The 262,469-nt window shown below is 42.5% G+C and overlaps 2 protein-coding genes across 3 annotated transcripts in view; one reads left to right on the top strand and one right to left on the bottom strand.

Moving 5' to 3' along the window:
• c-answer.L (cold-blooded animal-specific wound epithelium receptor-binding protein L homeolog) overlaps positions 1–15,439 on the top strand; it is a 38,773-nt gene extending 23,334 nt beyond the window's left edge. Inside the window, exons 3-8 of the mRNA XM_018226441.2 lie at positions 7,600–7,804; positions 9,160–9,302; positions 10,774–10,939; positions 11,274–11,406; positions 12,383–12,481; positions 14,334–15,439. Of these exons, the coding sequence (XP_018081930.1) occupies positions 7,600–7,804; positions 9,160–9,302; positions 10,774–10,939; positions 11,274–11,406; positions 12,383–12,473 (738 nt within the window). The 3' untranslated portion in view covers positions 12,474–12,481; positions 14,334–15,439. The remainder of the gene's footprint in view (positions 1–7,599; positions 7,805–9,159; positions 9,303–10,773; positions 10,940–11,273; positions 11,407–12,382; positions 12,482–14,333) is intronic.
• Positions 15,440–19,330: 3,891 nt separating this feature from the next.
• Positions 19,331–237,032, bottom strand: cadm4.L (cell adhesion molecule 4 L homeolog). Of its 2 annotated transcripts, none has more exons than XM_041568533.1 (9): positions 97,137–97,263; positions 47,919–48,065; positions 47,010–47,162; positions 46,377–46,511; positions 43,440–43,601; positions 37,443–37,533; positions 25,155–25,327; positions 24,694–24,822; positions 19,331–22,820 (listed from the first exon to the last, which is right to left on the bottom strand). In XM_041568533.1, exons 1-9 carry the CDS (start codon positions 97,246–97,248, stop codon positions 22,711–22,713), a joined length of 1,212 nt encoding a protein of 403 aa, XP_041424467.1. In that variant the 5' UTR covers positions 97,249–97,263; the 3' UTR covers positions 19,331–22,710.
• Positions 237,033–262,469: the final 25,437 nt, after the last annotated feature.

The raw sequence follows: 262,469 nt of genomic DNA, 5'->3' as shown, positions 1-262,469 counted from the left end.
GTGGGGTGACTGGCTTTGGTGAGCTGATTACAACAGGCTAGGTGGCTAAAGGAAAGAAAGTGCCTTACCCAAATAAACCCCCTAGGGCTATTGGCCTATTGTGCTTCTTCCCTGGGTCTTCTGCCCTTGCCTTTCAAAGTTCAAAGAACCGTCCAAAGAACAGGAACTTAAAAGACGGTTGCACGTCGGGAAAAAACATGCCTGCCATATACCCTAATGCCAATTTAATACCTTATATGTGCCATGCCAAATACCTTAGTTTATAAGGGTTTAGTTTTCCTTTAACTGCTAAGCATCAGGGCAAGTTCCCATTCATCAATAGAAAAAGGGTTAAATGTAATTAAGTACACTTTGCCTTCAATACAAAATTCTCTTCCCCTGGAAATATTCATAAATAAGTGAATGATGTCCAACCGCCTGCCATCCAGGAACGAAGCCAAGCCTATTGATCTGCGCTCCTCGTGTATGTTTGCATATGTTATTGTCTATGACAGCGCTCTTGCATCTGTAGTTGGTCTTCTGCATTCCACAAATACCCAGGGTGGTGCCAACTGTTGTCTGTGGCTTACAGAATCCATTTCACCACAAGCATTTTCTTAAGAGCCAAGAAGACAGCTGCTTGGTGACTATATCCCGGTTTGGGAAAGATATACATGAAAGCAACCAGCAGATGCCTGGGCTTGGTTTTCTATTCTTAAAAACTGACCATGTTGAGATGACTGCCTTGCTGAAGCTGTGGGTAGTGGCAAATGCCTAGTTTGGTGCAAAGAACATTGGATTTAGAGATTCATATGTTCAATAGAAATTTACCAATCTGATAACTGGCTGCTTGGGATCCAGCTTGCTGCCAGCCATTGACATTCAACATTCCCAGGCAAAATCAAGAAATGAGGGACTGCATCAGTTTAGGGTAAATACTGTAGATGTTCACCATCTGGCAGTCTGATGGAGAAGTCTTCATTTGGCAGATGCCAGAGGAATACTACTTGTCCTAATGGAAATGCCAATTGTATTGTTTAGTGGAGGAGAAATAATGGTCTGGGGATTTGGATGGGCCCTGGTTCCACTGAAAGCAAACCATAAGGCTGCAGAATACAAGAATGTGCTAGACTATATTGTGCCTTCTACTTTGTGTCAAAAATTCCCCTATAGACAAAGCCAGGTCTCTACAGAATGGGTTTGCTGAGATGGGAGTGGAGGAACTTGAATTAGATCACCAAATGGATGTCAATGGATCAAATTCCATCAACATCGTTCCAGCATCTTTCTTGAAGAGTAGGGCTCTTGTAGCAGAAAATGGAGGACCAACTTCATATTGAGATTTTGGACAGTCGGATGTTCGGATACTTTTGGCCATATATGTGTGTGTTTAAATATATGTAATACTGAACATGTTATGGAACAAACCAGATCATCCTTTTCAGACCGTATAATAAGTCCTTCAGCCCTGCTGCCTTCAGGGATCTGTCTCTCAAGCAAAAATAAGGGATTTTATTAAAAGTGTTTTTTTTTTAAATAAAACAAAGAGCAAGTACAAAATTTCCCTTGTAAAATGAAAAGCAAATACAATTATGTGTATTATCCTGTGCCGCTCCATTGCACTTGTCTGGGCTTTACTCTGATTTCGCTTGTGAATTCCTTGGTGATCGCCTGTTCTTGTTGTTCCTTTGATGGATGGCTTAAATAGCTTCTTCAGCGCCAAACATGCTGATGCCTGAGTTAAATAAACAGCCATCAAAATGAGGTTGACTGGTAGGCGAGGGCATCAAATTTATCCTAAGAGTCTATCACAAATGGGAGCAGGCGCCACTGCTTTTCAGTCAAATCTAGTCAATAGGAAGAGGGACATTTATTATCATTCTGCGTGTATAAAATGAGGTCACCAGCCTCCTGTGACACATTTCTGAAGGATTAGCATGGGATTCATCTATCATTGCTAGAATATCAAATTGGCAGATCTCTTAAATCTCCAAACTACAGGTCCCAGCATGGAAAAGCTCAAAGCTTTCGAGAACTACTAATCCCGTGGTACTAAAGCTCTAAATTTTTGAGAACTACCAATCCCATGATGCAGAAGCTCTAACCTTTTGAGAACTGCCAATCCCATGATGCCGGAGCTCTAAGATTTTGAGAATTACCAATCCCATGATGCAGTAGATCTAACCTTTTGAGAACTACCAATCCCATGATGCAGAAGCTGTAAGCTTTTGAGAACTGTCAAGCCCAGTGTACAGAAGCTCCAAGTTCTTTGAGATCCAGAGCTGTCAAGAGGGTCATTGTGAAATGTGTGACCTCCTTCCAAAGTTTTGTGTGATCTTTTTTTTTTTTTTTGCCGGATTCTAAACCAGTCTGGACCCATCTCTCCCAACCTGGGCTATAACCTGAGCAGTCTGTTTTTGGTAACCAGCAGGACTCAGGAGCAGTCTTGTCTTGTAGTCAATAGTTCCCAGCGTGATAAATCCATAACTCTCATTGATGTTAATGGCAGATTCTAGATAGAAAGTCAGACCTCTGGGACAGAATCCCCTGATAAAAGCAAGAATCTCAACCATAAATCAGGACAGAACTGCTGCTTTGCAACAGAAAGGAGAGAGACTTCATCATTTGATCACAATTCCCTATTCAAGCACAAAAGGGAACCAACTGTATTTCACAAAGCATTATGCAGGACTTTCAGGTAAGGAAATCTCCCGGTGGACCCAACTATAAGACAAAACCCATCCATAAAGCCTTATCATGCCTGTAGCAGTTTAATTTTTAATATCGCATGATGCCTAGCGTAGTCCATGGATGTCGTGTTCTCTGGTGGGTCCTAGAAGGCCTAGTCCGACATTGACAGTCAACCTCTTGTTTTGAAGAACTACAGCTTCCAGCAGTCCTCAATCAGCTTAGAGAGACCCTGGTATTGGTGCTTCTCTAACCTCTGTGATGCCAGTGGCTGCTCACTGTAATATACCCAGAAGATAAATAGGGAATATATTCTCCTTTAACTGTAAGGCATTGTGGCCAGGAGCTACATGCAAATCTGTAAATCAAAGAACCTTTCAGTTTCATTTCTTGACAGAACATTTAAAATTGCATGTCCGGTTTGTTTGGGCTTCAGAGGAAAGGAGCGGCTGCGAGTATTTCCTGAAGGAAAGTAATGAAAGGGAAATATTTATCTATACTCTGAATGTTCTGTAGGCCCTACATACATTTATATCCAACTCCCCCTGGCAAAAAGGGGGAATTGTAGCGCCTTGGCCAAGGAATTTAAACTCAACACTCAACAGGGCTTCAGTAGCTGTTGACACAATGCCTATATTTTGTTACAATGAATACAATTCTGCAAATTATTATAATTCATATCCTTTATATAGTGCAAACAGGGTTTTCCTTGGATTTTATTGTGCCTGTCCGGTATAGCAGCACCCCCCCCCCCCCACCTTGGAAAATAAACATTACAGTCAGGTTTCAGTGTAGAATTGATTGCATGCTCATACGCTCCACTGAACCGTTCCTGTCAGATGAGAGTGGCATTAGCAATATGGCATATTTTCTCTTATTATTTATACTATTTTATAAAAAGGCCATATACAATAGGAGTGGCTGGAGATTTCCCGCAGGCGGATCAGGCCGGCAAATTGCCCTTGAGACAGAAGCTTGCAGTGCGGCGCAGAAGAGGCCAGGATTTGCTGGAAGACGCACAGTTCAGGAGGAAAATAGATGTTCTTATTCTGTAGCTGATTCCTGCTTGTGATAATCAGAGAATTGATATTACCTGAGCTTTTCCAATCCTTCTCCAGACACACTTGAGGCCAAATAACAAGGCTGAGGACCGGGCCCTTAGACTCCCATGGGGGCCATCATTTAAAGTGACATTTCGCAAAACTGATTTCTTTCTCCCGCTGGACCTTTTAGCTGCTACGGCGAGTCTTCTTTTTCCAATCTGTTCTCGTCTCCATTGGTCTGTATGCGGTGCGTCTTCTCTTGTCTTTTTATTCCAGCACAGATGGGGCCCTGGTATTCTTAGAGAGAAAGAACCCCTTATTAATCAATTAATTCTGATAGGATTCCCTTATCAGGTGTAAAATTGGATTAAATAGTGCTATAAATTCTACTATTAATTTAAATTAATTCCCAGCTCAATTTTTTTAGCTATATAAATTAGTTAGTTATCACCAAAACAAACATTGTATATGGTCAAGTAACCAAACAATAATTACCAGTGTTATAAGTTAATAAACAATGAATTAGTGCAATTAATTAAATCAAAGAGGTTTAATTAATTGCACTAATTCATTTTTTTATTAGTAACTTATAACACTGGTAATTATTTTATGTTTAACTAATTTATATAGGTAAGTAAATTGAGCTGGGAATTAATTTAAATTAATAGTAAAATTTATAGCACTAGTTGATATAATTTTACACCTAAGAGAATAATATCTGAATTAATTGATTAACAAGGGGTTCTTTCTCTCTATAATTCTGAAATCCCAATTGGCACTGACGCAAGTCAGACCCCGGGTTTAATCAATAATAGTAAATTTGGGTATTGCAGGCAGATCTATATTGCACCAATATACACAATATTATTATTATTACTGATAAAAATATGAAAATTCTTATATGCAAGATTTATTTATTAATGCTGTTAAATACACGACTGCCGTCTGAATCCCCATTCCCTGGGCACTGAACAATACAACACTCAGGACCCCAACAATGAGAGGAAACAATGCAGTGGGACGAATTCATATTAATTGTGATTCTGTTCCCTATATCCACCCTAACTACAATACAGATGTTGGATCCTTTATCCAGAAACCCATTAACCTGAAAGCTCAGAATTATGGAAATGCCATCTCCCATAGACTCCATTTTATCCAAATTTTTGAATTTTTGTTCTTTTTCTCTGTAATAATAAAACGGTATCTTGAACTTGATCCCAACTAAGATATAATTAATCCTTATTGGAGGCAAAACCAGCTTATTGGGTTTATTTCATGTTTACATGATTATGTCGTCTACATACCTTAAGTAGTAGACTTAAGGTATGAAGATCCAAGTTATCTGGAAAACACCAGGTTCCGAGCATTCTGGATAACAGGTCCCATACCTGTATATGTTCTGCTAGGCACATTTCTCATTAAACTGCAGTTTGCCACTTGTCAATGGAACCTTTCTAGTTCCTAAAACCTTTTATAAATACAACAAACACAGGAATTAATCTACGGAAACATTCTACAATAACTCTACTGCAGGGTCAGACTGGGCCCCTAAGACCCACCATAGAACTAAAATAAAATGAAGACAGTGACAAATAGTAAACAGTTGGTGTTTTATAGATTTATAATGGAAATAAGGAAAGTTGGGATCCACTGGGAGTTTCTCCGGTGTTCTGGCAGGCCCGTCCAACCAGGAGCTTCTGTCTGTGTTACTAGGCCCAGTACAGAGGGTCAAATATGGGTTGATCAGACATTGGATCACTGCAACCAGATCTGCTATACCAAGATAATAAAGAGAACCAGAGATACAATTCATAAGAGAAGATGGTTGGGGAAAGCTTAGTCCGTCTCATTCTATCCTCTGCACTGCTATTGTGACTCTTGAATCAATGTAACAGCAGACAAGAGACCTGGGAAGATGCCTGCAAGGCACCGTGGGAGTTGGAACCTCTGAGAGTTGGGATATTTCCATTGCAATGGCACTTATAACAAACTTTTTAAATCCATTTACATCATTTTAATTAATGTATATCGGAAAGCTGCTTAGAATGATGTTTTCTCAATTGTTTGGGTGGAGTTCTCCTTTAAATGAATAAATTGGACTGTTTAATTGTGTTACGTGTAGTTACCTGGACACACCCTTATGCACAGAGATCACAAACATTGCAGCCCTTTGCTTGCAGCTTGTATAGACATTGGCAGGGTTTCTATATACCGGTGGCCTCTTCATTTTGCTGCTGTCCTACAACTCCCAGAATCCCTCTTCTGGGAGTTGTACCTGCATCACACTTTAGAAGGCTTCTGTGTCAGGGATTGTCAGTATAGACCTCTCTAGCTGTTTTTTGCAGAACTTAACCATTACCACCTTTTTTCCCATTAATATATTATACGCCTCCTAAGAAATAAACAAAATAAAGTGTTGATCTTGTTCTGATTTCTGGTCAGGTGCATGACTTATAGATGCCATTAGGACTCTGTTCCACTTTATAGAGGTATGGTTTGGCAGCATTGAATCAGCCAACAAAACAGCATTATGGGTTGGGAATAAAGGCAGAAAGGGAACCGCCTGCTCTAACTGAACTGCACCTGTTGACAGAGCTTGTGGTTGGAAACTGGTTCAGTGACATTCCGGAAAACATTCAGACATATGACTTCTCATGTGTTTATACCAGTTAGATCTGCTTCTTAACACTTTCATTGCCCCATATTGACAGACATCCTCTGACAGCCTAAAGGTGGCCATACCTGGGCCGATAAAAGCTGCCGACAAAGTTGGCAGCTTATTGGCCAGTGTATGGGACCCTCCAACAGGCATCCCCAACTGTTATCTGGCCATAAAGTCAGATTTATCTGCATGGGTTCCTTGTTGTGGTCCTCTCTCCCACCACCTGCTTTCCTGGCCTTGTGATCAGATCGTTGGGCCCTAGGTCCCATGATCAGATCAGCCCAATATCGCCACTCAAAGTGGGCATAACGGTGCTAGATCCGGTAGTTTGGCTACCTCTCCATACAAACGTATGTGCCTATGTATGGTCAACTTTAGGCTGATGATAGAGATGCTGGAAGATGCGACAACTGGAGGGCCGCTGGCCAGGCTACCTAATGTATACACGTTTCCAACAGGGACCCCTCAGCTGCTCCTGGAATCAGCCTGCATAGTGCTCAGGTTGAAAAAGGATGTCTGCGTTTCTCTTCATGTGAGACTTCTGGGTCAGTGACCCGGCAGTGGGTCAGGTACCTGCAAAAAAAAAGTTGGTATTTGGTAGGTAGGGGTGCAGGTTGCAAATAGTGTTGGGTGGTGTTAGGTTGTGGATAAATGTGCCCACTCTATTACTGTATCTTCAGCCTGTGAGCTACATTGTGGGACAGCAGCACATTTTGCCCATGGATAACTTCCTTAATATCCGAGAAACCCATTCTATGCTCGGCGAGCCTCAGCCTTACGTCCTACACCCCCACCCAGTGCGGGAAACAAACTGTCACTGTCACTTGGGTTTTATTGATGACCAGAAAGCGGCACCATTTATCAAATGAGAATGTTTAGTGTCACTTGGCTGCAAGATCTGTATATAAAGGTTTTCTTGGAGATGTTTCTGACATATCTGACTCCGTCTGAATTCTAGCCCTCCCCAAGATTATTCTCCATATATCTCATATATATATATATATATATATATATATATATATATATATATATATATATATATATATATATATATATATATATATATATATATATATATATATATGTATATATAGCCAAACTACTAAATGTTGAACCTGATGAGCATGATTTCAGTTATTGGATATACCTGTTGCTAAATACATTGATTCTTTTTGATTTTTTTTTTTAACAAAATAACTCAATTTCTTTCGCTCTGTTTCACAGTGGATGAATCGTTGGTTTGAGCTGGATACAGTCCGTTATTTCCGATGCTGGTATTACAACCTGAATGTATCTCGTGAAGGGGGGCGACTGCTTATGCAGCTCAATGACGTCTCTGAGTGGCAGAAGGGCCCTTACCGATGTGTCTCCTCCGACGACAACTTTACCGATGTGGTAGTTTCTGAAAACTTTACCTTTACTGTGTATTGTGAGTATACTGACCTATGTGATGTGATGCTTTTGTCTGTTCTTTGTTTTTCTCCCATGATGCAGAATTTTGACCCACAACAGCATTTGCTTGCACAGGTACAAAATGGACCCATGTAATACATTACAATATAGTAAGTTAATTTGAAAAAAGACACATGTCCATCAATTTCTACTTTAGAACTCTATTTTAACCTGCCTAACTGCCAGTTGATCCAGAGGAAGACAAAAACTCCATCTGAAGCCTCTCCAATTTGTACTACAAGATGCCAATCGGACCAGTCCCTGGATCAACTTGTACTATGAGCTATCTTCCATAACCCTGTATTCCCTCACTTGCTAAACACCATCCAACCCCTTCTTATACCTATCTAATGTATCAGCCTGTACCACTGATTCAGGGAGACAATTCCACATCTTCTCTCACAGTAAAAAAAAACCCCTTCCCAATATTTAGAGAACCTCTTTTCTTCTAATCGGAATGGGTGACCTTGTGTCAGCTGGAAAGACCTACTGGTAAATAAATCATTAGAGAGATTATTGTATGATCCCCTTATATATTTATACATAGTTATCATATCACCCCTTAAGCGCCTCTTCTCCAGCGTGAACATCCCCAATTTGGCCAGTCTTTCCTCATAGCTAAGATTTTCCATTTAACAGCTTAGTTGCCCTTCTCTGTACCCTCTCTAATACAATAGTGTCCTGTTTGAGTGATGGAGACCAAAACTGAACAGCATATTCTAGATGGGGCCTTACCAAGCTTTACTCACAAACATTCTGGGCGGCACATAGGCTTGCTATGAGTAGTTGTAGAGTTGCACTCTACATTCCAGAATGTGAGACCGAGATTATACAAGCATCTACACCCCCTCTGTGCCATGTCAGAGCCCCTAAAGAAGCAATAGTGTGTCTTTCTCCCAAAAGTTGATACAATATGATGGTCAAAGACAAGAGGAAAACTGGAGTATTTTATATCTGGGCAGATGCCATTTCCCCTCCATTTATTTTGGGTTTATAAATTGAGTTGCTGATAGCTCATGCACACCAGTGGACGAGCCGCTAATGCAAAAATGGAGTTTCAGCCTCCTGAGCTGGCAAATATGAAAGGCTGACGAGTGCAAAGTCATTTCGCACTCAGCTGAATAGCACTATTACATGAGCCGGATCAGCTCCGACGGCGGGTGAATCTGCAAATCGAAATGTCAGAAAAAACTGGCGGGAGGAAGACCTTACTCACCCGCAACTGAAAAGTGACAACAAAAAAAAAATATCATCATCTTCCTCCTCCTTTGCTATTTCCCACCTGCTCACAGTCACAAAGTGACTTCTACTCTCCTGTCTTTTCTCTTGCAGACCTGCGGGACATCTATCTTCAGCGTGCCAACTCCTGGAGCCCTAGCGTGGCAGATTATCTGCTGGTGGAGGAAGGATCTGATGTGGAGATTAAATGTTCTGCCTCCGCTGACCAGGAACCCTTTTATGAATGGAGTAAGGAGGTGGGTGAAAGTCTAGGAGTCCATCCCCATGGTGTGCTCTTTTCTTTTTGCGCCATCCAACTTACCATTCATACAGCCAACCTCAGCTGCCATCTTCCAGTTTTTTTAATTTTGTTCTCAACAACCAAAAATACTTTTTTTCAAAGACAAGGGGGCTTATTTATCATGGTTGGGTGAAGATTTTCTAATGCCAGGGCTGCAGGGGAACAAAAGCAGGTGGTAAGTACAGGGTCTCCTGAATGGCAGGGATGGTGCCAGGGGACATCTATGTTGTGTCTGTATACTGTACGCTTTGAGCTCTATTTTGGGAGTGCAAAACAGTTGCGATGATGGGCAAACCTTGGAACTAGCACAGGGGCAATCTGTAATAGCATAAGGGCAAAGATTGTCCCATCAAAACACAGGTAAATCCCCTCCCCCTTTGCCATTTGCAAGGTGTGTCTGTAGGCATGTCAAAGGAACTACACTGGTCTCCTTATGGAAAATATAACAATATTAGATCTATGGCAAATGGCAGTTAAAGGAACAGTTCAGTGTAAAAATAAAAACTGGGTAAATGAAAAATGTTTCTAATATAGTTAGTTAGCCAAAAATCTAATGTATAAAGGCTGGATGTCTAACATAATAGCCAGAACACTACTTCCTGCTTTTCAGCTCTCTAACTCTGAGTTAGTCAGTGACTATAAGGGGGGCCACATGGGACATAACTGTTCAGTGGGTTTGCAATTGATAATTAGCATTCTGCTCAGATTCAAAAGCAACAGTTATGACCTATGTGCCTCACCCTCAAGTCACTGATTGGTTACTGCCTGGTAACCAATCAGAGGAAACCAAGAGAGCTGAAAAGCAGGAAGTAGTGTTCTGGCTATTATGTTACACATCCAGTCACTCCAGCCTTTATAGATAAAATGTTTGTCTAACTAACTATATTGAAAACATTTATTATTTTGCACAGCCTACCATATCTATTTACCCAGTTTTTATTTTTACACTGAACAATTCCTGTAACTGTGGTTTCCCATTCATTACTTTTCACCTAAAAGCCAAATTTCAGAAGTACCCTAGATCTCCCCAGTCCCCTCCTTCCATGTTGAGAATGCTCTGTTGCATGCTTTCAGATAACAACCACTTGAAATGAGCCATTAAGAGATTCCTATTATTTACATGGTGCATTTTGATGCCACTTTTTAAAGTGCTCAATGTACCATTGGTCTTCCGAGAGATCCATAATCCTATAAAAGCACGACTCCATGATTTTGTGCAAGTCAAGAAACTTTAAGTGGACATTTAATATCATATATTTTAGTAGAGGGTGGCTTGGTGCTATTAATTTATCTAAGAGTTTGTGTATTGTGCCCAGGCCTTACTCATGTATAAGTCTTGGGCCTTAATCTCACTCGGCATACATTCATTAGGGGATTCATGAATGTAGTCAACAAAGAATTGAACATTTTTTTTTATTACCCTGCAGTTCAGTGATTGGAGCTGGGAATATGACACCCTCACACTCACCAACGTGGACCGGTCAGATGCTGGAATGTACACCTGCACGGCTTACCACTCGGATATGCCAAGTATAGTCAAGAAGAAAACCTTCCAGTTGCGCGTGGTGCCAAAAAGCTCTTCAATCTCATTTGGTAAATAAATATAAATAAACCCTTGTTCTTGGCGATCCTTTGAGTAGTGGAGTTTATAGGAGCTTTTTAGATTCTTCCATAAAGATGAAATACCGGGTAAGATATTACCGGGGAAGATATTAAGAGCTGTTTGCTATTTTCATTATATCCATCAGGGATATTCAAGAAGCAGCCCTCCAACTGTCCCTGTTCTTTGATTTACTATGAGCCAGAAGATCATGCTGATTGTGTGTACAAATATATTTTACTTAATCAAGGTTCTTATCTTCATCAAGGTTCATATGTAATAAAATGTATTCTAATAAGAACTAATTTTGAGTTTCTGATTCTCCAGCTGGCCTGAGTCTCGGAGATATCCTGCTCTACTTTGTCGCTCCTACTGTATCACTTCTGCTCCTCGTCATCACGCTCATCGTCTTCATCATCCGTCACCGCAGACGGCAAATGAAGAAACCACAAATCAGCCTGTAAGTATCAACCCTGTGTCCCAGCAATGAAATATCAAGTGGTTCCCATGTCCTGCTCGGACATCTGGTGGACTGGTCTAGAAATTGGCACAGTCTGGTGGGTCAGTATATATTGGCAGTTCTCTATGACTCAATGGGAGCTCATAGGAATACACAGGCAGGTGAAAACACCACAATTGGGAGTCACTGATGTCAGTCTGATACGTTCCATCAAAATGGTAGGCAAAATGATAGTTTACCTGAATGTCTTACCTAGGAATGCTCTAAATCCACTATTTGGGATTCAGCCGAATCCCCGAATCCTTCCCAAAAGAGTCGGCCAAACACCGAACCGAATCCTAATTTACATATGCAAATCAGGGACAGGAAGGGAAAAAGTGGAAAAACAGTTTTTCTACTTCCTTGTTTTGAGACAAAAAGTTCCCTTTGAGTTCCCTTTCTGCTACTCATTTGCATATGCAAATTTGGATTTGGTTCAGTCGAATCTGAATCCTGCTAAAAGAGGCCAAATCCCTAGCCGAATCCTGGATTCCGTGCATCCCTAGTCTTACCTTACTAGTAGCTCGGTGACTAAATCAGCAGCTTTATTGTACATGTATGGAATTATACATAGGGCTTGTTGAGATAATATTCAGACAGAAAATCCCATCAACTAATGGCTTTCTTAGGCCATGGATCTGTTTTTTTTTCCTCCCCGACAGGTTTGGCCTCCATGTGATCCTATCACTGGCTTGAGGGACAGTATTTTGGTTGATCTTGCTGTGTGTGATCATCTTAAGACTTGGACTTATTTATTTTAATACAACCTAACACATTCAGAGAGTCATCAAACAATTCCTAGCTTTGGCCACATGCATTACACCACATGTTTATGATCCATACAGCAGGCTTGCTATCTTTCATAGATGATAAGAATTAGTGGACTCTCTGCTGGGATGTTCTGTTAACAGTTGTCTGTTTCCTCTTCTGCTTTCAGGATAGAGACTGAGAAAAGGACCCCCATCTATAAAGGCAGCAGTCAGTCTGTGTGTAGCACCACTTCTGACACACAGCCCCTGGTCATGTAAACCGACAGGTAAGTTTTGACTGCAGAAAGCCTGCAGGGTCACATTCCTAAATCTTGGCTGATATCTGTTTAATGCAATGATCCCAAACCAGTGGCTCATGAGCAACATGTTTTTCACCAACCCCTTGGATGTTGCTCCCAGTGGCCTCAAAGCAGGCGCTTATTTTTGAATTCCAGGTTTGGAGGCAAGTTTTGGTTGTAAAAACCAGGGAGTCTCCTGTAGGCTGCCAGTCCATATAGGGGCTACCGAATAGCCAATCACAGCCCTTATTTGGAACCCCCAGAAACTAGTTCATGCTTGTGTTGCTCCGCAACTCTTTTTACATTTCAGTGTAACTCACGTTTTAAATAGTTTGGGGACCCCCGGATTAACGTCTGCTTGTTATGGTAGATAGGGCTGTCTTTAGTAGTGTTCTAGAAATTGTACTTAAAGGCCATTAGTCAGACAGTCCCCACAAAGTCAGACAGCTGAATAGGAGTTGTTCAATTGCAAGGGTGCTGCTTGGACAATATTGCTATAAAGTTTTACTGTCTCAATCTTACTCTACTTGTTGTCATCTTGTCCTTATGTCTCTATTTGTCTTACTGTTGCTTTCCTTATTCTACGTCTATTTCCCCTGACTCTTCTTATTTACAACTGCTGCTTCTTCTAGGCCCATTATGTGCAAGCCCTGGGCAGTTGCCCCAATTTGCACCCAACCCTTCCCATGCCAAAGAATGATTTTTTTTTATCTCTTGCATTTCTGGGAGATGTCCATTGTTGCAGCTGCAATATAATGCAGATATTGTACATCTCACCACTTCATTGGCTAAATCTTCTCCTCCTAGTTCTTGGGTTGCCAGACTCTGCACTCTATAAAATGGACCAAGCCTGGTTGCTTTCAGGGGTTTTCTGAGGGAGATGATGTTCAATTCAAACTCCTTTTGACTGAACAATAAAAAATAAACTTAATTGACTGACTTTTCATTATAGACCACAAACTACCCTTGGCATCTGCCACCCATAAAAGAACTTTGTTGCAGTTGTGAAATTTCAATATATTTCTTGCCATTTTTTGCTTATTAATGCTGCATGAGACTCGTCGAGTGTCTGTCTATATAATGGTTTGAGGCATTAGCATTCAAAGTAATATTATTTTTTTCCCCATCATTTAATAGCAGGTACAGCCGACTGACTTTATTCTATTCCTATTAGAAGAAGTGATTAAAATAATTCACATAATCCCCCAAATATTGTCACCTTTTCTGCAGTGGCTAGATGGTATTGGCAGCCAGAGGGCAAGAGATGAGCTAAAAAATATTCTTTTTTATTTTCATTTCCCCAGTAAGTCGGCGCATATCAAGTAGCAGAATCGCCATAAGGGACATGAGTTCAGTTGATAGAATTAAAAATGTTTAAAGGAGCAGTTCACATATAAGGTTTACTTGTACAGTATGTGGTAATATAATAGAAAGAACAATGATTGCACATGTAACATAACAACCAGGCAGTGGTTCAGTGATTTCTGATTGAATAGGAGAAGGTTTGAATAAAAAATAAATAACAAATAGAATAGACTGACCCGGGTAACTTACATTTCAGTCTAGACATTAGAATAGACCGTGCCACTGCTGCAATAACATGGGAGCATGTCTATCCTTGGTCCTCCAGTTTGGTCCTTGTACCAATCTGATTTTTGAGTTTCCCCATTGATAGTTGGCCATGCCATGATCTGTTGGATAGACTGTCATTTTGGCACCATAGTAGGCCATGTAAGCTGCTGATTCAGTCAAGATGGCAGGCATAAATCTGAAGTCATGGTTGGATGTTCCCTAGGTGCCCCATTTTCATGTAACTGTCTCTCTCTTTCTCTCCATGAAGGGCTTATGGGAGCATGAAGCCTACTCAGATGGGACTCAGTGGCTCGGTGCTCTTCAAGCAAAACTTATTTTCTGCTATCCGACTGGTGAAGGGAGCTCAGTATAAGTGGAATCCTATGAAGAAACGTTTGGAAAGAATGAGGGAGGAAGGTGGTTGAAGAAGCATGGGCCATTTTTGATATCATTCTTGGCCAAACCTTGCATTCAATGAATCCAGCTAATAGTTGTAAGAAGCAGTCTGTCATTAAATAGCTTTCTAGTAGTCACTTTCTAAATATAACCGCTAATAGGAACTTTCAAGGTGTGTGTATGTTTATCCAGAGGGTTTGATGGTTGTTCTGTGCCATTCTTGTGTTCCCAACTGTACTGACATAGAAAGGTTAAACCTCCATTATAATCCTTCTCAATATAACCATTTTTTGCAGTTGCTTGTGTGTGTCGGCTGCTTTGACCCCAGTTGGGGGAACAACTTAAGAGAAGAGATGCAGTAAGAATGTGTGCACATTTTATTTCCCAAAACGTGCCTTCCAAACACTTTCCTTCCCAACACTTTCCATCCCAACTCTTGCCTTCCCAACTCTTGCCTTCCCAACACTCCAGTAAATGCTCGGAGGCACCATATGTATTTACCACTTTCTGCCAGTAGTGAGTACAAACAGGGACACATTTGTACAGTTGCACAGCCAGACATCCAAGCCTCCAAACTCCAACAATGGTTCTAATGCAGAAATAGACCAAATCCTATCAAGCTAATAATTAACATAGCCATGCTTTAAGGGAACAGATTCCCTCCTGTTTCCATTTAGATCTGTCCATCTTCTCTGCCTTAAGCTACTTGTCCAGCCTGGACCATTTCAAATCCTTTGCAAAGGACCTTTATTGATTGGGTGTTTAAAAAATAAAACAATGCTCTCTTTCATGTGTTCTTTTATATTTGTTAAGTAGGTTTAATGGAGAAAACTATTTTTGTAATGAAAATGATGTTGAAGTGGGTATTTTGAGTGTAGTCTTATCTTCTATAGACCAAAGAAGTGGACTGTTTTGATTGTATCACAGATTTCCCATATACACCCTAAAATTCACTGAATAATAAAGAATCTATTAGTATGTGCTAGTCCAGTGGTTTATTTTAGGGAGAGTGAACAACTTCAATCTCAAACTGTACAAAACATTTGGAGTTGTATATGGTTTCTAGTAGTAGTAGTGTCTAGTAGTAGCTGAGTAAGCATGAACAGCTGCTCAGATGAGTGGTGAAACATTTTCATGATCACTCATAACTTGATACTGTAAATCATGACCTGGATTAAAATAAACTTTCATAGACATTGGGCTGAGGCACCTTGAGTACCGACTGCATTGTGGGTCCACTCAAACCAATCTTCTCCAGAACTGATGTCTTCTTGGACTGTGATCAGCTCCATATACTGTATATCTCCACATCATTGGGGCAATGTACCAGACCAGATGCATCAACCACCCCGTGTCAGTAGGGTTAGGGTGATATAACTCCAATTCTGGATGTTCAAAAATGTATTTCCTCTTCACTTTAAAAGTAAAAAAAAAAAAAACAAAAATAGCCTAAGTAGGTCTTTATCGCCATTATAACTTAGGGTTGGTTGGCATATTTGAGATCTACCTAGTAATGCACAGAAGTAAAGTTGCTGTGCTCCTGTCTAACTGCTTTAAAACTGCACCGTCTCCGTTCCCCTGTATCTATGTTCAGTGTATGGACTTAATTAGTAGGACCATGCATGGTCTCATATAAGCCCCTCAAGACAGTTAGCAGCTTTTTTGTCTGTGGCCGCCTGATGTTCTTCATGATCCATAGGCCCATATAAATATTCAGTCATTGGACCTGGGGCTAAATGATTGATTGGATCAGCCTGATTTGGTCTAACACAAAAATGAGCAAAGATCCATTTAGTGACCTTGGCAAATGGCCATCTTTAGAGAAATCTAAATGTAGGTGAGACAGATTGTGTCATAACATCTAAGAATTGTATGTTGGAGAGTAAAACAGTGAAGGTTAAATTGGTGGACCATTATGAAATCATTAATGTTGGGAGAATTAGTTATACAATCCATATCTATCGAGGAATGTCAGGGAAAATGAATTAATACCTACTGGAATTCTTCTAATATATGATAACTAGAAGCCATTATGTCCACACTTTAAACATGACTTCTCACACATGACCCACTAAAAGTGCATGTTTGATGGAAACTACATCTCTACAGAAGCACAGCTGGGTGCATTTGTCTCTATTACCCAACTAACGTTGACCTTATTCTTGAAATCAGCCACGACATATACAGTATCGATATAATGACACCATAATTGTCCAGGCACGATATAGTTGGACTATAGGGTCGCTGAGAATCTTGTTTGATGAGAAATTCACTTTGAGAAACCGGGATATGTGTGTGGCTTAACATGAGCTTTCTTTCTTCGTTATTGATACTGGTGGCTCTCATCCAAGATGCTGCCTCTGTATTGTTGGCTGGTCACAGTAAGCAATAAGATGCTTTACTTCTATGAAAGATGTGCTCATCCCCAGCCAACATGGAAATACAGGATCTTGTGCCAAGAGAAAAACCAGGCAAAGCATTTCAGCCGACTCGCCTCTGCTCCAACAGCAATCTTCCATGACCACTGTCTTAAGGCGCTCTTTACTTTCATGATTACATCTTTCAAGCTCAACAGCAACTTTCTAGATATGCATCAGAGTTGTATTTGTGATTTGATGCTTTTAATAAACCAGATATTACACTTGAAGCTCTATTTATTGCCAAAAGATTGTAGCTGAGCAGATAGGCCAGAAAATGTCACTCAACAGCTACAGAAGTAACAACCCCCTTATGTTCAACAAAATGGGCCGTTCCATTCTAAGCTCAGTTATTCCTCACAGGGTTGTCAGTGGTGTTGGTAAAGGTGGTTGGATTCCTCCAAGACCTGAAGAAGCACAGTTGAATAGTAAAGATCTGGCCAGTGATAGACTGATGGAGCCTTGACTTGAATTTTAAAAATTTCAGAGCTCAAGTTCCTCTAAGGTTGTGACCCAGGGCAAACTCCCTTTTTGGACTAGTCTAAAACGGGCCCAGAATATCTGTGCTGCAGAGCTGGCGCTCATGTAGTGATTATTAAATAATAACTCCCAAAACTATTTGGCAGATTACAATGGATTTAATTTTCTTCATTTAACAGAAGGCCTTGAGACACATAGGGGGTCATGTACTTACTACACCACGATTGGGGGGCCAACAAATTTGCCCACAATCAGTTGCACAGCAAACCCCATTCGTTAAAGGTCCTTGCGTCAACATGTGCTCCTTGCAAGTGCAATTGCATCAAATCTATTATTCAGGCACATCTCCCTGCAGTTGAGTTTTAATCATGGGAGAAGTATTGCATGTGGGAAAAAACATGACGATTGGGTTGCTGCTCTACATAAATGACCCCTCCAGCCATCCTCAAACACATTGGGTAAATAAAATTCCAACCAGCCACTAATGGATAATTCCTGTGTATTTGGTACATGCAGTGCTGGAGCGGGCAAAAATCTGGAGCAGGCAAAATGGATTCACCTGCAAAACACAGAACAAGGGAAGGCACATCCACTCTAATATGGGGATACCCAATAAAACACAGAACCACCAAATAACTAAACATGAATTTTATTTTTATTTTTTTTGCAGTTTTCTTATTAGTTTTTTTTTCAGTCTGTCCACGCTTCTCATCTGTTGTGGGTTTTTGGTACATAATTCTGTACAAAACGGGTGCTCTGGACAAGTTGTCACATGAGAGATGCGCAACAGGAGAGAGAAGAATAAAGCAACACACAAAAAGGAGAAAAGAGAGGGGGAAAAATAACCAAGGGGGCACAAAGGTAAAAATACATCCTTGACAATTCTCCGACACCCCCTGAATTATAGGGTTGGAGCAACTACGCAACTCACTCTCTACTACAAAATTAGCACCTCCATTGACAAAACAGTGAAGCAGTTCAATAGATTTCATTGGGTTCTCGTGACTTCTGGAGGTCAGACAAGTCCTCCCACCCTAATATTCATTTATAAGCCACTGCTCTCTCTATATATGAGAATACTCCACACTGCTTTGCACCCCCAGTCCAAGATTGTGCTGTTTAGAAAATATGGCTTACAGGCCCGAATTTAACAGACTCATTTGAAGATCCACTTGTTGCTAAAGAGTTCAAACTATGAGAAAAGTGTTATCAAAAAACAAACAAAATAATAGACAGGGAAGAGATGATATGGGTAAGCGAGTAGAATGTAACAGCAGAAATTCTCCCCTGCTCCTGCCCACTCTGCCTGACTTGCTATAGTTTTATTTACATATATATAATTATATATTAATTTCCCCTAGGTTCATGGCTTTTTTTTTTTTTAAAGGTTTACAGTTAACAATAAACAACAAGAGCGACAATTGGTTGTAAAAGGTGAAACCAAGGAGAGAGAGAGAAGAAATTCCAAAAAAAAAGAGGAGAAACAAGATAAATGTAACACATCACAGAAAAAAAATACATCCCACCCTCACCCCCCTCCATCTCGTCCAAGGAAAAAACAGACAATTATACAAAGCCCCTCAAAGAGCTTCCGGGTTAAACCGGAAACTTAAACAAAGTGGTTTGTTGGCTCCCAACTGTTTCATAAATTTCATGAATCAGCCATTTTGAGATCGGCCTCTGATCCTTTTCTCTGAAGAGAAACATCGTTTGATATTGTTATTTATCCGAATAAATGGAGGACGAGCTGCTCGTGAGGCGACTCCGCTTGTTTCAGATACTGTAGGAGACGAAGCCAATGCCTTTCATGCTGGATGCATTTTATACATTTTCCTTAAAATGTCCCAGATTGTTCTTACATTAATCAACATGAGCAGTGAAAATATTGGATAATTAGCGCCTGGGAAAGTGGAGTGAATCCTTCCCCAGAGCCCTGTGCATCTACGAGAGTTCTAATCTCAAACACCAGAGATTCACAAAACAATTTATTTTAAAAATTAAAAAAAAAAACAACAAAAGAACATATTGAATAAAAGAGCTGGGGAAATGCACAGTGAGGGATAAACACCAGCATGATATGCGACAGGCTCTTATGCTTTGTTCTCATGAAGTTTCTCCTTTAGAATAAAGAAACATCAATGTAATTGAGACACACCACCATCCTTTCCTTATTCTCATCTTTAAAATACAATTGCACCACAATTTATTGGCCACATATGGCCCTGGGTACATCTATTCTACATTAGATTCCGTTGCTGGAGTTCATAGACCCTACATAAAATTGTAGGCCAGAAAACGAGCCGGGCCAAGGAGCTTTGGCACTCAAGGGTCAAACCACACCATTGCCCCTGGAAGAGTTACTGGTGGACACAGACCAGGTGATACAAGTAGAGGGAGGATAGATAATGAACTGCTCAATGAACCCACCAGTGTAGTAAAACAGTTGTGTGTCAAAGTCTCCAATTCTGACCAACAGACAAAGAACACCATGTCTACAGTTTGTCTTCTCTAATGATGTGGCCTTCAGCACTTGCTTTGTCTAACATCTATCTAACCTTTTCCAATTATTTTGTGTCCCCAGGTTACCCCATGCATTTCTAGCAATTCATAACCTAAAACTTATTTGTTAAATATCATCCTCAATTCATTGTAGTTAAAAACTTTATCAGAACAAAGCATACCGCCTCTGGAGCCACCCAGGCCATAAAGGCATTGCGGAAGGATTGACAGTTCATATAATACACACATACAAAACTATTTCTTGTGTCTTTTGTGCCTTTCCATCACTTGTGATGCTGATAACCAGCTTGTTCTGCCAAACCACCAACAGAAATATGGAGCAGCATTTATGGGAATGCAAGGGGGTCCAACCAATTCTAGTAATTTTCATCTTATGTGTAATGTGATTGAGAAGAGTCCTGTAGGTCCCCCTTAAGCTAAAATTACCATTACCAGTAATAAGATGACTGTTGGCTACTTATTATTAATGTTGGGAAGATGTAAGGCTCTTCCATCAATCTAGTTGACAAGAGCTGCCATGAGTCTTGTTTCAGCAGCATTCCAGTGATCTCTAGTAGGTTGTTCAATCTTATTCAAAGGTTCCAGGGCTCTAATGGTGAAGGCTATTAAATCTTATATCTAGGATTCTGTTGGGGAATTCTGTTGGCAGGACTTATATTTACAAGTAGCCCAACCCAAGTAGAAGTAAGATTGAGTTCCTTTCATTGACGCTGTTATGGTCAATCTTCAAACTCATAAGAAAGAAAGATAATCATGTTCTAGACAGGTAGCAGCACCTAGAACCTTGTCTATGATAACAGCAGATGGCTTTCTAAAATGAGAACATTGAAAGCCCCAATATTTATTGTTGCATTTCGTTGAGTTTATACAGGTTCTCTATTACAGCAAGAAGTATGATCAATAGATAATTAAGGTAAGTGGAAAGTGCACTATTATGGAGGCCTCCCAAAGGTTAAAGCTCCCAGCTGAAAGCTCTTGGCCAGTTGCATTGTAGACAAGATACCTTTTCAGCTCCAGGGTGCATGGTAAGGCTGGCGCTGAAACTATGTAGATATAAAACTGCATTTTCAACTTGTTCTGCATAATTTATAGCAGAGAGGTGTGTAAATTAAAACTAATTAATTATTGTCATAATTTGCCTGGACTGCAGAAATTCTCGTGGTAGGAAGATAAAAGAGACTCATTTATACTACATTCTGTTGCAGCTGTTTGATAAGGGTTCCTTATTGTGCTGTGCGCAGATGTGGATAGGCAGGTAATGTCATACTGCTTAAAGGGTTAGTGAAAATGGAGAGGTATTGGTTATTATATTAGTGTCTACCTTTGTTAGGGGTTGTTGCTATTTCCAAGCAGTGCTTGAATGAGTATTGTTCTGTTTTTGTTTACCTTTCTCTTGGCCAACTTGTTGAGGAAGGTTTGACCTTCTGCGTTCCAGTCTAAGCATCTGCAACTCCCACCATGGGAGCGCTGTGAAAAAACAGCATTTGGAAATGTAGAATATTTTGCCTATCCTTGTCCTAGAACTGCTAGAACTGCACAGGGTCAGGGTTACAGAAGTAAATCAAGGACCTGTGACTCTACAGCTTATTTTGATCTACAGCTCCAAGATTTGGACCAACTGTCAGTTGTAGCTCAACGACAGCTGGAGGGCTGCTTGTTGGCAATAGTGACATAGATATTGTGGGCCCATCTCAACCTGGGGCCCAGGGCAAAGAGCCTCCCTAAAACAAGCTCTGACAATATAAAAAGCCATAGGTTGCTAGTGACACTAATAATACTGCCAGTAGAATGAGATGAAAACTGTAGAATATGGAAGGACTAGCGCTGCCTCTGGGAGTCCATGGGAATAGCTTTGCTGTACATTGGTATTCATGGCTGTATCGGTTGTTCTTGTGGCGGTTGCGCCTTCTAATTTCTGTTCTCTGAGCCTCTCTGGTTCTTCCTTTTAAGCTGGTGACTTATGATGCCTCTCCCCCTCCCCGCAGAACTTCCCTCCCTCGCTGGGGATACTGAGCCGTGCTGATTTCTACCTAATTAAGGTGATTAAACAAACGTCACGGTCTTAACACTGAGCCAGCGCAAGCTCAAATCGCCGAGCATCCATCCTGGCCCACTACTATCTATTCTAGCCTATTATTATATCCACAGCCCTGTCCCCTGGGGCAGTTTAGTCCTAGAGGTGCCAGGTTTATAAACCTTGCTACACTCTTTTATCTATCCAGCCATAGACAAAAGGTGCAGAGGTTAATTCTGTCGGCCTCAGGATATGTATCATATGATTTATCGAACTGGCTTTTTGATTTAGAAGAGAAGTGACAGGCTCCTGCATCTTTCCTACCACATCTTTCTGTTTCACGCCATGACTTTTACGTGTGCAGCTTTGAAGCCTTTTATATTCCACTAGAAGATCCGTTACCAAAATATTACAAAAAACAACTGTGCCCTCTTCTGTGTTAGTTGTTTGATCTTTCTACATATTGTTTTGCTCATATTTGTTTGTTCATACCATAAAATGATGGGATATTTCACCATCTTTTTACTGAAAGAGGTGACGCAACCCTTTATAAACCCTGCCTCCCACCCCAACCGCCCGACTGTACCCCATACTATCCCGGCAAACTTCATTGTCTTTTCTTCACCTTCAACAAAAGTTCATTAGCCACTCAGCCCCAAGGCATCGAAGGTGTTATGCTTTTGCTATCTAACCGTTCTCTAGACTTTCCTCTTCTGTAACCTCCCCAAACCCCCACCCTGCAAAGGTAAGATAAAATAAAAAAATTCAGGTTATTAATACTGTGTTGGGACATTTTTTTTTTTCTTGTGTGTCTTTTTTTAAATAAAAAACTCCTCCTTTCTCTTGTGGTTCTCGCCGCCATTTAGAAATGCCTCACGAGCTTCCCCATGCTCATCCAATCCACTTGCTTCATGTGTCAGGTACGAACCTGCATAGAATGAAGGACATTCATTTTTACTGGATGTAATAACAGAGCATGTTCATTCAGAGGAAGTCATTTAATACATTTTACTAGCTCTAGTAACCCATAGTGACCAATCAGCAAGTAGCATTAGTGGATCACCTCTTTGGTTGCTCTGGGTTACTAGACCTAGTGCAAACTCAGCATTGTATGATCCTTTGTTTTACTTGTCCCAACCCTGGTGCAACTAGACCGTTCTGCTTTATGCCCCTTTCCTCTGTAAGTAGCCATCAGTGTGTTGTATTACAGCCCATGGCTTCTTAAAAAATGTCCTAAGGCCAAAAAATAAGCTGCCATCAGAATGTTATAGTGGTATTCAACGATTTCTTCTTTTCCCCAACCCTTGTAAGCTGCCTGCAACGGGCTCTAGTCTAGTCCTCTAGTTGAGTCTGTGGCTAATGGGATCTAAACCAGGATGACCATACATAAGATCATATGCTGCTGGTTTAGCCTCAGCGACTAGATTGTGGACAACTTTGCCAAATGTTGAGCAGATAGAGGTCTTCAGCCAGATCATGTATTGCAGTCAGATTGAGATCTCTAAAAATGATCAAGCGCGTGGTGGAAGACCATATTGCCATCCCACATATATCCTATAATTTCCAAGTCAATACAATTACAATTTGGAAAGTGCACCTATGTAACAAGCTCACTGGCACTTTTATCATTTCCACACATGTCCAGAAGGAAACAACCAGACTAGACAGTCTTTTCTCCATGCATTGGGAACCCAACAATATCTTCCAGAACAATTCAAATCTGAAAGGTAGCATGTCCAATGTAAAGGTCACTAAAAACCAGAATCAGCCTAGTTTACATTTATTTTTTGATCTTATTGAATAGCCAGGTTCAATGTGGTCACATAGACATAAAAAAAACAACAAATAATGTATTAAAAGTAGAATCTCACCAGTAAAAACATTGGGTTTGGCTGCCAAGCTCCAAAGCATCAGCCAGGGGGAACGGAATATCGCAGAGACATATGAAAAAGCAACCTAACGCATTTTGTGCCCTTGTTTCAATTATAGCCTGACACCGTGTAAGATGGCTTTTTGTATTTTTTTAATAAACTTTTTTCCTTTTTTTTAATTACTTTTGGCCTGTATGTTTGGAGATTTTTGTTGAGCCCAACCCCATATGTCTCAACGCGGTCACCCTACCTCTTAGGTGGATTATACTTTAGAGCAAAATGTTTGTACCATGTGACTATAAATCGGATTCCAGAACCAGACTACAAAATCAAATCGGAAATTAAATGAGTAGGAGAAGCTCTCTTTGAACGCCTAAGACTTATCAAATTTTACATCTTTAAGATTATACTGCACGTTGGCATTTTAACAAAATGAAGAGAATTTAAGAGCATCTCTGTATTGCTGCCTTGTCTCGCTGGCTAATGGAATGAATCAATATATGATGTCAGAGATTTTCCGGAATGAGGTCGTCCTAGTGGGTTTTTCTTGTGGGGGGGGGGTTTAGAAGGGAAGGAAATAATCCTTTCATTATGGTGTCTCAGTGCCAGCTTATCTGGTTTCTTCATATTCAGCATTCTTTTCAAATTTACAACCATTTCCTTCTGAGCATGTGCAGTTTCAGTGGGCAACATTTCCTTAACAGAGAGAAAACAATAGGATTCTTTTTCTCACTTGGGATGTGCAGTATTAATGTTGTTTTTAATATTGTTTTTGGTGTAGTAAAGAAAAGGGAAGAAGGTGGGCTCCTGAACAAAACTGTCTTGGGGTCCTGACTGGGTTGGACTGCTCCGTTTTAACATTAAACACCTCAATAGATCTCTACCTTCTATGTTCATGTTTCTGGTATAAGGTTAGCAACCATTCCTCACCTTTCTGTCGAACAGAGCACCAGACCATGACGATTAGGATGCAGATTACAAGGAAGACGAGAAGTGCCAAGATCCCTCCAATCACAGCATACGGGACTTGAGTCTGTGCCTCAATTATTGCTCCAGGGTCTGCAGGAGAAAAAGACAAGTTGGACTATATGGACCTACTCTTACCACTGTTCAGTAGCTGGGGCTCAGTAGCTGTGTAATTGTGAAACAACTATAGAGCCTCAGGCTTGATGACCCCAAATAAAAAAAACTTTGAGTTCAAGTTAATTTTTGGTTAATATTGTTGATAGATAATAGTCATCACAATGGTCAACTGAGGTGCCAAAAAGTGTCAGAGTCTTACTCTTCTTTTATAAGTTTATAATAAGCTTGGACTTTGAAGTTGATCAGCACTAAGCAGATAGTTATCCCCCCAATAATGGCTGATTTCTAACACTCTTTCCTATACTCACCATACACCACCAGCACATATTGATCAGAGGAACGGCCATGTTTGTTAGAGACCTGGCAGCTGTAGGTTCCATTGTCTTGCAGGTTGAGTGAGGGGAAACTCAGAAGATCACCCTGGATTTGTGCTCGGTCCGGTAATGAGTCGTTGAGACGTGTCCAAATAATTTCAGTCGGCCTGAAAGTAAAGAAATATATAATTGTATGACCTTTCTTAACTATACATGATCAGGTATTGCAGTCCATTTTGGATAAGCTAGTCCAATATCTGCTGACCACATCTGAATCGGAGTCTCCTTGAGCTCATTTTAAAGGCACAACAATGTTTATTCAAACAATTCATAAGCCATTAGTAATGGGTGGGTTGGAAATTTCCAACTGCACTTGACTTTATCCTGACCTTAAAGTTCTCCTCCACCACCTGGATGTGGCTAAAATTCTTGACCCGAACCTGCCTACCCGATGGGTTTCAGACTGCTCTGCCCATCACAACTCCTCAAGCTGCCCATGTTTCATAAGAAGGGCTTTAAAATAACCATTGGTCTAGATACTTGTTCCCATGACCTCTTCAATGGGGACATTCCAGAAATGTCCATTTCACAAATCTAGACAAAACACATATCATTTCCTTGCCCACCTGGTGTGCCACCGGGCTGGTCAATGATCTGCATTTGTTTCCCACTCAGGTTAAAGAAGTTGATCTGTTTGTTAAGGTCCAGCTGCAGAGTTGTTGAGTTTCCAGTGACTGAACTATGGAATATCATTGGCACCGCCAAGTGAAATAAGAATTAGAAAGCAACAACAGGAGTAGTGGCAAGTTGCTTTTTGTCTACTGCAGGGAACCTCAGGGCTTTTTGCTGCACCCCTACTGAATATAGCTGTGAATGATGTGAGAAATAACGTGTCTCTTTTTCTAATTATATCCAAAAATAGCGGAAGCATAGCAAGTCAGGACAGCAGGATACTCGGTGGCACAGGGGTAGGTATTAGCAGCAGGAAGGATACAATTTCGGCATTAGATTCTATCTGGGATTCTGCATTAAGGTTTCAAGGCAAGATTTCCACTTAATAATTGAAAGGTAATTTAAGGGCTACTGAAATGGTCCAAGGCTTTGCATGATGAGTGTTATCAGAAAATAATGAAGGACCTTATTATGTGTAAATTGGAGGAAGGAATGACGACACATGATATGATAGAGATCATAAATTAGAAGGACAATGCATTTTTGAAGAGGGAAATATCAGAGATAATTTATGCTCGGAGATTAGAATCTAGATCTGTGGAGTTCTGGAATGTATTCGTTGGAGAGGTCATGGGAGCAAGTATCTTGAGCAATGGCAACATAAGGACTTTTGCAAAGCTGAGCCGTCATCGTCCAGCTATCTATGATCTAGGGATATCCAAAGTATGTCAGTTCTACACCACTGTCTTGGCTTTTAATGCTGGGACGTGCAGTTCTCAGAAGCTAGAGGTTCGTGCATGGCTCAGGCCCCACCATACCTCTAATCTGCAGAACTGAAGGATTTCCATTTTCATTAGTTTATACAAATACTGCCGCGCTTTACAAACACTAAACGAGGTATAAATGTGCAAATCATTCCCAAGATCAAGACGTAATGAATTGAAATATGTCCCAGTTCTACAGCTTAATAAAGGAGCCTAGCGCTACTCCCCACTCAAAGAACAACAAAGCAGGAAGGACAATTCTGAGCATTGATGTATATTATATAGATATATTACATGCACTCTCTCAGTCATGCATAGTATTTCTGCAATATCACTACAGGTATGGGACCTGTTATCCAGAATGCTCTGGACCTGGGGTTTTTGGGAATAACGGATCTTTCTGTAATTTGGATCTTCATACCTTAAGTCTACTAGAAAATCATGTAAACATTAAATAAACCCAATAGGCTGGTTTTGCTTCCAATAAAGATTAATTATATCTTAGTTGGGATCAAGTACAATGTACTGTTTTATTATTACAGAGAAAAGTAAATCACTTTTAAAAATCTGGATTATTTGATTATAATGGAGTCTATGGGAGATGGCCTGTCCGTAATCTGGAGCATTCTGGATAATGGGTTTCTGGATAACGGATCTCCCATACCTGTATTAGTCTTTCTGCACCTTCAGTTTTTCATTCTAAACCCCAATTAGTTACACCTAAAACATCTGCAAAATCTAAGGCTCTGATTGGCTACAGATCAGTTTCTATCCATTCCCAGTTCAAAGTCGGTTACACATTTCGATTGAAAGCACTTAATACACACTTAACATTCCCCATTCCCATTAGACAGAACTCTTGGACTTCCATAATCCAGGAATGGCCAACTGGCGTGGTTTAGCCTTCAAGTGTTGGGTGTTCCAGGGAATAACAGCAACTGTAGCTTTACTATTAATGTCTAAGAATTAGAACACAGTGCAGTATTATACAATATGATGAGTTAGTTGCAATGAGATGGCTCATCTAGCATAACGAGGAGTACACAGATGCAGGTTTTGACCAAAACGCTCAACATACCGGAATTAAAAATTGAGACATCCTGGTCAATGCCAAGTGATGCATAAGGGTCTGTGGGCTCAAGCAGCCAATTAATTAATTAGAGGTCCTTGTGTAAAAAGGGAATTCCATGTACTTCCAAATAGTTGCCGCTTGATGTCCTACAGGGGAACCCTGGAGCAACTGCCACCTCCAAAGGCATTCACTCCAAATCTCAACCTAAATGGTCCTCAAGGTTCCCATAGCAGCTTGCATAAATTACTGCAGTGCACTTGCATCTAAAGAATTTGTATTATGCACATCATTTCAATGTCGAGCACTGGAAGTAACACCATGCAGACCTAGTGCAATTGCGCCCAGTGCCATTATTGCAAAACATTGGCCACAATTGTGCACATCACCCCCTTGTGACCCCAAATTCACTAACGTTATAGGACAACTGCTGCATTCTGGGTAAAAACAAGCCTCCCTGTAGAACATAGACCTAAAACCCTTTTGCCTATAAACACTACTCATTGGCTAAATCATTGTACGATAATGAAACCCCTACATCTGAGATAATGAAAAGATAGAAAGGTTTGTTGGGTCAGACCTACTGCCATCTTCTGACAAGTACAGTGAAAATGCATCATTTCCTATTGAGGTGGATTTATGGGCGGCTAATTGCCCGTGGGAGGTTCTAGCTACTGATTAGATGGAGAAAAAGATAAAGCATAAATCTTTCAATGTAATTATGAAGTCTACACAGCATTTTTAAAGGCCACTTGACACTGGGGGTCACATGAATCCCCAAGCTGCTCTCTCTTCACTATTGTCACTTCCACCTGATAATAAAGCCTTATGTGTCACTCTATGAGAGATTAATTGGAGAAGAACTCATACTGAACGTGTGGCAGCCATTATTGATCAGGGATATGTTGCCAATAATCTCTACTATCAGTGGATAATGTAAGTTCTCCTCCTGATTATTCATCCAGAAACAGAGCAATGATCAGGCCTGGATTTGTGGAGAGGCCATCAAGGAACAGGCGACAGGATTTTAGGGGGCGGCGTGCTGTCCAACCACACCAACATTGGTTCAGAAACACTGGGGATGTGCAGGAGATACTTTAGTTTTTTTTAATTTCCCATGTGCCAATCCCCATTGCTCTGGTCCTGTTGATGAAAATTTGAGTAGATAAAAGTGTGGGGACAGGGGAGATGAACGACAGTTGGCGCCCGCAATGTAAATCCATCCCCGACAATGAGGCTCTGGGTAATAGATAGATTCAATTGTTGCATATAGTGACGCCATTCTTTAAAATTACTAGGGTCCAGCATGGGGGTCCTGCTGCCTCAGGGGCCACCCCTAGCCACAACCACCCTCCGCCAACCCCCCCCCGCGCACCTTTTATCTCACCCTGCAGCGACTGGGGCCAGGGAGGGAAGTCTGGAGAGCGACAACCAGAATTTTTCCCGCCGGTCCAGTCTGACCCTGCTGGGTCCAAACACTCTACTTGCACCAATACATCTGTCATGCTTACGGTTGCCACCTTTTCTAAAATAATTTACCGGCCGGTGGGGGGTGGGAAAAAGGGGTGGTCCGTGATGCAAAAGGGGGTGGAGTCACACACAGTGACACAAAAGGGGCAGAGCAACATGAAAAAAAGGTAAGTACTGAAATACTTGGGGGCGGCCCAAGGGATTTTTCTTAAGGGTATTACAAATTACTGGCAACTACATTACCGGCTAGGCCGGTAAAATACCGGCTGGGTGGCAACCCCAGTCATGCTCCCTCTGTTTAATCGAGTTCTAAGGTTGAGGGGCAGTACATACACTGCATTAAAATTTGCCTTTTCTGGATTTCCAGTGCATTAGGGGTCATTTACAATATGGAAGGCAGAGCGCAATGTGCAAAAAATCGGTGCAATCTGCCACGTTTCTGCATTTTGTACCCTGCCTTCCAGTGATGTAATTAGATGTTACTTGGCCCCACAGCAAATTCAATTTAGGGCCACAATATATTGATAAGTTGGTCTATTCTACCAAGATTTATTAAAATTGATTAGAGCCTCACTGGACCCCCTTCTGTCCTGGCCCCCCTTCAACCACAGGGTCTGCTTCCTCTCTAGTTGCACCTCTGTTGTCTTCCACCACCTATAGGGGCAGCATGTAGGAGTTATTGCTCCCCTTAGTGCTAGTGCACCCCTATAACATGAAAATAGTTTATAAATGAGAAATAAAAGCAATATCCGCAGCCTAAGTCTATAAATGTACCAAATAGCAGAAATATGTCTACCCAAACAATAAACCTCGGAACCAATGAATTAGCCATAGGGGCCGTGGCAACTACAATTAATGGGCTGTACAATCATAGTGCCTTGCAATAAAATGGATAAAGTCCTAAATATTGATAGATTCAGGGAACTATGAAAACAGTGAAATAGTAGGTCCCCCCCCTTTATTGTTAATTGATTTGGTGAAGGCAGTAAAAGAGGTACGAGCTTTCCCTGTATTCTGTCCGATAATGCCGGAATTTCACTGCTCCCTCTTCTGCGTATAATAAATCTGTTCTACGAATTGTTTTTGTGACTTTCCTCAACCTCACGTTGTTTTATTAGAGCACTGCCTCAACCCAATCATTTCCCCCTGCCTTAAAGTACTCAGTCAGGCAGTTTGGGATTTGGGCATTACAATTTGCTGACTGCTACTGGAATCATTGTGTTTTCAACCTGGAAAATCCCTGTCTCGGTTACAGAATGTTCACCTGGTTTGGCTCCTGCTCTCCGTCAGGAAAAATAGAGGGAAAAAATATTGATTAACACAACTGACCATTCCTGGGTTTTTATTAATGCTGCTCTATAAAAGAATACCAAAAGTATAGCTACAGCATTATAGCATGGATGAGAACTCTGCCCTGTGCTGTTTTTAAAGGGGAACTATTGTGAAAATGAAAATTTACTATAAGCTTCAGCATACGGAAATAAGAAACGTTCTATATACAATAAATCAAATATTCTGTACTGTTTCTGAAATAATCAAGTTTATATTCACTATTCCATCTGTTTCTCTTCATTCTCTCTTCATGCAGCAGTTGGGTGTCAGTTAATCATTGACAGTTAGATCCAAAATATCTTATATGTTGACATCATGACACCAGACATCATGTCTCTCTACATGCAGGATTTGTGCAAAAGGCAGTTATTGTGTTTGTACTGGAATCAGTTATTTGAGTGAGCTCTAATTCATCTGCTACGAAAGGAAGCCCCCCTATAAAATATATTGGATCTAACTGTCACTGAATATCTGACACCCAACTGCTGCATGAAGACAGAATGAAGAGAAACAGATGCTGAGAGAGGAATAGTGAAGATTACATTGATTATTCCAGAAATGATGCAGAATATATAATTGATTGTATTTACAAAGTTTCTTATTTCAGTATGCTGAAGCTTATAATCAATTTTCATTTTCACAATAGTTACCCTTTAAACGTCACCTTCCTTTGAGTTGCCTTTGGGTGCCATACTGCAGCTGGTCCCACTCCTGTACTCATGTTGTCAGGCAAGGAGAGGTGCAAGGCTTTGTTAGGCTTTATTAAAGGGATACTGTCATGGGAAAAACATTTTTTCAAAATGAATCAGTTAATAGTGCTACTCCAGCAGAATTCTGCACTGAAATCCATTTCTCAAAAGAGCAAACAGATTTTTTTATATTTAATTTTGAAATCTGACATGGGGCTAGACATATTGTGAATTTCCCAGCTGCCCCAAGTCATGTGACTTGTGCTCTAATAAACTTCAATCACTCTTTACTGCTATACTGCAAGTTAGAGTGATATCACCCCCTCCCTTTCCCCCCCAGCAGCCTAACAACAGAACAATGGGAAGGTAACCAGATAACAGCTCCCTAACACAAGATAACAGCTGCCTGGTAGATCTAAGAACAACACTCAATAGTAAAAACCCATGTCCCACTGAGACACATTCAGTTACATTGAGAAGGAAAAACAGCAGCCTGCCAGAAAGCATTTCTCTCCTAAAGTGCAGGCACAAGTCACATGACTTGGGGCAGCTGGGAAATTGACAAAATGTCTAGCCCCATGTCAGATTTCAAAATTGAATATAAAAAAATCTGCTTGCTCTTTTGAGAAATGGATTTCAGTGCAGAATTCTGCTGGAGTAGCACTATTAACTGATGCGTTTTGAAAAAAACATGTTTTTCGATGACAGGATCCCTTTAAACATTATCTCAAGTCTATTCGAGGCTTGCAGCACCCCTGAGCTCAGTGTAAAGTCAGTGCAGACAGTTCATACTGTATTTTGGGAACATGAATGGGCCCAAGCTTGGCACCCAAATACAAAAGACTGGTGAAAGGGAAAAGAAACTTTTTTATTCTTTCATTAATACAAAGAAAGGGCAAAACAGGGTTTTAGACTCCAACGACCCCACTCTTATGAAAGTAAATACCAGTGTAAGTGCATCACTTTAAAGTGGGATTAAATGCATTGGCACTTTTTTATTATTAAAGCAGGTGCTGTTTTCTGCAAAGACCTTTAAAGCAATTATATGCCTTTCTTTAAAGGTAGAATGAGTGTTCGAACATCACGCAGAGCTTGAGGACAAGGAGAAGAGACTGTCGGGCCCAGCTGCAATAAGCATCTATTGTTGTGAGCAGGCGACGTGTATGGGAATCGTGCTGACCTAGGGAAGTGCAGACAGTGCCAGCCACGAGGAAACAGCTGGCGAGAATTAGGGCTCAGAGAAGTGACCGATTACAAACTACAAGGCTTTTCTCTCCTTTGTCGGCACAAAAAAAAGGCCCATCGCTTTCTACCATTCACCGTGCACAAAGAGCGCTAAGCAAAAGATAATCCACATCAGACTTGGCATCAGTAAGACGAGCCTGATAAATCCTATTGTGTGACTACTGTCACTTCTACCTAATAATTCATTCCACTGCCCCATAGGGCTCCTTTTTGTAATGATGAGTTCAATTCCTGCTCCGAATCACTGGCTTCTGATTGATGCTGTATCTCAGCAGGACGGAAAATGATTGGTGGAAAAAATAAGGAAGCTGACACGTCCACCTCTCTTGTACTTATCAGGGCTCTGGGTTTCGGGCAAAGACAAACTATGTCCTTGGGTCATGTCCTACAGCATATGCTCAGAATCAGCAGAAGAAGATAGGGAGCTACTGTTGGCATCTTCAGGTCTTCACTGATAAAGGGCTAGGCTGAGGAGCTTGTTAGAGGAACAGTAACAGAAGAAAAGAAAACCGTTTTAAAGTAATTGAGTATAATGTTCTATTGCTCCACACCAGTAAAAGTCATGTGCTTGCTTCAGGAAGACTACTAGAGTTTATAGAAACAAGCTGTTGAGTAGCCATGGGGGCAGCCATTTAAGATGAAAAAGGAGAAAAGGCACAGGATACACAGAAGATAACAGATAAGCTCTGTAATAGAATACAATGGGATTCTACAAAGTGTTATCTACTGTGTTTCCTGTGTTTGAATGGCTGCCCCTATAGCGACACAGCAGCTTGTTTATATGAACTATAGTAGCGTTTGAAGCCAAAACAACTAATTCAGAGAAACAGTACATTATATTTTAATTACTTTAAAGTAGGGATGCACTGAATCCTGGATTAGGTTCAGGATTCGGCCTTTTTCAGCAGGATTCGGAATCCTTCTGCCTGGCCGACCAAATTCGAATCCTAATTTCCATAAGTAAATTAGGGTCGGGGAGGGAAATCACTTGACTTTTTGTCACAAAACAGGGAAGTTAAAAATGTTTTCCCCTTCCCACCCCTAATTTGCATATGCAAATTATGGTTCGGTTTGGTATTTGCCCAAATCTTTCGCAAAGGGTTCGGCCCAATCCAAAAAGTGGATTCGGTGCATCCCTACTTTAAACGGGTTGTTCACCTTCCAAACACTTTTTTCAGTTCAGTTTTTTTCAGATTGTTCCCCAGAAATAAAGACTTTTTTTCAATTACTTTCCATTATTTATTTTTTACTTTATTTCCAAAATCTAAGTTTAAAGTTGAATGTTGGTGTCTCTGATGTCGGGCAGCTCAGTAATTCAGGAGCAGACTCTGAACTGTTACAATTTTGCTCCATTAGTTGATCCATTTCTCAGCAGCATCTCTGGAGTATTAGCAACTATTGTATCAATTCTAACAGCTGCCTTTAATGAAACCCAGAGATTCTGCTCAACAGGGACAAAGATAAGAAATGCATCGATTTAGAACAGCTTACAGGGTCGGCGACCCCCCCTCCCAGAGCTGCTTTACACTTCAATATTAGAAAAACGTGACACATATAAAATAGAAAGTAATTGGAAAAAGTCATTATTTCTGGTGGAAAACAACTAGTTGTTTGAAGGTGAACAACCCCTTTAATACACTTTTATTTTTTGGTGTTACTGTTCCTTTAAATAAACTACTTGCTACAGGCCACTCCCACTTGCCCATCATTCCATTTGAATGTCTCACATGGTATAAATGAATTGGTGCATGCTAAACACACCTTCTGTTGGAGGCACCACTACTGGAGACTGCTAAAGCCTACGTCAATAGATTTTCATCCTCAGAGTTGATTCGGTTATACCATAAAATATCTGGGGCGTGGTTATCAGATTCTTATAAACTGGATATGATGTGTTGAACTAAGTGGAATTAAGTGCAGCCATTTTTTTAACCTATCGACAGAATGATAGCACAGATCTGATCATCACAAATCTGACCTTACTTGGTCTTCAACTGGACAGGCATTCATCCTAAATCTCACCCTTAATGGTCCTCAGGATTAGCCCCTTTCAGCTGATGTTTCCCCTTGAGGAAGGGCAGCCCCATAGTTTGGGAACCACCAGTCAAATACACTCATCCCAACTCCCTATATAAAGATACACCCATGCAGCATGCAATGTACAGGACATTAATAGTGGGTGCTAGTAATCCTTGTCTAGGGAGAGAGAAATGCAGAATATCCTCAGCATCGGATTTACCCGTATCTGTGGCAGAGACTTGATAACGGCTCTGGGTTAAAGTCAGTTAAACCTTTAAATGCTGTTTCATCTCTGATTTGTCACAGTGATCAGGGTCTAGCGGCAGATTCTCTGCATCATTATAAATAAATCACTACAAAGCATTTATGTTGTGCGTAAGCCAAGAAAGCAGTGAGAGAGGGCTACACAAGGCATAAAGAATTCGGGGCTCTCTATAAGGTGTTGGACTATGCAAAGACTGCCAGACATGAAGGGAAATGTAGTAGTTTATCAATATATGGTTACCCATTAGTCTCTAAGTTAAGACACTGCTTGAAAGCTCAGTTGTTGGCCAGGGCCTTGGGTCCAATATTTGGCTAGTCTCCCTCTAGCTCATGGCTCAAGTAGAAATAGGCAAATATTGGTGTCATCGGTCATATCTAGGACAGTAGATATATATTGACTCCCAATCTCACCCTAACTGATCTTCAAGTTGGGCTTTCAGGTGAACTTAAGACAGCAATTCATCTTCCTACCTAATTTACACCCTACTGGGCCTCACTGCTCCAAACCCTAAGGTGGGACAGACCCACAGTTATATCTGACCAAACAAGATAGAATTTTCAGAATCTTTTGAATTACTTATATTAGATACATTTTCAGGTTAGTTTACCATAGAGCCACTAAATTTTCTTGATGGAGCTGGGGGTTAGAGGGTAATGTAACAAAAGTCACTAAATATGCAAGTCTAGTAGATCATAGCCAATCAGATGTTTGCTTCCAAATAGATTAACAGTAAGTGTTATTTGCTGATAGGTTGCTAGGGGTTAAACCTCTCCAACTCTTAGTATTACCTCCTAGTCCAGGGATCCAAAAACCCAAGAGGCACATTCAAATGTAAAAAGAGTGGAGGAGCAACACCAGTATGCAAAAGGTTCCTGGGTCCAAATAAGGCTGTGATTGGCTATTTGGTAGCCCATATGTGGACTGACAGCCTACAGGAGACTCTGTTTGGCAGTAAACCTGGTTCTTATACAACCAAAACTTGCCTCCAAGCCTGGAATTTAAAAATAAGCAGCTGTTTTGAGGCCACTGGGAGCAACATCCAAGGGGTCGGAGAGCAACTTGTAGCAACTGGTTGGGGATCCTAGTCTAACAGACTGGCTAAAAGTTAATGTAATCCCATGGACAGGTTATTTGTAGTGATGGGCGAATCTGTGCTATTTCGCCAAAAAATTTGCGAATTCACCAAAAAATTCGTGAAACGGTAAAAAAAATTGCGAAACTCATTGAAGTCAATGGGCGTCAAAATAATGTTGACGCACAACAATTTTGATGCGCACGTCAATTTTTATATGCTCGACTATTTTGTCCAAATGCATTAAAGTCAATGGGTGTCCGAATAATTTTGACGCGCATCAATTTTATGTGCGTGCCTATTCTGACACACAACAATTTTTTTTGTTGTATCAGATTTTTGACGGCGAATTTTAGCTTAAATTGATTCGCTGCCGGCAAAATTTGTGTCTGGCGAATTTATTCACCCATCACTAGTAATTTGGCGCCTATGAAAATCCTAATACTCTTCATAGCACCAGGCTGATCTACCACCATGAACATTCTAATGCTCTTATTGGTTACAAGTTGGTTTAGTCCTTTTTTGTTTGTTTAGTTGATTGCATGCAAGTTTGGCTATTTCAATAAAAACTCTTCTAATGCTCTTCCTTGGCTACAGGCTATCTCACCCTGGCATGTCATACTGGGCCAAACCACAATCAATCAATATAAAGTGTGTGGTTAAATTGTATAATTATATCTTTAAGAGATACATAACCCATGACCGACTCCTATTTCATTTCTCCAAGGAGACCCTTTGATGCAGAGGACAAATACCTTTCAGCCCTACCCTAGTGCTATAGAGCTATAGGCTTTGGCAGAAGGATAACTTGACATGAAACTGTCCCCCTTTTTAACCTCTTTTCAGATTATTTTATTTCTGTTGGAAGAATTTTGTCTACACTTCACTATTCCGAATGCACAGCTGTTATACACCTGCCTGCGTCAGCATGTAGGAATATACAAGCTCAGAAGGGCAGATATGAGATCTAGTAGAGGATTGTTTTCCAATGGGTTGTTATATCTCTCCCTCCAACAGTGAGGTGGGATGTGGAGTTGAAATATTGGAATTAAGGTCCCCGTCGGGCTGTTTGGGGCTTCTCTAAAGTGCTGTCCTGATTAGAATGCGCCGTGGAGCTTGGCCAGTGCCGGGAGGCTGTGTCTGCTCCATCTCTGTGGCTGCGGCAGCTGGAGATATATGGTGTATGCAGGTCGTATTAAAAGACATTTTATGTTCTGCCTGAACGTCACCGGCACGTCTGTGGGGTTTATGTCTCCGAGCGGAGGATGCAGAGAAACTGCGAGGACAATTTCAAAAGAATAAAATCCTTAATCTCCAAACCCAAAAATAATAGCCCCCTGCTCCCAAAAATATGGATGTTGCTCAGTGTGTACTGGAGAAATATATGTATCAAAACAAATCCTCATTACAAGCCAATAACTAAATACATTCTCCACCAATGAAATCAGAAGCTCATAATACAGATCTAGATAACTGCAACCCCATTACTGGAGAATCCGGAACAGCACAGACCCAAAATCTTCTCCCCAAATCCCATTCTCTTCCAGGCTGGTCCTCCCAACCACAAAACTGACTGCGGAGTTCAATTTTAATATCTGACACGAGCAGTCGCATTAGATATTGTCTAGAACGAGTCTCAAGTCCAACGACAAGGACCGTAGAACCAAACATGACATCATACTCACCTTGGATTCCCTGTGACCTCACATTTCAGGTTCAGCTCGTCTCCATCTCTCACAAGGCTTTGGGAAGGCTGAATGCTGGCCGTGGGGGAAACTGGAGCCGGAGAATCGTTGCCAGACGCGGGAAAGAGCCGAAGAAATGAAAACGAGATGGCGGGAGACAAAATGGAGGTTTTTTAGTTAATTTGCTCCGGCTTGTTCGTTAATGAACATTTAAAAAGCAATTGAGCATAAACACATTAAGTGCAAATCGTATCAGTATGAATAAGACTATTTTAATGACAGCTCAAAGGCCATTGGTTTATAGACACAACAGCGCCAACCTGTTGCCACCACCAGAGTCTGATTGGCCAACCAGTAAATATGGCAGTACTAAAGGGAAAGAAATGCTAAATTACAGCGAATGATGTTGTCGCATGGAGAGAGAGACACGTTTATGGCAACTCCCAACCATCAGCTGTAACAGGGGTGCAACTCTTGTGCAAACTTTCTGGCACCTGTATAAATAATTGATGATAATCATCATTATCCCTCTGCCCTTGGAAAAAGAGTGTCCAAGCTAAAAAAAAAAGTCAAGTTGAGCACAAAAGTCCAACTTATTCTACAACAACTCAATATAGACCCCGGGAGGGTGAGGGAAATATTCACCCCCAATAAATCATTCCCAATTAATCAGTATGGACAACAAAATCCTTAATCCCTCCTGCAAAAGAGATTTGTGGTTCCCAGATCAATATTTGTGATTAGACTACTGTCTGTCCTTGATATAATTAATCCTTATTGGCTGCAGAACCAGCCCACTGGGTTTATATAATGTTTAAATGTTTTCTAGTAGATTTAAGGTATGAAGATCCAAATTTTGGAAAGATCCATTAGCCGGAAAGCCTCTGGTCCAGAGCATTCTGGATAACAGGTCCCACACCTGTACAAGGTACTGTTTTATTATTACAGAGAAAAAGGAAATTTCACTTTTAAAAATCTGGATTATTTGGATAAAATGGAGTCTATGGGAAGTGGCCTTTCCGCTTTCTGGATAATGGGTTTCTGGATAACGGATCCCATACCTGTACTTGATCCTAACTACGATAGAAATAATACTTATTGGAAGCAAAACAATCCTATTGGGTTTAATTCATGTTTAAATATTATTTTAGCAGACTTAAGGTGTGGAAATTCAAATTACAGAAAGATCCCTTATCTGGAAAACCCATGGTCCTAAGAATTCTGGATAACAGGTTCCATATAAATATTACTATTAGCCCAAGGGTAATTTACCAGTTCCTGGCTCTTTAGTGAATATAAGGGGAGGGAACAGACTCACAGTAGAAGGCAACGGTGTTAGAGAGTCTGAGGTGGAGTTAGGTCTCAGTACAAGAATCAAGAACAAGCCATAAGGTAGTTCTATAAACCACCAAGAAGAAATAGTGTGGGCTTATTATTCCCCAGATGACACCGCTTTATTGTAGGAAATATAGCTGCCAAGGGATATTTATGTGTCCAATCTGTTGGTGAAACTACACCTCCATTATATCATGTCTTGGGAGTTACAGTTCAGCAACAACACTGCTGTGTATCCGTGCAATTTTGCCTAGGGATTTATACATTATCTAGTCTCAAGGGGTGAAATGTCAGCTCTACAAGTGGCTTCTGTGTAAGTTCCATGTCTCTCCATCCCTGGGTTACTTTCTGAGACACAAGACATTGAGACATTGGGGAAACAACTACGGGATTTCCCCTCTGGCTAATTAAATACCCAGCTAATTGAGTAATTGGAATGCAATTAGAGGCATGTGCTAGAGCACTGCTGGACAAGCTCCATGAAATACATAAGTTGAAAATAGGAATTTATCTGAGGATTAAATACTCAGTGGAAGCTAAAAGAGAGACGGCCCATATTGCAACAGATTGCCGTTCTATTTGGATCTGTTCATTGCTATTTAAGCAGCGCTTGCCAGAGAACAATGTAAAGAGAATAACAGCACCATAACAACACAATTCAGCATCAAGAGCTTATCATAAGGCTCCGAGCACCACACTTTCTTTTGGTTTTTACACACGGCTGCAGTGGAACAAAAGTCTCCAGTTCTATCCTGAGCCACCAGGGGGAGCCTGACTCTGAACAGATGCGGCAGAGAGAGAGGGAGAGAGATGATATGTAAGATCAAAGGGCTCAGGCGCAAGTGTAGAGTCCTTAGGGGCAGAATTTCACCCGTTAGGGTTCATCCATGGAGCACTTTGTCAGTTGGATACACAAGTGATACTTTGCAGCTTCATCATTAAAAATCAGTGGAAGGGAGCTCTGTACTTAACGCCTGCACAGTCAGGTACTAAATATAGGGCTCCTGTACACTAGAGTAAATTTGTAAAATGTATTTACTTCAGTGGGTTTGTTTACATTTTGAGAAATGTAGTTACCTTTGTACTGGCACATAAAGGAATAATCAAGTGGGGCCATGCTGAAGAAATGGCACCACGAGGGAGAGATGACAACAGTAGGGTAAGATTGTGACAGATGGTCAAGATGGCAAGAGATGGTCACAGAATGGAAAGGTGGCAATGATAGGGCAAGATAATACAGTAGATGAAGAAGCAATATGGACAAGGTAGATAAAGACTGGCAAGGTGACAACAGTACAGCAAGATGGAGACAGTAGGGTAAGATGATGACAGTAGGGTAAGATGATGACAATAGGGTAAGATGATGACAGTAGGGTAAGATGATGACACTAAGGTAAGATGATGACTGTAGGGTAAGATGATGATAATAGGGTAAGATGATGACAGAAGGGTAAGATGATGACACTAAGGTAAGATGATGACAGTAGGGTAAGATGATGACAATAGGGTAAGATGATGACAGTAGGGTAAGATGATGACAATAGGGTAAGATGATGACAGTAGGGTAAGATGATGACAATAGGGTAAGATGATGACAGTAGGGTAAGATGATGACAATAGGGTAAGATGATGACAGTAGGGTAAGATGATGACAGTAAATCAAGATGGCAAGAGTTAGATGAGATGGCAACAACAGAGCAAGATGATGGAGCAGGGTAAGATGGAGACAGTAGAACAACGTAGATAAAGACTGGCAAGGTGGTGACAGTAGAGCAAGATAGAGACAGTCGGGTAAGATGATGACAGTAGAGTAAGATGATGACAGTAAGTCAAATATGGCAAGAGTTAGACAAGATGGTGATAGAAGAGGAAGATGGCAGCAACAGGACAAGATGATACAGTATATGAAGGAGTAAGACAACATGGAGACCAAAGGACAAGGTAGAAAGATTCTGGGAAGATGGGAACAGCAATGTAAAATAGTGAGAGCAGAGCAAGATGGAGACAGTAGGGTAAGATGATGACAAGAGTTAGACAAGATGGTGATAGAAGGGGAAGATGGCAGCAACTGGCCAAGATAATATAATAGATGAAGCAGCAGGACAAGATGGAGGCAAGGGGACAAGGTAGAAACAGTCTCACAAGAGAGCAACAGTAAAGCATGATGTGACCGTAGAGCAAGACTGTGACAGTAAAGCTTTTCAATAAAAAAAGATAGTAAGAATATGGCAACAGGGTGATACAGTAGAGCAAAATAGTAACAGAAGGGCAAGATAGAGACAATCTGTAAAGACAGCAGCAGTAAAGACTGAAGAGGGAGCTGGGGAATGTAGGTTAATTTGGCAACAGAAGAGCAGGGTGGAAGAAGAAGGGCAAGATGATGTAGAACAAAATGGCAACAATACAACTAGATGGTGAGAGTAGGACAAAATAGTGAAATTAGTCTGACGACAGAGCAACTGCTGCCTAGCCTGTTGCCCTTCAGTTTTAGTTGGAGGACATCTTCCAGCATTAGGTTGGACAGTCCTACTTTATATAGAGTGCCTTGCAAAAGTATTCAGGCACTTAATCAATATTCTCATTCTACTGAAATGCTACCGTGCCATGTTGTGCTCTGTGACACTTTTATTTCAAATCACTGATGCTCAAAATTAGTTTTTATTTTAATTGTGACACAAGAAATAAAGGGCACATTGGGTTCAGACTGTAGTTTATCAGGGGACCTAGGCCTCATCCACTACATGGTCCTTTAGCCTCCTGGTGCTGAGCGGTTGTTTCTGGTAATGTGGGCCTGGCTCCCCATGTCTCCCCCTCCTGGCTGGAGGGGGAGCTACAGCAATGCAAATATCCATGATTTGGGATGGACATCAACACAGGGAACAGTCGTAGGGACAAGTCAGGCATAAAATGCATCATCTTCAGCCATACACTAGGGCCAATACCCTCAATACAAAAGCATCTTTAGGGAATAAACAGCCAGTGAGTATTTAGGAGGGTTGTGTGCCTAGAAAACTAGATGTGCCGCATGCAGAAGCTGCTGGTTAATCACACACACCTGTGAATATGACACACACACTACACAAATTACTCGGGTGCCTATCAATACACAGTGCTAAAAGGCCCTCTGATTTAAATGGCTGCTCTCTTTGTGAGCGCAATCTGCCAGCTTTACATCTTAATTGTCACACACCTATAGAAGAAGTGCGCTGTTAATATAAATCTATTAGATGTTTAATAGGAGGAAGAGACTTGTGGTTCTGCAGCTGTGGCTCAGCACATTCCCAGCATTCACAGCGGCATGAGCTACAGGTTCCGGAGTAGAAATTACCATATTATCACCCAAATTGTGCTTATTCCTGTATCAGTTTCACATTTCTCTTCCTCGTGCATTTGTGAAGTTTAGTGGTGTTGTTTGCTTTGCCCCTTATGTTGGGTCCCCCTTATGCTTTGCCCCTTATGTCCGAGTCTAATTTGTGAGCAGGGCTGCAAGGAGCTGAGTGTTCCTCCAGTGGGTTTCCTTCAGCTACTTTCATTTACTCCCACACTACAGAATACATGCAGGCTGGTTAATTGGATTCAGCGAGTGAGAGCATGCCTTTGTGTCTATATAGATATATATTTGCCTGTGTGTGTCTATATATATATATATTATTTTTTCCTGTGTGTGTCTATATAGATATATATTTGACTGTGTGTGTCTATATAGATATATATTTGCCTGTGTGTTTCTATATATATTATATTTTCCTGTGTGTGTCTATATAGATATATATTTGGCTGTGTGTGTCTATATAGAAATATATTTGCTTGTGTGTGTCTATATAGATATATATTTGCCTGTGTGTGTGTCTATATATATTATATTTTCCTGTGTGTGTCTATATAGATATAAAATACACAAAAGCCATGAATATCTTGTAAATTCTATCCTTATAAACGGTGAGTTCTGATGTCATCAGTTATAAACGGTGAGTTCTGACGTCATTTCTGTCACATGACTCACTGAAACTTGTGTATTATAATAAATAAAGAACCCCAGTTGCAAAATATGAGGATATTAGAAGTTACCTCGGAGTTCCATGACCTGTATAAAAACACTCGGCCTTCTGCCTCGTGTTTTTATATGGTCATGAAACTCCTCGGTAACTTATAATATCCTTATATTTTACAAGAGGGGGTACTTTATTCACTATATAATGTACCCCCTACTAGAAATTTATAAAGATATCAGAAGTCACCTCGGAGTTATGTGACCTGTATAAAAGCACTCGGCCGTTTTATATGGTCACATAACTCCTCGGTGACTTATAATATCTTTATAAATTACAGTAGGGGGTACATTACCCACTATATATTTGCATGTGTGTCTATATAGATATATATTTGCCTGTTTGTGTCTATATAGATATATATGTGCCTGTGTGTGTATATATAGGTATACAGGGGTAGGGGAATTACAATAGAAGCATCACTAGGGCAGGAACCAATGTAAATCCCTGCCATAAAGCAAGTCAGAACTGCTGTCTTTTGCCAGAAAGGTAATAGAGACATTAGAACTATTATTAGTTGTTGGTACCCACTCCAAGGGCATTATAAACCCTTATGGAATACAATTAAACCCCCTCCCCGGAGGCCAAAGTACTTTGCCTGTCTGATACTCACACTGCACGTCCAGTTCATATTGAGTCTGTTTCTTCTGGCCCTTTAAAGCTGGGTGTGACGCCTCGCAGGTGACTATATTCCCATCATCCTTCCTGTCCACGTTGAAGCGGATGCTGTTGGTGATGCTGAAGGTCTTCCCATTCTCCTGTTTGCTGGTGAATCCTGCAGAGAGACACGTGGGGGTAAATTGTTGACGTATAAAGAACAACACAGCTGCAGGGTAGCTTTTCAGATTCTAATGAACTACAGTTCCCAGCATTCCCAGCCATCAGCTAGATATATATATTATTATGGAATTTTTGAAGATATCCAGCTGTCTGTAGATGCTAGATGTTATAATCTGGCTGAGGGTAATGTAATAATGGAAATTGTATGACAGAGGGTTATGGGAGTTGCAGTTCAATAACAGACACAGGCCTATAATTTAGAGTTATACAGGCTTCTTGTCAGCTATGTTCTTATTGGCTGATGTATATAAATCAGTATCTGAGCAACATGCATCTGTGCACTCAGAATTCCAACCCTGGGTAGTCAGCGTGTGTCTGAACCTGCCCACACGTAGAATAAAGGGCACAATGTGCGTGCAGGCGGGGAGATCTGTCTCTGAAGATAAAGCACATTGTGAAAAACAGCAGAATGACCAAACTGGCGACTACGGGGCTATTTCTGTTGCCGGCAGATGGGCAGGAAACAAATTGTCCTTTTCTAAACCTGGTATCGCTCCTATTGGAAAATGCTTCTAGGAGATTGGGGTTTCAGACTCTCCTTGCCCATAAACTCATTCATTTAGGAAATACAAGCAAACCCACGCACTTGGCCTGCACCAAGATCTTACCCCCCTACTGGGTGACATTACTCTTGTGCTAAATACCAGAATGCCAAAATGAAAAGAAATGCCAACCCTTTCCCAAAGGAACAAGAACAAATAGCCCTAACCCTATGCTGTACTGCTCATACTGGCTACATGTGGCGAACACCCAAAATAACATCAGGAGGAGGTGAAGGTGCCTGCCTTGTTTTTATTGTGTATTCCCTGATGAAGACCCCCTATGGGTCAAAATGTGTTAGGAATTCTTTTGGCTATGTATCATTAATAATAAACATTTTTTGCTATATTGTTTATCTACTGCTCATGTTGAACTGCAACCCCCTCTCTGCTAACAGCCTCACACCTGCAACCCTCCAGTCTCCTGTGTGCTGAACCCCATACCTATATGTCTGATAGGGCAGCTGCTTCTTGCTAACAATTTAACAGAAAAATAACCAACCTTTGCCCCCCTGCTACCATTACCTCTGGGTAGAACTACATTTTCCTATGTGTCTAATAGGCAGCTGCCTTGTTTGCTTATGATATAACACAGTAATGGCCTCCATCTTTTCTCACCTCTAGGTAGGACTGTATATGTCTGTATGACTGATAGCTGCCTCCTTGCTTCAATCTTGCACAGCAACAACCAAACTTTGGACCTCAAATCACCTTACCTCTGGGTAGCACAAAATTTTCCTATGTGTCTGATTTTTTGCTAACAATAAGACACAGTAATGGCCTCCAGCCTTCATCACCTCTAGGTATCACAATATGTTCACGTATGACTGATAGCACCTTGAACAGCAACAACCAGCCTCTGGACCTCCATCCACCCTCACCTCTGGGGGGTGCTACATGTCCCTATGCGCCTGCCTTCTTGCTAACAATATAACACATTCATGAGCCTCCTTCCTCTGTTCTTTGCAGTACCACAAGTTCCCATGTGTTGGAAGGTTGTCAAGATGTTTTTTTAGATGGCAGCTTGGACAAACCCAGACTGAGTGAGAATGATGGAAGTTGTAGTTGTGCGCCAGCTGTAGGGCAGTAGGTTTGACATCCCAACTGCAGACGGTAGTGGTGGTGTCTATCTGTCTCCTTTATCGCTCTTAATTATCTCTTCCCTCTATCTGAGCGGCACAGACTGTGTCTATATCTCCCTATTTATAGCTGCCTTTCGCTGCTCCCTACACATCACTGCCATCTTCTTATCTACTGTAATTCCGTATCTTTCTATCTTCATCTCTCTGCAGTTTCAATCACCCTGTGGCCATGATGAGTCCTAGAACAAATGCTTATCATCTGAACAGCCCTTCCTGTTTCTCTGCTCAACTTCGGCACATTCCTACTGCACCCTGAAGGGAGCTCCTTGGTACAGGAACGAGGTACCCTCAGAGTTTGCTCATTAGCATACAGCCCCCCTGTTACAGCAATAACTCACCCCCACCGGCTGTTCCTTATTATAGGACTGATTTACCCCTACAGGCTGTTCTTTATTGTAGAAATGATTTCATCTCGGTGCTGTGTCTCACTATAGAAGCCTTATTAGAGGAAACATTTACCCTCAAAGCTGGATCATTAGTATAGAATGCACGATTGGAATGAATTACCTTTCCGAGCTTGCTCATTATGATAGAATCCTTGTTACACGAATGGCTAGCTCTTCTCATGATCTCAGAGCTTACACATTACTGGAGAACCCAGTACAGGACAGACCTTCAAATGAATGAATGACCCCACACAGACTTTTCATTATCTTAGGAATTACTTACACTTGTAGTTTAGCTCATTTTCATAGAACTTTCTATTATGTGAATAACTTACCCCCAGAACATCCTCATTACTACAGAACACTTCATTATGAAAAAAATCTTCAGAGCTTGCTCACTGGCACACAATTCTCCCCTACGGTAATTTGTCCTCGGAGCATCTTCACTACTTCATTATGGAAATAACTTACCCTAAGAACTTGCTCATTACCACAGAACCCTGTGTCTTGACTATCACTTACCCTAGTAATAAACAGGCATCGGTTAGTCTTATAGAAGTGGGTCCTGTTGCCTAATATAAGAGCCAGACTCTTAAACAGTGTATTATTCTAGAAGAACCAAGATTGAACTCTTAGGCCTCACCTTTCAGCTCCTTGCGGTCTCGGTACCAGCGTAGAGTGGCTGCCGGTTTTGTTCGAGGGGAGATGCAAGTGAGCTCAATCTCTCCTCCCTCGACAGCCTGTTCTTTTACCTCCACCAAAGGATTATCCGGGGGAACTGTTAAAGACAGAGGCAGTTATACAGGGTGGGATGAGGGAGGTTAAATAATGTGCTACTCAGGGTGAGTAATTTAGTGCAAAATACTGTCATGGCTCTGTAGGTTGCCTGCTCAGTTGTAAGAGTAGGAATAGTAGCTAAATGATCTTAGCCCAAGTGAGTAACTTCTAGTTACCTAATGAGTAAGGATGTTGGTGAGTGTGTGCTTAGTAAACACTGTAGCCATGTATTACCACTTGCTGAGATGAGTAGTTGACTATGACAAGCAGTTGTTGTGGTCAGTAACTTTTTGTGGTTGTCATTCAGCAAATACTAGTTATTGAGATAAAGAATAGACAATATTTACTGATGATTGAGATCAGTGTAGGAAAGTCCTTCTAGTAGTCGAATTCCAACCTATTGCACCTTCCAAGAGCCTTCCGACTGGTAGGTGCTGGGAATTATAGTTTGTTAACCTGCTGAGACCCCTTTTTGATTCCATTTTGTCAAAGTTCTCACCTATCACTGTGAGCGTGGCAATCTGGTGATGTGTATCCTCAGTGTAGAGCTGGCAGAAGTATCCACCCTCATCCTCCAACTTGGCATCGGACAGGTGAATCTTCACTACTTTCTGGGTGAACTCAACCAGCTGAAACCGTGTGTCCTTCAACGCTACAGGAGACAGAAACCACAGTGAGCCAGACAGGCAAAGAGTATGGAGAGTAAGAAGGGATTGAGGACCAGCAGACTGGAAGAGAAATATTTTAATACCCAAGAGAAATATTTCAATACCCAATTAGAAGGCTTTTCAAGAGCAACTGTGAAGCTGTTTATGCCTACAAGATACTAGAAGTTCATTTCAGAGTTATCTTCCCCTTTAGCAAAAGTCAGATCTGCCCACCTCTATCATTATCTCCCTCAGCTTGTCTTTTCTCTGCTGAGGCTCCAGATATTGAAGCCAAGCTGCAGCTGTTTGGATAAAATTAGAATAGGGATAGATTTAGCCTCACACACGAGAGGGAGGGGTGTCATTATGTTAAACTGTAATGTTTAACCTCCCCCCCCCCTTCCCCATCACTTTGGAAATCACAGAAGAACTACTATTAATTCACTTTGCCATGGTGTTTATATGGCAGACACTGAGCCAAGTTAAATAACGTCATTGCCCTAATGACTTGGATGCTGGTGGGACCTCTAACAGGTGTCCAATCAGGTGTTTCTCATATTCAGGTTGATATGTTTTACCTTCCCTGATTCTGTTATAGCATGTGATACATTACAATAGAATGATAAGCAAATGTAGCAAATAGTTGTGTTCCTACGACATTTGGGTCCTTTTGGTGCAAAGTAGGGTGCAAAGTGAAAAAACAGGCGGAACCCTGTTCATAACATAGGTTATAGAGAAGTGACCCACAGCTGACTGCTTACCTCGTGTTCCATTGAAGAAGAGAGTTTGCCGAACCGGATTCTGGATAACCACAATGGAGCCATCGTACTGGTGTAGGTGACAGCTGATCTCCACGGTGCTACCCTCAACCACAGTGACATTCTCAGCCTGTACTTCCTGGGAGAAGGCTGCAATAGACAAGGGGAAAGACTAAGACATCCTGTTGTGAGACAATTTGCAGTTGGTCTTTATCTTGTTACATTTACATGCATTTTTCAACTTGAAATATCAATTTCAGCACCAACCAATGGACAGCTCCTTAGTGTTCAAGGAGATGGAAACCCAACTCCCATACTGACATTTTTCCCAATGAAAGAAATGATCACTCTAAGCAATTTTCCCAACATGCAAACATAACAATTCTTAAAATATATATTCTGCACTGCTGGTCCTGCCTCTCAAATTATTATTTTTAAATCTGGGTTCACATGCCCTTTAATTTTTAGATGAAGTCACGCTTGAAGGGCAGAAGATAAATCTTGAGGAGTTGTGAGTGGGTGCAGGGTGTAGGTTGGAATGAGACTGATATGGAATAGAGAGAAGCAGGTACTAGAGGCAAGAGAAGACAATGTGACAGCGAGAGAGAGATAAAGTCACCAGAGATGAAAGATTTCAGCAGCAGGGAAGGACAGCGCTCCCCATATAACGAAGCAACAATGTGAGCAGATTTCTTTGACGTTTGTGATGATTTTCTGCTGGAGTCGTGTCAGACGGAGGAAGCTTGTTAACCAAGGTCTTTACACTGACACAGATCATTAGCCAGGAGATTTAGGCTGAGGTTTTATTTGACCCTAAGAGAAAGCAAGAGATGACAGCCTCACACTGAGCTTTATACATCCTATTAAAAGATGTCTGCGGCATCATCTCGCAATGGACAAGCGCCCCAGGACCACAGGCAAAAGACCAATCTATCAGAGGAGCCGTGAGAAATTAATGAGCAGCTACTGTAACCAACAGGCCCTTTTCCATAGACAGCTCTCTGGTTACAAACCAGTGCTACCGTGCCACAGAAACATCACCCCAACCCACGGCCCCCTGGATGTAAAAAATCCCAGCAACCTCTCTAAGCCAAAAAGTACATCAGGAACTAATGTCATAAACAAGGTTACAGATATAGGAAAACTACCATACTAGAAAATCTGTACCATAGTTGAAACACACAATACAAACATACAAATAATCACTCACCCCAAATATCCCCCTAACTGGCCTTAAAGGGATACTGTCATGGGAAAAAATTTTTTTTCAAATTGAATCAGTTAATAGTGCTGCTCCAGCAGAATTCTGCACTGAAATCCATTTCTCAAAAGAGTAAACAGATTTTTTTATATTCAATTTTGAAATCTGACATGGGGCTAGACATATTGTCAATTTCCCAGCTGCCCCAAGTCATGTGACTTGTGCTCTGATAAACTTCAATCACTCTTTATTGCTGTACTGCAAGTTGGAGTGATATCACCCCCTCCCTTTTCCCCCCCAGCAGCCAAACAAAAGAACAATGGGAAGGTAACCAGATAACAGCTCCCTAACACAAGATAACAGCTGACTGGTAGATCTAAGAACAACACTCAATAGTAAAAACCCATGTCCCACTGAGACACATTCAGTTACACTGAGAAGGAAAAACAGCAGCCTGCCAGAAAGGATTTCTCTCTTAAGTGCAGGCACAAGTCACATGACTGGGGGCAGCTAGGAAGCTGACAATATGTCTAGCCCCATGTCAGATTTCAAAATTGAATATAAAAAAATCTGTTTGCTCTTTTGAGAAATGGATTTCAGTGCAGAATTCTGCTGAAGTAGCACTATTAACTGATGCGTTTTGAAAAAAAAAATATGATCTGGGCCCCCTTAGATCATAACAAGGTTACAGAAACATAGAAATATTGGGGTAACAGTCACCCTGCTATATTTCCACAGGTACCCAGGGCACAAATAAGCACTCACCCCAAATCTCCCCCTAACTGGCCTTCAGGTTGGGCCCCCTTAGCTCATAACAAGTTTACAGAAACATAGAAATATTGGGGTAACTGTTACCCTGAAATAGTTCCAGGGGTACCCAGGGCACAAATAAACACTCATCCCAAATCTCACCCTAATTTGTCTTTAGGCCGGACCACCTGAGTTCATAACAAGGTTACCTATATAAGGAAACATTGTGGTATTAATCACCCTGCTAAAGTTCCAGGGGTACCCAGGGTACAAATAAACACTCACCCCAAATCCCCCCCAAACTGGCCTTCAGGCTGGGCCCCCTTAGCTCATAACAAGGTTACAGATATATAGAAACATTGGGGTGTCACCCTGCTATAGTTCCAGGGGTACCGAGGGCACAAATAAGCACTCACCCCAAATCTTGTCCTGATGAAACCTCAAGCTGGGGTTGTATCTGTATCTAATAGAGCAAATAGACAAACATCCTCTATAGTTGGGACCTAGAGTTACAGTTCAGCATCTGTCAGAGGGCCCAGCCTTCCTTGCATCCTCCTGATTTGCCACATACCTAATCCCAAACTGCTAAAAACATTGTGAAATAAATAATTTTGTGAAAGATGCTGGTTCCACTGGGAGCCCTGCCACATCCACCTACACAGTAACACTGTATAATCAACATTTCATTTAGCACCTGCTCTCCCTCTATATAAATATATATATAAATATATATGCCCTCCAGTCACCCTGCCATGATGTAATTGGCAAGAACCTGCCCTCCCACAACCTCTAGACACCCGCTTATCTTCCCTTTGCTTTAATCCTAACAAATAATCATTTTTACATGGAGGAATATGCTAATGCCTTGTACTGTGTCCCACATCCCACCGCCAGACAGCATGGAAAAGACATATGTTCTGCCGACTCTTGAAGTCCTGTGTTTTTTATTTAGACGGGGATCTCTACGTGACTCAGATAGGATTAATCAATTCTTAATCACACAACTCCTTCTCTGCTATTCACAGGGCTGTGCTGCCATTTGCAGGTGTTTGGATAGTTGTATAATGGGCGCCCAACCAATCTGCAGTCAGGTGCCATCACCACTTCATTCCTGGCCCTTTCCCCGCGCGGCTGATATTTCATTTCTTGCTCTTTAATTTACTCTCTTTCTCTGTCTTCCACCATTTCTCCCTCCTGCTACTCTGGCATTATTAATATGCAGACCTTGGAAGTCTTCGTCTTGTTCCGTGTTACAATATAATCTGATGACAGTATCGGCTGCTAAATGCTTTTAAAGTGTTGCGTGGAGCAGGCTGGAAATGAAGGTTCCGTAGGAGTTTAGATACGTCCGGCACAAGAGCAGAAACAGATGCTATTGCTCTATAACACTCCTTCTATTGCACCATTATAGGTTTGTGCTACTCATTCAACCCAACACTTTATTATATTTCCAGCCCAGTGATTTCTAATCCCACAGAGTTTACAATCTAAGAAGAACAATGGTCCACATACAGTATCTCATTCCTCCTACTGCTTCTCGAAAGCCACTACTTGAGGGATTTATTTACTAACATGGTGATAAATTGCACCAGTGCAGTTAACTTTATCAGATAGTCAAATCTGTGCTTAAAGTAGACTAATTGGTTGTCTGTACTGGTCCAGTATAGCACCTATGTTAATAAATTAGCCCCTCTGTTTTTTAGTTTATTCACTTGCCTAATTATAATTGTGAACGCTCAACACATGCATGTTATGTTCCCCTTCCTACAACTCCATTCTTCACCTTCTTATAGACACTACTAGTTATTTTTTCAAATGTCCCAAATTCTCCTTTATCTCACACCCTTTTTATAAATCCTCCTATTCTTCAATAAACCAGTTCCACATTGTCCCTACCTATAATTCTTACTGCTCACTACTGCCATGCCTACAATGTTTCATTCTGCTCCATATTGCCATACCTAGAATATCTTTTACTGCTCCATACTGCAATACCAAGAACATTTCTTACTGCTCCATATTGCCATACCTAGAATATCTTTTACTGCTCCATACTGCAATACCAAAAACATTTCTTACTGCTCCATATTGCCATTCCTAGAATGTTCCTTACTGCTCCATATTGCTATACCTAGAATGTTTCTTACTGCTCCATATTGCTATACCTAGAATGTTTCTTACTGCTCCATATTGCTATACCTAGAATGTTTCTTACTGCTCCATATTGCTATACCTAGAATGTTTCTTACTGCTCCATATTGCTATACCTAGAATGTTTCTTACTGCTCCATATTGCCATTCCTAGAACGTCTTTTACTGCTCCATATTGCTATACCTAGGATGTTTCTTACTGCTCCATATTGCTATACCTAGAATGTTTCTTACTGCTCCATATTGCCATTCCTAGAACGTCTTTTACTGCTCCATATTGCCATTCCTAGAACGTCTTTTACTGCTCCATATTGCCATATCTAGAACATGTCTTACTGTTCCATATTGCCATTCCTAAAATGTTTCTTACTGCTCCATATTGCTATATCTATAATGTCTCTTACCGATCCATATTGTAGCTAGCTAGATTTTCTCCTATTGCTCAAAATATTTAATCTGTTTTATTCATACCTAGTATTTTCCTTACTGCTCAACATTGTGCCTACAATATGGCTACTATTATCAACTATATTATACATCCATGCCCATTGTCAATACTCCTTTTAGCCCTCCTTCCCTGTACATCCCCTCTTTACAGTCACTACCTACAACTGTCGTTCCATATGCCCCCTTTCTCTGCAAACTTACAGGAGAAGGCAGAGATTGAAGACAAATGGAAAAAGGGTCAACATACAGCAGATCAACTATCAGCGAGGTCATAAATAGAAAGGAGCTACAATGTGAAGGGTTGACTTGGAGTGCTGTCAGGAAGAGTTGAACACAACTGAATGATTGAACTACATGACTCCCAAGAAAGAACATTCAGTTTGCAGCTGATTCTGGTGACCCGATGCAATTTCTTCCTGACCCAGATAAGATGCTTCAATCATCGACAGGAGTCCCAACACATTAAGTGCATTCAAAAAGACCTGCCACGATTAATGCAATTAATGCTTTTGAAGTATTATTATGTGTTTCTGTTTTATCTCTTTTCTATTTTTGCTCTCTTTGCTATTCAAAGGCACCCAATCTGTTATGGGGATCTAAATACTGTTGCTCAACCACACTTCACTCAATTGTTACTGGACCACAAATGCCAGTACATTTAACATAATATCAAGATCTCAAGCATTCTGGGGGAGCTTTTCCCCAGCTCTGATTCTAGACTCTACACTAATATGTAATAAACAAAATGTATCCAGGATACATGGTATTCAATTGTGACTGAACATGTATTCTAACCCATCTAGTGCACTTCTATACGTCTAACCCAACAAACGTCTAACTCAACGAGTGCACTTCTACATGTCTAACCCAACTAGTGCACTTCTACATGTCTAACTCAACTAGTACACTTCTACACGTCTAACTCAACTAGTGCAATTCTACATGTCTAACTCAAGGAGTGCACTTCTACACAACTCAATGAGTGCACTTCTACACATGTAACTCAACTAGTGCACTTCTTCATGTCTAACTCAACAAACGTCTAACCCAACAAACGTCTAACTCAACGAGTGCACTTCTACATGTCTAACCCAACTAGTGCACTTCTACATGTCAAACCCAACTAGTGCACTTCTACACGTCTAACTCAACTAGTACACTTCTACACGTCTAACTCAACTAGTGCAATTCTACATGTCTAACTCAAGGAGTGCACTTCTACACAACTCAACGAGTGCACTTCTACACATCTAACGCAACTAGTGCACTTCTACATGTCGAACCCAACTAGTGCACTTCTACATGTCTAACTTAACTAGAGCACTTCTACAAGTCTAACTCAAGTCATGCACTTCTAAAGGTCTAACGCAACTAATGCGCTTCTACATGTCTAACTCAACTAGATCACTTTTACATGTCTACTAGTGCAGTTTGTGCACATTGCAGTCCCTTATAACACAAATGGTTATAGATGTATAAACCCCACAGAACAATAGAATATCCAAATATTCCATCTCATAGCAGTCTGGCAGGAAAGATATTACTCAGCAGGCTACCTCGGCTCTGGCAAGACTCAGCAGGACAAGCTGACCTATGTCTGTAAGAATCCTGTAAGGAAAATTGCAAATAAAGCAATTAAGTGACAGAGCAATGATGCAACCTGAGTTGCTCCTTGTAAGGGACGAATAAGACACTGTCCTTTGTTCTACCACATGCATTACAATTCAGTAGGCCTTTCCAATCAGTTTTAGGCCCCTCTTACAGCAGCCTTGCATTCATAGAACTACAGTAGTATAACGATTCCAAATAGGTCCACAGGTTTCAGTTTTAATGTACAGATGTGAGCAGTGTGATGATATTGGATTAATACTACCAGCATTCAGGCTAGAGAGGACAAAAGCAAACAAAGCCCAAGTGGTACTTCAGATATAAATAAACCTAACTCAATGGAGCCCTCATTCATATCAAGAGTAAAAAAAAAAACTCTCTCAGAGGGCACGGGTCTAAGTTGGCTCAAAGAGGTTTTATTCTGTTCGGTGGACAAAACATACTCTATAGAACTAGTGATACTTCAGTTAGAAGTTGCCTCTATTAGCCAGTTTCTGATGAATCAAACACAGATCTTGTATTCTCTGTGATCCACATAACTTCTGTATAGAGGAGTGGTTTCCAAGCTGTGGGACCCAGAGCATTCACATCAAAGTTTTGGACAGCACTGGTAATGGGGCTCAGCTATGGAGAACGTATATTTGTATTCTAGATGGACATGGAAGGTCCCTGAGGGTTTAAATGCCAGGGAATTCCCTACCACTCTAAATGTCCTCTTGCCTTTGATTTAATTCTACTAGATACTGTGTATTATGACCTGGATAAATGGGAATCTTCATAGACATGTCACTTTCCTATATCTGTGACCATGTTATAAAATAAGGAGGCTCTGACCAAAGACTGGACCTCTAAGGGGGGCTTGAACTAAAAAAAAAAACTTTCAATCTCTGGTATAAAGTGTGTTCTCCAACACTCCATAAAACAAGATTTGCTGATTTACTTTAGACTGTTGTTAATCTAATGCTCCTCAGACCCAAAGGTCACATTTCCATCTCATTTTTAGACAAAGGCACTTTTAAACTGCTGACTCTAAGACCTTGAGATATATCAAACCTCGGAGATTAAAACACTGCTTGAATCCGGCTTTCCTTATCTGAGGAATCCTTTAACATCCCATGATCAAAAAGTTATCTTGTCTGAAGTCCATCGTCACAGATTGATTCTTTCTTTTATGGTTGAGGTTCATCTCAGAACAAGCTTTTTGTTTTTTGGTTGACTTTCTTGATAGACCCAATGCCTGCAAGGTATCTTAAGGATGATATTATCTAAAATGAGTGTCCTCTGATAGTTGAACTATGCACCTTAAGGGTTTAAGGCCACATCATGACCGTTCTACCGTATTTTTACAAAGTAGGTCTCACTGAAATTCCAGGTAAAGGCATCTCTTTATTTCATTTTTAACTGGCGGCCTATATTCCTATCATTCGGACGCTGGGATTTGCAGTTTAATGTCACTATGAGGCCTGTTTAAAGCCTAGGGAAACAGTGCTCTGTTGTTGTTGTTGATTTACTTCAAACAGGAGGGAGCTGTTTTCGCTTTACAATGCCATATATTTTTAAGTCAATTGCATCTCTAAGTGGCTGCCATTATAAAGTATAATTCCGACACCGATTATTGAATTGAGGCTGCGCTGCTAGCGGCGCTTAGTCCTTACAGAGATCAAACACAACACATTATAATAGTCTGAGAACGTAATGATGGAGATATTACAACTCATTATTTTTGCACCTGTTCTCTTCCTTCTTTTCATGAAAATGCCCTGATGTTGTTGGATTCTTGAACTAAATCAGGGATAACTAGGCTGCTGGAGCACAAACTCCATGGACTCTTTGACAACTGTAAATTGATACTGGAATAGTCAACTAGTTGGAAACCTGTTTAAAGAAGTTTAAGATGGGAGATGACAATGCTTAGATTCCCAAAAGAAGAAGACACACAGAGGCAAATTCACTATTACTAAGGGCGATTTTTCGCCAGCAAACGATCCACCACACTTCGTGCCTATTCGTCAGGCGCAGAATCGCTACGCAGTACACTAATTCACTAAAATGCGAAGTTTCATCTCAGCAGCTGGTGAGGTTTCGATATCGTTTATTCATCAGCGCAACCATTTCACTGCCACTGACATAAGATTGAAGATGATGTAGCTTCATCTTATCAGTACGCCTGGTCTAAGCTGGCTAAGGAAACTCTGGCGAACGTAAAATTCTAATTTTACTGAATTTGCAGAGTAACAGTCGTTCGCCTGAGCGAAACTGTGCTAGCGACTGTCTAGCGAATTGTCCTCTATACCTGTTAGTAAATTGGCCATGTCCCTGCGGATGAGATTTCTGGTGAATTTGCCACTTCACCCAGTAAATCTGCACCATAGTGTCTGGGTCTCCTGTGGTCCACCTGAGCACCAGACACTTGGGGGTCACCCTCACAGCACGTATAGATTCAGTTTTCTGACTGGCTCATGGTGAAAACAAGGATGGGATGAGGCCCTGCCCAGCAGAATTCTCATTGGCCCATCCTTATTCCTACCTGGAGACCTTTGGTAGACCATTCCTACCTGTCCATACACAATAATTAATATAAGACCTCTATTACCAAACCCATTGGAAAGATCATATATTTTGCACATGTATATTACCTAAACATCAGTCAAGACTCCTGCTGTGCACATCCCATGGTTCCTCAACACTGTTCCTACAGTCTCTGCTACCTCCATTGTTACCTCCATTGATACCTCCATTGATACCTCCATTGTTACCTCCATTGCTACCTCCATTGTTACCCTGCTGATTTCAAAGATGTAAGGACCAAGGACTGTACATATGTCACTCATATAATAGCTTTTTATGGATACTCATGGACAAAGTACACTTCTGCCTGGTGCTGAGACCTTACTGAAGCACAGACTTATTTTTTCCTAGATATATTATCTTTGCAAGGAATAAATGAAAGACAAAAATTGAGGCTAAACATTAAGACTAAATAGTATTTAATAACACCCTGCAAGCTCCTCCAGTAACTGAAAGGTTAAATACATGCATCGGGAATGGTTTGGGGGGCTCTGACCTTTAGGGATGTGGGTGACATTCTAGATGGAGCTGAGAGCAGCAGGCGCATGGAGAAGTTGGGCGGTGGTAGTTCACTGGTGGTGACCTGATGTACAATAAGGGAGTGGGATTTTGACAGGCGAGGGGCGCATAGCTGCCACTTCAAAAGGTCATGGAGAAATGTCATAAGATTTATCGCCACAATGCAGGAATGCACGGAGGGGAGCAAGATTAGAGGCCACGGAGAGAGAAGCAGGAGGAGGGGATGAGCATAAGAAGGATGGAGAAACAAGAGGAAGAAGCAGAAAAGATGGGAGGGTGCAGTGGAGAAGAGAGGAGAAGATGAAGGGGAATAAAAGAGACACACACACACCAGTGATCCATGAGGAAAGAGGAGATATGGAGCAGGAGAGGGACACGCAGAGCACAATAAAAGGCATCTGATAAAAGAGGAAGATCAGGAGATACAGTTTGGCCCCTGTGTAATTACTTTCTCTTTTGATGTTTCCTATTTGTAAAGGTCAAGGTGGCAGGGACAAGGTTTATGTACATAACCAATGCAAGCCTATGGCATAAGCACATATTGCCAAAAATAACCTCTGCCCCCTCCCCTCCAAGCAAAATAACCTTCGGGAAAATAATCTCTCTTTCCACGTGCTGATTGCATATGATTGATATTATAGCAGCGTCTAGTTCAGAGACCAACTGAAAGTTGAATCTTTAGCCTGCGTTCAGCAAGGACCACCAGCCTTGAGTGAAGCAAATCTGCCTAAACCCACGGCGCTATAATTGTTGCTGAACTACAGAATCCACCAATCCCAGGGCAACAACAAATATCATCCTATAGCCAAGAGAATGAGCAATGGCAGGCATTATGGAGCAGAGTTTGAAGGGGAACTATCGCGAAAATTAGAATTTTATTCAAAGGGGAACTGAAAATGTAATATAAGCTTCCTCATACTGAAATAAGAAACTATCAAATTGACAATCAATTAAATATTCTGTACCATTTCTGAAATAATGAAGTTTATCTTCACTATTCCGCTCTCAGCATCTGTTTCTCCACATTCTGTCTTCATTCAGGAGTTGGGTGTCAGATGAATGATCCAATATATCTTATAGGGGGGCTCCTTTTGCCTAGAAGATGTATTAGACTCTATTAAAATCACCAGACATCATGTCTCTCTACATGCAGGATTTGTGCAAAAGGCGGTTATTTTGTTTGTACTGGAATCAGTTATTTGAGTGAGCTCTAATACATCTGCTAGGAAAGGAAGCCCCCCTATAAGATATATTGGATCATTCATCTGACACCCAACTGCTGCATGAAGAGAGAATGAAGAGAAACAGATGCTGAGAGGGGAATAGTGAAGATAAACTTGATTATTTCAGAAACAGTACAGAACATGTAATTGATTGTATTTAGAAACTTTCTTATTTCAGCATGATGAAACTTATATTAAATTTTCATTCCCGCGACAGTTCCCCTTTAAATAACCTTGAAAGCGCCGTAGGCCTGTAACCCACGGGCTTGGAATTGTACCCAAAATAAGCGCAATGAGGCCCTACTGTGTAGAGATATAGGTCGGCTGTGCACACACATGATGGGACGCGCTCAGATTAAAGTCCAGCATCTGAGATTCACTCGTTCCCATAGCCGGTGCAATTCCCAGAATGAGAGACATTTACAGAAGTTACTCTGGTTTGCATCACACTCGCATGAATATAAATCAGAACACACAGAGATAAAGCAAATACAGAGAAGGGGGAGTGGGGGGCTCCGCAGGGACGCAGCACACCTGGCCTCCTTCCAAACACTTTCAAGAAATAAGGAAAATCAGCCCAAATCTGACTGAAGAGCCGAGTGATTGTAACTTTACCCACAGTAAATTATATGCCAGAGCGCACTCAGCATGGCAAGCACAGCTGGCAGAATGGAAAAAATTACAAGGGGGGGTGGTGATAGGAGCGACTGAGAGGGACTGAGAGACAGTGGGGGAGAGAAAGGGGCTTTTGCACACGGACAGTGGATGAAGGTCGGCAGAACCCAGTACACAGGGAGACTCTATATAATATATACACTGCATTACTATTAGTGTATTTAATGCCAACATATTCCGCAGCGGTGTACAAAAGAAGGTGACTGAGCCACCCCTGCATAATAGAGCTTGCAATCTAAACCTATAGCAAGGGAAGGCAGCAGCTGGCTTTATGGAGAAGAATGCAGTGAATGATGTTCAGCACTTGGACAGCTCCTCCACATTCAACAGAATGCACAGCTGAAAATAAAACCATTGCCTTTCTTAAAAGGGTTGTTCACCTTTAAATTAACTTTTAGTATGATGTGGAGAGACAATTCGCATTTGGATTTTAATTTTTTTAGTATTCCTTTTTTTTGAGTTATTTAACTATTTATTCAGCAGCTCTCCAATCTGGATGCTAGGGTCCTGATTACCCCAGCAACCAGGCATTGATTCTGGAATATGAATAGGAGAGGCCTGTATAGAAATATGAGTAATAAAAAGGAGCAATAACAAGACATTTGTAGTCTTACAGAGCATTTGTTTTTTAGATGGGGTCACTGACCCCCATTTGAAAGCTGGAAAGCCTTACTTCCCAGCTATGCAGAACTCAAGCAGCTTTGTTTGTTTCCCTATAGAGCAGTCGGCGACTGTGTAGAGATTTTATTGGATTTTATTTTTGCCTTTACATCCCCTTTACTGTTATCAACTCCAGCTGCAGGGACAAAGATCATGGAGCCGGATTTAAACAGATAAACTGGGATTCTATTTGGAGGATTATTTTACTGCAGCCACTGTTTCTGCAGAGTTGGAGAAAGTTTGTATTAAACAATACAAAAACTATACAATTCACATTAGATTACACAACACAGGACCCAGTGCAGTCTGTATATTCTGATTATTAATCAGTCTTGCTGTATCGGCTTCTGGCAAATATTATTTGACTTGTGCTATTTTGATAATTTAGGCCCAGATCACACTGAGCATGTGCACTTGGTCTTGGTCTTGCAAAGATGTTTAACAAAGTTACAAGATGGTGACCCCCTGTGGCCAACTTTGAAAGCATAAATCATTTGTTTGATTAGGATTGTGGTGCGGTAAGTTCATGTTTATGTTTAATATACAAAATACAGCATTTCTAGCCTTATTCTATTTTAGACTTTACTTCCCCTTTAATGCAGTATTTTAACTGTATTGCACTGGTGGGTGCTTAAAGTGCCCCAAATAGCCCTTAAAGTACTCAGGGTCCCATTGAGTTCCTGGCTTATATTAATAACTATATTCCCTCTCTCTATATTCAATATATAACCTCTCTCTCTCTCTCTTTCTCTCTCTGGAATTTCACATCCTCAACAAAACTCCCTTTTTTAGCAGCAGCAGCAGCAGTTACAATATAGCAGAGGGTTTTGACTGATCTCCGTTCGTCCCCCACAGAAGATAATATCCGCAGTCGAGCCTTGGCCGAGCAGCACATTATCTCTACATTCTATCCGAGGAGGTAATGCAGTTCCAGCAAGTCTATGACAGCCAGAGATGAATGTTACTGTGGGACAGGGAATCCCCCGAACTCCCATTCATAATAAAAAGACAATGTAATTATCAGTGTGCATCCAGGGAAGAAGGGCAGGAAAAGGGCTCAACAGAGAGGCGGCCCACTTTATCTTCTAACAGCTCCCCCCTTACAACCAGATGCTAACAGAGAACTCCCCAGTGGGTTGGGAAAAGGATGAATCATTAATGAAAGGGTTGAGGGTGCATCTTAACCCTGGCACTGCAGGAGGGTATTATTTTAAGACAATATGCAGCATTTAAGATGTTAATGAATGCCAACTCCATGCACCAGTATATTCTGGGAGCTGTAGTCCTACAACATCTTGGAGTGACAGGAGAGGAAAGCAATGCTGTTCCTGGGAAGTTGCATGTGTTATGGTACCTACTAGTGCTCCTGCATGACTCTGTACAGTGGAGCGAAATAGGGAGGCTGCTCAAGAGGCTTTAAATGAGATGTAAACCATCTTACAAATGGCTCAGAGTGTCCTTCTAAGCACCTTTAAAATTAAAATGAATAATTCTTTCAAGTTTTCCCAGATATTAGTAGTTTCCACACAGCTATTATAATGATTTTTAAACAACAGTGCCACCTGTTGGCCACTTTCAGCCGACGGTTACAGCTGACAGTTACAGTTACAGCTGACAGTTAGCTACAGTGAGGCAAAAAGGAAAGGCTTGTTAGGTGGCTCTGCTCTCAAAACAAAGTTAATTTTCCAGTCCGTCCTAAGCAGAGAGACATCACTATTCTCAGGAAATTAATTTTTTTGCCGAATGTAGCCAGTCGGCCGAAATGACCAGCAGGCGGTGCTGCTTTTCCAGATTCATTATTAGCAGTTTAAAAATTGTCAATATCTAGAAAACAAATAATGTAAATATTGTATGGAGATGTAAGGTATAACTATAAATGCAATATTTATTAGGGACGCACCGAATCCAGGATTCGGTTCGGGATTTGGCCAGGATTCGGCCTTTTTCAGCAGGATTCAGCCGAATCCTTCTGCCCGGGCTGAACCGAATTCGAATCCTAATTTGCAAATGCAAATTAGGGGCGGGAAATTGCATGACTTTTTAATGACAAAAGAAGGAAGTAGAAATTTGTTCCCCTTCCCATCCCTATGTGCAAATTAGGATTCGGATTCGGTTCAGTATTCGGCTGAATCTTTCCAGAAGGATTCGGGGGTTCAGCCGAATCCAAAATAGTAGATTCGGTGCATCCCTAATATTTATATTAAATATTAATTATTAGTATTTAATATAAGTATAATATTGGTTGATTTAGGAGCCAAGAACTAACATTATTCTGTAAATGTGTGTTGGTCAGGGATGACTAGATGGAGGCCCCACTATCTGCCCATGGGTAGAATAATCTATACATTACATGGGAAGTGTCGGACAGAACTGGTGTAGATCATAGACCCTGAACATTGGGGTTGTCCCTCTTATAAGGGTTCAAAGAAGTGGATGGGGGGCCAAGTATGGAGACAATTAAAGCATTTGCTGCATTGAATAATCCTGGTGCTACAGCAGGGTTATAGCTATGACTGTGGTTTCTTACATCCGGAACCTTGTTACAAGATAAGTGGAAGCTTTGAAAATGTTGCATTCAACAGAAAGATTTCAGCCCAAGGGTCTGTATATGATACATAATGGCAAATACAGAGTTGGTCTATAATATCAAAATAAGCTAATTATGTAGCACTGATAATATAATCCGGTAGAGACCCATACAATGTGCTAAAAAGGCAGATAGAGGGTATGCATGCATTCCCAAAGTACCTTGCATGCTTCATCACAGGTCTGTTAATCAGCTGGCATCTGCTACATTGTTTCTAGAGTCAGAGCCAGCAGTGTAGAGATTAGCGACTGACGCGATAAACCCTGGGGCACCAAGCTCACATTCTCTTTGGTGATGTGTAAGAGGTTTCCTTCATAATGGATTGTTAGAATGATTCTGAATCGTGCCCATCTCCTCTGTGCCAGTCACACGGCTCAACAACCTCATCAAAGAATTCAATGATCTGATCAGGAGGGATAGTTATTAAGAGGGCATGTGGTTTGATAGCAAATGGTTCATCTCCATACACATCCTCCTTGGGGAGCGAGGTCCAGTCAACTGCAATACCCATGTCTGAGAGTGCACTGAAGGGCGTGTGATATGTGCTGTGCCAAGCAAGTGGGTACTTGGAGGCTGTAGTACCTACTCATGGACTGTGTCATTGCCTTAGGTGTTTATTAAGTGTTTATGAGAGCAATAAACAATCTGAATATAAAGTGCTAGAAGAATTCATTCACATTGCTCACGAACCACGAGAAGGGGAAACTGGCGGCTAGCAGATCTGGCATTAGGGGAGGAAAAAAAAAGGGCAGTGGCCCTGAGCAGCTGGCACTAGAGGGGCACCTTGGGAAAAGCACCCATAAAAACACAAAGGACCCTGTGTAACAATTGTTGAATCATTTAATGATAAACATTAGGGATATCCAGGCTGTGGCCCTCCAGGTCTTGTTGCACTAACTGCCACATTGCAACCCATAAATCTAAAAATGCCTCCATAGACAACAGCAGTATCCACTACAGGTATGGGACCTGTTATCCAGAATGCTCAGGACCTGGTAACGGATCTTTCAGTAATTTGGATCTTCATACCTTAGGTCTACCAGAAAATCATGTAAACATTAAATAAAGCCAATAGGTTGGTTTTGCTTCCAATAAGGATTAATTCTATCTTAGTTGGGATCAAGTACAAGCTACTGTTTTATTATTATAGAGAAAAAGGAAATCATTTACAAAAAAAAATTGGATTATTTGATTATAATGGAGTCTATGGGAGACGGCCTTTCCGTAATTCAGAGCTTTCTGGATTATGGATCCCATACCTGTACAGACTACCACTAAAGTCTACAGCAGCACCCTTGAATGTCCGACCTTTGGCCAAGCTCCCATCTTGAAGATCCAACTTTTGGTCAGTCGCCCCCAGTCCCTAATGAAATGGCTACAGATATAGTTAAAATCAACTGGGGGGGTGGAAGTAGTATTTAAACCCTAGATAAGGGGCTTGAATCAGATTCATCAGATGAGGGGCAGCTGGATCCCCCCTATAACTGCAGCTCAGGCCCTGTCTAGGAGATAAAATAATGCAGGGAATATGCTAATTAAGACACAGGAAATTCGGATTCCGCAGGAACCATCAATTCACTTAATGCATTTCTGAAGTGCAAAATATTTTGAATACGCCGAGTACTTTGGGAAATTTTATACCCGCCATCAAACAAGAGTTACATCTCCATTCGGCTGTCCAAGAATTATACAGTCAGATGACAGGTAAAATAATGATTCATTTTCACTTCCACACTGCAGCAATCGCAACGGGTGCCGCTTTACACGCACCAAACACCTACTGCAGAACTGCTTGGGTGCCACATAAGGAAAACTTTATATGTTAAACTGCCAACCAGAAGGGCTGTGGGTTTTTGTAACTTATCCCTAATGTCAGACCTTCAGCCTGCAGTCGGCCTTCTCTGTGTTCTCCATAGTGTCAGGGGTCGGGAATTCTTCTACTGCTCTCACATTTGACACAATGAGGGGATTCCTATAGGTGTAACTATATAAATGGGAATCCTAGAAGAAATATGGTACATGCAAGGCTCTTTGCTGCCCATAAGCACCCCAGTTTGCCATTTGGAGAAAGATCGGCCGAAGAAAGGGTTAATTACAAATAGGAAAAAAAATGTTTTTCAGGCAGAAGTTAAGGAAGGAAGGAAGGAAGGAAAGAAGGAATACACCTACTATTGGGCTGCACAGTGCATTTACCATAATTACATCTACATATATATTGGCGAGCGGTGGAAGTCTAAAATAGAATAATGCTAGAAATGCTGTATTACAGGGGGTCACCATCTTGTAACTTTGTTATAAATCTTTGCAAGACTAAGACTGTGCACATGCTCAGTGTGGTCTGGGCTGCTTAGGGATCATCATAAAGAAAGCTGCTTCAGTTCTGCATGGCTGGGAAGTAAGGCGGGGCTCCCCCTGCTGTTCATAAGTATGATTGTTTCCCTGCTCAGCAGTTAGGGACCGTCTGACAATTCCTATCCACAGCAGTAAATGAAGGGAGAATTTCACTGCATACAGTCAGGTTTCTTATAAAAACGGTACACATTTTTTAATTAAATTATTATTGGAGATAGGTTTCTTTATCATTAAAGAAAGTAAAAATGGGATTTGATTTTTTTGCCTTTACATGCCCTTTAAAGGGAGGGTTCAACTTTAAAGGAGAATTCAACCCCTAAGTGTTATGCCCCTAATGTTTTATTTACCCCTCGGTGCAGATTCAGGGCATTGGAGTTCACGGGCGCCATCTTCTTCTCTTCGGTAATCTTCGGAATGAGACCGGCGTATGCGCAGTTGGAGCAATTTTCTGTTTCTCGACAACTGCGCAGAAACTCACTAAAATTGCCTAATTGCTAGTTGAAGAAGTGGGCGAAGATGGCGCCCGTGAACTCCGATGCCTGAAACTGCACCGAGGGGTAAATAAAACATTGGGGGCATTTGCACGGGGTAACACTTAGGCTGTGGGAGGAGGGAGGTGGGTCTATGTAGGATAGGGTTTTTTTAACTATAGGGTTTAGTTCTCCTTTAAGTTCACTTTTAGTATGTTGTAGAATGGCCAGTTTTAAGCAGTTTGGTCTTCATTATTTATTTATTTTTATAGTTTTTTTTAATTATTTGCCTTCTTCTTCTGACCCAGTTTTTAAAAGGGGGTCACTGACCCCATCTAAACAACAAATTATCTGTAAGGCTACCTGCATGGCCATTGCTTCTTTTTTATTACTCACCTTTCTATTTAGGCCCTCCCTATCCATATTCCAGTCTCTTATTGAAATCAGTGCATGGTTGCTAGGGTAATATGGACCCTAGCAACAGACTGCTGAAATTGCAAACTGGAGAGCTGCTGAATAAAAAGCGAAATAACTCATAATCCACAAATAATAAAAAATAAAAACCAACTGCAAAGTGTCTCAGAATATCCGTCTCTATAGCATACTAAAAGTTAATTTAAAGGTGAACAAACCTCTTTATAGCCCAGTGCCTATAATCAGCAGCTTGGGCTAGAACGCAAACGCTGAGCAAAGATTGGCTGAAATCAGTAGTAAGTGCCGTTTAATCAGCGGCTGAGAGGGGCAAGGAGTTTGCCATAGAATGGAAGAGCAATGAGCTGATAGTTGGCAATGAGTAGATAAATGAGTTAATTACCCATCTGCACGGAGTTGCTTCCCGCGGGACACCCCAATTAATAAACTTATAACACAGGGATTCTTCAGGCTTTCCAGGCATATGCTGCGCCGCGGCGCTAGAGAGAAACAGATTGGAGACGTATGATGGAAACGAAGGGGAAAGTTGTCGGAATCTCTTTTGTTCCATTTCCCGTTCACACACCCTTCCTTGTGGCTCAGTGGGAATTCTCTGTATATATGTAGCAGCCTTATTTTAAAGGGCATCTAAACCCAAACATGACATTTTGCCTAATGTACATTCATTACACACTTTCAGTGGTTTTAAAGTTAACTGTAAATATAAATGCAATGGAAAGCAGCACCTTTAAACTCCCACATTGCCTGCCTTCACAGTCCTCACCCGCTGGCATTAACACTCTGACAGATACAAGTGGCTGGCACTGACACCCTGACAGTTACAAGTGGCTGGCACTAAGACCATCCCTCCCAACTGTCCATTTTTCGGAGGGACAGTCCCTCTTTTGACAGCTCAACCCGCAGTCCCTCATTTGTACTGGAAAGTCCCTCTTTTCTCTGCACGGAACAGCCAGAAAAAGAAACAAAGTTTCTCACTTAATTGGCTTTTAGCAGAGAGCCCAGAACAGCTAACAGGTGCAAATAAGATACTTTGTAACAATTTTGAGACACAAAAATACAGTTTAGATAAGGAGAAATATTTTCAAACATTCATAACCTGCCAAATTTTGTAAAACAAACATGGTAATTAGGGGGTGTGGCCACAGAAAGGTGTGTGTCAAAAAAATTACTGCGCTACGTGCGGAAAAAAAATGTTGTCCCTCTTTTTACTTCCAAAATGTTGGGAGGTATGCTAAGACCCTGACATTTACAAGTGGCTGGCTCTAACACCCTGACAATTACAAGTGGCTGGCTCTAACACCCTGACAGGTACAAGTCGCTGGCACTAACACCCTGACAGTTACAAGTGGCTGGCACTAACACCCTGACAGTTACAAGTGGCTGGCACTAACACCCTGACAGTTACAAGTGGCTGGCACTAACACCCTGACAGTTACAAGTGGCTGGCACTAACACCCTGACAGTTACAAGTGGCTGGCTCTAACACCCTGACAGTTACAAATGAGAAGGGTAATACCGGGAACCTCCGGATTTGTGTCCACATCTGATGAGAACAGATTGGAGTTCCCTCTCGTGTTTATGTGCTGATCACACCTCAGGGAAACAAGATTCCTGCATGAACCCTGCCAACAGAGCATGGAATCAGCTGGGCTTCTATCCGGTCGTTCCAATTGATCATTCCAATTGGGGGCTACCAAACAGACACACATAAAATCATCCTATAAACATCCTATAAAGTCCACATTGTATATGGTGCAGACTGCAATTCATTTAATGCAGCCAAATAATAGGAATCTCATTGTGGGAGCAATCCTATTTGCAACCAAACTGGCTGGCCAACAGCAATAAGGTAACCATTTCAGGGATTCCTCTAAAATGCAATTTGATGGCTCAAGTATGCTAGTTGAATAGGCTTCCTGGCTATACACCATGACAGCTCCCCTAATTGCCTTATGGGTCACAGTGACAGTTTTGCACTAGGCCCCATGACCTTGAACAGCCTCCCATCCTCCTTCCCAACTCCCCTGAGGACACCTCAGCTTCCAATCACATTATTGCAGCTGTCCCAAGCATCTCCTAATCTATTGGACTTCTTGTACCCCCCAGTAGTTCTGCCACAGAGTACAGACCTGGTTGAGAAAAGTTTGAGAAGAGCTGGTCTACAAGTAGAGTCTCTGCAAAGGTCAACAATGATACGGCAGGTCCATCAATGGGAAGTGTATTAACTGAAGCCACCAAAATGGCAGCTGTAAATCAACAGAGGCAAAGCAATTGTTAGCTCCCACTCAGGTGTATTAATGAATATATACAGAGAAGATACTACATAAAGCATATTACCATTACTATACTCTGAGTAAATTATATACCAATAACTCCATGCTTTATTGACGAAACAAGATGAATTATACTTGGAGAAATTGTATATTTTTTCCCTTCTTTGCTTTTTCCGACTCCTAGTAGTTGGCGCATGACCTTGACTCACTGTCTGATTTTTTTCCCCACTTTCTCTGAAATATAGCTGATGCTTCTTGTTAGCCGAATCCCTTAATGTCTATGAACAGTTCTTTCATACCCCTTCTTTATTCTGCCCTCCAAGCTGGACATGCTAGAGAGAAGGTTTATAGATCCTATGGGTACTATAAGGAGGGAGCGCTTGGCTCCCAGACTGCTTTATGCGAGGGACTATGAGTGGTGCATAGCTGATGCTGCTCTTGTTCGGTGTGTGTGGGTCCAGCACAAACTTTCATATATTAAGAGGAATTGATGCCTCACAGAATTTCTTTATAGTCGTCGATCAATTACATGGAAAGCGCGGCAATTTACGGAATTTGGCAGGAGACAATGCCCATGCCAAGGTGACAAATTCTGCAGGTTTTTGTGTAGCCAAGTGATGGGGGTGGGGGAGTGTGTGTATCCAGAGATGATGTAAAGCCGGTACAGGCTGTGCTGACAGGGGCTGAATTACGGCACTCTGCCCCGTGACCGAGACTCTTAGCTGGGGCGTCTGACAGAAGGAGAGCTAGAGGAGGAACAAGATGGGAGATTGGAGCAATATCCAGATGAAGGAAAGATGGAGAGGACAATCAGGTTACTCAGTGGGGTTAAACATGGCCCCAGGAATATATTACAGCTGTGACCACCTAACTGAGATAAGAACGTCAGGAATGGGTCACCGGTGGGACTCCAGAACTTCACAAAGTCTCACCCAGAGCTGGAGTTCAGTGACAATTATTATTCCACATATTATGGAAGATAGCTCATAGAACAAGTTGATCCAGGTACTGGTCCAATTACCATTTTGGATTTTTGTCCCCTCTGAGCAAATTGTAGAGGCTTCAGATGGGTTTTTTTTGCCTTCCTCTGGATCAACTAGCAGTCAGGCAAGTTAAAATAGAGTTAAAAGGTTGACGTGTGTCTTTTTTAAACCTAACTTACTATATTACTATGTATAACAAAGTCCTTGTAAAGGACCCTTAACACTCAAAGGATCTGGACCCTAGTGCTAACCAACACATTCTGGAATAAAGGAGTCTACAAAGGCATCAATATCACTACATGACGACAAATAGTTTCATAAATAATATTCCACCATATTCTGGTCCCACTGAGACACTTCTTCTTTTATACCCCCGAATAAATCTGTCCTGCTGAAGGTCATGCCAGGTTGAAGTGCTCCCACAGAGGTAATATCCCTTGGAGATATTTCCCAATACAGAATTGGTTATCTGCAGGAAAATAAACCCCTTAGCAAAAACCAATTTAATGGGGTTTAAGCTCTCATGGTCTATACGTTGAAGATGAGACCTTTGATCCCTCAGCCTTGGTATGTTTGGGTAGGGATATTGTAAGTCAATGTACATGGCATTTATTGGCATTAATAAAAACAATGATAATATCAACAGCTGCCTCTGTGAGGCAGATATATCTTCAGGGGGAGTCCAAGGTGGAAGAGTACTGGAAAGCTCAGCCCTTCATAGTTAATCATCGTTGCCAAATACCGGTTTGGTTTTTGCAGCTTGAGGAAAAAATGACTACCCTGCTATTTGTCTATTGTGTTTTTCTGAAAAAAGCCAACTTGCCAGCATCTCTACTCCACAGAAGACCTGCCCCAGCTTTGAAAGCCTTTTCCTATATCTTATTGTATCCATCTGAAGCGGTTTCACAACTACTAAAAGCCATAGTTTGGTCTTTGAGGGGCACGAAAGATGGTCCCAATGTGAAAAATGGGTCTTCAACATGCATATCAGATAGGATATTAATGGAGATATTATTTACAATACACAACTATATCACCTTGTAAGCCCCTGTTCTGAACTGTGAACCCAACCCAACGATTTATTGCATCTAGTTGACGTAGTTCCACTACAGTTGATAAGCCATAGTTTGGTCAGTCCTACTAAAGGGGATTCACAAAATGTGGTCTTCATCTTATAAATCAAAGAGGGTATCACATAAAATACTCTTTAGAATACATAGCTAGTTGGCACCTGATTCCAGAGTTACCCCAACCCAACTTTGACAGCCATTCCTCATCATTTATTTTATGTATCTGAAGTCGTTTAACGTCAGCAGAAGAGCCATACTTGGTGGCACATAGTCCTACTGTGAGAAATGGGTCTTCAACTCAAAAAAACTCTCAGGAAGACACAACTTTGAGATCTTTCAGGAGCCATAGACAGACATTCCTCGGAATTCTGTATCTAGATGAAGTAGATTTGAAACAACTGAAGAGCCATGGTTTGGTCAGTCCTAAAAACGAAGCCAACTTTGAAAGGCATTCCTCATAACTTATTGTATCTAGCTGCAGTTGTTCCAAAACCATTAAAGAGCCATAGTTTGGTCAGTCCTACAAGGGGGGGGGGTCATAAAAGTTGGTCTTGCTATGATAGTATTTTCATTACTGGAATTCTGGAAGACCCAACTTCTTCCAACCAGCAATGAAATATTTATAAAGCAGACACTTGATAAATAGAGGAAGCCATGGAGTGAACAGAGCGAGAGAGAGATTACTAACACCTCTGGGGTATCAGTAAATCCCCTCGCTAATCACTGAGGTGGAACTTTTCTGGCCACAAAACCCACCTCTTGCCATCCTTGGGCCTCAGGCCTCGCAATCTGTGAGTCTTCTCTAAACAGCCGCTGGCATTGGCTAGGCCCATTTCTGTACGGCACAAGCCGTTGTATAAACCTCCCCGCTGTGAATATTAAATATTGGACAAAGCACAGTATATCTTCCAGCTGCAGATCCCAATAATGAGATCTCCTGTATAGATCAATATTTGTACTATTAGTGCTTTGTAGGCTCTAATCTCCCTGGCAGGCAGTAGGTGAATTCATTAGGACAATTATATATTGTATGCCATATGAATTATATATATATAAACTCTGTATTTTTTATTTCAGTTTCTCCCTGTACAGTTGCTTCTCCTCTTTTCAAATCCTATTCTCCCCTTATCGCCTTTTCTCATCTTGTTTCTTATTTTATTCAGTCTTTGTTCCCTCTCTCGTCTCTCATCTCCCCCCACCTCTTCTTCCTTTCTCCCTTTTTCACCCCCTTTCTATCTTCCTTCCTCCCTCCACAAACCAATTACTCCTCCACACATAACCATTTCTGAGCTGTCAGGCTTTCCCATTACTAGAGAATTTAGTGAGTCCTTGAGCGCAACCCAACACCTCGTACTTTGGAGAATGGAGGGTCGCAGCCCTACAGATCCTGCTTTGACTGGCCTATGGCCCATAGACTCCATTCTCACCAGTAAGAGGGACCCCCACCAAAAAAAAGTTATGATTGTCAGTATTTTAGTTTTATAGTAAATACCAACAGGCTTGTGGGGTTGTGTTCAAGGTGTGGTGTGTTGGTGGACTGTTCAACAACACCTTAAAAGGGCACCTTCCGTCCATCCTTTCCTTGTGGGCCATACCAATATTTTGCACCCCAAACAGGTCATTATCACCTGAATGATATTTAGAAACACAGTATATTTGTGGTGGCGCCTCCTATGGTGAAATGCCTTTCATTTATACCACCCTTTCCTCTAAGTCAAGTTTTTATTATCTGTCATGCCCCTTTTTGGTAATTTAGCTTGTCATCTCGTTATGTTAAGGGCCCTCTATTCTCCTTATGTACCTCTGTGACCCCTGAGCTCCCCTCGCTAATACTTTATCTCCCCTCGCTAATACTTTATCTCTCCTCTAGCAGACGGGCTCTCCAGGTCAGGCATTATGCCCAATGTCATGACTTCTAGACAGTCTGCCGTGGTCCCTGGATCATCCGGGATGCGCATCTGCTCCTACAGACACAAAAGCATTAAGCTTGACCAAAATGTCTTGGATTAATAGGATCACATTAAGAACAGTTGGTTTCCAGGGCTGAATAAAAATGCCCATAATCCAGAGAGATTACGCTACAAGATAGTCCTGCCCTTTATATGGCAGAACAGGTCTTTGTGCAGTGTAATGAGTGATGTAACAATAGAGACAGCAGCTGCTGGGTGTGAATATGGTGAGTGCCCCGAGTCATGCACAGTAACGTGTATAAAATGAATTACTGAAGCTGATGCTTTGGGTTGGACTGGCCTGCCTGGATAACAGGGAATCTCATGTTGGATCCTAGTCCTGTTGGACCAAACTGTAAAAATAAATCTCATAAACTGTATTATCTTTACCACCGAGCTGTGTAATATAGAGACCATTTAAGAGTGGACCCTAAATAACTGGCTCTAAGGCCACAAGCCCTACCCTAAAACCGACCCTGCGAGTAAATGAAAGGTATACCGTGCCATGCCCTGCAAGTTACAGTTGAACAACTCCAGCGGCCAAGATCAGGTACGTTGGCTGAGACTGGTGCCCAGCAGTGACATGAAACTGATAAATGATTTAATTTAGGTATGTCTATGTACTCTGCCTCCCTCCAGCCATTCTTCAACTCAATCGGATTTCCAGCCGGAGGCCCTCCAGCTGCTACAATTACCAGCACCACCTCCCCCGGGGCCATTAGTAGAACTGCAGAGAGTTACAAGCTTAATATCCAATATGAAGCTGATTGTGCCTCAATAGCAACAAAATGTAAGAGATTCCCCTGATTCCGAATAGAAGTATAAATCCCCCACGTCCTTATTGTATAAAGGAAGAGAAATTCTCCGGCTGCCAAAAATCTATTATCCTCATAAATATTCTTATGATTTCTTTGCTTTCATGGAGATAAGACTTTTTCCTGCCTAATTAAAATCTTCTAGTGTCAGCACATTAACTCCTTCCCATCTGCAATGTCCAAAACCCTGTAGGAACAGGAGTGTACTGGGCTGGGATTGGACAGCTGAATATATATTGATATGTACCGTTATGTACAGCAGGATAGATACAGAGTAAAGCTGGCTCTACAACGAAGGTCACTTGCATGGCCAGGTCACCAAATGATTTGGCCACCAAGCTGGTTAGAAGATTTGGTCTGATCTGACAGTTTTACCTTTGGGCCCTGGGAGGCCCATGCAGAGCTGTAAGGATGAGCTACAGTGAGTAAGGATATACTACAGTGAGTAATGATATACTGCAGTGAGTGAAGATGTGCTACAGTGAGTGAGGATGCACTGCAGTGAGAAATTATATACTACAGTGAGTAAGGATGTGCTACAGTGAGTACGGATGTACTACAGTGAGTAAGGGTGTGCTACAGTGAGTGAGGATGTGCTACAGTGAGTAAGGATGTATTACAGTGAGTAAGGATGTGCTACAGTAAGTACGGATGTGCTACAGTATGTAAGGATGTGCTACCGTGAGTGACGATGTGCTACCGTGAGAATATACTGCAGTGAGTAAATATGTGCTACAGTGAGTAAGGATGTGCTACAGTGAGTGAGGATGAGATACAGTGAGTTAAGATGTGTTACAGTGAGTAAGAATGTGCTACAGTGAGTAAGGATGTTCTACAGTGAGTAAGCATGTGCTACAGTGAGTAAGCATGTGCTGAATTGAGTGTGGATGTAGTACAGTGGGTGAGAATGTGCTACAGTGAGTATGGATGTAGTACAGTAAGAAAATGTGTTAAGTAAGGATGTGCTACATTGAGTTAAGATGTGCTACATTATGTGTGACAGTGAGTGAGGATTTACTACAGTGAATGAGAATGTGGTATAGGCAGTGTGTGCTACAGTGAGTAAGGGTGTGCCACAGTGACAGAGGATGTGCTAGAGTGAGTAATTATGTGTAACAGTAAGTATGGTTATGCTACACTGTTATGTGCTACATTGAGGTAAGATGTGATAATATAAGTAAGGAAGTGCCACAGTGAGTGAAGATGTGTTAGTATAAGTGTGCTACAGTAAAACTGGAGGATTTGTTACTAGGAGTAAGGTTGTGCTACTGTGAGTATGTGTTACAGTGAGTATGTTACAGTGAGTGTGTATGTGTTACAGCGAGTAAAGGCTACAGTGAGTGGGGAGATGCTGCAGCGAGTGAGTATGAGTGAGTAAGTGGGGAGGAAGGAAGTAGATAGTGGGGCTAAGTAAGGTACATGCAGGAGTGTTAGAGTGCAAGTGTATGTTACAGTAACAGCCCAACATGTAACACAACCCTAATCTCTCTGAGTGTCACTTGACTTCCCTGTGCAGAGGTGAAGGAAGGGGTTAAATATGGCAGGTCACATGTTTTGGCTGATTTGCATGTGTAACGAGAGGTACGACTGGATGGGTTCCGGGCCCTGATTACATACATATTTAAAGGGTTCCCAAAATTAACCTCCAGCCTGAAGATCTGCTCGCTTCTGTGAAAGAGATTAACATAATGGCGCTATTAAGCAGCTCTGCCCTGCAGCCCCTCTGCTGCTCCATCCTGGGCACCGGCTGCCCCTCTGTATATCTGTGCCACGGGAGATGCCACTTTACTCATCACTGATTAAATCCTCACCCACAGCAGCACCACACTGCACCCATGATTCTGCTCCCTGAAGGGAGAGAGGCGCTGGCGGATTGGGCTCATTACAGTTTGGTAATTGATTTGTTTTCTCCATGATCATCATTATGGATGGAAACTGTAGCTGAATTACAACTCCCAGCACCCTGCTGTGGGCAAAGGAGGGGTGTCTACAGCTACTTTTAGGATCCTGCAAGGGACCTGCAACCTTTAAAGTCAAGCATTGTTGGGTTCAGGGGTGTAATACAGAGGAAGCAGACCCTGCTGCTGCAGGGGGGCCCAGGAGGTATAGGGGCCTCATGAGACCCTAAATAATGAGCAATTTCAACATATATTTGTAAAAAAATGCTGTGGGGCCCAGTAACCACCAGTTACACCACTGGTTGGGTCCCCAAATTGCATTACTCTCTGGGCGGAGTCTCAGACTTACTGCATGGCTGCACACAAATCAGTGCAGTCTGCAGCATGAACCTCTAATATGGAATTGATATGCATCAAGGATGGAGATAGTCCTGCTAATAGTGATGGGAGAATCTGTCCCGTTTCGCTTTGCTGAAAAATTTGCAAAACTCCGGAAAAAATTACCGAAAATTACGCGAAACGCATTGAAGTCAAAGGGCGATAAAATATTTCTGATGTGCGACAATTTTGACAATGTTTATACACGCGACTGTTTTGTCCAAATGCAAGTCAATGAGCATCTAAATAATTTCGACGAGCGACAATTTTCATGCCCAAATTTTCACAGCAGTTTCACAAAAACATTCGCAGTTGGCGAAGTGCGAAAATTTTTCCACTAATTCATGCCTGGCAAATAAATACGCCCATCACTACCTGCTAATATTTAGTGACATACAGTTTATCTACATACTTGTAGTGTAGCGGGAACATAGTGGGCCCCATAGCATTGCCTGTGTATTATAAATCCCCATTAGTCAGATCCTTGCTGTAGCCCTTTGTACTACTGGGGCCGAGAATCCGCTGATCTGCCGTCATTAAACCCCAGTATATATAAAAGGGATTTATAACCATGTACATGTCTGGGCACATGTGTGTGTTTAGATATATTATTGCCATATATTGCTAACATGCTGACGCGTTTCGCATTGCCTTACACTGGGGATCAATTCCATCACAGACTTGTGACAGGTTGAGTTGCAGAGACGCTGATACAGAGTAATTGAATGGGACTCTGGTCCCTGGTCTTCAGCAAGGAATAGATAAGAGGTGATGATACATAAAATGTGTTTAGTTTGTAGTACCGGCTGCATGGCTGGACCCATCAGGGAACGCACATTAAAAAGAGATTTGTGGTATCGCCACGCCAGTTAGCCACATCACTAGACCTAATAGAAAACAGAGAGAGCAAAGGCAAACTGATACATCAGATTATTGGGACAGATGTCATAACAAAGCCGACCCTTGTGCAAGGTTTGGCTGGGGAAGTCTATGGGCACCACTTCAGCTCCTGCTAAACTCTGACCCAAACAACTGGAAGGTTTTCAGCCGCTCCATTGGACACATGCTGCATGGCAAACTAGATGCACGTTGCATGGATTCACAGCAGCAGTGCAGTCTGCAGCATGCATATAAATGACTTGGAGGTGGATTGCACATGTATAAAGGAGGTGCGGTCACCATTCAAGATACCAATGTCAATGTGCAGACGGAGGCAGAATGGCAGTGTCCCAAATCTCAAACTTCCCTTCCAAGACTCATCATTAAAGCGCAACTCCCTTTCATCTGTTTAATTGGCTGTTTAAGCCGAGTAACGGAGTTTTGTTCCCCCCCCCCGTGTTAATCTGTGTATGATTATAAATACTAATAACTAGATTGCTATCAGCGTCAGGCAACAAAAAAGCAGCTTCAGTTCCTTGGGCCTTATCAGCAGAGGAACATGCAATATATTGTCTGACAAATCCCTGGGGCCCGGTGACACCGCAGTGCGTAGTCAGAGCCATGCGTCAGTAGAGACGGCTCCTGCAGAAATGTAGGCACGCTACCTACAGAGACAGTAGGGGGGGACAGTAGCTGCATCCTGCAGAGATGTAGGGACAGTGCAGAGATGTAGGGACAGTGCATGCAGAGATGTAGGGACAGTGCATGCAGAGATGTAGGGACAGTGCATGCAGAGATGTAGGGACAGTGCATGCAGAGATGTAGGGACAGTGCATGCAGAGATGTAGGGACAGTGCATGCAGAGATGTAGGGACAGTGCATGCAGAGAAGTGGGGACAGTACGACTCATTTATGAATGCACAGGCAAATACAAAGCACAAAATTGGGTGAAAAATTTATTGGGCACTGGCAATATTTAGAAAGGTAGTTGTGCCCATGCATGCTCCTTTGCAACTTGCAGCGAGCACCAACGCACACATGGACCTTCAGTTTGGGCCTAGCGGTAATTCCAGGGTTCCCTTACTGAGTTCCATTAGTAGCAGCACTAGGTGAACAAGATGCTAATGCTAAGATATAGGAACAGTACCTGCTGAGATGTAGTGACAGTAGCTGTAGAGCTATAGGGACATTTTTTGCAGAGATATAGGGACAGTACCTATGGAGATCCTGAGCAATGAAGGTCCAGATGTAGGCATAGTACCAGTGGGGATATTGGGATTGCATACAGAGATATAGTGGCCATAGGTGTGGATGTGTAGGCACAGTGTCTGTGGAGATGTAAGGATAGGACCTATGGAGATTTAGGGAAAGTACCCCAGAAGGTGCAGGTGCAGATCCAGAGCAATGTAGAAGAGAAACCTAAGGAGATGTGTAGACTCTACCTGCTGAGATTTAGGGACAATACCTGAGAAAATGCAGGGATAGTGCCTGTGGAGTTGTAAGGATAGAACCTATGGAGATTTAGGGACAGTACCTGAGTAGTTTTATGTGCAGCTTCAGAGAAATGTACACAGGGTCAGACTGGGGGAGCCGGGGCTCACCAGGGTTGCTGTCCAGGACCCCCCTCTGCGCTTGTGCACAGGTGTGTGCTACGTTTTCCGGGGGGCGCAGCAGAAAGGAGCCTGGAAATTGCAGATCTGGGCCGGCGGGGCCTACAAGAGATGGGTTTACCAGGTTTTTTTCCGGTGTCCCACCGGCCCAGTCCAACCCTGAATGTAGAAGAGAAATCTAAGGAGATGTGTAGACTGTACCTGCTGAGATTTAGGGACAATACTTGAGAATAAGTAGGGACAGAACCTGGGGAGATGTGGGGACATAACCTGTGGAGACCTCGGGCCACTCCCTGCAGGGCCACAGGCTTGTTCTCCTATTGTGGGGGCAAGGAGCAGCGTAAGTCCTGTGGGCTCAGCGCTTGTTAGAATGTAATCAGCTTTGCAGAGTCTGGCTGGGCTCCATGCTCACACATTCACTACTCGAGACAAGTGAGAGAGGGAGACATATAAATAGGAGCAAGTGTTATCGCACCCAGCAGGAGAAGACAGGGTGTGAGATAGAGGGAGAAGGAAGAGACGGAGGGGGCAGAAATAAAAGCAAAAGAGGGAGAGACAGAGGGATGGGCAGCGGGTGACTAGAGAACGACAGCACAAAAGAAAATGAGAACAAAATACAGGGTACAAAAGAGAATGGGTGGTGAAACATCAGACAGGTAGTGGATTATTAGGAAGGGACATGAATAGGGTGTGGGTGACATATAAGAGAAAGCAGCGGAGCAGGAGGGTGAGTCACACCATCTCTCAACCCTCTGATTGACAGGTCACTTTCAGGGCTTGGGTCAAACACATACGCCCCTGTCAGTGGGGTCCTATCTCCAGCCCTCGGTGCTCAGCATCCGTTTCCACAGCGACAGCAGACACTGATTTGCATATTTCTGTGAGCTTTCAATAAACTACTGAGGCTATTATACCCCCAAAATAGAGGGGATGGGGCACGAATATCAGCCTTTAGAAGCCACGCTCTTCTAAAAAACAGCAAAATGTCATTTTTATGGCGAGTACAGTAAAGTCATCATTGGCATTGAAACGGTTAAGGCAGAAAGAGTGGGGGGGGGGGCCTGGCAATCATGAACTCTCATGAACCCCTCCATCTCTACAGGAATCAGGGATGTTCTGTTGATTTGCAATCACCACCATTCACCGACTGCCGGATGCTGGCAGTTGCAACAGCTGGAAGGCCGCCGGCTGCACAGAATTAACCCAAAGTGACCCATGGTGAGGATCTTAGTCCATAATCAGCCTACTCAATGGTTTTCTTTCCTTATTGGTTTAACAATGGGACCCCGTGAACTTATGACCCTAAAAGGTCAGGTCAAACTGCCGCCTCCCCTTGTGCTGCTCTCTATAGACCAGCAAATCCTATTAGTAAGAAATGTAAGTGGAGTGGGAACCCAGGAAAAAAAGAGCAGCCGGCGTGTGTGTGTGTCTGGGAGCGAAACATATACACTGAGAGCAGAGCCATCTGGCTGGGAGAGAGAAATAGGAGCAGAAGCCCAGGGAGAAGGGGAGAGAAACACAAAGGGAGAAGCAAAGGGAGAAATGAGGGAGAAAAGGCAACAGAGAGGAAAATAAAGTGAATGCGGGTGGGGACAAAACTTTTTGGGAAGGAAAGGGGCAGAGAAGAGGAATAGGGGGGAATGTGGCTACTAATGGAGAACATCACAAGGACAGCTGCTGAACAATAATGGCTAAATGAGTATTAATGGCCATGCACTATACTATACAGCAGGGGTGCCCAGAAGGTAGATGGGGATCTACCAATTGACCTTTAGCTGGTGATCAGTAGATCTCAAGCCACAGCTTGTCTAAATCACCCTCTTGTTTCATTCTTCTAATTCAGATATTTATCATGTTAAGGGTACATAATAAATAATATATATAACAATATACATTTTCTCATAAATTAATATTTAAGTAATATTTTTCATGGAACAGAATCCTAAAAATTCTTTTATGGATGTATGTAGATCATATTGGGACAACATTATTAAAAGTAGATCTCGCATCAGTAAAGTATGGACACTCCTGCTAAACAGGTATGGGATCCGTTATCCGGAATCCCGTTCTCCAGAAAGCTCCGAATTATTGTCTCCCACAGACTCCATTATAATCAAATAATCCAGATATTTAAAATGGATTTCCTTTTTCTCTGTAATAATAAAACAGTAGCTTGTGCTTGATCCCAACTGAGATATAATTAATCCTTATTGGAAGCAAAACCTGCCTATTGGGTTTATTTAATGTTTACATGATTTTCTAGTAGACTTAAGGTAGGAAGATCCAAATTACGGAAAGATCTGTTAACCAGAAAAGCTCAGGTCCCATTCATTCTGGATAACACCTTATATGGGGAGTCGCTGCTTTCTTCAGAACATATATATATATACTGTATCATGTACTGTATATGGGCTCATGCACCTATGAATCACGTCACACCCCCATCACATAAAAGTGCATACTGCACAGCACCACCTGCAGGAACCTCTAGGAAGTGCACATAGATTACAGGCAATTCAACTCCTTTACAATCACTAGTGAATAGAATGGCACAGAATTACACCCATTCACTGAGGTGCCTAATGCCTATATGAGCTTCTCTGTACTTGAGTTGTGCTCCGTTTAGCTGGTTGAGCCTTCTTTATAGGAGAACTAAACTCTTAAAATGAATATGGTTAAAAATGCCATATTTCATATACTGCACTTATTGCACCAGAGTAAAATTTCAGCTTGTCAATAGCAGCAATGATCCAGGACTTCAAACTTGTCACAGGGGGTCACCATCTTGGAAAGTGTCTGTGACACTCACATGCTCAGTGGGCTCTGATTGGCTGTTGAGAAGCTAAACTTAGGGCTCGTCACTAGGGATGCACCGAATCCACTATTTTGGATTCGGCCGAACCCCCGAATCCTTCACGAAGGATTCGGCCGAATACCGAACCGAATCCGAACTTGCATATGCAAATTAGGGATGGGAAGGGGAAACATTTTTTACTTCCTTGTTTTGTGACAAAAAGTCACGTGATTTCCCTCTCTGCCCCTAATTTGCATATGCAAATTAGGATTCGGATTTGGTTCGGCCGGACAGAAGGATTCGGCCGAATCCGAACCCTGCTGAAAAAGGCCGAATCCTGGCCGAATCCCGAACCGAATCCTGGATTCGGTGCATCCCTACTCGTCACTAATTATCCAGCAGAAAATGATCTTCCCCTGTAATATAAGCTGATGCTACAGGTTTGCTGATTATTAAATTCTGATGCTAATTGCACTGGTTTCTGTGCTGCCATGTAGTAATTATCTGTATTAATTACTAATCAGCCTTATACTGTGACATTTCTATTCTATGTGTACTGTATATTGTGAGTGGGTCCCTAAGCTCAGTAAGTGACAGCAGCACAGAGCATGTGCAGTGAATCAGCAGAAAAGAAGATGGGGAGCTACTGGGGCATCTTTGGAAACACAGATCTTTAATGCTAAAGGGCTGTGGTTGCCTTGGGCTGGTACAGAAGCACAAAACATAATGTACAACATTTCTAGCTACTTCTTTAGTAACTTGTCCTGGTCAAGGAACTCAGGTACTCAGCACCCATGCACTGCATTTGTGACTTGCACCGTATGCATTAAAGGAGAACTAAAGCTTACATACTATGGAAGCCTTAGTTCTCCTTTAATGCATACGGTGAAGTGACAAATTCAGTGCATGGGTGCTGAGTACCTGAGTTCCTTGACCAAGTGGTAAGTACAGGGCTCCCTTTATGAGTCACCCTCAAATGAGTACGAGTTCACTTGTGCACAGAGGGTGGGAACACCCATATCTACGCCAATGTCACTTGCACCCGTTGCCGCAGGCCTAGCCACATACAACCATATACGTCTGCACAGAGTTGCCTACCGCTCCAGCCTGTGGGTGCTCTCAGGTGAAAAAAAGGAACATTAACAACAAATCAAAGGGGAACTGAGCAGTCGACGAGATCCAAACAACAAATGGAGAAAACAAGTGAGTGGGCAGAGGAGTGTGACACCATTAGGCACAAAGCACACGTTGCTGATTCGTCATTGTCACATAGTGTGGGGGGGGGTAGACGACTTGGCCTTTATTACCTTTCTGTCAATTTTAAAACCTTAAAGGGGTGGTTCACCTTTAAGTTACTTTTTAGTATATTATAGAATGGTACATTCTAAGCAACCTTTCAATTGGTCTTCATTTTTTTAAAATAATTTCCCTTCTTCTCACTCTTTCCAGCTTTTAAATTAAATCTAAAAAACAAGTGCTCTGTAAGGCTACACGTTTATTGTTATTGCTACATTTTTATTACTCATCTTTCTATTCAGGCCTCTCCTGTTCATATTCCAGTCTCTTATTCCAATCAATGCATGGTTGCTAGGTTCATTTGTACCCTAGCAACCAGATTGCTGAAATTGGAAACTGGAGGGCTGCTGAATAAAAAAGCTAAATAACTCAAAAACCACAAACAATAAATAAAAATGAAAATCAATTGCAAATTGTCTCAGAATATCACTCTCTACATCATACTAAAAGTAAATTTAAAGGTGTACAACCCCTTTTAAAGTGACTCTGTGGCTGGCACTAGATGCCAATGTGCCCCCAAATCATGCCGCAGCCTTAGAACACCAATGGACCAATGGGCAACATTTTCCTTGATCCCTTGAATCCGCCATCTCAGAGCCTATATTAGAGCACTTACCCCCAGTCCCAGCATTACAGGGGACCCCATGGGATCAAGGAATTATTGATTAAAGAGAAACAAACCCAAATATAGGATTTTGCATAATGAAAGAATATTTCATTGTAAGCAGCTTTCCTATATACAATCATTACACATGTTTAATGATTTAAAGTTATTCGTAAATGTAATTACTAAATGGAGTCTGGGGAGGGGAAGAGTCGACACCAGTAACATTGTTTTAAGGATACAGGCAATCAGAACCAGCAGTGCATGTAATAGAGCAGGGCAGGCAACTACTCTTTCAATAGCAATTATAAATTACAAATCATAGAAAATGTATAACTAATGTATATTGGAGAGCATGTCAATTGACTGCACTGCTGGTCCCGACTCTTGCAATGCTACCGCAGAGGCCAGCTTTTATCAGACCTGTGAAGAAGCCTGCAATGCATTGTGGGAAACAGAGATTCAGCTGGAGTCAGGCACTCCGTCTGACTTGTAATTCGCTCTCTTAACTAGAATTTGTCCCTGGATTCTTAGAAGCCCAAATATATTATTTTAATTTGAACATTAAAGGACAAGCTCACCTTTTTAAAAGTACAGGTATGGGATCCTTATCTGGAAACCCCTTATCTAGAAAGCTCAGAATTACGGAAAGGTCATCTGCCATAGCATCCATTTTATCCAAATAATCCAAATTTTTAAAAAATGATTTTCTTTTTTTCGGTAATAATAAAACAGTTCCTTGTACTTGATCCCAACTAAGATATACTGAATCCTTATTGGAAGCAAAATCAGCCTATTGGGTTTATTTAATGTTTATATGATTTTCTAGTAGACTTAAGGTATGAAAATCCAAATTACGGAAAGATCCGTTATCCGGAAAACCTCGGGTCCCAAGCATTCTGTATAACAGGTCCCATACCTGTATAGTGCAGCAAATAGAAAACACGATTTAGGTATTTTGTACTAACTTCCTATATAGGGATTTTTGAGGCTGTCATTTAAAGCACTGCCTGGTTGCTAGGGTCAGTGAGACCCTAGCAACCAAATAACTGTTAATAGGGGTAGTTCACCTTTAAAATGTTATTAAATGGCCTTTTCTTCTGCATCTTTTCAGCTTTCAAATGGGGGTCACTGACCCCAGCAGCTTCAATGTATTGATATTGTTAGTTTTTATTACTTATCTTTCTACTCAGGCCCTCTCCTATTCATATTCCAGTCTCTCGTTCAACCTGCTGCCTGGTTGCTAGGGTAAACTGGACCCTAGCAACCAGAATACTGCTGAAATTACAAACCAGAGACCTGCTATATAATACAAAAACCTTGGTCTGTTGGTGAGATGCAAGAAGTTGAATCTCAACCACAGCCGGAGGGTTAAAGGCTTCCCATCCCTTCCCCACATCTATAAAGACTGTTAATTTGTTCCTGACCTTTGAGCCGAAGCTTAACTTCCCTTTAAACTGAAATACAGAGATAGAGAAAACCCCAATGCAAAATGACACTGTTATGGAACATTATGTTACTCAACTCTTTCAATATTGTGTATAAAGAGAACCCAGCTTATAAATAATGTATATACAAGAGATAAAAGATTATGAAAAAGAAAAAAACAGATGAAACATTGTGATGACTGTTTGCCTTGAATCTCTCCCCGATAAAGCAATTGCAGCTATGGAATCAATACAGAACCCGCTGTTAAGTCTATGTTAACTCTAGTGGTAATGATAGGTTTGGTACCGGCACTACCGGGTAATTTTATTCCATGAGTTAAAACAAGTGGGAACGATATACAGCAGCCCCTCCATTTTTTTGTGCCTATTATTCTATTCCAACATTAAGAGATAATGGAGATATATTTAGCCCATCCAAAGAGAGAATAAGAACTGCTTCCAACCAGAAACTTCTCCTGATATATATATATATATATATATATATATATATTTTTTTTTTTTTTTGCTGCAAGGAGATAAAAACTGCGCTCAGTGACAGAAAGGAACATTGTGGCCTAATGAGAAGAACTGGCACACAATAAGGCACCGTGAATGGCGCTACTGATGATGTGGCGCAGCGTTGCACTGGCAATGCAGTCTGATGAAATGCAGTTTGTAGCACTAGAAGCACTGATGAGATCCTCATAGTAATACTGCCTGGCAAGGCTGACCCAGACACTCAATGTCTGTTTCATAGTCTCTGCTTAACAAGGGGCGCATTTCGAGAAATCAACTCAAATGCTCTGGAACTATGACTTTTAGATTTATTCATACCCTCATCTCTCCCTACTATACCTGCTATCCCACAGACACACTCCCTTCCCAGAGACTATTATCCACTGTTACTATAGTCACCATCTCTCCCTACTATACCTGCTATCCCACAGTCACACTCCCTTCCCAGAGACTATTATCCACTGTTACTATAGGCACCATCTCTCCCTACTATACCTGCTATCCCACAGTCACACTCCCTTCCCAGAGACTATTATCCACTGTTACTATAGGCACCATCTCTCCCTACTATACCTGCTATCCCACAGTCACACTCCCTTCCCAGAGACTATTATCCACTGTTACTATAGGCACCATCTCTCCCTACTATACCTGCTATCTCACAGTCACACTCCCTTCCCAGAGACTATTATCCCACTGTTACTATAGACACCATCTCTCCCTACTATACCTGTTATATCCCACAGTCACACTCCCTTCCCAGAGACTATTATCCCTCTGTTACTATAGGCACCATCTCTCCCTACTATACCTGCTATCCCACAGTCACATTCCCTTCCCAGAGACTATTATCTACTGTTACTATAGGCACCATCTCTCCCTACTATACCTGCTATCCCACAGTCACACTCCCTTCCCAGAGACTATTATCCCACTGTTACTATAGACACCATCTCTCCCTACTATACCTGCTATCCCACAGTCACACTCCCTTCCCAGAGACTATTATCCACTGTTACTATAGACACCATCTCTCCCTACTATACCTGCTATCCCACAGTCACACTCCCTTCCCAGAGACTATTATCCACTGTTACTATAGGCACCATCTCTCCCTACTATACCTGCTATCCCACAGTCACACTCCCTTCCCAGAGACTATTATCCACTGTTACTATAGACACCATCTCACCCTACTATACCTGCTATCCCACAGTCACACTCCCTTCCCAGAGACTATTATCTACTGTTACTATAGGCACCATCTCTCCCTACTATACCTGCTATCCCACAGTCACACTCCCTTCCCAGAGACTATTATCCCACTGTTACTATAGACACCATCTCTCCCTACTATACCTGCTATCCCACAGTCACACTCCCTTCCCAGAGACTATTTTCTACTGTTACTCTAGGCACCATCTCTCCCTACTATACCTGCTATCCCACAGTCACACTCCCTTCCCAGAGACTATTATCCACTGTTACTATAGACACCATCTCTCCCTACTATACCTGCTATCCCACAGTCACACTCCCTTCCCAGAGACTATTATCCCACTGTTACTATAGACACCATCTCTCCATACTATACCTGCTATCCCACATTAACACTCCCTTCCCAGAGACTATTATCCACTGTTACTATAGACACCATCTCTCCCTACTATACCTGCTATCCCACAGTCACACTCCCTTCCCAGAGACTATTATCCACTGTTACTATAGGCACCATCTCTCCCTACTATACCTGCTATCCCACAGTCACACTCCCTTCCCAGAGACTATTATCCCACTGTTACTATAGACACCATCTCTCCCTACTATACCTGCTATCCTACAGTCACACTCCCTTCCCAGAGACTATTATCCACTGTTACTATAGGCACCATCTCTCCCTACTATACCTGCTATCCTACAGTCACACTCCCTTCCCAGAGACTATTATCCACTGTTACTATAGGCACCATCTCTCCCTACTATACCTGCTATCCCACAGTCACACTCCCTTCCCAGAGACTATTATCCCACTGTTACTATAGTCACCATCTCTCCCTACTATACCTGCTATCCCACAGTCACACTCCCTTTCCAGAGACTATTATCCCACTTTTACTATAGGCACCATCTCTCCCTACTATACCTGCTATCTCACAGTCACACTCCCTTCCCAGAGACTATTATCCCACTGTTACTATAGGCACCATCTCTCCCTACTATACCTGCTATCCCACAGTCACACTCCCTTCCCAGAGACTATTATCCACTGTTACTATAGACACCATCTCTCCCTACTATACCTGCTATCCCACAGTCACACTCCCTTCCCAGAGACTATTATCCACTGTTACTATAGGCACCATCTCCCCCTACTATACCTGCTATCCCCCAGATACACCATTTTCTTGCCACTGCTACTGTGGGTGCTGTTACATTACCCACAGAGCTAAGAAGTAAATATCTAGTGTATTTTCTTTAAATCAACATGGTACATTTCCACTATAAGAATATTTACTATTTTCTGAGCTTCCCCGGGAGAGAGTTGTCCTCTTCTAGCATATGGCTGTACGACTACCACTGCTAATTACTCATGATAAGAGATAAGTAAACTAGCTTGCTTTGCTTAGGAATTCAGATGATTTTGGCAGCTACTTGAAATGAATAAAAGTGGCCTCGGATAAGGGAACTGTTTGGCTAATAATGGAAACCTGAGAGAAATGTATAATTATTGGCTTGTGCGGTGCGGTTAGTCGCCAACAGGGACCCTTGCAGCAGAGAGTAATGGAACGGTCTCTAATTGAGTCACCGCAGGATACCTCTGCCTTCTCCGCCTGCCTCTAAACACTCGGGAACTATTGATTAAAAACTCAAAGGCCCCTTACTGCTGTCTGTTATTGTGCTTTATACCTCTCCATCTCTGCATGTCTCTGGCCTTCGCCTCTCCTTTGTCAATCGTGAGTCTCAATGTAGCTTTCTCTGTGGCTTCTCCCACCCCTTCCCTCTTTCTGCTCCGTGTTCCTTCCCTCTCTCTCTCTCTCTGTCATTCCACTCCCATTCTCTTCGTCCTTTTTGTCCCTGGATAATAAAACTTGATGACTTCACATTTTGCCAACTCTTTACCCTGTTGTTTTTGCAGAGCCTGTACACAATGGAAACCAATGCGAGCGGAGGAGCAGCACACTGTACATCCCATATCCACTATATAAATACAGCCTATTACATAAAATTTAATACAGGCAACATAGGGCTCATTTACTAAATTAGTGCAAACAATGCACTTCATCATTTGTTTATACCTTGTATAACAATGCATTGTTTATTTCCAGCACTATAGCATCACTGGGTCTGCAACAATCAGATCTGCATGTTAGAAAATATTCTGCAAATAGGTGCAATGGGTAACAAGAACAATTCTGGGCCCTGGGGATAGGCCCTGGGCTCCCTTTAGATGTGTGTGATTAAACTGGTGCAACATAGAGGGCAAGGGGAACCCTGCACTTACTGTATGGTCTAGGCAGGAGCTGGGTACTTGGGTTTTACTTGCAGCAGACATAATAGGTAAATTGGTGCATGGAGTTAGTAGGTACAAATGCATTGTGCTTGCCAATTTAATGGGTGCAATAATACAGCTGATGTCAGGCACATAAAAAGGCCCTCACCTCAACTTTACCCCAGACGAAAGCTGGCAACTGAATTCCTGGTCTCTGTATGGGGCTGATGTATATACAGAGGCCAGCAGCTCTACACAAAAATACATTAGCACCTCACTGTTGAACGTGAGCCTGTTTTGCATGGGTATAACAGTTCAGATGGCTGTGCAGACCCAACAGTTGCTGGGGGGGCCAAGGAAAAGAGAAGACCTAGTGGAGATATGTGTTCGATAGCAAAGGTTTGGTGGATTTTAGTGGGGTGCACTCATTTGTTTTATTGTGCCCAGTCGGCATGTGTATGGACCAGTAGTAGCAGAGTGCAGCCCGGAGAGAAAAGCAGTGACATGGGAAGGTAGAATTTATATTACATATACCTGGAGTACAGTGGAACCTGTATATACAATATTGCAAAGCAGCCAAAGATATAGTTATGGCGGAAACCCAATGTGACTGCCCTGTTCTCCCCACTAAGCATCACATTAAGCCCCTTTCTGCCCTAAATTACTGATCTAGGAACAGGGTTGGACTGGGTCAACGGAACACCGGGAAAAAACCCGGTGGGCCCCAGCCCTCATGGACCCTGCCAAACACAGACCCGCTCCCCATAGCCTGCAGCTTGTGCGCTCCTTCACAACCTCCCCTCGACTGATTGTATGAAAAGGTGCACACAAAAAAAAGGTTCCCGCTGCAGGGGGGTGAGTAAGCGGGACAGAGGGGGATTTGCGGATGGGGGTTGTAGGAGGTCCTGATGTGGCAGCCCCAGTGGCCCAGACCACTGTAGTCTGATGTTGACTAGGGTGTTGTGATCTGAGAGTAGAGTTGCTTGGGGGTGATGAGAGCGATTTATCCCAACAGGTTGCTTTAGAGAAGCAAAGAGTTAACAGCGGGCCCCGAACACATCCAGTAAAAGGAAGGCATTCTCTCTCTCTCCCCAGAGACTCTCTGCTGCATCTCATCTCACAAAACACATTTCACTGTTACATTAATGTGATGGTGTGTACATAATATTGTGTCTGTATCTCTGCTCCTCTCCCCAGAGATGTCCAGTCCTCGAGGTACCAGCCTCGGCGTGTCTCTACTCGCGGCCCCCATACTGCGCTCGAGATGCAGAATTAATTTGCTGAAGAATCGAATCAAGCAAAAGCTGATGTTTTGTAATTAGCAATTAATCAGAATTTCATCAGAAAAAAAGCAAAAAAAAAAAAAAAAACTGGGGGAAATGATGCAGAGAGGAAGAAAGGGAAAAAAAATTCTTAATAGGAACGGCTCTACCATACAGCTCACTTAACCCTATAGGAATCTCACACCTCCCAACATTTAAAAAAAAAATAATGTTTTGACCACGTCCATTTTGTGGTCACACCCCTAATTACCATGTTCATTTTACAAAATTTGGCAGGTTAAGAAAGTTTGAACACATTTCTGTGGTTTTTAAGTCTTATAACAGTTTTGCTAATGAAGGTGAATTGCCCTTTAAACAGCAAGTCACAGTTTTCCCACGAAACTTATCTTAAATTGTTACAATTGCTTTTTTTGCTTATCTTAAGTTGTTACAAAATTATTTTAGTGCACCTGCCACGTATTCTGGGCTCTCTGCCAAAAGCCAATTAAGTTTTAGAAACGTTGTACCTTTTTCTGGCTGGTCAGTGCAGGAGATCAAAGAGAAAGTCGGGACATTTCAGTAACAATCCGGGACTGCGGGTTGAGCAGTCAAAATCTGCACTGTCCCTCAGAAAACGGGACAGTTGGGAGGTATGGAATCTACAGCATCGCAGAATATTGCAATTGACTATCTATATTTATATTCAGTTGCAATTAAAACTTTATTTAAAGCTCCAGGCAGGGTTGGACTGGCCCAACAGGATACCGACCAATGTCCCGGTGGGCCTCACTATATATATATTCCAACAGCTGAACACAAATACCACTTAGTATATTTCATATCCAAAAATGCAAAGCTTGAGTCATAGATATCAGGCTCTTAGATGGACCCTATGAAGCTCAGTCCGACACTAGGTCCTGCTAAATAAAATTTAAACTTCCCCAGAATTTGCATTTTGCAGCAGTTTGCCTGATGTTTAGCCCCGGTTTCCCCATGGGAAACATAAAATGAATTTCTACTGTAAATGGAAGGAGTTCTAATTACACAGACGGGTGCCGGGATCTCTGTTCAGTACTTCACTGTATTAGAGGTTACACTCTTAATGCTGAGAACTCTATAGGATTCCACACAAAGTGCTACCAACCAGGAATTAGCTTTGATCAGTTTAGTGCCGGCGGAATAACGAAACACTATGGGGCAAATTTACTAAAGGGCGAAATTTCAGCGTGGAAGCTCCGCCACACTTTGCGCAACGTCAATAAAATGCGAAGTTTCGCCTCGGCAGGTGAACTCTGGCAAATTGTCTAAGCAAATTTTCTTCCTAGTATAACTTCGGTAACACGCTTGCGTCAATTTAAATATGGCGGGTACATACAGGTCATATATATGTGATATGTATATATATATATATATAAGTGATTGTTGGTGAAATTGCTGGAAGTGGCCACTTATAAAAAATGTCCAAGGAAGCAAAATAAATACAAAAGAGATCTTCTATTATCCTAGACATGAGCCCCAGTTACAAGTTGTAAACAACATAATCCCACATTAAAATATGAAAAAAACGTCAGCATTTTGTCTTTTTTGACGACTTTTCAGCATACGGTATATGATGTCATGTCGCTTTACCTTATCAATGCTCCAGGTAGAACCTGGCGAAATAGACTCTGGCGAAAAGGGGAATGGATTGGATAGTTCGCACTTTGATAAATTTGTGGAGTAACGATTGTTCGCCTGAACGAATATTCGCCTGGCGAAACGGCGCAAAACTTCTCTAGCACTGAGCTTTTTCGCTAGCGAATTGTCCTCTTTGCCTTTTAGTAAATTGGCGATGTCGCTATGAATTGTCATTTTGCCAAATTTTCGCTAGAAAAGGTCACTTCACAGTTTAGTAAATCTGCCCCTATGTTTTATTATTTGAATACTTGTGCACTATATCAGTCCTATATCATGGGTAGGCCTAGCCATTAAAACACCTGCCAAGGCCGGTATTAAAAATTTGCCGGTACATTTGTAATAGCCTTAAAAAAGCCCTTGGCCGGCCCCCAATTCGCTTAGAACTTACCTTTTCTCAGCATTCTGCGTGATGTGGCTCTGCACCCTCTTGCGGCACAGTATGTGGCTCCGCCCCCTTGCATCACGGAACGCCCCTTATGTTCCCACCCCCGACCAGCTGGTAAAAACTTTAAGAAGGGGGGGGGAAGCAGGGAGAGGGACTATCTAGGGGTAATAGAAAGGGACTTTTCTTATTGGGGGTTTAGTTCTCCTTTAATGGGGTTGCTCATCTTTGAATGAACTTTTACTATGATGTAGACATTGATTACTCTGAGGCAATTTGCAACTGATCTTCATGTTTTATTCTTTGTGGCTTTTCAGTTATTTAGATTTTCGTTCAGCAGGTCTCCGGTTTGCAGTTTCAATAGCTGCCTGGTTGCTAGCATCTTCTTTACCCTAGCAACCAGGCCGTGGTTTGAACGATAGAGTGGACTACGAATAGGAGAGCGTCTAAATAGTAGACACTTCAGAGAGCAATAGTTTTTAGGCTGCCGGGGTCCGTGACCCTGTATTTGAAAAGAGGCAGAAGAGGAAAGCAAATCATGAACAACACTATAAAAAAAAAATATATAATGAAGACCAATTGAAAAGTTGTCAGAAATGGGACATTCTATAACATACTAAAACTTAACATAAAGGTGAACCACCAGTTTAAGGAACACATTAGAACAGCAGGCTTTTTCCCTTTCTCCAGTAGAGGAATAATGTCTCGCTCCCACGCACACGAGGATTGCACGAAGAACTGGCGTTTGCTCTATTTCTCTATTTTCCATCCCACCACCCCCTACACACACACTCAGTATAATAAGATGGGAATAATAGTACCCCCCCAACAGCTGTTTAGTGGTTCCGACCCACAAGCCCACACAAGGGCTCAGATACTCTCCAGGTATTAAGTACCAGGAGGAGAGGCAGAAGGAGCATTACGGGACATTTAACCCCTTTCTCTTTCCAAAATCATTTCTAGAAACCTAACGGGTTAAGCCTTATCTACTGTGCTGGTTCTGATGATACCAGAGGGGCAGGGAACCCTCTATTTGTATTCTCTAATGGACACGGATCACAGCCCTTTATCACTGAGGACATCCGGCATATCCAAGCAACCGGCATCCTTCCAAAATGATTTTTGCCCATTATCCCTCAGGCCCAGGGACCGGGAGCCGCTGCATCTCCAGCTGTTCCTTAACAACCAGCCCTTTGTTACAAGAGTAACCCATAGCAACCGATCAATAAGGAGCGCTAATCAATCAACTGTAGTGAGAAAGAAATAAAATACAAATTCTGGTTGTTATTGATTGATACAAATGATATCCAAAGTTGGATACTTTGGGAGGAAGGGCAGGGATACACATGGTTTCTATCACATGTTGACTGGCCGCACAGAAACCAGCGTAAGTACTAATTAGTCTAATATTAAAATTTGCAGGGGGGATTCTTATGCTGACTGGCTAATACGCTGTTGATTTAGATTCATGCAAAAGTTCCTATTTTTATTGAAAAAGTGAAAAAAAGATTTCCTTTGAACCGTAGCCCAACTTTTTTCTTGCCCCCTTAGAATAGAACACATAGGGGCAGATTCACTAAAGTGCGAAGTGGCCTAGCGATATTTCATCAGAAATCCTATCCGCAGGGACATCGCCAATTCACTAACAGGCGTAGAGGACAATTCGCTAGCGAACAAGATCGGCGCTAGCATTCGTTTGCACCCTATCACCAGATGACTTTTCGCTCTGGCGAGCGGTCGTTACTCCGCAAATTCACTAATATGCGAATTTTACTGAACGTTACCTCTTTCGCCAGAGTTTACTTCGCCACTTCAGACCAGCGAACTGATAAAACGAAGCTAAATCTTCCTCAATCTTATGTCAGTGGCATTAAAAGACCAGTAACATAATTTAAAAAAAAACAAAAAAAACCCACCAATACAGTTTAAACTTTCAATTCGCAAAGCTTTTATTAAGAAATGACTTACCAATTTTCTGCATTCGCTAGGGTTGCCACCTTTATGTCTGGCTGAGACTGGGCAGGGGGGGGGGGGTCCTGTGACGACAGTGGGCGTGTCTGTGACTTCAGTGGGCGGACCCGTGACATCAGTGGGTGGGGCTATGGCGCGGTGATCAGCGATTGGCCGATCGCCGTGTCAATCAAGGGAATCCCGCCCAGTTTTCCTTATTTGGAAAACCGAGCAGGAAGTATAGACCCGGGCAGCCCGTCAAAATACCGGGCTGTCCGGGTCAAAACCGGACAGGTGGCAACCCTAGCATTCGCTCCTCTTCAGAGACGGCAACAGGGTGACGATCCATTGTGCGGCGCTCGATTTCTCCTCCCTGGCTATCTCCTATAGAAGACAGGGAGGAGAAATCGAGTGCCGCACGATCGATTGTTGCCCTGTCGCCGTTTCTGAAGAGGAGCACATGCAGAGAATCGGTAAGTAATTTCTTCATAAAAGCTTTGCGAATTAAAAGTTTAAACTGTCTTGGTGGGTTTTTTTTCATTAAAAATGAATGAATTTATTTTTTTTAAAAAAAATTCATGTTACTGGTCCTGTAAAGTTGTAAAAAAAACGCTGGAGATTTTCTTTTTTTAAAGCGGGATTGCCTGCAAAAGACCCAGTTATTAAAGATTTAAACTAACTTGAGGGACATGGCACATTTGTATAAGGGTGGGCTCATGTCTAGAGCATTAGAGGATCTCTTCTGTTTTTACTATGGCTCATTGGACGAGAAGGATAAGAAAGCTTTATCAGAAAGGTTTATATAAATACACCAGTAAACCCCCAAAGTAATGCTTCTCTGAGTCCTCTGTCAAAAGAAACTGTATTTCTTTCCATCTATTGTGTACACATGGGCTTCTGTATTAGACTTCCTGTTTTCAGCATAAACTTCCAGGGCTAGGGCTTGAGCATGCTCAGTTTGCTCCTCTCCCTTCTCCCCTCCAGGGAGAGACTCAGGCAGGAAGTGATGTTACATCAAGCTAATATGGCAGCTGCTGTGCTAAACAAACAGAGACAATGTCTATAACTGTTTACTCAGGTACGGAAAAGCATTCTAAAGAATAAAATGGTGTTCTAGCTTGCACTGTTGTGGCTAATCTATTGGAAATAAACTGCCTTCTCCTTTAATATGTACCTGGCAAAGTAAGGTGGCAGATCGAACTGGGAGTCAGTTGTCTTTAGGCCATGTTGGATAATAACTAGATTGTAAATGGTCTGTAGTTAAGCTCCTGTGCTATTGCTACATAGGGTTTCCTGTGCACTTCCAGAGCAGCATAATTGCCTTGCTTTATGGCTCCATTCCGCCGTGCCGTGTATATCAATCCGCACCGAGAGAGCCGACTCCTATTCTCCTGCCTATTAACGCCTTTTTTTTAATGTGTCTCTTCCTCAAAGGAAAATGAAACAAACGCAAACAAGTCACTATCAGAAACTTAATTAAGCTGAAATGATTCTGTTTATAACGAGCGCACACAAAGAAAGAATGATGGGGGGAGAGGATCTACAATTCCTATAAGTTAATTAAGTCTCTCGCTTCCCACAATCCAAGTCGCTGGTGGGTTCCAAAAACACAATGGAAGCAACTCGCTGTCTGTACCACTTCCCCGCGCTGCACTTTATTGGTTTCTCCCATAGCACTAGAGCCTCTAATCCCATCGCCGAGACTCTCATCTCCCTCTGGCACAGAAGGAATTAGATAAAAATGTTAGAAAAACTTATCAAACGGCTTTGTAAAAACAAAATGTTGAAGTCGTAATAACGCAGCACAACTGGAAATCGAGGTGCAACGGCAATGACAAAGCAGGAGACAGATATTACGTGCTGTATTTTCAATATCCAGGGAAGGGGCTCAGGGCGATTTTGTCAGTTTTTTGAAATCTGTATTTTCCTTAACCCTTATGTGAATCCCACGGCTGCTGTCAGATACAGAGCTACCCCTGTCTTCCGCAGCAGCAGTGTGGCTTGGAAATAACAGGTAGAGGCTAATGAGTTGTATTTGTTGCAATTCAGGATGCGGATAGAAATAGCCTCTACAATACTCTGCACGCTACAAGCAATATGGCAGTTTCAGCTTATGCAAATAAAATAAATATGAGATGTAATGATCTTTACTTACAATAAACTCTAAACATGATGTGAGATCCTTTCATTTTTTGTAATGCTGTTTGCTACTATAGGCACCATCTCTCCCAACTATTCCTGCTATCTCACACACTCCCTTCCCAGAGACTATTATCCACTGTTACTATAGGCACCATCTCTCCCTACTATACCTGCTATCCCACAGTCACACTCCCTTCCCAGAGACTATTATCCACTGTTGCTATAGGCACCATCTCTCCCTACTATACCTACTATCCTACAGTCACACTCCCTTCCCAGAGACTATTATCCACTGTTACTATAGGCACCATCTCTCCCTACTATACCTGCTATCCCACAGTCACACTCCCTTCCCAGAGACTATTATCCACTGTTACTATAGGCACCATCTCTCCCTACTATACCTGCTATCCCACAGTCACACTCCCTTCCCAGAGACTATTATCCACTGTTACTATAGACACCATCTCTCCCTACTATACCTGCTATCCCACAGTCACACTCCCTTCCCAGAGACTATTATCCCACTGTTACTATAGGCACCATCTCTCCCTACTATACCTGCTATCCCACAGTCACACTCCCTTCCCAGAGACTATTATCCACTGTTACTATAGGCACCATCTCTCCCTACTATACCTGCTATCCCACAGTCACACTCCCTTCCCAGAGACTATTATCCACTGTTACTATAGACACCATCTCTCCCTACTATACCTGCTATCCCACAGTCACACTCTCTTTCCAGAGACTATTATCCCACTGTTACTATAGGCACCATCTCTCCCTACTATACCTGCTATCCCACAGTCACACTCCCTTCCCAGAGACTATTATCCACTGTTGCTATAGGCACCATCTCTCCCTACTATACCTGCTATCCCACAGCCACACTCCCTTCCCAGAGACTATTATCCCACTGTTACTATAGGCACCATCTCTCCCTACTATACCTGCTATCCCACAGTCACACTCCCTTCCCAGAGACTATTATCCACTGTTACTATAGACACCATCTCTCCCTACTATACCTGCTATCCCACAGTCACACTCTCTTTCCAGAGACTATTATCCCACTGTTACTATAGGCACCATCTCTCCCTACTATACCTGCTATCCCACAGTCACACTCTCTTTCCAGAGACTATTATCCCACTGTTACTATAGGCACCATCTCTCCCTACTATACCTGCTATCCCACAGTCACACTCCCTTCCCAGAGACTATTATCCACTGTTGCTATAGGCACCATCTCTCCCTACTATACCTGCTATCCCACAGTCACACTCCCTTCCCAGAGACTATTATCCCACTGTTACTATAGGCACCATCTCTTCCTACTATACCTGCTATCCCACAGTCACACTCCCTTCCCAGAGACTATTATCCACTGTTACTATAGGCACCATCTCTCCCTACTATACCAGCTATCTCACAGTCACACTCCCTTCCCAGAGACTATTATCCACTGTTACTATAGACACCATCTCTCCCTACTATACCTGCTATCCCACAGTCACACTCTCTTTCCAGAGACTATTATCCCACTGTTACTATAGGCACCATCTCTCCCTACTATACCTGCTATCCCACAGTCACACTCTCTTTCCAGAGACTATTATCCCACTGTTACTATAGGCACCATCTCTCCCTACTATACCTGCTATCCCACAGTCACACTCCCTTCCCAGAGACTATTATCCACTGTTGCTATAGGCACCATCTCTCCCTACTATACCTGCTATTCCACAGTCACACTCCCTTCCCAGAGACTATTATCCCACTGTTACTATAGGCACCATCTCTTCCTACTATACCTGCTATCCCACAGTCACACTCCCTTCCCAGAGACTATTATCCACTGTTACTATAGGCACCATCTCTCCCTACTATACCTGCTATCTCACAGTCACACTCCCTTCCCAGAGACTATTATCCACTGTTACTATAGGCACCATCTCTCCCTACTATACCTGCTATCCCACAGTCACACTCCCTTCCCAGAGACTATTATCTACACTGCTATTATAGGTTCTACCTTGTAGGCAGTGGCACAGGGTGCTTCTATATTCAGACTCATGGCACTTAAGAGATTTGTTAGAATATAAATACGGAGCTGCATCTCGACGTTTCCAAATCTTCCGCTTGAATAATCACATGTTTACTGAATGAACCAGACCTACCTGCTTCTGTCTTGTTCTCCCCCTGCCCATTTTCAGATCTTAATGTTGAGGAAACATGTAATAAATAGAGGAATAAAAAATGCACAGTGGAGGCTCTGCGCTCTGCATGCATGAGTAAGTGCTGGCTCAGTGACAGGCAGTTAAAAACATATTTTGTTATTGTAATTCCATGAAAGTAAACAGGAAACACACAAGCCCCAATGCGACGCTGCTGCCTCCCATCTCCCATGAATAGTTCATTGAAAAAAGCAGAGTTCAAGAATACCTTCCTTTATTTGCCAGTGCCGGGGCTACAGTTGGAGAAACATGGGTCCCTGACAATGCAGGAATCTGGGGCTTGTGGAACTACAGCTTTCAGATTATATTTGTACCCTTGAGGCCACTTATTGGGGTCCCATGGAAAAATCACATAGTGTATAATAAGGGTCGCCATCAGCTTGCTGAATGGCTAATTTGCTATTAATTTAGATAAATGCTGCATGGCTGGCTGCCCAATAACCTGCTCAGTCTGCATCTAAATGTATGGCTAATTAATTAATACAGTACAATTGCTTCATATATGTTGAGTTCTGAAAGGATCAAAAGGTGGTTCCAGTCAATATCAAGGGCCAAAACTCAAGTGTTAAAATCAATTGAAAGCAAAGTGTCTCATTTAGGAGAAACGCTCATGGGGGGGGGGGGTATAGTTGAGTAGGACCATGAAGGGAATTATTCACTAGGATCTGGCAGAGGATCTCCTAAGGGGCCTCAACATACAATTCATTATCTGCACAGCAGATCTTTTGGTGCAAATTAATATTTTACTCCACTTTTTGGGTCAACATCTGGGTGTTTATTGTCAAGGAAAAATCTGGCCATGTCCACTTGAGTACACAAACCTGCTATCACCATTAAAAGGAACTCCCTTTTTCTAAATGCCACCCAGAGAGGTTTGGTTTAATAATAACCTAGCTGAATTATCCCAATGGGCATTTTGTTTGTCATCTAATGGAAAATGGTGGTGGACACAGCACCCTTCTCCAACTGTGTTTTTTACATGGAGGCCTAACTGTCAACTCTCCATGTGTATCAGCACGGACCCTTGACAGGGCGAGAGGGGTGTTTTGACTACCCAGAGGGCATTTCCTAAATGCCACCCAGAGAGGTTTGGTTTAATAATAACCTAGCTGAATTACCCAATGGGCATTTTGTTTGCAACTGTCATCTAATGTAAAATGGTGGTGGACACAGCAACCTTCTCCAACTGTGTTTTTTTACATGGAGGCCTAACTGTCACCTCTCCATGTGTATCAGCACGGACCCTTGACAGGCAGAGAGGGGTGTTTTGACTACCCAGAGGGCAGTGGTGGTCAGAATGACCCATATGCCACTAACATAATGGTTATAGCTCATGGACTGTTTTGGGTACCACCGGGGAAACAGCAGTGGTCAACGGTTGTCAAAATATGAACCTTTCTGCACAAAGGTCCCCCTGCTTTGTGTGCATCAACATGGGTTCATTCAAAAACATTAAGAGCAGTGACTGGCACATTGTGGTGCGCCGTTCACCTTTTGGGGTCAACTTCCATGGTTCCAACACCATTAAAGGGAACTCCCTTTTCCTAAATGCCACCCAGGGTGGTTACGTTTAATTAGAACCTAGTGGAATTACCCAATGGGCATTTTGTCTGCCACTGCCATCTAGTGGAACATGGTGGTAGACATAGCACCCTTCTCCACTAGTCTTTTTTTATCTACATGAAAGTCTAACTGTCATCACTCAATGTGTATGAACCACTAACTGAATGGTTATGATTCATGGTCTGTTTGGTATGCCATCCAGGGGGATAGCTGTGGTCAACGTTTGTCAAAATAGTAGCCTTTTGGCTTTGTGTGCATCAGTGCATTAAAGAACATTAGGACAGTCAATTTAGGGGTGTGCTGTTCACCTGTGTATTTCAATGGGTGCCAAATGGCCCCTGTACCCTAAATGCCGCTTTTTAGTTTTTCCCCCCGGCACAGAAGGGTTCAGGCTGGAGAATGACATGTAGTGGCTGCACAACATATACACAAAATGATATTAGTCACTGTCTGACTCCCCCGTGTGACAGAGGAGGGCAGGAGCACACAGTAATTACACAGCAAAGGGAGTTTTAGACAGAGATTGCGACCAGCCAGGGAAACATGCTCAATGCTCAATGCGACACTTTGATAATATAGAATTTAGAGAAGAGAGGGATCCGGGGGAGGTCACCAGGAGCATGTTAATGGGAAAATGCTGTGTATTATCAGTGCGGCCGCATTGAGATGTGTGAGAACAATAATCCAACAAAACAGACACGGATATTTCTTGCGATCTGATAATTATATGGATCCCAGCGTATGCGCTTGCTCTGTCAGCCGGGCAACTATAAATGGGCGCCGTTCTCTGATCGGTTGGGCAGAGATAGAGAGAGAGATATAGAGAGATGAAGGCCAGGGACCCTGTAATGATGACAGCTGCTTGCTAAGTCGTTTGCTTTTAGCCTAAGGACACTGGGTTTGCTCCAGACATTTCAACTTCTGCCTTCCAGCACATTGCTTTGAGCCTCCAGAGATGAAACCCTGCTAGAAGAGTCCATTCAGCCTGCCTGCCCTAAGGGGGCGCTGTTCCTTTACTGTCAGGGGCTGCATAATATGAAAAATGCTTGTTGTGAGTTGAAAAAGAACATCTCTGCTCTAGGTTATTCCCCCTTCAGATTGGGAAGGGACCTCTTCTACATTGTAATGGGGCCCCTCAACTCTGGCCCTAATCGGCAGTTTTCCAGTCAATGTTAGACCAAAAGTGGTTGATAAAGCTTCATAGACTGGAATGCAAATGGCTGAAAATGATGGGAGCTGTAGTCGAGCCCCCACTGTACAGCTGCAGATCTCCGGATCAGGAGAACAAGCATTATCTCTGATTTTAAGGTGCTTATTAGAACGCATGTTTCTGCATGTTGCCCAGTAGGGGACATTCTATGGAATGTTCTGTGGTTAATGGGAAGAGCTGGCAGTTGCCAAAGGCAGTAGGAATTATCCTGAGAGGACTCGGTGTCTGACACGGCACAGTACATTGCAGCCCTCTCCTTCACGTCAATTACGACCCTTTAATTATGCGCTGGGTACGCAGATGAAAGTGTAATGCTCTTACCCTTCCTTCATGTATGAACACGGCACTCTCAGAAGAAATTAAATGCATTACTGCTTTGTGGGCAAACTGCTGTGTATAATGTTATTGTTCCCTGGACTTTCATAATGTTCTCAGCAGCCTCCAACAACCCGGGCCCTTCATCTGCTCTCAGCTTCTCCTTCTAAACCTCTATACTCACCTCTATACTGCTCTCTTCAAAAATCCAAAAACCTCTATATTGCTCTCGGCTTCTACTTCTAAACTCAATCACCTCTATACTGCTCTCTTCCAAACTCCCAGAACTTCAATATCGCTCTCGGCTTCTACTTCTAAACCCAATAACCTCTGTACTGCTTTCTTCCAACCCCCAGGACCTCTATACTGCACTCTTCCAAACTCCTGGAACCTCTATACTGCTTTCTTCCAACCCCTAGGACCTTTTTACTGTTCTCTTCCAAACTCCAAGACCTTCTATACTGCTCTCTTCCAAACCCCCAGAACCTCTATCCCTCAGCTTCTACTTCTAAACCCAATAACTTTTGTAGTACTTTCTTCCAACCCCCAGGACCTCTATACTGCTCTCTTCCAAACTCCCAGAACCTCTAAACTCCTCTCTTCCAAACCCCCGGAACCTCTATACTGCACTCTTCCAGACTCCTGGAACCTCTATACTGCTCTCTTCCAGACTCCTGGAACCTCTATACTTCTCTCTTCCAGACTCCTGGAACCTCTATACTTCTCTCTTCCAGACTCCCGGAACCTCTATACTGCTTTCTTCCAAACTCCCGCCGGAACCTCTATATTGCACTCTTCCAGACTTCCGGAACCTCTATACTGCACTCTTACAGATTCTCAGAACCTCTATACTGCTCTCTTCTGAACTCCCAGAACCAGGGGTGTAATTACAGAGGAAAAAAAATAGGGGCCCAGGAGAAATAGGGGACCCATGAGGCCCTTAATTAGAGTCATTTTAATAAATTTGTTAAAACAGGACAACCTCTGGAGAATTTGGGGCCCCTCAAATTACCCCTTCCAAACTCCCAGAACCTTCTCTTGGCTTCTACTTATAAACCCAATCACCTCTGTACTGCTTCCATCCAACCCCAGAACCTCTATATCGCTTCTCCTTGCAAACTCCCAGCAATTAAAGCTTATTATTATCCACCCTTCTGTACTCAGCATTCAGTATTTTCCTTTTTCTTATCTGCAGAATTATGGAGACCAACACTAGGCTTGGATCCAACAAGAGATAGCACCCTGTAGAAGGTCCCAAGTTACATCCCTAAGGAATGTTATGGTCACACACAGACAAGTGATATAGTTCCATGGGAAGTGATTATATACAATATCCTGATAATCTACAATCTAATCTCACTGAATTCCCAGCAGCCACAGGACCCTGGTGCCGCTCTTATCCGCACCCTACATCTCCCCTCTTGTTCCTGTCATTCCCAAACACTCACTCTGACTCTTGAACCATTTCAGCCACGGACAAATGCATTCTTCAACTGTATTACAGGGAATCCCGGCTTGGAGGGATTTAGCTAAAAACAGAGGCGGAGGATTAACCCACTCTAATTCCTCTTTCCAAGTCTAATTCCCTTTGCGCTCACATGACTAGCTGTCCCCCTCTATACACAGCTAGAGAAAATTCCTCCACTCACTCCTCCATGATAATTCCCTTTCCTGGCACAAATGCCAACAGCTGCCTACATGGGCATTAGGGCTTAGGGGTCCCAGTTTGTGCTCAATAAAAAATCAATATTGCTCCCAGTAAGTGTTAGAAGTGTTACGTTCTCATTAAAAAACAATTGTGTTTTCTTTGGCATTGTATGGTGTAGAGCAGCTCAGCCTGTCGTAGGACTCCATTGTTTCTGTGTATCTGCTTAATCTCCTTTCATCTGTGACCTTTTTATAGATGTTAATCTGCTTCTTCCTCATCATAAACACAGCAATGATTCCTTTTCACATCTATCTAATTCCATAAAGCTCCAGTGCTTCTTATACTCAACAGGTATCTATGGCTGCTTTTAATTTAGCAGAAAAAAAACAAAAAAACCCAAAAAATGTAGTGTTTTAATTAGGGATGCACCGAATCCACTATTTTGGATGCGGCCGAACCACCAAATCCTTTGTGAAAGATTCGGCCGAATACCGAACCGAATCTGAACCCTAATTTGCATATGCAAACTAGGGGTGGGAAGGGGAAAACATTTTTTACTACCTTGTTTTCTGACAAAAAGTCACGTGATTTCCCTCCCTGCCCCAAATTTGCATATGCAAATTAGGGTTCGTATTCGGTTGGCTGGGCAGAAGGATTTGGCCGAATCCGAATCCTGCTGAAAAAGGCCGAATCCTGGCCGAATCAGGAACCGAAGCCTGGATTCCGTGCGTCCCTAGTTTTAATCTAAATGCTTTCCCACAGTCACACTTCACCCATCCCAGACTATTATCCCCATTGTTACTATTGGCACCATCTCTCCCTACTATCCCTACCTGCTATCTCACAGTCACACTCCCTTCCCAGAGACTATTATCCACTGTTACTATAGGCACCATCTCTCCCTACTATACCTGTTATCCCACAGTCACACTCCCTTCCCAGAGACTATTATCCACTGTTACTATAGGCACCATCTCTCCCTACTATACCTGCTATCCCACAGTCACACTCCCTTCCCAGAGACTATTATCCACTGTTACTATAGGCACCATCTCTCCCTACTATACCTGCTATCCTACAGTCACACTCCCTTCCCAGAGACTATTATCCACTGTTACTATAGACACCATCTCTCCCTACTATACCTGCTATCCCACAGTCACACTCCCTTCCCAGAGACTATTATCCACTGTTACTATAGGCACCATCTCTCCCTACTATACCTGCTATCCCACAGTCACACTCCCTTCCCAGAGACTATTATCCACTGTTACTGTAGGCACCATCTCTCCCTACTATCCACAGTCACACTCCCTTCCCAGAGACTATTATCCACTGTTACTATAGGCACCATCTCTCCCTACTATCCCACAGTCACACTCCCTTCCCAGAGACTATTATCCACTGTTACTATAGGCACCATCTCTCCCTACTATACCTGCTATCCCACAGTCACACTCCCTTCCCAGAGACTATTATCCACTGTTACTATAGACACCATCTCTCCCTACTATACCTGCTATCCCACAGACACACTCCCTTCCCAGAGACTATTATCCACTGTTACTATAGACACCATCTCTCCCTACTATACCTGCTATCCCACAGTCACACTCCCTTCCCAGAGACTATTATCCACTGTTACTATAGGCACCATCTCTCCCTACTATACCTGCTATCCCACAGTCACACTCCCTTCCCAGAGACTATTATCCACTGTTACTATAGGCACCATCTCTCCCTACTATACCTGCTATCCCACAGTCACACTCCCTTCCCAGAGACTATTATCCCACTGTTACTATAGGCACCATCTCTCCCTACTATACCTGCTATCCCACAGTCACACTCCATTCCCAGAGACTATTATCCACTGTTACTATAGGCACCATCTCTCCCTACTATACCTGTTATCCCACAGCCACACTCCCTTCCCAGAGACTATTATCCACTGTTACTATAGGCACCATCTCTCCCTATTATACCTGCTATCCATCAGATGGTGCCTATAGTAACAGTGGATAATAGTCTCTGGGAAGGGAGTGTGACTGTGGGATAGCAGGTATAGTAGGGAGAGATGGTGCCTATAGTTATAAAATGGATAATCAGCAAGCTGGTGTTATAACTATACCCATGTCAGTGATTTACAGCACAATGCACCTTAACAGAAGTACACAATAAGAGGATATATACAGTAGGAAGCAATGATATGGAGGAATACATATATCTGACAGATTCTCAGTGCTGATGTGACACATTGAAGGATTTCACCCTGAGATATCAGTGCCGTTTGCTCAGAGAGCTAGAAGTGAGTGGAATGGCAGGGAATGCAAATGCTGAGATCTATCAGGGAGTCTATGGCCTTTCAGGATTTTAAAGTGCCAAACGCTCAGGGAGGGAAAAGCCACGAGTGTTTACAGAGCTGACACGCAGTAATGAGAGGAGGAGGTGGCAGAGAGGGGCCCTTACAAATGGGATTTTTATTTATTCATGTAACCTCCAATCATTCAGTTAAACATTCAGACAGAACACGGTGTAATTGGGAAGATTCTGTTTCAGAACCTACAGGGGGAGACTACTAAAAGTCTGAAGCGGATACAAATTTGCACAATCGATACAGAAAATGAACATTTTTGCAATGTGATTCCGTTCATTAGACAAGTACATTCTGAATTTGAATCGTGAACCTCGCCTGCTTTAGGGAGCTGCTCCTTACCTCCCAACATTTTAAAAATAGAAAGAGGAACAAAACGTTTTGAAAATGTCTGACCACGCCCATTTTATGGCCACACCCTCCAATTACCATGTCCATTTTACAAAATTTGGCAGGTTATGAAAGTTTGAACACATTTCTGTGTTTTTTATGTGTTATTACAGTTTTGCTAATGAAGGTGAATTGCCCTTTAAGCTGCAAGTCACAGTTTCCCCAAGAGACCTGCTTATCTTAAATTGTTACAATTGTTTCTTTGCTTATCTTATATTGTAACAAATGTATCTAAGTGCACCTGCCGTGTACTTTGGGCTCTCTGCCAAAAGCCAATCAGGTTTTAGAAGCTGTTCAGTGCAGGAGATCAAAAGAGAAATTGGGGTATATTTATCAAAGAGTGAAGTTAGAGATCGCCACAGTCCCCTAAAGTTAAATTCCACCACTCTCTATTTATTTCTATGGGATTTTTAAAAAGAGTGAAAGTTTATCCTTTGATAAATACGCCTTTCAAAATCCCATAGAAATTAATGGAGAGTGGCGGAATTTCACTCTAGAAGACTGTGGCGATTTTTAACTTCACTCTTTGATAAATATACCCCAAAGTCGGGACATTTCAGTAACAATCCAGGAGTGCGGGTTGACCTGTTTAAATCGGAAATGACCCGAGAAAAACGGGACAGTTGGGAGGTATGCTGCTCTGCGGTGCTTCTTGGGCAAATCCATGCCTCGTTGCTTATAACCCAACAGTGATGTAATTATATGTTATGTCACTGTTGGGCAATAACCTATTAATTTTAGGGCCCCCAACATATCCAGAATTGTCCTGTTTTACCAATATATGTTGAAATTGTTCATTAATTAGGCTCAGGTGGGCCCCCCTATACCGCCTGCCCCCCCTGCAGCCGCAGGGTCTGCCTCCTCTGTAGTTACACCCCTGTTGCCCAATACCTGCCATTGTACGGCCTACTTTTTGCTGAGCGATTCTACGCGGTACAAATGATAAAAGGCGGTTCTGCCGAGCCATGAAAGATGTTTTATGCAAGGAATACAGAAGGAAGAACGACAAGCTCATCACACACACAGTAAGGCTCAGAGCTGTCATTCTTACCCCTGTCTGTGATTCTTTTACAACCCGGCGCGTTTCGCCAACGGGCATTGTCTTTCCAAGGCGTCTGTGTGGCTGTGCGTTATTGATGCAGCCAGTGAAGAAGAGGACGGGAGATTTCTCATACACACACTAATACAGTCTGTTTGATACATATTGCACTAGATGTGGTGTCACCTTCACCGGCCGTCACTCATCAGGCACTAGCCGGATTCTCTGCACCCCACGGAGTGGAGACTATGAGGCAGGCGTGAGGACGGTCATATTTTATCTTCCTAGAATAAAAGCATGTCATGGGATGAATAGGCCTAAATACAAGCTACGAGCCTGGGCACTAAGTGCGTGGGAAAGGGTTGACAGTTTGGTTATTCTCCTGTTGTGTATAATGGTGTAGATATACTACTGGTGCAAGCCCAGACTGGGATTTAAAATAGGTATTTGTAGTACATAGAGGCCCAAACAGCCCAATAAATAGTGGCCATCTATGGCATCTTACAGTAGCCTCTCTGGCATTTGCCTCAATCCATAGATTGGCAGTTCGGGCCTGGCCTTGTGCCCGGCAGGGAAGAGATTAAGACTTACTATCTATACCTAGATGGCTACTGGAGGATAGGGTTGCCACCTGGCCGGTATTTTACTGCCTTGGCCGGTAAAAATTATGGCTGATCCCAATTTTATTAATAGGGAAAAAAGATAAATATATAGGAAGGCCGGTATTTTTTCCAGAAAAGGTGGCAACCCTACTGGAAGATAATGAGAACTGTAGTTTAGCCACAGCTGGACAACTTATAAATAGTACCTGGTCATTGGAATACTAAAAAGGCCTACATGTCTCCTGCTATCATTGGGACATACACTGATCACCATGATCCCTGACCCTAGCAACCAGAAAGGCTAAGATACTTTATAGAAAACAAAAACACACACAATCAATCCAAAACTGAAGAGCAATTACGTACGAAACAATCACTATCTTTATAAAACCAGTATTTAGTGTTGGAGCTGGGCGGCTCAGGAAATGTATTTTGCTTTCTCCAGGGAGGTAATTAACAAAATTGTCATGCAGCATGATAAATGTTACGTTGCGGTAATCCACACGGATGTTTCCAGGCTTGCCCCAAGAGCTAATAATCAACATATGAGAGACTTGGGTGCAGGGAGATTAAGCGGCTTGCCTTACGATATAAGGAGTACACATCAGAAACAGCCTGTGCTATGAATGGTGCATCGGCTATTGTGAACTGCAACTCCCAACGTCCTTAGCAAGACAAGGTAGTTCCCAAAGGCAACAGTGTGCATGCTGGTTTTATCCAATCAGCAGCTGCAGCAGCCAGGGATATTCCTGTTACAAAGCAACACAGGCCGGGTAATGTTGTCTATCTCTGCACTGGAGTTTATAAAGGAATTCTGCTCCAATGCCTTTGGCCAAGGTCGCAACTGATGCTTGTATTCAGGATCATAGTAAAAAAAAAGGAAATCTTACCTCAAATGTAACTTTCTGCTCATCAACCTGCTGATACCCCAGCCCTCCTCTTCAGTACCCCCGCCTGGCACAGAGAGGGTTAATCTGGGACATCTGGGCCTGACACCCAACTCCCCCCCCTTGCCACTTGCTGCTGTCACCAAAACTGCAGCTGCATCCCATTACCATAGCAACCTCCAGGCCCCCTCCTCCGACGTTGCTAAGGAACGGCAGCATCCTCCATCCCTCAAAAGCAGCAGGCAGGAGGGGGTGGAAATTAACCCCTGAACTGCCAAGAACTTGCAACGTGATAGAGAAATATATGTGTACTGAGGTTATTATATAGGGACTAATGTATCCCAGCTGTATGGGCAAGTATATCAGAAGTCACTGAGGGGTTCTGTGACCATATAAAGGCACAGGGCTGCAGGTTGAATTATACAGGGAACTCTGAGTATCACTCATGTATTATAAGGGATAATTCACCCCCTACTGTAAATTATAAGGATATTAGAAGTCACTGAGGGGTTCTGTGACCATATAAAGACACAAGGCTGCAGAATGAGTTATACAGGGAACTCTGAGTATCACTCATGTATTATAAGGGATAATATACCCCCTACTGTAAATGATAAGGATATTAGAAGTCATTGAGGGGTATTGTGACCACATAAAAGCACAAGGCTGCAGGCTGAGTTATACAGGGAACTCTGAGTATCACTCATGTATTATAAGGGATAATGTACCCCCTACTGTAAATGATAAGGATATTAGAAATCACTGAGGGGTCCTGTGACCATATAAAGGCACAAGGCTGCAGAGTATCACTCATGTATTATAAGGGATAATGTACCCCCTACTGTAAATGATAAGGATATTAGAAGTCACTGAGGGGTTGTTCTGTGACCATATAAAGGCACAAGGCTGCAGGCTGAGTTATACAGGGGACTCTGAGTATCACTCATGTATAATAAGGGATAATGTACCCCTACTGTAAATGATAAGGATATTAGAAGTCACTGAGGGGTTGTTCTGTGACCATATAAAGGCACGAGGCTGCAGGCGGAGTTATACAGGGAACTCTGAGTATCACTCATGTATTATAAGAGATAATGTACCCCCTACTATAAATGATAAGGATATTAGAAGTCACAAGACACAAGGCTGCAGGCTGAGTTATACAGGTTAAGTAACTGTTCTGATATCTCCATATTTTAAATGTAGGGGTAGCCGGGGGTTTTCATACAAGAGTCCTGTAACACAAGTGAGGTCACTAAAAACCATTTATAAGGTAAATATCTAAATGGTGTATTGTACCTGTGACGTTGCCATTATGGTCACTTTGGAAAACTTACTGACGTTACCCCCCTCAGCACTCAAGGGTCAAATTTTAATTAAACGTGTTAAAAAGCAATATAATTCTGACAACTCCCTGCACGCCCTGCCATGGCACCTGCTGCTGGATTAACTCACTAGATGCCTCTGTGATACTCCCGGTGAGCTACGGACAGCTGGTGTGGTACAGCGAATAACTCGCTTTCTATTCGAGGCCTGCAGGGCCGCCATATAACTCGGATAATTATTGCAAATTACACTGCAATCTGTTCCAAAATCCTGAGTTAGTTAATATCATAGCGGTATTAATTAATCCTCTCAGCCTTCTCAGGAATAAACGAGTTAAGCCATTTATTTGACAAGGCCCGCTGCAGAGTCAAGGCATTCACTCTGTGCACAGGTGCATTCTGGGGGTATCCCATAATCCTGCTGCTCTCCCCATGCCGCTGTAGCATTGGTATATCCCACCTGCAACCCATGCACTGGCTGGGAGACACCACTTTGGGTCCCATATTCCCTGCCAGTGCTGCGTCCTCCTTTACTCCCAGTATTAAACCGTTATTTGTTGGCGGAGGCGAGTATCCCCTTCTCTTTATCTAGCAGGGTCAAAACACAATACTCCTACGAGGGAATCAGGATTCCTGGGGCGAGGCTGCCGCAGAGAGGGTGGGAGAGGAGGGGGGACGCGCTTTGAAAAAGATGGTTTGCTTAGGGGAAATCAAATCCACACTGTGATAATGGGAGAGATTAGAGGGAGGCTGGCAGGAGTGGACTAAGGACAGGGAAGAACAGACACTAGAAAACAGGGGAAGAGAAATGTAAATGTGCAAATAAGGGGTGGCTGTCTTTTTTTATATATAAAGATGTACAGGTATGGAATCTGTTATCCGGAAACCTGTTATCCAGAAAGCTCCGAATTACCGAAAGGCAGTCTCCCATAGCTTCCATTTTATCCAAATAACCCAAAGTTTTAAAAATAATTTTCTTTTTTCTATGTAATACTAAAACAGTAGCTTGTACTTGATCCCAACTAAGATATAATTAATCCTTATTGGAAGCAAAACCAGCCTATTGGGTTTATTTAATGTTTACATGATTTTCTAGTAGACTTAAGGTGTGAAGATCCAAATTACAGAAAACCCCAGCATTCCAGATAACAGGTCCCATACCTGTATATCTATATATCTATCTCAGGGTTGCCAGGTCTAATGATCAAAACCAGCCAAAGTCAACTAGAAAACCAGCCCAAAACTAGTCAAGAGACACTTCAAAAGTAGCCCAAAAATAGCACAATATATGCAGTGAAGAAAAAGTTTAAAAAATAAATTGATATATGTGAAAATACGGCTTTTTCAAATTTTCACTGTTTCGTAAATTTTTCCATGAAAAAAAATGGGGTACAGAGCCCAAAATCTGGTAGCTACCACCTTCTACACAAGTCAGTCCCATTGCATGCTGGGTATTGTAATCTTACAATAAACTTGGCAATTGTCAAGTTGTTACACAAAAACTACATTACCCAACATGCATTGGGAGACGCAGGCTTGGCACATTAGGGCAAGAAAAAACTTTTGCTGGTTTCCAAAGTACAAACCAGCCAAAGGCCCAAAAAGTAGCCCAAATCCTACCTTGGCTAGTTTCTACTTTCAAAACCAGCCTGGACTTTAAATTAGTAGCCCAATTTGGCTAAAAAACCGCCAACCTGGCAACCCTATAGATCGATCGATCGATCGATCGATCTAATCTATCTATCTATCTATCTATCTATCTATCTATCTATCTATCATTAGACCAGAATTGCATAGAGAGAGAGACAGAACCGAGAACCTAGCCTGGGAGTGAGCGCAGGGTATTTAGAAGCCAGAGATCTCCTACACTGGAAGGTCTTTGCATTCCAACAAGCACACCAGAACAAACCTTTCATTGCACCAATCCCCAGAGAATGAGGGATTTATCCTCCTCCAGGGAATTGTGGGTAGGATTATGCAAATAGCACCTTTGGGCGATCTCAATAGAGAGACAAGAGGCACTTGGGAGAGTGCATTTGTATGTGAGAGGGGGAAGCAGTTGGCTGGAAAAGAGGTTTATGAGTGAGGGATGAAGGCAAAGTGCTTGTCACTCGCATACCTGCATTACATATTAATAGGGTTCTCTTCTCTGGGCCAAATTGGGATGTTCTGGTGATCCTGGTTATAAGGGATAAGACTGAACTATTGCTTGGCTTATGGACCCCACTGTAACTTACTCATAATATATATATAATATATATATATATATATATATATATATATATATATATATATATATATATATATATATATATATATATATATATATATATATATATATATATATATATATATATATATATATATACTGTTTTATGAGTAAGGGATAATAATAAGCCTGGGTATAATAAATAAGGGTTAGCAGATCCCTGGTAAAATGAATGAGATAATTGAGCAAGCTTTGGCTCCCTTTGCCTATTGTTTTGGGTATCTGTGCCAGAGAAATTTTTCTGTAATGTACAGTGAGAAAATCTAAAATAGTTGCGGGTGCCCAGGGCCCACCTATATAAAAAAAAGGTCCCTGGTGGTGGGGTGCAACAATAAACCCTTGGCTGCCTGGGGCCCTGCAGTTTTGAGGGCCCAGCAGGTGCCACATAACTCGGAGCACTACCGTTTATATCATGTTAGAAGTTCATTTTAACGAGATCATCCCTTAAAGTATTGACTTTTGGGTATGATGGTGTCCCATGATATATAAGTTTATATTGTAGATATGAAAATGCCAAATACATGACAAACATACAGGCAAGTTAGTTGGCTATGGCTAAAATTGCCCTGAGAGTAATAGACTTTAGATTGTAAGCTCCAGTAGGACAATAATGTATATTCTCTGTAAAGAGCTGAGTAAATATGTCCGTCGCTACTTAAATATGCAGTAATAATAATAAATATAAAAGGTAGTTGCTGGACATTTTTAAACTTTGGGAAATGCACACGCATGTACACAAGAAGGCACACGCGTGAACTCTCTTCCCCCACACGTACATTTAGCACAGTAATTAATAGAAAGTTGTTTGGCGTGCGACAATTATTTGCACTGGATAATAACAAACACTCGCTAATTGCAACCGCTAACAATGGGCTCACAATTAAAAGGCTGCTGTAGGAGGCTATAAACTACCCCCATTGGTGCAATTACGCAGCTATTAGACCATAACCACTTAGTACAGTGGTTCCCAAACCCCCAACTGTGTAGGTTTCCTATTTAAGTTCAGAGCAGGTCGGGTAGATAGACATTCTGATACCTGAGAAAGAACTGCAGTGTTCCCCAAACGCAATGCCCACTGAGAGGAGGGGTTCCTGGCTGAAGAGCATACAGAAGGAGTTTAATATCCACAACAAAGAATTAATGAAACAATAAAAACAGAATAAAAATGCTGTTTATGTGTCCTATAAGAAGCTCCCCGGAGACAGACTGCTCAGGATTCAATGAGAATGAAGGGAACATTAAGTGAAAGTTTTGGTTAGATGAGAAGATATTAGAGTTCTCCATGACTTGGTTTCCCCCTTTAAATGCCACCGTCTTTAATAAGGACAAACAGGTGATTTTAGATGTGGCCGTGCATCAAACTCACACTGAGATGTAGAAGGCACCACACAGAGCCAACAGGACCAGCAGGAGACTCTTTTCTCTTCTACTGTCACATGAAAGGATAATTGCGATGACGTGCCTAGCACAGTGACAAAATCAGCGTGAAGCTACAGATCCACAGCAAAATGGCTGCTCTACCTACTGTAGCTGCCGGAGGAGATTAATTATCTGCTACGTAAATACATTATTCAGGGTCTGCTCTGTATCCCAAATGTTGTAAAAGAGACAATGGAGGATAATGACAAAATTCTCTCCTATTTCGCTGAGAGAATTAATTGCCTATTCCTGTCTCAGGCTACTATAAAAAAAACACTAATTTGTTCTTTGATTTTGTCCCACCTGGTCTACTATAACCTCCTACCTCTAGCCTTCCTGGTCTTCCACTTTCCTCTCTGTTCTAACTTCAAGTGCCACAATGATCTCATACTCTCCAAACAACCTTTACGTTTTCCCTTCATGCATCAAAGAAACCTATTGATTACAAAGTTGCTCTTTTTATGTGCAACCCCAGTACTCAGTGGAAGGGTAAGATGATGAGAAAGAGTAATACAAGAAGCCATTGAGAGCGTAGTAAAATGGATATAGAGTAAGATGGGGCAGTCAAGTAAGAAGTAGAGATGAGAGGTGAGAGTAGAGTTAGATAGAGATAATAAAGTGAGATGGAGATAGATTAAGACAGAGCAGTATAGCAAGACGTAAATAGAATTACAAGAGATGGCATTAGGAAGGCATGACAGTGACAACTAGACAAGATGGCAAAAGTAGGGCAATATGTCAGTGCTATATCATGGTGCCAACAGTAAGACAATATGGGATTGTGGTTACCAAACAGCAATATTGTTAGGGTAGAGAAGCATCGAGATGGTAGAGCAAGATGAAGGTGGTAGAGCAAGATAGAGATAGTAGGGCAAGATGTCAATAGTAGAGAATGGAGGTAACTGTAGAGCTAAGATGGCAACAGTAGGACAATATGGCAAGGTGCTCACTGCACTACTACTATATGGTGAAGGTAAAGCAAAATGTTTTTTGACTGTAAGCTTTATCCCTTGCATCAGTTATTGGTCGTTTTTGTGTATAATCTTGTATGTTCGCTGTACGGCACAGAATATGTTAGTGCTTTATATAAACATGTTATTAGTAACAATACTGACAGTAGGACAATATGGTAATAGTAGAGCTAGGCAGTGACTAAAGATCATGATGGTTTGGGAAAAGCAAGGACAATATGGCAACAGACTGTGAATATACATCATGATGGTGAGAGACCAGCAGGATGGCAACAGTTGGATAATATGCTGACAGTAGACAAAGTGGTGACCATACACCAAGGTGTTGAGATCAGAGCAAGACAGTAGGATTATATGGCAACAGTAGAGCAATGTGGTAAGATACAAACCTAAAGGACTGACTTATTTTTCCTTAAAAATAATTTTCTCTAAATTTGTGGTAAGAGACAAGCAAGATGGTAACAGTAGGACTTTTTGGCTACAGTAGAGCAAGGTGGTTAGGGTAGACATTATAGGTAGAAACACTAGAGCAAGGTGGTGACCATAGAGCAAGGTGGTGAGATCAAAGCAAGACAACAAGGTGATGACCATACACCATGATGGTGAGAGACAAGCAACATAATCGCAGTAGGACTTGATGGCTATAGTAGGACAGCATGGTGGTCATCATGCATTGTGATGGTGAGAGACTAGCAAGATGTTAACAGTTGGATAATATAGCAACAATAGAGCAAGGTGGTGACCATACATCATGATGTTGAGAGACAAGCAAGATGGTAACAGTAGGAATTAATAGCAACAGTAGAGCAAGGTGGTGACCATAGAGCAAGGTGGTGAGATCAGATCAAGACAGTAGGATGATATGGCAACAGTAAAGCAAGGTGGTAAGAGCAGAGCAAGATGGTAATAGTAGGACTTTATGGCTACAGTAGATCAAGATGGTGAGAGGAATAATTTATATCAGTGTTGAGCAATGTGTGGCCCTGTAGCTGTTGTTGAAGTACAATTCCCATAGCTTAGACAGCTCTGCTTTAAATAATTAACAAGGCCCACAAAGCCTGTTTTGCCCCAGGCCCTGTCACTGCTAAAGACATCTCCGAAGCTCTAATGCAAACAGCAAGCATTTAATATAAGCCATCAGAGTGGAAGGTTATACGCTGTGACACACGCCAGTCTTCAGCAACTCTCCCCAGGGCTACAAACAGTAATCAATTTGTTGTGAGCATCACACATTGCTGATTGCCTGCTGCGTCTCTTTAAATGTAACATTATCCATATTCAGTGTCACTTAACTGCAAAGCCCCTCTCCGTGTATTTCTTCTCATTTACTTGCTGATGCTTCTCCTCCGCAGCTCAAAGTAATGGAAGCCATTATTATTCCTTAAGTGCATCATGAGAAACATTGGTCACTTTCCCATATACTGCACAGCAGAACCTGAAATTGCCAGCGACTTGACTCAAATGTCACAGTATCAGGGCAGTGATTCTTATAAAACAGAGCTGGGACATTTCCAATGAGGAGCACCTCCATACAGTACAATGCAACGACAATCCTTCTCCATTAACGATTCATCAATGTACAGTCTGCATATTTTTAAATCTCCTGTTTTCACTTTTTTACCAAGGCACTGATAATCGCAAGCTTTTGTGCTGAAATATCCTTCTAAATGATACATCAAACATCCAAACGTCTATAAATACTTTATGTGGAAGAAGCCACGTGTACTATATGTTTCAGGGTAATTATTTCTCTTTCTGCTGCTGGAGTGTTAGTTATAATATCTGTTAAAATCTATTCTAGCACGATGTATAATTAATGGGACATATGATTATGTGTGACCTTACATCATGGATTTCTATTTCTACAAAGCAATTTATCGTTATTGCCCATACAGAATGGGGGTACAATCACATATATACCATCTCTCCCTACTATACCTGCTATCTCACAGTCACACTCCATTCCCAGAGACTATTATCCACTGTTACTATAGACACCATCTCTCCCTACTATACCTGCTATCCATCAGTCACACTCCCTTCCCAGAGACTATTATCCACTGTTACTATAGACACCATCTCTCCCTACTATACCTGCTATCCATCAGTCACACTCCCTTCCCAGAGACTATTATCCACTGTTACTATAGGCACCATCTCTCCCTACTATACCTGCTATCCATCAGTCACACTCCCTTCCCAGAGACTATTATCCCACTGTTACTATAGGCACCATCTCTCCCTACTATACCTGCTATCCCACAGTCACACTCCCTTCCCAGAGACTATTATCCACTGTTACTATAGGCACCATCTCTCCCTACTATACCTGCTATCCCACAGTCACACTCCCTTCCCAGAGACTATTATCCACTGTTACTATAGGCACCATCTCTCCCTACTATACCTGCTATCCCACAGTCACACTCCCTTCCCAGAGACTATTATCCCACTGTTACTATAGGCACCATCTCTCCCTACTATACCTGCTATCCCACAGTCACACTCCCTTCCCAGAGACTATTATCCACTGTTACTATAGGCACCATATCTCCCTACTATACCTGCTATCCCACAGTCACACTCCCTTCCCATAGACTATTATCCACTGTTACTATAGGCACCATCTCTCCCTACTATACCTGCTATCCCACAGTCACACTCCCTTCCCAGAGACTATTATCCACTGTTACTATAGGCACCATCTCTCCCTACTATACCTGCTATCCCACAGCCACACTCCCTTCCCAGAGAGTATTATCCACTGTTACTATAGGCACCATCTCTCCCTACTATACCTGCTATCCCACAGTCACACTCCCTTCCCAGAGACTATTATCCACTGTTACTATAGGCACCATCTCTCCCTACTATACCTGCTATCCCACAGTCACAGTCCCTTCCCAGAGACTATTATCCACTGTTACTATAGGCACCATCTCTCCCTACTATACCTGCTATCCCACAGTCACACTCCCTTCCCAGAGACTATTATCCCACTGTTACTATAGGCACCATCTCTCCCTACTATACCTGCTATCCCACAGTCACACTCCCTTCCCAGAGACTATTATCCACTGTTACTATAGGCACCATCTCTCCCTACTATACCTGCTATCCCACAGTCACACTCCCTTCCCAGAGACTATTATCCCCACTACTACTATAGGCACCATCTCTCCATACCATACAAGCTAGCCTTTTGAGAACTTCATTAACTCAATAGTGACATACACATTGTAGAACTGATTGTATGGCGAGTTATGTCTAACTTTACCCAGGACATCTCTGGTTACTAGTGCTGCAGAGCCAATTGAAGGAATATGAGATGAGGCACATCAGAAGAGTCCAATTAGCCAGAGAGTCTATAAAGCAAAATAATAATATAAACTAGGGAATTGCATGAAGCTAAATGCACGGGGACAGCAAACTGCTGACTGTGCAATACCTGCTAATTCCACATATTTGGAAAACTGAATACACTTTGCATACAAAGATTGTTAAGGTCTCTGTACATTCTCACTGTCAAGGTGGGATAGGGGGTAATTCAGATTTTAGAAGCTGCACAAATTGCAGATCCCCAATTGTCCCTTACAAATCAGCTTTACTTTGCATAGTTTAAATAAACCCTAAATACACATACACTGGCACTTGTAACCATCAATATGACACCCCAGAAGTTTGTGGGGGACTGAGCCCAAAGAGAGCATGTGGGTCCACTGCAGGACTCAAGTCTAAATGCTGATATTAAGACTGTATTTAGCCGTCTGCCCTACAGTATTGATGCAGAATAAATGAGTGTTGCACTAATTAGCAAGAGTTTCTTTTTATCCTGTTGGACTAACAGTCAATTACTGTAGCGAAGCTTCCAGGGCACACAGTACATCTTTCCTTTATTAAGTCGGAAGCAATAGGTGTCATTATCAAGTGCAAAAATAAGTGCAACAAACAAAAAAGCTAATGAAGATGGGTGGTCCTTCTCCCTCCTTTAAAAACATAAAAAAAGGAATTGCTTTCTCTGGGGGTCTTCAAACATGGCAGAACTACAGTTCCCAGCATGTAATGACAACCAAAGGATAGGTGGAAGAGACAGCGTTAGCTCCAGGTATCAGAGGGGACTATGAGATTTCATTATCTTGGAGTCCTTTTCTTGGACATCAGGATGGGCATCTAACCTGGTTGTCGGTAAGGGAAAATGTTTTGTTTGAGGTCAGGGTTGGACTAGGTCTTCTACAGTCAATCAGAGAACCTGGAATCCTGGGCCTAACCTTAGATTATTACAGAATAATCTTAGATTATTAGATATAGATATACATATTGCCATAGATGTACATATTGCCATAGGTATTGTATCTATATAGGTGCACACAGGGTCGGACTGGGCTAGCGGGACACCAGGAAAAGTCCGGTGGGCCCAGGTGACCTGCTCCTTGGCTCCAACTATGGGCGCTGCCTACGACCCCCAGCCTCAACCCTGTGGCTGGGGGCCCTGGGGAGGTGAAGGGGTTTGAGACTTGGATGAGGGGCCCCTACGGTGTGTTCAGAACCCCCTAGTCCGACGCTGGTTGCATATCTGAAATAATCTGTAGCCTATTAGAACATAGGATCACCTGGAGATCCAATGGTACTGGCTAGACAAACCCTTGACATCAACTGGGTTCTAGTAGAACCTATATAATAGTACTGGCTAAACAAACCCTGGGCCTGGGTAACAGAGAAACTGAAACTCTGGGCCCTACACTTACAGCAATTAGATATAAAGAGTGCCAAAAGTTTTAGTTTTTATATAGTTCCTCAGATTAAATAATCTGGAGCCTTTTAGAACATTGGACCACCTGGAAATCCAATGGTACTGGATAGACAAAGCCTGGGCAGCAAGTGGGTCCTACTAGCTCTTATATAAGGTCCCACTGCGTCAGTCACAGGAGAGTCTAGTTATTTGGATCCACCCATAGTGGAAGATATAATTATATTATTCCTTTATAAGAGTTGGACAGATGCGAGTTCCCTATAAGGAATATTAATCACCTCCAATAAGCCACTTGCATTGCCCATCTCTCTCCATGAGCAGCTGTTCCACTGAAATATTAAAGAGGATCCACCTGAGATAATAACTCCAGGTTGGCGCTACTCACACACTGTTCCGTGCACCCCCTGCCCTGCCGCCAAACACAGCGTTAATTCCTGCTCAATTCTTTAGAGGGTATTTAATTCCTTTATCAAACGTTCCTAGGTGACTGTTTGTCAGGGCTCCAATGTCTGGCATTGGCTGGCAAAGCAATTATGATGCCATCATTAGTCAAAGAGATAAACATAATTAGCGTATGTTTGGACCCGCTGCTCCTAGAGAAATGACATATTTTTCATTACAGACCCCCCCCCTCCACCCCCAAGAGATCCCAACATCGGTAAAGAGGATGAGTCTTGAATCGGGGCTTTTTATGTTGACAAGTTAATCTCTGGCTGCCTGCTGGCCCATTTGTGGTTCTGCATTAACTTGTTTAACCTCATTGCTGCCACTTGCAGGAAACATACACATATCTTAAAGGGGAACTAAAGCCCTACAAACACATTTTTTTTTATAAGTGATCAGTTTCTCATCCCCTGCACAGAGGGAGGACAAAAATGCAAAAAAAACTAGATCCTTTCTAAAAACTGCATCCCTTTAAGAGGTATAATAATAAACCGATTTCCTTGGGACTTTATGGGATACTGTCATGGGAAAACATGTTTTTTTTCCAAAACGCACCAGTTAATAGTGCTACTCCAGCAGACTTCTGCACTGAAATCCAATTCTCAAAAGAGCAAACAGATTTTTTTATATTCAATTTTGAAATATGACATGGGGCTAGACATATTGTCAGTTTCCCAGCTGCCCTCAGTCATGTGACTTGTGCCTGCACTTTAGGATGGAACTACTTTCTGGCAGGCTGTTATTTCTCCTACTTAATGAAACTGAATCGGTCTCAGTGGGACTTGGCTCTTACTATTGAGTGTTGCTCTTAGATCTACCAGGCAGCTGTTATCTTGTGTTAGGAGCTTGGTACCTTCCCATTGTTCTTTTGTTTGGCTGCTGGGGGGGGGGATAGGGAGGGGGTGATATCACTCCAACTTGCAGTACAGCAGTAAAGAGTGACTGAAGTTTATCAGAGCACAAGTCACATGACTGGGGGCAGCTGGGAAACGGACAATATGTCTAACCTCATGTCAGATTTTAAAATTGAATGTAAAAAAAATCTGTTTGCTCTTTTGAAAAATGGATTTAAGTGCAGAATTCTGCTGGAGCAGCACTATTAACTGATGTGTTTTGAAAAAACCTGCTTTCCCATGACAGTATCCCTTTTGTTCTCCTTTAACATTTATTTAACATGCGCAGCCCCCTTACGTCATGTCTCAGCTATTATAAGAAATAATGCACCCCTGCTTGAAAGGATGGGGATATTAGAAGTCAATTTAAAATTCCAGTGTTTAAAAGCCTTTCGGGTCTTCTGGGTCACTTTTAATATCCTGATACAGAGCAGCAGGGGGCACATCGTTTCCTATGTCAAACATTGTATCATTCTATAATTGCACATTTATGGACCTGGTGGGGGATTCTGGGATTTGTAGTTCAGCAGCATCTCAAGCGCTGCCCTTCACTGATCGACATCTATTGTAATGCTGTAGCTGTGTATAAAGGTAAGACATATATTAAGACGGCTGCAATGGGTAGAAACTGATGAGACAGGACACCCTGGGTTAAAGGGTAACTGTACCATAAACAGTTTATAGCTAATTTAAGCTTGATACAAGGGAATACCTGCCCCGGCACAGCTTTATGGTATTGATTTGTACAGCAGAATTAAGCACTATGTTCCTGCTAATTCTGTGCCTGGAGCAGTCCATTGTCAGATGCTATTGGAAAGCCACGCCCCAAATGTTGCATAAATGCCCTCCCACATGGTATGGTTCTCATGACCCAGTGAGCATGCTGGGAGTTGTAGTTCAGCTTCTGGAAACACCTGTACTGGACATCACTTGTACTGTCCGACCCTTCGGACTCAAGTCAGGGGATGCTGGGAGTTGTAGTTTAACACCCACTTGAGAGTGGCGCACACATCCCTAGTACAAACCCTGCGTTTCTATTGCACGGCATTAAAATTTCATGGATGTGATGTGACCCAGGGAAGGTAGAGGGAAAGCAAACATGGTTTATCTTAATAATATCACACAGCTGGCAGTTCAGAATAAACAAGTCAACTGCTCATTTACTGTGGGTGCCGCTACACTCCATTAAACCTGCCTGCCAGGTCAGCTCCACTCCTCAACCTACACATTCTATAGCACCGCTATCATTGCTATCCTTTATTCATATATCCATTCCCTGTGCCGCTGGAGCTTACAATCTAAGCGTCCCTGTGCCCGATTAAGCAAAATGAAGCAAGTCTCATTGTTCCCAATGACACTTATCAGACCTTGGAAATCTATCTTGGTGTCAATCCCTATTTTCACTTGGTAGGGTTAACCAACCCAAGTCAGGAATATGGATTTCTCTAAATCCAGTTCATGGGTATAATGGGTTACATGTTTGTTGATGCAACAGGTAATCATTTATTTTGGTCTTACAGGTAATATTAGTTAAATGATCCCCATGTAGTATCTTATATGGGTTGTGTCCCTTTAAATTAACTATTTAGGATGATGTAGAGAGTGATATTCTTAAAGAATTTGCAATTGGTTTTCATTTTTTGATTTTTGAGTTATTTAGCTTTTTATCCAGCAGTTCTCCAGTTTGCAATTTCAGCTGTCTGGTTGCTGAGGTCCAAATTACCCTAGCAACCGTGCATTGATTTGAATAAGTGACTGGAATAAGAATAGGGTGGGCTTACATACAAAGATGAGTCATAAACAGTAGCCATAACAATACATTGGTAGCCTTACAGAGCATTTGATTTTTAGATGAGCTCAATCACCCCCCATCTGAAATCTGGAAAGAGGAAGGCGAATAATTAAAGAAGAATTATAAAAAGTAGCAAATGAAGACCAATTGAAAAGTTGCTTAAAAGTGGCCTTTCTATAACAAGAACATTCTATGAAAGTTAACTTTAAGGCAAGTCATCCCCTTTAAAGGGGATGTAAACCCCAAAAAATAGAATTTTGCCTAACGAAAGAAAATGCAATCCTTGGCCACTTTCCTACATACATTAATTGAGCGTTTTTTAAAGTTACTTAGTATGGAAAGCTGAATCTGCCTGTCGCTTTCTATTCTCTGCCCGGGTGGTTCTGACTTGTGAGACAATGTAGCAGAAACCAGCTGAACACCTAGGAAGAAGCAGGGACAGTTGACTTCTGCTACATTTTGTCAAGATAGAGAACTGCCAGTGCCAAAAAGGGGCTGATGTTCTTGTTACGAAATAATATAAAAGTTAAGGCTGAAATAAGGCCCCGCATTCATCAGGTACAACCTTCCAAGGACCCCATTAATATCCATATTGATCTAGATGGAGGGAAACAAAAATGAGGCATTAGCCTAGTTTGCTAATGATACAGCAGCCGACCCCTCACTGGATCAATAACGCCGGTTACCTTCAGCAGCTAAACACTGATCTACTAATTTCTTCCATTTATGCAGTCGTTTCCCTTCCCCAGACAAGCTCTTCATCATAACGACCCCCAGCTTTCATTTGTGATTACATTTCTGCCCCTCTACTCCCAAGGGACATCTTGGGGTCTTTTGCTTTACTCTGGGAATAAAGCCTTTCCCTTGGGAGCCCCATATAGTGACTTTTCTTGCACACATTTCTACTCATTATTCACTTCTTTGCTTTTCCCTATTTACTCCCCGGACATGAAATCTGCAGATGCTGCAATTTATATCATAACCCCCCCCCCACAAACACACACACAAAGCATTCTGGGATTTGTAGTTCTCAATCACGCCCTTATGCAGTAGATAGCTGCGCTTACGGTACTAATACCTAATAAATTCAGCAGGACTTTGTATTCTAATGGAGACAATTACTGTACAGGTATAGGATTCATTATCTTGAAACTGTAATCCAGAAAGCTCTGAATTACGGGAACGTTATCTCCAATAGACTACATTTTAATCAAATAATTCAAATTTCCAAAAAATGAATTCCTTTTTCTATGTAATAATACATAATAATAATAATATAATATATATAATAATATAATTAATCCTTATTGGAGGCAAAACCAGCCTATTGGGTTTATTCAATGTTTGAATCATTTCTTGTAGACTTAAGGTGTGAAGATCCAAATTACGGAAAGATTCCTTACCTGGAAAACACCAGGTCCTGAGCACTCTGGATAACAGGTCCCATACCTGTAGTGAAGCTGTCAATGAATACTGTGTGCTGTGCCGTGTTCCAGTACCAAGCACATGCCAGATGCCATCTATACCCTCACCACTGCACTCATCATCCCTCCCATTGGGAGAAATTGGGACGGGGCCAATCTGTGCCCTCAACAGAGGATGCTGGGAGATGTAGTCACCAGTAGCTGAAGGCTACATATTGGACAGCCCTATTAAGCAGGGTCCTGCTCTGCGGGGCCCCACAATAAAAAGGATCCTTTTGGCCAATCAGCTTTCAGTTCAATCCCAGCTCTCTCCAATCAGTTCAAAATTATTAGGGATGCACCCAATCCAGGATTTCTGTTCGGTATTCGGCCAGGATTCGGTCTTTTTCAGCAGGATTCGGCCGAATCCTTCTGCCCGGCCAAAGCAAAACTGAATCTGCATATGCATATTAGGGTTGGGAAGGGAAATCGCGTAACTTTTTGTCACAAAACTAGGAAGTAAAAAATGTTTTCCCCTTCTGCCCCTAATTTGCATATGCAAATTAGGATTCTGTTCAGTATTCGGCCAAATCTTTTGAGAAGGATTCGGGGCTTTGGCTGAATCTAAAATAGTGGATTCGGTGCATCCCTAAAAATTATGCAAATCTGAGCCCAGATGTTTCTACACTTTATGCAGCTTTTTGTACCCCTTGTTTTATCATATTTACCTATGATTACCAAATCTCATTTAAATCCACATTCTGCATGTGAAATTTAAGATGCATTGATTTTTTCAGCCATGCAGCATAGGGTTTTTATATGCCCATGTATTTGCTTGTATCCTTTACTTGTTTACCTAAAGGGGTGGTTTCCCCTTTAAGTTACCTTTTAGTATGTTATAGAATGGTCAATTCTAAGCAACTTTTCAATTGGCCTTCATTATTTATTATTTTTAATAATTTGCTTCTTCTCTTTCCAGCATTTAAATGGGGGTCACTGACCCCATCTAAAAAAAACAAATGCTCTCTAAGGCTACAGATGTATTGTCACTGCTACTTTTTATTATTAATCTTTCTATTCAGTCCCTCTCCTACTCATATTCCAGTCTCTTATTAAAAGCAATGCATGGTTGCTAGGGTCATTTGCACCCTAGCACCCAGATGGCTGAAATTGCAAACTGGAGAGCTGCTGAATAAAAAGCAAAATAACTCAAAAACCACAAATTATAATAAAAAAATGAACACCAATTGCAAATTGTGTCAGAATATCACTCTCTACATCTTACTAAAAGTTACTTAAAAATCAGATCTGTCAAAGTGGGAGAGATCTGCTTGTTTGATCGGTAGTTGCTGAAGTAGAAACCCTTTAAATCCTCATTCTGCATGAAATTAAAGATACAGTACATGCTTTAGGTGCTAATCAGCCATGCATCATAAGGATTTTATAGGCCCATCTTTCTTGTATGCTTTCCATGTTTCTTTAATATGTCACTTCATAAGCAACATGCGATTTGTATGTGATCAGTGACCATAATCCGTTCCCAAGAGGATTCTGGGAGTTGAAGTTTAGGAACCCAACGTATTAGCCATCCCCTGGTGTTTTGCATCTCTACAGCAACAGGTTTGCCCGCTGCTCACATGTAAATTGATTTAAATACGCACCCGTAATCCCGGCCGCAAATAAAATAATCTGATTTTGGGGAGTAAAACATGGAAATGCTGCACGTTAAGCCGCTTGTGATAGGGAAGGGCACGGCGTAATTAATATGCACAAATACTGGCACTGAAGTTTCAATTACTCGCTAAAAAGTAAGATGTTTCCTGGGCTGTAACAGACAGCGCGCAGAATGGCTGTTTATTTAGGGCACGCTGTATAATTAGTGATATTCCTCGCATTCTGATGAAACGCTGTCTAACTTCTCCTTAGGAGCTCGAGACTATCGCTCTGCAACTTGTCTTTAGCAGGGAAATATATCCTATCATTAATCAATGTTGATCTCCCATTTCTTTCCCTCCAGCAGGCAGCATAAATATCAGGGCACAGATTATTGTGCACATAGAACGTTCCTTCAAAATCTATTTGCATTGCATTGCAGAAGAAGAGCTGCCATACTGCTTGCCTCAGCCGTGCCCTGATCACAACTAGGGGGCGCCGTTACAGCTTAAAGGGGTGGTTGACCTCTAAATTAACTTCTAGTATATTATAAGCAACTTTATTATTTTCAATTGGTCTTCATTATTATTGTTTTTTTATAGTATTTTAATAATTTGCCCTCTTTTTGTGACTCTTTCCAGCTTTCAAAAGGGGGGTCGCTGACCCCATCTAAAAAAACAAATACCCTGTAAGTAGGGATGCACAGAATCCAGGATTCGGCCTTTTTCAGCAGGATTCAGATTCGGCCGAATACTTCTGCCTGGCCGAACCAAATCCAAATCTTAATTTTCATATGCAAATTACAGGTTGGGGGGGGAAATGTGTGTCTTTTTGTCCCAAAACAAGGAAGTAAAAAATATGTTCCCCCTTCTCAGCCCTAATTTGCATATGCAAATTAGGATTCGGATTCGGTTCAACCAAATCTTTCGCGGAGCTTCGGCCGCATCCAAAATAGCGTATTCGGTGCATCCCTATCTGTAAGGCTACATATGTATTGTTACTGCTACTTTTTATTACTCATCTTTCCTCATTAGTTTCTTCTACTCATATTCCAGTCTCTTATTGAAATCAATTCATGGTTGCTAGGGTCATTTGGACTGCTGAAACTGCAAACTGGAGAGCTGCTGAATAAAAAGCTAAATAACTCAAAAAACACAAATTAAAACCAATTGCAAATCGGCTCCGAAAATCACTCTCTACATCATTCTAAAAGTTAATATAAAATTTAATTTTAAATTAAAATGAAATCTGCCAAATGGTAAAACTGGGAAGAGATCCATTTGTTTGACACCCTTTCCAGCCTATCGGTAGTTGCTGAAGTAGAACTTTTCTCTTCTGTCGGGGGGAGTCGTAACAGAACAGCTAATGGGCCATAGGCAGGACAGTCCTATTTTAGGTGAATAACGCAGCCCTGCAAAGTCTGTTTTTTAGCCCTGGGCTGATTCAGTTTCTGCTATTTAATTGAATTTATGATTAGAAGGAAAAATCCACCTTATTTCAAGCTTGGATTTCTTTCATTTACATTTATTTTCATTTAGGCTCGGTGCACACGTACGGCCAGCGGGCGGGTTAATGAACAGTCATTGCCTTTCCCTGTATGTGCATACATAATCCCCAACATTGGTCCGACGCAGAAATATAGGTCAGGATCCCAGTCACCCTTTATAAATGCAAAAGGACAAGGAGGCCAGGCGGTGCAGAGACGAAGAACAGTCACGTATGTTTGTACAAAGCCTTGGGCTATAGCACCCTGCCTCTCTGCATGACACTATGGTCCACCCAGCGTTAGGTGCAATTGTTCAGTATAAAAATAACACTGGGTAAATAGATAGGCTGTGCAAAATAAAAAATGTTTCTAATATAGTTAGTTAGCCAAAAATGTAATGTATAAAGGCTGGAGTGAATGGATGTCTAACATAATAGCCAGAAGACTACTTCCTGCTTTGCAGCTCTCTTGGTTTCCACTGATTGGTTACCAGGCAGTAACCAATCAGTGACTTAAGGGGGGCCACACGTGTCATAACTGTCACTTTTGAATCTGAGCTGAATGCTGAGGATCAATTTCAAACTCACTGAACAGTTATGTCCCATGTGGGCCCCCTTATAGTCACTGACTAGAACAGAGTTAGAGAGCTGAAAAGCAGGAAGTAGTGTTCTGGCTATTATGTTACACATCCAGTCACTCCAGCCTTTATACATCACATTTTTGGCTAACTAACTATATCAGAAACATTTTATACTTTGCACAGCCTATCTATTTGCCCAGTTTTTATTTTCACACTGAACTGTTCCTTTAAAGGAGAAACAAACCCTTAATAAAAAAAAACCTACCCCCTACCCTACATAGACCCCCTCCCCCCCAGCCTAGCTGTTACCCGGGCAAATGCCCCTAACTCTTTACTTACCCCTCCATGCGGATTCTGTCCAGCGGAGTTCACGGGTGCCATCTTCAGCCGCTTCAGTAATATTTGGAATGAGACCGGCAATTCGGCAATTTGCATGAGTTTCGGCACATGCGCAGCATCGCCGGTCTCATTCTGAAGATGGCTGCTGTGAACTCCACTGGACAGAATCTGCACGGAGGGGTAAGTAAAGAGTTAGGGGCATTTGCCCGGGTGGGTAGCTAGGCTGGGGGGGTGGTCTATGTAGGGTAGGGTTTTTTTTTATTAAGGGTTTGTTTCTCCTTTAAGAGATGTCTGCTTTATGCCCAAGCTCTTGTCACAATCTAAATGCCTTTTGTCTGTGGTTGTCAAGTATACACTATATTGCCAAACAGCTGGATATTTATTCTGTAAATAATTTAGTTGCCTGGTGAGGCCTCAGTCCCTGGGTAGAATGAATATGTTTGCTCATCAGCCTCTTCTTATACCTCCCATAAACCATTCATGGGTCATACCATTCACAGGAGACAGGAGGGTGCTGGAATGAACCCAGCATCATAACACTTTGCAGCTTAAATCCAATTCCGGAGAGTTTCCAATCACATTTGTTTATTACCAAGGCAAAAGGGACTCTGTCTGACCTTCAGCTTGTCTGTGTTTCCTCTGCAAAGGCGTTAGAGACCCACCAGCCCTCGATTGTTGGCATGCAGACAGGGAGTACCTCCTAGACGGATTTCCACCCTCTGTGATACAACAGGATGCCACGCCATTTGCCCGCAGGGTAGAGATTCCTCTCTGAGCTGTCAGTACATAGTGCAGGTATTGTCTTGCTATTGTGTGCCATCGGAAATAAACTAGCAGCAATTACCTTTTCAAGGTGCCTGGAGATCCTTCTCCCCCCCCCCATAACAGTAAGCAGGAACACTGCTGAGACTATAACATCAACAAGCAGCTGCATAACTATTTCCATGCCTACACTCAATAGGCCAGTTCTCTGGGTGCTGCTCTAGGAAAGGTATGAATAATACTTGTGTGTTACTTGTGAAATAACAGATATGCTGGGCTGTGTAACACAATCAAAGGACCATGGAGTAAAAACATCCCATGTGATGAGGGTAGGAATAAAAATAAAACATAAAAAAGTGCCCAACGTGTGGTCCCCCAGCTGTAACTAAACTACAATTCCCAGAACCCACTGGCTGGACATTCCTAAGAGCCCCTGTATTGTCCTCCATCATTTTGTTTGTTCGTTGATTTAGTCCCCACTTTGCTATAATATTATCGTAAAGTGACGTGCAACTTTTTGGAGCTCTTTAAATAAATGATGGTGATGATAACTAGTATATAGCCTTCAGCTGTCAGTGCTGGGAGCTGGGTAACAGATATATAAAGTGACCCTACTGAGGGCATCTTGCCCATTTTTACAATGCATTATTAAGTTTGCAGCTGCTGATTTTAGAAGCCCCCCGCCCTGCAGTAAAACCCCCTATAAGACAGCTCTGGGCAGCCGAAGGCAAGCTGAATAGCCTTTAGTAGCGGGGAAAGGGTTAAACAGGCTTGGAATAAATGGAGGAGGCAGAGAGCGGATTTCCAGGAGCCACGCACAGAAGGGAAAGATGGCATCTGCCGCACGGCCGCTCCCCTCCACAGCATCTGGTTAGTGGGAGATAAGGAGAACACTTGTGTGTGCCACATGCTGTCAGTGGCAACTCTCTATATAGGGAGGGCATTCATTTATAATGGCTGAGAGAGAGCGATAAATATTCACAGCAGTCACCCAGCTGCAAAACTGAGGTCTCGGCACAAATGGAACCCCTCCATCCATCCAACATTTCCCTCTCTCCCACCCTCCATGGATGTAATGGAGTTCTGCCTGAGGGCTTTTCTCACTCGTGTACCTACAAGATAGGAGCCAAGAAATCAAGGTAGACCAGGTACGGCTAATCTACGGCCCAGCAGCTGCTTTTGGACTACATGTCCCAGCATTCTCCTCTTCAGACTTCAAATACATTTTAGGATCTTGCAAACTGAATTGTGGGGTGGGGGGGTGGCAGTTAAGCTATGAAAACACCTGCACTATACTGGCACTCTATGGCAGCTGTCACCTTGCCCATGTCATCTGCTTCTCCCCCGGTTACATGGGTACAGTGGCCCTTGTAGGATATATGTATTTAATACCCCCATGGCATCAGGGCGCCTAAAAAAATGCTGTATGGATAGACCCTTGGCAGTGTTGGCCTTTTAAAGGAGAACTAAATCATAAAAATGTGGCTAAAAATGCCATATTTTATATAGTGAACTTATTGCACCAGCCTAATGTTTCAGCTTGTCAATAGCAGCAATGATCCAGGACTTCAAACTTGTCACAGGGGGTCACCATCTTGGAAAGTGTCTGTGACACTCACATGCTCAGTGGGCTCTGATTGGCTGTTGAGAAGCTAAGCTTAGGGCTCGTCACTAATTATCCAGCAGAAAATGAGCTTCCCCTGTAATATAAGCTGATGCTACAGGGCTGATTATTAAATTCTGTTGCTAATTGCACTGGTTTCTGTGCTGCCATGTAGAAATTATCTGTATTTATTACTAATCAGCCTTATATTGTGACATTTCTATTCTATGTGTACTGTATATTGTGAGTGGGTCCCTAAGCTCAGTAAGTGACAGCAGCACAGAGCATGTGCAGTGAATCAGCAGAAAAGAAGATGGGGAGCTACTGGGGCATCTTTGGAGACACAGATCTTTACTGCTAAAGGGATGTGGTTGCCTTGGGCTGGTACAGAAGCCCAAAACATCATGTACAACATTTCTAGCTAATTCTTTAGTTAAGCTTTAGTTCTCCTTTAATGCTGTGCTTAGTTCAAGGTCAGACTTGGCCCATGGGACAGGGAGAGATGTTTGTGAAGGGGGATTGCGGCTGGGGCTATTAGAGGGGGGTTATGGCTGGGTGGCTGTTTAAGGGGGATTACGGCAGGGAAGGTAGGAGGGGGTTGTGGGGGCCCCTGACGTTGCAACCGGGTTGGTTATGTATATGTATGTATATAAGTAGGAATGGGTGGGATCACTGGGGTTTTAAATTTTCATGATTAATGTTTTGCTGACAAAGGCACCTATGATTAAGTATCAGATGGTATGAAATGCGTAAGGGGGTCAGTATGTACCATTTTAATGTGATATTTAATAAACTAATTTTGAGTCATGGGGCATATATCTTTTTTATATATAGTTAACTGAACACTGTATATGTGCCATTTAGTCCGTCCTACCTATATCACCTGACCAAGCCGTTCTGCGATTCCGAGCACATGTTAATTTGCAGAGAGCGCCCCTTTTGGCATTCCCTTACCTGCCTGATGAATTGCCAAGGACGCGGCATGTATATATGCTCACATTAAAGCCTCTCCGGGCCAGCACAATGTATTAAAGACATAAAATGTGCAATTCCATTTGCTGTCAAGCTGCAGCACATAACACTACCATTCAGGAATGCTGATATCGATCCGCTATTCGCACCACAAATTGTACAACGCTGGAATGATCACTGCAAATACGGTGACATATATGGACGCGGGGATACAAATGCGGCTTCTGAGGCTGGAAACACGAGTATAATGTTTTTTTCTTTCTATATTTAAGGTTCTGGTTATTCGGTGGCTTTGCTCAGCCGCACTAATTAGGCTACTAAAGATTTTATACTCCCATAACCGACTCTGTTCTTTGGAAACAACATTCTCTAATAAAATCCACTTTGATTGCAAATAAAACCCTCACGGGAATAGAAGCGTTTGAGAAGACTTGGGCCAGATGTGGAATCATCATGAGTCGGTTTGTGCACTGGTATACTGTCTGCCGATGCCTTGTACTAGGCTCCATCAGACCTTTCTACACCTGAGCCCCTTAATAAATATACAGGGCTGCCCTGCTGCAGTAATGGGGCCATGGGTTATCTCATGTTTTAGAAGACACTTCTATGGATTTTGTGAAATTGCTGTTCAGTAACAGCCTTTGGGAAGCAAAAGCTCTGATAACCAATTCCATCATCTTCTTGGACTGGTACATTGGAGCTATGGGGTGTAAAATCATATACCTGCTCATGCTAGTCAATTTAATCTTTGGAGGAGACCCTGAAGGCCATATTTTAAGACTGTTTAGCTGGAGGGCCTATAGTTGGATGTGGCCCTCCAGAAGATTTTTAGCTGCTCATGAGCTCCATAGACTTATTTTGAAATCATTATCATTGCACCACTTCAATATAATTGTACCACTCCTACATCACAATAGGGTTTGAAGGATTGATCTTGATGGACTTTGGTCTTTTCTCAAACCAACTTAGTTATGTAACCATAGATTGGTTTCCTTGTTAACTGGGCCACTGAATGGAAGATTTGGAAGGTTCTGCTTTAGGGGAAACACATTCTCCGTAATGTCCTACCACAAATGCTCCAAAAATGTACTAAAGACTATTTAATGGGAATGTACTGGAATGCCCAATGTAAAGGTGAGGCACTAAGTCACTAAGGTACCTTGTAGATTATTAGGGGACTATCGCTTCCCAAGACGATCAAACCTCAGAATGTGTTCTGTATCTTTCATACACTCTGGTTTGCTGCAGCCTGCTTGGGAGCAAATAGTGCCCTGCAAGTTCTGTAGAACGTCTGTAGGCCAATGAAAAGTATATCAGGAGACAAAAAAATTTGTCTATGGACAAAGCAAAATGGTGCCCTCTATGTCACTAGAAAATGGCACCTAGAATGTCTGTAGACACAAAAGAGGGGTCCGGTAGACAAAGAAAGGTACCCAGTATGTACAAAGGCAATGGCAAATGGTGCCTGATATGTCTGTAGATAAAGGAAAATAATGCCTGATATATCTGTATAGACAAACACTGCCCACACACCTTGTAGGCCTTTCTCCAGCCCACAAGACTCCAGAGCATACGGAAATCATCTGATTAAATGGCAGCGAGCGAAGGTTTCTGAGTTGAATAATATTGTGGCTTTTATCCTCGCCAACCACACAGACAGATGAAAGCCTCTCCGGCCCAGGCATGTGGTCTCCGAGCGCAGGCAGTGAAACGTAACAGAGCGCAAGTGTTCGATTTACAAATACAAAGGAGACAACAAAGTAATGTATTATACTCGCTTCTCTTGACACAGAGGTCTGGCTTCATCGACAGCATATAAAGCAATACTCGTTCCATTACACCGACTCCACTCACATGGCAGCACGGGGCAACACCGTGATAAAAGGGGCATCAAAGGGGCATTTCAATGTTAACATTAAAGGGATTCTTCATGATTTTTATGATGTAGTTTTTACTTCTAAATTACACTGTTTACAATGCAAATAATTCACTCTACAATATAAAATTTCATTCCTGAACCAGCAAGTGTATTTTTTTTAGTTGTAATATTGGTGTGTAGGTGCATCTCAGGTCATTTTGCCTGGTCATGTGCTTTCAGAAAGAGCCAGCACTTTAGGATGGAACTGCTTTCTGGCAGGCTGTTGTTTCTCCTACTCAATGTAACTGAATGTGTTGCAGTGGGACCTGGATGTTACTACTGGGTGCTGTTCTTATATCTACCAGGCAGCTGTGTTAGGGAGCTGTTATCTGGTTACCTTCCCATTGTTCTGTTGTTAGGCTGCTGGGGGGGGAGGATGGGAAGGGGTGATATCACTCCAACTTGCAGTACAGCAGTAAAGAGTGACTGAAGTTTATCAGAGCACAAGTCACATGACTCGGGGCAGCTGGGAAACTGACAATATGTCCCATGTCAGATTTCAAAATTAAAAATTTAAAAATCTGTTTGCTCTTTTGAGAAACGGATTGCAGTGCTGAATTCTGCTGGAGCAGTACCATTAACTGATGCATTTTGGAAAAAAAACAACATTTTTTCCCATGACAGTATCCCTTTAAGTAACAAACATGTAATGACCTCCTGAGACTTTATTGTTAGCAGGTTAGTAATATTTAGGAGACAATAAGGACTCAAAGCTTACCAGGTCTAATAGCCCATACTAACAATCAACAGATAGCATCGACTGGTCTATCAATTGATAGCAAAAATATAATTGGCTAATGGCTTGGTGCAAACCTTAACTCCTGTTATTGCATTCCTATGTAGTATTTACACCAGTCAGGCTTTGCTTTCATTCCCTTAGTGTTTAAACGAATTGCTGATTGGTTAAACCCGTGCACTTTAGCCCCTATGTTCATAAATCAGTTCCCTAGTCCTTAATGGTCTACAGATGGAGATGCCAATCTCATTCCCCCCACCATATCCATGCTCGCTATCCTCCAAGCTGTTCATATTAAAGAGCCGTCGGTCATTCCCGACCTGATGGATCTTGTGATCTGAACTCGGCAGTCGATATGGAGCTTGATAGGTCAACTGGAAAGTGCCATTACCTTCTCCTGCTCATCATACATCTCCCCATACAACCAGGCCTGCTGCTGCTTTGCTCCACTCACCCATCCTTATTCATTTCATATCAAGTCCATTTTTTGCCATTACCAGATCATCAAGCTTATATTGAGAATTTACCTTCCTTGTTGCAGGTTCTAATCCATGTAGTAGAAGCCGGCTAATTAAAAGACCTGGAGGGGAACTGACTTCTGCTACAGAGCCAGAGAACAGAAAGGAATAAACAAAGACTACTCTTATTAGCAATTATTACATGTACATATAGCAATAAATAAAATAGGCACAGCAATGGGCACAAAATGAGTGATTATCCCAAATTTTACCCTTTGTCTTTAAATATCTCAGGCTGCCAGAGCAATGCAGGGAGATGTAATACAACACAAACTGGGGGTCTGATATATAATCCCAAAGTTTGGGAATGGGAAATGAAACCCATATAGGGAGGGAGGGGGGAGCTGTGTGTAAAGCGTCTTGGCACTGTGTATATGACACAGGTAGACGGCGGCCGATAAACATCTCAAACCTGGGCCGGGGAATGACAGAGAGCCTATATCTCAGCGCAGACATATATGTTGTGCCTGTCAGGCTGCTTACTTATAAAGATAGCTTGTCCTGCGCTGTCACTGACAAATTACACGGTATCCTTGTAGCGGGGCCCCTTCTGCCTGATGTACAGCGGGGAAATGATATACACGGACAGGGTGGTAAACACAGCTCCACTTAAATCCACAAGAACTAGTAATGAAAATCTGCTGACAGGCCGTATAAACTAGCGGGGACGGCACGGTCCCCATTGCTCTGGGTCTGAGCTCCAGCCAACGCTCCAGCGCCGCTATATTCGATATTGAAGTTATGGGTTTACTGAAGGAGTCCTAAACAACCCAAAAAACATTCTTGATGGCGATTTGTAAATGTTACTTCTGTCAAAAGTTGTACTTGGCCTGATTGCAGTGGCGGAACTACCGGGGGAGCAGGGGGTGCGAGCGGGCCAGGGCCCGCACCCCCTCCGGGCCCCCCGGCAGTCCGTTCGCCGCTGAAAATGCGGGAAATACGGTGGTATGGAGGGGGGAGTGGCCCGGCTGCGCGTCAAGCACCAGGGCCCGCCCCCCTCAACGAACGCTCCTGCCTGATTGTTTACATTCTCTGCACTGCTGGTTCTGACTACTGAACAATGTACATAGATATATATATACACATATCTATACTAACTATAGAGTTTAATATCACAAAACTAATGTGAAGGAGCCAGAACCAGAGATAGCAGATATATACTGCTTTTACGTATAATTAGATGATTCAGGTCAGGGGTCCTGCAGCAACAACAAAAAAATGTTGGGGTCTCCTCCATCCCATACTCAAAGTCTGCTGTCAGCCTATTCTGACTGTCCTCCCCCCTATATTCCTCACTTGGTATTACCATCCATACTATATTCATTTCAACCCCACCATGAAAGAGATGATTATGTATCTGGGAATGGCAGCTTTCAGGGTAAAAAGCCCTTCAGTAGTTCAGCTGGCGCTGACTTTAACCAATTGTACATAAGAGCAATGAGACTTGTGCTTTTGGCAGACAAAGACATACTCCCGGCACCCCACAGATGGGCGATTGTCACCTCACACTATAGGCCCAGCCATGCAAGGCTTCCTAATTATGATATCAACATTACAAATTATTAAACCATGGGCTGATACAAAACGCCGCATGCAGCCAGAAATCCTGAATGAGGCGCTGGCCAACTCCATCGCTAATGGATCATTTAACTTTCCATGCAAATTTTTTATTTAATTTTCTCAGGCTCTTGCTTGGCTTTCATTCATTGGATGGGGGGGGAGGCATCTCTCTCTGTCTCCCATGGAAGAAGCAAAAGGAGAGAAAAGAAAAAAGAAGCTTAAAGCAACGTGACAAGGCGACAATGAGCCACAACGCGATTTACAGATTAAAGGAGAAGGAGACGCCTACGGTGTATTTAGCCTAAGCCAAATCACTTGGACATTAATTATATCAATATGTTAACACTCTCGCTTTCATTAATGTACCAAAGATATATATTTTCAGTACACAAACTGTTTCACCTCATTCCCAAGCTCCAGGCAAAACAAGCAAATCTTGATGTAACCCAGAAACATTTGTTTGAGTCTACTAATGGCCCTTCATTCTGGTCTCCGGCTACAAACAAATCTCGGCCAATAGAATGACTCTGATGAGCCAGGATGGCTTGCACTTCATAAAAAAACGAAAACATTTCATTGACTATGAACTGATATTAATTTGGGCAAAATGAGACTTGAGGACAATGACTAACTGGCAGCATCGTTTAAATATTGTGGGTGCGGAGGTAGAAAGGACTTGGGACAACCCTGAGTGTCTCCATCTATGAGATGGAAGAAGATTGGTCAACCACAAGAGTTCCCCAAGCTCCCTGTTTCAGGTACAGGGGATAGAAGCAGGGCTATCTGGAAGCTTGCACTCACTAGAGGTGGACATACACAGACCAAGTTCTCCACTGTATGCATCTGACATAGCAATGCTCTACAAGTAGAGATATATACATTATGGACATCTTTGACTTGTTTCATTTATTCTGGTCAACGGTGGGAACAACTAGAAGTAGATGATGTACAGTAGTAGGACATAAGCATCAATACTTTGAATATTGTAGGCATGGTGGTAGAAAGGTCAACCCCAAGTGTGCCCAGGTATGAAGAGAGAGAAGATTGGTCAACCACCAAGTTCCAAAGGTCCTTGTTTCAGGCACAGGGCGTAGAAGAAAGGCTGTCTGGAAGTTTGCCCTCCCTAAAAGTGGACTTACACTGACCAAGTGCACTGATCAACCTAATACACTGGGCAGTTTTCAAACATGTATGGCCAGCTTATAGTGGGTAGTAGGCCAATCCTGAGAGGAACCAAGTAAAGAAGCAATAGAGGAAGGTGAAAGTGGAGGCACCAAGAATGTTTATGGCTATGAAACATTCTAAAAGGAAAGGTTGGCTCTACAGTTTAGCTGAGGGGTGGAAATACGAATAAGGGCAGAGGCACACAGGCAGATTCGGGGAGATTTAGTCGCCTGACGACTAATCGTCTCTTCTTTGTGGCGACAATCTCCCGAAACTGTCTTCTCCCTGCCTTCCGCTGGCTAAAATGAAAAATTGCCTGCGCCAATGCACTTGGTGGCGCTTTGATTTCCAAAGTCACCCGAAGTTTCCTCGTGAGGCAACTTCGGAAATCGACACGCTGCGAGTGCCATTGCGCTGGCGTTTTCTCATTATAGCAGGCGGAAGGCAGTTCGGGAAGATTGTCGCCCCGCAGAAGAGGAGATTAGTCGCCAGGCGAATCTGCCCCTCTGCCCTAAGCAAAAGGCATGTGCCTGAGGCACCACTATTAGGCTTGTGACACACATGCAGATTCGGGGTGATTTATTCACCTGGCGAGTAATCGCCTCTTCTTCTGAGTGACAATCTTCCTGAACTGCCTTTGCGTGTCTTTCCGTCCGCTAAAATGAAAAGTCATCTGCGCTAAACCTTACACAAGACTTCATTTTCCGAAGTCGCCCCAAGTTCCCTCATGAGGAAACTTCGGGCGACTTCGGAAAATGAAACGTAGCGTGTGGTTAAGCGCAGGCGACTTTTCATCATAGCGGACGGGAAGACACGCAAATGCAGTTTGGGGAGATTGTCGCCCAGAAGAAGAGACGATTAGTCACCAGGCGACTAAATCTCCCCGAATCTGCTCGTGTGTCACAAGCCAGCGCTGTGAAATATGTTGGCGCTATATAAATACATGTTAATAATAATAAAGTTGCCTTGCCTTGGATGCTAATATTTTTTGGGCCATCTCTGTTATGGCAGCCTCTTAAAAAGAGGATTAGTTAAAGTATAAGTCAAAACAAATAGTGACTGCCAATTGCCTCTTAGGGCACACTCTATGCACCATTAGATATAAGACACACTTAATGGTATCTGTAATAGACAGCTTAGATGGGATTTGTCATATAGCAGGGCCTACTGGGACATTACTGGGTATCCCAGCAGACCAGTCTAACCCAGATGATTGCACATTTAAAGGACAGGTACCTTTATTACAAACTCTATTGCTATGTTTAGAGTATACTTCCCCTTTACATACAGGGCAGCCATCAGGGGGGGACAGGGGGGAGAGTTGTAGGGGGCCCCGAGGGTAAGGGGGGCCCGGCCATGCCACACTTACTTGATTAGCCGGGCCCCCCATCTTTCTGAGAGCTGCTGACTTCGGTACGGCATGGACGTTTAAGGTGTCCTGGCCACAAATTTTCTTATAATGTGGGGGGGGGGCCTGGCCACCAATTTTCTTATAATGTGGGGGGGCCCTGGCCATCAATTTTGGCCACCAATTTGTTTTTCTCATGTGGGGTCCTAGCCACCAATATTTTTTAATTGGGGAGCCCTGGCCACAAATGTTTTTTTTATGGGGGGCCCTGACCACCAACATCTTTTTATTTTTTTATTAACATGTGGGAACCCTAGCCACCAATATTGTTTTTGTTTTTTTACTGTGTGGTGGGGAGGGCGGACCTGTAGGTGTGGCTTGTGGTGGGCGTAGCCCAGGGGGCCCAGGAAATGTTGTTGTATGGGGCCCTGCGATTTCTGATGGCGGTCCTGTTTACATAGCAGAGAGGGCCGGAGTAAGTGCAGAACCATCCTGCCTTATTATAAACACTTCATCACCCCCCATCTAGATAGAAATCTACGAGATGAGATCTGCATACAGCTGTACCTCTGGGAAAGGGGGTGCCCAACCCTAAGAGCAGCTCTGGGAAAGCTACAGGCCCCCCTGCGGGTTTCAGTTCAAGCTCAAACCTGATTAATTGTAAACGAATGCCGTTGCCCCAAATACATAAGCAATCTGACAACACGTTTTCTGCCCCTTTATGGATCAGATCAAACCAAGAAATAAAATGAGTTCTCACAAAGGCAAAATCGCTGACAGTGGAAAGCTGATGAGTTCGTAGTCGCAGCACACAAGTTGGAGACTGGGATCTTCTGTAACATGAAAAGCTGTCAGAGTGTTGGATAAAGGCCAAGGTAGACTTTCAGAGGGAGCTGTGAAGATTTTTCTTCTGCTACACTGCTGCCTCGTATATATAATGCAATACTTCATATGAAAGTGGCAGATTTTTTTAATACATTAAATTCCCTTTAAAGCCGAGAGGTAGAAGTGGCGACGTAACAATGTAGGAGTCAGTGTGGACGGGAACATCACTCTGCCTGCGGAACAGAGGGGCCCGGGATTCTGCTTACGTGTATTTACTTGGTTTTCATGTTCCAAAGCAAAGGTTTATGGTGAACGCTCGAGTGCTATCAGCGGGCAAATGTACCGGCAGCTGGTATCATGTCAGCAGACTTGTTAGGATTATTTGATTTTCTTGTAAACGAGAAGTCTTGGCAGCTTGTACACAGGAGACATTGGCATCTAACTGCATATAATGTGCGGATTATTGTGTGTAAAGTAGGATGGTCCAACCTGTGGTCTTCAGCTGTTGTTTAACTACAACCTCCACAGCTTTCAACAACTGAAGGTCTACAGGTTGTAAAACAGGGTTATACATTTTTACTGTCACATCCAGCCCCAATGTCATCTTTGCCTAGTGTCAACATCTTGCCCGACTGTCACCACCTTGCCCAACTACTGGCAACTTCCCCCGTCACCTTGCTGTAGTATAAGCACTCTGTCCTATGTTGCATTCTTGCCACCATGTTGCCCTCATGCTCTACTATGATCATGTTGCTCTGCTGACATTCCCTTGACCCAATGTCACTTTTTTCCCTAGAGTCACCACTTTGATATCACCATCTATAATGCCATTATCACCATCTTACTCTACTGACTGCATCTTGGCCTATTGTCATCATCTTGTCCTATTGTCACCCCCTTGACCTAGTGTCATCATCTTCTTTTAGAGTTGCCACTTTACTTTGCTATCACCATCTTACCCTAGTGTAACCATATTTCTCTATTGCCCTCCTCTTGCCCTAGTTTCACCGTTTTGCCCTACAATTGTCATTTAGCTCTACTGACCCCATTTGGTCCTAGTGTTGCTATCTTGCTCTACTATCTACATCTTCTGCATCCTTCTTTTGCCATATTGCCCTTGTGTCACCATATTTCTTTACGGTAATCCTCTTACTTTAGTGTCATCATGTTGCCTTAGTGTTACTATCTTGCTCTACTATTAACACCTTGCCCTAGTGTCACCATCTTGCCCTAGTATCGCCATTTCGCTCTACTAACCACATCTGGTCCTAGTGTTGCTATTTTGCTCTACTACCTCCATCTTTCCTAGTTTTGCATCTTGCCCTTTTGTCACCATCTTTCCTTTTTGTCATCATTTTGCCTTAGTGTCAATGTCTTACTCTACTGTTAACACCTTGCCCTAGTGTCACCATCTGGCTGCACTGTTGTCCTCTTGCCCTAGGGTTGCCATCTTGCCAAAGTGCCACCCTATTGTGCCAACATCTTGCTGTATTGCTACCCACCTTCTCTACTGTTGCCATCTTGCCCTGGTGCCATCTTGTTGTACTGTTTCTCTACTCTACTTTTACCATCTAGTTATACTATACAGTACTTGCTATAGCTCCCACCTACCCTTCCACACAAATTGTTCTATGGCTCCCAAAGCAGTTGCACCTATCTGCACCCCCTACAGAAAGAAAATTTTGCTCCTAAGCAATATACAGAACCCAGAGCTCTCACTGGCTGCTCCGAGTTGTACCATAAGTTCCAAATTGAAATATCAAGGGTTGCATCCATATTCTCAGGGCAATTAAAGGAGAAATTTGAAACTGAAATAATAACTTATGGTCAATTGAGCCCATATGTCAATCAGTCTCATACTGAAGAGTACTGTATGGTCTAGTCTAGTAGTGTATGGTCTACCATAGACCATTGAAAATGATTATAGTACTGTACTTTAAAAATAATAATTAGCAGGTGAGCAGAATAGTTATGTTTTTAACTACTGCTCCCAGCACATTGTAAAGGTGACAGGTTTCCGCTATTTTTACTGTATTAGTTAATATTTACAGATCCCTGGGTTTCTCAGGTGAGGAGTCCCCTGGGTACATTCATCTATTTCACGCTGGAAGCCAAGCCTACAATAAACAAGTGATATTAAAACACTCACCAAAAAAAAACCCTTTCCTTGAGCGCTGGCTTTTTAATTATGATAAATCCACTAATAAGGGAAAGTGAAATGCAATTTTAAAGTTCAGAATCCACTTTTTAAAATATCAGTTAGTTTTCTGCATCCGAGAGGAGGCATTCATAAGGATCATGCATAATGAATGTGCCGAAAAGTATTATCAAAGGCTTATTTATCAATAAACTGTAATGTTCATGTTGCAAGAATAGGGAGCAATTAGGGTCAATATAAAAAGCCCACATTCCTAAATACCCTTTTATCTGCTATTTAGGTTCCAAAGCAAATACAGAATTTCCTATGGGAATATAATGGCTCTGGCCCTTGTGCCCGTGTCTTTTGTGCGGGGTGTGTAATACAAGAGACACCATTCCCAGGAGCCCAAACAGCTGAGCACTTTGTTATAATGACTGTAAAGAACATTCTGAATCTACAGGAACAAAATGCCAGTGGTACTGAATAAGCAGGTACCAGACGGGGAGCATTAAATGGCAGTATGGTTAAGGGCAAGCGGGGTTACTGCACAACAACTGTGCACCAGCGACGTCCAGCCGGCAGTTACTCGGCTACAGATATCAGCAGAGATTCTGTGAATTTATATATTAAACTGGCCTTAGCAGTGATTTCTTATATCTTATCAGTACTAGATCGGATATTGATCAGGAAGGCTGTAAAATCCTATTGGATAAGGGCTCCCGCTTCTGCCCCTCTCCTATGTGATTTGATTGGGCTACCAGTATCCTATTTCACCTTTAATGAAACAAATGATTGATTCCACACCTAACTCATTGCTGCGATGTCCAATCCTCTTAATATGTTTGTATGTGTATTTTAAATTTGGAATAAATAAAGTGTGTTTTACTTTACATATTCCCAGTATTGAGATGCCCTTCTCCACTATACAGACTTTTTTTACAAGTATTCTAACTCTACTTGGGGGAGCTCCGGCCTCCGGGGTGTATTTTTCCCCAAATATACTGGGTAGTAATTATATAAATGTTGCACTTCCACATTCAGTTTTGGGATATCTCTCTCTCAGGTCTACCAGTATCCTCCAACAGCCAGAATACAAATTAAATAACACAGGCAGAAGGGTCAGACACAATTCTATGGCCTCCTACAGATTGGACAAAGCAGGGGGCTGCATTACGCATCTAGAACTGCACGGCATGTTCAGCTGTGAAGGGCAAAGCAGTTATGGAGGTGCATATTTTCCTGTACATGCCCCTGTAATGTCACAGCAACCAGGGTTCCTGCATCCCAGCCAAGTCCTCTATCTCCAGCTGTTACAATACTGCAACTCCCACCAACAGCCCCCAGGACAGCAATTAGCTGCCCACATCCTCAGCACACGCTCAGTGCCATGCTAAAGTCACCGGGGATAGGAAGAGGCAGCATATCCGTGCCAGGCAGTGTGCATCCATGTAAAACCTATTATCTCTGTATTATATGCAGAGCATTTACCCATATGGTGAGGTTAAGGCAACCTCAAAGTATCAATTAGTTTCTGATTGCAAGTGACCAGCCGACTGCCAGCTCTGCTCAGAGAGAGGGAGAGATGGAAGGGAAAGGCAGATAGAAGGAGGAGGTGGATGTAGTCGGAGAACAAACAGAGCTCTGTAGGAGAGCCTCCTCCCCAGTGAGTCGTATAAAAGAGAGCTATAATCTGCAGGCCGCTGAAAAAGCGTGAGGGAAATGCAGAGCGTCTGTGCACCGCTCCCCACTAATCTGCATCCCCTAACAATCCCCTGTTCTGCACTCTTTACCCCCACTGCTCTGCTATTCTCCCTCACCCCACTGCTCTGCTCTCCGTCTCCTCCCTTACCTATCTTCATCGCTTCATTGCTATGCAGTTCTCTATTACCCCACTATACTCTATACTCTGCTTTCACCCCACGGCTCTGTAATTCTCCCTAATCTCATTCTCAGCACTCCCCTCTCACACTACTCCACTGCTTTGCACTCCTCTCTCACCATACTGCTCTGCAATTCTTCTTTACCCCCACTACACTGCTCTACATCCCTTCTTCGTCTATCTGCTCTGCACTTCTCCTCCACCCAAGTGCTCTGCACTCCTTCTTCACCAAACTGCTCTGTACTCCTCCTTCACCCTACTGCTCTGCACTCCTCCTTCACACGACTGTTCTGTACTCCTCCATCACCCCACTGTTCTGCACTCTTCCTTTACCCCACGGCTCTGCAATTATTCCTCATCTCAGATCTCTTCCTTCCTCTCTTATCACCCTTCTCTCAACTAAAGGCTCTACACATCCACTTCGGCGCACTTACCTATTATCATCTCATACCCTCCTGCTCTGCACTTCTCTTGCCACACTGCTCTGCACACTCTTGCTCTGCACTCTTCTGCCTTCGTGTCCTGCACATTTTCCTATTATAATCACTGCACAATGTATCCTCATCACACTAGGCAGAGCCACAGATCACAGCATCCCTTACATCTCTACTTCTGAAACCATATACACAAGTCCTGCTCCTATCCCATTCCAGCTGCCAATCTCTACATGTCACTTTGCCCCCCCCCCAAGATCTTCCTCATCCTCTCTTTGCCTTGTCCCCAGGTGCAGTGCAGTAAGCACTTGAGGGCTCCTATGAAGCCAAGCTTTTTGCTTAACTGACAGATGCTAACAGGCATGAAGAGCGAAGAATGACCTTCAAATAACCTACCCCCAGGCATGGCCAACAGTATTATTCGCTATCGTCTTATGATAGATCTAGGTATAAATATATTTCACATTTGTCACCAAACAGAAGACACAGGACCTGTAGGTCCTGAAGTGCTCCAAAGATCTGCAGTTCCATTACATCTACCAATTGCCAAACAGTGGAGCATGACCTATAGGTCTCCAGGTCCAGCTGCGGTCTAGCTCGCAGAAGCCTCCGCTACATGTTGGCATGCTTCAGTTCCATTACATCTGCCACTTGCCAGATGATGGGACTTGTAGGTGCCTGGAGCTGTTGCTGACCTGCAGCTCCCATCATGCTCCACTTTTGAACTGGAAATTTTAGATGTTTCACAATAACAGCAAAAGAACTTTGTACTGTAGGACATATCTCCAAAATGTCTGGATCTAGCCTATCATTTGTGGTGGTGGAACTTGGGAAATGCTGATTTTGTGGGAACCCTTGGGCTCTTGTTTTACTAAAATTCCTAAGGTCAAGGTCTTTACCTGTCAGGGGTGTATGGTGAACTTAAACAACTAAAGGCCCCTAAGAAACTAATGTATGGGGGTTTCTGACATCATCTTTTCCTACTGGTATCACCGTGTCCTACTATACCCACTATCTTTTTAGAAAATGTCCCCACTTGTTGAAAGTACCCATATTACAGTTCTGTTAATGGTATTAAAGTGGATTTCCTATTCTGCCAAATAATATTTTTCTCCACCTTGAAGGGAAAAGCAGAACTGAAACTGGCACACATCCTTTCCAACACCGGCTCCTCTCAGCTCCGACTTACCCCCTGCCATAAATAATATTAGATTTAAATCCCTTTAATCTTATCACAGCCTAAGCATGTCCAATCAATTAAATCCTATTATAAATTCTAATTACACCTCATCTAAGTGCTCATAGGACAGCTGAATTAGCTCACGCAGTCATATACTGCTATGAGTTATTGACTGTGCTCATTGTAATGACGAGATGACACCCTGTGTAGTACAGACTGACGCTTCATATTCCTCGGACCACCCGATTTCCAGCTGGCGCTAATCTCCTCTCTGACATCAACGTTAATGCTATCTATGCGTGGTCAAGTCTGAAAAAAATGACTGACAGGTGAGAAACTTGCGGGGGGGGGTCATCAAGCACCCATTTTTGTACCCTTGGGCTCTATACAGCTGCAACATTTGGGGCCCCTGTGCAACTATGAAAATTATAAATATTCTGTTCAAGCACTGATTGGACTACTATTAGTTGTATAGCCTTCTGATAGCTGCTCTAGCTAGCTTTAGGGTAAAACCGATGGGTACCCCATCTCTCCAGTTGTCCATTGATCAGAGTTGGTCTACAATTAACAGCCTTATGCTGGCAGTGGAATGCTGGGAGTTGCACTTACAGCTCGGGAACTGTATATTTCAGATTTATATGCAGGAAATATAAAATAGTTGAATGATATAATGTGCCCTTTGCACTTCGCTTTGTGCATCTCCTGTAACCTACCAAATCCACGGAACCATTGACGTGAAATGCCAACGCAGCAGGTTTCCCTCTAGAAGACCTGGGGATACTTAAGAAATAGCTGGAGGCAACATATTTTTATGTTATGTGATGAATCACACAAATTAATGGATTTACATTTTATGAGCTCTATAAACTCGACATCATAGCAACCAATTAACTGCATTGGTGGAGCTATTCTGTATAAATCCATCTTCCCTAGAACCCAGTAAAAATGGAAATGTTTACCATTACTGGTCAATAATCTGAATAACAATAATAATAAGATAGAAGGAAAAAAAAAACAATGGTAGCTAGAACAGTAAAGAGAGTAGAGAAGACGTTTTCAGACATCGAGACACCAAGCTCCCTTTTTTGGGCCAACACGTTGTCAGCCCCTTCCAGTTTATGCACCAATAAATCTAAAATATTGACACTGTATTTGTATAGTCCTTCTGCACAAGTTTTTTTTTTAACTTTCTTGGTTCAAGATATTTTTGAGGTCCACCCCACACCACTATCTACATCTCTAGCTAAGGCTCAGGAGAGTTGTGGTTCCACAACTTGGGAAACACTGTTATAGGTAGTAAATCTGACTCAAACATTGTCGGAAAGTCTGTGCCGAACCTTGACACTGATACTCACGGATAACTGACACAATACCTGCAAAACAATTAGTTTAAAAGCATCTGTTCCTAATTTACATGGCAGATAACCCCTTTCTATGACCCTAGAAAGCAACCTAAAGTTCTATGTGCAAAAAGCAGACCCATAGATCTTTGTTTTACACCAGAACATGTTTCCTTGCTAAACCTGTAGAAACAGACAGAATTTTTCAAATCTTCTGCTTACAAATCAGCCACCTGTAGGAAGACATTCCATTTCCATTTTCACCCCTTGGCACAGGAGCACTTTTCACAAATGCTCACGCACTGGCAGCAGCACCCCAAATTCAATTTAAAAGCACAAAAGAAAAATAATTGCCATTTTGTTAGGATTTGTTCAGTCCCATTTTTATTGAACTTGGGATTTTCAGGTTATCATTTTAAATAAGCTTCCAGTTCTGATATTCCTCTTTCTTAAAATATGGTTTACTCAAGAAGAAAGACCATGTCCTACACATGCAACTCATCTGACATCTTCAGATGAGAGGCTGCAAATACACATCTGTTACCTGAGCAACCGAACCTGCCCCAAGATCCAGACATTCCGAATGAGTCTCTGGGAACATTGGCACTAACCTCTATCCAGTCATATTAAATAATGTAGCCCTTTATTGGCCAACTGCAGAAGAACAACCTCTACCACCACCATCATTTTCCTTATGCCACAATCACTATGCACCACCTCAATCCTTTCCATCTGCAAAATGCATTTCTCCATATTGTACCAAAAATATCTGACTGTCTCTCTCTCTTCTCCTTTCTCATTCACTATACTCAAGTCAGGCAGCAATTCTCTTCCCTCACTCTTTCTTTTATTGGGCAGAGACTACTGTGAGAACCTATGCAATCACTCTAGGGCATTCCGAGCTGTTAATTTTATAGGACCGCATGCGCGACATATCAATCATATCTGCCTGCTTCTTCCCTTTTTTTTTAACTGAAAAAGATTTTTTTAATAAAAAGTTATTTAAAAATACATTTTCTCTATATTAAAACTGTACGGAAGCCTAAATCCTGCAAAAGTCTCCATCCTTATACTTTTATTGAAACCAATCTTTTGTATAAAGCACTTGGTATGACATAGGGTAAAAGATAAGTCTCAATTAATCTTCACCATAACAAACTGTGAACGGGTTACATTGTTTTTAGAATTTCCTGTGAAGAACATCAACACATACTACTGGAGACAGGGGCTGAATCAACAAGATCAGAACTGGTTTATACCAGTAATTGTTTAAAATAAACTGATAACTGGGATAGTTTGACACTCCCCCAGATAACAGGCTATGCAAACCAGAACCCTTCTTAATCCAGCCTATCCTCACTTTCTTTATGCAAGTGGAGTTAGGCTGTAGGATTCTGTAGGTTGACCAAAGCTCTAGGCCTGCTCGTTCAATATCCATGATCTAAATACTGTACATAAATATATATATTTATATATAATTGTGGCCATGATATTATGGATAATTCTATTGATGGATGGTTTTAATTTTTGCAATCCAGAACCACATTCGTCTTTGCCACCACATTGGCTTTTCCAAGGTTGAGCCAATGCTATTGGTGTCAAGACCAGTCAATATTACCCCGTTCCCTCGTCCCTCTGGATTATGCTTTATTATGCTACGTTATCTTCAGTTAATAATACTGTTCATTTGTTTGTTGAGACCCAAGAGTCTTCCCCATATAAGTAGTACATAGTTATGTCAATGCATATGATTTGTAGATCAAATAGAACAGAAAGCTCTATATAAATATTAGCATATAGACACAGTTACTGAAGGTGTAAATAGTAGTATTTACACATCTATATGGAAATGGTTTCAGAAACATTTTGCATAATATTACCAGGTACTTTCCTGGGAATACCCAGAAATCATTGATATGGCTTTGATCTAGGAGCCCTCATCCACAGACCAAAGCCATAGCATGTTCAAGATGATGAATATTAACTACAAGTAAACCTTTAATGTAACAGAATCAAAGGAATGTGGTAGGATTCAAACATGCTTTGAGCTTTTCTTTGGCAAGACCCTTATGGCTGGTGCACCCAGAAGAAAAGAGGTTCCGCCTAAATATTGGGAAGGGGTTTTTTACAGTGAGAGCTGTGAAGATGTGGAATTGTCTCCCTGAATCAGTGGTACAGGCTGATACATTAGATAGCTTTAAGAAGGGGTTGGATAGCTTTTTAGCAAGTAATGGAATACAGGGTTATGGGTAATAGCTCATAGTACAAGTTGATCCAGGGACTAGTCCGATTGCCATTTTGGAGTCAGGAAGGAATTGTTTTCCCCTCTAAGGCAAATTGGAGAGGCTTCAGATGAGTTTTTTTTGCCTTCCTCTGGATCAACTGGCAGATAGGTAGTTAAAAAAAAAAAAAAAAAAAAAAAGGTTGAACTCGATGGACGTGTGTCTTTTTTCAACCTTACTTACTATGTTACTATGTTACTATGTTACTATGTTACTACAATTACACCTTGATGCACCAATATAACTCACATATTGACATTATATTTGTTTATAGCCACCAACAGCTCTTCTGCACAAGTACTTTTTCAGCTACTATGTTATTATAGTAGGTATGGAGGCTGCAGGTTCCCATGTGGTAATATATAATGGGAATTATTGGTAAATAAGTTGAACAACCTAAAAACAAAATGCTTCCCATCTCTACCACTCTCCCAACCAGAAATCACTACCAGGACTTTCCAAGCATGGTAGAAACAATAAATAAAACCTCACACAAAAACTCTAAGCACGTATGCCCAATGCCCGTCCAATGTTTGACCCACCTCTGGAATGCTGATCAAGTACAAAGTCACCCTTTAACACCTGCCAATCTATAGTGCTATAGATATAATCCCCGGTAATAGGCGCTGCGTCTTCACACACTGCAGCAAGCTCAGTTGCCCATCTCATTCAGTCCCAGTTACATCTCCAATCAATAACAATGAGAAATGACTGAGCAAGCACAACTAATTGGTATTTAAATAGCCTGCATTGCCAGAGGCCTACAAGGCATATTCAACAAGGATTTTAATTTCAGATGACATGGGGCGTCACTAAAACCAACCCCCAAAACCGTAGGACAGATAATCTGTTCTACTCAATATATTGAGGCTATGGATCATCGAGATCCCCTGAAGAAGCCCTTTATACTCCTGGGCCCTCTTAGCAGCTGCTCTCTCTTTCTTATTAGCCCCTGTAAAAAAAAAAACTCTGAAACTCTGATTTATAGATGTAATTTTTTAAGGAATGAATGTGATTCCTCATTTAGCCATCAACAAAGTATCTAGACTTTCTGAGCTTCCTGGATGAGTGATGAAACGTTTTCAAGAAAACTCAGAAAGTCCAGTTGCTTATCATGACCTGGATGAATGAGAATCTCCATAGACAACCTCAACAAAGCATCACTGTGCCATTGGTATCGTATCATGTATATAGCTAAAAGAACAGAAAGACACTTGCTTCTTGGTGGGTCAGAACATCAAAACGATTCCAAACTGTTGGACTTGTGGTTATTCAAACCAGCCAAAACAATTCCTGTACCCCAAAAAACTCCAAAGATTAAAAGCAACTAAACGGGAGACTGCCTCATCATGCAACTGCATGCAACAGTACTTGATGTCAATGCTGGGACATTCAACTGAAGAACCCGTCTAGATCAGCTAAAAACAGATGACCATAGTCAAGGGGTCTCTGTAAAATGGGCAATTTTGTTTTACCAGGTCTCTGCCAATAAAAACTCATGTCTAGTGGGCAATAACATGTTATTCTCAACTCTCTGCCAATAAAAACTCATGTCTAGTGGACAATAACATGTTATTTTCAACTATGAAGTAAAACAATGGCGAGGAGAACTTCTACACCCGTGGTTCACCAACAAATTGGTCTGGTTTGGGTGTAAAGGGTCTGATTTCCAAACCATGTTGGTGCTCGGCAGGCAAAATGCATAGGGAGATGGAATAGAACTCCATGTGGTGGGTTTGGGTTGAGAGCCCGATTTGTATCATACTGATACCTCTTTTCATTTGAGCTGCTTGCTGCCATTCTCCTTAAAGGAGACAATAAAACCTAATTCCAGGCACCTACAAGAAATTCATGCATTTCCGCATTTGCATTCCCAGATCTAGAGGAAAAAAAACTCCTTTTTTGCTGATGATAAAATGAGACGCAATGAGATACAATTGTCTGTATTGCTTCATAGCAGCCTGGGAGAGCAATTTCCCTGAATGATTTGCCAGCAATAGAATCTCTCAGAGCCTTTGTCAGTAAATGCCTCACTTAATGGCAAGTTGTAACTGTTTTGACAAGTGGTAATACGCTGCTGAAAATCCATGTATCTTCCATTCTACATAGGAAATAAGGTCTGAGGCATGGACCTTTGGGAGAGGCTACATTTTTGGTCCTGTTCTTCTAAAGAACACCTCAATATAAAGTCCACACAACCCTCTCTCCTTAAGTTGGCACCCTACCCCTTCAAAACTGGACACATATAAAATAATGTGATGCTATATTGTATATATAATTTAGATGCATGGCTACAGAGGTACCTGTACAGAATGTATCTAAATAAACTGCTAAACAGGCACTAGATTTACTAGTGTAGGGATGTGAAAATCTTAGACACCCTTACACTTTACAGACAGGCACATCCCTAGTAATATGGACACCTCAGTGGGTCCTTATGGGGACCTTGTGCTTATGTAACCCCTGCAGTTCACACAGTGTAACCAGATGGCACTGTGCCAGAGTATAAAAGGTTTAGGAACCATGTGCTCTGGGTCCATTGCTTTAGCCCAACCAAGCAGGCTGGAAGGGAATGGGTGGTGCTGACCCTAGGAGCCTTGGCCCTAGTAATAAGATAGCTATACTCGTTTTATAGATCGCTCTAGGAGTGATAGAGAGGTTATTTAGTTGAGCAGCTCAAGGCTCCGCCGAGGAGATTAGAGGGATTAAGATCCCAGGGTATTACTAACCCAGAGTAAGGAACCAAGTATTGAGATAGGGATGTCAGGAGTTCCCCTAGTCTGCCACTGGAAGATATCCTGAAAACTGGGCAATACCCATCACATGCTGTCAATTTACTCTCTGCTGTATATTCCCTAGCCTGTGGGGATTCAGCCTATACGTGCTGTGAGTATATGCTTCCTTTATGCTGCTGTGTATGTTCTATACTCCATTGTGGATCAATGTGCTTGATGATCTATGTTCTATTGTTCAATAAATACTGTTCTTTGTTCAACTGTTAAAGAACTACTGGCGCCCATCATTGTGCTATCGCACCCGGTTACAGTTACACTACACCCTTGCCTCCACACCGTTGCGAGGGCTTACCCCTGAGAAAGAGAGCTCATCGGTGGTCTCAGCCCACCAAGGAAAGTAGCTTAAACTGCCCTAGCACAAGTCAGTTTATTATAGCGCTACACTAGGTATATGGGTGAGGTGGCAGCAGTTCTGGTGGTACCCTAGCTTGCTATTGGCACATACAGCCCTGGCATTATTATGGATTATATGGAACTGCAGCATATGACTTGGAGATGGTTCGCTTGTCCTTAAAACACCTGTCGGACATAGAAACCTTGGTGCTTTTCCTTTGACATTGGGACTGTCCTAAGGAAGGGGCAATCTCTTTAACTGGAGCAGAGCCTGTAATCCAGCAATTGAAATGATCCTCTCCCTTCAGTGCGGAAGACTCTGCAGGATCCCAAGAGGGAGAGACAAAATAATCCCACACTCTTCAAAGCATTTCCTACCCTGAAGCGAGAGATATCTGCGCAGTCTCCCTCCGCTCCCTCGCACACAGCGGCAGATAGATCAAACGCAAAAGCCGGGATTTGGCTTCAAAGAGGTTTGGGATAGAGGAGAGGAGGAGGAGTGGCTCCTGGGAGCAGAACCCATTTCTTCTACCCTTCCTATGGGGCCAATCCCATAGAAAGGACCAGGAGCAAGTCTGAGTGTTATAGAGCCATACTAAGCCTAATTACTTTTTACGGCTGTCTGGCTTTACTTGGGCAACCTGTTGGGAAGGAACAGCATTTTAATAGGGTACAAATCAGATTAAGTCTGGTAAGTCTTGCAAGCACCGCGTTAGGCTTGTAACCGACTGAGAAGCTTCCAGTGATCTAGTGTGGTCTCCAAAGGGTTAAAAACCATGATAACCTAAAGGGTAACTGTCATAGGAGCCCTGTCACCACTCACTGTCCAGCCAATCCTAAAATCCACATTCATGAGTTTGGCCCTCATATAGGATAATATAATAGAAAAAGTCTAAATAGCAACCAATCAGATGTTTCCTTTCAAACTGGTGACCCGTGAATGCTCCCTGCTGATAAAGTTGCTGTAAACTGTGATTTGTATTACACTGCTTCGTAGAATTTCATGGGATAGTACAGGTATGGGACCTGTTATCCAGAATGCTCTGGACCTGGGGTTTTACGGATAATAGATCTTTCCATAATTTTGATCTTTAAAACTTAAGTCTACTAGAAACATTAATTAAACCCAATAGGCTGGCTTTGCTTCCAATAAGGATTAATTATATTTTAGGTGGGATCAAGAACAACATGCTGTTTTATTATCACAGAGAAAAAGGAAACCGTTTTTTAAAAATTTGGATTATTTCAATAAAATGGAGCCTATGGGCTATGGGTAATTTGGAGCTTTCTGAATAATGGGTTTCCGGATATTGGATCCTATACCTGTATAGCCACAGTATAATATATGTAGCTGAATCAGCTGATGCCTAGCACGCAACGCAAGCTTTCTTGTGCGAATCAAAGCCGCGGCCCATTGATTATCTGAAATCGTACCAAGTTCACGTTTCCCATCTTGACCTTAATTTCCTCAGTCTTAAAATTTACCTTCATATTCTCTATCCACTTATAAATAACTCTCCTACTCACTCCTTCTCTGCAGTTATTCCAGTGTGACTTCTGCTTCCAACATGTTTTTATTACTGATTTGCATATATTTAGTACTGAAGGCCCTAAACCCAGAAGGGAAATTACAGCCGGAGTCCAGAAAGCCGCACCTGTATATAGTCTTACCTGTATACACCCTAGGGACGCACCGAATCCACTATTTGGTATTCGACCAAATCCCTGAACCCTTTGTGAACCAAATCTGAAACCTAATTTGCATATGCAAATTAGGGGCAGGAAGGGGAAAAAGTGGAATTTTTTTTTTACTTCCGTGTTTTGTGATTCATGTGAGTCATGTGATTTCCCTTCCCAAAATTAATTTGCACATGCAAATTAGGTTTCAGATTCGGTTCGGCCAGGCACAGGGTTTGGCCAAATCTAAATCCTTTTGAAGAAGGCAGAATCCTCCAAACCGAATTGTGGATTTGGCGCATGCCTATTACACCCCTATCAATATATAGCCCTACCTGTACATAGCCCTATCTGTATAAGTGTTACCCTTATATAGCTGTAGCTTTATATAGCCCTACCTGTATATAGACCTGCATATGACATCATAATCCCAGAAATGATGTCATCAGGGAGGTGAAAAAAAAGAGTAATGGAATCTTACTTGCTGATCCAACACCGTCTACCCAGAAACCCTCATATTTTGCAGTAGTGATGTGTGAGCCGACCCGATACCCGCGGGACCTGTGAGTTTACCTGAGGTTTGGGCCGACTCCTGCACAAAATGTCTAGGTCCCCGCTTGCGACCTAGCAGTTCCGGCCTCTGGCACCAGAATTTAGAGATTTATACCCGCCCTTTTGTGACGTCACTGAAGGGCAGGCGGACGCGGGTCTATAAATAGAGGGCAGCAGTGGGCTCAGCCCGGGTGCAATTTGGGAGGGGGCTGGTTAGGTTCGGGGTATAGAAATTCTCGACCAGCACATCACTAATTTGCAGGTACCCTGATAATGAATCAGGAGCCTACTGCTCTACTCCATGACCTCCATGTTACATAGGGTCAAACAGACTCCTGCTTTAGGCAATTTAATTGTGTTTTCATTTAGGTTTTAACAGTCTCATATTATTATCTTCCTTATAATAGAAAAATCAGGATCCCAAGCTAACAGATAGGTTACATGACTGCAGAATAACCCCCCCAAGCCTCATGCTCAGCAGTTCTGGACGTACACGTCTATTATTTTCTACTTCCGCACGCAAATCATGACATTTGCATGAAGGTAAACATGCCTCTCTCGTGTTACAGACAGATGCAACAGGACAGGGAAAAAACAGGGCTATTATGATTTAACTAAAGGCTGACATTTGTATGGCATCTCTCTGTACAGTCAACAAATAAGGGGTGGAATGAGGCTGTGCCTATACTTGTTCAATAACAAGACAACTGACAGTTTTTCAGCAATTGCCATTAGGTCACACCCTTTTTCATGTCTGGCTGTACCCTATGATGGCTCATTGAAATGGATTAACAAAATGACACAGTGGATGCGAAAAAAGGACATAGTGAGAATTGCAGAGAGACAATGGCATTTTACAGCAAGGCAGAAACTGCAGTATAGACACTAGGGAACACACTGCATAGGAGATGCAAGGTTCACATATGTATAATCCATGGGACTGAATCTGAATCCCTGACTAAGGACCAGATCTGAAAGCCTCTGTTTTATTTATAAAGACAATACATTGCAATATCAGAGGAACATGTGGGTGTGAAAATAACCACAGGGAAAGAAAACAGGGAAGTCTGGGAAAAGTGTAAATTGTGATTTATGTACAGCTGTTGTCCCAATATTTTATACTTTTATCTTTGTTTCTTCAATGAGAAATGGAGAACATAAAAGAGGTGTCAGACTTAGTGATGAATGCTATAAACATACATTTCTTCTCCCTATGTGTTATTGTCATCCCCGAGCTTCTCATATAGGAACCTATTGTAACACCATCCCACCCGACAGGACATGATATAACAAGAAATTGCACGTATGGATCTGCGCAGTTATCTCCCCGCACTACACCGTGTCATTTACATGCAATTTACTAATCCAGAGGAACCCGATAGCCTATTGCATCTCATTTGTGCATGTGTATCAATAGGCTCCTGGCTCATAATATATATATATATATATATAAGTATATCCAGCCAATCCTAAAATCCCACATTCATGAGTTTGGCCATCATTTAGGTTAATATAATAAAAGATGTTTCCTTTCAAACTGGTGACCCGCGAATGCTACCTGCTGATTGGCTGCTAAACTTGCTGTAAACTGTCATGTGTATTACACTGCGTCATAGAATTTCATGGCATAGGACAGGTATGGGACCTGTTATCCAGAATGCTCAGGACCTGGGGGTTTCCAGATAATGGATCTTTCTGTAATTTGGATCTTCATACCTTAAAGGAGAATTAAACCCTTTACCAAAAAAACCCTACCCCCACCCCACATAGACCCCCCTCCCTCCAACCTAGCTGCCCCCCCCCCCCGGAAATGCCCCTAACTTTTTACTTACCCCTCAGATTCAGGGATCGCAGTTCACCACATCCATCTTCCAGGTCTTCGGTAAGCTAAGGCGTAGACTTGTGAAGCGGCGCATGCGCAGTTGGAGCAATTTACTGGTTTGCAACAACTGCTCATGCGCCGAATTGGACGGAAATTGCCGATACGGCGGAAAAAGACACGAAGACCCAGAAGATGGCTGCGGTGAACTGCGATCCCTGAATCTGCACCGAAGAGTAAGTAAAAAGTTAGGGGCATTTCCCGGGGGCGTAGCTAGGGTTTTTTTGGTAAAGGGTTGAATTCTCCTTTAAGTCTACAAGAAGTAATGTAAACATTAAATAAACCCAATAGGCTGGTTTTGCTTCCAATAAGGATTAATTATATCTTAGTTGGGATCAAGTACAAGTTACTGTTTTATTATTACAGGGAAAAAGGAAATCATTTTTTAAAAATTTGGATTATTTAGTTAAAATGGAGTCTATGGGAGACAGCCTTTCTGTAATTCGGAACTTTCTGGATAACGGGTCTCCAGATAACAAATCCAGGGTCGGACTGTTGCGAGCCAGCGTGGCGGTGCGTATATACGCGACATCATCTGTACATACGCTAATAGGTGCCGGCGTACGCGCACGCGTGACGCGCAACACGGGGCCCCCCAAAAGTATGGAACCCGGTGGGCCCCAATGGTCCAGTCTGACCCATCCCTGTATATATATTTTTTAACATTTCCGTCTTATTTAGTTTGCACTTCAATGCTCAGCAGAGATGCGTGGGAACCTGATTTACCCCTCAGGCATTGTGTACAACTGTACATTCTATTTATTCATATTTTGGAAAAAACTTCTATTACAAAAGCCTTGTTAGCTATCATGTGTCTAGTTTCTCTGTCTTGGAACAACAGTAGGAAACTAGGATTCTGGATAGGAACTCAAAATAAAGGGTATCAATACATAAGCGGAAATTGGGCGTGGTACTATTATATCCGCTTTTAACCTCATTAGGCACTTTCATTAATGGGTTGGTTCACCTTTGAGTTAAATTTTAACATGTTATAGAATGGCCAATTCTAAGCATATTTTCAATTGGCTTTAATTTTTAAATTTTTATAGTTTTTGCATTATTTGCCTTCATTTTCTGACTCTTTCCAGCTTTCAAATGGGGGTCACTCACCCCATCTAAAAAAAAGAAATTGTTCTATAAGGCTACAAATGTATTGTTATTGAAACATTTTCTTAATTAATTACTTTTAATTCAGACCCTTTCCTATTCATTTCCCAGTCTCTTATGCAAATCAATGCATAGTTGCTAAGGTAATCTGGACCCTAGCAACCAGATTGCTGAAATTGCAAACTGGAGAGTTGCAAAATAAAAAGATAAATAATAACTCAAAAACCACAAATAATAAAAAATGAAAACCAGTTGCAAATTGTATCAGAATATCCCTCTCTACATTATACTATAGGGCAGATGTATCATGGGTTGGATTTAAAAAACTTCGAAATTCAAATTAAAAAAGACCAACCGGAATATAAATAAATAAATTGGTTTTTTTTTGCGGGTGAATAGTCGGTATTCGTTCAAATTCATCCGAATTCGAATAGTACAAATTTAAATTAATAGCGCATTCGATCTAATTTGAATCGCAATTTTTTCCAAAAAAACTTTGATTTTACAGAATCCACCAATTGACTCCAGATAGGTTCTAGGAGGTCCCCCATAGGCTAAAACAGCAATTCGGCAGGTTTTAGATGGCAAATGGTTGAAGTTGAATTTTTAAAGAGTCAGTATGTGATAAATTTCAATATTCAGATTTACGAAATTTTTTTCAAATTCGGATCGAATTTGGGCTATTTGATTTTTTTTTAATTCAAATTTTCACTTTGACCTTTGATATTTCTGCTCCTAAAAGTTAACTCAAAGGTAAACAACCCTTTAACACAGAGAAGTTATTATTCTATGGCTTTCGGGCTATATCTGAACTAAATGCACAGCTGAGATTCTGGAGAATGCAGTTCAGCAAGAGCTGAAGAATAAATATCAATGCTTTAGAACAGGTACAACCTGCCCTCCTCCTAATTTGTTTCGCCAAGAGCTGAATGGCCTGTAGTAGTAGTAGGTTCCTGCAGAGAGAAATCCTTAGGGGCAAATTCACTAAGATACGAAGCGCCGAACGCTAGCGTTAATTCGCTAGCGTTTGGCATTTTCGCTACTGCGCAAATTCACTAACGAACGCTGGCGTAGTTTCGCTAGTGTTACTTCGCACCCTTACGCCAGGCGAATTTTCGCTAGCGACGAAACTACGCAAATTCACTAACTTGCGCAGTGTACTGAACGCTACCTTTTACGCTAGACTTCCTTCGCCACCTCAGACCTGGCGAAGCGCAATAGAGTAGATAGGGATTGTTTAAAAAAAAGTCAATTTTTTTTCTAAGTCCCAAAAAAACGCTGGCGTGTTTTCTACATGATGGCTGATAGGCTGAAAAAGATCGAAAAATTTTTGGGGCTCCCCTTCCCCCCCCCCTACATTTCCTGACTCATGGCAACTTACCTAGACAGTGGGCACATGTGTAGGGCAAAATAAAATTATTATTTGCAGATTTGAAGGTTTTCTAGGCATTTGTAGTGCAGATACGTGTTCCTCCATTGAAATTTGAATTTCGCGCCGTATGCAAATTAGCCTTCGCTAGCGTAACTTCGCTTTATATAGCGAATCAACGCTAGCGCAACTTCGCAACCTTACGCTACCCCTGAGCGCAACTTCGGATTTTAGTGAATTTGCGGAGCGCTGGCGAAACTACGCCTGGCGAAGTGCGGCGAAGTTGCGCCTGGCGCAACTTCGCATCTTAGTGAATTTGCCCCATAGTATTTGATCTTTAGCCGTTGCTCCGCCCTTTTACGCATGCGCTGACAGTTTCAGCAGTCGCATTTCTGCAGTATGTCTTGCACCTTCATTTCCCCAGCCCACTCCAAGCTCACGCTGCAAGCCTAATGCAATTAAATACAAATAAATACACAATAACAATTCAGTTTATTTAAAGCTCTAGATGTGAGTGTGCTATAGATTAAATGCGGATGGGATCTCTTATCTGGATACCCGTTAGGATTATTAATGGAAGGGGGAGGTATGTGATGGCAGAATGCCGTTCATCAATTGTAATTTTCTTGCAGTTGCAGCATTTCTGACAGTACAATGTAACATCTGCAGTGTGTTACTCATGAGTGTGTATAGTGACATTTTTTTCACAGTAGATTAGGTTGATTTGTTCCAATCCACAAAGCAGCAGCAACTACTCGGGGAAAAACATTGCTGGATTATAAGGTTCCCTTACAGACACCCAACTCAGGACTGTTTTTAATGAGGTTCCAACAGGGGTGACTGTCTTAAACCGTGAGCATGTTTGGTGCAACAAAAATACTAAAAAAAAAATACTAAGAAGTAGACCTTTCAGATTGTTCCATGTACTCAGGCTGTCTCATATATTGTGATGGGCGAATTTGTCTAAGACAGACAGCTGTTCTAAGCAGTTGGACTCACACCCAACATGTGACCTGTATTTTAACCTGCTCAGACCTGTCTGGCCCCCCAATTGCTTGATCCACTTCCCATCATAAAACCATCATAAAACCAGAAGTCCGTGAAGAAGGCACTCATCTGTGGCCCACCTGATGCAAGGAGTCCAGAAATGGCGAGGACATGAAGAACAATCAGGCCCGGACTGGCAATCTGTGGGTTCTGGCAAATGCCAGAGGGGCTGCTATAAGGTCCCATAGAAAGTCAGTATTTAGTGGGCTTGTGGGGGCTGTTTGGTCCTCTATGTGGGCTGATTGGGCCTTTGTGTCCCTAAAATGCCGGGGGCCTATTTTAATTCTCAATCCGGACCTGCTGACATTGACCTGCTTCTGCTGACAATGGACTTGGCAAAAACGAGCTCTGAGCACAGAACTGCTTTCCAATCCGACAGACTTTTTTTTTTTTTTCATGTCCAATTGGTGAGCAGCTCATGCAGAAAGAGTTGTTTTTCTCTGAGGGCATTGTGGATTGGTATGAGAAGAAGACGGGGGCAGCTGCCATGCCTCGGAGCACATTTAGTGTAAATCTGATATTATCATAGAACCTTGGCATCATACAAGGGTCGGAGGAAGGCAGAAAATCTATCCGAAAACCCGAAATTTCCATATTTACGACCAGCCCCAACCCACCGCAGACATTCCTTGTCCCAAACTAGCTACTCCCTTCCTCAAAAATCTCAAGCTCCACTTTATACCGACTCATGTCATTAACTGGAATCATTCCATTGTGACATCAGCAAAGGAGTAAGATTCTGTAACAGGTAATGGGGTGACCTGGAGGAGATGGGGTCCAAATGGTATCATTCCACTGCCCCTTGCCAACTGAATGAGCAACAGGGCACCGGGGATTGTTATTGAGGTTATAATCCCTTATGCCACTGATCTGCGCACAGAAATAACCTCCATTGGACATTAAAAGTCATCTACATTCAGATTTAGGGAATGTTACATGTAAGAGATAGGGCTTGTTTTTAGCTTATTCCACTGTGACATCATTAAACCTTTAAGAGTTGGTTCACCTTTCATTTAACTTTTAGTATGTTATAGAATGGCCAGTTCTAAGCAATTTTTCAATTGGTCTTTGATATTTATTTTTTATAGTTTTTTCATTATTTGCCATCTTTTTCTGACACTTGCCAGCTTTCAGATGGGGGTCACTGACCCCATCCAAATACAAATGCTTTATTTACTTTGTATCACTCATCTTTATATTCAGGCCCTCTCTGTCTCCTATTTATATTCCAGTCTCTTGTTCAAATCAATGCATGGATGCTAGGGTAATTTGGACCCTAGCAACCAGATTGCTGAAATTGCAAACTGGAGAGCTGCTGAGTTAAAAGCTAAATAACTCAAAAACCACAAATAATAATGAATGAAAACCAAATGCAAATTGTCTCAAAATATCACTCTCTACATCATTCTGAACGTTAAAGTGGACCTGTCACCCAGACACAAAAATCTGTATAATAAAAGTCCTTTTCAAATTAAACATGAAATCCAATTTCTATTTTTTATTTAAGCATTCATAGCTGTTGTAAGCTCATTTAAAAATCTCAGCTGTCAATTAAATATTGTCTGCCCCTCCTCTATGCCCGTGGCATAGAGGCGGGTCAGACAATTACTTTCACTTTCCATTCAGCACTTCCTAGATGTCACTGCTCTCCCCATATCCCCCTGTTCTCTTTACCATATAACTGTGTAGCCAGGACATGGGGATGGACATCAGGTCCCCCATTCTGGTGCACAAACAAGATTCTGAGATGATACAAGGCTTGTCTTAATAACAGTGTCCACAAAATGGCTCCTGCCTGCTTGTTATAGTTATGAATTCCCAGACTGAAGGAAACAAGATTCAAATAATTTATACAGTGTAATTAAAGTTCATTTTCCTTGACTAATCTGATAAAATAGGATTTTGAATAATTTTTTTGGGTGACGGGTCCTCTTTAACTCGAAGGTGAACAATCCCCTTTAAGCTGAACGAGGGTTTTTGCCTGAAACCATTAAAAGCTTTAATTTTTTTTACGAAACCCTTGCAGCTTTATGAATTTTGGGGGAATGTCATACAGCAAGGTTGTGAATGCTTTCCATCTGAGATATCACTTAATTGTTCCAATGGTCTAGCTAAGTGCTAGCTACTAATAAACTCTCCCCAAAATCTTGGAAGAGCCGTACGACTTGCTAAGGATAAAATAAATTGCTGCTATTATGGCAGTGAATAAGAAGTGCCACATTTGCAGGGAGCACCGCTTAGAATTGTGTAGAGCCGTTTAAGAGGCTTTCAGGTTTGCAGCTGCCGCTGCTGAGGAGTCGTTTCGGCTGCTTGTTTGGAGCAAGGTGCCCGGTTCCGCAGTGAATACAATCGCAGAGCTTGCAGTTTTTTCATTGCTGCCAATATGCGAGTTAACAGGTTTAACAGCAGAGGACAGGTTCCATCCTCACAAAGGATAAGGCTGATGTAGCGCATTCGGCTCCATGCGTGAAATGATGCTCAGAATGTGCACGTGGAGCAACCGCGCCACCGACTAAAGCAGCCTCCTAGGAACGCCGGAGTTTTAATTATGATAAATCAATTATTATTAGCCCAATGCAAACATAAATTAAAAGTTTAGCCGGAGATGTCAGCTTTCATCTTCCCTCCCCATAGCGGGGATTTTATACATCTCGCATCAGTCACCTGTGCGGCTCTGGAATTCTGATGCGAGTACGGAATTTTTTTTTTCTACCATTGGAAAAGACAATGCATTAAATATACTTATGTCTTGAATTATTTTCCTCCTGATCTTCACACGCCATGGGTTTTGGGAGTGGGAGTAGTAGTAGTAGAAATGAAATTCTTGTATATTGCCACAAGGTCCTGAGTGGAACCAATTTCTAAGACCCAGACCCTACCCGAACCCGCAGCCCACGACCCGAACCGGAACCCGCATATTTACTAGGGATGCACCAAATTCACTGTTTTAGATTCGGCGAACCCCCGAATCTTTTGTGAAGGATTCGGATATTCGCCGAAATACCAAAATATCAAACCAAATCCTAATTTGCATATGCAAATTAGGGGTGGGAAGGGGAATTTTTTTTTTTAACTTCTTTGTTTTATGACAAAAAGGCATGTGATTTCCCTCCCCATCCCTAAATTGCATATGCACATTAGGATCCGCTTCGGCCGGGCAGAAGGATTCGGCTGAATCCTACTGAAAACAGCCGAATTACAAACCGAATCCTGGATTCGGAGCATCCCTAATATTTACCCACTTTGATCCGCTACCTGACCCGGACAAGCAACTGCTTTATCCACAACTCAACCTGCAAGTGGGCGGGACAGAAACAAGTTTTGTAAAATTTTAAAAGGACTAAAATATTGACAATATAGCATAAGAAAAGAAATTTAGATGAGACCTGCAACCCAACCCGCAACCCGCATCTATTCCCGCACCTGAAAATCCTATCCTCATTCCACAGGGTACCCTCTTTTTTGCGGGTAACCTGCGGGTACTCAGCCTGCTGCAGGACTCTACCACAAGGTTCCCTCCAGGGATGGTTTTATTGCTGCCCTGGCCAGGTACCAAGCTTAAGATGTTTAGGGGGTGCTGGGAGTAGCAATGAATGACTATAAATAGTGGGGTTCTGCAAAGGTTGTTTTGCCCTGGGCTGTGCCACATCCAAAGACATCCCTGGTGCTTTTGGGGTTTTAGGTGGGGCCAACCATCGCTTTTTCCTCTATTTGCCACCTCAATGTCAGACTGGGGTGTCTTGGGCCCACCAGGGCTGCCTCCTAGTCCCCCTCACCCTAGTCAAAAGCACCTCCAACCACCCCACATACTTCATTCCTTGTGGACGTGATTGGAGCCCACAGCCACCATCGGAAGAAGTGGACATGGCCGAGGCCCACCGAGTTTTTTCCCGGTGTCCCACCAGTCCAGTCCGTCCTTGTGCCATCAGAAATCATGGGGCCCCATACTACTACTACAGGTATGGGACCTGTTATCCAGAATGCTCAGTACCTGAGGTTTTCCGGGTAATGGATCTTTCTTTAATTTGGATCTTCATACTTTAAGTCTACTAGAAAATCATATAAACATAAAATAAACCCAATGGCTGGTTTTGCTTCCAATAAGGGTTAATTATATCTTACTTTGGAGTACTTTGGATTATTTGGATAAAATTAAGTCTATGGGAGACGGCCTTTCTGTAATTCGGAGTTTTCTAGATTATGGGTTTCCGTATAACAGGCCAGATACCTGTAAAAAATTAGCAGGGCCCTCCCCTAGTTATTAGCATATTGGTTACCAGAGCCCGTGGACAGAAGGTCCTTTAAATAAATTGTATATGACACCCAACGGAAAAAATCGGTACAACTTTGACCTCATCCTCACCCCATTACATCAACGTCCCCACCTTTAATCTGCCTTAATCCAAACTACTGTACCACAAACTCCACCTTCCCTCCTCCCCTCTACCCCTGATTGGAGTACCCCCTCAATGGCAGCTCTGATCACAGGAGGGGTGTGTGGTTCCAGCACATTTCCAGCAAGGTCTTTATCCAGTTTGTCTCTGAGAAGGGAACAGTTGGTTGCACCTCCAGTTTTAAATAAATGGGCACCTGGCCTATGGATATGTATCATTTACCATTATTCTTCTTTATTTATGTAGTACCATCATATTCCGCAGCACTTTACAGTGTTTATAGATCATTCCAATCAGTCCCTGACCCAGTGGAGCTTACAATCTAAGGTACAGTAGATATTTGTGCAGAGATGATGTGTCTACATGGAGTGCATGGATACTTATTAGAAAGCCTTTGAATGAATGAGTGTGAGCCTCGCAGCCTTGAAATCTATCCACCGCTGCCATAATACAAGCAACGACCCCACGCTCTTCGCCCAAGGCCACCCGTACGGTACTTGTACATCAAAGAGAAATGCAGCTATCTCTCAGCAAGCGACAGGAACTTGGAAAGGTTTTCTATGAGGCTGCATGTATTATAGAACATTTATTGTCATGCATAAGTACAACTCCCAGCTTGAGATCAGATGCAGGGGATACTGGGAGCTCAAGTCAAGCAACCACTCCAGAAGGAAGAGAACTGTTCCATATGGGCTGGGAATCTCATCCCTTTGAATTTGTAAAAACTCCATGTTCTGATTGGCTTATCATGCTACAGGGATGCACTAATCATCATAATATTTCCTTTACAAGCTTTTTTTTTGTCGAGATTCTATCCCTCAAAACACTGGATCTTTTGCATGGTTGGACACTATGGGACTATAATTGGTCTAAAAGCCAGAAAAAGACCTTCCCGGCGCGTGATTTTTCAGATGTTCCCGTGATATTGTTTGCATCTTGGCAGGACACCACTTTAAAGGGAAAGAATTCACTGGAAAATAAATTGGCCTAATTACCTTGCAAAAATAAAATAAAAAGAAGAAAAGGTTGCCCCAGAGGCTGCGGTGGAGAAGGGCAGGTAAAATACACCGATTATATGTTTAAATAATAAAATCTAGGAGGAAAAAAAGGATAAAGTGAAAGCACAGAGATGTTCTGATACACAAGCATGGGAGGGAAAGTTGCGCCCATGTTTATTGGTGGTCCTTATAAAGGTACGGGACCTGTTATCCAGAATGCCTGGGACCTTGGGTTTTCCAGATAAGGGATCTTTCCATAATTTGGATACCTTAAGTCTACTAGAAAATCATGTAAACATTAAATAAACCCAATTTGCTTCCAATAAGGATTTTTAAAAATCTGGATTATTTGGGTAAAATGTAAAGCATTGCGAATCTTGTCGGCGCTATATAAATAAACTATGATGATGGGAGACGGCCTTTCCGTAATTCAGAGTTTTACGGATATCGGGTTTCCATATAACGGATCCCATATCTGTATAAACAGGACCTATAAGGTAGGACTACCCAGCTGCAGCGTCCCCATGATTCTTTCAATTCTGTATCACTGTACCCCAACATTCACAGCCCAGATGGGTCCCACATAGGGTTTCCACCTTTGCTGGTGATGTTTAGCGGTATCAGAAGGGTTGCCATCTTTGCAGGGTCTTCTAGTCGGCCATTAAGGAAGGGGAGGTGGGGCAGAACCACTGGAAATTACAACTTTCCCGGAAAATACGCTGTAATATCCCCCCATTCTTGATATTTTAAGACTAGGCCAGTGAAATACCGGCTAGATGGAAACCCTACAGTTGGACAATAGCAAGCTGGGAAGAAAAAAAGAACTACCTCCTTCAAAACCACCCTGGTGGCAAATCTAGGTCCACAGGTTTCAGGTCAACCAACTAGTGCATATTGAAAGGCTGTACAGAAACCAGTGCAGGCAGCAACAGGAAAATATATCACTCATCAGCCCTATACGCTGTGGATTTAATACATGACCTTCGGAGGGTGGAACCGCTAGATGCTTATTTCTCGTTGCTGCAATTTGCAACACTGACACCTTATACATAAAGGCAATGTGCCGGGGACTTGGCAAACAGGGAACACTTGAAAGAGCCGCTGCCGCCTTTAATATCTCCTCTTTGCATTGAAGCTGAAAGCAGGCTGAGCTCTATTCGAATCCCTTCACAATTTCACATACACTCCTACTCCTGCTTTTTTGGAGAAAAAAAAATCTGACAGTAATTCTTTTCTTTTTTCTTTAAAAGGCTAAGATTTTATAAGAATAATGATCGTCAATAAATCATTGGGCCAGGGGTCCCGTTAATTACCGAACGGGTCACTTTTGCCATCTTGCCTTACTGATGCCATCTCGCCCTACTGTCACCATCTTGCCTTACTGATGCCATCTCGCCCTACTGTCACTGTCCTGCCTTACTGATGCCACCTTGCCCTACTGTCACCGTCTTGCCGGCTTGCGTTTTATTAGCAGATTTTCTGCTAATAAAACGCAAGGGACTGTCCCTGCTTGCACCTGCCCTTTGAGTGCCAGTGATTTCTTACCTACTTGAAGTTGGAGGGTGCCGATCCCTTCATCACCGTGCACCGGGCAACACATACTGTAGGCCAGGGAGTGCGAGAGGAGCTTCTATTTGAATCCCTTGCCTTACTGATGCCATCTTGCCCTATGGTCACCATCTTGCCATACTTTCACCATCTTGCCTTACTGATGCCATCTTGCCCTACTTTCACAATTTTGCCTTACTGATGCCACCTTGCCCTACTGTTACTGCCTTGCCTTATTGATGCCATTTCATTCGTATTGTGTCTAGATATTCAGAGATTGATTTAGAATATGTACAGGACCTGTTCAAGTGTGCCATCCAAGCAACAATGCAGGGTCCCATCATACTCTATTTTTTCAATTCACACATTCAATGGCATGGACCTTATCACTGCCCATCCCCCATTGGGACTGTACCCCAGTTTCACAGGCCGCAATCAGTCAAAAACCATTTTTCCCTCTATCTTCTGGACTACAATTCAGAAATGTCCCTAGTTTAGGTACAGGTGAGGGGCATGAGTAATAGTCTAGGCTTCCTAGATCCCACCCACCCAAGAACCTGATATCCAGATAAAATGTACTAAATGGTATTGGTGTTACATGGCTCAGTGATGGAAATAGGATACCCGGTGGGATGGGTCCTATAGTGATATTGTGTCCTATGGTGACACTGATGAATATAACCATTGCCTTTGGAGTCTCCTGAATTTATACCCCGAGCTTGGGCAGAGTGAAAGGGAGTGTTAAGGACATAACCACATCTATCAATAGTGGGATGGTGATTGAGTTGGCCAAAATAGTCTCCTGGATTTCAATGTTGGAAGGCTGATATCTGATAACTACGAGCTGTGCTGTGAACCTTACTGAAGAACCAAACACCAAGTGGACCAAGTCAACATGGGGGGGCCCATAATCAACATCACATTAGGAGCAAGAACCACAACAAATTATAAGACAAAAACTGGTTATAAATCTCTATAAATAAACCTATCATTTTTTCACGGCGATTAACTCGAGCGATTTTATAACGTGCTGATTTTTTACCTCCTCAAACTCATTTATTAACTATTATGTTATAATTGCAGTGAAAAGAAATAGCTCGTCTGTCTGCTTTATCAATAACCACATCGATCAGCCGGAAATCAATTTCTCAAAAGCGATCTCTCATCTGCAAGGGAAACACATCATCTTGCTTTCGAGGTTGCAGCCGTCGCCAGACATTTTTCTTAGTATTTTTCTAGGCTGCTGGTGTTGATGTTTACCCTTTAACCTGTGGTTACCTACCGAAGAGCCGCTGCCCTATAACAAGTTCTCTGACCAGCCTGAGAGGAAAATGAGCATAAGCGGCCTGCAGCTGCTGTTTTCTACTAGAGAAATGAGCTAATATTCCTGGCATTATATTGGCACAAAAGTTCTCCGCTGCCTCGTGTGCCGGCTTTGCAAACAGCCCTAGGGTCTCCTAATCACATCGTATTGTCAGGACCTGCTCTGCAACCATCAGCTGAATGGCTTTTGTGTGCGTGAGTGCCTACCAATTGGTTGAAGTGGAAACTCCCCTCATTCCCTTCCATCTCTGTGATTGCTCAGGACCAGCTATTGGGACGTTGGTAAGACATCATTAAGACTAAAAATGGGGTTCTCTGAAATGCAGGTCAATGTCTAATCGAAGTCTTAAAACAGGTTCCAGTTTTGCTCTATTGTCACACTTAATGGGTCTTCCACCAACGGAGAAATACCTTTGCCAACTCTGTACTGTCCTGATCCGAAGGAAGAAACTGGGACCTGCTTTAAAGGAGAACTAAAGCCTAACTATAGAAGTAGCTAAAAATGTTGTGCATTATGTTTTGGGCTTCTGTACCAGCCAAAGGCAACCACAGCCCTTTAGCAGTAAAGATCCTTGTCTCCAAAGATGCCCCATTAGCTCCCCATCTTCTTTTCTGCTGATTCACTGCACATGCTCTGTGCTGCTGTCACTTACTGAGCTTAGGGACCCACTCACAATATACAGTACACATAGAATAGAAATGTCACAATATAAGGCTGATTAGTAATTAATACAGATAATTACTACATGGCAGCAAATTCGTGCAACTAACATCAGAATTTAATAATCAGCCCTGTAGCATCAGCTTATATCACAGGGGAACCTCATTTTCTGCTGGATAATTAGTGACGAGCCCTAAGCTTAGCTTCTCAACAGCCAATCAGAGCCCACTGAGCATGTGAGTGTCACAGACACTTTCCAAGATGGTGACCCCCTGTGACAAGTTTGAAGTCCTGGATCATTGCTGCTATTGACAAGCTGAAACTTTAGCCTCGTGCAATAAGTTCACTATATAAAATATACAATTACAAGTCCCACCAGGTATCCTATCTCCATCACTGAGCCATGTAACACCAATACCAATTAGTACATTTTGTATCTCTGGATGTCATGTTCTTGGGTGGGTGGAAGCCTAGACTATTGCTCATGCCCCTCACCTGTACCGTAACTAGTATAAAATATGGCATTTTTAAACATATTCATTTTTATGAATATGACTAACTTTATTAGAGATTCGACCTGAACTTCAAAGAACTCCATGGATATGTTTAGCCTTAAAGGAGAAGGAAAGTCTTTTTGCACTTGTGGGTGCCAAATGTTAGGCACCCCCAAATGATTGTATTGACTTACCTGAAACCCCGGGCTGGTGCTCCTATCAGCAGAAAACTGCACCGGGCCAGGGTTATCCCAGTGAGCACCACGGAGCGATCCTCTTCCGTCTTCTTCTTTCTTCAAATTTCCCAGGGCAGACGCATGCAGTAGAACGAAATAGCCAACTTTTTAGTTAAAGTTCAGCATTTCGCTCTAATGCGCATGCGCAGCCGTGCAAAGAAAGAAGGGAGACGGAAGAGGATCGCTCCGTGGTGCTCGCTGGAAGAACCCGGGGCCGGTGCAGTTTTATGCTGATAGGAGCACCGGCTCAGGGTTTCAGGTAAGTCAATACAATCACTTGGGGGTGTCTATAACATTTGGCACCCCAAGTGCAAACACTTACCTTCTCCTTTAATGTCTAGGATGTTCTAAATAGCTGATTTTGACCAAAAAAACATAAACTCTGGCCCTGAGCTATCACGGTTGATTGACAGGGAAGAGAGGTGGGTGCCAAACTGGTTTGGTTCAGGACAGTACTGGGTTGGCAAGTGTTTCTTCTCTTGTGGTAGACAATAGCCTTGAAGAGAACATAGACGCATTTTCGGAGATCGGTCGTTTGGTCGATTGGCCAGGTTAAAAGATTTCAGTCGGCTGCCGATAATTTCTCTGCATGTATTGCCAATCTGACCATTTTCAGTGGGAGACTGTTACCAGTTTTTGTTGGACATAACTTTCGTACGATTGCTGTCAGGGGCAGAACATCGGCTGATCTGTTCTTTTACTACTTTATTTGATCTGAATGGTTAATGCCAGATCGGGAGATGGAGAAGTCCAATCGTTCGACCAGCTTAAGGTTGGCTTGTTGACAATGGCAATATAGAAGGCCGAACATTGAGAAATTATTTATGCCCTTTAGCTCACTGAGATATTTCTATGTCATTGGTCCATCTTAAAAACCAGGGTTATTCCCAAGGTTGGGGGGACAGTAAAACTAACTGTAGCCATCGGGTTCTCTGAGGTTCAGGTCAAATATCTAATCAAGTTAGTATTAAAACAGGTCCAAGTTTCGCTCTACTGTCCCACTTAATGGATCTTCCACCAGCGAAGAAACTCCTTTGCCAACACAAGGTGTTTCTGCACTGATGGAAGATCTATTAAGTGTGACAATAGTTTTAGGGTGGCTTGTTGACAATGGAAGAAGGGCAACATAAATAAGAAGGCCAAACGCTGAGAGAATATTTATGTCTATCATTTTCGATGAGATACTTTTATTTAGTTGGTCCATTTTAAAAAATTTAGTTATTTCCAAGGTTGCGGGGACATTAGCCAGAGCTTTCTGGACAGATATATAACAAACTGTCACCCTGATAATACTAAATAAGCCCAGGAATTTCTTAACCAATGAACTGCACGTTGTCCTCCAGACATTCCTGAGGTGGGTTCTCTTCTCTCGGATATGTGCCATCCAAGTGCTATCTCCAAGTGCGATAAGAGCCAAGGATTCCCGCAGAGCTCACTTCGAGGGGCCAGTAAAGAGAGATGTTTCGCCACTAAAAAGCAGCATCAATAATGCAGCAGAGATCTGTAACCGCACATTATGGCTGGCAGCTTATACACTTAACTCCTCTCCATCAAACCATCATCACACCATTAGTACAGACCAGAGAGACATTCCGGCCCCTCTAGCATCAGAAAGGTAATAAATAGGGCCATTGACGTATGAGCGAATGTGAGAGTCTATAAGCCCCGCTGGTCACCTACACCGAATCCCAGAGACGGAGCGGTTTCTTAGATGTTAAAAAGCAGATATAGGGAACATTACGTGCCCAAAGCTCTTAGAAAGCAGTCTGGCTACTGCGAAATGCCAAGGAGACTGGTATTCTCAACAATCGAACATGGAAGATGTCGCACCAGGAGACGAGCTGGTTGTAATTTACTCTATGAAACCAGTGACCTGGAGACACATCCTCACCAGGGACCCCCTGAGCTCTCGGGGGACCATTCAACCCACAGCTGCTTAATAGAATGTTCTAAAAGCTTTTGGAGACAATTAAGAGCTTATGAATGATGGCACACCAAGGACATTTACATACAAAGGAATGCAAGTAGGTAACCCTTTCACTGAGAAGGCATTCTAGTTGTAAAAATAATATATCTTCGGAAAAAAACAGGTTGCAGCAGCAGCAGCACACTCAATCCGTCCCTGTGACCTGAGTCCAAATGACACATTATCTCTGTTAGTACGTGACCCTGATCCGACAGTGACCATCGTTAATCCCAGTAATTCTGCTAATACCTACATTTTTTTCTGTATGTGTCATGTCACATAGGGGGATGCAGAAATGTATGTGATGGGGAAGCTGGAGCCAGCCTATATATAGATGTAACATAGGGAATGGTGAACAATAGAGGAGCTTCAGTTGGTTGATACTGTTACTATAGGCACCATCTCTCCCTACTATACCTGCTATCCCACAGCCACACTCCCTTCCCAGAGACTATTATCTACTGTTACTATAGACACCATCTCTCCCTACTATACCTGCTATCCCACAGTCACACTCCCTTCCCAGAGACTATTATCCCACTGCTACTATAGGCACCATCTCTCCCTACTATACCTGCTATCCCACAGTCACACTCCCTTCCCAGAGACTATTATCCACTGTTACTATAGACACCATCTCTCCCTACTATACCTGCTATCCCACAGTCACACTCCCTTCCCAGAGACTATTATCCCACTGTTACTATAGACACCATCTCTCCCTACTATACCTGCTATCCCACAGTCACACTCCCTTCCCAGAGACTATTATCCACTGTTACTATAGGCACCATCTCTCCCTACTATACCTGCTATCCCACAGTCACACTCCCTTCCCAGAGACTATTATCCCACTGTTACTATAGGCACCATCTCTCCCTACTATACCTGCTATCCCACAGTAACACTCCCTTCCCAGAGACTATTATCCCACTGTTACTATAGACACCATCTCTCCCTACTATACCTGATATCCCACAGTCACACTCCCTTCCCAGAGACTATTATCCACTGTTACTATAGGCACCATCTCTCCCTACTATACCTGCTATCCCACAGTCACACTCCATTCCCAGAGACTATTACCCACTGTTACTATAGACACCATCTCTCCCTACTATAACTGCTATCTCACAGTCACACTCCCTTCCCAGAGACTATTATCCACTGTTACTATAGGCACCATCTCTCCCTACTATACCTGCTATCCCACAGTCACACTCCCTTCCCAGAGACTATTATCCATTGTTACTATAGGCACCATCTCTCCCTACTATACCTGTGCATTATAAAGGTACATAATACATGATTATGCTGTCCGGAATCAAGGCAGCACTAGGAAACAGCACCTCCTGAAGACACAGCAGTTATTGGGATTATCATATTTGTAGTTCAGCAGAAGCTGGAAAGCCATAGGATGAAGATTTCTGCTCTGATGAATGATTTCTACATTCAGTCCAAGTGAAATATTCCTAATTCACAAAACACAAGACAAGATACCTATGTATAGATATACAGATATATCCACTCATTGTATGGAGAGACTCTCGAAGTCCCAAGTCCATTATTTCCTCTTTTGGACCTCATAAACCACTAGATATATACGCTCAGCCTCATTGATATTCCAGAGCAGCTGCCCTCCTCCTTTCAACTCCCAACCCCCAGCCGAGTAATGCCATATTAACCAGATGCAAGGGTGCGCAAGGACAGAGACCTAATGTTACTTCGCACGCCCAGGCACACTCGAATTTATACACTCGCATGCCAGTGGGACGCACTCCTATATACAGAGCATTCGTATAATATGGAGTTTTAGCCAAAGACACTCCCTGCGTAGCTTTATATCTAGATCAGTCTGGTAAAGCCAAGTAGTCATATACAAGGGTAGGGCTGCATCAGCAATGTGTAAAGCTTGGCCCTGTAGCTGTTGTTAAACTACAACTCCCAGTGGGAGGTTTGAAGAGTTTAATCCTGGGAGTTTGATGACAGCTGGCAGCTCATAAATTGGACACCTCTGATTGATATAGTTTCTCTGTAAATCTGGGCCTCCAGCCTCCCTGAATTAGTTGATAATCCCTCCTTTCTCTGCCATAATGCCAGGCATGAACTATAATTCCCAGCGTCCGTTGTCAGCTTGGTGCCAGAAATTGTCGCTCACAATCTCTAGCGATTTTCCAAAACTACCGAAACTTGCAATAAATTGTTTTTGATCACTGCTTAATATACAAGGGGCTTTTTACTAACAACCCAATAGGGTTGTCTTCCCCTCACCATATATAACAGCATCTTCCCTCTGGATATTACTGCTAAAGCAGCGTTTCTAGAGATTAAAATGCTGCGGAAATTCAGAACCACAAAAAAAAGGCAGAAAATAACAATTTTACCCGAAGGCAAAAAACGGTCAAATGCGTGGCAAAAGGCTATTATAATACCAAATAGCCTAATTTCTCCTGTTTGAATGCTAGTGAATAGGCTCCTTAGAGCGCCGTTGAAGACAAACAAAAATATTTATAGGCTGCTGCAGAAAAGCAACAAGAAGGAACGCACCAACCCAGGCGGCGGAGGATGGAGCAGAGCAGATGAGCAAGAAGAAGCTGCCATTGATATACAATGTTTCCTTCCAGTAGCAACAGCAATAAAACCCGTGAAGGATAGAAAGGCCCCAGGGGAAGCTGGGATGAGAACTCAAAGCATGAAGGGAAGAAGCCGTGCAAAGCTTTCCAGAGAGGCGCGTGCATGTTACTTTAAGGAAACCCTACTGCAGTAAAGCAACGTCAGCCTCACAACACGGGTTCCGTAAAACAGATCCAGCTTAATTTAATTTCCATGAAAGGCACATGCAGATTAATACCTTTCCTTACACAGAGCCACTGCATTCGGCAACAGGGTAGCTCAGGTTGAAAAAAAGATACATATGAATAAAATGTATTCCTTCACTCAAACAAATTTAGGTGACCCTTGGAGAAGTATTGGGTGCTGTAATGTGTAAGCATCGACTTGCCAGAATATCCCATTCCAGAAACATATTCCCAATACAGACCTAGATATCAGCACAGTCCAGTGTTCTGTTGAGCAGGGCATGGAATCACCTGCGGGTAGGGACCTGGAATATCTTATAATAATACACAAAAGCCATGAATATCTTGTAAATTATATCCTTATAAACGGTGAGTAGTTATAATATTTTTGTCATATGACTGACTAAAACTTGTGTATTATAATATATAAAGTACACCTTGTTGGAAAATATGAGGATATTAGAAGTAACCTCGGAGTTCCATAATCTGTATAAAAACACTTAACCTTCGGCCTTGTGCTTTTATTTGGTCACGGAACTCATTGGTGACTTATAATATTCCCATATTTTACAATAGGGGATACTTTATTCACTATATAACATGTGCACAGTTGTCTGCAGTCAATAAATCTAAGCAGACAACTGATTGGCTGTTGTGGTTGACCAAACCTGGTGAAATCTTTGAAACTTGTATTACATTACTCTCCAGCTAGGTTTATACCCGGCATGCCCATTCCACCCTTGACCATGCCTGTTTTACCACAAAGCCTATGATTTAGGGCAGAAGCGCCTGAAACGCTTCAGGCATTGTATGCTGTGTGTTTTTAACTTGTAAGCAATAAAAATTAGAGCCTTTTACTAAAGTCTAGTGCTGTGGTATTTCATCATTATTTTTTCTGTTATACCCCTGTTACACCCAAATCATGTCCCCACCATGCTCTGCCTGTCTGAGGGTTTTCAGTGCAGTTTGATGCTTTTCAGGTGAGTCTTACAGGAGGTGGTTACTGGGTTGATACTGTAGGGTGGGTGTTCCCCCGGTGTTCCCCCCCGAAACGTTGATGTTTGGTGGCTGAATAAAAGGGGATAATCCCCAACTGCACTAATCGGTGTGTGCGGATCCGTTTCTTTTACACAATGATACTGTAGGTGACAGAGTAAATCCATCCAATATATGCTCACCCAAAGTGGCACTTAAGCTGCAGCTAAAATCCATCAGGGTCTAATTACTGCAAAGAATAAGAGGGGAAATCTGGACACTCTTGGTTGGCTGCTGTATAAAGTACACTTTATATTGGGTCTGTCTTGGGCTCTTTGGGCCTTTCTGTATTTGGCATGCCAGTGACTATTCTGAATTTCCAAACAGGAATGATTACCCCATGGAACTAAGGTTGCCACCCTTCCTAGACTCATACAGGTCATATTGAATGGGGCATACTGGGCAAAGAGAGGTGGCACAATGGAGGTTGACACTGGTGGGATCACAGGCAGGGATTGGGCAGGTTAAGGGCTGGTCTGTAGGGTTGCTGTTCATTGGGGCAAATCAGGAGCATGCATTTGAACATATAGGGGTGGGTAAAATTCCCTAGAAATTAGGGTCACTTGGCAAATATGAGTTAGTAATGGCAGTGTCAAGGCCTGCAGCTTTGATAGTTTTGAAGTGAGAGGGATGCTGGGAGTGTCTGCAGTTCAACAACAGCCAGTGCTTTATTGATAATTTGGGACCCACAAAGCCTGTTTTGCTTCAACTAAAAGCCCTGCGCCCCAACCCTCCCCCTCCCACCACCACCACCACCGATCAATCACGTCTCAAAAAATCTTTGTTCCCTTATTCTGGGAAAAGAATGTTGACATTCTCTGACTGCGCACACTGTGCATAGAATTTTAACATTTTGTCAGGCATAATGAGCGTTTTTCTGGTGCCGGAGTTACTGTGAGACTAGGGGACTTGTCACTGGGAACTGACATTGGAATCAAATCAGGTTTTTCAGTTGCAAAGTGCAGGGCAGGGCTGAAGTTTCACTCCCGAGCGTGTGCCATTAGGGTGGCTTACTAAATAACCACACCTTTTCTTAAAAAGGGAAAGCATTTAATTGCTGAGATAACCCGGGGACAGGAACCGAAAATAAAGTTTGCACAAAAGCCGTAATGATTGGGACTTGAAGGGAAGAGCGCATAGAACATGAGTCTGGAGGATTTGCTGTAGAACAGGTTAGCGTGTCCTTATCCGGAGCAATTAGGCAAAATGTATGGAAACAGAATAGAACTCTATGACCTGATAGATATAACTTAAATCACCATGGCCATAATTAACCTACATAAGGGTACTGGTGCACCAACCCAGCAGCAACCAATAGGCATTTACCAGCCTAGAGAAGTTAAAATAGCCCAATAACCCAACAGTAACCAATCAGCTACGAGCAGTCTGGTGCAGTTAAAATTACAGTGACCCAACAGCAACCAATCAACAATTAGCTATGGGCAGTTTAGAGAATTAGACAGTGAAACAACGTGAACCAACAGCAACCAATCAGCAGTGGGCAGGCTAAAGCAGTTAAAAGAGCAATAAAGTGAATTTGCCTGGATCGGCCCCTTACAGAAGGCCCCACCACCAACTGCATACTCCTGAAGATGGCTCTGCTGACCAATACCCCATTGTAAAAGGCATATAGTGGAATCCATGCCTGGGTGTTTCAATGCTGATTCCTGGTGCCATTCTCAATCTAGTCCTGACTTCCAGTGCACTTACTTCTAGTTGGTGATAGTACGGTTAAGGAGAGGAAACCTAAGAAAGTAATTCAGCTTTTTGCTAATGCTGGCAAAGTGCCCAGGTTTTGGTTCCTCTTAACTTGTCAAACTCTCCTTGTTTGACCATTAGGCTGAACAAATAAACAATGCCATTGACTACCTCCTGAATTGGACAAATTGTATATTATAGTTCTTTTTGGGCAGCATAACCCTACACATGTGCATAGCAACTTTGGAAACCTTGACATGAGTTCCTTATCCATTAGGAATAAGTAAGAGTGTCTAACAAGCAAAGAGTCTACTCTAGCCAGAGAAACGGAGCAGCTTTCTGGCATATCAGAGCCACGTTCACTTAATTAGTTAATGAGGGTCAGTGTTTCGCCTACTCAAACAAAGCAGGTTAGAAACACACAGAACTCAAATGGACCAATTACAAGGCATAAACAGGGCAGACAATGAAGAAGTATATTTTATATGACTATACCAACATCAAGGCTTCAAGTAAAAGGAGATGCAATAAAGAGTCAGATAAGAAAAGAGAAGCCTACAATACGGTGTGCAAGTATCACCAGAATTTCCATAGAAACTCCTTCAAGAATTGTTATCAGCAAAGTACTGGAAAATGATTCACTCACATTAGAACATAACATCTGAATCCTTGCTATTCACAAAAGGAATTCTTAGCAGCAATACTGCATGACCCCCTCGGATATCTGTATGATATCAACACACAAATGTCTCCAAACTCATGCACTCCAAACTCTTGGTTCCAACGTCTCATAAATACAAACCACCACATCTATTCATCATGAGGACAACAGGATACCGAGAGCACCTAGAGGTTGACATCAGCCAAAAACAATGCACTTGCCATTTTAGCCCAAAACTGTGCACTTGTTAGACTACTTGTTAGAGTACTAATCTTGGGTTCATAAGAAGAAGTTCATCAAGCAGAGTTAGACTAACCTGCCTGGATATCAAGGAATCTCCTGGTTGGCTCCGATTGTATGACAAATCCCATAAACTCTATTATCTATACCACAGAGCTGCAAGCAAGAAGCACTGCCAACCCTATTCTTCATATAAAATACTTTACATTATAGTTTATGAATATTTTTTTCAAGCCAAGCAGCAGCAGTACATGCACGAACATGGAACAAAAATTATTAGCTTCCTTTCATTAACTACAGGAACTCGCAGTGATCAAAGAAGAATTTTAGTGACATCACTGGTTAATCCCCAGGTAATCCATAAGGCCCGTGCCAGCTGTATAGAAAATGGAAGAACCATTGAAGAACAAGTTGTCAGTACAATACCTCACCTGGCAAGTTCCAACACATGGGATACTTAGGATAATTACCTCTAAATCCCCATGAAACCATAGATCCTGCAGCATTTGAGAAGACTGCACAATGAATAGTTTATTACTGGCCAGCATACAGGGTATAAGAAGTGATGTTGACCTCCCTCTGGAGAAGACAATACCATTCCATAATAAGGACATTGGAGCTTGCAGAAACGGACTCCAGGAATTCCATGATTATAACAATGATACAAATGGATGTATAATATATTATCTTAATGTTTTAACATGGGTATTATGTGATTTAAAAAATGAATGCAATGTTAACCAATGTGGAGAATCTGGAGACATCCAATGAGCCACTGAATGCTCAACAGGATCTTCTGTAGATTTGCAGTTTGTGATACGGTGCCACATAAAGTCTGATGCTACTTATGGGTTCTGGGTGAGATATGATATTAAGGTGGCAATGACATCAACTCCAGTTAATAAACTAGATCTTAGTATTTTGCTGAGGCTTTTCTATCAAGAGGGAAGGTCTACAGATAGACCTTCTACATGGAGGCAAACTGCCACCTGCCTGGCAAGTTAATTGGGCTCCCTGCAGCAAAAAGGGTCTAACAGAATTCTGTACACTATTAAATCCAGTCCTGGGTCCACAGTAGGAAAATGAGTAAAGGGTAAGAAGGAGAAAGCAGAGGTGGTCAAAGCAAAGGTGGACACTGTGATAGAGAAACTTGGCATGGCCTGATGATGACATGATGCCAAGGGTAAGTTTTGACCAACCCTGCAGCTATTTTTAAGTGAACTTTAAGACAGCTTTTGGTAGTAAAATTGCAGCCCCCCCACAGCCAAAGAGGTATACTTGAGAGATGTATTTAACCTTCCTCTGGGTCAATATAAATAGGATTTATTTAAGCATGAATTGACGGATCTGAGTCATTCACCTGACCTTAGCTATTATGTTACTTGGTTGAACACCTATGTTAAGTGTGTTCCATATAAAGCAGCTGAATACCTGGCTTGGGCTGGTGAAGATGTGTGATCTCTTGGCTCCGGGTTTGATTTAAAGAGGTGTCCTTGGTGAGGATCAGATAAAGAGATGGATGCCACGTATGAAGCTGATAAAGATGAATGCCTTGTGAAGACAAGGATGGTCTGCACGCCTTGATGAATAAATGGAGGCTGCATGTAACTTAGAAAAATGGATGTTTGTTGAAGTCTGATAGATGTGTCCCAGGTATGAACTGATGAGAGATCCGTATGCTCCAATGCAAGCAAAGCACCTAAACTCACAGCAAGGGGGAATTGAGAAGTGGACACAGAACTGAGAGAAATTACCATTGATTGTAACTGACTGCGGCTCCAACAGACATCGCCGAACGCCCAGTAAGATGATAAGATGGGAGCTGGCAGCGTGGCATTGGTAAATATGGATGAGTGATATGAAGAGGCAGCAAACTGATGGACGAAGAGCACTGGGGGAATGAAGGCTAAATAAGAGGATCATTATCTGCGTTCGGGAATATGCCTATGTACATTACACACTACAGGCACTTAAAGCAAAATTATTCCTTAAATCTATGTTTGCGGGAGCGGAAAAAGAAATGCACCGCTTGCCTGGAGTCTAAATTAATAGCTATTTAATTAATAAACAAGGGCCGGATCCACTACAGATGCCATATGCACATCTGTAACGTGAGCTGGTGCCTTCTGGCGCTTGGCAAGGTCAGACACTGTCAAACGCTGCACAGTGATCCGGGCGGGTGGCAGGGAACGGAGACCCGTTATTTATAAGCCAACCTGCGGCTCTCCAGCTGTTGCTGCCCTATAACTGCCTTGATATCCCAATTGCCTTCAGCTGTCTATAGACGCTGACAGTTGTAGGTGAGAAGCAGCTAGCAGAGACAGGTTTGTGTTAGTGGCAGGGGTGTAACTATAGAGGAAGCAGACCCTGCGGCTGCAGGGGGGCCCAGGAGGTATAGGGGCCCCATGAGGCTCTAGTTCCTATACAATTTCAATAAATATTGAAAAAACAGGACAAACTCTGGATATGTTGGGGAGCCCTAAAATTAATTTGCTGTGGGGCCCAGTAACATATAGTTATGCCATTGGTTAGTGGCCCTGGTTTGCCTTAAAGGAAAACTATACCCCCAAAATGAAAACTTAAGTAACAGACAGTTTATCTCATATTAAGTGGCAAATTAAAGAATCTTACCAAACTGGTATATATATTTAAGTAAATATTGTCCTTTTACATCTCTTGCCTTGAACCACCATTTTGTGATGGTCTGTGTGCTGCCTCGTAGATCACCTGACCAGAAATACTGCAGATCTAACTGTAACAGGAAGTGTGGAAGCAAAAGACAGAACTCTGTCTGTTAATTGGCTCATGTGACCTAACATTTATGGTTTGTTAGTGTGCACAGTGAATCCTAGTATCCCAAAGGGAGGCCCTTATTCTTTAAAATAGCAATTTTCTATTTATGATTACCCATTGGCACATACTACTAAAAAAGTATATTATTATTATGAAAATGGTTTATTTACATGAAGCAGGGTTTTACATATGAGCTGTTTTATGCAATATATTTTTATAGAGACCTACATTGTTTGGGGGGTATAGTTTTCCTTTAACATACACACTGACCCACATCCTCATCTGCTGAAACCTTCTTGCCTGGCTCACAATTAACTCCTCCCACATTGATATCATCTTGCTTTGTCCAATTCCCCTATTTATCTCTACCCCTTCCACTCCCACTCTGTCTTCTGCTCTCCACCATTCTCTCATTTCACTCTCTTTTGTATGGAGGTCCTCTTCATGCTACTGTCAGTAATATCATATGAAATCAATTATGAAACCAACAGACACCAAATGTGGCCTCCAACTACACTGTGTGCACCTCTGAGGGGTTGTGTTTACTTGATCAACATGTACAGCATCTGCCTGGAGGAATAAGGGCCAAAATTCACTCTGTACCAGGTGAATAACTTTGGGTACCCTGACCCCCTCCCTGCCATCCACACACCTGGGCCCCACACCCCCTACCCAGCTCTTGTACAAGCAATCTGTGTCAATGTAGGGGGGCTACAGATAATCATGGGACATCTGCAAGAGTGGGTTCTCCTCCCCCCCTTTGTATAGTGGGTTCTGCTCCCCCCTATAAGTGATGTGTGGGCTGGCCCAATTCCCGCCGGTTTACCCTCAGGTCGGGTGGGTTCAGGCCAACCTTGCTGCACCTTTTGTGAATCACGGGCAGGTTCGAGTTACGGGCAGCGACCTTAGACTGCCGTATTTATAGGTGTTTGCCTGCCCTGCCCCTTTTGTAGGGATGCACCGAATCCAGGATTCGGTTTGGGATTCGGCCAGGATTCGGGTTTTTTCAGCAAGATTCGGATTCCGCCGAATCCTTCTGCCCAGCTGAACCGAATCCTAATTTGCATATGCAAGTTAGGGTCGGGGAGGGAAATCACGTGACTTTTTGTCAGAAAACAAAGAAGTAAAAAATGGTTTCCTCTTCCCACCCCTTTGCATATGCAAATTAGGGTTCGGATTCGGTTCGGTATTCGGCCGAATCTTTAGCAAAGGATTCGGGGGTTGGGCCAAATCTAAAATAGTGGATTCAGTGCATCCCTACCCTTTTGTGACATCATCAGCAGGGTGGCGAGGGTCTATAAATGGAGGGGAGAAGCCGAGTGCAGGCGGGTGCTGGTCAAGCTTTTTTCTGCCCAAACATCACTACCCCCTATAGTTACACTGCTGGCTGGTACATTCTTACAATAAATGACGGATGGAACTAAAAAAATATATTACCAAAATCATTATGATCATTATGCAAACAGAATATTACATTCAGTGCCTGAAATATGAATATCAGTGCAGGATATGTTATGCAGTTATCTGAGATAATTGGTCAACACTCGGAACAGTTTTGCGGGGCACTGCATTTAGACTCAATTAATCCTAACTCCTATTTATCTTTTTCATGCTTAGCTGACCTCTCCCCTCCTCCCCTTGCCGCCATCTCCACTCCAAATGTCTCCATTTTCCTTCTTTTTCTAAGTCTAAACACCTGCCAAGAATTAAAACATCCATCCGCAATCAGCCTCCATTGTACCCTGAATTCAGCCCCATGCTCCAGCATTTTCACGCGCTCATCATTTTCCAGTTGCAGCAGGCGATCAGAGGCCATGTACCCTACCCTTACTATTACCCCTACTTGGACTCTGCTCTGCATCTTGAGTTTAGCGTACAGGGGATTATGGGAAATGTTAAAGATAGCTGGGATCTTCAGTGAAGCAACAGCTGGCAGGCCGCAGGGTGGCTCATATACAATGTCGGATAATGGATTGAATGGGAAAGTAAAAGTGTGGGTTACAGTTACACAGACAGTAAGCCCTAAGTGTGATGCAGCAGAAGTTGATATAGTAAAAGAGAATCTGATCTGGCCCATGATATTATGAGAAGAAGATTGATTCCTTCCAATCACTAACTGGCACACACAGGGCACAGCAGGTGCAAAGCAGCAACAGTCTGCTCGATTAAATTGCCCAAAGGTGTATTGAACTAGAAATGCTATTCAGCTTTGCTAAATGAACTGCCTTGTTACCTGGAAAGTACCACGGGGTATAGGGGGGTCTACTGAAATAAACAAGCAGGCAAAGAGCAGCAGTAAGTGGAATAGCTAGAGGTTACTGATAAAATCATTATAGGATCACTCTACACAGATGATTATTTTGCAAACATATATTACAAGGGGTCCCACTGAATCCCCTACATTCCCCACCCCATTCCCAAAGGGCCATAATCCAGACCCACGCGGTGTCTCGCCACCACAAAGGACGGCCTTGGTGGGGACAGGAGGACTGATAGCTATGCCAGAATCCCTGAAAGATTTATTCACTAGGTCGGTATTAGAACTGATTTAGAGGTTTTAGCATCAGAAAAAAGGGCATAAAACGTTCTCTCTGGGTCTGCCTCGGGCACAGCAGCGGTTTCATTTTATTTTAACTGAAGCCATAAAACTAGAAGCGGAGAGAATGGAAAAGGGGAAAATAATACAATATGCAACAAACTATGGTTGGAACGGAAATGGGAGACAATAAAGGACTTAACAAGGAACTCCATGCACATATTGCCCATTCCTAAATGAACTGCCACCCACATACTGAAGAAGCCCGACAAGAGGGTCCCTGGCACCCATACCCCCCTCCAACACTGTCCAAATAAAAAGACATCATTGTGGGGGGCTCTGAGATATCAATGGTCCCAACTCCCTGATTATTGCTTAGTCTATTTTAGGGAATATTCATGGGGATATACGTGGTTTTTAACGAAGGGGAAATGTTGGAAGTTTTGGAATCTCACCATGAAGCTTCTTCGATACTCCCATAGATACACCCTTATCAACTGCCCATTCTGCTTCTCTTGAGCAACTTGCCAGTCCATCGGCATGTGTACATGTAGTGTAAGATTCTCACAACTGATTTCAGGTTGTTGGTTAAACCTCCTTGCCCCGGGCTTGAGCATGCTCAGTTTGCTCCTATCCCCCCCCCCCCTTCTCTGCTGTAATCTGAGCCCAGAGCTATGAGCGAGGAGGGAGAGACTCAGGCAGGAAGTGATATCACACCAAGCTACTACTGCAGTTGCTATCCTAAACAAACAGAGCGCTTCTAGAGATTTTTACTCAGGTATGGTAGCTTGCACTATTGCAGCTAAATTGGCAATAAACTGCCTCCGTAGCTTTCCTTCTCCTTTAAGGGGGTATATTTTCTATACAGGTATCCGAGGGCCAGTGGCTAGGCCAACATGGGGCTCATGGGTGCCTATATAGAAAAAGTCTAGCAATGGAGTCCAAAAGGGCTCCCTCCAAGTGTATAGTCTGTAATATATCCATAGGTCTTGGGAATCAATTCTGTCTCCCTCTGGGGGCCCCCGTGCCATTTATTAGTATTAGAATGCCATGGTGGTGTGGCGTCGCTTTTACCTCTAAGGCACCCCTCTCATACAAAGTCACAGCAAGTACATTTGCTCCATGCCTCAGGGTATTCAACACTGAACTCTCAAACTATCAAAACCGCATCTAGAGAATGACAAATCCATCTTGGCACGGAGCTATAACTATATGTGTGCACTTGTCACCGCAGACCCAAATTAGCTCAGTGACAAATTGCCTTTACAAGATACTTAATAAGTTAAACAGAGCCCACCTGTGTCCAATCGCAGCCGGGCAAAATCATTTCGGCACTCGTCAATGAAGAGTCACGCTGCTTGTGTTGTATGAAATTAATTTGAAGCGAAAGGTCAAAACATTCCGAAAAAAAAGGAGCTGCCAAAAGAACTCCAGGATAAAGTCATTCAAAGCAGGGAAGGCTATAACAATTTCATTGTGCTCAAATATTCCTTGTGGCACAGTCAGGTTCTGCACTGTAAAGCGGAAGAAGTTTGGCACTGCCAAGGCTCTGCAGAAGCCTGACGCTCTTAAAGGAGAAGGAAAGGTTAAAGGGATACTGTCATGGGAAAAAAAAAATTTTTTCAAAATGAATCAGTTAATAGTGCTGCTCCAGCAGAATTCTGCATTGAAATCCATTTCTCAAAAGAGCAAACAGATTTTTTTATATTCAATTTTGAAATCTGACATGGGGCTAGACATTTTGTCCATTTCCCAGCTGCCCCATGTCATGTGACTTGTGCCTGCACTTTAGGAGAGAAATGCTTTCTGGCAGGCTGCTGTTTTTCCTTCTCAATGTAACTGAATGTGTCCCAGTGGGACATGGGTTTTTACTATTGAGTGTTGTTCTTAGATCTACCAGGCAGCTGTTATCTTGTGTTAGGGAACTGTTATCTGGTTACCTTCCCATTGTTCTTTTGTTTGGCTGCTGGGGGGGGAAAGGGAGGGGGTGATATTACTCCAACTTGCAGTAAAGAGTGATTGAAGTTTATCAGAGCACAAGTCAGATGACATGGGGCAGCTGGGAAATTGACAAAATGTCTAGCCCCATGTCAGATTTCAAAATTGAATATAAAAAAATCTGTTTGCTCTTTTGAGAAATGGATATCAGTGCAGAATTCTGCTGGAGCAGCACTATTAACTGATTCATTTTGGAAAAATTTTTTTTTCCCATGACAGTATCCCTTTAAAACCAGGGCTGCATTTACATAGTGGGCGCCCCTAGGCCCACTGCCATTCGTCGCCCTGTCCCCTCCCCTTTATTTGTGCAAATGTTCATTATCTGGACTGGAGCAATGGGGATTGGCGCACAGGAAATTAAAAAAATGATTGTATCTCCAGCGCATCCCCAGTGTCTTTGAACCAATGTGGGTGTGGTTCGGCAGCATGCCGCCCCTCTAAAATCCTATCGCCCTAGGCCCAGTCCTAGGTGGCCTTTCCACAAATCCGGGCCTGGTTAAAACTAAGTAAGCTTTATCAGAAAGGTCCACCTTAATATAACAGTAAACCCTCAAAGTAATGCTGCTCTGAGTCCTCTGTCAAAATACTGTAAACACTGCATTTCTTTCCTTCTATTGTGTACTCATGGGCTTCTGTATCAGACTTCCTGTTTTCAGCTTAAGCCTCCTTGCTCAGTTTGCTCCTATTCTCCCCCCCCCCTTCTCTGCTGTAATCTGAGCCCAGAGCTATGAGTGAGCAGGGAGAGACTCAGGCAGGAAGTGGTGTCACACCAAGCTAATACTGCAGCTGCTATCCTAAACAAACAGAGAGCTTCTAGAGATTTTTACTCAGGTATGGTAAAGCATTCTGCAAAATAAATATAGCATTATAGCTTGTACTATTGCAGCTAAATTGGCAATAAACTGCCTCCGTAGCGTTCCTTCTCCTTTAAGGGGGTATATTTTCTATACAGGTATCCGAGGGCCAGTGGCTAGGCCAACAGGGGGCTCATGGGTGCCTATATAGAAAAAGTCTAGCAATGGAGTCCAAATGGGTTCCCTCCATGTGTATAGTTTGTAATGCATAGGTGCAAATAGGGTGGGAGAGGGTTTAGGTGAGTATGGCATTCCTAGGGCAGCGCCTTACATTAATCCAGGGCTATCTATATGGTTTAGGAAAACTACTGTGCAAATGCAAAAGGCTACATGCAGAGGTGCATAAGAGGGCTCAATCTGAGAGTGGGAGATCTCAACTGTTTACACATTAAAGGGGTTGTTCACATTTAAGTTAACTTTTAGTATGATGCAGAAAGTGATATTCCGAGACAATTTCCAATTGGTTTTCATTGTTTATTAACTGTGGTTTTTCAGTTATTTAACTTTTTATTCAGCAGCTCTCCAGTGTGTAATGTCAGCTATTTGGTTGCTAGGGTCCAAATGACCCTAGCAACCATGCATTGATTTGAATAAGAGACTGGAATAGGATAGGGCCGAAATAGAAAGATGAGTGATAAAAAGTAGCAATAAAAATACATTTGTAGTGTTACAGAGCATTTGTTTTTAGATGGAGCCAATGACCCCATTTCAAAGCTGGAAAGAAGAAGGCAAATAATTAAAAAACTATAAAAAATAATCAATGAAGACCAATTGAAAAGTTGCTTAGAATTAACCATTCTATAACATACAAAAGGTTAATTTAAAGGTGAACCACCCTTTAAAAGCTCCAAAAAGACTTGAAGACCCGTCCTGATCCATTATGTTTTTAAATATTTTATACAAAAACCCACAGGTCCAGAGCATTCCAGATAACATGCATGTAGTGTTACAGGCAATAACACATTCCTAAATTCATACAAATCACAGCTTCCTGCATTATTTACTGGCTTTATTTTTGCAATAAAACATTTTGTTACTCTGTTATTCTGCACCTCTTTATTTAACTGAGACAATTCCTATTCGTTCTACTATCCCACATAAAGAAGATAATATCCATTCCTGTTCTACTTATATCTAGTCAGGGCAGGAAGGCCGTTAAGCCTCTCAGAGGTACAGAAAGTATGAGTTTGCCAGGGCAAGACTTAGATTTCCCATTTTCCAAGCATTTGATGTGATCATTAATAACTTGCAGTTACAGCTGCAGCGAGCCAGCTAAAGGCTGTTTATTTGTGTCCTTAGAAGTGATAGATTGTGTGTCCCAGGGAGACAGAGCAAAAGAGAAGTAAAAACAGGAACTAGAGTGAAATTAAGAAAATGGGGGAACAACCAAAAGCAAAACAATAATATTTAGAGGAAAGGTAGTCTAGTTAAACTGTAATATCCTGCTCTGCGGGGCCGACTGGAAGAGATTAGATGCTCTGCAAGCCGACTGGGAGAGAGGAGATGCTCTGCAGGGCCGAATGGTAGAGAGGAGATGCTCTGCGGGCTGATTGGGAGAGAGGAGATGCTCTGCAGGGCCAACTTGGAGAGAGGAGATACTCTGCAGGGCCGACTGGGAGAGAAGAGATGCTCTGCAGGGCTGACTGGGAGAGAGGAGATGCTCTGCAGGGCCAACTGGTAGAGAGGAGATGCTCTGCGGGGTTAACTGGGAGAGAGGAGATGCACTGCGGGGCTGACTGGGAGAGAGGAGATGCTGTGCTGGGGCCGACTGGGAGAGAGGAGATGCTCTGCAGGGCCGACTGGTAGAGAGGAGATGCTCTGCAGGGCTGATTGGGAGAGAGTGGGGCCGCCTGGGAGAGAGTAGATGTTCTGCTGGGCCGACTGGGAGAGAGGAGATTCTCTGCTGGGCCGACCGGGAGAGAGGAGATGCTCTGCAGGGCCGACTGGGAGAGAGGAGATGCTCTGTAGGGCCGACTGAGAGAGAGGAGATGCTCTGCGGGGCTGACTGGGAGAGTGGAGATGCTCTGCTGGGCTGACTGGGAGAGAGTAGATGCTCTGCGAGGCTGACTGGGAGAGAAGAGATGCTCTGCAGAGACAACTGGGAGAGAGGAGATGCTCTGCAGGGCTGACTGGGAGAGAGTAGATGCTCCGCGGGGCTGACTGGGAGAGTGGAGATGCTCTGCGGGGCTGACTGGGAGAGAGTAGATGCTCTGCGAGGCTGACTGGGAGAGAAGAGATGCTCTGCGGAGACAACTGGGAGAGAGGAGATGCTCTGCAGGGCCGACTGGGTGACTGGGGTGCTATCTGCATGGGTTTCTGGTTTATGAAGTTTATTGTTCCAGCAGCAGTGCAGTCCAAATTTAGTTATTAACTATACTACTATGTCTTCTGGGGTCTGATTATATATGAATAATATTCCCCCTATTACCCAATATAAAGACACCAGGGAGTTCTATAACCATATCAAACCACCATTTGTGATACGAAAAAGAGGGAGCACTCACCGACCCTTCACACACATCCAATGTGCTGCAACGTGTAGAACCGCCCTTGAAGCAAAATCCATGTAAAGGAAATCTCGTTCCACGGAGCACCAGCGAGATAGTTAAAATATGTATATCTTTATTGCATATTGATTAAAATCAAGAGAGAACACAATACTTACGCCTTGTACGTAAGGAAGTGGCTATGACCACAAAACGTCAGGTGTAAGGATTGTGTTCTCTCTTGATTTTAATCAATATGCAATAAAGATATACATATTTTAACTATCTCGCTGGTGCTCCGTGGAACAAAATTTCCTTTACGAATCAAAAGGTTGATGTTGAATTAACTCCACGGCGATTTCTAATATCCTCATACTTTACAACAGGGGGTACATTATTTTTTAATAATAATATAATGATGTCATAAAAAGAGGTGAAAGGCACTCTTGAGGGCCATAAAAGTATCTTGAAGGGCCACATTTCGGCAGATTGTGTTCCAGTGTGACAGTTCAGGTACACACCTTCCCTGAACACTGACTCTGCACAAAGATTCTAAATCCTACAGTGATATAAAGAAAGGATTTTAAACATTGACAGAAATCGCCGCTATATAGACTACTAGGATCCCAGCCACAAAGCATGACTGTTCTGCTGCAATTAGACAGATACAAATGAGCCACATCCTAATAACTATACACACACCCAGGTCTGCACGAAACCGAGTAAATCTGTTTTTACCGACACTTAAATATCTGTCAGTAGTTTTCAGGCCGGTTTGGGCGCATCTTCGCCGGCTGAAAGATACAGACGGAGAGCATACACCCTCGTGTGCCATTAGCCATTTAAGAGTGCCAAGCTGCTCCACCCTTGGAAAGGTTATACAAGGAGAGCAGTGACCGGTATGTATGTTCATTTGCATGAGGCAAGAGGCAGATTTCGGTGGTGGCAAGTCAGACGCACCATGCCATAAAGCAGTTTTTCATGCCTGTGATTCTCTCTCTCGCTGCAGACAAAATTCTTTGTTTCGGAACAATAGAATTCCAGCGCAGCCTCTGCTGCACGGACACTGGGGTTTCTCTTATACACTGTGTTTGCTGAGTGAGCAGTGACGGGTCGGGTCGTAGTCATCCTTAGGGTCTTAGAAAGTGAACATTGTGTCATAGTCTTAAAGGAGAAGAAAAGACTAAAATTAAGTAAGCTTTATCAGAAAAAACTATATAGATACACCAGTAAACCCTCAAAGTAATGCTGCTCTGAGTCAAAAGAAACACCGCATTTCTTTCCTTTTATTGTGTTCTCATGGGCTTCTGTATCAGACTTCCTGTTTTCAGCTTAAACCTCCAGGGCTTGGGCTTGAGCATGCTCAGTTTGCTCCTCCCTCTCCTTCCCTGCTATCTGAGCCCAGAGTTATGAGTGAGCAGGGAGAGACTCAGGCAGGAAGTGATGTCACAGCAAGCTAATATGGCAGATGCTATCCTAAACAAACAGAGACAGTGTCTACAGCTGTTTACTCAGGTATGGAAAAGCATTCTAAAGAATAAAAATTGCGTTCTAGCTTGCACTGTTGTGGCTACTCTATTGGCAATGAACTGCCTTGGTAGCTTTCCTTCTCCTTTAAAGCAACTGGACCCACAGCACAACAACAGACAGGGGTCCTGCTATAAATATATGTGTATAAATTGAGATCTATGTCCCTTCAGCTGCCACATCCCCTAAACGAGGCCCTTATAGAAAGCAGCCCTGACCTTGGAAGGTGTCTTCTGCTCCTCACATCTATCCTTACAGAGGAAGAGAAGCCATCTGCTTGGCACATATGAGTTTCCTATCCTGACAGGCCACTGCCAACTGGGAGTGCCAGGAACTTATTAATTGGCCATATGACAATCTGTGCCTCTTATCTTTGCCATTTTACCAACCCTGCACAGAAACGTAAGGCATCCCCCAAGAAAAAAACCTTCCTCGCCATCTGCCCGGCAGTCACGCTGAACCAGGAGAAGCAGCTATAGGTCTCCTCCGCAATGTAAAGGTCACCTGTAATGAGCAGCATTCTAGCTCGGCATATGACAAACTGCATTGAGCAGAGCAGGCCTTAAAGGGGATGGAAACCTAAAAATGTTGATTAAAGGGGAACTCTGGCTTCCAAACCAAAATTTAATAAAGAGGCCCACATAACACAGAAACCCCTAGCATAGCCAACACAGTTACCGGTTTCTTCAAAAAGTATGACTAAATGCCATTTTCTATGCTGAAATCCAGCTGGTTAACAGTTCTTCTCTTTCTGTATCATTTGAAATCCTGGCAGGGAAGGAGGGACTAAACACTGATGTTACAAATTGTAACAACTTCTCCACAGCTTACAGACAGCATGCAGGAACTACATAACCCACAATGCACTGCACTGTGATGTTCCTTTTCTTATTAAAATCACATGTGCAGGGAATTGTGGGGTTTGAAGGATGCAGGCTGAGGACAGATGGCTGTTGATACAAAGTAACAGTAGTCAGCCAGCTCAGCAAAGTAGTCAGACAGATCAGCAGGAGAGCAGAGGACTAAGGTTAGGGAACTGTTCCAAACCATTAGAAATCATGAAAATTCTGCATATTTTTTAATTGATGTATATTGCATAGTTGCTTGAAATTGTTTACTTTTCAAAAAATATAATTTTTGTGTGGAGTTCCCCTTTAAGGAAAGAAAATACCATCCCAGCAGGACCAGAGCTAGGGGTAGGCAGAATATGCAGCTGCATAGGGCGCAACGATTGGGGGGTGCTGGGCAGCTACCTCTACTGCCTTCCCCTAGACCAGACCACACTCCTCTACCAAAACGTATGTGCGAGCGTCACCGCTCATGCGCACACGCATCAAATCGCTTCACTGGGCATGCACGTGAGAGCTTCATTGTGCATGCGTCTGAGAGCTTCATCACGCATGCCTGGTGAATCTACAGGGGAAGGAGGGGGCAAGCTGGCTGGCTGGGTTGCCTAGGGCGCCCGGCCGTCCTGGCCAGCCTCTGCACCCCAGTACACATTCATTGATAGCAGTTGTTCTTCTCTCTCTCTTGAAACAATGTAGCAGAAGCCAGGCCTTTTATATCAGCTGGTTGCTGTTACATTGTTTCAATATTCCAATATTCAGAACCACCAGGGCGGAGAACAGAAAGGGACAGAACAGCAGTTATATAGACAAATAACATGAAAACCACTGGACATTTGTAATCAATGTATATTGGGAAGTCGATTAGAAGGACAGTTTCTTACATTAGGCAAGACTGTGTTTTTTGGATTTATATCACCTTTAACACTAGAATTCCCCGGCACTATGTAAAGCTTTCAGAAAGCAGCAGTCTCCATGTCTCTCTGAGGAATGTCAGGGCTGTGGGTACCCGTTCCTCTACCCCTGCATTCTGCTGTCAGCTCTGCTGGTAACTGAGGGGGCTTTTGTCACGTTGATGCTGCTGAGTGAGAGGAATCCTTAACCAGACCCACACACTCAGCAATGCAGACAATCCATACATTCTCCAGAGAGAGAGCGAAAGATACTGGACTGGCTTCACCCTACACCACCCTGTCCTTAAATCTCTGCATTCTGAATCAACCCCGTCTTGTGAGCCCCCATTGTGCTTAATTTGTGCACATTTTAACTTATCATCAGTCGCCCTTATGATACAAATGGATTCCTCCCGGCCCTGATTTCGCCTCGCATTCGAAGCCCTTAACCCCGTCAGTGCACTAAAGATCATTTATGACCCGCTCTTCCCCGGAAAGGAGGATTTGCAAAGAAAATCTCTGGCAACTGTTTTATCGCGGAGCGGCGGCAGCAGCAGCTTGTAAAACAGCCCGGGCCATAATGTGGTTTTTAAGCATTAAGTGCAGATCATACTAATTAGGGTCACTGGCTGCAACCTGCAATGCACGTACCTATTAAGCAACGTGTGATAAGGCTTTGCTTTCAGGGACCCCGCTACAATTTGCTATTCATGCTCTCACCTAGACGTGTCCATGGATTTTAATGGAGGCGGTAATAGACTGGAGACAGCAGGTGCCGTATAGAGATTAGGGATTAGAGAGTCAAATAGCGGCACCGGCCAGCTGGTTTTAGGGCAGGACAGAAAGGGCTTCTAGTTATCAGTGAACCAGGATGTGAGACCTGTAGCACCTTCAGATAATGTTAAACTGCAACTGCTAGCATCCCACCAACAGCAGAAAAATATAAATATGGATCTTGGGAGTTTAAAGGGGAACTATCACGAAAATGAAAATTTAATTTAAGATTGGAAATAGCGGAAATATCTTATAGGGGGGCTCCTTTGCTTAGAAGATGCATTAGAGTTCACTCTATTAAAATCACCAGACATCATGGGGCAAATTCACTAAGACGTGAAGCGCCGAACGTTAGCGTTAATTCGCTAGCGTTTGGCATTTTTTCGCTACTGCGCAAATTCACTAACGAACGCTGGCGTAGTTTCGCTAGTGTTAATTCGCAACCTTACGCCAGGCGAATCTTCGCTAGCGACGAAACTACGTAAATTCACTAACTTGCGCAGTGTACTGAACGCTTCCTTTTACGCTAGACTTCCTTCGCCACCTCAGACCTGGCGAAGCGCAATAGAGTAGATAGGGATTGTTTAAAAAAAAGTCAAAATTTTTTCTAAGTCCCAAAAAACGCTGGCGTGTTTTCTACATGATGGCTGATAGGCTGAAAAAGATCGAAAAATTTTTGGGACTCCCCTTCCTCCCCCCTACATTTCCTGACTCATGGCAACTTACCTAGACAGTGGGCACATGTGTAGGGCAAAATAAAAATTTTATTTGCAGATTTGAAGGTTTTCTAGGCATTTGTAGTGCAGATACGTGTTCCTCCATTGAAATTTGAATTTTGCGCCGTATGCAAATTAGCCTTCGCTAGCGCAACTTTGCTTTATATAGCGAAACAGCGCTAGCGCAACTCCGCAACCTTACGCTACCCCTGTGCGCAACTTTGGATTTTAGTGAATTTGCGAAGCACTGGCGAAACTACGCCTGGCGAAGTGCGGCGAAGAGCGGCGAAGTTGCGCCTGGCGCAACTTCGCATCTTAGTGAATTTGCCCCCATGTCTCTCTACATGCAGGATTTGTGCAAAAGGCAGTTATTTTGTTAGATTTTGTTTGTACTGGAATCAGTTATTTGAGTGAGCTCTAATACATCTGCTAGGAAAGGAAGCTCCCTATAAGATATATTGGATCTACAGGCCATCAAACACGGGCCAATAAAAGCTGCTGATAGACAGATTCGGCAGCTTATTGGACCTTGTGTTGGGCCATCCGATGGGCTTTCCCGATAGAGATCTGCCTGAAAGTCGGACAGTTTTCGATCTGGCAGGTTAAAAAATCCGGTCAGATGGTGGCTGCATCTGTGCGTGTATGCGGTCCTGCGATCCGACCGCCGTTATCGGATACACTATGATCCTATCGTTGGGCCCACTATCGGATCAGCCCGATATCGCCCACCTCAATGTGGGCTTATCGGGGAGAGATCCACTTGTTTGGCGGCATCGCAAACGAGCGGATCTCTACGTCTGTTGCCACCTTAACCTATACCTGAAGTTTCTTATTTCAGTATGATGAAGTTTATATTACATTTTCATTTTTACGATAGTTCCCATTTAACAAAGGCTGGAGGGTTTTACCACTAAGGTGCCTCATTAGAGTCCAGCGTGGGTCCAGCCAAGCAGACCTGTGCCTGATCTGCAACCCACCCTACTCAATTTGTCCCCCATCAGCCTGCCTGACCCTAAATACAGGGGATTAACTTTAATCCTGACCTGAAACCAAATTTCCCCATTTAGTCAGCACTTTACCTGGGGACTCCTTGACTGTACAGTCAGGATCATAGTCCAACCTCTTTAGAAGTAATTAAAGACTTTGATGCAGCCATGCAGCCTTCATGTAAACTTTACATCTCTAGCATTCAAATACAGGATAAGCACATACTGGTAAGTGTTTCACCAACCAGCAGGGTTGTATATATAAAGCAATACTGCATTTTCTACTCTCGCTGGAGCCAGTGGCCCACTGGATACAAGAAGATCCTGCCTGTTCCGGGTACACCTACCTCTCTGTCCTTTGTTCCTGAGATCAGAGCCGGAGGCATTAAACCCAATTTACTTTACTCTAGCACCGAGCACCTAAGCAGCACTATGTCCACCCTTCTGATGTCTGATTGCAGTGTAATATTGGCATGGGGAAATTGGCCAATTATCTCCCTATGTTTGATAAAAGCAGGAGAGCTAATGGAGCACTGGCAGGAGGATTCTCATTAGAGCATCCTATTGTATCTGTAAATAAATTTAGGTTGGGCTCCATCAGTATTAAGGCCCCCCCTCCAATAGGATATGAGACCGAGTCACAGCAGAAGTAGAAGTAAATACAATGGATGGAGGAACAAATTGACGGCACTTCTGGAGAAGATTTATTACTGCTGTATATCCTGACGCGTTTCGGGAAATGATCCCTTAGTCATAGGACCTATGACTAAGGGATCATTTCCCGAAACGCGTCAGGATATACAGCAGTAATAAATCTTCTCCAGAAGTGCCGTCAATTTGTTCCTCCATTCATTGTACCTTAGCAGTTGGATACTGCTGGACAGAGCACCTGGACAAGTACCTGTGGGGAGCAGTAGCGGTCCTTTTTTCTAGTCTCCTATCTTCTAGAAGTAAATACAGGGACCTATTATCCCGAATGCTCGAGATCCAGGGTTTTCCGGAAAACAGATTTTTTTCCATAATTTGGATCTTCATACCTAAAACATTAAATAAACCCCAAAGGCTGATTTTGCTTCCATTAAGGATTCATTAAGTTTGGCGCTAAGGTACTGTTTTATCATTACAGAGAAGAAGGAAATCATTTTTTAAAGATTTGGATTATTTAGATAAAATGGAGTTTTCTGGGAGAAGTCCTTTCCATAATCTGGATCTTTCGGATAACAGATGCCATACCCTGTTTAAAGTTTTGACTTATTGTCCATAAACTTTAAAGACTTACTAAAGAGTAATTCGGGACATTTTGGTTTTAAAAGTTTTATTGGGTTTTACAAAAACAAGCAAGAGGTAGCATTGGTCCATTGAAGGACTATAACACAGACGTACACAGCTTAGAAAGTTAGGTGTCCTAGAAGAATGATAATTATCCATTTGATGACGGAGTCTGGACATTTTGGCTAAGCGGCCTATACTAAGGCTGAGAGCTCTCTCTGGCCAACCTAAAACTACCAATAAATCTTGATTATTCCCTTGCTAAAGCTGCTGGGCACACAGATCCAGTATTAGTTGCCGGCGCTGTCTCTATCTCTCTCCTTTAAATTTGCCAACAAACTCCATTTGCAGCATCAAAGATACAGAAGACTGATAGCGGGTTCCCAGCTAATAGAATCCACACACACCCAGCTGGCAGGCTATATAGATGGAGCATCATGCCACCCAGATAAGAAATAGAGCTGAATTCAAAAGTACTGGAATTACCATCTACACCGACTGACTTTAGTCAAGTTCAGCTCCGGTGATACTGCTTCATCCTCACAACTTTCCTACTAGACACTTATAAAAGCCTCTTGCTGCATGGCTAATTAGTCCTTTATTTGGAGAAATAGTGGAGATAAACAGAAACCCGTCACCATGATCTCAGCCCAAAAATACCTGTTTGAGGACTGCCAGGCGGTATCCCATATGGACAAAATAATAACGGGGTAAGCAGTAAGTTACACTTACCAATACTAACGGGGGTACAGGTGTTCAAGCCCCAGACCTTCATCTTAGGGAGGTGATATCAAGCATGATTCAATTGTAGGCTGGACTTCATTCCAAAATATGATGCAAATAAAAAAAAGGAACATCTTAATGGGTGGCCTAACGCGTTTCGTGCCTTGTGGGCACTTAGGCTAGGGATATTCTGTACAACCAGTGATATTTTTTTATGGGTATTCTGTACAACCAGTGATATTTTTTTATGGGAACACACCAATCAGGGAAGTGTTTTGGACAACCAATCAGAAAGCTTAATACATAAATGGTTAGTTGTCCAAGAAAGAACCTACAGGTTTAGAAAAACGAGTTCGAAATACATATTACTACAGAAAAAAAACATATGTATAAATAAAAGTCTTTGAAATTTTGTCTCTAAAAAAAACCTCTAATCTCTTGTATTTGAAACAATATGTAAAACATTAAAACTATCACCTTAGCCTTAAAACGATGAAATTTATCCATTTTGATCGCAAAAAAAAGCATTTTCACATGGTATTTATACATATGTTTTTTCTGTAGTAATATGTATTTATAACTCGTTAACATGTAAAACCTATATGTGCTTTGTTTATCTTGGACAAACTAACCATTTATGTATTAAGCTTTCTGATTGGTTGTCCAAAACACTTCCCTGATTGGTGAGTTCCCATTTAAATATTACTGGTTGTACAGAATATCCCTAACCTACAAGGCACAAAACGCATTAGGCCACCCATTGAGATGTTCCTTTTTTATTTGCAACATATTTTGGAGTGAAGTCCAGTCTTTTTGCCAGCCTACAATTGAATCGTGCCGGTATCCCATATAGCAGGAGTGTAACTACAGAGGAAGCAGACACTCGGCTGCAGGGAGGCCCAGGGGGTATAGGGGTCCTCACAAGGCCCTAATTAGTGAGCAATTTCAACATATTGGTAAAACAGGGCAACCTCTGGATATAGTGGGGCAAATTCACTAAGATGCGAAGTTGCGCCAGGCGCAACTTCGCCACACTTCACCAGGCGTAGTTTCGCCAGCGCTCCGCAAATTCACTAAAATCCGAAGTTGCGCACAGGGGTAGCGTAAGGTTGCGAAGTTGCGCTAGCGTTGATTCGCTATGTAAAGCGAAGTTACGCTAGCGAAGGCTAATTTGCATACGGCGCGAAATTCAAATTTCAATGGAGGAATACGTATCAGCACTACAAATGCCAAGAAAACCTTCAAATCTGCAAATAAAAATTTTATTTTGTCCTACACATGTGCCCACTGTCTAGGTAAGTTGCCATGAGTCAGGAAATGTAGGGGGGAAGGAGGGGAGCCCCAAAAAAATTTTCGATCTTTTTCAGCCTATCACCCATAATGTAGAAAACACGCCAGCGTTTTTTGGGACTTAGAAAAAATTTTGACTTTTTTTGAAACAATCCCTATCTACTCTATTGCGCTTCGCCAGGTCTGAGGTGGCGAAGGAAGTCTAGCGTAAAAGGTAGCGTTCAGTACACTGCGCAAGTTAGTGAATTTTCGTAGTTACATCGCTAGCGAAAATTCGCCTGGCGTAAGGGTGCGAAGTAACACTAACGAAACTACGCCAGCATTCGTTAGTAACGAAAATGCCAAACGCTAGCGAATTAACGCTAGCGTTCGGCGCTTCGGCGCTTAGTGAATTTGCCCCATTGGCGGGCCCTAAAATGAATTTGCTGTGGGGCCCAGTAACATGTAGTTAAGCCACTGCCATATAGGCTCATAGGTCAGGAGTAATGCTGTCAAAACTTAGGCTGTGGTAACATATCAGTCAATGAGACGGATTATATCATTGCAAAATTTCTCTCGTCCAATCACACAAGCCAATTAATGCATATATGGTTATGTTCCCATAATGGTATGAAATAAGTGAAAATAACCAACTGATCTTCCCACTTGAGTCTATTTAAGGTTTGCCTCTGCGGTTGCGACAGAAGAATTTGAGGCCAATTTGCTCATTCCGGGGCCTCGATGACAGACTCTACTAAATACTGGTGAAAGACACAATCGCACGCAGAGCCAAATACCGCTATAATCCACTATTATTCATCCGCCGCCCTGTGTGTATTAAGCAAAAAACATGCACACCCAGGTCTAAATATAACATGTAATTATCACAAACAGTAGCCACAACAGGGCAGAAGAGCCAGGCAGGTAGAGTTAGGGTTTAGGGTGGGGACTGCTATCCTGGCTGCTGGGATTAAATCAGATGCTTACCCCGAGGCAGAGAGGGAAAGTAGAAAGGTTGTTACCCATGTACTGAAAGCCTTTAATCATTTTTAAAACAATGTAATGTCCTTTGTGTTTTATATTCAATTAATTCCCAGATGACTTATTGTCAGGCTCATCAACAGCTTAGTAGCGTAGCCATCTCCGCAGCAGTATCATAGATAATGAAGAAAACTGGAGAGCCTTCCAGTGTGAATAAATATTGTTTTATTGACGCACTACATGTTTGGACCTCAAGGGTCCTTCCTCTGGTGCAACTTGCAAGTTGCAATAGAGGAAGGACCCTTGAGGTCCGAAACATGTAGTGCGTCAATAAAACGATATTTATTCACACTGGAAGGCTCTCCAGTTTTCTTCATTATCCTTTGTGATTTAGCTGCTGCCTCTCCCTTCCCACTGGCCCCTGTGATACTGGGGGCCCATGGAAAATGCTTAGATTGTCTCACCCTACCATGTAAATCCTGGAGAAGCCAATGTTATATTTATTCTTACACCTTGTTTCCCTCAAGACATAACCTTTGATACATGAATATTACATATCCATGAACCCCACTAGGCTCTCTATATTAATGGGCTGCCCAGCAGTCACCACCAATAAACCCAGTGTTATGGTGTCTAAAGCACAAAGAGTTTGTACTAAACTGTTGTATAAACTGACGTGTACAATAGTCATAAACTAGTACAGATATGGGACCTGTTATCCAGAATGCTTGGGACCTGGAGTTTTCCGGATTAGGCATCCTTCCATAATTTGGATCATCATACCTTAAGTCTACTAGCAAATCATGTAAACATTACATAAACCCACTAGGCTGGTTTTGTGTCCATTTAGGATTACTTATATCTTAGTTTGGATCAAGTACAGGTATGGGATCCGTTATCAGGAAACCAGTTATCCAGAAATTACGTAATCTCCCATAGACTCCATTTTATCCAAATAATCCAAATTTTAAAAAATAATTTCCTTTTTCTCTATAATAATAATAATAAAACAGTACAGAGTACATGATCCAACTAATTTTTTTTATTGGAAGCAAAACCATCTTATTGGGTTTATGTAATGTTTACATGATTTTCTAGTAGACTTAAGGTATGAAATTGCAAAAAGATTCGTATACCTGTACAAGGTACTGTTTTATTATTACAGAGAAAAAGGAAATTATTTTTAAAATTTATTTGGATAAAATGGAGTCTATGAGAGATGGCCTTTTTCCATAATTCAGAGCTTTCTGGATAACGGGTTTCCGGATAACGGATCCCATACCTGTACCTTTAAAGTGCTCAATCTGGTCGGGGTGTTGTCCGACACCAGCCCCTTAAGACATGGGAAGAAAACAGGTGAAGCTTCTGGGACTTGACATTGAACGTGACCCATAGGAGGTCATTTAGGAAGCCACGTCTCTAGTTTAGGGTGACAGAGAGGGTTACAAGAAGGCTACCGTATACGGGAACTGGTACAGCAGAACTGTGCAAGAAGAAGACCCACGCACACACAAATTCGTTTTGGAAATTACTTGCAGTAAATGCCCAAGGTCAGAGGAATGTGAGACACTAATCAAATTGTGGTTTCCCTCAGTCAGAGACTAGTGACTTAGCCAATGAGCCCGTCTAAGATGTCAACCCCAATGAAAGGATGAGATAAGTGCCCTGCCTCTCTGAAGCTTCCAGCATCAGCCAATAAAGGCAGGTCTTCTGTATATTATATTTATAATCAATTACGCCAAGCAAGGACATTATGGGTCTCCTTCCCACAGCGCACCAGTGCCCCTTCCAGCAAAAATAACTCCTTCTTTATGGTCTTTGGAAGGTAAACATTTGAAGATTTGTCAATTTAAAGAGCTCATCTACATGTCTTTTCAAAACATTGCTTCATAGTTTGCATTTCTGAGGGTGTGAAAATCACTAGAGGTGCAGTAATATGAAATCCCAATAAAACAGGCAAAATTAAATAAAATTATTGTCCATCAGCCACTTTGTCATTGCCACCAAACATAATAAACTTCATCCACTTCCACCAAACTTACTGACTATAAGCCACAGTAACACTGCTACCAAACTTAATGTCCTTCAGCAGCAAGGTTACTGTCACCAGATTTACTGCTCATCACCCACTGGGTCACTGACACCAAACTTAATGACCTGTAGCCCCAGTGTCACTGCCACTAAATGTACTTTCCATTAGCCACAGGGTCCCTGTCATCAAATTAGAGATCCATCACCAATAGTTTAACTACCACCATACTTAATGTCCTTCAACAAGAAGGTTACTTCCACCAAATTTACAGTCTATCACCCACAGGGTCACTCTCACCAGGTTTGATGTCCTTCACCAGCAGTTTAATTTCCAACAAACTTAATGACCTGTAGCCCCAGTGTCACTGCCTCTAAATTTACTTGCCATCAGCCACAGAGTCACTTATACCACCTTTTCTGTCCATCAGCCACAAGGTTACTGTCACCAAATTTGAGGTCCATCACCAATAGTTTAACTTCCACCAAACGTAATGTCCTTCAACAACAAGGTTACTTCCACCAAATTTACAGTCCATCACCCACTGGGTCACTGCCTCCAAATTTAATGACCTGTAGAGACAGTGTTACTGGCACTAAATGTAATTTCCATCGAGTCACTGCTGCCAAGTTTGAGGTCCATCACCAGTAGTTTAACTTCCACCAAACTGAATGTCCTTCAGCAACAAGGTTACTGCCCCCAAATTTACAGTCTATCATCCACAGGGTCACTGACACCAAGTGTGATGTCCATCACCAGCAGTTTAATTTTCCGACAAACTTAATGTCTTTCAGTCACAGGGTCACTGCCACCAAATGTGATGTCCATCACCCACAGGCCAGGTCACCAAACTGCCATATGATTTTTATGTCTGTCAGCCAAAGTATGGGTATAAATGGCCTACAAGAGTGTTGGATCCCCAGATCTAAATCTAAGTGCAGTGAGACAGGTTCTCTGCTAAGCCCTGGGAGAGCGATTCTGGCATGGAGCACAGGGTCACTACTTCTACCTTTTGTGTCCATCATCCACAGAGGACCTCTTGGTGGGTCCACAAACCTATATCTGTGTCCAAACTGTTCATTAACCACATTGATATTTTGCCCAGAAGCTTCCCTTCCCTGCTGAAGGGACATATCTGGTTGACTGTAGATCTCTCTTCTGATGCCTATGTTCTACACACTGACAGCCACTGTATTTATGGCATTATGTCTGCGCGTGGCTATAAAAATAACATATACATACACATGCATCTAACTGCTGCACCATTACATCACCCGCTCCCCCACTTTATGTTAATTGTGTATTCCCTTAGCATGGGATTTACTGCGGATAAAACTACATTTCAGAGCCATTTGGGGGAACCGTGTGTGCGTTTGCCTATGAAATGTCTTGGCTGCGCAACCACGTATAAATGTCAAATTAGCATTTCAGTCCCTCCCTCCTTCATGCCAGGCCAATGGCTGCTTAATGCGAAGAGGAAAGCCCACGGGCACTGAGAGCATTTTACGCTATTATGGGCCAGTAGATACGATAATATTAACAAATCCTTCTGCTGGAGAGGGAATAGTGTGTCTCGCTGCAAGAACGCACTAGTCTGAAACCTACAGGCACTCCCCTTCCCCAGCAGGGCTGAAGGGGCCCCTATCAATAAACAGAAGGTCGGGGCCCCGACAAGTAACCAACTAACTGTTTCTGAATAACAAGGTGCATTATGGGATGGTGATGCGCCAGCAAGCATGGTGAAGTGCTAAATAAAAACTGGGACAACATGTGGTGGGCAAAAAACATCACCTTTTTTGCTTCCAAAATATTCTGGCAGATTTGGAGATGTGCAGCTCCAACGTCCCCAATAAAAATGGCAACTGCTTTTCCCTGGGAGACGCAAATAATATCAATCTATACCTAAAGAGGCAAACAATCAGCTTTAAGCCTATATGAAGCGCAGGCCTGAGCTTATTACTTCAGTAAAACGATATTACAGCCCATACAACGTTTGTGTTCACAACTCCGCAGCCCTCTCCTTCACCGTCTTCCTTTTTATGTCTTTCCCCTTTTTTTGCACATGTTTTATTCAACTAACCTGCGCCTCCATCTCTCCCTTCTACAATCTCATTATCCATTTTAAACACAAATAAAATGATGCCCCTCAATAGTCATAAAACCCCCAGCTTGTTTAAAGAAAAATACACAAAATTCACTTGTTTGTTCTCCAAGAACATCTCATTAGGATAATAAAAGCTGCCTGCTATTGCAGAGGCTGTAGTATCTCCCAGACTGGGAAAGGTGGGGGTTTATGAAGGGCCCAGCCTGAGGGCCAATGAAAGATTTAGGGTGAATGCTAATTTGAAATTCTGGGTCCTTGTGGATAGTAGAGCAGGGTCTGTGTTATAGCAGTGAGCAGGGGGGGGGATTGATTACATTCTGTAAAAGAAAATTTTAAAATGATTAAATTAATAGCTAAAAGCATGTCAAAAAACATACATCATAATAATATACTGTATCAAGGACATAATTCTGCAGGTTATTATAGTAGAAGCCCAGTTGCTTCCAGTTCCGTGGCTGTACTGCCCGAGTCTTCATATTAGTCCAACAAGGCAGTCCTACCCACAAACTACATCTAATTAATTTAATAAAGACAAAGCTCTGTCTGGGGAACTTGCCTGGAGCTGCTGCATTCTGAGATGTATGCAAGGATCTCCCACTGGGCAGGGGGATATGGAGCTCGAAAGAGATGGGAGGGGGGTCAGGCAATGTCAAGGAGAATCAGTTTGTTTTGGTACGATTCCAGCAAAAAGCCTGGGGGGGTTGGCATAAGGGAAAGGCCTTGGGTCATTGGCTTAGGTCAGTAATTATACAAGAAGCAGACTGTTGAGGGACCGGGAGGCTTAGGGGAGCCATTGTCGCTATATATAAATGTCTTTTTCCAGTGGCGTAACTACATATTACAGGCCCCACAGCAAATAATTTGATCTGTTTTACCAATATATATTGAAATTGTATATGAATTAGGGCCTCGTGGGGCCCCTATATCTCATGGGCCTACCTGCAGCCACAGGGTCTGCTTCCTCTGTAGTTACGCCCTTGTCTTTTTCCCAAAAGTCAAATGGCCCTAAAATTTGCCATGGGTCTTCGAACGACTATACTACTTTGTGTAGAATGAACGTATATTTTACACATTGCGTCTGATCATAGCACAATCATGGTGTGAGATCTGCAATGCGAAACTAGGGTGCCAGTGACCCACCAGAAAACCTCCAGAAGACCACCGGCTAACTCTTCATACTACATTACCTGGTCTCTTATCTCTACATATTATCATCAATCTGTTCTTCTTTTTCTCTTCTTTGTTCGGATATAGAAATGAGGAACGGCCATGGGTTAGCCATACAATGCCAAATGGTTGGGTCACCAGAAGGGCCCACTGACACCTGCACACTTCCCAACATTTTGGAAATAAAAAGAGGGACAAAACAATATTTACCCATGCCCATTTTATGGCCACACCCCCTAATTACCATGTCCATTTTACAAAATTTGGCAGGTTATGAAAGCTTGAACACATTTCTGTGGTCTTTATGTGTTATTACAGTTTTGCTAATGAAGATTAATTGCCCTTGAGTCTAAATTCTCCCAAGAGACCTGCTTATCTCAGATTGTTACAAAAGTATCTAAGTATCTTTTCTGGGCTGTCTGCCAAAAGCCAATTAAGTTAGAAACTTTGTATCTTTTTCTGGTTCTTCAGTGCAGGAGATCAAAGAGAAAGTCGGGACTTTTTAGTAAGAAACTGCGGGATTGTGGGTTGAGCTGTCAAAATCGGGACTGTCCCACGAAAAACTGGACTGTTGGGAGGTATGCACCTGGGCCGGCCAGGAGTTTTCCTGGTATTCTGGTGGGCCAGTTCAACACTGGAAACCTACATTTTGCCTCTTAAAGGTGAAGGAAAGACAAGTAAGCTATGAGTAAGCAATGAGTGAACAGGGAGAGACTCAGGCAGGAAGTGATGACACACCAAGCTAATATGGCAGCTGCTATCCTAAACAAACAGAGAGAGCTTCTACAGCTGTTTAAAGCATTCTGCAGAATAAATGTAGTGTTTTAGCTTGCACTATTGTGGCTAATCTATTGGTAATAAACTGCTTCTGCATTCTTCTCCTTTAAGTCGATATCAGCCCACAAAGTAACTCTGCTTCAGGGGTAAGAAGGACGTGATAATCCGATATTATTTGAAGGACATATGCCCAGGGACACTTAAATACATGTAAAAAGTAAAGTTTCTTGTGAAAAAAAAACAAACTAGTTGTGCTGGTAAGAAAGCAATTATTTAATGAAAGCGGCTGTTTCACATGATGAAGCAATCTAAATATTTTATGATCAGTTATGACTTGGTTTCACTGCCAGGGCCACGGGGGAAACGCGTGGAGCCCTGCTATTAAGTATATGTTAGGGCAGAAAGGAACAGAAGCTCAGCGCCACTTTACATATTAGCTCATTATGTCGCCCCGCTAGATTTCTCCTTCGTTTGCAATATTTATTATCAACGGTAAAGCGGCTGTTGAGAAGGAGCCATGGGCACTATGGAGTGGGGCCCTGGGAACTTGTACCTGCTTGTCTATTAGTTTTTTTCTTGAGTTAAAGTCTCTGCCTTATGCAATCGTCACCCCTTTGTTCCGCTGATACAAATTCAGAGCTGCCAACCCGGCATTTTATATTTTCGGTGTGTCTCCAAATGCCCTGTTACACCCCTTACCACTGGCTCAATCAACGCTGCCTGTTTTTACTGCATATTCGGGTAAATTCTGGTGCATTTTCATTTGCATGCCCATCTTCCTAACAACCATGTTGCCCCTCCATACAAATCCTATCCCAGAATTCCCAAAATCAAGGATTTACGCCTCTGAGGGTCTGAGAATACAAGCTTCCCATGCTGAAATGTACTTATTAAATGGGTGTTCACCATTGAGTTTAGTATGATGTAGACAGGACTATATTTAGGTCCGATGCTGCCCTAGGCACCGGACCTAAAGATGCCCCGAAAAATGACGTCAGCGCGTCGTGTGTGTGACATCAAACGCATGGACGTCACGGAAGTGATGTCACACGACGTGTGCAAGTGAAGTCACTTCCACCAACCAGCCCGGCCCCATACCCCTCACCCCTCAGTGCTTTCACCGGATTTCCTTTGGAGAACCAGGAAAGAGACTGGGCGATTTTTTGTTTTAATTTAAAAAATAAATTTATAGGCACCCGAGGGCCGGCCCCCAAAATCTGCCGCCCTAGGCACAGGCCTAGGTACCTTAATATAAATAGGCCCCTGGATGTAAAACGTGATATTCTGAGACAATTTGCACTTGGTTTTAATTGTTTATTATTTGTGGTTTTTGAGTTATTTAGCTTTTTATTCAGCAGCTCTGTAGTACAATCTAGTTGCTAAGGCCCAAATTATCCTAGCAACCATGCACTGATTGGAAAAAGAGACTGGAATATGAATAGGAGAGGGCATCGATTAGAAAGAGGAGTAATAAAAAGTAGCAATAACAATAAATTTGTAGCCCTGTAGAGCATTTGTTTTCAGATGGGGTCAGTGACCCCCATTTGAAAGCTGGAAAGAGTCAGAACAAAAAAAAAAGGCAAATAATTATAAAGCTATAATTATAAAGCTATAAAAAAATAAAAATAATGAAGACCAGCTGTAAAGTTACTTAGAATTGGCCTTTCTATAACATAACTAAAAAGTTACTTAAAGTTGAACCACATCTTTAAATGGCAAATGATTGGAGAAAAGCTTATTCAATCACGTGTAGCTGTTTTAAATGGAACAGAATCTCTCCACAATAAATGGAATCTCTGCATAGATCCGACATGTTTTTATCTGGAGTCCTCAATATTGACATAACCCTTGTCTCTTTCTCATATCTAGCCCCGTGGTTTGATTAGCTCAGGCTCAAGACAAGACTTGGGAAATATAACATGGCCCTTTCCAGCCAAAGCGTCGGCCATTTCTCTACAGCCTGCTGGCTCTGGGACAAATGGCTCATCAATCATAGGATATTACATGCAAGGGAAATACACTAAGGGCAGGTGGATTAAATAATTATAGGAATGTCACAATCACAGCTCTCTGTTTCTTGGACACTCCCAGAATAGTCAACGACAAGAATCATGATAGTTGCTACAGGAGTTCATCAAAATTATTGGATAATTGGCAAACACCATGCAAGGTTTAGTTCCCTTTTAATGTCTGATTGCTCAGAAACACACTTACCCAGAATTTATTAAAATTGCTTTTCTCAACTCCCTCCTCCCACCCCTCTCAGAATGCAGTTGATGCTGTTTATTCAGAGGGCATTCTGGGGAGATGTGGAATGTAAGTTCTGGCAGTGGGGTGAGGTGGCGTCTGCCTTGCATAACAATAAATGGAGAATTCAGCTCTCGGGCACAGGATCTGTCCAAGAACCTACATTGGCTTCTCAGCCCACACAGTGACAGCTTGTAGAAAGCACAGAATCCTTTCCCTTCCACACAGTATCCAGCAACATGTCTTTTACCAGCAGTGAAGTGGACCCAACCCAACGACCCAACCCATGTATCCTTCATCTGAACAAAATGGGCTGTATAGGCAGGATGGTGTTTGAAAGAATTAATGCAGGTATTAAGGTTTCCAAAGTCAACCTACTATAGTAACAGTGGATAATAGTCTCTGGGAAGGGAGTGTGACTGTGGGATAGCAGGTATAGTAGGGAGAGATGGTGTCTATAGTAACAGTGGGGATAATAGTCTCTGGGAAGGGAGTGTGACTGTGGGATAGCAGGTATAGTAGGGAGAGATGGTGTCTATAGTAACAGTGGATAATAGTCTCCAGGAAAGGAGTGTGACTGTGGGATAGCAGGTATAGTAGGGAGAGATGGTGCCTATAGTAACAGTGGATAATAGTCTATGGGAAGGGAGTGTGACTGTGGGATAGCAGGTATAGTAGGGAGAGATGGTGCCTATAGTAACAGTGGATAATAGTCTCTGGGAAGGGAGTGTTACTGTGGGATAGCAGGTATAGTAGGGAGAGATGGTGCCTATAGTAACAGTGGATAATAGTCTATGGGAAGGGAGTGTGACTGTGGGATAGCAGGTATAGTAGGGAGAGATGGAGTCTATAGTTACAGTGGATAATAGTCTCTGGGAAGGGAGTGTGACTGTGGGATAGCAGGTATAGTAGGGAGAGATGGAGTCTATAGTAACAGTGCATAATAGTCTCTGGGAAGGGAGTGTGACTGTGGGATAGCAGGTATAGTAGGGAGAGATGGAGTCTATAGTAACAGTGGATAATAGTCTCTGGGAAGGGAGTGTGACTGTTGGATAGCAGGTATAGTAGGGAGAGATGATGCCTATAGTAACAGTGGATAATAGTCTCTGGGAAGGGAGTGTGACTGTGGGATAGCAGGTATAGTAGGGAGAAATGGTGCCTATAGTAACAGTGGATAATAGTCTCTGGGAAGGGAGTGTGACTGTGGGATAGCAGGTATAGTAGGGAGAGATGGTGCCTATAGTAACAGTGGATAATAGTCTCTGGGAAGGGAGTGTGACTGTGGGATAGCAGGTATAGTAGGGAGAGATGGTGTCTATAGTAACAGTGGGATAATAGTCTCTGGGAAGGGAGTGTGACTGTGGGATAGCAGGTATAGTAGGAAGAGATGTTGTTTATAGTAACAGTGGATAATAGTCTCTGGGAAGGGAGTGTGACTGTGGGATAGCAGGTATAGTAGGGAGAGATGGTGCCTATAGTAACAGTGGGATAATAGTCTCTGGGAAGGGAGTGTGACTGTGGGATAGCAGGTATAGTAGGGAGAGATGGTGCCTACAGTAACAGAGGATAATAGTCTCTGGGAAGGGAGTGTGACTGTGGGATAGCAGGTATAGTAGGGAGAGATGGTGCCTATAGTAACAGTGGGATAATAGTCTCTGGGAAGGGAGTGTGACTGTGGGATAGAAGGTATAGTAGGGAGAGATGGTGACTATAGTAACAGTGGGATAATAGTCTCTGGGAAGGGAGTGTGACTGTGGGATAGCAGGTATAGTAGGGAGAGATGGTGCCTATAGTAACAGTGGATAATAGTCTCTGGGAAGGGATTGTGACTGTGGGATAGCAGGTATAGTAGGGAGAGATGGTGCCTATAGTAACAGTGGATAATAGTCTCTGGGAAGGGAGTGTGACTGTGGGATAGCAGGTATAGTAGGGAGAGATGGTGCCTATAGTAACAGTGGATAATAGTCTCTGGGAAGGGAGTGTGACTGTGGGATAGCAGGTATAGTAGGGAGAGATGGTGCCTATAGTAACAGTGGGATAATAATCTCTGGGTATTCCTGAGATTGGTCAGGAATAAAAGTTGATCTCTGACTGCCAAATATCTGTACCTTTCATTGAGCAACAGCCAACTGAGACAATTGCAGCGCCCATACATCCCCCTAACTGTTCAAGTGCAGTGTATCAAGATAGTTGCATAGAACTGCCTGATGCATCTTCATGTTCCTTAGACTGAAATGAGATTAAGGGCAACAGCTCCGTTGGAGTTTTCCCACAGGAACAAAATACAGTCAATGGGAATCCCGTTGCTTCAGAGCAGATGAACAAATACGGCCTGAAAAATCAGCCCCACGACTCCAATTAAATAGAATGGGAGGACAATTCCTGCTGTTTCGGCTTGAAGCCCTTTTCCCAAGGAAAAACACACAGCTAGAAAAAAACATGCTTTTACTAAAAGTGGGACTTATAAGCGAGAGATTCGGAAAAGAATACAGGCAGGGGATCCATTATCCAGAATCCCATTATCCAGAAAGCTCTAAATTACAGAAAGGCCATCTCTCATAGAGCCCTTTATAATCAATTAATTCTATTTTTTTTTTTTAAAAAAAAATAAATAAAACAATACTTTGTACCTGATCCCAACTAAGATATAATAAATCCTTATTGGAGGCAAAACAATCTTATTGGGTTTATTTCATAAGGGAAGATCCCTTATCCGGAACATTCTGGATAACAGGTCCCATACCTGTACATGATTATCTGACCTTCAGGTTGTGTTAGGGCAGAGACACACGGTCAGATTCGGGGGGATTAGGTGGCCGGCGACAAATCTCCTCTTTTTCGGGGCGATTAATCTTTGCGGACTGCCTCCCGCCGGCTAGAATGTAAATCACTGGCGGCATGGCAATTGGATCACTTATTTTTCCGAAGTTACCTCGTGAGACAACTTCGGGCGACTTCGGAAAATGAAGAGCTCCAAGTGCTATCCCTTCAGCGATTTCCATTTTAGCTGGCGGGAAGGCAGAGGAAGCAGTTTGGGGAGATTAGTAGCCCCGAAGAAGAGATTTGTCGCCGGGCGATTAATCTCCCGAATCTGACCGTGTCTTTGCCCTTATACTACAACTCCCAGCATGCTGTGTGTTTGTCTGCCATGGATATCCCAGATCCTTTATACAAACAGAACAATGTTATTTTTAAGGGAATCAATTGGCCTTAAAGTCAATTAGAATCTCCAGCCATCAAGCTGACCTCTCTATCACTTTCGTTCTGGGACACAAATTGCCCAATAATTAGCCGCACATAATTTTAAGTACTTTTACACGAGGCAGAGGATTGAATGGGGGGGTGGAGTTTAAATAATGGCATCCTTGTCTTACACATGGTCCCAGTGTTCTCTGGAGGAAGAAGGGTTAATGTGTATGGAAATGAGACATTAGAGTCAGCGGAGGTAGAGAAATAAAACAAACAGGCCTCCTCCTCCTCTCTCTCTGCCACTGGAGTGTTTTGGGATCACAAGCCAAGCAAATGATTCTGGATCCTTAACCCTTTCTGCCGGATGAACTAGAGAATGGCTGTGAAGTTAAGCAATTGGTTTTAATTTTCTATTATTTGTGGTTTTTGAGTTATTTAGCTTTTTATTCAGCAGCTCTTCAATTTGCATCTTAACCAATCTGGTAACTAGGGTCCACATTACCCTAGCAACCATGCTTTGAGTTGAATAAGAGACTGGAATATGAATAGGAGAGGGACTGAATAGAAAGAAGAGTTACAAAAAGTAGCAATAGCAACACATTTGTCGCCTTACAGAGCTTTTGTTTTTAGATAAAAGCTGGAACGAGTCAGAAGAAGAAGGCAAATAATTAAAAAACTAAAACGAACAAATAATGAAGACCAGTTGAAAAGTTGCTTAGAAGTTGACTTTAAAGGCAAACTGTCATGGGAAAACATGTTTTTTCCAAAACGCATCAGTTAATCCATTTCTCAAAAGAGCAAACAGATTTTTTTATATTCAATTTTGAAATCTGACATGGGGTTAGACATTTTGTCAGTTTCCCAGTTGCCCCCAGTCATATGACTTGTGCCTGCACTTTAGGATGGAACTACTTTCTGGCAGGCTGTTGTTTCTCCTACTTAATGTAACTGAATCTTTCTCAGTGGGACCTGGATTTTACTATTTAGTGTTGTTCTTAGATCTTCCAGGGAGCTGTAATCTTCCCATTGTTCTGTTGTCAGGCTGCTGACAGGGGAAAAAGGGGGAGGGTGATATCACTCCAACTTGCAGTACAGCAGTAAAGAGTGACTGAAGTTTATCACAGCACAAGTCACATGACTGGGGCAGCTGGGAAACTGACAAGATGTCTAGCCCCATGTAAGATTTCAAAATTGAATATAAAAAAATCTGTTTGCTCTTTTGAAAAATGAATTTCAGTGCAGAATTCTGCTGCAGCAGCACCATTAACTGATGCATTTTGAAAAAAAAACATGTTTTCCCATGACAGTATCCCTTTAAGGTGAGCTACTTCTTCAAAGACAGAGAGTGGAAATAGTAGTTATACAATCCTGCAGGAGTGGGAAGAAGGGGTGAGAAGGAGAAAGAGAAGATACTACAGAGAGAAAGAAGGGAAGACAAAGAATGAGCAGAGGAGAGAGAGAGCGAGAGAGAGAGAGAGAGAGAGAGAGAATGGGGGGGGAGACAAGCGAGAGATAACTAGCGTCCAGGGCGGGGGCAGATTAAAGGATGAGCCCCATGCATATTACAAAGACTGACAGACAGATCTATAATTGCATCAGTATTTGTTACAAGAGCTATTTTCAGATAATGTAATTGTTGTGAGTCACAGGATGAAAGGTGTGAAATCGGCCAATTTACCGTGTGCTGCTCCCTATAAACAACCTCCCCCCCCGCCTCCGGCAGTGGATCCAGCCGGCATTAGGAGGTCATCGGCTCGGGCTCACGTTTGGCCGAGTCATAACACTGATGGCAAATCGGCTTTGTACAGGGGATTACAAATTAGGCTTCAATGAGCCCCTTAATACCGCAAACATTTCCTATAATCATTCGTTCTACTCCCATTGACTGGCAGGACTGTCTCTACCCATAAGGGAGACCAGGGCAAAAACAAATATTTTTTGATATAATATAGAACTGACTAACCAGCAGCCCTTCAGCTCAACTACAACTGCCTTTAGCTACATGAGGATTTTGCAGCAAATTCCATGGACAATTATCGGATCCTCCATGGGGATCAGCAGGACATCTATCAAACGGACAGACAAGGACCTCACTCATGTGTCAGTTGGGCTAAAGCCCATTTACTATATATAAATATTTATTTTACTTTCCCCTTGTGATAACCCATAACGTCAGACACGCGTGCCACGAAAGCCACAAACAACCCAATTATGTCCTTTTTTCTCTTTACGTAGAGAAGCTTCGCCCACTGACGTCTTCACGAAACCTTTTAATTTCCTTAATTTCCAGACAGATACAGAAACCTCCTAAAATAATTTGACTGCATATTAAAGCTAATTAAAATCTCCGAAAATAAACAAACCAGCGAATGGGAAGATTAATGTGTCCAAGGTCTAATTTCCCTGGGGACCGAAATGACTGCATTTGTTACAAATGAATGGACTGATACCTACCCGGCCGCTTCAAACACTACACAAGTTCAGCAGATGACAACGCTTGTCTGGGTTACTTACACATGAGGGGGTGGCTTTATTACCAAACTGCTATAATATCCAACCCAAATTCTTGTGCACATCCTAGTCTTATAGCTTTAAATACAAGCACAGGGTCCTGAATCCTACAGAACAGTAGCAGCAACAATAATGCAACTTAAATTCTCCTTGTCAATGTGCAGAATGATCAGCAATGTTTATGGTAGTGGCTGGCACAGTAGTTAGTGGTGTTGGGGGTCCTAGATTCAGTTCCAGCATGTTGTTTCCTCCAGGTACATAGATATCCACCCACATCCCAAACACAAATATACCAGTAGGTTCTTGGCTCCTAAGGGATACTGGAAAGAGACTGTGGATAGCAGGTATAGTAGGGAGAGATGGTGTCTATAGTAACAGTGGATAATAGTCTCTGGGAAGGGAGTGTGACTGTGGGATAGGAGGTATAGTAGGGAGAGATGGTGTCTATAGTAACAGTGGATAATAGTCTCTGGGAAGGGAGTGTGACAGTGGGATAGCAGGTATAGTAGGGAGAGATGGTGTCTATAGTAACAGTGGCTAATAGTCTCTGGGAAGGGAGTGTGACTGTGGGATAGCAGGTATAGTAGGGAGAGATGGTGCCTATAGTAACAGTGGATAATAGTCTCTGGGAAGGGAGTGTGACTGTGGGATAGCAGGTATAGTAGGGAGAGATGGTGCCTATAGTAACAGTGGATAATAGTCTCTGGGAAGTGACTGTGACTGTGGGATAGCAGGTATAGTAGGGAGAGATTGTGCCTATAGTAACAGTGGATAATAGTCTCTGGGAAGGGAGTGTGACTGTGGGATAGCAGGTATAGTAGGGAGAGATGGTGCCTATAGTAACAGTGGATAATAGTCTCTGGGAAGGGAGTGTGACTGTGGGATAGCAGGTATAGTAGGGAGAGATGGTGCCAATAGTAACAGTGGATAATAGTCTCTGGGAAGGGAGTGTGACTGTGGGATAGCAGGTATAGTAGGGAGAGATGGTGCCTATAGTAACAGTGGATAATAGTCTCTGGGAAGGGAGTGTGACTGTGGGATAGCAGGTATAGTAGGGAGAAATGGTGCCTATAGTAACAGTGGATAATAGTCTCTGGGAAGGGAGTGTGACTGTGGTATAACAGGTATAGTAGGGAGAGATTGTGCCTATAGTAACAATGGGGATAGTAGTCTCTGGGAAGGGATTGAGGGACAGCAGGTATGTAGGGCAAGATGGGAACAGTCTATACATTCTTGATGAAGACTGGCAGCTCAGGATTGTTTGGGAGCAGACAGATGTAGTGCAACAACAGCTGAAGGCAAATAAGTTAGACCCCTCTGTCTCATGTACATAACAAGGACCTAGGACACACTGATTGTTTCTTGCTGCAGGCCGCACTACCATTAAATAAAACGCCGATAGCCTCGCTCAGCTGTCAGTCCAGTACACACAGAAAACACAATCCTCATTTCCTGAGCACACTGGGCCGGCTTTCAAGCCGCGTCTCATCCAGAATTCCAAGGACACTACGGCCCTTTATCATGCAACTCCTTTCTCGCTACAGATCACTGGAGTTTGTCCTGAGGGAAATCTCTAACAAACTGGGTTAGGCTGAGACTGTCCCTACTAATCAGGATCATGGGATGGGCAAAAGCTGACAGTGGACGCCTCCGGCCTTTCATTGCCAGAAGACACTTCTATTGGACAGATTTAAGGACGACTCTCTTATTTCCTTAGCGACAGTATGTGGCTGTTCCTCAAAGGGTGATATTTGTGGTGTTTGCGTATGCTATGGGCATCACAATTAGTGATGAGCGAATCTGTGAAACTGTGAAAAAATGTGTTAAATGCAAAATTTTGTGAAACGCATTGAAGTCAACGGGCGTTTTTACACGCAACAATTCTTCTCGCTCCAAATGCATTAAAGTCAATGGGTGTTTTTCTTAAGGCGACTTTTTGTCCTAATGCATTAAAGTCAATGGGCATTTTTTTTTATGGCGACTTTTTGTCCTAATGCATTAAAGTCAATGGGCGTTTTTTCTTATGATGACTATTTTGTCCAAATGTATTTAAGTCAAACGAGATTTTATCTGATGGCGACTTTTTTTCTCCAAATGCATTAAAGTCAAGGGGTGTCTTTTTTATGGCGAATTTTCACTGCAGTTTCACCAAAAAACTTGCACATGGTGAAAATTGGAATTTTGCCGTGAATCCATGGCTGGCGAAAAAAATGTGCTCATCGTTAATCACAATTGTCCTGAGGTTGGTATTCTGGGTTCAAATCCAGCCAGGACACTTTCTATTTCTGTGTTTTCCTCTTCCTTCCAGTCTACATGATAAGCTTGTAGAAATAAATATTTCTATGGATTGCACACTCAGACTTATATAAAAGAATCAAAATTTATTATATCGTATTATTAAAAACTTACAGACATCATAGAAAAACCCGACGCGTTTCAACCACTATAGTGGTCTTCATCAGGGGCAAAAAAACTCCTTAATATAAGAAAGATCAAAAAGACCTCAATATGATATAAAATTATATAATAATATAATATTATATAAGTCTGAGTGTGCAATCCATAGATATATTTATATCTATGATATTTATCGAAGGCTATGATTGGGCAGCCCCACTTGGATTAGCACCTCAGCATGCTAATGGGTGTGCGCCTTCCAAATTTCAATTTTACATGATAAGCTTGGGCTCTATGGCTCTTTAAAGGGACACTAACACAATTTCAATATTTCTGATGTGCCATCTCCAAGGACCCTACAAATGTGCCTCCACCCTATTCCTTTTGGTTTTGTATATGTAGAATGGATTTAATACACTACAGAGAAAAGGTGAGACTATGAATTATTGGCATCCTCTTTGTATGAATAGAAGGGGTTATTAGGCTTATCTAGGGCACAGATGTTCCCTAATGGGGGTAGGGTGGGATACTAGGCAAGTATAGAGCTTTGGGAGAAAGTAGGTCTTGTGTGTGTTCTAAATAGACAGAGGTTAATTAAATTTTCCAGTGCCCGGCACATGAAACAAGCCCCAAGCCCTTCACCATTAAGTCCAGCACCCGTGCCCTGGGCAGAACCCTCCTCCTTTCACTGATAGACAAAATTACAGAAAGGATGGCAGCAACAGGGGTTTGAATTATGCGACTTATATAACAGAATGTACCACTCAGATCCAACAATGAAATCTACCAATGGGATCCATTCATGAAATGTACCACTGGGATCCCAACAGTCAATGGAATGTATTGATGAGATCCAAAAGACAATGAATGATACCACTAATATTATTGACTCATGCAACTAAAACTGACAAGGACCAGGGCCAAAATGACCAGGGATATCTGACCTATGAATAGGGTTGCCACCTAGTCGGTATTTTCCCGGCCCAGCCGGTAAAAATGGTGCTTGATGCCAAAGTTATTAATAGGGCAGAAATATCAAAATATAGGAAGGCCGGTATTTTTTCCCAGAAAAGGTGGCAACCCTACCTGTGAACCATAATGAGTGGCAATGCCACCTAATCGAGGGCTACACTAATCTGCCTTTATACAGGCACCCACTGGGGCACCCTCAGGTTAGCATGAGAACCCAGAGCTAATACCATGACATGAGCCGCCAGCTGAAGGTAGGGTGGAGTAAGGGTGGATTGGGGCAAATTAAGGGTGTATATGGGGTGTGGGCTGTAATGTCCCAGTTTTGACAGTGGAAATGTGTTAGGCATACCAAATTATCTTTCCATGCCCAGTTACAGCCTACAAATACAATCTGACCTACTAACTGTAGCCAGTGGAACATCAACAAAGCTCAACCTGGTGTGGGAAATAGATTAGGGGCTCCTCTCTGCTGTTCTGGTTTGGAGAGGGGATTCCCAATATTAGCAATTACCCTCCCTCAACCCACCAACTTGTGCGGTAATTGCTTTATAGACACATTTAACTGAGCAAGTGAGATACACTCAGTTACATTATTTATTGGCTGTAAACAAGTCAGATTTTTACTGCACATAAATTAAAAGGCAGAATACACTGTATTGTGTTTCTCCTATTCACTTGATGAATGCACCACGGAGTCTATCGCACCAACAATGACATAACGAGATTACAATTTCTAACTTTTGTTTATAGTGGGTTTTTTTTTTTTTTTTTGTTTTACAGATTTTTCTTAAATGTGTGGATGAGCCAATCAGGATAAATGAAGAGACATAAGGCTGGTGGCAGCCCAGAACAGAGAACAGCTTTGTATTGATTATTGTGCCCGTCGGAGAGCCAGTGTGTATCACAGAATACAAATAAATGGGGTGAAATGGCACAGAAATGTCGGAGCAGCATCACATGCTCTGCAATTAATGGAGGCTTAACTGAAGCCCTTGTAGGTGCAACCACCTCATATTCATAATGCCTGGTCTATATATATATATATTTCATTGGGTAAATAAAGACACTGGACTTAATTAGATTTCAGAAGATGAATAACACAATTCAGATATAAAAAGGGGAGAATATAAACGTGAAAACATCTTCATAGTGTTCCCAAATGTTTGTGCCTAGTGCCTGCTCTGTGGTCCTTCCCTTTCCACTCTGTTGCCTTTCCTATGCTAAGGCTATGGACACAGAGAATGTTATCAGTGGCTGTTTTCATCCTGCGTGTATGGACTGACCTCAGTCTGTGTGTGACCACACACAGGTTGATCAGATTCAAATCAATGGAGAAGGGGCACTGAGCAGATCTGCTTCTTCTCTTTGCCTGCAAAATGATGCAGTCTGACAACAGCCGCCCAAAACAACCTATGTGCCCATAGCCTAATTCTGCCTTTCTTTCTTGCTCACCCCATCTCCTACTTTCTCCTCTTTACGTCCCCCACTGTTTCCTACTCACCCAGCCCTGTCTTCCTATACTTCTCCCTCTCTTTCCAAATGACCTTCTTCTTCTTCTCTCTTTGCTCCTCATTTCTTCCCTTGTCTAGCCTCCCTGTCTCCTTCTTGGTCCTTATTTCATGTTCCTTTTTCTTTTTCCCATGATTTCAATCTTCTTCCCATTCGTACTTTACTCCTCCCTCTTTTCATAGCCACCCTATCCCCATCTATACTTCATTTACTCTTTCTCCCTCTTGCTCCTGCTATCTTTATGCCTCCATCTCCTTCCTGCCCACATTATCTCCCACTTGCTCCTTCTTTCCCACCTATTCCTTCTCTTCTTTCCTTTTCTCTCTTATATGACCCCTCCAAATCTCTCCCATTCTCCTTTCTTCCTCGTTTTCTTGCCCAACTGATCACCCACCAGCTCTTTCTCATGGATTCCACTCTTTGTGTGCACCCCCTCTATCAGCCCTATGCTTCTTTACAACCACACCCTGTATGTATCCAATGCATGCTGATGGGCTCATAATTTTAACATAACATGGATTATCTGCCCATACCAATCTAGACTGGTTGGTCATATTTAAGATCTAATTAGACAACATACAATGCTGAAATTCTGAAATCTTCCTTTTTGATTTGTCTTGTCCTCCCACTTCTTCAAGGGGTTGTAACGTCTTTAAAAAAACTTTCAATATGAAGTAGGGAGTAATATTCTGAGACAATCTGCAAATGGTTTTCATTTGTTATTATTTGTGTTTATTGAGTTATTTAGATTTTATTCAGCTCCAGTTTGCAATTTCAGCAATTTGGTTACTAGGGTCAAAATTACCCTAGCAACCATACATCGATTTGCATAAGTGTCTGGAATATGAATAGGAGAAGTCTAAAAAGTAGCAAAAACAATACATTTGTAACTTTACAGAGCATTTGTTTTTATATGGGGCCAGTGACCCATTTTTGAAAGCTGGAAAGAGTCAAATAATTGCAAATAATTCAAAAACTATAAAAAAGAAAGAAATGTAGGCCGATTGAAAAGTTGCTTAGAATAAGACATTCTATAACTTACTAAATGTTCACTTAAAGGTGAACTGCCCTTTGAGCCAAAATTTACTCTGGGGGGGCTAAGGCTGTACAGGGAGAGTCAATATGGGAACAGTAAATTGTACGTGTAATGTGTTAGTTGGATAAGAGGGTGGATAGGAATAATTAAGAGAACGTTGGGGGTGTATAGATATCACTAATATTATTGTTGCCCATTCAGCAGTTGTATCAATAGTTAAAGGGCCATATTTTGGACAGACCTTTTGCATAGGGCTAACAGAAAGCCCAGGCCTGCCTTTTATCCAGACAATGATTCTCATACTGCCTTATGTTGGCCTTCCTAATTCTAATTATCTAGCAGCAGACGAGGAAGCCCAAGTCGGTTATCTGTTTTCTTGTAGGTCACCTGTATGTGACACAGAGATTGTAATCATCTCTATTCACTTCAGAGGCAGGGACTATCATTTTATCCATGGTCACTGCACTATCTGTGTGGCTCGGAGGCTGAAAAATGAAGCTTTTCACCAGCAAACGATTAGCAGAGAAGAAATGAAATCGCCCGGCGTTAACCCCCTTTAACCGCGTGTGCTGGGAGCGCCTCGCATGCAGAAGTCAAGCAGACAAGGATAAATAGATCGGACGTCCCAGGCCCTGTTCTGTATTCCTTGATCAGTCCTCTGTGTCATTGCTAATTCAGCTCAAGCTCCAGACAATCAGTTTTACAAAATATAAGCAAGGACGCAAATTGGGAAACTGACAAAAGCAAGTTCCTTCTCATTCTACCAATTCTACATGATTCACATTCCGACTGTCAATCAACTGCAGTCTGCTCTGGACTTAGAATTTCATGTCTGGTCTGTATGGGGGGGGGGGTCTAACTGCAAGCGGTACTGCTGGACCTATACTGGGATTTAGCACCATCATTCCTGGCCAGGCACATTAGGGGCTGTAAAGAGAAGCATAAATGGATTCGGTTTCCTTGCCCTTTAAACTATAGCAAGCAAGGTTTTCCAGTATTTAGGGGTTGGTATCCAATAGTTCACCAGGAATAAAGAATTTTTCAAATTACTTTCTATTTTCTATGAGTGAGCGTTCTTCTAATATCGAAGTGTAAAACTAATTTTTCACCTTTCTTAAAGCAGCTCGGGGGGGGGGGATACATTTCTTGTTTTTGTCCCTGTTGAGCAGAATCTCTGAGCTTCATTAAGGGCAGAGACATAAGTGTAGATTCGGGGAGATTTAGTCGCCAAGCCATAAATCGACTCTTCTTCGGGGCGACTAACCTCCCCAAACTGCCTCCCGCTGGGTAGAATCTAAATCGTAAGCTGGATGGCACTCGGAGCGATTCGTTTTCCGAAGTCGCCTGAAGTTTCCTCATGAGGCAACTTAGGGCGTCTTCGGAAAACGAAGCACACCAATTGCCATCCCAATTCAACTTAAATGTAGCAAATTGTAACATTAAACTTGAAAGATTTTGGGAAAAAAGAGGTAAAGAATAAAAAATGGAAAGCAACTGAAAAAAAAGTCTTTATTTCCAGAGAACAGTAAATGAATCTGGAGCAGGCACTCAAATAAAGGCAATCTTCCATCAAACAGTTGAAATAAAGTAAAAAGATTTATTGTGTCCTCTGCCTTACGCGTTTTATGTTACAAACACTTAATCATAGGCTCAATGATTAAGTGTTTGTAACACGAAACGCATGAGGACACGATAAATCTTTTTACTTTATTTCAACTATTTGATGGAAGATTGCCTTTATTTGAGTGCCTGCTCCAGGTTCGTTTACGGTTATCCGCTCCCTATGCTGAGGGCTCAGGGCGGTGGTGGTGTAAACATTTTACTTTATGGAGACCCTCCCAAATCTTATTTCTGGAGAACAATCTGAAAACAACTCAACTGAAAAGTGTTTGGAAGGTGAACAACCCTTTAATTTCCCACACTTCTGTGATGGTATTTGTGTCTCAAGCTTGCAGTTTTAGCCCTGCCATTGTCTCTCCAACAAGCTCATTCATTGTCACCATATGTATCCTCTTGTGTTATAATCCAATGACAAGAAATTCCATACATCTGTATCAGCACAGGTCTTCCCATGTACTAAGCACAATTCTGCTTGAATTATGCAGTGCAATAGTAATTCTTTAAAGCTGTCAGATAAAGGCTAAAGAAGTGAAGATGCCAAATCAGATGTCTCTTACATAAGCCTAAAGTAATTGCCCCTATAACAAAGTGTATGGGAGTGGCAGCCCTGCGCAAAGCAGCAAGAGATGGTGCAGTTGTTGGAAGTGTCGGGTAAATAGTTGGCTTGGAATACAGGGTGCTAGAAGGAAACAGAGCGAGTGTGAGGAGGAGGTGGAAATTATGCAGTATAAGATTGATTCTATTGATCCGACAACAGGAAAGCTCAGCTATAAAGGCAGCAAAATGTAAGTAAAAATGACTCTGTTCTTTAGCGGAAAGTGGAATTGGTATGACAGAGCAAGTTAGGCTGGAAGTCAATGCGAGGAGGGCCAAAATCTCATAGTAATTGCACTAGCCCATTGAGGCGCCTCCAATAGCTGGGGGAGCAGCTTCACACTCCTTAGCCCCACCCTCTAAGTTATTAAAAAACAACAGGCACCAGAGTACCCAAAATCACTCTGTTTACCATTAGGTGACACCCACAGATGACTTAGAATGATCCATGAGCAAATGGGGGTTTTCATTTAGCCAAAAAATCAGCTGTTTGTAGATCGCAATGCTATTATACCCTATGCAAAAGATATGCCTCCCTGCAAAACAGGCTACAACTAGTACTGCAAGTGACAAAGTTACCAATTGTGCAACTGCAACAACACAAAAAGGAAACGTCCTACTAAAAAGTGATACTTTCACTTTAATATTTGATTAAGTTAACAGCTGAGTTGATACAGCTACAAACACACGTAGAGAAATACAAACAGACAGTCCGCGCGGGTTACCTTCTCCATGATTTCGAGCCCTGACCCCCCTCTCTCTCGGGCCCTTCCGGCAGCAGGGCCACACACAGACACCAAGCTCTGCTCATTCCCGATCAATGAAACTCAACAGAGACACAAACTTCTAAAAGCCTGTTGGATATTTATTCAGAGCAGTTGCCACCATCTGTATACAGAATGCTAAAAACCCCATCCAAACATTGCACAGATACACGGCTAAGCACGTACAGCCCTGCACAAAATATTTAATGGCAAGATAAATAAGACAATATTAAGCTGCAGTCATTATTTTATTGCCATCTTTGAGCCTTACAAATCCCCAACAATCTCTGTGCCCCCATATTCAATGGGGCCTCTGACATATTATGACATTTTAAATACAGTTAGGCTAGAATGCCTGGTACCTGGGGTTTTCTGGACAAAGGATCGTTCCATAATTTGGATCTTCATACCTTAAGTCTCCTAGAAAATCATATAAACATTAAATAAGCCCAATAGGCTGGTTTTGCTTCCAATAAGGATTAATTATATCTTAGTTGGGATCAAGTACAAGCTACTGTTTTATTATTACAGAGAAAAGGGAAATCCTTTTTAAAAATTTGGAATAAATGGATAAAATGGAGTCTATAGGAGACAACCTGTATTTCGTAGCCTTTTGAATAATGGGTGTCCAGATAAGGGATCCTATACTTAATGGATACACAATCTCTAGCTGTGCATATTTGTAATACACAGAGACCAGAAGTCATACCAATTAGATGTAAGTGCTCAGCGGAGCAGTGGCAAAGATTTCTCTGCACAGTGGGAGAATGTATAACGCAACTACACTGTACATATCGGTTACAGAAATACTGAAAGAACTAATGTACAATAACCCCAAAAGTAAAGAAGTATAAGGGGTTGAAAGATGTGTAACATGTGGGATAGAGAGATTACGCACAGGGGGGCAGGGGTGCATAAGGAGGTGCACTGCGCTCTGCAAGGCTGGGTGTGATGTGCTGCTGAGCTATGCGCTGCGGGGGTGAGGTGACCTGGCCTCTGGAAGCAGTTCAGCTATTGATTTGTAGAAAAGCAATTTCACAGGAGGCATCTGTTGGCCATGATAAGACAGCCCTGAGCTCTGGAGGTGGGAGGTAAAGAGGAATATGGAAAGAAAAGTCACAGCCAGGCACAAATACTGAATGGATACGGCACTGACTTTCCTGCCCTCGGAATGGCTTAACCATCCTGTAGAACTCGCTAATTCAAGCCAAGCCCCACTAAGAGCGAGAAGATGGAGAAGAAGATGGGGCAGAGATGGAAATGGAGAGAGAGAGAGAGAGAGAGAGAGAGAGAGAGAGAGAGAGAGGTAGTCACATTGGGGACAGGCTAGAAAGACACAAAACAGATCAAGGGAAGATGAATGGGATGAATATCAGAACACGTCCATCCTACGGCTCTCTAGCTCTTGCTGAATGACAACTGCCAGCAGTTCCTGAAGGGAACATAATACAGTGAGAAATGTGATGGTGGGAGGGAAAATTGCTTCACCCCAGACAACTGAAACAAATCCCCCATCCAATCTGAATCATGTTTCAATGCACCTGCTGTAATGAGCTCTCCTCCTATGTGTGAATCAAGAAATCCCTTCATTAACAAACCTGTTATTACATAAGTAAAAAAGTAAACCACTATTTTTTAAGCAGAGAGGACCTGACAGGTCTAACTTTCCACCAACCAGACAACCCTACCGGGGAGATCTGACTTTACCGGTCAGGTACATGGTAGAAGCAGGGGTGGTCTTGGGGGCAACAGGGTGGTCTGGGGAGGCAGGGGCAACAAGCTGTAGTCAGAGAAAAAGGCACTTCATAGAGCTGGACCAACCTGTAGCGAATCAGGGATTTAGCCACTTATAGAACCAGACAAACCTATATCCAATCAGACATTTAGTCACTTATACAACTGGACGAACTTGTATCCAACCATATATTTAGTCACTTATAGAGCTGGACCAACTTGTATCCAATCAGAGATTTAGCTATTTATAGAGCCAGATCAACCTGCATCCAATCAGAGATTTAATCACTTATAGAGCTGGACCAATTTATATCCGATCAGAGATTTAATCATTTATAGAGCTGGGCCAACCTGTAGCGAATCAGGGATTTAGCCACTTATAGAACCAGACAAACCTATATCCAATCAGATTTTAGTCACTTATACAGCTGGACCAACTTGTATCCAACCATATATTTAGACATTTATAGAGCCAGACCAACCTGTAGCCAATCAGAGATTTAATCACTTATAGAGCTGTGCCAAACTGTAGCCAATCAGAGATTTAGACCTTACAGAGCTGGGCCAACCAGTAGACATTAAGAGATTTATGGGGTTATGTAATTAAATGCACTAAGTTTGCCCAGGGGAAGAAACCTATAGCAAAGAATCAGCAGGTAGCCCTGGTCACATGTTTAAAAGCAAACATCTTATTGGTTGCTACTGGTTACTGCTCCTGGGCAAACATAGTGCCTTTTATTACATGTGTAGGTTAGACACTTGTAGAGCCAAGCCAACCTGTAGCCAATCAGAGATTTAGACACTTATAGAGCTGGGCCAAACTGTAGCCAATCAGAGATTTTATCAATTATAGAGCTGGGCCAAACTGTAGCCAATCAGAGATTTAGACCATATAGAGCTGGGCCAAACTGTAGCCAATCAGAGATTTAGACCATATAGAGCTGGGCCAACCTGTAGACATTAAGAGATTTAGACATTTACCCCCAAATGAAATAAAAGGCACTAAGTCTGGCAAAAAAGCAATAACCCAGAGCAGCCAATCAGATGTTTGCAGGTGACCAGTAAATGCTACCCACTGATTGGTTGCTATGGTTACTGCTTCTGGGCAAACTTAGTGCCTTTTATTACATAACCCCCTTATAGCGTTAGGCCAATGGATACATCTGAGTATGACATTCTTTATAGAATATGGAGAAGAGGGTGATGATGCAACTTATGTATTTTCGGGTGTCACAGATACTTTCTCTCTCCCTTTGCTTCCCCACCCCGTGCTACATTCCACTCTCTCTCTCTCTCATGTCGCTCACTGCCTTGTCACGTCTCTCTCTTTATCCTCTCCATTTAATTTGGTGACTCAGAAGAAAAGGGACTGATGAGAAGCCTGGAATTACTTAGCACAGGGAGACAGAATGACAGCTTGATTGGACGCAAAGCAGGAAGCCATCATTTAGGAAATGCAGGGGATGCGCTTTCCCATTTTAAGGGTAACAATAGACTATATGGAAACTACAGGTAAATGAGAATTCTATATGATATGACAGATACTTACACGGGTACATATACACATACACAGATGCACTTAATACACATTATGCCTTTAAGTCTGATAGAAGGGAGTTCCTATAAGTCACAGAACAACAATCAGAGCCCATATGCTGGAATAAAAGCATTTATTTCATTGCAGTCCTATAGAACTATACTGAGATAACCTGGGTGTGGTTGGGGACACTGTTGCAACAAAATTGGGTGATTATGGATAATTAAAGTATCCTTCCTCACACCTTAAAATAAATAAGAGATCTAGGCTACCGCTCTAAATTATGTGATTATGTATAACATATCTTTCCTCGCACTTTTAAATACTGTCTTATAATTTCTCATGTACAGCAGCCCTCTGCAACTACAGTTCTGTCTGCTCCCTACCCCCTTAATCCCTCTTCCCTGCTTTCATTCAATATCCCGCTCTGAAATAATAGAAAATCTAATGTAAAATGAATTGTGTTTCAAAATCCCTAAATTGCATGTAAATGGGATTCTTCAGGTGTTTCAAATGAATTTCCAGACTAATTAACAATATGTTTTTTTGCTACTGACGATGTCTCGGCATCGGCCCATGAATGAGCGCGTTGCTTAAGGGATGAGACACGGGGGGGGGGAAGAGGAGCAGCGATGGTGAGTTGGAGCTCAGACAGTGATAGATGGACAAGGAATGGGATAGCTGCTCAAAACCACAAAGCACAGAGGTGACCGCTTTAATGAATCTGCACCTTTGCGGCTTGGCCTGGATAAACAACAAGGCCTGTGAGCCAATCAGAGCTGCTGCTGCACTTCCCAAAACTCCCAATAAAAGAGCTGGCACAATGCCGAGCACACCCCCAATTCACCCAGTTGATTAATTTACCTAGCTAGACATGCTCCTGGTCTGCATTGAACACCCCTCTTTTGCAGAAGACACAATAGACCACTATTGTAATGAAATGTGACTCTTTTTGCCACCCCTTGGTGTAAAGTGCCACCTGCAGCAAGGTTCCCATGTACCTCAGGTAGTACTTTACGCCCAGGGGTGGCAAATAGAGTCAAATTTCCATTTTTGTGTGGCTCTTTAAGAATAGTCGTGCAACTGCCAGACCCGAACTGGCAGTCTGTGAATTCTGGCAAATGCCAGAGGGGCTGCTGAAAGATACCTCAGACCAGGGGTCCCCAACCTTTTTTTTTTACCTACGAGCCACATTCAAATGTAAAAAGATTTGGGGAGCAACACAAGCATGAAAAAATTTCCTGATGGACTGTGATTGCCAATTTTATAGCCCCAATGTGGACTGGCAGCCTACAGGAGACTGTTTTGGCAGTACAACTGGTTTTTATACAACCAAAACTTGCCTCCAAGTCAGGAATTCAAAAATAGGCACCTGCTTTGAGGCCACTGGGAGCAACATCCAAGGAGTTGGTGAGCAACATGTTGGTTGAGACGGGGGCACCATTGGGTCTGCCACCTTAGGGTCAGAAACACCCATGAACTGGTATATTTGGAAGCTCAGGTTTCAGATTTTTGGGATTGAAGTCCCTGTGACACATGTATAGCAATTGTTGTCATTTCCCTTGAGCAACACAAGGCATTAAAGTGTCCAATGTATGGACACTAAAAGCCAAGACCAGATCACCTCCCATGGACATGTTCCCCAGGTGGGGACCCCAGCTCTGATTGCTGAGCTCACTGCACTGTTCATTGGAGAGCCCTAAGCATTTACTTATATGAATGGGTCCCAAAGATTTCTGATGGCATCCCTGGGCACCATGCCTATAATTTTAACAAGAGAGTGCATTGGCTCCCCCACTATTAGCTCTAAATTCCAAGCAACAATGCTCTGTCGGAAGAGAATGATTCCCTCCTGGGTATTGCTTTAGACTTGCAATTTCATGGGAATTTTTGCGGCGTCTTTTATTAATATTTCGAAACGTACCATATATAATATCAGATAGGAGCCAGAGTGTGGGGAGATGAGTTGCACAGAGAGACACCAACACTGCCATACACGAGACAGCACTGCCAATATAAAGTGATTGCATGAAAGCGAGAGCATGTTCCAGCACGCACACACAGATGGTATCTAATAGATTTCCATACACTGAAATAAAGGAGCGATTTAACTGCACTGACAAGGGTGGAGCTCCCTCTCTGAATGGTTTGTATATAAAACAAACATCCCAGCGTATAAAAGTAGAACTATATAAATAAGCCTCTATGTGCACCCATACAAACCAACTGCTGACTGTACCCCACTGTGGCGTTTAGGCCTGCTCACATATCTCACTTCTACTTACTTTAGACACCCACATTGTCTCCGGATGGCAGGGGGCTGTAGCTGCAGCTGGAGCAAACTGTCTTTATTCAGCACCAAAATCTTCCCTGCGACTGCCCATGATGTCCAGCTATTGATAGCCTACAGCTCCCAGCATCCTCGCTGGATGAAACCAAACGGACTATCTGACAGCCCTGGCTCCGCAGGGAAAAGAAATAAAAGCCATGCTTTATGGCAGCCCTAGCAATGCCAGATTGCCGGATACATATTGAATTTCCTGTTTTAGATTTCTCATTCAAATATTTATATTTCAATCCCGTGCTCTCTGTTACATTATATTGTCATTTCAGTTTATACTGCCAGCAGCATCCAGCCAATGGAAAATCATACTTTTTTATATGTACATAAAACACAAAATCTGAGGTGCGTTGGCTCCTCTCCTGCTACTGGATACAGGGATAGATAGATAGATAGATAGATAGATAGATAGACAAACAGACAGACAGACAGCGGACAGATAGATAGATAGATGGATAGATAGATAGATAGATAGATAGATAGATAGATAGATGGTAGATAGTGACCCATATATTGGATCTAAGAGCTCAACCCCAAGGTCACGAGGACAATGGCCTTTTGGGAATTTCTCTGGTACCCCAGTAGACAAGTCTAACCCTGGATGATGATAGATAAATAAATAGATGATAGATAGAAAGTTAGATAGATAGTCAGTGACCGATATATTGGATCTAGGAGCTTAGCCTCAAGCTCACCAGGACCATGGCCTTTTGGGAATTGTTCTGGTACCCCAGTAGACAAGTCTAACCTTGGATAGATGATGATGATGATCATAGATAGATAGATAGATAGATAGATAGATAGATAGATAGATAGATAGATAGATAGATAGATAGATAGATAGATAGATAGATAGATAGGTAGATAGTCAGTGACCCATATATTGGATCCAGGAGCTCAACCCCAAAGTCACGAGGACAATGGCCTTTTGGGAATTTCTCTGGTACCCCAGTAGACAAGTCTAACCCTGGATAGATGATGATGATGATAGATAGATAGATAGATAGATAGATAGATAGATAGATAGATAGAAAGTTAGATAGATAGTCAGTGACCCATATATTGGATCTAAGAGCTTAGCCTCAAGCTAACCATTACCATGACCTTTTGGGAATTCTTCTGGTACCCCAGTAGACAAGTCTAACCTTGGATAGATAGATGATGATAGATAGATAGACACTTGTAGTTCAGCAAGAGCAGTATAGCAGTTACACACAGTGGGCCTTGCTGCTGGTTCCTCCCGGGTTGATCAGTTGGATTATGCAGAACATTATGCCAGCATGGCACCCCAAAACGTCTTCCCCATATTTGCCGGGGGGTGCTTGGAATGAAAGGAGAAGGGAGAGATATTATAGAGCATTTGATGTCTGGGTGCAAACCAATTTGTCAGTGCAGGGAGTTGCATAAAGGCAGGGTGCTGGTGTAATGTACTTTCCTTGGCACCACTATACACACATTTTGTCGTGCGCATGAATTGCCTGACACAGGGCTTTTTCCTCCACCGAAACTGCTGCCCCCAATCCCACTCTTCCTTTATGTGCTGCTATATTATATTTTATCTGCCAAAAAAAAAATGAAGGTCTGAGAGACAAAAAACATCCCAGGGATCCTTTCAGGCGGCGCAGAACCCAAGGCTGCACATTATTAGAACCCTCCATAGCGGGAACGCCAAGGTCACTTTTTACATTATGTCGGCGGATAAACATTTTCATCACTGCAAATTGAGTATGAACAGGGTTCAGATGGTCTCGTGGAGGCATGTAATAAGAGTTCCGAAGTTTGCGGCGGGTCTTGTAACCCGTAGCAACCATAGCTACCTGTTTGAAGGTAAACTTCCGAGTGGTAAGCCTGCTGCAGAAACATTAGCACCAGGGAGGTCCAACCTGTTACTGAACTACTACTCCCAGAATTCTCTTCATTCATTGCCTGAATGTCACACACACAGCCTTCTATCTGTTTTCAGGAATACATTTCCCATCATCCTCCAACAGCCAAAGCAGATTTAGAAAGGCCGGGAACTGGGAGAGGACAATGCTGCCCTTAACTTCTAAAAAACATATATTTTATAACATAGCAACCATAAAAGATGTGTGTCCAAGGCAAGAAACATGGCAGCTCCTACGGTCAGGGGACACGATCAGATTCAGGGAGATTAGTTGGCCAGCGACAAATCTCCTCTTCTTCGGGGCGACTAATCTCCCCAAACTGCTATAATGTGAATCGCTGGCGGATTGGCACTCGAAGCTCTTCATTTTCCGAAGTCGCCCGAAGTGGCAACTTTGGGCAACTTCAGAAAACGAAACCCTCCGAGTGCCATCCCGCAGGCGAGCGGGAGGCAGTTCGGGGAGATTAGTCGCCCCCCGAAAAAGAGGAGATTTGTTGCCGGGCAACTAATCTCCCCGAATCCGAGTGTGTGCCCTGACCCTAAAGTTGAACTACATCTGGAAACCAGTACTAGCTAATTCAGCGGTGCTTTATACTGATAGGAAATCAGATGCAAAGCAGATCTTTGCTATAATTAGGGCACATTGCCTATGCAGTGACTTTCCAAGGCAAAGTGATAGAGAGGACGTCACCCCAATCTAAAATATGGGAAAAGACAAATAAAAAAAGAAAGTGAAGTCTCGGCGGGATTGGGGCGCATTAAAGGAGACCCGCACTCCCGACGAGCTCTCTCCCCAGATCATTTAAAAATGTACAAGATTCGTTTGCACCAAAGTGATTTATGACAGCGCCGTGATCAAAGGATCAAATCCCAGTACTGACGGCACAGAAAAAGTAGCGACGTGAGGACTTTGCAATTTAATTTTCTTTTTTCTCTCTCTACTTCTTCTTCTTCAGCACAAACCGTTATCTCATGACAAGCGCTGAGACGCTTTGGGGTCTGACCGTAATTACCGTAAGAGGCAACTGCAGCCTCTTCACTTCGTCGTTAGTTTAACCATCCTCTGACTGTAAAGCGCTACGGAATATGTCGGCGCTATATAAATAAAGGATAACAACTATGATATCTCTGACCACTTTGGTCTGAATCGTATCACTGAATGGTAGAGTCCATTTAATTACCCAGGCGCTAGGTAAGCACACATCCCTGTAACTACATCAAAATGCAGTACATCATGTTCCCCAAAATGATTTCAATTTACTAAACAAGACTCTTATCCCCCCATATGTAATAAAAGGCACTAAGTTTGCCCAGGAGCGGTAACCAATAGCAACCAATAAAATGTTTGCTTTTAAACAGGTGACCATTAAATGCTTCCCAATTCTGCAGGCATAGACTTTCTGGATCAACAACATGCACTTTAAAGGGAAAGTCAACCCCAAAATAAGAATTTGCCTAAAAAAAATAAAACAAGCAACTTTTCAAATGGTTTTCATTATTTATTATTTATAGTTTTATAGTTATTTGGCTTTTTCTTCTGACTCTTTGTAGCTTTTAATTGGACGTTGCTGACCCCATCTAAAAAACACATGCTCTGTAAGGCTACAAATGTATTGTTATTTATACTTTTTTTTACTCATCTTTCTATTCAGGCCTCTCCTCATATTCCAGTCTCTTATTCAAATTAGCTCGTGGTTGCTAGGGTAATGGTGACCCTAGCAACCCGATGGAGAGCTGCTGAATAAAAAGCTAAATAACTAAATAACAGATAATAAAAAATGAAAAACAATTGCAAATTTCTCAGAATATCCCTCTCTACATCATACGAAGAGGTGCTTAGAATTATGTTTTCCTTTATTAACCAAATTTTTATTTTGGGGTTGACTTGCCCTTTAAAACCTGTTATCATCGACTCACATTCCTGCTCCGGAGTAAATTAATTTTACATGTATCACTGACCACTGGGACAGAATGATCTGTTATACAGATAGCTAAAATCTGAGCCATAAAGCAGGACAGGACTGCTGCTTACAATGGGGATCAGATAGGATCTGTGCAGCCACTGGGACAGAATGTTCTGTTATACAGATAGCAAGAATCTCAGCTGCCATAAAGCAGGGCAGGACTGCTGCTCAGTATGGGCTTTAGACAGGAGAGTGTGCTGCCATGCTGCTTGCCTCTGGAACCACTTTCTGACATTTCAGCAGAACAGCACCATCCAGTGGTCAGAAATAAAGTATACCATTTTTCTTTAAGGGGTGGTTCACCTTTGATTTAACTTTTAGTATGATGTATTGTAGAGTGACACTTGTCACTTTGTATTTGTAATTGTTTTTCATTTTTTATTTGTGGTTTTTGAGTTATTTAGCTTTTTATTCAGCAGCTCTCCAGTTTGCAATTTCAGCCATCTGGTTGTTAGGGTCCAAAATACCTTAGCAACGACGCATTGATTTGAATAAGAAATGGAATATAAATAGGAGATGCCTGAGTAGAAAAATGAGTAATAAAAAGTAGCAATAACAATACATTTGTAGCTTTACAGAGCATTTGTTTTTATATGGGGTCAGTGACCCCTATATAAATGTTGGAAAGAATCAGAATAACACGACAAATAATTCAAAAACTATACAAAATAAATAAAGCAGTCCACATATCGGGGCAGATTTATCAAGGGGCGAATTCAGATAAAAAACTGCGAAATTCGAATGACCAACCGAAATGTATTTTAAAAAAAAAAGGTTTTTTTTTGCCAAATAGGCTGTTTTCGCTTGAATTTGAAGTGTACGAATCGAAGTAACATCATATTCGATTCAATGTTTTTTCTAAGAAAACTTAGATTTTTCAAAGTCCACCAGTTGACTCCAAACAGGTTCTAGGAGGTCCCCTATGGGCTAAAACAGCAATTCGGCAGGTTTAGATGGCGAATAGTCGAAGTTGAATTTTTAAAGAGACAGTACATGATAAATTTCGATATTCGAAATCGAATTTGAAATATTCCCTAGTCGAAATACACACAAAACAGCTTCAAACTCAATTTTTTTTAATTAGAATTTTGACTTCGACCCTTGATAAATCTGCCCCATAAAGTTGCTTAGAATTGGCCATTCTATAACTTACTAAAAGTTAACTTAAAGGTGAACCACCTTTAAATGGTTGTCGAATGGACCCAGGGGCGTAACTACAGAGGAAGTAGATCCTGCGGCTGCAGGAGGGCCCAGGACGTATAGGGGCCCCGCCCCATGAGGCCATAATTAATATACAATTTCAATAAATATTGCTAAAACCCGATAACCTCTTGGGGGCCTGAAAAATAAATTGTTGTGGGGCTCAGTGATATCTAGTTACGCCACTGAAGAGCACCGACGCAAACAGTATGGCAGCTTCTTTTCCAGCTTCTGCATGAAAACATGTTCAGCAGGAATGTGCATAACACACACAGCTAGGAAATAAAGATATTTTTTCACAGACTAACTTTGCCATCTTAATCTGAAAAAACTATGCAAACTATTCTAATTGTCAAAAATATACAGATTGTTACTCATTCTGTGCTATGGGTATGACAGTAGCGCTCCTCCCTCTCTCTCTCTCACACATTCCTGTGAATCATCTCCCGCAAATTCAGTGTTTTGGCTTCAGGACATGTGACCTGTCAGAGCAGCCAAATCAGCGACACCTTTTAAAACATTCAAATAATCCCGTGTCACAATTACACCAATAGGACGTGAGAGATGAGCTGGAACCCTCTTTCTCTGGAACAGACCCGTACGCTGAAGTTGACCCCGTTCCTACAACCTCGCCAGAACTGGCCCTTGAAGTAAACAGGCACTTGTGAATCATTTTGCCCCTAAGGGCTTTCTCTGTGTTACAAAAGAAGGTGTGTCAGGAACGGATCTACAAACACACACTAAATATCAGACACACACACGCAAAGGGGTTGCGAAGCTCAATGTCAGGGAGACACCAGAACACCCACTCTATTTAGGACAGGGATTTTAATGATCAGTCGGCACAGAGCTGATGTTTCTCAGGAAGATTTAGGTTGTTTTCAGCAATACAACAAGCTGGGCCAAGAATGAAGGGTTGCCCAACCCATAATGGTTCAACTACACTTCCCAGCAACCAGTTGTTATTATTATGTGCCATGACCCAGAAAGGGAAAGCTGAAACATCTATAGGATATATCTGTTTTTTTTTCTGAGGGAGCCTAGAGAGCACCATACAATTTTTCTGTTTCCCTTCCCCTTCGCTGTGATTGGTGGTTTACTCTTTAAATATTGACCCATGTTTGTCAATTGTGTAGCCTATAGCCTATAAGTGTCTTAGACACGAAACGCGTCAGGTTGGTATGAGTGTTTCATACAAATAAAAATGTATTTTTATTCAACATTTATCTGATCCATGGGTGACCTATTCGAGTGCCTTGCTCCAACATCTGGTTGCCTAGAGAGATGCACCATGGTGCAAAATGCATCTTTTTCTTGATCACTATATAACACAACAAAAATGATACGTTTGTGGGCAAGAAATGCATCAGGTCTATTTCTCTTGAGTAATATGTAACATAATGAAACTTCTATATTTCTGGGGACAAATCAATTATCAGGCATATTTTTCTTAACCACTATGGGATACATTAAAACATTTACACTATTGGGCACCATTATGTAACAATCTAAAATGTATACTTTGGGCCACAAAACGAGTCAGGCCTATGTTTATTACTATGTGATTCAATAAAATGACTGAAACGTTGTCAACGAAACACGTCAGGCCTATGTTTCTTAATCACTCTGTCATATAATATGACTTTTACACTTTTGGTCACCAAAAACATAAAGCCTAAATTTCTTAATCAGTATGTGAAACAATAAAATGTTTACACTTTTGGACATGAAATGCATCAGGCCTATGTTTCTTATTCACTCTGTTGTATGATAAAACTATTACCCTTTTGGCAACAAAAGCCTGTTTTTCTAACTTACTTTGTAGTATAATAAACTGTTTAGCCACGAAACACGGAAGCCTATTTCTAAATACTTATGTGAAATAGTTTACCCTTTTGGACACGAAATGCGCCAGGCTTATGTTTCACTCAAACTCTGTAATATAATACAATATTTACACTTCTGGTTAAGAAACACACAAGTTCTTTGTTTCTTAATCAGTATGTGAAAACAGGTACACTTTTGGACCTATGGCTCTAACTCCCTCTGTAGTCTAATAAAACTTTTACCCTTTTGGCAACAAAATGCGGCAGGCCTATGTTTCTAACTCATTTGTAGTATAATAAAATGTTTACACCTCTGGACATGAAACGCTATGTCCTGTGTTTCCTAATCAGTATGTGAAAACATTTACACGTTTGGACATGAAACACGTCAGGTCTCCGTTTCTTACTAACCCTGTAGTATAATAAAAACGTTTACCATTTTGACAACAAAATATGTCCGGCCTATGTTTTAAATGTTTACACTTCTGACCACGAAATGCGCAAGTCCTTTTTTTTACACTTTTTGAAATTAAATGTGCCATGCCTATGTTTCTAACTTACTCTATAGTATAATAAAACTTTTACCATTTTGGCAACAAAATGCATCAGGCCTTTGTTTCTGACTAACTTTGTAGTATAATAAAATGTTTATTAACCAAACAAACTGCTCCAAGCACTTTATCCAATAGGGCTGCTCCTGTGCTCTTACCCAGGTGCTCTGTTAACAGCGTCCCCACTGTGCAAATTCGCCAAAAGCCCAAAAAAATGACGGCACTCCGTTAAATAGAGAGGCAGATGTATTGCAGTATCCTGCACTGGTGATACACTTGATGCGTTTCGGGACACAATCTCTTAATCATAAGCATAAAATCATAAGCATAAAATAAAATGTTTACCCTTATGTTTCTTAATTAGAAACATTTATGCTTTTTGTACACTCTTGTACACGAAATGCATCAGGCCTACTGTATGTTTCTTACTCGGTAGTAGAAGTATGACTTTTAATCTTTTGGCAAAAAAATGCGTCAGGCCTATGTTTCTAACTCACTTTGTAGTTATTAAAAAACGTAACACCTTTGGGTTCAAAATGCGTCAAGCCTGTTTTTCTCGATCACTATGCAATGCAGTAAAACAGTTAGACTTTTGCAGGCAGCCAATCGGGGTGCCTGCTTTTGTGTTTGTTATGATTTAACTTAGTTCATGCTGAATGTCCATGTAGCAGTGAAATGTGTTTTCTCATTTGCTGGTACCATTTTTTTGGAATGTAATTATATGCAGACTGACTGGCCCTAGCCAAAAAAAAAAAGTAGATAACCCTAACCAGTAAGACAAGACCGAGTGCTTTGTTCTGACCGGAGGAAACCAGCTTGGAGTAATGTAGGGGCTGAGCATTGCAAGTACCCTGTCATTTTCTCTTCACTTTCCTGCTGCTGTTACTCGCTTGTTACTCGCTAACAGAACAGGTGGTTAGAGAAAAAAACATCCCCACACATCCTTCTGCTGCGGCGGCAAAACACAGGCTAAATATTTTACAGATCCTACAGTGATTTGCCGTGCCCATCATCATCACCATCATCATTAATTATTTATGTAATAGCAGCATGTTAGATAGTACTTAACTCCTTATATTGCGACTGATATCCCCTGTCCCTTTACCCTGTATAGTGATCATGGCCAGGAAGCTTGTGACAAAGTATTTCCCAGCATTCTCAGTCGACCAATTGAAGTTGCAGCCAAAAACTGTAAGAAGAACATTAAAAACTCGACTAATGGAGATTTTCTATGGATTTTGATTGGGCAGGTGTGGAACCAGGTGACCCCACAACACTGCTTGGTCCCTTCGTTGGATTAATCAGCAAAAGGGCCCAAACACAGGGAACTGTAAAATTACCCACCAAGGGCCAAATTTCAGAGAAATGTTTTTGTTACCATTATTTAGGGTAGGAAAATCCCTAATCGCCACATAACCCCTATAAGGCATTGCACGGCACAGTGTAGACTTAAGACGGGGAGGGTTATTTGCTAAAATCTGATTTTTTTTTCTAGTATCCACACTGTGAGCTTATTTATTATTTAGAATATTTAAAAAGCATGATTTAATCGCATCAGGAACAAACTTGATAAAAATGAGCGAAAACCCGAATGGTTTCTGAGTTTTTTCCCCGAATCGTACATTTTTTTTGGCCTTTTATCCGGAAAAGCCGGAATTTCTTTGGGATTTTTGCCCGAATAGTCTGATTTTCTGGCTAATTCCAGCGCAGACAACTGCCAAATAGGACAGGGACCTCTCCCACTGACTTATACACAACCCTGGCAGGTCTGAGATGCCTGATTTTTCGGACTCAGACTTTTTCCATCCTCGGTGTAAAATAAATCTCGAAAAATGAATTTTTTTTTTCCATTAAAATTTTAATTTTATTGTAAAAAAAAAAACTCGAATTTTTCAAATTTTTGAAATTTGGACTTTAATCAATAACCCCCTAAGAGTACAACAGCTCTATGCAATGTAACTAAATTGTATACACTGTCAGTTAGTAGGAAAGCCACAACACTGATTGACGTCTCCAGTGTCCTAGTGTTTATACTCCACATAACTAGTGCATGATCAGAGGCATACACCAGCTCAGTGTAATAACATCTGCACCATTGGCCTCATACAGATCTAATTATTGATATATCTGGGCAACAACAACAACAGGAGGGCACGCACCCCTAGTGGGCAAATAATTAAGAGAATACGGTAGAATGCCTGCTTGGCTATACCTAGCAATAACATTTCATTGAAGCATGAACAACAACATTGACAGCCACAAAAATCCATAACCGGTCAATAACCCCACTTTAAAGGAAAATACCCACTGGGGGAATATATATATACATATATATATATATATCCTTGGGAAAAAGCACAGTTGCTGTTCAAACATCGGATTTATTTCAATAAATCTTGATTTTTTTCACAAGTATTCCCATTGAGTGCGGTACTATGTTATATATATATATATATATATATATATATATATATATATATATATATATATATATATATGCAGACATACATGGCACTGTATTCACATTGCTTTCAGGAGACGTCCCAGATTTCTCCAGTCTCAAATAGGGACACTAAAAGATTTCTTCTCCCCCCCACATGTGACATCACATGCTGCACAGAGATTGGTCGAGCAGGGGTGGGTGTGGTCACATGTAAAGGGGTGGGATTATTGGCAGCGATGATGTTACCAGATAAAAACAAGGTTCATTATCAGCCCAGTCAGTATTGGTACCACGTGGACGTGGAAGGGGTTTGGAGCCCAAGATCCATTCTGAGTTTTTTTTTTATAATGGGACATCAATACCACCTGGGATATAACATTAAGGGATTGTACGAGATATGTGTATATATATATATATATATATATATATATATATATATATATATATATATATACTCTCTCTCTCTATATATATATATACATATATATATATATATATATATACTCTCTCTCTCTCTCTCTCTATATATACATATATATAAACCCAGTGACACTCATCGTGCCCATAACACCAATGGAGAATGACCATTAACGCAACGTGATTCTCTTGGAAATAAAGGGAATCAAACATTATATTTGGGGGGCCTACATACCCATAATCAAATCCCAATTTCACAGGGGCCCTTTAAAGCATTAAATATTGTATTTTATTAAATATTTTTCATAGACGGTTTGAAGCCCTCCGGCTCTTCTTAAACTGCAACTCCTGGCTGCTGGGAGTTGCTGTCTGTGAAAAACTAGCAGGTTGAATGGGATGGGGTTTCCCCCCCCCCCCCCATGGAGTCGAACGTCACAAGTCTGAAGTTTATTCTGAATGGGGGCATGATGGCATTGTAAGGGTCGCGCACTGTGTGCCAAGCATTTTTGGGCATTATCAGTGGGCAGGTCAGAAGCTGGATACAGACACCATAGAAGTTATAGAGGGACGGGAGAGGCTTGTGGTTAAAGGAGCGGAGGCTTCACAGGACAATTTTAACCCCCTCGTCCCTTTCCATAAATCCCTTGTCACCATTCATAAAGTCACGGAGCGCACAGACAGCGACACACACACAGTGACAGCAGCATCACACAACTCAATGGAGACAGGATTCCGTTTAATCCCGGTGCCCAGTGACTGCCAGCCTGTGGGTACCAACTGCCACTCAGCACAGGAAAAATCCCCGCTGCCAGTTTCGGGATAAGTTTAGAGGTGACGAGGACACAGCAGGCAAATTGTATCCAAGCGTTAACCCTTTCAGCCCTGCTGCATCAACAACCCCCCCCCAAGGAGAGATTGGTACTGAGCAGAACAGCAAAGGGAGGATGCTGCCCCTTAAACACACGTCTCTTTGTTTAACATATCTGCGGCAGAGAGCCATTCCTTGCGGGATTTCCAGCCAGATGTCCCTTCAGAAGAAAAAAAAAATCACTTACTGCGGGGATATTGTGCCTGCTGCTCAACTACAACTCCCAGCATCCTCCAATGGGCACCAAAAACACAGAGTTGTAGTTCAGCAACTGATAGACACTCACACACTGTTTTATGTTTCAGGGTGACCTGCAGGCACCCACAAGGCAGTGGCAGGTCGTTGTGGCAAGGAAGGGGTTAAGTGACCGAAACAGACAGAAGGACAGTCAGTCATATATTATATTAACCCTTTGGCTGACATTACTCTGCAATGCGTTGCGATCCCAACTGTCAGCTAAAGAGCTTGCGATCCCCCTGCAAGTCCTGGGATACACAGGAGCCATTCACAGCCCGAACCCCTCAACCCATGTGCCGCCCCCCAGTCTGTGCCAAGAAAAGGCTCTTACCTGTCCCCGCAGTGACCAGCAGCAAGATCCCCAGGACAAAGCAGCGATTTAGCGCGGTGAGTGCAGGAGCCATGGTGAGCCAGTGCCTTCCCTGCTGCTGCTGCTGCTTCTCTCTGCTCCTCTGCACCTGCCCTGCCGCTAATTTATGCTAATGAGATGCAGAGGGAGGCGGGGCCTCGGGCGGAGCTCTCGGTACAAGAAAGGGAGGCGACTGTTTACTAGTCCCATGCGGGTGCGGGACCGGATCGCTTCAACCCCTTCTGCGCCGGAGAGGAACGAGGATTCCGTTTTTAGAAGGAATTCCAAATATTGCCATTTGTCTGCTTTTCCCAGCGGCCCCGCCTTTGCCTGTGCAGCGCTACCCTGCCTGCTGGAGATATGACAGCTAGAGACTCACTTATATCAGCCAAAGCTCTAGTTGTGCTACAACTCTCACCATTAGCTATTGGCAAGGGGACAGCTGGGGAGGGGGGCTGCAGGTTGAATATGCCTAGTACATATACATATATATAATACACAAAAGCCATGAATATCTTGTAAATTATATCCTTATAAACAGTGAGTTCTGATGTCATCAGTTATAAACGGTGAGTTGTGATGTCATTTCTGAACATGACTCACTGAAACTTGTGTATTATAATAAATAAAGGACCCCCAGTTGCAAAATATGAGGATATTAGAAGTCACCTCAGAGTTCCATGTTTTTATATGATCATGAAACTCTTCGGTAACATATAATATCCTTATATTTTACAAGAGGGGGTACTTTATTCACTATATATACAGGGCTGCCAATCCTGCCATTAGAAATCACAGGGCCGCGTACAACAAAATTTTTGGGGCCCCCTGGACCCCGCCCACCCAGGCCCCACACTCCACCCCACAGTTAAAAGACCACACAGACATCAGCGCTAAAAAAAGTAACCCCCCACACATACACGTTATAAAAAGCTATTGATGGTCAGGGCCCCCTTATAAGTAAAAAAAACTGGTGCCAGGGCCCCGGTAAAAGTTTTTTTTTTTTTTACAAAATTGGTGGTCCGGGCCCCCCTATAAGTAAAAAAAAACATTGGCGCCAGAGCCCCCATAAAAGTTTTTTTACAAAAACATTGGTACCAGGGCCCCCCTTACAAGTTAAAAAAAAATTGGGGCCCCGTAAAATATTTTTTTTAAAACATGGGTGGCAGGGGCCTTTAGAGTATTAGAATAAAACACTGGTGGCCAGGGGATTAAAAAAAAACCACATTGGTGTCAGTAGAATTGAACTCGTGTCATCAGGACTTCAATTAAAGCTGTTTTCATGACTTCGGGTCTTTTCACCACTTCAGGACTTGGTCTGTTCAGCACTTCCGCATTTGTGGCTGTTCAGGACTTCGATCGGACGGCACCGCTTGGGAGCTGTCAAGGGGGCCGTCTCTTCAAAAGTGCAGCACTGCCGGGCCCCCCTTCAGACCCAGGCCTGGCACACTTGTCCCCCCCCGATGGCGGCCCTGTATGTATATGTATATATATATATTAGGGATGCACTATCCACTATTTTTGGATTAATCCGAACCCCCCCGAATCCTCCGTGAAAGATTTGACTGAATACCGAAACGAATCCTAGTTTGCAATGTGCGATACCAATACCGGTACAAAAGGAAGGCCCTGTGCACAGGAGCTTACAATCTAAAGGGAAGGGAATAAGACACAAGGTGTGGGAGTGGGCAGGATCAGAATGAAGTGAGTGAGATATGTGGTACTGTTTGTGGTTTTGCACAGGGGAATGTACAGGCAAAAGGTTTTCCCAAGGTCTAGTAACCCGTAGCAACCAGTCAGTTTGTTGGTAAACACTTGAGCAGCAATTACCTACCTTCTGATTCAGTAGAATATCTGTAATAGGAGGGGGATCTGTTGGACACATGGGAGGGAGATTGCATATGCAAATTTAGGGGTGGGAAGGGGAAACATTTTTTAATTCTTTGTTTTGTGACAAAAAGTCACTCAATTTCCCTACCCGCCCCTAATTTGCATATGCAAATTCAGATTCGATTCAGCCGCATCCAAATCCTGCTAAAAAAGGCAGAATCCTGGCCGAATCCTGAACCTAATCCTGGATAATCACGGTTACATAATGTATTATTATTATTATTATTAACATTTATTTATATAGCGCCAGCATATTTCGCAGCACTGTAAAGTAAATGTGTTTATACAACTAGATCACATTAATTACATACTTAGAACATATGGCGTTACACACATCACAACCAATACCGGTACAAAAGTTGAGGAAGGCCCTGTGCAAAGGAGCTTACAATCTAAAGGTAGGGGAATAAGACACAAGGTGTGGGAGTGGGCAGGATCAGAATGAAGTGAGTGAGAGATGTGCTACTGTATGTGGTTTTGCAAAGGGGAATGTACAGGGAAAAGGTTTTCTCAAGGTCTAGTAACCCATAGCAACCAGTCCATTTGTTGGTAAACACTTGAGCAGCAATTACTACCTTGTGATTCAGTCGAATATCTGTAATAGGAGGGGATCTGTTGGACACATGGGAGGGAGATTGTGGGTGATTGTAGGTACTGCGATTCAAAATAGGCCCTCGGTTCCGAGTAAACAGAGGCCCAAACAGCCCCCCCAACAGCCCACTAAATATTGACTGTCTATGGCATATTACAGCTGTCCTACTGGCATTTGCCAGAATCCACAGATTGCCAGTCCAGGTTTGCAACTGTCGGACTGGGTGTCTGAGACCCACTGAGGCTCCTGCCCCACAACTGTTCAGCTCATCCACCACTCCAACCCCTTTCTCCCCCCTCTCCCAAGCCCGGACTGACAATGTGTGGGTCCTTGCAAATGCCAGAGGGGCTAATGTAAGGTGCCATAGACAGTCACTATTTATTGGGCTGGTGGGGGCTGCTTGGGCCTCTATGTACTTGAATGCCAGGGCCTAGTGAATTCCAGTCCCGATCTGAGCTCTCCGTTGCACCTACACCTCACCACGATCAGGAGAGGGAAGGCAGCAGGGGAGCAACATAGTTACAGGTACAGATCAGGTTTGGGTCCTAGGGGCCCCGGTGTCCCATTGGCCCAGTACAACCCTCCCTATGAATATGTTTTTGCATCCCAGGTACCAGCGAGAGTTGTATTGGGGGTCCTTGAAGTTGCACCGCTCTGCTGACTGGTTGCTATGGACCTGTATCAAACTTTGGACTTTTTATTACATTAACCCCATGATATGCTGTTTTTACTGTTTCTCTATATCTTCCAGTTGAATGTTACATGTTGAACCCATCTAATATGTGATGTTAATGATACTACCTTGCCTTACTATACACATATAGTCCTGCAGTTATAGTTCCTTCCCTGACACAATCGTGGGTCACTGTATACTCTATATCACATTTATAGTCCCTGACACCAGCTTTCCCTACTATACACAACACCATAGATCCCACCAAGAGGCCAGAAGAGCAGCATCAATGCTACAAGCAAATACACTAGTGGAAGTATAATGTGAGGGGGGCAGTGTAAATATTATGCTTCGTGATGGGAGAATTTCTCCCGTTTCGCTGAAAAATTCACAAATCTCCTGCAAAATTCACTAAATTCGTGAAAGGGAGAACAATTTGCGGAGAAATCGTGAAAATCTGACATTTTCACAAAGAATCATGAAAATCTGAAATTGACACCCACGTCCACGCCGACGTTGGCGTTAAAGTCAATGGGCGTCCGAATTGTGTTGACGAGAGCAACTTTTTGGACGTGCCTCCAAAAAATTTTGACTTTGCAGACGAATTTTCGCAGGAGATTCGCCGCAAATTAGTGCCAGGCATATTTATTCCCCCCATCACTACTTATGTTTCTAATGCACACCCCAAAGAACCAATGGTGTAAATATCAGGGGTGCATGTGGTGCAATGGTGCACCTTTATACAGATATTTGCTTCAACTGCTTAAGAGTTAAAGTTCCAGGCCTGTAAGTCAGTGACAGTCAGTGGCCAACACGGCCATTAGTCATCTTTCCCACAGACTCAAATGAGCAACGAGGGCCAAGCTGATATATTCGCCTAACACAGCAGCGCACTGCGTGCGGCCCAGAGTCAATTATCTCCATGTGGCACAAAACATTAGAACACAATTAACTTTCGGCTGGTTTTAGACATAAGCAACAGACAAGCAATATTACCTTTATTTCCCCTTAAATTGGAAGATAATTCCCAAACGTGACTCACTAGGGCTCAATTCTCCGAGCATAATAAGCTTACGCGCAGGTTTATTCTTCAGTAGTACATCTGACATAGTGAGTGCAGAGCTGTCTGCTTTAGGGGGTCCATGGCCCCCCTATACTCAGATATACTGCTGGGGTATAAGACAAAGTGGGTAGCGAGAGTGTCAGCAAGCTCAATAACCTACTATAGATTTAGCTTGTGAGAGTGCAGGCAGCACAGCAGGTCCAATAATAGGAACAGTCAGGGACTGACTCTGACTCCTCTGATTTTGTGCAGGACCAGGTGGTAAGAGGGTACCCTCCCCCAAAAGTGGCTCTTTGACCCTAAGGACTCGGCTAGATTAGAGACTGTGATTATCAAATGACATGGTTTGTAGCAGCCCTTAGTAAACAGAGCCCTAAATACACTCCAATTACATTCCATACCATAATAAAAATGTATCTTCTATATATTCCCATCTATGTGAGGCCCTGGAGCTGTTCTGCAAACAAGCATGATAGAAGAAGGGTGCTGGGAGTTGCTGTTCACTGTCACTAGTTTGTTTTCCAGATCAAATGCACCAGACAGATAAATGTAAAGCAGCATTACCGTAAAGCAAGAACATGCGGCCTCCGAATAATTCATAATAGCTTCAACTATAGGAATATTTATAAACACCCTTAAAGGAGTTGTTCACCTTTCAATTAACTTTTAGTATGACGTAGCGAGTGATATTCTGAGACAATTGCCATTGGTCTTAATTTTTTAACATTTGTGGTTTTTGAGTTATTTAGCTTTTTATTCGGCAGCTCTCCAGTTTGCAATTCCAACAATCTGGTTGCTAGCTTGAGAAAAGGCCAAACAGGGCCTGAAACGTCGCTGTACCCAGATCGTTGCCATATGTATTGAATAAAGGCTTTTTTATTTTAAAAACAAAAATATGGTGTGTTTCAAATTTTCAACAATCTGGTTGCTGGGGTCGAGAATACCCTAGCAACCATGCATTGATTTGAATAAGAGACTGGAATATGAATAGGAGAGGCCTGAATAGAAAGATGAGTAATAAAAAGTAGCAATAACAATACATTTGTAGCCTTACAGAGCTTTTGTTTTTCAGATGGGGTCAGTGACCCCCATTTGAAAGCTGGAAAGAGTCAGAAGAAGAAAACAAATAAATCAAAAAGCTATAACAGAGAACAAATGAAGGCCAATCGAAAACATGCTATTCTGTAAAATACAAAAAGTTAATTCAATGGCGAACAACCGCTTTAATACGTTGCTATGAAAAGCAGCATCTATGTGGCTGTTCACATTCTTTGCACAGCTGGTTCTGACTCCTGAAACAGTCTCGCCCAAACCATCTGATTAACAGACCTGGAAAAGAAGAATGGCTTCTGCTGCATTGTTTCATTTGTGAGTCAGAACCAGGGAACAGAAAGGGATAAGCAAATACTGCTTTCGGCTGCCATTATATTTACACATAACATAATTTCTTATATATATATATATATATTGGAGAGTTCCTTAGAATTAGAGGGGTGGAGTTCTCCTTAAAAGTAACATTAAGTGATGACATCTGCTTCTACTTCTGAGAACCAGGTCTGACTGCAGTGCACCTTTACATTACAGTGACACCTAGTGGCAGCCTGCCTCAACAACAAGCACCTACTACAGTATATGTTTCATCCCATCCCACCCTATTAACTGGGTACATTATCAACTTAATTTGCAGATATGACGACCGAGTTATGGAAAAGAGAGCCCAGAATAATGTTGTAAATTATTCTCCTGTTAATAAAAAGCCTTTGGCTGTCAAAACATGCTGGGAGCTGTAGTTCAATAAACTAGGGGGGAGGGGACAGGTTACCCTACCTTCTATAAATAATAAAAATATATACTAAGGGCAAAATCTGACATGCCCATATATTTTACAGGGCACTGATCAGGCACCAGTTATACAGAAGCACATGATGATATTGTATGAAGGATCCCTGCGTGGCTACCCTATTGATCCCCAGTGCAGGAGGGCATCTCTGAACTTCACTTAAATATGCAAGGGGGTCATTTACGTCCACTATCGCAGTTGTGGTCAGACAAATTTCTCCCAAGTCACTTCTGCAAGAGTACCTGTGTCAAAGGCTGCTGCTTGTGCTCCCATATACTGTATAGTTTCATCAGTTGGCCATCAGTCCCTCCTGTTCTACATTGGGAGCAGTTGTAACTGTTGACACAAAGGAACTCTGGCAGGATCAGTCTGGGCCTCAGGAAAACCTGGTGGCCAGTGGTGCAATTAGATATTACTGGGTCCCACAGCAAACTAATTTTTAGAGTCCCCCAAAAATCCAGAACTTGTCCTGTTTACCAATATATACTGAAATTGCTCATTAATTAGGGCCTCATGGAGCTCCCTGCAGGGTCTGCTTCCTCTGTGGTGATGCCCAGGCCCAGAATTGTGGAATGTCCGCCAAGGCCCGGGCCTTGGGTGGCAGGATTTTAGGGGGCGACATGCTGCCCAACCACACCCACATTGGTTCAAAACCACTGAAGATACGCAGGAGATACAATCATTTTTTAAATTTCCCATGTACCAATCCCCATTGCTCTGGTCCTGATTATGAACATTTTAGGGTTGCAACCTGCCTGGTTTTGACAGGGACAGCTCATTTTTTTGAAGGGCTGCATGGGTCAAAACTGCCTGCTTGCCAACCGGGCAGGATTTCCTATAACTGACGCGACGACTGGCTGATCGCCACATCATAGACCCGCCCCTTATGTCACTGCCCCACCCCCTGTTTGGATTCCACTGGGCATAAATGTGGCAATCCTAGGAAATTTGCATGAATAGTGCCCACTATATAAATCCGGCCCTGGTTACACCCCAGCTGGTGGGTCCTGGTCCTCTTGGGCCCCAGCCGACTCAGGTTCGCTTCTTCTACTGCCTGGAAATTGCAGGCACCAAAGGCACACGATGTGCAGAGGGGGAGTTGGTGGTTCTTGCAGCTGGGGTGGCCCCTGAATTTTGGAGCTACTGCAACCTCTGAAACTGCCAGTAGCTCCAGAGTTTCCACAGCGCCCGGCATCAATCGCCGCAATGCAGTCAAATTCCAGAAATGATGCCAACCTGAATTAAGGTGGCTATAGATGTAACAATTTTGTTCTTTCTTGGAAAAGATCTTTCCAAGAAAGATTGTTGGTTTCAATACACACGTGTAGAGCTGAATCGTCAGATATACTTATAGAAACAATAGAATTCTACCTGTATCTGACGATTCAGCCCTAACAATGGCCGATGTTCAGTTGCCTTCACCCGATCAAAGTTTTCCGCCTGGGCCCATCAACGAGCTGACCAATATCCAAGTCTTCTGCCGATATCAGTCGGCACATCTCCTACCATACACGCACGAATATCGAACAAAAATTAGGTTCGTACCTTATTATCGGTTTGTCTATGGCCACGTTTAGAAAATATTCAGCCCAATTGTGTCCGATACTCGTTGAAATGCAGTGTTCAAAAGAAGTGGTTGTGGGATCACTTACCTGTCACCAAGGGATCATCTCATCAGGCCCGGACTGACAATCTGTGGGTTCTGGCAAATGCCAGAGGGGCTGCTATAAGGTGCCATAGAAAGTCAGTATTTAGTGGGCTGGTGGGGCTGTTTGGGCCTCTATGTGGGCTGATTGGGCCTCTGTGTACCTGAAATGCCAGGGCCTATTTTAATTTTCAGTCCTGATCTCGGACCTGATTTCATGTGCATCACATCTACTGCGATCCCAGCAGTCCTCCATAACAGATACAATAGTCGAAAGATGGAGCACCTGAGAGATCGGAGATAATTTAAAAAGTGAAGTTTATTCCGTCATCATTAAAAATAAAAATATAATGCATGCCCCTATCATCCCATGGGCTGTACGCTCGACGCGTTTCGTTGCCACTTCCTCAGAAGCTTTTTAGGAAGTGGCAGGTGGCCACAAAACACGTCAAGCATACAGCAATTGGGATGATAGGGGCATGCAATATATTTTTATTTTTAATGATCAAATGATCAAAAGCTAAGATTAGCTTCTGAAGAAGTGGAAGGTGGCAAGTAGAACGTACAGCCTGTGGGACGATAGGGGCATGCAATATATTTTTATTTTTAACGATGACGGAATAAACGTCACTTTTTAAATGATCTTTGGTCTCTCTGGGGCTCCATCTTTCGACTTTTGTACTCTAATCTTAACATGTCGGTCGAAGTTGGGTCAGGCACAACTCCTTCTGGTGAGAGCAATTATGCTGGAATTCTGGGGAAAACACTGCATCATGGGAAAAAAAACATGATTGTGCTTGGAATTGCACTTTGCCCAATGACCCTCATGTTTCGGGGAAAGGAGCTTATTATGTTATCACTAAATATATGGTTCCCCTTTGGGGTAAATTCCCAGTGTACAAGGTCGGGTGCAGCTAATTATAAAAGTGCGTATGTCACAGCTGATTACAGTCCATTAAAGTCAAAGGCACAAAGTCATATTAGTCCAGTAAATCTGTATATGGAATTGTTCTGTTTCTGTCTCTCGTTCTGTTGTTCTACCCAATCTATTGTACTATCATAATTATACTGACCTTGATAAAGTTACTCAGTGGTGCAGTCAAGCAGACAACATATTGGTGTCCATAAAATCCCATTGTATGAAAATGACAGAGAGGAAGAGAAATTGGGGTCAGACATGGCAGAAACCACAGCCATTGGCCATTGTGAGAATAACCTCAGGGGTGACCCGAAAAAACAGCAGGCGGCTAAACAAACAGATGGGCAGGATTCCTGGGATGAGGCAGGGCCATCTCCCTCCAGGTGCCACATGGGACTCAGCAGTTCATAATAAGGGAAATATCTGCAGCTAAAATGTGACAAACGCTTGGTTCCCATCAGGACAGGCTGAATCTGACCATCTGTTTGGCATAGACAGGGGTGTAACTACAGAGGGAGCTGAACCTATTACTATTGGGAGGGGGCTTGGGATGTGCATGAGGCTCCCGTAAGTGCTGACTGATATGCAGTTTTAGTGCATGTTTATGATAGATTTATTATTCCCAATTTTTATGGGGCCCAGAAAATTATTTTGCCATAACTTGTTCATAGAAAAGGGAAATGTGTTAAAGGAGAAGGAAAGGTTAAAACTAAGTAAGCTTTATCAGAAAAGTCTATATAAATACACCAGTAATTCTGCTCTGAGTCCTCTGTCAAAAGAAACACCACATTTCTTTCCTTCTATTGTGTACTCATGGGCTTCTGTATCAGACTTCCTGCCTTCAGCTTAAACCTCCAGGGCTTGGGCTTGAGCATGCTCAGTTTGCTCCTCTCTCCCTCTCCTCCTCCCCTCCCTGCTGTAATCTGAGCCCAGAGCTATGAGTGAGCAGGGAGAGACTTAGGCAGGAAGTGATGTCACACCAAGCTAATATGGCAGCTGCTATCCTAAACAAACAGAGAGAGTTTCTAGAGCTGTTTGGTAAAGCATTCCACAGAATAAATATAGTGTTATAGCTTGCACTATTGTGGTTCATCTATTGGCAATAAACTGCCTTGGTAGCTTTCCTTCTCCTTTTAGCTTGAACTTTAATGCAGGCAGTGATATTATAGATCATAAAATGATGTTAAAGCAGGCATGTCCAAAATCCGGCCCGTGGGCCAATTGCGGCCTGGCTTCAAATTTACACAGGCCCGCAGCCTCCGTCATGAAATTAATAATAATGCGGCCCGCCAGCACAATGCGATCAGGATCATTCATTCCGGAGATGGAATCGCTTAGCAATAGACACGTACGTAGTGACGAGCCGCTCTCGCTGCGCCCCCGGCCTTTGCCCTGCTTGTCAGAGAACAGAGTGAGCAGAGTAGTGATTTGTAGCGGTAGGTTCCTTGTAGTGATGGGCGAATTTGCGCGATTCGCCGCCAGCAAAAAAAATTCGTGAAATGCCAGCAAAAATTCGCTGGCGTCAAAAAAACGGACGCTGGCGGCAAAAATGAGAATTCTTCGCTGTTTCCCGAATTTCACAGGAAATTCGCAAATTTTTCGTCGAAACGGCACAAATTCGCCCATCACTAGTTCCTTGTTCTCGTGTCGTTCCTGTTGCGGCTGGATTGGCTTCTCATGACAGAATGCAAAGTAATCGGTAAGTATATTTGTCTCAGGATCAATTATTAATTCATTGACAGCAGCCACCAGGCTCAATGTCCCGCCCATATCATGCTCTGATTGGCCAGAGATTGATAGGTACCTGCCGGTAGAGGTAATAAAACTTCAAGAAAGGGTCACCGTAAAGTAGAATTGTTACTCACCGCATAAGGGAAGTGGCCCCGGTGCACCGCCTTGAGCCCTCAGCATAAGGAGCGGACAAACAAAAATAAATATGGAGCAGGCACTCAAATGATGAAGCAAAGTAAAAAGATTTATTGTGTCCTCCGCCTTAAGCGTTTCGTGTTATATATAGCCTATGATTAAGAGTTTATAACACGAAACGCGTAAGGCGGAGGACACAATAAATCTTTTTACTTTGCGTCAACTATTTGATGGAAGATTGTCTTCATTTGAGTGCCTGCTCCATATTTATTTTCGGTTATCTGCCGGTAGAGGGGCTGCGATTGGTAAGGGCGTCTGTTGTTTGTGATTCCTTCAAGGGTAAATGAAATATGCACCAGTTGTCTGATGTCTTGAGCCATAGATTCCATATGGTTTTACGGAGGACACAATAGATCTTTTCACTTTGCAACTTTTCAACTATGTGATGGAAGATTGCCTTCATTCGAGTGTCTGCTCCATATTTTTGGTTGTCCGACCCCTATGCTGAGGGCTCAGGGTGGTGCACCTGGATCACTTCCCTTTCTTGAAGGAGACCCTTTTTTGGTTTTATTACCTCTACTGGTAGGTACCTAACAATCTCTGGCCAATCAGAGCATGATATGGGCGGGACATTGAGCCTGGTGGCTGCTGTCAATGAATTAATAATTGATCCTGAGACAAATTTACTTACCAATTACTTTTTGTAACTGTTGCTTTTGAATCTGAGCTGAATGCTGAGGATCAATTGTAAACTCACTGAACAGTTATGTCCCATGTGGCCCCCCTTATAGTCACTGACTAACTCAGAGTTAGAGAGCTGAAAAGCAGGAAGTAGTGTTCTGGCTATTGTGTTACACACCCAGTCACTCCAGCCTTTATATATTACATTTTTGGCTAACTAACTATATTAGAAACATTTTTTATTTTGCACAGCCTATTTATTTACCTAGTTTTTATTTTTACACTAAATTGTTCCTTTAAATAGAACCAGTGCAACTATAAGGGGCATCAGCGCACCTGGTACTTTGCACCTTCCTCCTCCCACCAGCTAAATGGTACCAAGTCTGGGGTAAAAAATGTTTTCGCCTGCCTCTAGAATATGATAGATGACCTATGATGCATGGGTCACTAGCAATCAGGGGTGTAACTACAGAGGAAGAAGACCCTGCGGCTGCAGGGGGGCCAGGAGGTATAGGGGTCCAAGAGGCCCTAACTTAGATACAATATCATGAAATATTGATAAAAACAGATCAACTTATAGACATTTTGGGGGCCTATATAAATAATTTGCTGTGGAGCCCAGTATTATCTAGTTACACCACTGCTTGAGACCCCTCTCACAGGACCCCTGTTCCCTGGACCCCTAGGTCTGCCCCCTCTAGTTAAATACGGACCTTTGTGAAAAGCTTTTAAGTGCATACGATTCTGATGAAGTCCACCTTTAATTTAGCTTTTAGTATGTTATAGAATGGCCAGTTCAAAGCAACTTTTCAATTGGTCTTCATTATTTTTTTTTTATCGTTCTATATTATTCACTTTTTCTTCTGACTCTTTCCAGCTTTCAAATGGGGGTCACTGACCCCATCTAAAAAAACAAAAGCTCTGTAAGGCTACAAATGTATTGTTATTGCTACTTTTTATTACTCTTCTTTGTATTCAGGCCTCTTCTATTCATATTCCAGTCTCACATTCAAATCAATGCATGGTTGTTTGGGTAATTTAGACCCTAGCAACCAGATAGCTGAAGTCGCAAACTGGAGAGCTGCTGAATAAAAAGCCAAATAACTCGAAAACCACAATTAATACAAAATGAAAACCAAATGCAAATTGATTCAGAATTTCGCTCTCTATATCATACTAAACTTAAAATGTGAACAACCCTTTAAAGTGTCCCTAGTTTGATTTTGGGTCGGCATAGAATTCAGGTGCCTATGATTCCTCCCTAAACTCACCACGGCTTTTGTTTCTATTTTGTTCCTCTAATTATTACTATTTTTTACTAGTGATGTCCGTTTTTGACGCCGGCGTCGTTTTTTTTTTACTGCGGTGCACATTCGCCGGCGCAAATACGATGGTGTCAAAAAAAACAGATGCCGGTGTCCATTTTTTTGGACGCCGGCGAATTTTCGCCCATCACTATTTATCACAACTTACTATTATTATTATCCTTTATAGTACCATCATATTCTGAACTACTGTACAGGATTCAAATCAGTCCCTGCACCAGTGGAGCTTACAATCTAAGGTCCCTAAAGTCTATGGTAGAACAGTTGCAACATTACATTGAGATTACAGAAACAACTGTATTTGTTTTAGCACAATTTTTGCATTTGCATCAGCTGAAACACAGTGGGAAGGTTCTGAGCATGGCCCGGCTGAAGCTAATTGGGAGGCAGGTCCGGTTGTTCGTGGGACTCATAGAAGTGAAACTTAGGGCCAAACATGTGGGTGTATGTCTGGGTGGCAAAGAGATGGTTAAGGGCAAGTCCAATGCAAGGTTGTTTTTCAGGGGCGTAACTACAGAGGAAGCAGACCCTGCGGCTGCAGGGGGGCCCAGGAGGTACAGGGGGCCCCATGAGGCTCTCATTGATGAGCAATTTGAACATATATTGGTAAAACAGGACAAACACTGGATATGTTGGGGGCCCTAAAATTAATTTGCTGTGGGGCCCAGCAACATCTAGCCACTGTTGTTTTTTGTTTTGAGGCCCCATGGGGCTCCATGTCCTTGCACAACAATGTGACCAAACAATAAGGAACCAGGGGCACCTTGGGAGCAGTCTCCTTTAGGGGCCCATGATGTTCTAAATATGATCCATATTTAAGCAATTTATGTTGAACTAAGGGCACAAAAAATACTACTGCATGTGTCAATCTTGTTCTGTCACAGGGTAATGTCAGGGAGATGGTATGGTTCTGTGTGACTCATTACTTAACAATAAAATATTAATATAAAATGTGGGCGATTGTCATGGGCACCCTAAAATGGCACCCCAGGATAAAAAGGACATAGATAAAAGAAAGAACACAATAAAAGCTGTGGTCATTATCTGATGTACTTTAGGGAAGCCCACCCTGCGGCTCTCCAACTATTGTACAACCTCCCCGCAGTCCCCCCAACCATACTCAAAATGTCATTTGTTACAGAATTAATAATAGATTTCTGGAAATTTGGGACGCTATTGTGGCAATTTGTTTTCCTGAACGAATGAACTTGTTGTTCATCTATTTTTCCCCTTTTTATTCATTTAACTCCAAGGCAGCGATTAGATTTAACTCGGAAATATGACAAAACCCATTTGTGGAAAAGGATAATTTTTTCGTGCGGCTTATTTGTGAAGCTGTTCCATTTAACACATTACTGCGCTAAAGGAAAGGGAGAAATCTGACAGCTCCGATGCAGAACAGTATAAGGGATCTTATGGATTCCTAGAGTAAGGGGAGGAAAGTCCTGGCTCACCTATATACTACACACAATTCTATAATCGGTATAGGTATATAGAATTTAATTAAAAGTAGGGAGGGGTGTATGTATGGATGCTGGGTTTTCATTTGGAGGGGTTGAACTTGATGGACTTTGTCTTTTTTCAACCCAATTTAACTATGTAACAAACAGATGTTGGGCACCAATCGTTCTTAAAGAAACAGTGTCTTTAGATACAGGCGAATGCTTCTTCACTAATATTCAATATCTGTTATCAATACTACAGCACAAATGCTAAGTTAGTGATTTGACTTGGGGAACTCTTCCACTACCTCTTCATTTAACACTTTAGCCCATAGTCTAGTGCAGTGGGCCCCAACCAGTGGCTCGTGAGCAACAACTCCTTGGCTGTTGCTCCCAGTGGCCTCAAAGCAGGTGCTTATTTTTTAATTTCAGGCTTGGAGTCAAGTTTTTGTTGCATAATAACCAGATTTACTGCCAAACAGAGTCTCCTGTAGACTGACAGTCCAAATAAGGCTACCAAATGGCCAATCACAGCCCTTATTTGGTACCCCCAGGAGCTTTTTCATACTTGTGTTGCTCCCCAATTCTTTTTACATTTGAATTTGGCTCATGGGTAAAAAAGGTTGGGGACCCCTGGTCTAGTGATTCCCAAATTATGGGGCTGTCCTTTCTTGTGTTATCTTGCAGATACACCTGCCTAAAATTCAGCTTGAAGACCAATTATGGTGAGCTTGGGGGATGAAGGCAGGGCAGCCATCAGGAGGGGACAGGGGGGAGAGTTGTAGGGGGCCCCGAGGGTAAGGGAGGCCCGGCCACTCAACACTTACTTGATTAGCTGGGCCCTCATCTTTCTGAGAGCTGCTGACTTCGGGAAGGCATGGACGTTTAAGGGGCCCTGGCCACCAATTTTCTTATAATGTGGGCGGGGGGGGCTGGACACCAATTTTGGCCACCAATTTTTTCTCTCATGTGGGGTCCTAGCCACCAATATTTTTTAATGGGGGGCCCTGGCCACAAATGTTTTTTTATGGGGGGCCCTGACCACCAATATGTTTTTATTTTTTATTAACATGTGGGAACCCTAGCCACCAATATTTTTTTGTTTTTTTACTGTATGGTGGGGGGCGGACCTGTAGGTGGGGCTTGTGGTCGGCCTAGCCCAGGGGGCCCAGGAAATGTTGTCGTATGGGGCCCTGTGATTTCTGATGGCGGTCCTGGGTGAAGGTACTTTCTGCCCTAGGTATTCTTGGATGTGTGATGCATCAATATATTCCTATGTCTGTAACGTTGTTATGTACTAAGGTAAGGGGGACCTTGAACCTTGAACCAAATTGTTGATGTTCACCACCAATTCTTTTAAGAGCAATGACTTGCACCCGGCAGTTAGTAATTCAAGTCCTTATATTCCTAATGCCCTTTCTGCACTTTAGACTACACTAGAGCCATAGTACTCAAGGCCCACTCATCCATCTTTCTCATAGAGATTTAAGAGACTTATTATGGAGAGTCCCCAGTCAGGGTGGAAGTAGTGTGGAGCACCAGCCTCTACTCCTCATTAGGCTCCTAGTCCATTCCTGGTCAGGTTATTGGTAAAAAAAGGTGGCTCAAAAATACTGAGTACAGTAAGTATGCAAACAGCATCAGATTGTATCTGTTATTCATTATAATGAGAGAGCTGGTCAATGGGCTGTTCATACAGGAAAGTTATATATAAGATAGTGTCCCCATGTGTATTTACTGTATGTAAGGGGGTCGGGAGGGGCAGTCTGCATTATTGAAGAGAAGGTAGTTACAGTAAACACTAAATAACCATTGTCTGCTCTTGTCCATATTTATACCTGATTAGGGACCTACAGTAGCACTCAGACAGTCAACGCATTTCACAGGGGAATCACTAAGAATCCAATGGAAGCATTGCCCACACCATACATTCAGCCTCATTATAAGGTAGAAGCGACGTCTATTTGATAGAGATGATTCTACGTCGAGAATAACAAGAGGTAATTAAAGCCTCCTCTTAATAACGAGTTATTGCACGGGGTCAGATACCTGTATATTGCCGGGGCTCATTATTTCCACCTTATAACCTGAGAGTGAACCGTCAAATGTGAGAAGAAACGATTTCAAAACAATTGGGAAGAAATCTTGCAAAGCACTGCCTCCTTTAACCCAGGAGTATATTTAAGTCAGATTAATGGCACTTTACCTTAGGCTTTCTCTCCTAATGAAGGGGCCAATCTAGATGTGTAACATATGCAGTTCAGATGTTTTGATCCCTTCGGTAGGTTTTGTTTACTGCCATACATGTTAACCGATTTACACTTTTCCCCCGCCAGGTCCCTATTCTTTGCCTCTTTGCTTGGCGCAGGAGGTGGTAAATGGCTCTTTGTGGTGCCCTACTTGTTTTTACCCGGTAGAATAGCTTTATACCTATGTGTGCACAATCCATATGCTGAAACTCAAATAGAGAAATATTTATACACGCAAAGTTAGTAGGAGGAGAGAAATGCCTTTGCTTTCATGCCCCATAACGGGGCACCAAGCCTGGACCCAAGCAACAGAACCATGGAGAGCATTCAGGACTATGGGGCAGTTTTACTAAAGGTTGAAGTGGTTGTCGCCATAAATCCCATCCGCAGCAACATTGCCAATTTACTAACAGGCATAGAGGACAATTCGCTAGCGAAAGAGACCATCGCTAGCGCAGTTACATACCCTATCGCCAGGCAAATTTTTGCGCAGGTGAACGATCGTTACTCTGGAAGTTCTCCAAAGTGCAAATTTTACAAAATGTTACCTCTTTCGCCAGAGTTTCCGTTGACCTGGCGAACTGATAAGCTGAAGCTACATCCTCCTCAATCTTATGTCAGTGACATCATATCCTGTATGTCGGAATGTCATAGAAGTTCTAAAAACGCTGGCGTTTTTTTCATATTTTAAAACGGGATTGCCTTCAAAAGTGCTAACTATTAAAGATATTTGTGTTAACAATTTTTTTTTACCAATTGAGGGACATGCCACATTTGTTTTAGGGTGGGCTGATGTCTAGGACATTAGAAGATCCCTTATGCCTTCACTTTGCTTCCTTGGACATGTGTAATAATATGTGGCCACTTCAAGCATTTGCACCAACATCTCTAATAAAGACAAGTATATATGACCTATATGTACCCGCCATATTCAAATTGACCTAAGAATGAAGTTTCTCTAGGCAGAAATTAATTTTAGAGAAAGTTCGCTATGAAATGCTTGCGCTTACGAATTAACACTAGTGAAACTTTGCGAGCGCTCGGCTGCTGAGATGCAACTTTGCATTTTAGTGAATTGCAGTAGTGGTAAGTCGTAGTGGTAACGAATTTGTGCCTGATGAAGTGGCGCAAAGTGTAGAGGATCATTCACTGCCGAAAATTTGCCCTTCAGTGAATTTGCTTGTTTGAGTGAAAGTTCATGTACCACAGAGCATCCCAACCAAACATAGTTATAATAATGGAGCAATGTCATATTACTGGCTCACCAAATATCTACAGCTACTAAAGTCGGGCATACACTGTATGGTGACTAGGATGCACCGAATCCACTTTTTTGGATATGCAAATTAGGGGTGGGAAGGGGAAAACATTTGTTACTTCCTTGTTTTCTGACAAAAAGTCACGCAATTTCCCTCCCGCCCCTAATTTGCATATGCAAATTCGGATTCGGATTCGGTTCGGCTGGGCAGAAGGATTCGGCCGAATCCGAATCTTGCTGAAAACGGCCGAATCCTGGCCGAATCCCGAACCGAATCCTGGATTCGGTGCATCCCTAATGGTGACCAAAATGAGTGGATCTCTGACTGATCTGGCCACCGATTCGGTCTTAATTGGGTCCTAGCAGGGGTGTAACTTTTCATACCCGCAGTGACGGATTTGGGCACCCGGAGCCCATCATAAACTTGACCTAAAGGCCTAATACTCATATACTCATCAATGCCTCAACTAGTAACATCAGGGGCAGCTACTTTGTGACCTGGACACTGTCATACATGTGTCATACGTGTGTAGTTGGGTGTTGACTTGTAGCACGGGGGAATATTTTCTAATTTGATTTAACAATTTACAATATATATCTGATTTATAGTGAATCAAACCTTACGTTTCAGTAAGTATAACTCAGCAGATTTTGGGATAGTTATTTGAGTCCAATGTCCCCGATGCAGTTATATTGCTGTGCAAACGTTCCATAGCAAACATAGGCATTGATGCCCAGCAAACCTCTTAAAAATGAATAAACAGACAGCAGACAGACAAGACTCAGATTGAGTAACAAACCGAGTCTTGGTGAAAGAGATACATTGGGGTATATTTATCAAAGAGTGAAGTTAATAGTGAAGTTCCGCCACTAGAGTGAAATTCCGCCATTCTCCATTCATTTCTATGGGATTTTTATAGGCGTATTTATCAAAGGGTGAACTTTCACTTTCACCCATTGATAAATACGCCTTTCAAAATCCCATAGAAATGAATTGAGAGCTGCGGAATTTCACTCTAGTGGCGGAACTTCACTCTTTGATAAATTTACCCCAATTTTCTTGCTGATCTTTTAGAATTGCATTGGACAGCATTTTGGGCTGAAGACCTCCTTAAAGGGGAAGGAAACCTAGTCGGCGCAAACCCCCCACCCCCTCCCGTTTGTTGCCCCCCTCCTTCCTCCCCCCTGGCCTACCTGTCCCGCTGGGCAAATGCCCCTAACTTGTTACTTACCCTTCTGCGCAGGTCCAGTCCAGGGAGTTCACAGACGACATCTTCTTCCACGCGATCTTCTTCCTGCTTTGAACAGCGTTTTAGCGCATGCGCAGTAGGATAATTTCGCCGGTACGGATCTACTGCGCATGCGCCAAAAGTCACGTGCATGCGCAGTAGATCGTACCGGCGAAATGATACTACTGCGCATGCGCCGTTCACAGCAGGAAGAAGATCGCGTGTAAGAAGATGTCGTCGGTGAACTCCCTGGACTGGACCTGCGCAGAAGGGTAAGTAACAAGTTAGGGGCATTTGCCCAGCGGGACGGGTAGGCCAGGGGGGAGGAGGGACGGTGGGCAACAAACGGGAGGGGGGGGGTGGGGAGTTTGCGCCGACTAGGTTTCCTTCCCCTTTAAGCTAACTATATTGCCTAGGTCAGCATTCGGGGTTAAAGGTCTCTTTAGCTGTCGATTATAAAGCACACCTTCACTTTACATGAGTAGCTTCGCCTCGGACCCATGAGTGGGTGCCAGGATTTGGATCAACGCTTGATTATCAGGAACCTGAGGGTGATGAACCAAAGGTTGTGGGGCTCCCCGATTGTGCAGAACTGGCTATTCTTGTAATTACCACCATATGAAGTTAAGTAAACGTTTTTAAATTCTACCTTTACTTGTGTGTGCAAGTTATTGATCACAAGCAGTATATCAAAAGGTTTAATCATTGATCCTGTATATTTGTATTAAAATATTTATTTTAATTAATCCAATTATTATTATTGATAAAGGTTCACTCCTTTATTACATGACTGGTTTCTACCTGCAGGATTAATGAGGACTAGCGATGGGCGAATCCGCCGAGAAATTCGAGAAACTCTTGAAAAATCTGCAAACCTGTCAAAAAAAAAGTCAATGGGCATCAAAATGACTTTGACACAAGCAACAATTTTTATACGCGCAACTCTTTTGTCCAAATGCATTAAAGTCAATGGACGTCTGAATAATTTTGACGTGCGGCAAATTTTTTTGTCGCAGGGAATTTTCCCACTGTGTCAGTTTTGCAAAAATATTATCCGACGGCGGAATCCGGAAAATTGCCGCAAATCCCTGCCTGGCAAATACATTCGCCCATCACTAATGAGGACCACTGTTTGGTTCAACTGGTTTAGGACCTTCAACACTGGAGCCCACCAAGATTTTTTCCCCTGTACACCGATGAGCCAATCCGACCTTGGATACCTGAGCCATCCACAACCACAGGGGTCTAAGTCCCATCCTCCCCATGATGTAAATGTGGGGGTGGAATTTCAGGTCATTTGCTGAGTGGGGGGCAAGGGACTCCACCAGGAGCCCTCTCATCAATACAGGCTACTGTAGTTACGTTACTGGCCTACAGATCATAATGGAGGTCTAGGGAGGCCTGTCAATGGTTCTTGTCCAATGGGATTTTCTAACCTGCCCAATAGATATCTGGCCAATATTCAGGCAGGACATTAGGATGTGGACCAGTTTTTATTGGTTACCTTAATAAGAATGGCTCTAGTAAGAAACAGACAGGGCAATGTGATTAGAAAAGAGTCTTGGCCGTGGAAGGAGAAGAGAAGAATGAAAGGACCATGCTATAAGCTGGAGCCTGGGAACTGAATCCCCTAGAACTATAACTGTACAACCTCAGCTGAGCCAGTTTTAGCAAGATTAGGGACAGCAGGCAAGGGACTATCTAACCCACTTAAAAGGGTATCTTCCCTGGCCCTGAGCTGTCTATTGGTTGGTTCTAATATCTGCTTTTCTTCCTGCAAATACATCCTCACAGATACTAATGAAGTCACTACTGAATAATGCAGGAGAAATATGTATGAAATGGGAAATGGTGGTGGAGAGGGTACAATAAATTAATAATCACAAGAGGCTGCTGTTTGGCAGAGGTGCTAGAGAGACGGGGAGGTAATTAATAGCAAACTAACCTTATAACATGGGGGGGGGAAATATAATGGAGTTTACTTTCCCTTTGTTTGTAGATATGAGCAGTTCAATATACAGGCACTGATTATTCTGACTTATTCTTCTGCGTGGGTCTTCCAATCGGAGATGTTAGACAAAGAATGAAACATCTTCCAATGAAACACTGCCCCCTGTGGCTAGATCAAGGAATGGCAGAATTCATGCTCAGTTTCACCAAGCTGAATTGTTTTATCCCAACATAAAACATACAACGTGGGAACCTTCATTGCTTTCCCGATCCATAATCAGCCGGTGTAATTTCCCTTTAGTGAAACAGGGGGAGAGGGAATCATTAATTGGAAGCTGTCAAAGGACATGATTAATGAATTTATTCATGAAATGGGAAGTCAGATGGTGGGGGGCGAATAACATATACATTGAAATGTATTTATGAAATAAGAGAGGAGGGAGCAAGTGCCCTGGAAAATGATTAATGACACAGTGGGGAGACCTAATGGGAGGGGGGACTGGTAAATGGGGCCTATTAAATCACTTTTGTAGTTTCCATGTGTTGGGTAGTATAATAGTGATGGGCAACCCTTGGCCTCAAGCTATTGTTGTACTGTTGTTGCGCTGAAGGACTGTTGTGTACTTATGCTATAGCTTTTTAATATCTGCCGCCCATTATCATTTAAAGGCCAAGTGTCATTAAGATATACAACCCCATAAACTGCTTTATACATCGGTTTCATAAATTATCTTTATTTAGTCTTTTTACTGTTTTTTTTAGATGCTTAAAGGGGAACAATCACATAAGGGCACCTCCGCAAGTGAATGCAGTTCATAAAAATTAGAAATATTTGTAGCGTACATCAATTATAATATATGCATTTGTTGCTATAAAAACAGACATTGTTTATTGGCTTAATGCTTCGATTCTGGCCTAGCCAGGACGCAGTGGGTGTGGTTTGACTTATGACTGCTTTCATGAAGGTCCACCCACCGCATACATGCATTAAAGGTCAAGGACACATTTTAATGAAAACAATTGATGTCATGCAAGTAAAGGGATACTGTCATGGGAAAACATGTTTTTTTCAAAACACATCAGTTAATAGTGCTACTCCTGTAGACTTCTGCACTGAAATCCAATTCTCAAAAGAGCAAACAGATTTTTTTATATTCAATTTTGAATTCTGACATGGGGCTAGACCAGGGGTAGGCAACCCGTGGCTCCGGAGCCTCATGCGGCTCTTCATCCCGCTTTCTGCGGCTCAGTCTTGTGGCTTTGGCTGTTGCGTTGTCTATACAGCCCTTGCACCTGTGCGACAGTGGTAAGCCAACGGTTAGCTTACCGCGGTCGCACACTCGGGAAGCCACCAGCAGGTGCAAGGGCTGTATAGATGTCCCAGGAGTGACACGCAAGACTGAGCCACAACAAGATGATTCATCAGGGTCCTTACCGCGGTCACACACTCAAGACAAGAGAGGGAAGATCAGCATGGAGCTTCAGAAACAGAAGTTACATTAAACAAATTAGAACACTGGCATTTAATAGGGCTATTCAGTGTTGCATTTATTTCAAAGAAGGCCTACACATACACACTGCACTTCTGTTTGTTGTATTCTGTTGTTGTAACAGTTACAATTAAAAAAAAGGTTAAAACAAAGTTTATAAGCTATGTTATGTTTTGCGGCTCCGGACTCTTTTTCTTTAGTGGAAGAGGGGGCAAAATGGCTCTTTTGATAGTAAAGGTTGCTGACCCCTGGGCTAGACATATTGTTAGCTTCCCAGCTGCCCCCTGTCATGTGACTTGTGCCTGCACTTTAGGCTGAAACTACTTTCTTGCAGGCTCTTATTTCTCCTACTTGGAGTGACCTTTTTACCCATAAAGAGGATCACCGTACCAGAGGCCTCCCCTTTAGACTAGAAGAAAAGAACTTTCATTTGAAGCAACGTAGGGGGTTCTTCACAGTCAGGACAGTGAGGTTGTGGAATGCACTGCCGGGTGATGTTGTGATTAGTTAATCTTTGAGACTATGGACTGAATAAAATATTTTCACAAGAAAGTGTATTTTCAGTTTCTCCGATTTAGAAAATTGCCCCAAAAAGAAAATTACTCATGGCTTTTGCTAAGTTGTGTATTTTTACACTTGATTCCAAATCATTAAGCCGTACTGTACACATAAAGCACATTAGGTATGAAAGCTGATGGGTTCTTGTGTCCTGTAGGTTCTCTCCTGTTCTCTCCTGTTCCTGGATGCTAGGAGGTGTGTGGGAAGGGTAGCAGAGCCTTTTCTTAATCTTCATTTTTCCACTGTGTCCGTGCAACTGTCCTGCTGTGAATAGAACTATTTAGCATGTGAGTGTGTGTAACAATGTGTGTGGGACGTGCTGACTCACTTGGTAAATGACATGGTCCACTGAGCCTTTGCTTCTTTATGTTATTTGATTTCTTCTTCTGGGAAATGACATATGTATCACATCAGTATGCAATGGGCTTTGTCTGTCTTTAGATCTAAGCCTTCAGGGAGTCCAATGAATGCCAGCTTTCCTTCTTTGGACCTTGGTAGACTCTGGGAAGGGACTGGGCCGGCGGGACAGGGGGAAAAACCCGGTAGCCCTCGTGGTCTTTTTGACTCCCTGCACAAAACCTTTCCACTGCTTCCGACCTCTCTACCTGGCACCCGGCGAAATCAAAAGAAGGAAACGTTACATGGGGGGGGTGCAGCGGCTATGCTGACAGCAGGTATAGTAGGGAGAGATGGTGCCTATAGTAACAGTGGGATAATAGTCTCTGGGAAGGGAGTGTGACTGTGGGATAGCAGGTATAGTAGGGAGAGATGGTGTCTATAGTAACAGTGGATAATAGTCTCTGGGAAGGGAGTGTGACTGTGGGATAGCAGGTATAGTAGGGAGAGATGGTGCCTATAGTAACAGTGGGATAATAGTCTCTGGGAAGGGAGTGTGACTGTGGGATAGCAGGTATAGTAGGGAGAGATGGTGTCTATAGTAACAGTGGATAATAGTCTCTGGGAAGGGAGTGTGACTGTGGGATAGCAGGTATAGTAGGGAGAGATGGTGTCTATAGTAACAGTGGGAGAATAGTCTCTGGGAAGGGAGTGTGACTGTGGGATAGCAGGTATAGTAGGGAGAGATGGTGTCTATAGTAACAGTGGGATAATAGTCTCTGGGAAGGGAGTGTGACTATGGGATAGGAGGTATAGTAGGGAGAGATTGTGTCTATAGTAACAGTGGATAATAGTCTCTGGGAAGGGAGTGTGACTGTGGGATAGCAGGTATAGTAGGGAGAGATGGTGTCTATAGTAACAGTGGATAATAGTCTCTGGGAAGGGAGTGTGACTGTGGGATAGCAGGTATAGTAGGGAGAGATGGTGCCTATAGTAACAGTGGATAATAGTCTCTGGGAAGGGAGTGTGACTGTGGGATAGCAGGTATAGTAGGGAGAGATGGTGCCTATAGTAACAGTGGGATAATAGTCTCTGGGAAGGGAGTGTGACTGTGGGATAGCAGGTATAGTAGGGAGAGATGGTGTCTATAGTAATGATGAAACAAATTTCTGTCTAAAACAGGGGAATTTTACCATTATCAAATAAAAAAACTCAGCACAGAAAATGACTAAAAATATGTCAAACCTTTCCTGTGGCTGTTGCGTTTGATGTGCTTCAAGCTTCATACTTCTGTAAGCACAGTTAGCGAAAGGAAGGAATGGGAAAAGTCTACTTTTACTGCCGCCGGTTGTTCAGTAATCATTAGGCAAACACTTAAGAGGAGAATAAAAGCAACTATTTATTTGATTATGCAGCAAAGATCATGCAACAGAATCAATCACAAAGGCTTCAGAGTAATTTATTATTATTCGCTGGCAATAACAGAATTAATATCTCTCCCCCTCCCTCTAAAAAGTGAAAAGACTGAGCTAAAAATGCAAAGCTGTTCCTATAACAAATGGTACCATGTAAATGTATAAATGCAGAATCCATACATTGTATTGAATCCAGTGTATGTCGTTATCATACAGGTCATAATTGTGCCTCCAAATATTTTGGTCCCTTTATCAAGATGTGCTTGACGGGTCAGGAGAGATACAAATGGACAGAAGCAATATTTCCTCCTATATTCCTGTATAGGAAATGAATTATACAAATACATCAATGTAGTCATTTAGAACAGGCACTTTGGACTTAGGACTAGGGATGTAGCGAACGTCGGAAAAAAAGTTCGCGAACATATTCGCGAACTTGCGCAAAAACGCGAGCGGTTCGCGAACGGTTCGCGAACCCCATAGACTTCAATGGGAAGGCGAACTTTAACATCTAGAAAAGACATTTCTGGCCAGAAAAATGATTTTAAAGTTGTTTAAAGGGTGCAACGACCTGGACAGTGGCATGCCAGAGGGGGATCAAGGGCAAAAATGTATCTGAAAAATCTGCCTGTGTGTGCTTGGAAGAGATAGTGTAGGGGGAGAGCTGTTAGTGATTTCAGGGACAGATGATAGTAAGTTTGCTGGCTAGTAATCTGCTTGATACTGCTCTGTATTGGAGGGACAGAAGTCTGCAGGGATTTGAGGGACATTTTAGCTTAGGTAGCTTTGCTGGCTAGTAATCTGCTGTTCTCTTTAAACAACTGCCATACGTTGACCTTGTAGGCATTGTTTGCCCAGTTTTTTTGGACGCAGCCACTGAAGCACAGTTGCCAGAAAAAATATGCCATATAAATGCTGAAAATAGTCATTTTTCGCCATACGTTGACCTTGTAGACATTGTTTGCCCAGTTTTTTTGGACGCAGCCACTGAAGCACAGTTGCCAGAAAAATTATGCCATATAAATGCTGAAAATATAAATTTTTTTGGTTGCAGCCACTGAAGCACAGAGGCCAGAAAAATTATGCCATATAAATGCAGAAAATATGCATTTT

The sequence above is a fragment of the Xenopus laevis genome, chromosome 7L (assembly GCF_017654675.1).
Source record: "Xenopus laevis strain J_2021 chromosome 7L, Xenopus_laevis_v10.1, whole genome shotgun sequence".
NCBI classification, from domain to species: Eukaryota; Metazoa; Chordata; class Amphibia; order Anura; family Pipidae; genus Xenopus; species Xenopus laevis.
This window is presented reverse-complemented; position numbering and strand designations above follow the sequence as displayed.

Excerpts from the sequence above, each read along its gene's own strand:
- cadm4.L (XM_041568533.1), bottom strand. The coding sequence starts at position 97,248 with ATGCATGCAGAGCGCAGAGCCTCCACTGTGCATTTTTTATTCCTCTAT. Across the intron at positions 46,512-47,009 it reads TGCCACGCTCACAGTGATAG|TTCCCCCGGATAATCCTTTG; the intron begins GTGAGAACTTTG and ends TGTCTTTAACAG. Across the intron at positions 43,602-46,376 it reads AGACCGCAAGGAGCTGAAAG|GATTCACCAGCAAACAGGAG; the intron begins GTGAGGCCTAAG and ends GTCTCTCTGCAG.